The sequence below is a fragment of the Peromyscus leucopus genome, chromosome 14, assembly GCF_004664715.2.
Source record: "Peromyscus leucopus breed LL Stock chromosome 14, UCI_PerLeu_2.1, whole genome shotgun sequence".
NCBI lineage: Eukaryota > Metazoa > Chordata > Mammalia > Rodentia > Cricetidae > Peromyscus > Peromyscus leucopus.
Window position 1 is genome coordinate 58,331,533 of NC_051075.1, and position 243,793 is coordinate 58,575,325.

Genomic DNA, 243,793 nt, shown 5'->3' on the forward strand with positions numbered 1-243,793 from the left:
AAGCTTTTGTATAGAGGGCTAGGTGATTTGCTGACATTATACGAGGGGCTCTTCATTTGCTTCGAGGGGAATGGTCAAAAGAAAATATTATGGACTGGATGCTGTGGGATCTCAGAATTCATATGCTAAATATGTAACCCCATGACCATCGTTGACACCTTAATCTGGGATTTCCAGGTGGAAGAACGGTAAAAAAAAAAAAATTGTTTTGTGGGCAAGAAAGATGGTGTTCAGTGGGTAAAGACACTTGTCTGGTGACCTGAGATTGATAAAAGTAGAAAAAAAAATCAGTTCCACAAAGCTATCCTCTAGCCTTCACACACACACACACACACACACACACACAATCACACACACACATACACATGCACACTAACAATAATATTTTTTCTTTCATTAAAAATAGGATTTTTTTCCTACAGAGACAACCAAATTAAACTAGTGGGAACTCATGAAATTTAAACCAACACCTGTGGAGCATCCAAGGGACTGGACTAGGCCCTCTGCGTAAGCAAGACAGTTGTATAGCTTGATCTGCTTAAGGGGCCCCTTGGAAGAAGGACCAGGATACATCCCTGGTGCATACACTGGCTTTTTGGAGCCCACTGCCTATGGGGGGGGCAGCTTGGACCTGCCTCTACTGAATATACCAGGCTCTGCTGACTCCCCATGAGAGGTCTTACCTTCTTGTAGGAGGGAATGGGGGTGGGTTATGGGGGGAAGGCTGGAGGGGCAGAAGGAGGGAAGAGGGAGATCTGTGATTGGTGTGGAAAATGAATAAAAAAAATTCTTAATAAAAAAATAAAAATAGGGTTTTTTTCATACAACATATTCTGATTAAGGTTCCCCACCCATAACTCCTCCCAGTTCCTCCCCACCTCCTGTCCCCTATCCACATTCATTCTATCTCTCATTAGAAAATAAACAGAAATCTAAGGAGTAATAACAAAATAAAATAAGGTAAGTTTTTTTAAAAGCCAAAATAGGATTAACTAAACTAACAGAAGAAAAAGAGCAAAAGAAAACACATATTGACAACAGAGACACTGACATTTGTGCATGCACTCAGGAATCCCACAAAAACACAAAACTGGGGGCCATCATGTATATGCAAAGAACATGTAAGGTTTTGAAAAAATGACCTGACATAACATTATGAGACCAAGAACCTCAAGAGATAGCATTGAGTTCATTTTGTGTTAGCCATCTCTGACTGGGCATGGCGCATGTCCTGAAGCATAGCTTGCATCCCGAGTGAGACTCCCTTGGAGGAAACTAATTTTTCATTTGCAAGTGGTGATTAATTGGAGACAGTCTCTGGGATAGGGATGGTGGCATGTGTCCACTTCTCCTTTCAACTCTAGGACTCTATCTTGAGCAGACCCATGCAGTCCCTGTACACACTGCCACGGTCTCTAGAGTTCATACGTACATTAATTGTGCTGTGTTTGGAAGGCTTTTGTTGGTGTCCCCCATCCTCTCTGGCTCTTATGGTCTTTCCACCTCCTCTTCTTCAAAGTTTCCTGAGCTCCAAGGGGAAGTATTTGATGGAGACATCCCATTTAGGACTGAGTATTCCAAAGCCTCTCACTCTGCATATTGTCTGTCTGTGGTTATCAATTGGATATAGCTTCTGGGTTAAGGATGAGGGTCCACTTCCCTTCTCAGTGGTTAGATGCCAACAGGCTCAGACCTTTGGAGACTCTGCATGCTGTCACAGTCTCTGTGAGTTCATATGTGCATCACTCCTGCTGTATTTGGAAGGCCTTGTTTCCTTGGCATCTTCTATCACCTCTGGCACTTACTATCTCTCTGCTTCCTTTTCCACAGAGGTTCCTGAGCTCTGAGGAGAGGTATTTGATGGAGACATCTCATTTAGGACTGAGTGTTCTAAGGTCTCTTGCTCCCTGCACATTGTCCAGTTGTGGGTCTCTATATTTGTTCCTACCTGCTATAGGAGGAGCCTTCTGATGATGGCTGAACAAGGCACTTGCTCTATGAGTATGGCAGAATGTCATTAGGAATAACTTCATTGCTTTATTGTTTTAGCAGGACAGTAGTATTTGATTTTCTGCTAGGTCCCTGGCCTATCTAGTCTCAGGTTCTTGGCCACCAAGTAGTGTCAGGTATGGGTTCCATCTCATGGAGTCAGCCTTAAATGAAATCAGGTCTTAGTTGGTTACTCCCACAGCTTTGTGTCACTATTGTGCCAGTGTGTCTTGCAGGTAGGTCCCCATTGTAGATCGAAGGGTTGGAGTTTATCATTCTTCTTTGGTAGCATCCATGAAAACTAGTCCATAGGGGTGAAAGCTCTATGTAGGCACCAGCTCTACTTCATGTTCAGTGGATTTTGTAGGTGTTGTCTTCAGCAACAGGGTCTTACCATCAGTTTCTGGAGAGCAAGCAATAGCTTTGGTGATAAATAGCCTGGGTTATTTGAGGATTTCCATACGACCCCTTTGGCCAACAATTCAATTTTTAAAAAATTGATCTCTTTTGTTTGAGTCATCTAGCCTTCAGGTTATACTCATCCAAACTATCTAAGATAGGAAATAATAATTGGAGGCTTTGTTTCCTACATAGCACACTAAAAGGAATTCCCAATCATATATATCCACCAATGTGCATTGGTTTCGAATCTTATCCACTTAGTTGTAAGCTACAATAACTAGGCTTTGGGTCTCTGTCATTAACCATTTTACCCAAGTACTAGTCCATGCGTATGCAATAAGACTTTGCTAAATGAAATTTGGATTTCATTAAGAAAGACCTTGTGTTACAGATATTTGCTTTTAAATTAAAAACACTTGTTTTTTTCAGTTTGTTTATGTTTGTTTCTAAAGAGCCTCCTGTAGAGTGTTCTATGACACTCTATATTAGCCACATTCTTCTCCTACATCCTCTCATTGCACAATCATCTTCTGGTATACATGACACTACTATGCTTGAACACAAGAACGAATGCTAGTGTGCAACTTCAAGACATCTAGATATCTTAATGTTCATATTATATAATACCATATCATTTAAGATCTCAATGCAAATGCTTTTTGTTTCTGAAAAAGTGAGATCTTTTTCACTAGACTACTCAGTAATCACATATTAGATCCAGGTGCCTTCTGCTCAAAATGTAACTTCTGTATATTTTAGGTTAGGGCTTTAAGAGTTTGATGATCTTGGTAGGTTATGTAACTTCCTCAGGCTGCCTTAACAAGATAACACAAAGTTGCATGCCATTGCGCATGCAGTGGAAATCTAGTCTCTCACAGGTCTGGAAGTGATGCGGATGAAGGGTCCATTCTATTCCAGTACAACTTTATTTCAACTAGTTCTGTAATGACCATGTCATAGTTACTTTCTATTGTTGTAATAGATATCATGAACAAAAGTAAAAGGGCTGAGGATTAGCTCAATAGTAGAGTGCTCACTCAGCATGTATAAGGCTCTAGGATTCTTTTCCCCAGCACATAGCGCAACACACACACACACACACACACACACACACACACACACACACACACACACCAGGTGGGGGCCGGGGGGGGGGATGTTCTCTACCTCCTGGCACCAGTTATAATCAGTTATAATTTTATTCCAGAGAGACTTACCTAATCCCATGAGCCCTCTCAGAGCTAAGCATGTTCTTTTTCTGGAAACACAAGAAACTCAAGAGTTTCTTCTTAATTGAGGTGAGACAGATTCATACGATAGATATAGTGCTAGAATGAGGAACTCCAGAATTGTCTCCAACTTAGCTGGGAAAGAGCAAGAAACAAGGGCCCATTCTACAACTGCCAGACAGTTCCTCCTTCCCACCTGAGGGAGTGATGTACATTCTCCCTAGCGCCTCCACATGAGCATCCAGCCTTTTGAAGTCTTAAGCAGAAAATTCAAGCTACCTGGACTTCTGACTCACACAACCATGAGATAGAAGTAAGTGTTTAAGCCACTAGGTATATGGTAGTGTGCTACACAGCAACAGTAAGCTAATATTTGTTTACATCGGGACAGAAATAGAATGGGGAAACCAAGAAGAATGGAATGGAGAAAATAAAAGCAGAGAGAGAGAGAAAATGTGTAAGACAGAAGATGAGCCCTTCACCATTTCCTTTAGCTATCTCTACTTGTTCCCAGCTAATATGTGGTAATAGTGAATTTACCATGAAGCACACAGCACTTTCCAGAATTGAGATGAAATCATGACCCATCTTATGGAGAAAAGTCCGCATACAAATAAATGAGGACAGGCATGTGCTTTTTGTACACATGATAGTAATAAATAAAGAGTATAGGGACCAAAAGGAAAGGAAATTTGAAAGGGATGATGAAAGAAGGCAGCAGGCAGAGAAGAGAGGGAAGGAGCAGAAAAAGCTTCAAAATTACAAGGGAAAAGCATGCTTTCTTCCAGGAGCACACAATTGTACACCCAAGTCTGGCCTGATCTATGTATCACAGAGGAACACAGCACTATCAGACTTTACTTGATCTTCTCCAGAGCAACAGAGAAACTGCCGTTTCCAGTCGGCCTTTTCAGCCTTTCTAAACTTGACTGGTCCCTGGCTGCATGCACAGTCTTTCATGCCATCAAAGCAAGCAAAAATTGCAGACATGACATTTAAAAAACGCCTTTTCCTCATGTAGGTATTTCTAAATCCAACAATTAGGAAAACGCAAAATTACATCTGTTTGAAAGAGGTAGGTAAGCCAATAGCAATCTCAGACACTTCCAATAAAAAGTTGGTAAATGAAAATAAGTTTTATTAGAAAAACAACAGTTCTGGATTTTCTTGCAGTAAGGCAAAAAAAAAAAAATTAGGACCTGGTCAAATACCATTGAGATTTTATTTTTCTTGTTATGTCCATAGTGAGTCTATGGTCATTTTCTAGTATGTGGGGATATTTTATTCTATGTTTGATGCCTGGTGACATGGACCAATAGTAACACATTGACACAACCATTGACTAACTTGGTGTAGAATTTATAGTGAAAAGCATTCATAAAGCAGCTAGTCAATTATAACCTAAGCACACTCAAAATCAAGGCACTTCTATGCCCAGATATCTATGGTTTGTTTCACAGAAGCTGTTTCTATTAAACACTAAAACCAAGAACTTAATGCTAAGGACAAAATTCAGCTATCCAAATTGGCTCCCAAAGTAAAGAAGAAGGCAGATATCAATCTAGCATCTTCTGCTCTGGGATATAGTGTAACACCAATGCTGGTTCTTCGCTGGGATATGCAGCATTATTTATAAAACTTTCTCAACTCATTGGTGAACGAAAATCTCTTGCTCAGCCAGAGCCTAGACACTTCTAATCAAAGTGTGCTTTCAGTAGCCCCTCTGATGGTCCTTAGGAAATTCTACACGATTATTGCCACTGTTTCCTACATCAATGGCGATTGTATAATTGTCTGTTTTCTGTCTTGTGGCCTTGGGAGGACTATTAATGTGACGGCTGATGACGAGCCAAACCCCAAGATTGTAGAGTAGCCCATAGCGTTGTTTATGCCAATCTCCGGGAGGAAAAGTACTGCATAATTATAAAATAACATATTTATACCAGGGGTCAGCAAGCTCGTTCTGAAAAGGGCCACAGAGTAAATGTTTTAAGCCTTGTGGGCCTAAATGTTTTAGTCTTTGTCACAGCCGTTCAACTCTATAACGTGAAAGACACCACAGAAAATGCATGAATGAGTAAATATGGCTGTGTTTTAATAAAACTTTATTTGGATACAAAGTTTTGAATGTCTTTAAAAAATTTTGTGTTTTTACTTTATCTCTGTTTTAACCAGTTAAAAATGGAAAAACAGTTCTTAGTTCAGATCAATACAGAGGCAGAGGGTAGGGTAAATTGCCATGGCTGTCCACCCTGAGCTCAACTTACTGTCAGTTCCCAGAATATACCGTGATGTCCTATATAGTCCCAGTTAAATATGACTAAAGTTGCACATTATTGAGTTTTGTACAGTTTTAATCATTTGCTTTTCTAAAATAGTGTGATTTTATTTAATTCATACTTCTTAAAGCTTCTAGTCCATCACAGAAAACACAATACAATACCAAAGAGTCTCACTACTCGTCAAATACAAGTGTTTGACACTGAAATATCACATATTGTCATAAAATCCTGGTATTTTTTTCCCAGAAGATGCAAATTATTTTATAATGATTTGGTGTTACAATTTGGCACATAAGTCCTCTCAGAAATATTTATTTGGACATGTGCAAAAATTCAATTACATATAACCAATGGTCAACAAAGACTTCTCTTGCTCATGGTCCCCTCTTATCGGTGATTATTAAATGAATAAATCCAAAGAAGCACATGGAATTTAGCTCTAATTGCAGAAGCTGGCAAATGCTACAGCAAGAATTAATATGTTGCTGACTAGGGCTATTGCTACAAACTGAATTGTGTGATACAGAATTTGGAGTCTATGCACTTTGCACAACAAACCACTGTTGGGGCAGACAACTTGCATGAGTAAGTTGGGTGCTGAATGGGGACGCATAGTCTTTGTTTGTTCAAATAAGGTCATTAGAATTGTCCAATCCACCTCAGTATTATCAATTTACAAGCATTTGCCAACTAGTCTAACAAACATTGTACTGAACCTATAAAGGGAGTATTTATATGATCTTTCCATTTCATATCCCCACAAATTATCTTAGTACTTAGCAGATCTGACAATTACTTTTCATAAACTATCACTTTTCTGCTATAACTTCACTGAGTTTCAGTTTGGGGCATCTAGTTAGGATCCAACACTGAAGGAATGTGGTTTAAGTGTTTCTAAAGGGAAATAAACCCCAGCCCTTCATGTTCCTACGTTCTCATCAGGGATGTGCAGCTTCTCAGCTCCAGACAACAATCGCCCATTGTTCTCTTTCCTTTATCTCTGATGTACTTATTCTCTTATCCAAAATAAAATAACAGCAACTTGTGTGTGTGTGTGTGTGTGTGTGTGTGTGTGTGTGTGTGTGTGTGTTTGTTGTTACATTGTTACTTATTGGTCCTGTTTTAAGACTGTCTCACTACACAGTCCAGGCTGGCCTTGAACTCATAGTCACCCTCACCTGTTTCTTGTGTCTTGGTTATGTCGACTGATTCTTGTTGGGTTTTTTCTTTCTCATTTTAATTTACATAATGATATCATACTATATATGCCAATCTGAAACTTGATTTGTAAAAAAAATCTCATGTTATTTATATATCCATTTGCCAGCTAGTTTTTAATGTCAACTGGACACAATCTGTAGTCTTCTGAGAGGAGGGAACCACAATTGACAGAAAGCCTCTGTAAGATATAACTATAGTTAAGACTGTAGGGCACTTTCTTTTTTTTTAATTAAGGAAATTTTATTCATTTTACATAACAATCACAGATCCTCCTCTCCTCTCTCCTCCCACCCCTTCCGCATCCCCCTCAACCCTCCTCCAACAAGGCAAAGTCTCCTATGAGGAGTCCACAGAGCTTGGTACATTCAGTATCAGCAGGCCCAAGCCCCTTAATTAGTGATTGATCAGAAGCTCCTAGACCATTGTGGGTGGTGCCATTTCTAGGCTGGTGGTACTGGATCCTTTAAGAAAGCAGTCTGAAAGGACATCACAAAAACCCCACAGAATCTACTAACCTGGGCTCAAAAGGACTCACAGAGACTGAATCACCAACCAGAGAACTTGTGTGGGATTGACCTAGGACCTCTGAATATTTATTATGGTAGCTTGGTCTTCTTGTAGGACTCCTAACAGACAGATTAGGGGCTGTCTCCTATTCTATTGCCTGCTTTTGGGATCCTTTTCTTCTATTGGGTTGCCTTGTCCAGCCTTAATGGGAGAGGAGGTGCCTAGTCCTGCTGCAACTTGATATGTCATAACTGGCTGATATACATGGGAGGCCTGCACTTTCCTCAAGAGAAAGGAAAAGGAGTAGGTGGGGAGGGGGATGGAGGGAGGGACTGGGGAGAGAGAAGGAAAAGAGGGGAAACTGTGATCAGGCTGGGAAATAATTAATTAACTAACTAAAGAAAGAAAGAAAGAGAGAAGGCTGAGCAAGTCATGAGGAGCAAGCCAGTAAGCAGTATACCTTTACGGTCTCTGCATCAGCTCTTATCTCCAGGTTCCCTGCCTTGCTTGAGTTCCTACCTGTCTTTCTTTGATGATGAACTGCAATGTGGAATCATAAGCAAAATATTGACTTGGTCATGGCATTTATCACAGCAATAGAAACCCTAAGAGAGACATATGTGCTTCATATTTTCCATACTAATTCATATAGTTCCAATTAATTTATTTTACCTGCTGAATATTCACTTTTCCCTTATTAGTGCAAATTCATATGGCTTCAAATTTTAGATACTAAATGTAGTATGAATTGGGCATTTCTTTACATGTCTCTTTGTGGACTTAGATAAAAGGCTTTCTGTAGTACTTAGCTGGAAATGGGACATCTGGACCTGGGGCTACGTGAACTGTCAACGTCACTTGATGCAATAGGCAGAGCCACTTGCCTCTGTAACACAGTGTTTGCATGTGCTTTGCCATTGTTGGTGAACAGGGCTTCCCGGAGGCCTTGGAGCAATTGGTGTTGTCGGACATCTACAATTTTTACTGTCTGATGCTTTTTAAGTATATCTTATCACTGCTTTCCATTCTGGGTTCCATCCTCATTTAGCTATAAAAATTGTCTTTTCCTGAGCACCTAATGATCAGCTTCTTGCCAAATCACAAAGACTTCACTTGGACCCATCTCTGTCCTTGACCTCAGCTGTATTTGGCAAGCTGGTAACCACCAAGTCCAAAATCAATTTTTTTCCTTTTTCTTAATACTTAACAATCATCTAGGGCAGAGAAGATGCTGAGCAGGAAGTCACCTTTAGAAGCTCAGATGTGAATCTTCTATACAACTCAGGTGGTATACTCTTCAGATACATACATTTAATAATAACATTGAAAACGGGGCAAGTTGAAAACATAAAAATCATTTGTGTATTATTAAGTACATGAGATAAATATCAAAACATATAGTTCAAGAAGATGACGTGAAAGTACAAGAAATAGCAGGATAATACATTCATACTAAGCAGTACATTTAACTCAATATATACTAATATCTTAATTCTGTTCAATGTAGTTTACATGTGTAAAGCACAGTATGCTGAAAACATATTAGGTTTTAAAACACACAAATACTTTATTCTTTAAAATAAACAAAACTTGAATCTACTATTATGTCACAATAGGGGCCAGGAGGCTCATTAGAGTTGCTTATAGTGTATCTTCCATTTTATTTCCCAATAGTTACATGAATATGCAAGCTGGAACACAAAAGGTAAGGGTGCTGTAAAATATTATCCCCCAGACATAATGTAAATGCACAGAAGCTGTGCAACACAGGTCAGCTAAAAAATCTATCCTGCGTGGTAGGGCATGGGGAGGTCCCACACTTTGCTGAGAAGCTATTGGCAATTGGTAGTTGCTGACAGAGGAAGAGTGATTTTTTCTTGGAAGTTGGCCACTGGTAGGTGACCCATGCTCCAGTGAATGGGTGTGAACCAACAGCCAGGCCTATGGGAGCAGTCCTAATTGGATTCAGTTTTTTTTTTTTAAATGAAAACTTCTAAGGCAAGATCATTTGGCTCCATCCCAAGAATCTTTAGACTAGTCAAATAGGCAGCTGTATATGGGAAATTATCTTCAAAATTGCTCCACTGGAGCTTGGACATCTCTGAAACACCTAGTCCCAGCACTCCTTGCCCACACTGATGACACTGAACAAACGTCCATTGAAGACGTTCATGTAGTAGATCATACTCAGGAGAGTGTACAGTGGATAAGGGGCTCGCATCTCAGCAAATGTTTACAAGAAAGAGAGTGTACTGTCAGTTATGTGGGCTCTGGTCAGTTCTTCCTGTTTAGTGTTTTGACGGTTTATTTTGTTTGGGAGAAAGATTAGGGTACCTGTTATCATTGGCAAAAATAAAATTATAAAAGGCTGCTATAAAGTGAAGGGTCTTGAACATAAAAAGATGAGGTCGAATGTCTCAGTATGATCTAAATCTAAAAAATACAGAGGGATGACAACAGATAAACTTCCTGAAGACATTTTTAGCAAAAACCATAAAAACATAAGTTTTAAAAGTCCTAATCTCTGTCCCACACATGAAGTTGGCCGTTCCTAGGACCTATAACCAAGAATCCTCAAGGGCCATGGTAATTTTTTGTGTGTGTGAAATAGCTCCTTTTAAGTACAAAAGGCAAAAGCCATATTTCTCTGGTGACTATCCTTAGACCTGTGTTCTGAGTATTTCCCAAGCCTCTATTAAAGAAACACTGTGATGTTTCTGTCTTGTAATTTTTGTATTCAGTCTTCAAATAGACAAATCAAGAGAGAATATGATAATTCAAGTTTGGCAAAAGATCAGTCAGTCATTATTTTAATCTACTTTCATACGGGTTGTGACAATTCTGAGAAAGTCAATGCAGCAATTAGCTTATGCTGATTATCTGGGTAATTATTCTATGAAGTAAAAATGCACTGCTCCCAAATCTTGGTCCCTCCACCTTGTATGTGTGCATACGCGCGCACGTGTGCATGTGTGTCTGTGTGTCTGTGTGTGCATTCATGGGTGCACATGTATAAATGTGTGTGTGCAATTGTTGAGTGTTGAAACCAGAGGTCAACCTCAGGTGCCATTTCTTAGGAGCCATTCAACTTGTTTTGTTTTATTTTGTTTTGTTTTGTTTTGTTTTTAAGACAAGGTCTCTCACTGGCCTACAGTTTGCCAACTGGGCTAGAGTTACTGGCCAATGAAACCCAGGGACCCTTCTGTCTCCATATCTTCAGTACAGGGATTCAACTACAGGTCACCATACTTGTCTTTTTTTCACATGGGTTCTGTGATCAAACTCATCCTCAGACTTGTCTGCCAGTTACTTCTCTGACTGAGCTAACTCCCCCAACCTAAAATGCCCCCTTTGTAAACCTTGAGCAGTACCATATAGGTGAATTATTCTTATAGTCCATTAAAGTCTTACCAACAAACAGGCCAGCTTTTCACTGTGGGCTTTGAAACGGTAATCTGAATTGCTGGCAAAAAAATTTTAAACGTGGCCCTCACCATCTATCATCAGGTGATGATCTTTCGAATGCTGCCAAGAGTAGGCCTCAGCTCCACTCTTCAGGCAATTGGTTATGAGAAAACAGTGCATGGAAGGAACGTCAGCATTTTCCCTTTGGGTTTTAAAGACATATATGTGAATCAAAGCATGCCTATGCTCCATGTTGAGGTGTTTGGATTCTCTGAAATAAATATGCTTTGGCGAAATTTATGAGACGGAGGACCAAGTAGCCTGTTTTTAGAACCACAGAGAAAAGACCAATTGTGTCCGACTTAAAAAAAAATTGTAACTGTCAGTGGATCTTGGCTGTTTGGCAGAATACTTCAAGCATGGAGGATACAGATTCTGAAATTTCAAGAGAAAAATTCCAAACTCATTTCTCCTTATAATAGAATGTTGGCACTTAGAGATAAATTCAGATATGGATAGTGCAAAATAACACACAAAACTGTAATTATTGTACTGCTTTGGTGAATATTCTAAAGTTGATGTTACAAAATGATTTTTTATTAAAATATTTCACCTACTGTTGTAATAAAATACTGTTGATATTTTCATGGTGCTCTGGCTAAAAACCTCTTTTGGAAATGTGTAGGAAAGTTTCTAGCCTTGAACCATTCCTAAATAGCTTAGAATAGTGATTCTGACATTGTGTTTCATTTTATTGCCAAAATTAACTTTTATATAATTATGGCAGAATAAAATATCACCCCAGCTTTCCTCATCAATGTTCAGTGTTTATAGCATATGCATGTAGCCCAATTATTTTCATTTTGGTCCAAAAAGATGCCTGTCCAATAGATGGTCACTTTGATGCCTTTCATTTCCCACAAACCCTACCACAGGAGATTTGATAGCACCCAAACATACTCAACTATCACATAATAAATTCTCAAAACTGCTTAGTCACAGAATGAATTCGTGTTCTTCCCCTCGGACTACCATAGAAGATTGTTTAGTGGCCATGCTAAATGGCTAGTAATTTACATAACTTTCTCTTCTACATCATTTCTTTCATGAGTACCATACCTTGTTACAGTTCCTGATTGGAAAACTTTCCCAACTTGCATCTTGGTCTTTTCTTTTGTGACATTCCTAGATAGCTGGTCATGTCTCACAAACTGACTAGGAATTTCTGTCCAGAGGACTTTCAGACACACTCTTGACCTTGGTCCAAAACTCCACTGTTACATACTTCTTTCAAGTCATTCACCTAACATGTATGTGACTCCTGCTGTCCACACAGCAGGCAGCATAGACTCCCCTAGCACTGGCTACCCATGATCTGCTTGAATGCTTGCCCAACACACTGCATTCAGCATTCAGCGTTCAAAATGCATCACTGTCCTTTTGTACCAGCTCACTTTCTTCATTAATATTTTGCCAACACTAAAATCACTCTCCTTTTTCTCCAAATGTGCAAATGTGGAGTTAACTTCAATTTGGGGAAAAGAAGAATGATCTTTCTCTCTCTATTCCACATCTATGCCATGTCCATCTCGTGTTTCACTTTCTAATTGATACCCATCCCACACACAAGGATTGGAACTCTTTTACTTCCAATCCTTGGAGCATATCTACCATTGACACATTAGCTTGAATATGTTATCTGCAGAGTATTCCATCTCATTGCAAAACTCAGTTCTTCGTTGTTATCTGTGGAGAGAAATCTAAATTTCCCATCCATGCATTCAGCACAATCCACAAAGAGTCAGCATACATCCCAACTGTCTCCTATAACTCTCTACTATGTATTTTTGGTATACCCTCCTTTTTGTTCTCAGAACTTACTTCAATTTATGTCCCCCCTCTCTGTTCAATACCTCCCAAGGTATTTCCCACCATCATCTGCAGCTGGTTAGGTTTCACTTAAGATACACAAAGAAACCCTGTCTCCAAACAAACAAACAAAAACGGAAAAAAAAAAAAGATACAATTACATCTCAACCTGTGCCTGATTTTCCTTTAATTAACCCCCTTCCTACCAATATTCCACTTACTCCAGTTCAATCTCCTTAAGGTTCTTGTTTTCAACCTACTCCTTTTCACAGTTCATAATGTCATTTTGTTTGTCTAAAGACTTACATGTCAAAACAGTTATGTCTTTCACAGGTTTATATACAGCAGAATCTAATCACATTGCCTACAAACTGTGCACAAATGAAGTATTGCATATTGCATAGAATATCTGGCCTGCTATAAAGTTCAAACTTGTGTCTGGTAGGCCATGATGCTAATGTGATCTCCTGCATGACAGTATCCTCTCTGCTTTTATTAAGACTCAAAGAATAATTCAGTATCTCTACATTAACTATTCATCATGATCCAGTGGGTGTGTCATTTATAGAAAATTGGACAGCATTTCCTACATTTTGGTAACAGGAAAAAGTGGCAAGAACTGTATTTTGATTTTGTTTGCTTTGTGTATTAAACATGGGTATTTGTTTTTGTTAACTAAATTAGTGAATGGAAGACCTCATGAAAAACTAGCTTTTGAAACATGTCTGTAAACATACTTTGCTCTCTGCACAAAGAACAATGGCAAGAGTTAAAGATGAAGGAAAAAATATCAGATGCATGTACCGTGACTAATAGGACTAACACAACACAGCCTGTTCTTGCTCCATGACTGTTTATTATCTGCTTTCCCACACACTCTGCATTTTCTCCAAAGTATCTGATGAAGGAATGAACAGAACGTTCCTCAAATGAGAACACATTCAATCTGCAGTCCATCGATAGCAAAGTGCTAATGGGCATTATTCAAGAAACTCAATATGTCAGAAACTACAGCCCTGGGGCTCATAATGGGAATGAAGGACAGCTATTAGATTGGTTTGCCAAGGCCACACTTTAGTTTTGTCTGATTGACAGTGCCAGCGATGATAGAGGCCCTTATCCAGCACTTCTAAGTGAATGTGTTAAGTCTCCTGACATTTTACTAATCACCTTGTACCTGAAAGTTAATGATAATTCTGTGGTCAGAGTAGCCTCATCTCCCCATTCTGTTTCTTTAGAAGAAAAAATAAGTGTCCAGTTGGCCAAGAAGACTTTTGCATGTACTCCAAAGGATTTGTGAAAAGACCACAGTGCTGGGAGCAGTGTAATCTGGAAGGAGAGTAGTTGAGACTGGACCAGAAGAGACACTACTCTTTGGGATGTGGGTTTCAACAATTTTTCATTATGATGAACAAGATATTTTGTTAAAAGTTCTCTTAACAGTTTTTGTTGCAATATACTTTATATAGTACAGATGCATTTATTTTAAGGGTAGCAGTATTCAATGACTTTTATGAAATCTACGGATTTGTATAGCTATCATATTGTAGGCTTAGATATGTATAGTACCCACAAAAGTCTTCTTGAGAACCTAATTTGCAATTAATAGCTCCTCTCTCATTTGGCTCCAAGCAACCACTGATCTGCTTTATAAAGTTGTCTTTTCTGGGTATTTCATATACGTGAAATTTTATCATTTGCCCTTGGATGCTTCACTAAACAAAATGACTTTGAGGTTCAATTTGTTTTAGTATGTATTAGCAGCCACTCCTTTTTATTGCTGAATGGGAGTCAATTACATGTTTATCCATTTATAAGTTCATGGCCACTAGGATTACCTCCTGCTGCAGATATAATGAATTATGCTATGACAAACATGTGTATGCCTATATTATCTTTATAGGTATGGTTTTTTGCAAAAAAAAAAAATAAGTATTCCCCATCTCATCCCCCTGAAAAATCATTTTTTTTTCTAAATGTCACAATGCTAAACTTTACTGGGATCATGAAAACTCACAGAAAAGAGCAATGCCAGCAAGATTTTAAAAGAATGAAAAGTCTGCCCTGATTCACTTCGGTCTGCTGAATTCATTCCCTGTTTTTTTCTTCGAGTTTATTTTTGTGTCCAGAAACATACACAGAGAAATGACACAAGGTCAAATCAAAATGCTGGAAAAGGCAGCCTTCATCGAGGCTGTATACTGTATTCATCTGAGTTTATAATAGTCTAAAGACACAATATAAACTTCTCTGGTATTAATTTACCCAATGCTTTAGATATATTAAGACTAACAGAAAAATTAATCCCCTTAAGACTTAACTAATATCAGTTAAATATTTTTCCCAAGAAAAACTTGTCTGTATAATTTTTCATCTCAAAGTAAAAAACTTTCACTATCAACTTTCAGTTACCTACCAGTAGCAATCAGATTATCCCTGTAATAGACTGAATGTTTTATTGATCCCCCAAACAAACCCTTGTAGATTAAAGTCCTAGCCTCGGTGCTGCAGTATTAGGACAATGGATCATTGTGGTAGAGGTAGTCAGGTCTAGTGTGAGTCCTCATGATGGAGTTAGTTTTCTTAGGAAAAAAGACCAGGGAGGGATTGCTCTCTCTCCTCCACAGCAAGAAGGAAGCCATCTGCAAGCCAAGAAGGTACCATTTCCCAAATAACTTGACAGTACTGTGATACATACTGTCAAATTTGCAGCCTCAGAACCATGAGAAATATGTTTCTGCTGCATAATTCACCAGTCCAGTGTATTTTGCCATAGCAACCACAACTATGTGAATCGCTTAATTACCTTCTCCCCACTTTCTTCCTTTCTCAAAATAAAAGAAAACAAACACAATGGTAGAAATACAGTGGAGGTTGTGCTACCCTTTTTTCTAGTCTAAATTCTTTTCTTGATAATTTATGAAATTAAAGAGAATCCCACAAGGTGTTTTGTTTACTTTTTATATTTTGTGATTAATTTTTCAAAACTCCTTCTTTTATAGTATTGTAATTTTCACACTAAAGTAGCATTCTGATTTGCCCTGGTGCTGACATTGTTTTAAAGATGTATTTATTTTCAGTATATGGTTATGAGTGTTTTAATTGCCTGCACGTAGGTGTACCACATGTGTACAGTGCTCATGGAGACCAGAGGAAGCAATGGACTCCCTGGACCTGCAGTTAGATAGTTGGGTTGTAAATCACTACGTGGGTTGTAAGAACTGAACCCAGGACCTCTGCAAGAACAGCATATTCTCTTAATCACTGAGCCATCTCTCCAGCTCCATGGTGCCAATATTTTTAATGAGGGCACATGTCCCCAAAATTACAAAGGAAATTACTGAGAAAATAGTGTGTTCTCTTTGTAAAATTTACTTGGTGTGATATTTGAGAGGCATAACACATAGTGATCTTACCTAAATTAATTTAGGTGTTAGTAACTTTACATGTGGCTAAGTGAGATAGCTGACAGCATCCTTTTTTGTTGGAGGAAGGAACGTAACTTCCTGGCACAACCACAAACCCAAACTACACTAAATATCAGTAACACAGCACTCACAATAGTGACTCTGAATCTGGCAAAACACACCAAGACAAAATTCTGTCACAACTACAAAAGAGCATATTAAATATTATCAATAGCATGTGTCTCTGGCACAAATGGATAATGACAACACAGTCAGAATACCTTTTGTAAAGGCATACAGCCCAACAAATAGTTATAGCAGCTCTTGCTATAACTTCAATAGCAATCTTTAAAATCATATCTAAAATTGTAAAAGGCTAGTATCTGTCTACATCTACAAAATACTTATGTAAAGACGAAGAGTGCATGAAAATATTGAGTTTTTATTCCTTTATACTTTCTTTTTGGTTGAAAAATAATGAATGATAAGTATCTTCTGTTTTATGCTCTGCTGGTACGGGATAAACAGACATAGAAGGCAATACTGAACATACAGCGACCTTGGTTGGTCAATTATAGTTAGTTATCTTGGAGTTGGAATATTAGTGTAGAGCTCATCATAAGGCTCTGACTAGAGATCAACAATTATAGTTCATCAACATGAAGTTGTCAGTTGAAGCCATGCTAGTATAAAGATAGTAAAAGGACCCTATGTAGGTTGATCATGAAACTCAGAGGCAGCTCTCCTAAATATCTATACAGGCTGCACATGCAGAAGAAGAGTCTGGAAAGGTCAACAAGCTGTCTTAGAAGCCAAGGAAAATTGTTATATGCAATGATCACAAATGCTACAGAAAGCCCCAGAGAAAATCACACAATTAGTGACCAAGAGGTTGTCAGTCATCTTCACCAAACCATTGTGAACTGAGATGGGGAGAGAACAGAGACACAAACACTAGAAACTATTCTTTCAAGATGCTTGGCTTTGAGAACAAGAGAAGAGATATATCCGTTGTGGGAGAAAAATAGGATATGAAGCAAGTTAGAAAGCTATGTAATTGTTTACTTGGATAACTCAAGAGACAGGAATGGAGGAAGAAATGAGGGAGAAAGATAGATGTAAGACAGAGTTTGGGAAATGGGGTCCTATTGTTGAGTGCCTGATATTAGACCCCTATTTTTAAGAATCGGTGATCCAGTTCAAGCTCTCTATATTCTACAAGTGAAGATCCTTGGCTTTCTAACCAGATCTAACATTTTCCTCATATACAGGTCTTTCCTCATTTCCCTGGGTCCACATCTTGTAGCCATGCAGCTTGCCAATCTGACCCCTATTTGACTTTAATGTCAGCCTTTGTTATCTTTTCACAATCTGATTACTAAATATATAATGCGGATGCATTATATACAAGCCTGGTTAAATTTGAATTTCTAATAAATAGTAAGTTATGTTTTAGTGTAGATACTCCCAGCTTGGTGCTTTGTATATGTGAATGTTTGAATATTATTTGTATATATTGTGTATTTGTGTGTGTGTGTATACATATATATATATATATATATATATATATATATATATATATGATACATTTAAGTAGGCATTCTGTCATTTTGTTAACTAAGCTATCTCTTGGACAATTGCATATATTTTTATAATGCTACTCTCCCCACTTACCTTCTTACCACCCCTCTCAACTCCCCACTATTCCTATCTGTCCCTTTCTTAGAGTCATGACTTTTGGTTTTATTTTGAGACCAATGGATTGGAACTATCTATTGGAACCCTATGTCTACCAATGGGTAGAGAACTAAAGGTAGTGACTGCCCCTTTCTCAGTCTTTACAGACAGCAGATAGTCTGGCTTTGTCCCTCTTTTTTCCCATTACTCTCCACGTTGTGAGAGTCATCTTATAACCCAATTTCAAGTCACCACTACCTGAGCCCCAGATTGAGAAGCACTCTTCCGTTCTCCTGGCATCAGCCTCCCTACATATTTCATAAGCCCTAAGCATGTCTCTTTGTCTCAGCAATACACCCCAGCATGGTTCATTTTTCTAGAAGATTTGACCCAGACTTTTATGCAAGTTGAGTAATAATACTTCATAGAGCAAATGCAATGGCAGAAACATGAAAGAAGATAGGGAGCTGCTGCTACAAATACTCCACAGAAGCGATAAACAGAGATCATCGTATTTAATCTTTGTTGCTTGGTTGATTCATAAGAGGTAATTTAGGGTGGAAAAAAATCTGAGTTTGAATCCTCTTCCTCTTGACTCGGGCGACTACTTGCAATTCAGCAATTTTTGGCACTCAGAGTTGCTGACCCAACACTATGGCTTATAGTAAATACAATGGCATAAGGAGTCAGTTAATTTATGCAATCCTAACCTAATCTTTTAACCCACATATATGCCAAATGCATATGAGAAAGAATAATTCTTCATAGCATTTAGTCTAAAGAATATCAAAAACACATTTTGCCCAGAGGATTTTTCCTCTTCATTTGAAAGTTAAATTGTATATTTTGAAGATAAACTAAGCCATGTGTCTCACTCTTTACTAACAGCAAACTGTTTTGAAAGGACTCAATGTCATATGAAGGATTTCTACCACGTCATGCTAGAAAGAGCAAACTATGCTTTCCCTCAATATATGCGAATGCTAATGCTCAGAAATGTATGCTTGTGGCTCTACCTCACATTTCATAAAAAACAAAAACAATCTATTTAACATGATTGGTTTACAGACATTCTGAAAATGTCTTCTGATCCATGCCATCAACAGCTAGAAAACTGATTAATATAGAACTATGTAGGGAAGGAGGTGTTGGATCTGTGAAGAGTTGAGAAGGGATAAATATTGTCAAAACTCATTGTACAAAGAACTAATTCAAAAGGGGGAGAAAGCTACTATGTATCAGGCACAAAACTAAGTTTCTGCTTTACCAACTTGAGTTTGAATCTCGTTCATTATCAACCCATTTAATAACTGAAGATGGTGATGTGCCATGAGACTAAGAACCATGCTAACTATATGAAAGTACATCCTGAGCTCTTTCTTCCTAACACAGGGACCCAGTGTCTTTCCATTTATGCTTTCTTATACTTAGGAGAAAGCTAAGAACTCTCATTTTCCTAGAGTGATTATTTCTTAAAGATACAAACAAAACCATATTGACAAAAAGTTAGTTAACCCATATTTAACTAAAGAATAATGCACCAAGATAGTAAGTATGTACATTAACTACAGTAAGCAGAATATTTATAAGAAAATAGTTCCCAAAATTCATAGAAGTAAAACCCAAATTTCCTTATGAACATGATTCATAGTGCACTCTACCTCCAGGACACACAGCTTTTTTTATTGTAATTGTTTGTTGTAAGAGCCTAAGAAGAGGACATATTGAAAGTGCATACACTCCAAACAGCTGACAGAAAAAAAAAACTGAGTACAAGACAGTTTCTGGATTCAGGATCACTTAAGTTCCTAACCAAGTTGTGCTCAGCACTCCAGTGTCCTCATCTACAAAATGGACATAATAATACCTATCTGACTGGAATGCTATAATGATCAAATAAGATTATACTTGGAAAAGTTTGGCTTAGCCTTCTGAGTCATAATAAGCACATTGTAACTGATGGTTACGGTTGTAGCTAAACAATCAAGCAGAAAACACTGGCAATCATCAGAGACACCCAGAGGCCAAAAGAGTGACATTTTCAAATAATTATAGTCCATGATAGGAAAAGGAGAGAGGAAGTGAAGGGATTGGCAGCATTGGGAAGAATGGGATAAGAAAGAAACTGTCAAATTTGGCATGTAGGAAGATAGAGTGCTGGTCAGCACACTGGCTGCATGCAGCCATGGAAGACGGGATGCTGACATGTGTGCATGTGAGACCTTCCACTGGGATATTTGTATATGAAAAAAATAAGGCATTAAAGAAGAGATCATTTTCATTGGATTAGAGGAAACTAAAAATTAGGACACTAGGATTTCTGTGGCTCAACCATACAAAGAAGATTTAGCTCCTACACATTCAGCCTGAAAGTAACCATATTAACACTAATAAGAACTACACCTTAGAACTCTAAAAAAAAAAAATCTAGCTAAAAGAACTCATTGTCGTTACTTTTATTTAATAACAATTAATATCTGTGCTTTTGTAAAAGAGTCTTAAGTATGTCTACTTTAAGTTATTATGTGTTCTTAGACTAAAAGTCAAAAAAACTGAAGATTATAGCAGATGTGGCCCACTATCTGATTTTGTAAATAAAGTCTTATTGTAACCTTACTTAGTTCATGTTTTGTACACTCCATAGCTGCTTTTAAGTCAAAATGATAGAAGCTGAGTAGTTGCAATAGAGAACGTGTGATCATTGCTAGTAATTGTCAGCTTGACAGAATCTAGACCCACCTGGGAGAAGGCCTCTGGGCATGCTTGTGGGAGATTATCTTGATTACATCAATTAGTATAGGAAGAACTAGCCACTGTAGGTGGCCGCATTCACTGTCTGGGCTCCTGTACTACAGGAAATGGAGAAAGCAAGCTACAAGCATGTATTTATTCATTGCTGTCTTCTTCTGACTGTGGGTGTATTATCAGCTTCTTCAAGCTCTTTATGCCTTGACTTTCCTGTTACGATGTCACCATGAACAGTGAAATACAGTAAACCCTTTCCTCCTCAAGTGGTTTTCATCAGAGTATTTGTTAGAATGATGAGAAAAGAAACTAAGACTGTGTGAACCACAAGTCCTAGAGATTTGTGATGTGTATGACAAAAACATGCCTATCCCTCACTTGGTACCATAAGGTCAGAATTTTGAACTATCCTGGTTAGACTATCATCGCAAAATACAATAAACTTGGCATCTTAAACATAGGCATTTGTTTTCTGGAGAGTACCAGTTCTGGATGAGGATGGGCACATTATTGGTGAGACCGCTCTGCCTGTGTGATAGCAGAGGAACATCTTGGTATGTAGTAGAGAGAGAAAGAAAACATGAAAAGAACAGCAAGCTCTCTGGTGTCTCATCCAATTAGGGCACTAATTCTATCAAATTGGGGCCTCACCCTTATTACCTCATATAACCTTAATGACCTGCTTATAGGCTTGTTCCATAAATATAGACACATTGGGGAATATAACTCCAGCATAAGACTTTCAGGACATAATTCAATCCACAGATTACTTCGAACTTTCAAACTCTAATTTAACCTGAATTATCCAATGCACCACCCAGTGTGTCTTGCTAAACACATCTGGAAAACAGCTTGAAAACAAAGTACAGTGGAAACCTTTTCTGTTGGCTATGAATAAAGAGACTATGCAGAAACGTTGCCACAAATGTTACCACGGCGAGCCATTTATATGCTTGGAGAAAAACAGACAAATGACTTCTAGAGGGCAGGAGAAAAGAAGACGATTTCTCCTCTCAGGGTAAAATTGAAACACATCCATTTATCCATGCCCCGAGTGGGAGTTTCCATCCTGTGGTTATCCTTTTATCTTACTAAGGAAAACAGCAATAAACATTCTTGAGAATAACCTGTGACCAAGTGGGGTGATGAGATTCAAGCGCACATTGACAGGTCAAAGTCAAGTGGTGGGCCTCATCACTCCTCCGCTGTTTTAAAAGGGGATTTAACTCTATTTCTTCAATAAACACACAGTATTTTAAGGGACACTACTTTATTCATCTTCTGGGTACCTTTGAAGTAAAGTGTCCCACATTTTATTTCTGGTTTATAAATGGAAAACTAAGACAGAAAACAGTCACACACCTCTTTCCAGAGTGAATCAATCACTAGAAAAGCTGAAGCTATAGAGTGTGAATCCCTTGTTCCTATGCATCCAACCATGAATTAATTTGTTCACTCTCTATCGATAGCAACTACATCGTGCCACTTGGAGAAGGAACTGTGTGCAGTATGATGATAGCACACATCTACCATATCAGTGGGGACAATTCCCTCCCTCCCTCCCTCTGGTGCATTTAGAACCCCCTTCTCAATTAGAAGTAGAAAAACAAGGGCAATAGGAAAGAAATATGTCATGACCTCAGTCCCAGAAGCAGCTTTAAGTCGGCGTGCTCCCACCCCATTGCATGCTGGCAAGGTCATAGGCTGCAGTGCCCCCTAGTGAGAAGCCAAAGTGACTCACAGATTATTAACAAAGTTGTCATCAAGAGGTTCAGATTAATTCCAGATCAAAGCTTCCTTGGGCTTAATCCTGCTCCTAAATTGGCAAGTATGTCTTCATTGAAGTCACTGTATGAGTCTGACAAGGGTGGGGCCTGAGTTACAGGTGTGCTTCCCTCCTTAATGATTCAAAGAGAAGACGGCAAGGCTCATTAGGTGAGACACAGGTCGAAATCAATTCTACCATCAGTTCTGTAGTTGGAAGTTTTCCTGTGTCCCGCCCAGTCCTGCGGCTGCTAGGTCCCAAGTAAACACACGGAGGCTTATGTTAATTACAAACTGTATGGCCTATGGCTCAGGCTTCTTGTTAACTAGCTTTTTCATCTTAAATTAACCCATTTCTATTAATCTATATGTTGCCACACGGCCATGGCATTGCTAGTCTGCTGGCATCCTGTTGCTTCTTGGGTGGCGTCTTCCTCTCTGTCTTCAGTTTGAATGTACCACCTTACCTTACTCTGCCTCACCATTGGCCAAACAGCTTTATTGATCAACCAACGAGAGCAACACATATCCACAGCCTACAGAAAGACATCCCACAGCCCAATTCTTTGGTTTTGTACAAGTCACGCAAATCTCTCCAGGGTTCTTCAACATAGTAAAGGCAATGCTCACATCGTGGTATTATAGTTCTGATTGTGAAAGGAGAAAAAAAGGAGGAAGCTAATGAGATGGCTTGGTGGTCAAAGAGCTTGCCGTGCGGATACCAGAGTTTGGATCCCTAGAGCATGTGTAAATGCTGGGCAAGCACGATGGTCCACCTTTAATTATGGCCTCAGAAAGTAAGGACAAAGTCATCCCCAGTGCAAGCTCATTACTGGGGATGATTCCTAACATTAAACTTCAGGCATCTATATACACATGTGCTGACATGCATGCAACTGTGCGTACACACATTCATTCATGCATAACATACACACAGCTAAATGGGAGGGGGGAGAAAATAAATTTCTACTCGATTCTCTTTCTCCCAGAGGATTACTGTAACCTTGGCATACAGCCTTGTGTTGGTTTGCTAGGCATTTTAAAATAAAGGACCCTGATTTGAATGGCCTATAAGACAGCTCAATTGCCTCAGTCTTCAGAAGGATAAGAGCCCAAGGTAGGGATGCTGTGAGGGGGCACTTTTAATGGCATGAGGGGACAGTTCTGTTTGGACCTGTCAATTGGGTTTGTAAATAAGTCCAAAAAACTCTGTGTCTCTGAATCACCTTGCTTCCGTATGTACCTGGAGTGACATTGCCTGTTCTTAGGTTACTAGTCAGATAAGGTCCCATGTTGATGACCTCAGTTTCATTTAGTTACCTTTTTAGTCAGCATCTAAGTACAGTTACCTTCTAAAGTACTGGGGTATGATGATTAACCTTGACCAACTGTCAACTTGACGGGATTTAGAATCACCATGGAAACAAACCTCTGGGTATTTGTGAGAGAGATCTTCTAGATTAGGTAAATTGAAATAGGAAGGTACACCCTAACTGTAGGTAACAGTAGTCCATAGACTGGAGTCCTGGGCTGAATAAAAAGAAGCAAGCAGGCTAAGTATCAGCATTCACCTTTTTCTACTTCCTGACTTACACATTATGAGTACCTCCCTCCTGCTCTCATGACTTCTCCGCCATGGTGGACTGCACCCTCCATGGTGATCCAAAAGAAACCCTTTATCCTTAATCTGTTGCTGTCAGTTATCTGGCTGCAGTGACACAAAAGGTAATCAACCCATGGGGTTTAAGCTTCCAAAGAATGAATTTCATTTGGATGTAGGGGTAAAAGGATACAGCTTAGCAGAGAGCAAGTGCAATAAGTATAGAGGGATATCAAGGGGACAGTAGAGATGAGAGAAGTCCCAGCCCCAACCCAATGTGACACAGACACACTCCCTCCAGACAGGTGTGAATAGGAAAATAAAGATTATAGGTCAAACTTCAAGTCTTTGCCTCTGTTTAGGGCAAGCCGTGATATCTCTTCTCTAGGACCACAGGTTTCCGAGATAAAAGAGATTCTCCAAAGCCAACAATGTATTATTAATTACTGTGAGCCCTCAGGTACCCTCGGCAAATAGGAAGACTGAATCCAAACATTTGTCCTGTCCTCTCAATGGATTGAATCGACAATTCCTGAGTTATTATGTTACCCGCCAGTGCTAAACCAACTTCGGGGAACTTCCTGTTACTATTTAGCTGACTCAGGAAGGGCTTTTGTAACTTCTGGCTAATCTACAGCACAATTCAAAATCTTTAGCGGCTGAAAAACTGCACTCTCTTGTATTTGTTCTGAAAAAAAAATGTGTGTCTGGCAGCATTTTCCAAAGCATGTTGTGAGGTGCACAGACGTTAATATAAGGATAGCAAGGACTGTCCAGCTCAGTAGTCTCCGATTAAGATTTTCCTCTACAGTCTTCCCCACAGCAGCCTCTGCGTCTGTTCCCAAGGATTCGAATACAGTCTTCCCATGCCAGAAGAAGACCAAAAGAAGAGAAAAAAAATCATTCTGATAAATCACAGACCGAAGCATTAGAATCCTTCCAAAAGAGCACTTTAGTTACCATTATGATTACTGTCTCCACCGATTTTTAAATGCTTATTTGAGTGGTCTTCATTAAACAGAGAAAGAACAGAACAGACATTACAATGTGAATCAGCACTTAGGTTTATGAATCCAAATGAAAAGGGAGTCTGAAAGGCCACATTTGAACTTGCATCCTTGAACTGCATGTCACAGTTGATGTCAAAGCTGGCTCACTACACGTTTACCTTCATGCCCCGTCATCACATGGCATGTCTGTGTTGAGCCAGTTTGCATATTTGGGTTCAGCATTTCACCCAGGTAGCCTAGCAAGTGCCTTGTTTTTGTCTTCAGTTCCCAACACACCATTCAGTGCTCCGTCAATGTCAACTAATCTTCCTTAGTTTTTTCTCCTCTGCTTTCTTTCATTCATGAGAAAACTGGTAGGTAGTCTCTTCTTTTCCTCACACTGACTTCTTTCCATTATGAAAATACTATAGTTTTTGCATCCTATGCCTAGATTATAGTTCCTAATGCAACTCCACAGTAAAGAACTCTGGGCCAACTCTAGATATAGGGCATGAGATATCCCAGGTAAGAGTATGTTGTAGAATCAGAAATAAGGAAGTGCTGGAAAATTAGAGAGAAGGAGATAGATAATAGATGATTAGAATAAAGGAGGGGGAGAGGAAGAGATGGAGGGAGGGAGGGAGGGAGGGGAGGAGGGAGGGAAGACAGGGAAATCAATAGTAGATAGATAAACAGATCATAAAAAATGAATAATAAAGGAGCCCTCTGGAAGAACTCCAACGGCTGAAGCTAAGGCAATTTGAACAGTGAAATAAACAATCTTGTGTTACTTTATAACACCAAATATAAAGTCAATGCACTTAAGTCTATGAGGAAACCAAGAAAAGATTGACTAAATATAGGAAGTAAAGGAAGCAAAGCCTGCATAGGAAAAGGTTTCAAACAAAATGTGTTTTTGTGGCACCTACTCCCTGCCCAGGAGGCTCAGCTAATCTCCCCACACCCTGGTGTGAGTGTGAGCTGGATGCAGTGACTCACCTCTAAGGAACAGGATATGAAGAAATGTAAAAGAAGTGAACAAAGTTAAGATCCCCCAAGGATGAGGCGTCTTGATTCCATGCACTCTGATAACATGCAATGAGATGAGAAAGGCATTGTCAACACTGGGAGATGCTTCCCCCAAACTCACAGCCCCAAAATAATCATGAAGAAACATTGCATAAACTAAATGAAGAATAGTCCTTAAGGATTTCTGAGAACCCCTCTTCAGAAGTTTATAGATAGGGCCAAAGAGATGGTTCTTGCTGCTCTTGCAGAGGACTTGATTTCTGTTCCAGGCACTCACATCAGGTAACTTAAAACTATCTGTCAGTACAGCTCCAGGAGACCTGCTGCGCTCTCTGGCCTCCAATAGAACCCAGAGGTTCTTATAGGTGAATCTACACACACACACACACACACACACACACACACACACACACACACTCAGTTGCTGTCAGACTCTCAAATACTGCCAATGAAGTACAGAATAGTATTCTGCTTGGGATTTTGATACGGGGGGAGGAAGTCATTGATGAGAAAACTGGTAAAGTCTGAACACAATCTCAGGTTTATTAAATAGCAATATACCAATGCTGACTTCTTAGGTTCGAGTCCATGGTTATCAAAGATGCTGGCATTTGTGGGAGGTACTTCGCCCTCTGACCCACTCCCCAGCCTCTGATGCTTTTACAGTCAACAATGTGGTGGTTTTAGCATAGCCTCAAAACTATGCAGTGATTACTATCTAATTCTTTCTGGAATCTTTCTTTTTAAAACATAGGATTCACTTCGCCTTTAACACAGAAGCATCTGACGAGCACTCTACCATACTGCGTACACAAAAGCTGAAAAACATAGACTCTCTGTACAATATCTGCAAGCTTTCTGTAAATCTAAAATTACCCCACACCCAAAAAAATATTACTTCATGTTAAACAGCAAAAGTAATTCTCAGCTTTAACTTTTCATGAATCCGAGTCTTTATCGAATCTCTGCAGATTCTCCTTTTAGGAAAATAGTGACTGATGGGAAGAGAGAAAATGGAAGAAATCACTCACTAACTATGAAGTCAATTTTTTTTATGATTCCTGAGGAAAATGTCTCCTACAACATATTTTCATTTTTCTTTGTATGCTATCAGGAGAAATCATGATAAAGGCTAAAATATTTATAAATAAAATATATGATAATTTTGCTTTTTAAACTAACAGAATCCCCAGGGCAGAAGGATAAGTGCTAGTATCATCAGACAAAGTAGAGGTGACCATGAGTTGCTGTTTTCATGGTATTTATGGGTTCATTATAAAGTTATTTTTAATTTATTTGTGTTAAAATTTAATAATAAAACTGATGATTAAGATTGTCAATAATTCTAGTTGTCAAGTTAAAAATATCTTTAAAAACCTGTAATCTATTAGCTTTTCATATAAAGAATAATTTTCCCTCATATATAAGAGTAAATAATATCTTCATATACTGGAATTTTCTTCCATTTGGAGGCAGGAAAATAGCATCATGAAAAAACACATTTCTCTCTTAACATATTTTATTTGGTCAGCGGTAGTGTTGATCCCTACCCTGGTGTTTGGAAAGCAGTGAATCAGATCTCAATTTTGAGGAATTAAAACCACCTGGGCTTAGGTGTATGATTCATCTTACTTCCAGATAATCTCAAGGAGCAGCAGCAAGAGTGAGCAGAACTGAATGTTCTCAGGTGAAATCCCGCTGGAGCCAACACCACACTCAAATGAGGAGAGCTGAGCTTTGGGGCTGCAAGGAAAGATCTAGCTTAGTTCAAAATATTGTACACTTTTCATGACACACTCATGACTAGAGATTAAGTCATTTCACTAAGAGATGGAGAAAGAGTCAGAAGGAAGATTATCTTATACTTCCTAGAATTCTTTTTTTTAATTAAATGAGTGTACAGGTATGGTATATTGCTTAAGTTTTATAACTTTAATTAAAAAGGAATCTGGACATAGTAGGGCAGTTGCACATATGATGAACTCACAGCAGTTCTGACAGCTTGCACAAGACCTGTGCAATCTCAAGCCAGAAAAAACTGCAGCATGGAGAAGGGAGGTGGACACAAAGTCCCACTCCCAGCTGAGGAGCTATTGCAACTGACAGCTGCTGAGAGAAGTGTGGGCCCTGGTATATCAACCATGCTCTGGCGGATGGCCACACATCCAGGACTGTACAAGCAGCACAAATTGGACTGATGGCTAGAAAGAAAAGAAAAGATAAGAAGCCATAAAGTTGAATGGGGAGATAAAGAGGGGCTGGATATCAGAGGAGTTTGTAGAGGGGGATAATATGATCCAGACACATTGTATTAGTTTCTCCAAGAATTAATACAAATGAGAAAAAGTTAACTCAAAATTATGGGGCTGGATAGATCGTTCCATGATGAAGAGCACTTGCTCTTGCTGAGGATCTCAGCTCAGTTTCCATCACTCATTCAAATGGTACACACAATCACCTGTAACTCTAGCTCCAGGTGGTCCAATGCTCTCCTCTAGACTCCATGGGCAATTGTGCTCATGGGTATCAGGCACACACATAATACACATACGTATATTCAGGTGAAGTACTCATACACATAAAATAAAATGTGAAAAGTATATAATACACAGAAGATAAAATCTAGCAAAAGATCTTTATTTATGAAATCAAATTTGCTTATACTGATTGCGTTAGAAATCTTTATGGCATTGATTTTTACAAATATTTAAAGTAAGAAACAAAACACAGAATCATAATTTCCAAATCAACGGATATTACAAAATTTGAGATTTTTTTTTCTTTTCATTGATGTCTGGATACTCTATGCAAAAAGGAAGTTAGTAGTATCTCCTTAGACTCCATAGATTTTATTTTCTTCCCCCTTTGCACAGCAATACTAGAGGAAAATATGTAAAATCTGTAAAGGTTTAGGTTCACATTTTCTGCCTATAATAGTTTGTACTCAAGACCAAATGTGCATTCAGCCAGCACAATCTTGAATTCTAAGTTTTGTTTTATCATTAGCAACTAATATCAGTTATACATCTTCTCTGCTTATTTGAAACAGCATTATATTGTATGGCCCAGGCTGTCCTTGAACTTGCAATAGTCCTCTTGACTTAAGTGATTCTGTGATTTTTATAAGATCCTTATAACATTATCTTTTTTTGAGTACCATATCTCATAGTCACAACTCATTAATTTTGAGTTGACAAATACCTTATTTTTGCATGTATATCTATTCCATACAGTCCTGCAAAATAGTTATGACCATGCATCTTGTTTCTAGGATGTCAGAGCCACTAAAAATTTAAATGGATTAAATTCCTCAACTTCCTCCTCTATTTGCAGCCCCATTTATTACTTCTCATCAGCTCTTCTCTACTGGAGTTGTGTCCAATCTTTCAGCCATATTTCCCAGGTACCTGCCTGGTGATGAGCATGTTGTATCGTGTGAAGATAATAATGAACAGCAATGACGAAGCTGCCTGTTCTCAGAAATGAGACCCCATCTCTTCCTCTCTTCTTGCTCATTCCACACTCCCAGTATGTCATGACAAGCGTGTAAGCAGTGATGTGCTGCATTACCATAATTCCAAAACCAACCAACCATGATTTAAAACTTCTTTCTATGTAGTTGACGTTCTCGGGTATTTTGTTAGAGCAACAGAAAGCTGACTAGTATATTTGGTGACTAGCTTCTCTTTATGTGACAACAATCCTGTTCTCATTCCCTCCAAACAGTATTTTAAGGATGATGGTCCTCTGTCTTTCAAATATTTCAAATCTTTCCAAATCTAGGACCCTGGTAAGTAAATCTTATAATTCTGAGGGTAACCACACAGCTGCCAGCAAGACCCTGCCTCACTGAGGATTTTCACACTTACTGGCAGCTGAATTGCCACTATGTTCTACAAATACGAAAGTTCATGGCTAGGCTGTACATCTTTCCCACATATTTGAGCAGCTATAAAACACTCACCCTCCACCCCCCATTCTCCACCCTTATATTCATCTACCCAAAGGGGCAGGTCTAACAGTTTAGACGTTTGAGCTGAGTCCATTGTCTGATACCTAGACATGCTCTTGCTATTGGGCTGTAATTCTTGAGCTCAGCACTTTCCTCTCAAACAGAGTCCAAACCTAAAGGCATAGACAGAAACTCAAATGAGATAATCATTCAAACTCAAGAAGCCAGAGAAAATCCATTAATGGCTCACTTGCCTTTTCTAAGTTTTTAATAGTCTGTCTTATAAATTTAGCATTATAACCATAAATAGCTATTAAATCTTTACTTTTTTTACATTGTGATGTAGAAGGGATAGCAATATCTTATTTCACTGGATTAAATTTAACCATCTAGGCATGCAAAATGTAATCAATACATTTTATGTTGTCTAGAAGAGAAGTTATCTTTAAGTTTACGTCCCTAAGAACAAAAGTAGAGTCATCAATCAAAAGTAGTGGCCTCTTTGAAAAGAGATGGGTGTTCTGAGGTCAGACCTGAGAATTATTGGCAGCAAACCATAGTCACACAGGCCCTGCCATCTATAGTCACTCTGGACTGAACAAAGAATGGGCAGTAGGCCCAACATCTCTCTAGGACTCTGAAGTGAGCCAATTAGCAGCATCCCGTTGTACATTTGTCTTTTTAGTGATGAACAATAACCAATGGTAAGATAGGAAGGACTTCAAAATCCAAAGTATGTCATAAAATGAAAGCATTTACTTTCAATCTCTCCCCTCCCACCTCACTGCATTGCAACAAGTGTCCTCTGAACTACAGTGAAGAAATAAATATTGCATTGTCACCAAGACAGTCCACATAAGCCATTGAGCTAGATTCATAGAGTATCAGATGTGAATAGTTCTGAATCCCAGGTGTAAAGTCCAAAAGAGTCATCTTAGACCTATTAGATCAGTCAGATGTATGGGAATTGATTGAGATAACCTACATTAGAGGAATGGAGTCAGAAGTGGAACCTTGCTGACTATAACAATAGTCAGGTTTGAGAAGTATTCCTAGTAGACATGCAAGCATACACAAAAAGGAGGCACAGAGTTGGAGCTGGTACTGGGAGAAGATTGGCCCTGTCAGAAAGAGAGGACTGGACTTTGGAACTGAGATGAGATGATAATTGGATATATCATCTATCATGAAAATGGCCCATTCTGATACAAACTCTTGAGCATCAAGAACTAATACACAAATTCCTATAGATGCCACCCTTGATTTAGAGCAAGGTTCCTCAAAGTCAAGCTAAGCTGGAGATTGTAGGAGTAAAGAGAATACGGCAGGCACGAAGAAAGAATTAAGAGGGTATGTATAAGATAGATGACTAGCAATAGAGATGCATTTCTTTTGTGGTCATTAAATGAATAGCTCAGGGGTGTCTACAGTGCTTATGTGACATGTATGCAAAAAACACAAAGAAAGACTCCTACAATAAGAACAAGAAGCATAAAAAGTGACATCTTGCTTTAGGCAATGTCGAAATCATGAAGAATAGCTTAACTTAGGGTAACCACATTGCTTGAACATAAAATCTCTTACTTGTTTTGAATGTAGATCTATAGCAAGGAAGTACACATGTCTACAACAATGATATTACTGAATATATATATATATATAGATATAGATATAGATATATGTAATATGTTGAACAACTATTGGGAGCTTTGGTTTTCATTGTGTACTAATAATTAACTTGTTTGCTGGATTTATTGGAGTGATATTCCTTACCTTAAGTGAATCAGAGCAACTAACTACCTGGCAAATTATTAAAGTAAATGATGAAACTTTTTTTCTGTGACTTTGGCAAAGTTTACTGGCAGAGGGTATCCATATATCTAGTGTGAGAACAAACAGAAGGTCTGAGTCTTGAATTGTAGAATATGGTGACATTTATGCATCTGTGTGAAGAGTAGACTCTTTGGACACTGAAGCAGGATTTCATTCCAGCACCATGAAGATTATTATTAAACAGATATGTTACTTTGTATTGGCAGCAATATTCTACTTGGCACATGAGGCCACCATCTCATTGATCACCCACTGTTTCATGTCACATTTAGGGACAAAACAATAGCATATGTGTTTAAGGAAAGCATTTATGCAAATTAACTTTTCAAGATATATTTGACATGGCTTTCATCTGAGGACTTACCGATTTAATGAACAAATGAAGCTATCTTTCAAAAACTTAGCACTTCGAATTTACTCTAGGAGACTGAGAAAGAATAATCTTTGCCAAATATAAATATGAAGATGATCACATCTAATATTTTCTTATCTTTTCACTTTCAACCCCAAATATTACTAAAGACTTTTAAAGCTTTATGAACAATGGCTAACTCCTTTCTCATCCTGAGAGATATCTTTGCTGATTTATGTCCTGAAATATTACAGATTTTTTTTTAAATCCACATATGTCTGGAAATGCCTGGACCTATTGATTTTGTGAAGAGGCTCTTGCTTGGCTGAATTTAATTTAAATGTAGCACTTTGTTACAGCTTCAAGAGGATGACAGTCATTTCTAACAAGCTCAAATTATTCAGAGCATGACCCCAAATGCTGTATTTCAACTAGCAAAAGAAAACAAGCTATCTTGTAACCTACTTCACACTGCAGGGAGAGGAGCCCTGTGAAAAGAGAGCTGGAAAAGGGCAACCTAACCCAGAGAGAGTTGTCCTCACTGGGGCACCCCTCCCAGCTGCTCTGGGTCTCTGGATAGGCCAGTTGCACAAATACAAGAAGATCAGGCCAGCATCCTGGAAGGGGGAGGGGACTTGGTATCACCCTCCTTGGATAGCTGGTGCCAAGTTCTAGTTAGCCCAGTTACAGTAAAGCCATTGTGAACTCTTTAGTGGAGCAACCCTCAAATCTACATGGAATTCACGATTTTTTTTTTTTTATGGCTACGGCTGCAGCCAGTAACTGCAATTTAGTGGCTTACACATTACCATGAAAGGGGGCGGGCAAAGGCTTAAGAGCAATGGATTTTTTACAGCAATAGGAAATAGAACACATTTGTGCAGCTGCCAACTCCTTTGCATTTGTGAAGATGAAATGCCCCCTAGATCAAAGTGACAAAGTAGTTAGGATATTCACGGGACAGGAGACAAAAGGAGTTCGTTCACTGCCAAAAACCAGCCTTCTGTGGAGTATTTACAAGTTTAATAACAGTACTTACATGAGAAGTGGAACACAGGAAGATGGCTTGAATGTGTGCATAGCTTAACAGGAACTAGCCATTCCCCTTCTCCTGGGCAGGCGGGTGGTGGCAAGGTCTGCCCTGTTCACTCACTCAGCTGTCACACATATGTTGTACACCTACTCGAGGACACTGCGCTAGGAATATTAAAGGGTATGAATAAGCAGAATCAAAGCTCTAACCTTAAGGAGCCTGCAGAAGCTCGGTGCAGATAATGTTATTATCTACATATATCCATATACATAAATGTATATATATATACATATATATGTTTACATGCACATATCAAGGTGTCAGATATGCTGGGCAATGCTTGAGGAAATAGAAAAAACTGAATTTGTGAATTTGCCTAACAACTTCCTTAAGCTGAGGTTAAAGAAAAGTTCTGTATAAGAATTAGCTTGAGCTCTCTGCATTTCCCTCACCACTTGTCCCTGTTGGCTAAGTGAAAGACATTGCAAGGGAACCACCCTGGGCATTGGACCTGGATCTCCCTAGAGTTTCTGAAGGAAACAGGGTCAGATACAAACCAGTGCACCAAAAATCTACCAGATATATCTAGCAGAGTTTTCTGGAGGAACAGAATTGATATAATAATATAATGAGTGTGTGTGTGTGTGTGTGTGTGTGTGTGTGTGTGTGTGTGTGTGTGTGTATTAAAGGGGATTTATTTATTAAATTTTTGGGCATGACACAGTCTGAGTAGTCCAGCAACAGCTGTTTTCATACTGGGGACGCTGCAAACCCAGCAGCTACCCAGTCCATGAGGCTGGATGTCTCTGCGGGTCCAATCCGGCACTAAAGGCCTGGAGGAGTCACAAAGAGACCTTGGTCTTCTGTCCATGTTGGAAGGCCAACAAAGCTGAATTTTGATGCCAGCGAAGCAGGGCAGCACTAACATCAGAGTAGATGGACATGTTACTTGTGAAAGCAAGAAGGAAAGGCAGGAAGGCAAAGCATCAGCTTTTCCTTGAGACCTTCCATCTGACCAGCAGCAGAATGTGCCCCTCGCTCTTGCAGACAGTCTTCCTCCTGTTATCCAGAAAATGTTTGCAGACCTGTCCAGCCTCTTGGTTGATTTCAGGTCCAGTCAAATCAGGTCCTAAACGAAATTACCCATAACACCAGATAGAGTTCACTGGACGTGCCTAGTGTTTCTGATATGAGGACTAGTGAGACCCAACTATGCCCTCACTGGTGGGAGAAACAAGGGCACACAAATGCTTCCTGAGAATGTGTGTTCCACCACCCATAGTAGGCAGACTTCTTAGAGCTTCTGAAAGGGCCTCTGTATGGAGAGACTGCAGACAGAGACAATGGGTTGTGGAGGTATTAAAAAGCACAAACAAGAAAATGATGATGTCACTGCCCACCTCCTACAGACATCAACACACTCCACCTGATTGAGTACACACAGCCTAAATCTTTAAGATACTTCAAGATAAAACATTTCAGGAAACTATTGAAGATCTGTTAAAATAAAAAAAAAAAAATGACATTTTCAGTTCTAGCTAGAGCTCTGGTTTTTAGTATTCTGGCCAGTGCTCAACTCACTGAGCTATCTCAACAGCCTAAATGCTACTATATCAAACATTTTTATTTGGTATTACTAGTATCTCTTCCCCAACTGAAAAAAAAAGAGTAATTTTAAAAAGTATAAAATCTTTTTCACATGCTGTGATGTCATACCATGTATCAACAGTCAACTGACTAAATTAAGGGAATTTTATGAAAGCACCATTGATGTTCATGCCACCTCTACCTAGAAATCTGTTGTCTCTGATCCCCATTTTCAAAGCACACATACATAAATCATAGGCAGTTATTAGTTATTGCCCTCTCAAGACAGACTGTGAACAAAAAAAAAAAGACCGGTGAGGTTTTCTGCTTTTCTGTACCAGAAGTCTGCTGTAGGGATTTCACTTCTAGGGTGGTGCATGTTTAACCCACACCTTTCTAGGAACCATTCCTGGACAAGAATCATGACAGCATAACCTCATCACAGTGTTCCAGCCCCACACCGGTGCCTACAGAGAGAGTGAGAGACTGGGCAGAACTGGCTGCAAAGGGAATCTCTTTCACCTCTTAGCATATTCTTTCATCTGAACCCGACAACTTGAGTTGTTTGAACAGAGCACCTAGGTCTCTTTCTGACAATTGTTCTTTCAACAGCAAAAAAGCTGCAATTTTTTCCATGACATGAATAATATAAAAAGATAGGTACTAATGAGATTTGCGCAATATTGGAGAGAAGGATTATGAATAGGTAATTACACTTTTAGGAGATTTACAGATTTCAACCAGTTAAGCCCGAGGGGGTGATTATCTCATTAGTCAAAATAAATATAGAATAGAGTGGGTGTGACCAGTGAAGGCCACTTTTGCCAAAAACTTGCAAAGAACAAGCTATGAATTCAGAGGCTGCAGATGGAGTATTACCTAGCTGGGTTTCACACAGCTTAAAAAATGAAGAATATCTGGCTTTGCAAGCTCACCATGTCACAGGCACTTGAACTGTCAGCCATGTTGCCAGGCTCCCACACAGACTACAGCGTCTCATCCCCCATCCCAGGCTGCCACTTCACAGAGAACTTCATGTTCTTTCTACCCTACTGAAATGAGTGACTTACCTTTCCCTGGGGCCCATTCTGTGGCTGACTCCTCTGTCTGTCTCAGAAAATGAAGCTAACTTCAACCCATCTTAATCCTAGGAGGTGTGAGCAAGTTCAGCACAGGTGACTAGAGGGAGAACTAAACCCACTGTCTTAACTTTCCATTAGATTCAGCCTCAAAAATGGTTCTTGAGGACTGGTGAGATGGCTTAGTGGATAAAGGCACCTGTCTCTAAACCAGACAACCTGAGCTCAATCCCATGGAAGCCATAAGGTGAAAGAGAGAACAAACTCTCTCCCACAAATTGTCCTCTGACCTCCACATGTGCACTGTGGCACACACACACACACACACATGCACATACGCACATAAGTTCTGGGTTGAAGTAAGAGACTCCTGCCTTATTGTATGAGGTGAAGAACATGTCTAAAGTCATCAACCTTAAGCCTGCACACACACACACACACACACACGCATTAACACACACATAATCATATGCCCAAGCATCTGTACACACATGTACTTGTACACATAGGAACATGCATATACATATACACATACACATACAGAGATTTGTAAAGAAAATAAAGCTAATTGCCATGGGTTAGAATATTGGAATGAAGACAGCCTACTTGATGACCATATAGGTGAACTCAGTTCCTACGTGTTAGTTATATGTAAATTGCAGTGTTATAAGAGTCATACATGTTCTTTCACTTAGCCCTTACAACCCCATGAAGTTGGTGGCATTATGACATCTCTCTATAGATTGTTCTTCCTTTATACCCAAAATGCAGAAATGCCATGAACCAAACTATGGTTAGAACAGAGGAAGACCATTTTTCTCTCTACACTCTTGGCTCTCTAAAAGCATGTCCATCTGCTCCCTAAAGATTTGGTGGGAATCTTAAAAAGACATGGAGTGCCCTTGCTCTAAAGATAGTCAAGAAGGACGCCCATGACTGAACTCCACAGTCTTTAAAAATGATGCATGTACCCACATAGTGGGGACAGCTGCTGACATTCTCTGATGTCTGTGACCATGCTTTTCCTAAGCCCTCTCCCAAACACGTTTCTGTTTACCCAGCCCGAGAGGTTGCACACTTCCTCTCCTGCTGTCTGTTTGTTTCCTCACAATATCTGGGTGACGTGCGCTCCATAACTGTCCCCACTGCTGCTGCTGATGCAGCTGAGAAGTTGGGATTATGGAACACCTTAAAAAACAAGTCTGAATTGTGCTCTTACCAAACAGACATTTCTTTGCTCAGTGCTTTCTGCCCAGAGCAGGAATCACTTTGTTCGGACTTGCTATGAACCGAGTGCTCCTGAGACAGCAGAGGGCCGCCACGCCCAAGCTTCACATCGGGATGTTTTCTTTCTCATCAGATCTGGATCTATAGGTGATTTGAGTTTCTGGCATAGTTGGATCACTTGGTAATCACTCATAAATTAAGAATAGAAGTGTTTAAAAAAACATGGATGTCATTAAATTCTAAATCCATTTTCATAACAGAGTCAGCTTCTCCTGGAAGGACACCTAAGCAATATAATAACACTACTTAACATCTACTTAGAATTTACTATAGGTCTCTCTACTAAGCACCTTGCAGGCATTATGTCATTTAATCCCCACATGTCAAGGAAAATTGAAGTGCATGTTGGCACTCACCACCTGGCTTCAGGTAAGGAAACTGAATTTGGAGAAGTTGCATAACCAGTCACATCACACAGCTGTAAGTGGTTAAAGTGACCATTTCAAAACAACCTGTCCCTTAACCACCATCCAACATAGTCTCCAACTGCCTGAATATAACCAACTGCTAGTATCATTTTAGAGAAAGTACCTTAGTCTATTCAGAGTGGAGGCTTGCAAAAACCAAGCAAACATTCAACCCTGAAAGCATATATGCAAGTAACATTATATAGATTAACAGATTATATTTAGAAATATATATGTACATACAAATACCTATATGCATGCAATAATAAGTAATGTATAAAGTGGGTGTGAATTTGAAGGAGAATGGTAAGGGGTACATGGGAGGGTTTCTAGAAAGAAAAAGAGAAGGAAGAAATGCAATCTCAAAAATAAGCAAAAAATTTAAATTTACTTCTCACAAATCAGGAGAACAGAAAATCCAAACTCGAGGCACAGATGGAGTCTGTGTGGGGGGAGGAACTAGTTCCTGACTCAGAGCAGGTGCATTCTCACTGTACCCTCACCAGGGAGAAGCATGGACTAACCACCTGGGTCACTCTTGTATTCGAAGCAATCCCATTCACAGAGCTCTTGGTCACCACATCCCAACACCATCAGCACGAGGGCTAAAATATCAACATATGAATTTGAAGGGATGGTAGACATGATCTAATTTTACCTCAAGATGCAACACAGGGTGGGGGGGGGTCTGAACACACAGTGTGGACAGCTTGATATCCACCCCCAGAGGCCTTTTTCTCTTCACATACTTATCTATATCTAGTAATCCTCAGAGTTAGAGTTTGAGGTACTGTACCTCTCCTGTACACTGGCTTCACCTTAAAACACACTCCTAGTGTTTGTCTCTGTGTTGTTTGGGGAGAGGAAACTTGGATTTTTTTTCCTTTTTTTTTTTATTTTATTTTACAATACTATTCAGTTCTACATAACAGCCACAGATTTCCTTGTTCTCCCCCTTCCTGCCCCCCTCCCCATCCCCCCAGCCCACCCCCCTTTCCCACCACCTCCAGATCAAGGTTGGATTTGTTTTATGCCACTGAGTTTTACCTTTTGATGATACACAGCTTCAGAAACATAACAAAAAACAATTTCTTAAAGAAATTTCATTTGCTTTTTTGCATAATCATAGTTCTAAGCTATATTTTATGCCAAAGAACACCTAAAGCCATTAAAGTAAAGGAAAACTTAAAGTGTTACATATAAATGGGCAAGAAATAATGAGATGAAAGTTCATAAATAAAGAATTAGCCTCATAGAGACTGTTCTAACTATACAAATACTTAGGGAATCTAGACTCTAGATTATCTTGAGGTGTCAGGATCACAAAAATTGTATCCCCTAGCTGCCTTAGCAATTAGGGTTCTCATGAAATCTAAACCAGAGACAGGACTCACTTCTGCCATCTATTCTCAGTTTGTTGCCTACAAACCCTCAGCCCTTGTCTTTTTCCCCCATTTCCCTTTGTATCTGATCCCCTTGGCTTATTTCCTTCACCAGATGAGAGTTTCCATTCAAGATGCTCTGGCACCTTTCAAAGATGGTCCCCATTCAAGTCTGACCTCTGCTATTCACTCACCTTGGAACAAAGTATGTGCACTGCTGCCCAATTTGCTGCAACACTTCTCAGCTACCTCTCACTGATGCCCACACAAGGACAATGACTGTGCTGCTGATTGATGGACCTAGAATAAGGGCCACATCCAAACGCACAGCTGACTCCCTATGACTGAGTTTTCCAATTTGGGAAGACCTTGTATCCCAGCCAGTTGCTTTTTTAAGCACCTGGAAGCCACAAGCAGATGATGTAACATGCCCTCTTGACAACAAGCCATGGAAGAGATTAAATATTGGTCTTTCTCATGAATGTTCAGCCAGGTGTCTAACACTGCCTTCCTCCTCTGTGGTAAAGTATTTGTGCCAGACAGTTCCAGTATATTTTATTATGCTGGTTCTGTCTTTACAGGACTCTTGTACTCTGATCAGATTTGTGTTCATCCACTGATGTTAGTGGTCATGGCGTCAATATCAGTTTTCCTTGCCTTCTTCATTGACTTGAGATGCAGAGGAGATGACTTCACAGATTCCCTTGAGAAACTGGAGTGTTTGCAGCTTTTGAAGACATCAACAGTTTCCTCACACTGTCCAAGACACCACTGAATGTATGCTGTGTCTCTGCATGCATGCCACTGGAGATAACCAAGGGGTTGACGGCTGGCTGTCCAATGGCTGTCCAACTCTCAGAAACAGGTTCAACTTAGGAGAAATTAAAAGTAATTGCCAGGTCCAAATTATTCTGCCCCTGATACTTCCATCAGTAAAAGGCCAAAAGCTTGTCACCAAAGCATCATGGCAGGGAGTATAAGGCAGGTTGTGATAAGGCAGACACATCGTTTATTTGGGACTATGCTATGAATTAGACTATGTATTCTCTCTCTCTCTCTCTCTCTCTCTCTCTCTCTCTCTCTCTCTCTCTCTCTCTCTCTCTCTGTGTGTGTGTGTGTGTGTGTGTGTGCTGCGCGCGCGCGCGCGCTGTGCGCGTGCGCGTGTGAATACATAGCAGTTCAGAAAGTAGTCTTGCTTACAGTTATTTCAGATTAATTAATTCAGATATAAGGCCACCTGGAGTAGGTTGTTGCCAAACCAATATGATCAGTGTTCTTAGGAGGAGACACAGAAACACTGAGAGAAGACCAGGAATGCAGAACATCATCAGAAGCCAGGAGAGAGGCATGGGACAGACTCTATCTCACGGTCTTCTGACAGACCCAGCTCTGCCTATGACTTCACCTCAGTCACTTAGCCCCAGAATCGTGAGACAGCAGTTGTCTATTATCCAAGCCACCCACACTGTGCTATTTTGATAAGGCCACCCTAATAAACCAATATGAACCATAATTCCCAAATTTTGAAAAGCTTCATATAAAGCTTTATCAATCTATATATTCTAATAGTAGGTAGATTTTTCTAATTCATAATCATTAATATTATCCTTATTGTCTAATGCATTTTTTCATCTCTACCTAAAAAAAAATACATTTTGGTTGTTTCAAAATAAACTAACAACAAGAAACTCATTAATCAAACCTGGGTTTTTCTACAAAATTATTTTTAAAGCAATAGATCACAACTTTTTTTTGTTAGGACTAGCTAAAGACTTTCTGTTACTTAACAAGTATACTAGCACATATATGACATTACCTGTTTCCAGTTATTACTGTACAGATGCTATGAACTAGACACTCTGACAGGCATCTGGGATTCAGCTGTGAGCAAAACAAGTAGCCATCCTCTTTCATCCTCTTTATAATGGCTTAAGTTCATGAAAAAGAGAGATACTGACCAATCAATCAGTGAAGAAGAGAAATATTGACCAATCACTGCATTGGTCAAATATCAATAACTATTGACTGTGATAAGTGCAGCGAAGGAAAAAATGTCACCACACTCTGTAAGACAGACACTACTTCCCCCCTGCCCCTGCAATTGTAGGCAGGCAGAGCTACATTTGCTCTGTGTCCTAGAGTTAAGGTTACAACACTGTGAGTTCCACCCCACTCAAAAATAAAATAAAAATACCAAATAGTACAGTCAGGGAAACAAACCACAAACAAACAAGACAGTCATCTAAGTAAAGCATAGGCTTCCAAGCAAAGAGGAGACAGAAGGTGAGAGAGGTGAGGAGAAACAGAGGCAAAAAGGAGAAACAGGAAACTCAGAGGAAGATGCTGACATCAAATTGTCCAGTTAAGGATGCTAAAAAAAGAGGGGGAGTGTTGGTATTCCCAGTATGCTGGGGCATGATAGTAATGAATGGTATATGATCACGTATAGTACTGTGTACAATTACAAAGATCTTATCCCTGTCAAAGAAACCTGTCTTTGTTGGCAGCTCTGTCCTTCTAAACAGGAACTTGGCTATTCTTTATACATGTTCTCTTTTTTCAGGAATCACAAGCACTTTTGCTTACTACTGAATGGTGTAGCTGGTAACCCAAGAAGATGATGGAATCTGTTGAAGAGATGGAAGAAAATACAGGGAGTTAATGCTTACCCCTGAAAATAGATCCTGTCAGTGACATTTACATTGTCTCCCTTGTCACATGCAAGGTTTTCCTGCAACTGAGGACAGAGCTAGGACTTTCAGAATGCCAGAATGTATCCTGGGCCCGAGGGCTGCAGCTGCTGCATTGCCCATTCTTGGTGAACTATAACAAGATAAATTGCTTCTTTGGATTTTATTTTTATATGTATGATGGACTACATTTATATCTGACCCATTGATGATGGACAACTAAAGGATATACTTTAAGATCCTAAGAGGACTGGGCAAAACTGATTTGAAAGTACTTGGGAAACAATCATTACATCAGTATATGGCTATACAAAAGTTTCTGTCTTCTGAAACAATAATTCAGAACATCTCTACTGATTCCCAGAGGTTGAAATGATAAGTAAATGATAAAACTGGGCCTAAGAAGTCCATATAGTACAGAAATAAATGCACCTCCCAGAACAAGATTCTACAGCTATCATAATTTGGTCTTGGTTAAGTCTTTATGATTTAATATTTGGTTGTAACAGCTCTAGATATCTAAACATCCTTAGGTAACTAGTAGTATTAATGCAGAGCTGGTGAGATGGATAGCTTGATGGATAAGAGCAATTGCTCTGAAAGCATGAGGACCCAAGTTCAAGTTCCCAGCACCCACAAAAAAAGCCGGACATGATTGTATATGTCTGCAACTCAAGGTTGGGGATCATGAAGATTGGTTGATCCCAGGAGTTTGCTGGTCAACCAATCTATCCAAAAGAGTGAATTTCAGGTTCAGTGAGAGATTCTGTCTCAAAAAAAAGAAAGAAAGAAAAGAGAAAGAAAAGAAAAGAAAAGAAAAACCTTTGGAGACCAATGGAGGAAGACATCCAACCCAACATCCTCCTCTGGCTTCCATTTGTTCACCCAAGTATATATGTGTTCATGTGTTCAGTGTTTGTAGACAACATTCACATATCCACACCCACTAAATTAAATGAATAAATGAATAAATAGTATAGCTGCACCTATTCAATGCATAGGTGAATATTTTGAACAAACTATATTTTAATGTTTTTATAGTATGATAACTCTTTAGCATATTTAGTCTCAATAAAATGAGTGGGAAAGGGTTTGCAAATGAGGACAAATAGACTGGAAGGAAATGATCTGTGAATAAAAGAAATGTGGTATGCTGTTGCGTGTGGGCATTGGGGGCTGCTTAGAGAGAGACATCAGCATCAGCCACACCCAGGAGCAACTCAGAAAAGCAAAAATTCTCAAACCTCATGCTAGACCTACCAAATTATAAACTGTTCCAAAGAACTCACCAGGCAAGCTTTCCAGGGACTCAAATGCACATTTATTTTTTAAGAGAAGAAGTGAGCTGGGGCATGAACACTCAAGCACAAGAAAGAGAAAAGCAAAACACAGCAAAGCCTATTCCCCTGAGCAGCACAATCAAGCCAGAACTCAGGGTCATCTCCAGGGTCTGTTTCCACACTGATGACGATGTCTGCAAACTATCAACAGTCTGGACAAGGATAAGGAAGAGATATAGAGGGGAGAATCATTAAACAGACTTGACTGGTGAATGGTTCCTCATGCGAGTGGGTGACAGACAGGATCCTTGGCCTCCTGGCATTTGCAGAATTTCTACAAGTTTATTACAAACAGTGTTTTGTTTTCATCCCCAAATTCTTAAGAGACTGAAATCAGCCTTAAATTCAGGCAGCTGAAGTTCTTGTGGTCTGGCAAGTACTTGGTATGACTCTCTTCACCTGAATCTGAGTGTTTGCCTTCTGAATCGCTCAATGAGTGAGAAGAATTTGAAAAGGAATTAATAAACCATATTCTTCGAGGTTGGAAAAATACAATCTCCTCTGAGCATCCACTGACAAACTCAGGATAAGTCACGGAGATATTGATAAGAAACACATAATAATTTAAGATGTATCACCCTCCTAATTACTGTAAATATCTAGGGAAATTTCTAACAGGTCACTGGGCAAAGAGGAGGTTGAAAGGATTAAAGATTCAGGCAAGGAAAATGCTTTATACTAAAATCATAGAGTAAATGTGGTTCGTTCAATCTAAAGCTGAATGACACAGATAATTTCCGCCCTCTTTAACTCCCCCAACACTGCGAGCAGCTCCTGGCTTTGGGAGAGTAAAGAGACAATATTGTATGTGAATGGAAGTTTCTTCTTTCTTTTCAACTCCACTTAGCACAGACCACAAAGGCACTATATGCCTATAAAAGTGACATCTGTTTGCTGGCTCAGTTTTCCCAAGCTGAGAAAGTAAATGAATGTTTTGGAAAAAGAAAAAAGCCCTAACTAACTCCCAAATTCAGTACAAGCCACACTTCAGAAGCAGTTCATTTAACAGGAGATGGTTTTAGACACATGACAGATAGATAGATAGATAGATAGATAGATAGATAGATAGATAGATAGATAGATAGATAGACAGATAGAGATAGACAGATAGATATAAAGATAGATGACAGACAGATGATAGATAGATAGATAGATAGATAGATAGATAGATAGATAGATAGATAGATAGATAGATAGATAGATAGATAGATAGATAGATAGATAGATAGATAGATAGATAGATAGAGATAGATATAAATTATGAAAAGACTGGACTCAACAAAACTTTTCATTTTTGATATGGCTAAATCATTTTTAAATGTTTTGTGAACTTCCTCTCTTTCCTACTTTCAAAAGGGGCAACCAATGGTATTCATTTCAAAGCCATCAAATCAATTTATTTCCAGTGAGGAGAAATTATCTCACTGAAAACTAACATTTTCTCAGCAAGGCCCAACACAGCACACATCTAGATGCTGACATGAATATTCCTTGGGAATTTCTCCTTTTTTCTTTCTCCTTTTTACTTCTTTCCTTTTAAATTTTTTTTTTTAGAATTTGTTTTTAGTAAGGGCAGCAGTCTATAACTCTACCTGTGCCAGGACTTTTGAGGGCAGTAGGAAGAAAGGTACAAAAATAGTAATTTAATATTTTCCACCTGTCGCCATGGCTGGTCTCATGCTGGCAAAACATCGATAATGCTTTTGACATGCCCGAATTCTGTAACTTTCCCTGCCATCTTCTACTTACCACCAAGAAGCTTCTTTTTAAGGAAACACTATTTAATCCAGAATGCCATCCCAACTCTATAGATCACCAGTTTGAGCTGGAGTGTAGCTTGTTATCCAGCAGGTTCAAAACTAAGATGCACAGAGCACCTGGTCAAACATTCCAGATGGCCTAACTGGTACCCAGGGCCAGAACTTCCTCGATGAAGAATTAGCCCCAAAGGCTGCTCAGAGAAAGTCAAATGTTTGAGTAAGGCTAAATTTCCTTTCAATCTTAAGCAAGTCGGGCGTTTTTGAGTTGGCATATACTCAGCATTGCTGTCGTTTGCTTCCTTGGGCAAATAGCTGTGTGTGGAAATATGGAGGTCAAACACATCAGATTAAAAAAAAGTACACTACAGTTGCCACACACAGTTAGGAGCCTCCACTTTTTTTTTTGGGGGGGGGATGTTTCTTTGCTTCAGTAGCATGCATGGCTTTTTTGTTGTTGTTGTTCATCCTGTCTTTCTCTTTCCAACTAAATAAGATTTGATGGTGATTAGAGCCTCATGGGTGGTAGTGCTTCAGGTTTGGTCCATTGTGTGAAGCTGACTTTCCATTCTTCACCTCCTTCTATATTTACACTTTCCATCATGTGCTTGATGTGTGTCAGACCCTGTTATAGTAGACGCCTTTGAGAGACAGACATTTCCAAACCTCCCAACAATGCTTGTGTCTCTCCAGCAACACACATAGTACAATAGGCCGCCTGTGTAAGGAGATTATCTGGGCAGTCTGAGTTAGTCTGAATGAGAACAACTTTAAGGAAGCATGTGTGGTTTGAGCAGAAACCTAGTCTTGACGTTGGCACAGAACTCATTTCCAGTTTCATCCCATAAATTTAGCTTGTGACTTGTTGATTTCCATAGAGATAAAACATACAGGATGTTTTCAAGCAGACCTCATTTTGACCTGCATATTATCTGACATTTTTATTACTAACTTACATAAGTTTTTGTCTTTCCAATGTAAAGTAGGGGCAGATGATTTGCCATTTCACTAAACTCATGTCTATAACCAACACTCTCTTGCATTTCTAGGGATAACAAAATATCCACAAGGGGACTGTCCCTACTGAATCCAAGCTATTCATCTTGTCACTTACAGCCAAAGACATTTGACCAATATCTACTAAACACCTGCCTTGTTTCCATCATTTTTTGATATAATTCCCTTAAGAAGCACATAGTCGAAATAGTTGTGTTTTATATGTGGTCCATTCACATGTTCAAAGGGCTGCATATACTTCTGGGAAGCAAGTTACTCACATTGTTTATATACGTTCCTGTGTGTATCCATGCCCAGCTTGTTCTAGCTCATTCAAAACTATAGATTGCTTCAAGTTCCACTAAATGAAGTATGTATTAGACTATCCATTTCACACAGAGACTGAATAAAACAATAGTAATGAATAATTTTTTGGGCAAATTAAGGAAATACTATAGCAAGTTTTCTTAAGTTTTTCAGGAAAGGTAGAAGTCACTGGTTCAAGTGATCAACTGTAAATGTGATTGAAATGAGATTCCAAAAGCATTCAAGGAGCACATTACCTGTGGGTTCTTTCTCACTAATCCTTAGCCTTTAGCCCTCATCATGGAATTTTTTCATAGAAATCCTCTATTAATTGGACAAGTAAATACAAGATTTCTGTTAACATGTTTATTAAATTGTAGTAGGCCCTAGAGTCCATTAATCACAGTTTTGAGAAATTTTATTAGAACTGTGGTGAAACTCTATAAAGATAGTCTATGAGTTAATACAAAACAGTTCTTAAGCATGACAGAATACTTATCTTTTCCTTGTCCTCCTTTCCACATCAAGGGAAACATAAGCATAGACATGTTAATTCTCCCAAATGCAAGGGAAAACAAATAAGTTATCACGGTTCTGGATCTTTATCTACCTAACAAAAATTCATCTCAGTTCCTTTTACAGATGTCTTCCTTGATGGTCAAACACTTCACCATCAAGGTTAACCTGATCAAAATAATGCTGACCATCCTCTGAGTGAGTACATAGTCAAGTCTAGATACTATGATCTACGATGTCCACACGTATTATTCAGGATGTCCCTGCAAAGATAGCACCATCTATCATCTTTTTTCTTCCCAGATAAACAAAATGATGTGAGAGTTGTCACCTTGCTAGCTGATGATGGAGCATCACTCTGAGCCTATACTCTTCTACCCTGTCACTGTGGGGCATTGTATTAAGTGATCATCAGCTCCTGGTGATCCATCATGAAGAAATTTATTAGGCTATAATTTATAAGAAATCTTTTTAATAGAGGGAAAAAAATCAAGTGATCATATTGAGAATAGAGATCTTCTCAGGAAGAAAGACAAGGAGGTCCTTTGAATGGAGAGTGCTAGAAAAGGAAATAGGTCAGACTGAAAATGTGGAGGAAACAAATACAATGATGGCTATTGTTAGAGCAAGAATTCACGGACAGCATTTTATAGGCATTCACATTCTACGTGCTACACATCTGAATTTATTTCAACTTCCAAGACCAGAGAAACATTTCAAGGTTAGGGATATTTTAGAGAAACAAAGATACAAGAATATAAAAGCTCACCAAATGACTTAAGCCTGCTTTGCAGACACTTCTTTGCACACACAACTACTTTGAGTCTACCCAGATACTTTTCCAATCTAGAACGTACATCCATAAATGTAGTACTTTCATAAAGAGTGAGATAGACCTGGATTTCTGAGCCTCACTTATGCAATTTGGGATTATGAAATTGGAGGTACAAAACTAGATATGAAAATACAGAGGTCATTATTTATTATTGTTAGATTGTCTTCTATTTTGAAATCCTAAAACACATATGATAACGTGAATATATTACAAGAGCTCTTGCCAGAGACTTCCAAGGGCTTGTATAAGCTAGGGGTCCTTGAATATCTTATTTGCTTCTTGGGGTACCTGCCTCTGAAGGCAAAAAAGAAGTGCACATACTTAGCAGGATGTTGAAAAGGATGTGATCATCAAAGTCACAAGTTGAGGACCTCTTCCAAATTAACTACCAATAACCCAACAGTTTTAACTAGGCCAAGTGTGTAGCTCTTGGCTGTCTGGAAGTAGCATATCTGCCACAGCTGATCATCCACCTGGAGGTTGAGGGACATGTCAACCAGTTCAAAAATGAGTCTGACCTGTAGTAAAGACAGAGTTGCATATTGTTCCAGACTTTAAACCCTTTCTGGGAAGCAGCAACCACCTTTCCATCTGAGTGTGTCAAAACACATCAAAGACAAACAGTGCAGGCATTTGCCACATTTCTGTTCTTATATATCGATCCAAGGCATAGGGCAGGGCAGGGTGAGGCTTGGTGAGACTATGAGCATCCTGTTACGTATAATCTGTCTGAGAGAACAAAATTCATCTCTTGAATGACAAACATGGGCCCCTTGGTTTCTCAATTATAGATGGACTCATTTTTCCTTTTCCACCTTGTAAAAATCTACTTAGTAAGAATTGAATGCTGGTATTAAAAGACAGCATTACAAAAATTACTTAGTAGGACAGCCCATCAACAGCGCTACCCTAGGAGAATGACAGAAAAATGAAATATAGATACAGGCATCAAAAGGACCAGGAGAACAAGATCTTAATGGCTTTCCTTGAGCCTGTTCTAATGCAATGAACTGGGGCAGCTTTCCTTTTAAAGGAATCTGGAAATGAAAGAAAAAGTTCTGAGACTGGCTGAAACAAAATTTTTCAGATGCCAGACACAAACTGGCCTCCTTCTTTTTGCCCTTGGACTTTTCTGACGGCTGGAGAGACTGAACCCTTCCCTGCTGTTTGTTTGATTTGGTCTGAGATGAAGCCAAGAGATGTGGTGATGGAAGTTTGGAAAAACAATTAAAAAGAAATGTATGTGGTGGTTTTTCTGGGATCCTAATTAGCTGACCCATTTCTAGGTAACATTAGGGAAGTTGTGGGCAGTGATTATTATCTCTTTAAAGTCCTAATTAAAATGTCAAACTGTAAGGTAGAATGTCTTCAAAGCTGCATGTAATTTGATTGTGTTGGCTTGTTGAAAAAATGGCCTTGGAAATACAAATAAGCCAGCCACTAAAAAGATCCCAGAAGTCCAGGCTGTATTCCAGAAGTATAATCTGTTGAACCAATAGCATTTTATAACTAACCACTCACCAAGTGGTAGGCATCCAAATGTCAAAGCCAGTTTCATAACATGGTAACACATAGCATGCTGCAGAACAGTGCCTGCCAGAAGCATACTTGGGTTTCAAAAAAGGTGTTCAGAGGTTAGTCTACCTACTCATGCTTACATGCATATCAGCCAGAATTAAATGTGCTCATTTGATGAGCTTCCTAAATGGCTGGCACCCTACCCATTCTCCAAATTAGTCTGCTAGAATGTTGGGTCTCTAAGATTTCTGCATACTAGGGTTAATGTCTATTACTGCCCAGCATCAGGATCTCAAGGGAAATTGTTCCCTGCCACATCTGTGCCTGGGCATTAGCAAAGGTATCATTTACACATGAAGGTGAGGTGAGACATCAAGCATCAGACATAAAAAAAAGCAATTTTTAAAAATAAATTTAAAAAGCCAAGCCCTGCCCTCAAATTGGCTTAGGCAAGGAGGACATCTGTTGTAAAACCGGTCTAAGGGTTGATTCACACAGATTCTCGACATCAACAAGGAGCCATTTTCTACACTGCCCTTCTTAGTGTACCTGATGCTCTCATTATTACTCTGTGTCTAGACATTGGCTCTTGTGTCACTGTATCTAAAGGGAGGACTGTTACATCTCATGGAAATCCTCTGCCCTTTCCTAGGCATTTCACTGTCCATAATTGTATCACATGCCCAATCCTAAATGTAACATTGTCAGTGGAAACTGTGACAATTAGGCCTGCTTGATCATCACTAACATCCAAGGAACAGCTAAGGAGAGATAGAGCCTTCCAATCGCTGGTGTCCATATAGCCACACTTATATAAAATAAATAATTATTTTATTTGCAAAGAAAACAGTGGAAGTCCTGGGTAGGCAACCAGTGTCTACCCAATAAGTGATATATGTATTACAGCAATGTTAGCAATATCATAATTGAATTGTGTTTCCAATGATGTACAGATTTATACTGTTCATTCATATTTTTTATCTCTATCATGTCCATGTGTTTTTTTTTAATACGTAGCCGAGACGTTTGGCCATAAATAAGAAGTGAATTTTGTCTTGGCTGTCTCTTGTTCATCCACTTCTTTATTCACAAATGTGGATGGATCATACTCTGTGGGAAGCTTTGTGACAGAAATACAACATCAGAAAAGAAGACATGTTCTATAATATCCAAGAACTCGGAGTCTAGTTGAAGAATACATTAAGGCAAATAGCACCAGTGCCATGGTGCTTTGATGGAGAAGTACACTACCATAAAAGGACATTAGTAGAGAATATCAGAATTTCTTTGATAACGTAAGCCCTGAAAACTAGAGAGATACACACAGGAGGTGTGCCACAGCCTGTATTCTTGACAAAGAGATTCGGATATGAAAATGTTAGAAAGAGAACAAGAGTTTAAAGAAAACTTCTCTATGGGTCTACAACCTCGGTCCTTATTAATTTCTTCTCATTCAGCTAACTTTTCAATCCTTGAGACCTGCAGACTGCTCAAACAGGATTCTTAAATTAGGATACATTAATTTAATTTTGAAGATCAGGGAACTCAAAGAACAGAAAAACAATTATATCTTTATTCCCAGAATCTCTAACTGAAATTTAGCATCCCTTTAATAATAAGAATTTGGGACAAAAAGAAGGAAAACATAGCAGTATTATCATTACCCATGGCTTTGTCAAAATAGAAATTGGAGGCATTTCATACTAAACTAAAGTTGATGCAGTTGTTGCATGAAGTGCCCCGAATCAGGCACGTTCAAGATTCCCTGCTGCTAAGGTTTGTTTCATAAAGCACTAATTTAAATTATATTTATGCTTTTCTTTCAATTACTTCATTTACTTGTATAGTCCTTCAGAGACTGTTGTTGTTGTTGTTGTTGTTGTTGTTGTTGTATACAATGTACTTTATACAACTAAAAACAACAAAGTGAAAGGGTTCTTGAATCCCACTGGACTCATAAGGCTTTATTTCTTCCCGAGTCAGAGAGCCTCTGTGTATGACTGATATGAAACAATATGAATTTAAACTTTTGTTGTAATTATTTAACCTGTCCAGTTAAATTTTTAGCAGCATTATTCTTATGGACACACACACACACACACACACACACACACACACACACACACACACATTTAGGGAAGCAATGGGAGTTCTCTGAGTGTAGAGCCAGAAAATCTACCTTACACCAAAGTCTAAGCAGCCACTCTGACTTCCTTCATAGTTAACTTCAGCAGCTTCTTAGACACCGAGTTTTAGACAATTCATCACCATAGGTGCTGGTTTGATCAAATGAAACATTGTTGGATATCATGCATTGCTAGCACCAGATTTCAATATTGTATTTAAACCAAGAACATGACAAAACCAAGTCACAAACCATATTTTGGTGTGTCTATTACCTAAGACCGCCAGTAGAATCAATTTTGGTATTATTCTGGGTCCAATAAGGAAGTAGGCAGGAAAGCTAAGGAGAGAGACAGGAAAGAGAACAGCAGAGTCTGGAAAGCGGCCAGTCTGCCTCTAAGCTGTCTTGCCATAGGCCAAAGCAGCTTATCTACTAATAAATAGGAACAACATATATTCACATTGTACAGAAACACATCTCCCAGCAAGAAACCACATCAGTTATTTGAATACAAGAAATTGGATATCTAGGCAATTCATACTAATATGTTTGTTAATTAAAAAGTTCAAAACAATGTTGGGCTGTAATTTGATGGTAGAGTGCTTGCCTAAACTGGGTTTGATTCTTAGCTCTGAAAAAAATATTTTTTAAAAAATCTAGACTATATCACTTAAGTCAATATTCTTAAACATTTTATATACAAAACTACTTCTGCTACATATTTTTGGCTTGTAGTAATATGATGTCAAATACTGTACTCTTCTTCTTGCTGGGACCAAGTAGCCATAGGCAATATGAAAATCAGTTTTCCCTTCCTTGTATGAATATGTCATAGAGACAATGCTCACAGAACATATCTACACTCTTTGGGGAAAAAAGAAGAGAAGTTGGAATGTTTTCAAACTTAGAGAACCACAAGAAATGTCCCATGTATCTGAATTCAAACTTCTGAAGAAAGGTGCTGGCTGGTATTGATAACGCTAAAGAGAATATGAGCCAGTTATTAAAAAGTAGGCAAAACAGCAATGCAGTCATATCTTTAATATATAACTTTAAAATAATAAAATAAAGTCCTTAAAAGGGAAGTAAAGTAATATAAAAGAAAAAAGCCATGTAAAGATGGGAAATACATAAAGAGTCTGGAGACTATATGGTATTGTGTTGTCTTTCAATTTTTGACTGCTGAGAAGGAGCAATAACTGCTAAGAGATATTTGATTATAAATGGTGATGGATTAAACCAACGTATATATTTTGAAAATGTCTTGACTTCAAAATGGAAGTCAAAAGATATATTACTTTGGAAAAGAGGTTCTGTTTTACCTCCATATAAAATAAAGGACTGTTAAAGATGATCAGGTTTGATAGAGGAAGAACTCCTGAAAATTCTGGCTACAAACATAAAGAAATAAACCTAGAAGAACTACAAGACACATGAGATATATTTCACCTTCTCTAACACAAGACAAAACAAAAATCATCTTTGGCTGACTAATATACAATGCATAGTCTATACTTGTATTAATGCAGATATGTAGGTCATCTTCAAAACTTTATGTATTTTCAGAATGAGGGGACCAGAAACCAATGAAAACAAGTGGCTCAGGTGATCCATCATCTCAAAATACCTCTGTTGCAGTTTCCTCAGAGTTCTTTATCCAGAACAGTTTCAAGGCTGCTGGCTGAGATGATCCAGCTTCACAGACTACTCCAGCCAAGATTTAACAGTTATCCTGATTTTTTTCTCAAGGTTTCCCAAGAGATGTCAGCACCCCCAAACAACACGAAGTCATCTAGAGAACCACACCCACATTTTCAAAATATTAGTTATGAATGTTTGTTATCATTTAAGGGGAGTTGTTTACAAGTTGTTATTGGTCATAGTAAGGAAAAAAGCTAGACAAAGGAATTAAGTTCAAAGATTTCTTTATAAAGGAAAAAAAGGTGATGTGATATAGAAATGATAGGATAAGAGGGTAGAGTATTGAATCTACTTTAAAACTAAAAAAGCAACTACTATTCTTAAATATTTCACATTGGTGTGGATTTTGATTTATTGATACAAATTTAAAGTTATTAAGTTATACTATATACATATTTCTACTTTTGTTTGGGGGTTGCTTGTGTAACATTTAAAAATGTAATGTTTAATTAAGAAGTACAATTGGTAGTTTGTAATCTGTACTAATCAAACTTGTAGTCATATTAGGTGTTTTCAAGGTTAAACAGATATATTTAGATAGATAGATAGATATAGATAGATAGATAGATAGATAGATAGATAGATAGATAGATAGATAGATGATCTTCAAATACTTCGAAGACCTACAGAATGCGGCATTTAAAATATTTTAATAACAAAAGGCTTTTCATGACAGTGAGACATGTCTGCTCCTGGCAGTATTAATTTACTTCAAAGAAGTAAGCATTGAAAAAACTCCATATGGAATTTGTTTTCTTTATGGCAAAAGCTAGCCATGTGGGCAATGAAACTACCCTTGCCTCAATTGCTGACAGTATACTGTCCAATCTGGACCAGCAGGATGCAAAAAAAGTGACTGCCAAACTTTGCCAAGACAAGGTAAGACAGTCCTTAAAAATTTCCTGTTTCTCAGAAATGTCCATCAGATATACCAGGTCTGTATGCCATAGTTGGATGCCCCAACATCACAAATAAACCTAGGGTGACTATCCAGGCAGCCAAATGTCCCTGTAACATTTCACCCTCCTGGATTCTTTGATGGAGTTGAAGACTAGATACTTATAATTATAGTTTTCTTTAGTTATGATAAAAAGGTAAGTTAGGTATAAAACTTTAGAATCTCAAAGGTAAGATAAATAATAAGGTATTTTCTCTAAATTTGCCAAATACAAATGGACTAGATAGTGTAACTGTAATTCTTACTTAATAACTATTATATTGTATATAGTTTTACTATATTAAAGTTAAAGTCTTTTTAATTAGATAAAAAGGGAGAAATCCTGTGGAATAATCCTTTTGTACACTGTGAAGATTTGTCACTGTGACTGGTTTAATAAACAAGCTGACTCGACAATAGCAGAACAGAATAAAGTTAGGTGGGAAAGCCAAACTGAGAATGATGGGATGAGGAAGGGTGGAGTCAGGGGAGTTGCCAGTCAGACACAGAGGGAGCAGGAAATAAACGTGCCATGCTAACACAAAAGGTAACTCCATGTAACAGAGCATAAATAAGGAATATGGATTCAGTTAAACTGTAAGAGCTAGTTAGTAATAAGCCTAAACTATGGGCTGAGTATTTACAAATAATATTAAGCCTCTGAGTAGTTATTTGAGAGTGGCTGCTGGCACAGGAAAACTCTCAGGTATTGTTCCTGCTATAGGGAAGTACTACCCAAGCAGGAAGCTAACAGGAAGTAAAAAAAAAAAATGCCTTCTTGCAATCTTGCCATCCCTTCCTCCAGCACCCCCTGTTGGTATAGCCTACCTTGGAGGTACTTGGCCAAGAGAACATGTGGCCTAAATTCCTAGCCTCAGCCTCAAATGAGGGCTTTGGAAGGGTGTCTAGAACTGAAAACAATAGCTTATTAACTAGTGCATAAGTGGCTCATAAACTTTACCAAGCTACCAAAGGATATAGTTCATATAAACAAGGTAAGCTAGCTCAACTTTCCAATGAGCTCTGGTGACTAAATAGCTCTTAAGTAGTCTATGTGAACTTCAGGGGAGTTCACTGTATACACGCCTAAGCCCTAAAACAGTACCAGAATTATAGTAACACCCTCTTGTCTGAAATTTTAGTTTCTGTGGTTGCAGTTACTTAGTCAACCCTGGTGTGAAAATATTAATGGAAATTCCAGAAATAAACAGTTCTTAAGTTTCAAGTTGCCATTCTGAGTAGAAAGATGAAATCTCACAAGTTTCCTCTCTGGCTGGCCTAGAGCAAAAATCATTTCTTTGCCCACATATCCACACTGTCTGCATCACCTGCCCTGTGACAGTTAGAGGAGAGACCACATTCATATAACTTTCATTACAATCTAATTATTCTGTTTTATTATTAGTTAATGTCAGTCTCTTACAGTATCTAATTTAGGAATTAAACCTTATTATAGGTGTGAATATCTTTTAAAAATGCTATAGAGTTCAGTGTATTGCAGAGTTCAGGCATGTACTAGGATCTTGGAATGTACTGCCCTACATTTTCTAGTCTCTCCCTGAAAATGAAGACTGTAATATAATCATGTGAGATGGTCCAGTGGGTTAAAGATGATTACTATAAGCCTGGTGACCTGAGTTTGAACTCTGAAACTCACATTGTAGGAGAAAACCAACACTCTAAAGTTGTCCTCTGCCCTCCACTCACACATTGCAGAATGTATGCTCATATACGAAGTAAGTAAATAAAAGTTTAAAACAAAATAAAAATAAAAACTATAATCAATAAAGGAAACAGTCACCTACTCAGGTCACCTTTGATTGAGAAACAGCCACCAAGGCTGAGGTAGTTTCTCCTGAGATTATTGTTACCACTTCTGGGCAGATGACAGTGAGTCCATAATCTCTTCAAAGTCTCCTGGAGAATTTAAATTAATACTAAATTCAGTCCAGGATTTCAGTAAAACAGTAATGTTATTTATGTGGGTACCTCATTGCTTTGGGTAGCAGACATGGACTGAAGATGGAAGAAAGGGTAATTAGGAAGATATTTTATTTATGGAACCTAGTCCCTGTCCAGAAAGACCACACATTCTTTGCCCTTGGATGATCTCCACTATTAATAATTACAGGAATTCTGAGAAATAAAAGAAAATATGGCATGCTCCAGGTTAGCACGACATAATTGGAGGGCCCATGCAAGATTCCTGGTTTCAGTTTCCCTGGGGTGTTTTCACCAAATGACACAGTGGACCATATAATGCTTGAATTTTTCCTTCCCATCCCTACCCTTCAAAGTCTTTGGAGAGAGAAGAAACAAAAAGCTTTACAAAAATTCTATTCCTGTCTTTGGAAACCATCTATGACTAGCATCATCCAACTCTTTCTCATTCCTCTGTACTTTGAATCCTGATGACAATTTCTTATTTAATGCAACTCCCTTTATTAACCAACTTGTCCCATATAAGACCCTCAAAGCAGCCCTATTGTTAAACTGTTAACTATAGAGTCAGGACAGCTAAATGAAAATGTATGGAACTAGTGAAGCCAACAGAACATAAAATGAGCTAGCTGACTTTTTCTCAGTAACCAAGCAATGGGTCTTCCCTGGTGTAGGAGACTAGATTGTATTATCCTAAAATACAACTGTAAGAGACCAGACAATGCCACCCCAAAATATACCTTGTTGTCATAAGGATTATTTTAATATGATTATCCAGAGGAAGTGCAGACACAGGAGAAGATCTGAAACCAGAATAGAGGTAAATGTACATAAAAGAAACATACCCATCCACAAAGGAAATCTCCATTGTAAAGATGTCTTCTTCTCTGTACCAGTACAAGTGTGTACAAGGCCAATGTTAGAGCAGTAAAAGGCTCACATAGATAAGATACCAACTAAAATCTGCAGAACAAACCCTCCCCTGGCTACCATACTTTCCAAATTAGCTCCCTGTGTTGGTTTGAATGAGAATGGGTCCCATAGGCTCATATGCTTGGATGCTTAGTCTCCAGTTGGTAAAACTGTTTAGGAAGGATTATGAAGCATGACCTTGTTGGAGGTGTGCTGCTGGAGGAAAGCATGAACTTTGAGGTTTCTAAAGCCCATGCTAGGACCATTCTCTCTCTCTTTGCTTGTTGCCTATGGCTCAATATGTAAACTCTCAGCTACTGCTCCAGCACCATGCCTGCCTGCCAGTTGTCATGCTTCCTGCCATGATGATTATAGACATACTCTCTGGAACTGTAAGAAAGCCCTTGATTAAACGCTTCATTTTATGTGTTGATCACAGTGTTTCATCACAGCAATAGAACAATAACTAAGACACTCCCTCTCTTAGCCTCCCCCAACACCCTTATTTCTTCGACTCTGTTGGAGATAGCACTTAAACCTGAATTTGAAGCCATTTCTTCGAGATTTGTCCATTTTCTCTTGCGTCTCCCATACATCCATAAGAACTTCAGTTTGTTTTCCCCCTCATAATCTGTTCTTTTTTACACAATCCATCTCAAGTAAATATGCAGAATGATAGAGAGAAGTTTACTTCTTCTCTTTACTAGTGATAAGAAAGCAAATGAACATTCATGCACTGATGTATGTTTATAACTGAAAACAGGATCTACACTGGGTCTCAAAAGAGCTGTAGAATCACATCCAAGAGAAGAAAAGACTGAAAAGAGTGGAGAAGTGTAGAAGTAGAAACAAACTCATAAATATAGGTGGGTCAAGGGCTAAAGATGCGATAAAAAGAACTGGATGAAAATAAGGTTCCTGACATTGTTTGAGTCTGAAAGTTAAGTAGGAAGTCATGAACTTGAAGCAAGAATATCACATCAATGGTGCCAAACATACTGAAAACAAAATATCGAAAAGGTAGGTTATCAGTGTAAAGAACATGGTCTGGTGAGAACATGGCACTCTCTAAAGACTGCCCAAAGGGTCTGATATTCTCATCTGAACATCTGTAGATGAAAATGGTAATTGAACTGAATCCATGAGAATAAACAAGGGTCTGAGAACCCTGAAATGTACATCATTATGAAAGCTACAGTCCCATGGTTGATTTATGATGGCAGTGTCTTTTTAGCATCCTTTATCCCCTCTAGTCCATCATCAACCTTTCCAGTGTCTTTTCACAGTCTTGTATATGAATTGCCTAGGGTCTAAGCAAAGACTGCAACACCACAGAAAAGGAGGGACCTGCAGCTTTCCATAAATTTTAAGGTTTTTTCCATCATGTTCTTATAAAGAATTCATTTAAATTTTCTGTATAGAATGTTTTGACATCTTTTTGAAAAAAATGGATAGACTAACTTTCTAAGTATTATACAGGTCTTAAGAGATAACTAAAGGCTCAGATGGGATCATATCTTTGATAACCAAACTAAACCATTTACTAGAACTGTATCCCCTGCTCTGTCCATCCATCTGAGGGAAGCAAATATCTACCCACTTGATCATTTAGAGATATGTATCAGGCAACCAAGTGCCATTCCATAGCTTTGAAATCATTCAAGCTCAACTATTCCAACCTACTCATTCTGCCCCAAGGTTTGGTGACTCCTGGATGTCAAGTTGACTAGATCAGAAATCAACTAAATGGTAATCCATCTGGCATCTTAGTCAGATTATTTGAAGTGGGAAGAACCACCTTAAGTGTGGGGAGTACTTCCTGATGGCAAAAATAAACAAATAGGTAGGTAGGTAGGTAGGTAGGATAGATAGATAGATAGATAGATAGATAGATAGATAGATAGATAGATAGATAGATAGATAGATAGATAGATAGGAAATGAAAGAAATTTTACGTTTTGCCTACTTGCCTTCACTCTTGCAGGCAAGTTCATCAATTTTACTGCTGCCATTTTTGCCTCCCTTTGCTGATCTTATTATAGCCAGGTTTTTTTGGACCTCCAATACAGACAGAAGACAACATCAAGGTATCCTCTAAGCCTTAAGTACTGTGTTGGGACTGCTTTATACACCCAGTCTTATAAACTAAACAATTATCATATTCTGGTCTTTTCCAGTGTAAAATGGACATTGTTGGACTGCCAGATACAAAAATTGGAAGATTTGGAGGGGAGTGGGTAAAAAAACAAATTTAGTATAATTATGATTCAAAAGACAAGACTTATAGCATGTTATGTGGGACCATGTGGGACAGACACAGTGTCACAAAAGAATGCATTATAATTTGTCATCATAATATATGTGTCAACCTATCATCTCCTAGAATCTTACTCTTTTCTCTAAACTGAGAAAGTAAAACTGTTATCTGGTTTATGATTTACTGGGAGAAAGGGCTACCTCAAATCATGTATAGCCACACCAAGCTTTAAATTCAAGCCCCCATTTCATCTAGGATATTTGGCTAAAGATTTGGTAAAATATTATTGTTTTACCTGGCTGCTATAAGGACTGCCTCAACACACCTTCAACACACCTCATCCACTGCTTTGGTCTGATCTTAGGTTTGTGTAGTTTAGTGATATAAGGCTGCATAGTAGATGTATATACTATGTTTCTACAAACTTGTTATGATTTGTTTTATCTCACCACTAATTTAAAATCTCTGAGTACAAAGACCTTGCACTAACTCCAGAGCAGAATTTCCATTTTGTTTCTCAGTTAATACTAGCAAATGAGCTCAACTTTTGTATGTTTATCCTGCTTGCTAAGGAGCTGAGGATGGAGGTACAGATGGAGATTCCTTGACAAGACGTTCTGTATGGATATTGCTAACAGGCCAGTGAAATTTCATAAAAGACATTTTTTACATTTCCATTTAATGAATGTTAGTAGATAAATGATACATTGACACAAAATCTTTGGCTTTGAAATAATACTGTTATAAACTACCTTTAGAGAGTTCCTTGGAAAACAATTTCAAAGTCAAATACAGTCCAATATGAAGACCAAGTCATAATTTTAAAGATGATGTCATCTTAAACTCTGTATTGTTTAACTTTCCCTGATGCTGAGAAAATAGCCTACAAGAGCAACTTAAAGAAAAACAGGTTTATTTGGATGTCATAGTTTAAAGATACAGTCCACCATGTCAGTAAGTAATGGAGGCAAAAGTTTGAGGAGCCTGTAACATTGTGCTCCCTGTCAGGAAACAGAGAACCATAAATGTTCATGCTCTGCTTATGTTCCTTTTAGTCAATGAAGAACCCTAGCCTATAGTTAAAGCAGTCCCTCACACATAAACATAACATAATCTATTAAAATCCTTCACAAGCCTGCCCAAGAGGCTTGTCTCCAAGTGATTCTGTCAAGACGGCAATACTAACCATCACAAGTTCAAACAGCGTAAAAGCTTAGGCCTCTCAAAGATAATAAGTATTATGTACCCTTTGTTTCCCCCCACACAAAGATTAACAGTGGGTTTTTTCTTGAAGAATTCAGTGCCCTGTGACTATCTACTATCAGGAGGTCACGGCCATCTACTTCCTTTGGACATTAATTTGAGTGGTGCTGTTGAGGAGTCTAAAGCAAAGTTTGAACTTGATGTGGAGATAAAGAGAAGATGGAGATGGCTTCATGATGGGCAGGTTGAGGCTAGACTTGGCAAAACCTTAGCTAACTAACATTCCTAAGCTCCAAGAGCTGCACAGAAATAACAGGGAGGCCCTGGGACTTTGGGGAATATTGGACTCATCTGTAAAAATCAGATTGAATCTTATCCTATAAAAACCTCCTTGGTTTAAGGTTCCTCACATGATACTTGTAGTAGGGAAGGCGTCCCAATAATAACACAGGACAGTGACCACCACTCTGTGGTGTTAAAACTTGGGGTCAAACTTACTTTGATTTATGAGATGGCAACACTATGTGATTAAATGCTTAAATTTCAAAATACAATTTAAACCTTTATAATATTTTTCAAGTTTACTTAACTCTAGCAGAAGAACAGATCCCAGAATAATTTTATTTATCCCTTCCATTCTTCTCTTTCTGTAATTTGTTAAGTCATAAATTCCTATAGACTTCTTTAATAGCCAAAAGCTTAACTTTAAAAATAAAAGCTCTTAAAGAGACACCTTTTCTTACAGAACCAACATTACACCTGAGAACTGCTTTAACCTGAGCCCCAGTTTTCAAAGGAAATTTATCAAAGAGTACATGGGATTTGAGTGTGATGTTTTCTTCACCTTGCAGGAAAATGTCACCTGTAACTTTCAAAGCAAAAATTCCTCCTTCTATACACTGCTTTTCCTCTATGGGGCAAGAAATGCAGGCATTGCCTAGATAACATGGATCTATTTTTATAACTTCATAAAAACAGTGGTTCATAAAAATTGTTGGTTCTTCCTGTTATTTCCTGTTAGATCCTGGTTTGTCCCAAGGCAGTCCATGCTTTATATCTTTTTTTATTTGCATAATCTTCCTGAAACTTCAATCTTCCTCTTTCACTCAAAACCTCTTGAAAGTATTTTTTCTCATTGTACCCAATTATTGCCTTATTGTTAATTTAAAAAAATACTTAGTGTCAAATAGATACTATAGCAATTAATATACTCTTGACTATGAGGTCTTTATCTCCAAGCTAAGTGTATCTTCTTGATGTCAAATCTAAATACTCTCTCCTTCTACATATATCACCCCTAAAATGTGCATGTTGCAGGTCAGAAAGTTATTAGACACTGAGTTCTTTTTTAAGACAGGTCTTCTCTGTGTAGCTCTGGCTGTCCTGGAATTCACTCTGTAGACCAGGCTGGCCTCAAACTCAGAAATCCACCTACCTCTGCCTCCCAAGTGCTGGGATTAAAGGTGTGCGCCACCACTGCCTGGCACTGAGCTTATTTTTAAACATTTGTCTTGCGAGCTTCTCTTAACCTTCTACCTTCCATTTGTTGTTACCTTTCCTTGTACTCCAGGCTCTTCTTCCTGTCTCTCAACCAGGCTCAGATGCCCATAGAGGCTCCATTTGTGAAGTTGTGTTAAGGTGATAGACTAAATTTCAAATTTCATCTTATAGCAAAGCATGCAGGTGATATAAAGAACTCAGGGCAAAAATTTAATTCCCTGAGTTAAGATTCCTAGGAGTAAACCACTAATTTTGGTAGGTCTCCTGGATGTGTGATGCAGCCCTTGGAATAGCTGATGTCTTAGCCAGGCAGGTTCTTCTTTTTTTATTTAGTATTTTTATTTTATTATTTATTTAATTTTATTTAATTTTATTTTACAGTATAATTTAATTCTACATATCAGCCACGGATTCTCTTGCTCTTCCTCCTCCCGCAACCTCCCCTTCCCCCCAGCCCACCCCCATTCCCGTCTGCTCCAGGGCAAAGACTCCCCTGAGGATTGAGATCAACCTGGTAGACTCAGTCCAGGCAGGTCCAGTCCCCTCCTCCTAGGCTGAACCAAGGGTCCCTGCATAAGCCCCAGGTTTCAAACAGCCAACTCATGCACTGAGCACAGGACCCAGTCCCACTGCCTAGATGCCTCCCAAACAGATCAAGCCAATCAACTGTCTGACCTATTCAGAGGGCCTGATCCAGTTGGGGGCCCCTCAGATATTGGTTCATATAGTTCATGTGTTTCCATTCGTTTGGCTATGTGTCCCTGTGCTTTATCCAACCTTGGTCTCAACAATTCTCACTCATACAATCCTCCTTTTTCTCACCAATTGGACTCCCGGAGCTCCACCAGGGGCCTGGCCGTGGATCTCGGCATCCAGTTCCCTCAGTCATTGGATGGGGTTTCTGGCACGACAATTAGGGTGTTTGGCCATCCTATCACAGAGTAGGTCATTTCAGGCTGTCTCTCAACTATTGCCAGCAGTCTATTGTGGGGGCATCTTTGTGGATTTCTGTGGGCCTCTCTAGCACTTTGCTTCTTCCTTTTCTCATGTGGTCTTCATTTACCATGGTCTCCTATTCCTTGTTCTCCCTCTCTGTTCTTGATCCAGCTGGGATCTCCCGCTCCCCCAAGCTCTCTTTTCCTCGAGCCTCACCCTTCATTATCCCCACTCACGTCCAGGCTGTTCATGTAGATCTCATCCATTTTCTCATCATTGGGCAATCCCCGTGTCTTTTTTGGGGTCCTGTTTTCCAGGTAGCCTCCCTGGTGATGTGAGTAGCAGTCCAGTCATCCTTGTTCCACATCTAGTATCCTCCTATGAGTGAGTACATACCATGTTTGTCTTTCTGAGTCTGTGTTATCTCACTCAGGATGATTTTTTCTAGATCCATCCATTTGCCTGCAAACCTCATGATGTCATTGTTTTTCTCTGCTGAGTAGTATTCCATTGTGTATATGTACCACATTTTATTTATCCATTATTCAGTTGAAGGGCATCTAGGTTGAGCATGGGTCCTTGTGGTATGATTGAGCATTCCTTGGGTATATGCCCAAGAGTGGTATAGCTGGATCTTGGGGGAGATTGATTCCCAATTTTCTAAGAAAGCACTATATTGACTTCCAAAGTAGTTGTACAAGCTTGCATTCCCACCAGCAGTGGAGGAGAGTTCCCCTAGCTCCACATCCTCTCCAGCATAAGGTGTCTTCAGTGTTTTTGATCTTAGCCATTCTGACAGGTGTAAGGTGGTATCTCAGAGTTGTTTTGATTTGCATTTTCCTGATAATTAGGGATGTTGAGCAATTCCTTAAATGTCTTTCAGCCATTTGAGTTTCCTCTGTTGAGAATTCTCTGTTTAGTTCTATAGCCCATTTCTTAATTGGACTGATGGGCATTTTAATGTTTAATTTCTTGAGTTCCTTATATATTCTGGATATCAGTCCTTTGTCAGATGTGGGGTTGATGAAGATCTTTTTCCATTCTGTAGGCTGTTGCTTTGCCTTGTTGACCATATCCTTTGCTCTACAAAAGCTTCTCAGTTTCAAGAGGTCCCATTGATTGATTATTTCTCTCAGTGTCTGAGCTACCGGTGTTATATTTAGGAAGTGATCTCCTATGCCAATGCATTAAAGACTACTTCCTATTTTCTCTTCTATCAGGTTTAGAGTGGCTGGATTTATGTTGAGGCTTTGATCCACTTGGACTTAAGTTTTGTGCACGGTGATAGATATGGATCTGTTTGCAGCCTTCTACACGTTGATAGCCAGTTATGCCAGCACCATTTGTTGAAGATGCTTTCTTTTTTACATTGTACACTTTTGGCTTCTTTGTCAAAAATTATATGTTCATAGGTGTGTAGATTAATGTCAGGGTCTTCAATTCTATTCCCTTGGTCCACATGTCGGGTTTTTATGCCAGTACCAAGCTGTTTTTATTACTGTAGCTCTATAGTAGAGCTTGAAGTCGGGGATCATGATGCCTCCAGAGGTTGTTTTATTGTACAGGATTCTTTTGGCTATCCTGGGTTTTTTGTTTTTCCATATGAAGTTGAGTATTATTCTTTCCAGGTCTGTGAAGAATTGCATTGGTATTTTGATGGGGATTGCATTCAATCTGTAGATTGCTTTTGGTAAAATTGTCATTTTTACTATGTTAGTCCTGCCTATTCATGAGCATGGGAGATCTTTCCATTTTCTGACATCTTCTTCAATTTCTTTTTTCAGGGACTTAAAGTTCTTGTCATATAGGTCCTTCACTTGCTTGGTTAGTGTTACCCCAAGGTATTTTATGTCATTTGTGGCTATTGTAAAGGGTGATATATCTCTGATTTCCTTCTCAGATTCTTTGTCCATTGTTTATAGGAGGGCTACTGATTTTTTTTGAGTTGATCTTGTATTCTGCTATGTTGCTGAAGGTGTTTATAAGCTGTATAAGTTCCTTGGTTGAATCTTTGGGGTCTCACAAGTACACTATCATTTCATCTGCAAATAGGGAAAGCTTGACTTCTTCCTTTGCAATTTGTATCCCCTTAATCTCCTTATGTTGTCTTATTGCTCTGGCTAGAACTTCAAGCACTATATTGAATAAGCATGGGGAGAGTGGACAGCCTTGCCTCATTCCTGATTTTAGTGGAATTCTCTCCATTTAATTTGATGTAAATTGCCTTTATTATGTTTAGGTATGTTCCCTGTATTCCTGATCGCTCCAAGACCTTTATCATGAAGGGGTGTTGGATTTTGTCAAATGCCTTTTCTGCATCTAGTGAGATGATCACATGGTTTTTTTCTTTGAGTTTGTTTATATGGTGTATTACATTGATGGATTTTCGTATGTTGAACCACCCTTGCATCCCTGGGATGAAGCCTACTTGATCATGGTGGATAATTGTTTTGATGTGTTCTTGGAGTCTGTTTGCCAGTATTTTATTGAGTATTTTTGCATCAATGTTCGTGAGGGATATCGGTCTATAGTTATCTTTCTTTGTTGTATCCTTGTTTGGTTTAGGAATCAGGGTAATTGTAGCTTCAAAGAAGGAGTTTGGTAATGTTCCTTCTGTTTCTATTGTGTGGAACAATTTAAAGAGCATTGGTATTAACTCTACTTTGAAGATCTGGTAGAATTCTATGCTGAAACCATCTGGTCCTGGAATCTTTTTGGTTGGGAGACTTTTAATGACTGTTTCTATTTCCTTAGAGGTTATTGGACTATTTAAATAGTTTATCTGGTCTTGATTTAACTTAGGTATGTGGTACCTATCCAGAAAATTATCCATTTCTTTTAAATTTTCCAGTTTTGTGGAGTAGAGGTTTTTGAAGTATGATCTGATGATTCTCTGGATTTCCTCAATGTCTGTTGTTATGTCCCCCTTTTCATTTCTGATTTTGTTAATTTGGATGTTCTCTCTCTTTCTTTTGGTTAGTTTGGATAAGGGCTTTCTATCTTGTTGATTTTCTCAAAGAACCAACTCTTTGTTTCATTAATTTTTTGTATTGTTCTCTTTATTTCTATTTTATTGATTTCAGCTCTCACTTTGATAATTTCCTGGCGTCTATTCTTCCTGGGAGACTTTGCTTCTTCTTGTTCTAGAGCTTTCAGGTGTGCTGTTAAGTCACTAGTATGAGATTTCTCCAACTTCTTTATGTGGGTATTTAGTGCTATGAATTTCCCTCTTAGCATTGCTTTCATAGTGTCCCATAAGTTTGGGTATGTGGTGTCTTCATTTTCATTGATCTCTAGGAAGTCTTTAATTTTCTTCTTTATTTCTTCCTTAACCCATTGGTGATTCGGTTGAGCATTATTCAGTTTCCATGAGATTGTAGGTTTTCTGTAGTTTTTGTTGTTGTTGAAATCTAACTTTAAACCATGGTGGTCTGATAGAATGCAGGAGGTTATTCCAATTGTTTTGTATCTGTTGAGATTTGCTTTGTGGCCAAGTATGTGGTCGATTTTAGAGAAGGTTCCATGGAGTGCTGAGAAGAAGGTATATTCTTTCTTGTTAGGATGGAATGTTCTGTAGATATCGATTAAGTCCATTTGAGTCATAACATCAGTTAAGTCCTTTATTTCTCTGTTAAGTTTCGATTTGTTAGATCTGTCCAGTGATGAAAGTGGGGTGTTGAAGTCTCCCACTATTAATGTGTGGGTTTTATATGTGATTTAAGCTTTAGTAATGTTTCTTTTACATATGTGGGTGCCCTTGTGTTTGGGGCATAAATGTTCAGAATTGAAACTTCATCTTGGTGGATCTTTCCTGTGATGAGTATGTAATGCCCTTCTTGATCTCTTTTGATTGATTTTAGTTTGAAGTTTATTTTGCTGGATATCAGATGGCTACACCTGCTTGCTTCTTAAGACCATTTGATTGGAAAGTCTTTTCCCAGCTTTTATTCTTAGCTAGTGTCTGTCTTTGAATTTGATGTGTGTTTCTTGTATGCAGCAGAAAGATGGGTCCTGCTTTCCTATCCATTCTGTAAGCCTATGTCTTTTTATAGGTGAATTAAGTCCATTGATATTAAGGGATATTAATGACCAGTGATTGTTCATTCCTGTTATTTTTTGGTGGTAGTGTGTGTGTACTTCTCTTCTTTGGGGTTTACTGCTGTGGCTTTATCTATTGCCTGTGTTTTCGAGTGTGTATCTGACTTCCTTCGGTTGGAATTTTCCTTCTAGTGCTTTCTGCAGGGCTGGGTTTGTGGATAAGTATTGTTTAAATCTGGCTTTGTCTTGGAATGTCTTATTCACTCTGTCTATTATGATTGAAAGTTTTGCTGGGTATATTAGTCTAGGCTGGCATCCATGGTCTCTTAGTGTCTGCATTACATCTGTCCAGGTCCTTCTGGCTTTCAAAGTCTCCATTGAGAAATCGGGTGTTATTCTGATGGGTTTGCCTTTATAAGTCACTTGGCCTTTTTCCTTTGCTGCTCTTAATATTCTTTCTTTATTCTGTACATTTAGTTGTTTAATTATTATATGGCGAGGGGACTTTTTTGGAGGTTCTAGTCTGTTTGGAGTTCTATGGGCTTCTTGTATCTTCATAGTTATTTCCTTCTTTACGTTGGGAAAGTTTTCTTCTATGATCTTGTTGAATATATTTTCTGTGCCTTTGAGTTGTTATTCTTCTCCTTCTTCTATCCCTATTATTCATAAATTTGGTCTTTTTATGGTGTCCCAAATTTCTTGGACATTTTGGGTCATGACTTTGTTGGCTTCAGTGTTTTCTTTGACTGATGAATCTATTTCTTCTACCGTATCTTCAGCGCCAGAATCCTCTCTTCCATCTCTTGCATTCTGTTGGTTATACTTGCATCTGAAGTTCCCATTCATTTACTCAGATTTTCTATTTCTAGCATTCCCTCTGTTTGTGTGTTCTTCATTTTTTCTATTTCCCTTTTCAGTTTTGGACTATTTCCTTTATCTGTTTCATTGCTTTTCATGATTTTTTTCAGGGTTTTATTATTTTCTTCCAGGGCTTTATTGTTTTCTTCTACTTTATTTGTCCTTTCCTCTAGTTTTTATAGCATTCTTCCCATTTTTTTGTTTGTCTTTTCCTTTATATAAGCCTCTACCTTCTTCATGATGTTATTCATAAGGCTGTTTTCTTCTGCTTCTTCCAATTTTTGATGTTCAGGTCTAAATGTTGGAGGAGGGCTAGGTTCTGGTGATGCTGTATTGCTCTTCATTTTGTTGTATGTACTTCTGCCTTGATGTCTGCCCATCTCCTTGTGGTTCGTTCTTGGTCTTATCAGTGCACTTGGTCCAGACAGAGCTGAGAGATTCAGGAAGTCTTTCTCTCTTGTCCAGATGGGAAGTCCTGGGAAGGATGGGAGCTCTTGTCCAGATGGGAAGTACAGGGTAGAATGGAGCTCTTGTCCATTAATATTTTTATTTTATAATTAACTTAATTTCACATATCAGTCACAGATTTCCCCATCCTCCCTCTACCCCCTCCAATCCTCCCCCCCAATCCACCCCCAATTCCTACCTCCTCCAAGGCAAGGTCTCCCCTGTAGAGTCAGCCCAGCCTGATAGGCTCAGCCAGCAGTCCAGTCCCCTCCTCCATACACCAAGGCTGAGCAAAGTGTCCCATCATAGGCCCCAGTCTCCAGAAAGCCAGCTCATGCACCAAGGACAGGTCCCGGTCCTACTGCCTGGGGGCCTCCCAAACAGTTCAAGCTAATCAACTGTCTCACTTATCCAAAGGGCCTAGTCCAGTTCCATGAGGGCTCCTCAGCTATTGGTTCACAGTTCATGTGTTTCCACTAGTTTGGCTATTTGTCCCTGTGCTTTTTCCAAGCATGGTCTCAATATTTCTCATTCATACAATCCCTCCTCTCTCGCGCAGATTGGACTCCCAGATACTAGATGTAAAGCAAAGGATAATCAGTCTGAAACTCACAACTCCAGGCAAGTTACCTAGTAAAGAGGACCCTATGAAAAACACAGGGATTGCCCAACGACAGAGAAATGGATGAGATCTACATGAGCAAAATGGGGTTGGATTGGGTAATGAAAGGCAAGGGTCGGGGGAAAGAGAGCTTAGAGGAGCAGGAGGTCCCAGCTGGATTAGGAGCAGAGTGGGAGAATGGGGAGGGAGATACCATAATGAATGAAGACTCCAGGGGAATAGAAAGAAGCAGAGTGCTAGAGAGGTCCCCAGAAATTTACAATGATACCTCCACTGTAGACTACTGGCAATGGTCAGAGAGTGCCTGAGCTGACCTGCTCTGGTGATCAAATGGCAGAACACCCTGGCTGTCATGATAGAACTCTCATCCAGTGTCTGATGGAAGCAGATGCAGAGATGCACGGCCAAGCCCCAGGTGGAGCTCCAGCATGTTCTTCTTATTATTTACTGTTCTATGGGTTATATACCCAATATACAAGGAGTCAAGTGCAAAGCACTTGAAAGGCATTAGAAACCATCGAAATAAATGAAGGCCATAGTCATGGTATGAGAGACTCCATCCCATAATAGTGTATTCTTCCCAAATGAAAGTACACATACACTGACACAGTAAAGTAGCAACAGCTTTGTGGAATTGAGTGGGGAGTGGGGATCTGTGTGTGCATAAGTAAAGCCTTGTCACAAACTTTAGTGTCAGTATAATTTTACTATGCAGTTATAATGTCCAAAATGTCCTTAAAGAAAAAGAATAATAGATATTAAGGAAAATGATTAAAAATTATGTCAAAAGTACTTCATGGGATTTGAAATCAATTTCAAGGCATAAAGTATAATAAACCATATACATTATAGTATATGATTTGTTAGGTCCTGATATATGTATACATTTGTGAAACCACCACTGTCCAAAGTCTTTCTTGGGGGCTGGAGAGATGGCTAGTCATTGAGTGCTGTCTGCTTTTGTGGAAAACTATGGGGCAGCTCACCACCTCCTTTAACTCCAACTCCAGGGAAACTGGTACCTTTCTCTAGCCTTTGAGGGCATCCACACATATATGAGCATACCAACACAGAAATAATTAGCACACATTACACATAAATAAAATCTAAAATTAAGAAAAAAAATATCATTACAAGAAACTATGTCGACCGGGCGTTGGTGGCGCACGCCTTTAATCCCAGCACTCGGGAAGCAGAGCCAGGAGGATCTCTGTGAGTTCGAGGCCAGCCTGGGCTACCAAGTGAGTTCCAAGAAAGGCGCAAAGCTACACAGAGAAACCCTGTCTCGAAAAACCAAAAAAAGAAAAAAAGAAAAGAAAAGAAGAAACTATGTCATTATAGATCAATTTTAATTTTCTCTAGATTTAAATTTATTTAAATGATAGAGTGCTGTCTTTTGTCTGTCTTTTTTTAATTGGACACAATGATTTTAAAATTCATCCCCAATACAGTAGTTGACCATTGATCTTTTCTTTTCTTGTCAATGGTATTCCCAAGTGAGATATAAAGTGGAAGAAAGAATTTATTTGTGCTTATGATTTCAGCGATACAGTTCATCAAATTCATAATGGTAGGGGAGGCTGGCAGCAGGCAGCTTGACAAGAAAGCAAAAAGACCACATCTTTAACTGAAAGCATCAACCAGAGAGAGCAAACTGGAAGCAGAGAGGGCTATAAACTCTCAATGCCCACCCACAGTGACTTTAGGAACCTCCAGCAAGGTTCATAAAGGCTACATAACCTCCCCCAAACAGTGTGACTAACCTGGGACCAAGTTTTCAAGTATGTGAGCCTATGGAGGACATTTCTTCTTCCAACAGCTGTAACAATCTACTCCAACAATGGACTAATGAGAATAACCAACATTTGCTTGATTATTTCCTACATATTTAGCATTATTATCCGAGTATTCCACATAATAACTCAATTTATCTTTAAACTCCAATGAGATTAATGTTACCAGTCACTCCTATTTTATACAGGAGTAACTGAGGCATGGGGACAGTTATTGTCAAGGAGTGGCCAGATGAAGCAAAGCTGAGAAACAGACTCCAGTGGCCTATACCTTGTTGAGTCTCAGTTTCCTTGTTCCCTAAATAGACATCTCTATACTAAATTCCATAAATAACAGTGCCAGCTCTACAGCCTAATTGATGAGATGCATATATAAAGTGCTTAGTAACAACAGCTCAAATAATTATTATTGACATTATTATAACTAGGACCAATCGGTAATTTTTCCATCATTTAACTTGAGTCAATTACTCATTTGAATGTCTGCAACCCTGATAATCAAATACGAGTTTGTGTTGCCTTGAAATATTTTAATATTTAAAGAAACATGGGAAATTGGTATTAAAGTACATCCCGATTTTGCTGCCAAAATATTAATCTGTGCTATATTATCAATTGGATTTCCTAACAAAACACTAAGGCAAATTATTCATTTTCTTTAAAATATACCAAGAGAACACCCTTAGTACTCGACTCAGCAACAATGTGTTCACCACATGAGCATTATCTGGTGGTTAGCAACTTGACTTTTTGATTGGTGCCTGCTCTACTTTCTCTAGCTTATTTTTTTAGTTCTCATATGTTTTCCTCCACACATAATGTGATAAATGTTCCCACTGTAACTTGACTTACAACGTGACTCTGAAATTGCCAAGGCACACACACTTACACACACACACACACACACACACACACACACACACATGCATGCAAGCACAGTGGGACCACCTGTGCTATTCTGAAATTCTAACAATTACCCCTATGATAATTTGTGGTGCACAACCTTTTCTCCACACACATCTGGTAAAAAGCAGAGGTTATAAGCTCTTATTTTAAATTAAGCCCGGACCACCACCTTGCCACATGCCCTTGCATGCCACATGACAAAAATCAGCCTTGCCAGCTGCATTTTGCTCCACTCCCATCCCAGTTCAGGATTAGCCCAATGACCTTGTCTAATTTGATGGCACAAATTCCTGTCTGGAGTCTTAGACTGAATTGTATTACCAGTCATATGACTGTAAGAAAATACTTCAGGCTGTCAGCACTAGGCAGCTGGGAGAGGAAATCATCCTTGGCTTTTTGTAACAGAACAGAATGGGAAACACTATACAGCCTTGTGGGAAAATTAAGACAGCATTTGGCTGTCTCGCTGGCTGGAAACCATCAGGTGTTTCTCAAATGCCTACATTCCAAATGGAGGGCAATGTTACTGAAGGTGGCCACTTCTTAGATAGAAGAAAGAATTGCAAAGGACCTTAGCCATAATACAATCCTTCTTCAAATCAGGTTCATTTCTCTGGGTCTCTGTATTTAGGGTCTATGACATCACTCGCTTCCCTCTGCCACAGTAACACTAACTATGGTACACATAAATACAGTTCTCAGTACCATCAATTAACATTGTGTGGTTTCTTCTGCTGAAGCAGTTTCCCATTCATGGTGAGAAATGGCCAACTCCATCTCCGCTCTCCATAACCCAGCTCTTACTTTGCAGTTAAGATAAAGGTATCCTCCTACTCCATAGGGAAAATGGAAGCCCTGCCAACAACGTCCTGACAGCAATCCCACTGGACACGCACTGACATACAGTATTCTCTTCTCCAGTGAGAATGGATGCTGTTTTGTTATTAGAGAAAATAAAGAGGATATTCCTTCCACCTGTGCTTTAGACCCCTAAAAGTCCTGCATTCTCATAGACTATACCCTATGGGATGGTCCATCTCATTATCGAACCTTCAACTTTTCTTTTCTGTGGCCTTCTTGACATCAACATTTAAAGGGTCTCAAGTTTTGCCTTATTCAAAAAGGAAAAATGTTTAAATCCTTTATCTCCTCCATCACCAACCACTGTCCACTGTGTATTTTTAAATTCACTATCACCATTCCTGTTTTTTTCTCTTTTGCACTAGCTCCTCAGAATATTATCTTCACTTCCATCACAACTCTTCCAAGGTCACCAGTGACTCTCTCTCTCTCTCTCTCTCTCTCTCTCTCTCTCTCTCTCTCTCTCTCTCTCTCTCTCTCTCCATCTCCCCCCCTCTCTCTCCATGGGTGTATGCATGTACACATGTGTAAGTATACATACACATGTATACATGGGCATACAAGTCAAGAAGTTGATGCCAAGTGTTTTCTACCATCCTCTACATTGTTTTGAGACAGGCTCTCAACTGAACCTGGAGCTCACCAATTGGCTAGACTGACCAGCCTGCAAGTTTCAGAGCTCCACCTGTCTCTCCTTCCCTAGGAATACAGTTGCAGATACATGAAACATGCCCAGCTTCCCAATAACTATTGTTAGCAAATTTAATTGGTCTAGTTGCATACTGATGTCTCCATGGTACCAGCATACTCTTTGCTGCTTGAAATATTCTCATTCTTGATACCAGGTTACTAATCTCCTGGTTTCTGCCTACCATCTTCTCAGCTTCCTCTGGCCCATTCCTCTACCCACTCAGCAAATGATGGCATTTTCCATACATTAGTTGTAGGTTCTCTTCACATGTCAACCACAAACTTTTCTTGAGTGATTTCTACTCTCCAAACAACTTTAACGGCAATGTGTCGATGAGTCCAAATTTACTTTGCCCAAAGCCTTCCGTGAAGTCCGGAACTACCTGTTCAACAATATAATCATCTTAACTTACATACTACAACATATTTCAGTGGTATCTTATATTAAACATATCCAAGTAATCTAATTCTGCTTCTCTAAAACATCCTCCTATGTGTATTCAATCTAAACCATGATTACATATCCTCCTCCCTCAACCGTTGTGCCTAAGAGGACCTTCTGCTCATAGAGAAGAACTTTATGAAATTCACACTCCCAGTTCTCTTTCCATCTAATTTCCCTACCCTTCTCTCACTTGCCCTCAAGAAATAAGAAATGAATTACTTTATTGGAGATCTAGAAAAAGCCAGTTCACTCCATGTACTTTCCCTTTTTTGATGTTCAAACTCTAACAGTGGATATGTTCTAAAATACACCAGAATAAACTTAACCAAAAGAGAAAAATACACATATTATCAACTGCAAGATACTGTCAGGGAATATGTAAAAGAGAATGGCATCTCTCATTCATGGGCTAGAAAATTTAATATTGCTAAGATTTGCCTTAAATTAATCTACAGATCCCATCCAGCAGCAGTGGCGAACACCTTTATACCCAGCACTCGAGAGGCAGAGCCAGGTGTATTTCTGTGAGTTCGAGGCCAGCCTAGTTTACAGAGTGAGATCCAGGACAGGCACCAAAACAACACAGAGAAACCCTGTCTCGAAAACAACAACAACAACAACAAAATCAAAAATAATAATCTACAGATCCCTTGTATTTTCTGCCAAAATAGAAGTTGGCCTCTATCAACTGAGAAGCTCAAACTAAAATTCATACAGATTCACAGGGGAAGATACCAGCTTGATAAAGAGGAGCTACACCACACCATTCTAAATTTGGAATTTGGAAGATTTACACATCAGTCTAGAAACTTAATGAATAGCTACTGTGACCGAGATGGTGTAATGTCAGCACAAGAACAGATGAATAGATATATGCAATAAAACTAAAAATTTAGAAATAAAATCTTACATTTAGGGACAATTGATTTTCAAATGATCAGTGTTAAGACAGCCAAATTTGAGGAAGAGTAGTCACTCTGACAAAAAGTTCATGGAACAACTAGATAGCCAGATAGTAGTAAAAGACCTACTCACAGCACATATAAAAATACTAGAGAGTAAATAATAAATACATCTGAGTACATTATAGTTTACCTAAAATAAGTTTTTTATAAAACTATGATATTCTTTTAAAGATCATAAGAGTATGTTCAGTAACTTTGGATAAATATTAATTACTCACTCCTGTCAAAGTATAAGACATTAAAAATACATTTGATGAGTTGGTCTTTATAAAAATTAAAAACTTTGGTGCTTTAAAAGGAACCATCAATAAAGTGAAACAAACCACAGAATGGGAGCATGTCTTCTCACGGAATGTGTTGTTCTAATTTGCTTTCTTGTGCTGTGATAAAAGACCACGACCCAAAACCAACCTGGGTAGGAGAAGAATTATTTCACCTTACATGTTCCATCCTTGAGGAAAATAGAGGCAGAAACTCAAGTGGGACAGGAACTCAAGGATGGTAGTAATCCCAGCAGAGCAAGAACTTGAAACAGAAACCACAGAAACTGCTTGCTACCTTGCTCAGCTAGCACTGTTATAAAATGCAGGTCTCCCTGCTTAAGGGTGTGCTGTTCACAGTGGGCTGTGCCCTCACTACATCTATTAGCAGTCGAAAAAATGTCCCACTGTATGTCCAGAGGCCAATCTGATATAAACAGTTCTTCAACTGACGTTCCATCCTCCCATTTGTGTGAAGTTGATGACAAAGATTAGTCATTATAGATGTGATAAGGAATGTCTAGAATGTTTGAGAAAGGACCTCATCCAACTAAACAATAAAAAAAAAGACAGAATCCAATTTAAAACTGGGCTAAGGATCTGAATAGTTGCCTAAATACAGTACCAAAAATGTCATAAAGCACATAAAAACTTTTTTAACATTATGGTCAGGGAAATGCAAATCAAAATCACAATAAGATGTCACTTTACATCCACTTAGAAGAAAATAAAAGAAAAGAGAAAGTGGAGGAGGAGAAAGAAGAGGAAGAAGTTTTTGTCAGGCAATATCATAAATGAGGACACACAGTAATTAGAGCGTTATACATTGATGGTGGAAACGTAAGTTAGTGCAGCCACATTGTAAAACAAAATGTCAGCTCAAGACCTTAAAAATAGAGCCATACTACATGGTCCAGAAATTCCATTCCCTGGCACATAGCCAAGGAAATGTTCACACATCTTACACATTAATGCTTAGAGCAACATCATTCATAACAGCCAAGAAGTAGAAACAACAATGCTCAGCAGCTGATGAAGAAATGATGAAAACAGCACATCCACCTATTGGGAAATTATTCACAGTAAAAAGTAGTGCTGTAAGATGAATGGGTATCCAAAGCATCATGTTATATTAAAGAAGCTATTCATACCTACCACATACTGCAGGGCTTCATTCTTATGACATCTTCACAACAGGTACGTCTCTGGAAGAAGATCACAGCTTGTGTAATTAAGCTGAAGTCCACTGGGGCTCTGAGGTTTCACGTGGAGCAAGGGAAGTGTATGGTGCATTCCTACCCATCTTCAAAGCCAGGAAAACAAAATCTCTCTGGTTGTCGTCAATAGTCACATCTCTTCCCACAACCCAGGCAGAGCTTTGCCTCTTAATGAGTCATGTGAGGCTGAGGAGATGATGGCCCAGCTAAAAAAAAAAAAGCACGTATTGTTCTTTTGGAGGACCTGAGTTCACTTCCCAGTACCCATGTCAGGGAGCTCAGAACTCTCTGCAATACCAGCTCCAGAGGATGGGAGGTACCTGCACATACACATATCCAGACATAGACACACAAAAACATAATTAAAAATAAAATCAATATTGTAAAAGTCATTTGGGCCTGGAAAGTTATGGCTGAGTTGGTAGCATGCTCGCCAGGCAATTATGAAACCCTGAGTTTGGATTCCCAGGACCCATATATAGCCAATATGGTAGTGTATATCTGTATTCTCAGCACTCCTACAGCAAGATCAGAGGCAAAAACAGGAAAATACCTAAAATCTCATGAGCCAGATAGCCTATCATACACATTGGTATATAGAAAGAGACCCTATCTCAAACCAAGGACCAAAATCCAAGGCTCTCCTCTGACCCACACATGCATGCCATGTTACATGCACCTGTGTGCACAAACATGCAAGTACCAACACACACACACACACACACACACACACACACACACACAGTGGGGGGTGTTAAAAATTAATAAACTCATGTTAATCATGCATGATCATACAGACCTACAATTCCAGCGAGAAACTCCAAAGCTTGGGGTAGTTTGAGAAAGCCTGAGCTACATATGGAAACTTTGTCTCAACAAAATCAACCAAACAAAACTTCATGTGATGTGACTGGACACACCTTGATTGTTTTAGTTACCTGCTCCTTTTTGAAAGTCCATTAGCTTCATCATGAGAAAAGAGATTACAAATGAAGCTGATAGCAGAATTTAATTTATCTTTTAGATATATCTAGTACATCTCACTTTTATTCTCCATCCTTCCTGCCATTACTTTGCTGGAGGCTTGTATGATAGCTCATAGATATTATTGAAATGGCTTTTTTGCATATTTTCTACTCTAGTTTACTTTCTTTGAGGTGCTATCATTCCATTCCTCTGATTAAACATTCACTTTGCTCATGTTGCTATTGAAATAAAAGTCTTGAATGACACATGTACCATGCTGTGTTTGAAGAATTGTTCCTCTGACTCTTTGCAATTCAGAGCCCTGGTGAACTGCCTTTGTTCTGGGTGATGCTGCCCCCCACCCCCGTGAATCTGTGCCTGAATGTTTCTGTGACATCCACAAGTTTCAGATTAAATTTCCCTCTCCAGCTCCAAGTAAGAAATGTTAACATTGTGCACAGATTCCTAAGCATCTTCTTCTTTTCATCAGGAGCATTGCTCATCTGTTTTATTTAATGCCAACACTCTTAAATATTTTCACCATTTCTAATCTCAAATGAAAAATACAAACAGCTACCAGGGAGAGAGAGAGAAACTGTCATTGTCCCAGGCAGCCTTATTCCCACCTGTCTTAGTCTGGGTTGCTATTGCTGGGCTGAAACACCACGTCCAAAAGCAACTTGGGGAGGAAAGGGTTTATTTGACTTACATATCCAGAATCACAGTCCATTAAGTAATGCCAAGGCAAGAACTCAACCAGGCAGGAACCAGGACACAGAATCTGGTGCAGAGGTCATAGAAGAGACCTGCTTACTGTCTTGCTCCTCATGCTCGTTAAGCCTGGTTTTTTATAGCACCCAGGACCACCAGCACAGGATAGTATCACCCATAATTATTTCAGCCCAGTCATATCAATCACTAATTAAGAAAATGTTCTATAGGCTTGCCTACAACTTTATATTATGGAGGCATCTTCTCAGTATAGGTTCTCTCTTGATGACTATAACTTGGGTCTAGTTGAGACAAAACTAGACAGCACAGCATCAGAATGACTCTACAGCAACAGAAAGAAAAGAGACATGCACCCTGGAAAAGCATTACAATCCAAATGGCAGCATGCTCTAACATATAATCTCATGAAGTAATAGTGATATATTAGACACTAATGATTTATGGTCAAGAAAACGGATCAGCAGCTAAAGGCTCCTCCTGCACAGGCCTGATACCCTTAGTTCAACCCCTGGAACCCACATAAAAAGCAAAATGTGGTGATTCAAATCTGTAATCCTAGTACTCCTACAGAGAGATGGAAGACATAGTCAGGAGAGTCAACTAGAAGCTTGACCTATAGTGCGCAGCATGGTGACAGCAACAGGAAACCCTGCCTCAAATGCAGTGGAAGGATGGAATGACTCCTGAAAGGTTGTTTGCTGACCACCACATGAGCTCTTGCATACCAATTCTCTCTCTCTCTCTCTCTCTCTCTCTCTCTCTCTCTCTCTCTCTCTCTCTCTCTCTCTCACACACACACACACACACACACACACACACACACACACACACACGTTCTCTCTAATAAATAAATTAATTTAAGCCGGGCAGTGGTGGCACATGCCTTTAATCCCAGCACTTAGGAGTCAGAGCCAGGTGGATCTCTGTGAGTTCGAGGCCAGCCTGGTCTACAGAGCAAGATCTAGGACAGCCTCCAAAGCTACACAGAGAAACCCTGTCTCGAAAAAACCAAAAAATAAATAAATAAATAATAAATGAATGAATGAATAAATAAATAAATAAATAAATAAATAAATAAATAAATTTAAAGAGTATATCTCTTTAGAAGAAAATAAGTCAACATTACAATCCATTTTCAATCCCCATGATCTCATCATAATATATTTTCTAAAGCAATTAGAATTTTGAAGTTGAAACTTCAAATGTCACTAATTTTCTAAAGCACTTTACATAAAAAAATATAACAGAAGAAGTTTAGACAATATGTCTCTGCATTTGACTCCAAACAATGCTACTAGCAGTGGAGTGAATTGAAATAAACGAAAACCTATCTGCCTCTACATCTTCTAATTGTAAAACAGAAATGATAATAACTCTAATGGTTATGAACTTGTAAACAGATTATATTTGTGAAGCAACTAGCACAGATTACCATGTTGATTAAACATGTTAATTTCTAGGCTTGTGGATTAAATTAAGTATTGTAAAATTTAAATTTCTGTATATGTGTTTTTGTCTGTATGTATTCGTGTGTGGATTATGTGCACCACCAGTATATAGAGCTCAAGAGACCAAAAGAGGATGCTGGATCCCTACAACTGGAGTTACAGGCAGTTGCAAGCTACCAAATGTAGGTACTAGAAACTGAACTTGGGTTCTCTGGAATACTATTAACTGCTCTTAAACACTGAGCCATCACTCCAGTTCTTGAGAATTTCGTATAACAATATACACGAAACAATACACACTAAACAATTGAATACAGCACACAAAATTTTGTTTCCTAAACTTCAAGAAGCTATGTGCATGTTCATCTTTCAGTTTAGATTTGCAGTTGTTAAGATTAGATGTGGCTTTGTGTCCACCATTAGAAAAACAAGGGCCGATTTGTATAGAAAACTATTCTTACTGTGCTATTGTGACATGGCAGGGCAACAATCCCTTTCTCCTCTTGACTTCCCAGTGATGGGTTTGAAGCCCTGTGGGCTAAAAATGGTGGTTATCTGTATACTGCCTTGCAACTTAAAACAGTGTCCTCTACTCACAGGCCTCTTGCCCAAAGCTCTGCAGATACTTTATATCATTTCACTCACTAGAAAAATCTCATTATGGATGTGTGATGGGGTGGCATGTAGTCAAGGTTGAAGGCACCACAGAAAAAAGTTGACCCTGTGATTCTGCCCACTGTGAGCACTGAACTCAATAGAGCAAGAGCAACTGGAAGTTCTCACAGAGATGCTTTGGGTCCATCTTCCAAACTCTGTCTCAAGCATCAGCAGCATTATACAGCTCTAGAAAAAACAACTTCCTCCTTCCTTCTCTCCATCCCTCCCTTCCTCCATCTCTCCTTCTCTCCCTTCCCTTCTTCCTTCTCCCTTCCTTCCTCCATGTCTCCTTCCCTTCCTTCCTTTCTCCTCCTTCTTTTCCCTTACCTTCCCCATCTCTTTCATTTTTTGCAGTTTCCTTTTTCTTTCTTTTTATTTATCCTTCTCTTATATATCACATCCTGATCACAGTTTCCTCTCCCTCCGCTCCTCACAGCCCTTCCCCACTCACTACCCTCTCCCCGAGATCCACTCCTTTTCTGTTTCCCTTCAAAAAAAGGGTAGGCCTCCCAGAGAAATCGATCAAACCTGACATATGAAGTTACAATATGACTAGGTACATCCCCTCATATTAAGGCTGGGCCCAGGAGGAGGAAAGGGTCCCAAAAGCAGGCAAAAGAGTCAGAAACAGTCTTCACTCCCACTGTTAGGATTCTCACAAGAACACCAAGCTATATAACCATAATACATATACAGAGGACCTAGGTCAGACCCATACAGGCTCCCTAATTGTTGGTTCAGTCTCTGTGAACCCCTGTGAGCCCCTGGTTAGTTGATTTTGCACACTATTTTCTTCAATATTCTTAACCCCTTGGATCCTACTTGAGACACAATCTTATATAGCCCCAGCTGGCCTTGAACTCACTATATTCCTGCCTCTGCCCATCTCAAGTGCTTGAATTACAGGCATGTGTCACCATGCTCAACTCTTTCTTCTTCCTATTAATTGTAAAAGTAGTGAGTGCTTGATTTGAATATTTTCACAAGAAAACAATAAAAGCAATAAGAGGAGGGGTGGCTGTAAAGATTTTCCACTCTCTACAGTGTTTGCTATACAAGCACGTAGGCCTTAAGTTAGGTGCCTAACATCCGAACAAAAGGTAATGTATAATAGCTTCATCTCAGCATTAGAAAGGCAGAGAAAAGAGCATCTCTCGAGTTCACTGGTAGACAGCCTAGCTGAGTAGTACAATCCATGGTTTAGTGAGAAATCTTACCTGAAAAAGCAAGTAGAGAGTGAATGATAAAGACTACTAATGTCAACCTCTAGTCTTCCTATGCATGTACTCGCATGTGCATGTACACCTATAAATACATAGCATACACCCACATTAATGTACACAACACCACACTAAAAGAAGCAAGATATAAGGCACAAAGCAATCCCAGAAATCAATTGTTTGCTACTGAATTGTTTCTCTTAATTCAGCAGTGATTGCATGATAACTACATGTCAGTCAACATTCTTCTCAAAGATATCTTACCCCTCTTTCTTTCCTAGTATTTAGTTTTTTTCTCTTGATGTAGACTTGAGAGGTAGAAGTATAATGCAGAGGGAAAGACATAGACTTTCGTCTAACACCTGTCATAACTCAATCTCTGACACGAGCTGTGTGATTTAGGGGTAACTCATTAAAACCTTCTGAGTTCTACTTCCTTGTGTGGAAAATCAGCAAATAGACGATCACAGTTCCTCCAAAAGGATTAAAATAATCTCTTATTCCTTTGGAAAGCATGTAGGGTGTGTGGGACTCAGCCAAGACATCTTTGTTAAATCTTAGCTGTCTTTCAATCGAGAACAACCCAAATGAGCAACAAATCTCTCTCTTTTTCTTCTTTCTCCCTCCCTCCCTTCCTCCTCTCTCTCTCTCTCTCTCCTCTCTCTCTCTCTCTCTCTCTCTCTCTCTCTCTCTCTCTCTCCTGTGTGTGTGTGTGTGTGTGTGTGTGTGTGTGTGTGTGTGTGTGTGTGTGTTACTTATAACAAGAAGGTACCAAAGAGAATGCATGGGATATGAGCCACTAGGCTTGGCACCAAGTTCTTCCAAGATTAAGAGAGGGAAGAAGGCTTTTTATCCCCACGCCAAGCTTGCAAATTCCCAAGTGTGTCACGAACTATAAAACATTCCATGTTAACACACCATTCAGACCGAAGATTGTCAGGTTCTCAAGCAAAGTTATAGACTTACCCCAGAAGAAGATGTATGCAGGGCAAGTAGGGCTGTGTAATCTTAAATTATAGTGAACTAAATGGGAGCCTTTGAGAGATGATTATGTTCATCCATAGTATCGGCAGGGCCCTCTTGCCAGCTTACATACTGCTACCACAATCAGAGCACAGGAATCATGGACCCGTCCATACAACCTTGCCAATTCCCTTTCGGAGGAGGAAGCTGATTATTCAGCTTGGAAATGCACCCAGATTCCTTGCCTCTCTTTCTGCCTACTTTCCTCCCCTTCTTCTGATGGTTCTACTTATAGAAGCCCTGCCAAGGGGTAGAAAGGAACATGTTCAGGAAGTATTGAGTCAGTGTTCCATTGTTTTCTGGAAGCACAGATAAAAGTAATTTGGAAGACTACATTCCAAGACCAGACTTCAGTCCTGATTATGCAAATGACATATCAATCAAAGCCCCAGTACGATTATCTTGTTTTCTACACCAACACTTGATTCTTTCAAAGTAGACAATCAAGGCCTAACCATCTCCTTTTCCGCTCATTACCATGAACAAATTAGATCTGGATGTAACAAAACTCTCCAAAGGTTTTATGTTTATTTTCTGCTCCACACATTGGATCCAAAATTGTTTAGAAGGAAATAATAAAGTGAATTCAATCTTTGAACTGATGAGAACATGTTGAACAACTCAGGCTCTTTCCATTGTATGACAAGTCAACAGTAGATATAGTGAAGTTTTCTGCTTTGTGACTAGATCTGTGGAAAGCATAGATGTGCAAAAAATTTTCAGGAATGCTATTCTTGAGCCACTAAACCACTGTGCAATATTTATTTTACCGTGGAGATTTTTTTCCCTCTGTTAGTCACAGCTTCAGGTCATTTTATGCCCTAAAGCACATCACACGATGCCCTCAAGCATATCTTGAGAATCAGAAGCGAATCTTTAAATCACCTAATTTCACATCTCAGCAGCTATGGCTTGGTCAATATCAGTTCTGAGAACACACTGAGGCAGAGGTTAAAAACACAAAGATGAAACTCCAAAGTGAATGGAATAAATAACTTCTAATGGAAAATTGTATAATTTTGTTGACTTTGTCTCTCATAACACTTCTTGAAAAAAGAGGAGCCCCTTAATATCCACATGACAACACCCTCTTCCACCAAGGTATTTTAAAAATAATTAGGTACTGCCATTATTACATGTGAGTTGTCAAACAGAAGAGCCATGCCTCTAGAGTCTGCTTCTAGGTAATTTATCACTTCAGGTCTTTATTTGTTCAATTTGAAGATTATTGCTTTTCATATTGCCTGTGAGCCCTTGGAAGCCAAAAATGAGATCTGGGCATCGAGATTGAAGCAAGCTACCTTTTCAAAATACCTTTAAACGGCTCAAGCATGCAGATCCAACTAGGGGCATAATAGAGTTTTTATTTTATTTCATAAGATTGCAGAAGAAAGTACACAGCCACTGGAGAGTGGCAAAAATTGCTTTGTGATCTTCATCAAGTAAATTAGGTCTGGACTTTTGTTCTGCAAAAGAAAAAAATGGATATAGAAATACTATCACTTCATCAGCTTCTTGTGAAGTATAAAGGAAGTCTCCTGTGTAAACTGCCCAGAATATTGCCTGTCATAGAAGAGATAGTCAAATATTAATTCTCTTTATGAGCAAACTTGAAATGTTAGTTAAATATCTCTGTATTATGTTATGATGGGCATGACTCTATATGAAAACAAAACATTCCCCAAAGGGTCCAGGAAAAAAAGTTTGTTCTGACTGGTTGGTCTGCCTTTGGGTTTGGTTTTGAGGTCTTGCTCTAAGCACCATTCCTTAGGCAAGGCACTGACATTGTACTGGCATTGTACTGGCAAAGGCTGAGCCTTCATTATTTGTTCCATCTCTAAGTGATTAGCCCAAGCAAATCATGATAATTCCATACATACTCTCATGTTGGGTTCAGGATTTACTAATTCTGGACAGAAAAACATGAAGCAAACATAATGAGAGGACACTTGTGAAAATATTTCCATAGGGAGCAGGACTGATAGCTAGCTAGGTAGAATGATTCCTGAATGCACATGATAACTTGAGTTCAGATCCCCACTGCCCATGTATAAAAAACCAATTGAGGTGGTGCATGTCTGTAACTCGAGTGCTGGGACTTGAGAGAAGTGGATCCTGAGAACTCCCTGCCAGCCAAAATTGCAAGTACTAGATTCAATGAAGAGACTGTATCTTAAAATTTAAGGTAGAAAGCAATTGGGGAAAACATCTGGAAGTCAAGCCCTGGCCTCCATAAGTTTACTCACTCATGCACACACACACACACACACACACACACACACGCACACGCACACGCACACGCACACACACACACCATACATATGTATATACATACATACACATGAAAAAGAGATTATCATATAATAGAATTTCTTCCTTAGTCACTTGGGTGCATGACAGAGATACAGAAGTTATTTTTTCTACAAGCAGGATGATGAAATTTTAAAAAATGGTTGAATAACAGAGTGTATTCCCTAGTGAAATCATTGAACAGATAAAATGACCAGTCCTAGACGGCATGGTGATACTGGGCTTATTAAGTGTGAAATTAGAAACAAGCTGGGGGCAGCGGTGGGGCTGAAACAATTACTCAGTGGTTAAGACCACTTAGTGCTCTTGCCAAGTACCTGGGTTCAGTTCCTAGCACCCACATGGGGACTCACAACCATCCATAGCACCAGCCTCAGCACCCAGCACTCTGTCCTGACCTCCACAAGCACCAGGCATGCAAGTGGTGTGGAAACAATGAATGAATCAGTGTGCCACAGCCCTTTCTCTTGGTCAAAGTTGTTCAGTCTCTCTACACCCAAAATACACTTAATCTTCCCACAAGACACCAACAACAAGGGTAGGGATATGTAGAAAGGAGCTAAACCTAACCACAGGCTGGAGTCAGCCACAGTTCAGGTTATTGGCAGACTGAACTTGACTACACCTGGATCAGCAGATCCAAGAGTGTGAGAACAAATGTATGTTCTTATAAGACACTGGGTTTGGAACGGTTCCTTAACAGTATTTATGAGGCATGAGCTGACAAGCACATTTCCCATGTTGGTTTCTACATCCTCAACCTGAAAGTTGAATTCTCAACTTTCTTAATTTTGTTAAATCCTTCCTATGTCTTCAATGACACAGATCTTTTTTTCACTGCCAATATCCTCATCTCACCTCCAATAAAAACAGAGGCTACAGTATTCATTTTATACATTAGTCATATTCATATTTCTCTGTGTCTTTCCATGCATCCTTGAAGACTATTTATGGACTAGAAATGATGAAAATAGAACTCGTCCCCAATGAGTTATTAGCCTAGTAGGAACAAACATGAACAATTAAGACAGGACATGAGCCCTAACTTCCAAAGCAGTCTTAGTTTCTTAATTAAATTTTAAGCTGTCATTTAGGGCAAGATTTATTTTATTATTTCTGGATTCCATTGTTGCACCAAGCACAGTGCATTGTCTAGAGTAAGTGTTCGATGAACAAGTAACTTGTTCTATTGTTAAATGACCAGTACATCACAGTGTCATTTTGTTGTGTCTAGCAAGTGAACACTTGGTCAGTTGTTCCCAATAAAATATGTTCACACTGTGCAGGCATTGTGTAAGGGCCCAGGTGGTAATAACTGTCAAGAAACATAGTCAGGCATGTAATTACATTAGCACTTTTTGTACTTTGCTAAGATACACAAAAGGACTGTGGGACCAAAGAAGGGTAACCATTTTTATTTCAGGAAGTAACTTTATATTTTTAAAAGCATAATTGTGACTTTAAAATGGTATAAAAATTTCCAGGCAGGAAACAAAATGGAAACCTACTCTAGGTCATCAGAACATTGTGCACCAAAGTACAGAGGCATGAAAAAAGCAGATGATTTTGAAATTAGCAAAGTGTTTGGCATAGGTAGACTTCAGTCTGGGTGTCAGTTGAGTGATGAAAGATGAAGCTGCAGCTGGAGTGAACTGAGAAGAGCCTTACCTATCCAAGTAATGAACTAAAGTCCATTAGGCTCAAGAAAGCAAATCGGATGGTTCTCAGCATCAAAGAATTACTTGCGCATGTTTTACATATTTTGGGTTCATCACCTGAAGACAATGTAGTGACTGGAATTGGAGAAGATAATTCAGTTATAGAAAGACATGTTAGTAAATTTATACTGAACCAATAGCCTAAATGATTAAAGCTAAGCTACAATGAGAGGTTGACTAGATAGACATTTCCACGAAAGAAGTGGTAGGAATGTAGACGAGAAGGGAAGTTTGGAGAGTGCACTACGTCTAAGTTAGTTACTACTTGAGGTTCCATCTACAAAGGCAGATTCTAAGTGGAAAGATCCCATCTGTTTCATCTATTACTCTACGCTGTCATGTCAAATACATTCCCCTTCTTAACCATGGGCTGCTCTCTAAAACTGGGGGAAAAATCTACTTCATGAAATTGTTTTGAGTTTAAATAAGAGTGAGCCACACAAAATCATCTAACTTACTGCCTGACTCACCAACATTGCTTAATCAGTAGTTGATGAAAGAAGCAAATGGAGAGGTGAATGAAATGAATAGAAATAACTGGAACATATGCATAATTGATTATGCTCCGGTTATAGTTTAAAGGTGAATGTCAAGCTCACAGTTTGATAATTGGTCAAAGTTGTGGAGCCTCTCAGACATGTTACCTATCTGGCAGACATAGGACCAAAGGAGCAGAAAGTGAGAGTTAAAGACTGCCTCTACTTCTGGTCTGAGCTCTCTACTTCCTGTTCTATTGAGATGTAGAAATCCTTGCTGCAAGCTCCTGGAACCATGGACAGAGCTCTAGTTTCTGTGTCTTCCTGATATCATATTGGACTGTAGCCACTTATAGCATGAATCAAAATAAATTATTCCATTATTGTCACTTCTGTTAGATACTCCATTAGTCATGAGAATAGCAACACAGAATATAAGAAGCGATGCAATTATTGCAATAATCCTGAGAATGTGGATCATAGGCTTTTGGAATTAGAATGTGGAAGACTTAGTTGAGCTGCAGAATCCCTAGAATGATACACACAGAGCATAATGGCAGACTTTTTTTAAATTTGAAAGCCAGAATGCCAACAAAAATGTAGACAGTAAAATCTAGGTATATGAGGTATTAGAATAGGTAGAACAAAGACTCAAAAAGTGTGTTACATGCAATTCATGGTAGATTCCAGCAAGGAATCTGGATATTTTATGTATGCTTTGAAATTTTGAATGGGGTTTAATTTTAAAATATTGGACTATTTTATTTGGTGGAGAAATTTCAAGACTGCATATCATCCAGTCTGTGGCATTGTTTGTGCTAACTGCTTTTAGTCTAATTTTTAATGATAGAGAGTAAAAAGTGGAACAGAAAGATGTAAATAATGTGCTGTTTGGTAAGGAAATAAATGCAAACTAGTTAAAATTTGGGGATAGGTCACATATGGACATATCAGTTATATTCTCTTCTCCCATTGAAGGCTACATTGCTTAAAAATGCAAATTTATTTAAAAGAGGGTGGCTGAAGGAGAGTACCTAAGAATCTAAGAGCTTATACCACACCTTGCTTGAATAGGACTTCCTAGAGATAGGTTTTCAAATTCAGCCTCACAGTCACTCTTCACCTGCTATAACAAACACAGAGGGGACAAGCTACATCCTCAGCTGGCAGCAGAACCTGGCATTAACCATATGGTGCTGATTTTGCAGGCATGCAGAATAGAATAGTTACTGGCTCATGGAGCCTTGAGCCAAAGCTTCAGAAAATTGCTGAAGGCCAGAAAACGTGTAGTGTAATTGGACTCTCCGAAGAGAAGCCCTGAGAGGCCTATGTGTGAAGCTGTAAATTTGAAGACTAAGTTGTGATGGAGATACCAAGATGTTTGGAAATGCCAGCGTGTGGAACATCTGCCAAGCAGATCTGTGGGCATTGAGTAAAGATGGCTTAAGAGAGCATGTGTGCTGTGGGTGCTGGGGCTGTAGGGATAAGACCACCCAAGCTCATCAGAGCTCAGATGAGGTTACCACAAGCCCCAAATGTCATATGTGGAACTACAGGGTTTGGCTTTGCCCTGCTAGTTTTCATTCTTGCTTTGGTCTGATCATGTCTTCTTGTGGTCGTTTTGGAAACAGAAGGTTTTATTTATGCCATTGCATATTGGAAGTGTGTAACTTGGTTTGTTTTATTAGAGGGACTCACAATTAAGAGGCTGCAGTGAATTCCAGAAGACTTGGGATTCTGAAGTGAGACAGTTAAGGTAACTGGAACTTTTGAAGTTGGACTGAATACTTTTTACATTATGGGATGCCCATGGTCTTCAGTTCTGTGCTTCATGGTCTGCCAAGATGTCCAGGTAATGCTGTAAGCACCCATCACCGTGAACAGAGCCAAGCTATCATGCATCGTCTTCCACAATGAACTGTGTCTTATTAAACTGTGAGCTCCCAAAAAACATGTTTTCTTCTTTCAGGTATTCTGTTAGCAACATCAACAACAAGCAAACAAACAAAAACAACCAGTGCATGCTAAAGTTTTTTTTTTTTGTTTTTTTGGTTTTTTTTGTTTGTTTGTTTGTTTTGTATGTGAAACAAGAAAAGAGGGCCTGCCTTGATGAATTGTTGGGGAGGGCAAACATGAAACTACATATAAACCACACACAAACTTACACATAGTAGGAACTTAATGCACATTACATGAAAGAGCTCGTTAATTCAATTGAACTAACTACATCCCGTTTAAAGAAAATACATAACTCTCTAACATATACTGCATACATACAAAAAAAAGTTGTTATCTTTTAAGATGAAATTATAAATACCAAGTTTCCATTATTTGGAGAGTTGGTTCACTTAGAACAGTTCATTCTTCAATACTCTAAAAAATAATAGTATGTCTCTGATTTATTTGTATTGTATTGAAACTAAACACTACATTCTTATTACCACATGAACATTAAAGCTGGAAGCACAATAGAGAAAAGAAGAACTGTATTTTTTGCCACCAGGCAGTAGATTGCAGAGAACTTCAGAATTACATTTTTTAAAAAGTTTTTATTTATTTATTATGTGTGCACAGTTGCCTGTGTGCATGGGTGCCTGCAGAGGTAAGAAGATATCAGATTCTTGGAACTAGAGTTATGGGTGTTTGTGAGTCACCTGATGTGGGTTCTGGGAAGTGAACTGAGGTCCTCTACCAAAATAGTGTGTGCTGTTAACAGATGAGCCATCTTCTCAGGCTGTGGAATTACAATTTTTAAAGAATGTAAGTGTTATTTGTGTTAATTCATTGCTTTATTATTTGCTTTGGTTGATATGCCGCTCTTCTGGCTTGGATAAATGTAGTTTACCTTGTATCTTATAGCCATAGTAGATACTGACTGATACACCAATCCTGTTTTTAGTGCTTGGACCTATATAATTCCACACCATTTTTAATAAGTTGGCTTCCCAGCCACAGACTACATTTCCCAACATACCTTGAAACAAAGTATGTTCATGTGATGAGGAATGTTCATGCCAAGGGAAGAGAAATGGAACTGGCAAGGGTCATTTCTGAGTCATGACCTTAAAGATACCTGCCTTGGACTCTCCCCTGGTCTTCTTATAAGGATTGTAACATACACATAGTAGTGATCTAGCTTCAGCAACATGGAGGAGCATGATATTCAGGGCACACCACTAAAGGAGTAAAGCAGGGTCCTGAATATTTTAATGATGCAGAAGAATGGGTACAGTTTGCCACCTGGACAGGTCAAACTAACACACAAGAAAATATATATCTACCTGTGTAAGCCATCCCATTGGGAAGGGTCTATATTATATATAGCATCCCAAGCATTAGCCCAAAGAACACTAAGAGTTTTCCTTTTCTTTTCAAGAAAAAAATAGGTTCTATGAAATCTATATGACAGATTTTTAAATAATGCACTGATATGTCAGGCAAACTTTGAAAATACATATCATTACATCAAGGCCATTGCCAAGGGATTCTCCCTTGCTTGGTATGATAGATGGTGTAGGATTTTGAATGGTTAATCAATCCTTAATTGTAGACTCGGTTTTTATTATGCTTGTGTTTTTGTTTATAGTAAAATGGTAGTTGTTTTCACTGAATCCTGGTTAAATAATGTAAAGATGTTCCAATTTGCCTTACTTCTGATATTGAACATAACTATGAATTGAACAAATAGGAGTTTTCAAAAGAGAATATACTTTAAAAAAAGGAAGATTTGCTGATTTTAACCTTGAAATAATGCTAATATTTGTTACTATAATCACTAATTTGTAAATGCAGTCACCACCCATCATTCCCAACTTTAGAGATGCCAAATTTGTTTCTTCCTTTGGCCTCCCCAGTAACTACTGACAGCTGTTGAAGTGGAAAGAACTCTTGGCTAAGCATCCGGAAACTTCACTGCTGGTCCTGGCCTTGACAGTTATTAAGTGTGAATTTGGACAGGTCATGTAACCTCTGTACAGAGTAATTATGAAGTTCAGGATAAGATGGATTATGACAAGCATTTGGGGAATATAAAGCTTTATATAAATAAATGATAATAAATGTGTATGTTTGTGCATAAAATAGTAACATTAGTAATAACTAAGCAACATATATGCACATACTCAATGTAATATATACATATGTATATTGAACACACATACTTACATTGTGTGTTTGTATTCAAAGGCATTATTACCTGCATAAAAACTTTGCATATTTAGGATTTCCTGCTAAAGTGCCTGGAGGCAACTGTTCTAGATGAACTCGTATTGCAAAGGTATACCGAGAAGTTTATGTATAACACAAGGGCTTGTCTTAGTGACATTTAGAAGTAAGGACTTTATGGGAACTTCCTGTTCTTATTGATGGCTGTAAGCAAAGTAGAAAATAACTCTTACAACACTACAATAACATGTCACTAATAATATATTGAACACCAGAGAACTCCTACCCTCCACTCTCAAATGCTAGAATCTTGACAAACACCTACGTTTACCAACACAGTTTCAGTTACATCCTATTCATCTGCCTTCCACTCCCTTGGTGGAAATAGTTTACTGGCCAGCTCCCCAAGAGTTTGGGGAGCATCAAGGAGACATGAAATTCCCACAATGAAAGACATGTCATTGTGATTTCCCCTTAAAGTTAACAGGACTCTTCCAATCAACATTCATAGGAACTTTTTCCTTCAGTGAGCCTTACTAATTGTGACATTAAAGAACAGACATTAATCATGAGAAACTTAGTTTTTCACCAAGGTCTGCCGCATCTACTTTCTAAAATAATTTCAAGTGAACAAAGGCTTTTTTATATACATACACGTCTTATTTGGAATTAATTTTCTTCTTAGATGCATATCCTTCTAAGGAATCAGCTCAGACAATATCCTTGTCTGAAATCATCTATCAATCTCCCTGATCTTTATTCACAAACAACCAGAAATAAAACCTTGCATTCTCTGGCTTTAGTCCCAGAATGCATCAGAGCATATTTTTATTGGACAGTTTAGTATTGATAACCATTTATCATGAACTCCAAATTGCACAATAATCACTACATTAACATCTGAACTAGCATACAATGGCATCTAAGGGCTTTGCCTCCTCATCCCAGTCCTTTAAAAAAAATGATAACATGAGAAATAAATTGGCTATCTCTTCACAAAAGGCATGAAAATGGAGAGAGCTGATCGCTGGATCAAATTTGCATGTTCTAATGATGCAGTTGGTCTCATCACTCAAGTAAAGTACCATGCCAGAAGTCAGTGCAGCTCCAGATATTAGGAAATGCTCACAACTGAGGCATCATTCTTTCAAAAGTTGTAATTTCTTTATCTGTAGGCTAATCTTTTCATTTTCTGATCTTGACAAGACAACAGTTCCAGAGATGAATTTATTTAAAATTTGCCTCCTTAGACTACAATGAGCCACTCTTTAAGGGGAATCTCAAAAAGTGGTGTGGGATAATAGTATGCACACTAGAGTTTGACGAGGCATGAACAGCTTCATTTTTCCTTCTTGTCTTGTTTTGAGACAGGGTCTTACTTTGTAGCTCCAGCTATCCTGGAACTCACTGATGTGGACCAGGATGGCCTCAAACTCACAGAGATCCTTCCACCCTGCTTCTACATCCAGGCTACTGGGACTACAGATTAATGCCTAAGTGTCATGATTCCTAGCCTCTTCAGTGAACAGAATCAGGGGGATCAGTGAACCCATCCTGACTTTCATGCATTTCCCACTTGTCTCTTAATGTGCATTTGTGAACTAATTATCAATGAGAGAATGCTTCAAGCTGGTCTAGTAAACATGTATAGTGCCTCAGGAATATATTTATAGTGCCAGTCCCTGTAATTATAAATTACTCTTGTCCCAAATAACAGCTACAGAAATATATCAAATGCATGCAAATACTAGCTAGTTGATCCCAGACTTACCTAACCTTCTCGTCTTCTTGGAGCTTTAAATACCTTCTGAAATTGACATAAAACTTCTTGAACAGTAAAGAAAGAGGGAGATATGGAAGGAGGAAGGGAGGGAGGGAGGAGGGAGGGAGAGAGGGAGGGAGGGAAGGAGGGAGGGAGGGAGAGAAGGAGGGAGGGAGGGAGGGAGGGAGGGAGGGAGGGAGGGAGGGAGGAGGGAGGGAGGGAGGGAGGGAGGAAAAGAGCAGGAGACAGGAAGAGAAAGACAAACACCAGACCTGTAGTCTTTATATAGACTTCAAATATTCTTCACACTGATTGGTTTCTGCTTTCAGTGCCTTTGAAGTCTTCTCCCGTCCATATCACTCAAAAGTTAATATTTATGCATGTGTGTCCTGAGCAGGTGTGCCCATTTAATGAGACCCAGAGTGACAGCAGGAGACAGTGCTTTCCAAGTCCTCTTCTGCTGCTTGCTTTTCTCTCTCTCTCTCTCTCACACACACACACACATATTGTTTGTCTTGTCTCTTCTAAGATCCTAAGGGAGGCCACCCATTCGCCTCACCTGGCTGCAGGCTATAAGCCTTAACATGGCTCTGTTCTAGAGAGGTAGTCTCCATGATAGGCATGCCACTGCCAGAAGGAAAACTCAGCTTACATAGCTGTGCCATAATCTTGTCTTCCAAATAGCTTCCCACCAAGATACTGATCAATTTATCATCTCCTTTTCTCTTTGAACTTTCTACCCAGGTAAGCAATATTTTCCTTTTGTAATCTCTTTTTTTCCCCTGGATGCCTAATATAAAATTTCTTCAAACACAGTTCAAAGTATAGGTTCTGTCTTTCTAAAAATGAGAAAAACTATTTGATCTCTAGTTTCCCATACTGTACTATAGAATGAACCTCTGTAACTTCCAGAGAGTAATGACTAGAATAATTTTCCCTATCATTTTATCTTCACTTCTTTTTTTCTCCTTACTTCTTTTTTATTATTATTAAGATTTTTTTTTACATACCAACCACAGATCCCCCCTCTTCCCTCCACCCCACCTCCCCAGCCTTCCTCTCCCAACCCACACCACCATTCCCTCCTCTGACAAGGTAAGGCCTCCCATGGGGAGTCAGCAGAGCCTGGTACACTCAGTTGAGGCAGGTCCAAGGCCCTCCCCTGCATCAAGGCTGTATAAGGTATCCCACCATAGGTAATGGGCACATGAACTGGCTTTTTGTTCCTCACTTCTTACCCAGTCTGTGCCAATGGTGTGCAACAGATCCATAGTTAGTGCTTACTGTGTGCCAGTCACAGCACACATAGAATATTCATTCTTATAATCACTTGAAGAACTGAGTACATTCTCAGATGAAGAAAATGGTACACAGGTATGCTCATTAATGCCTTCAAAGTCACATGCTTGTTGGATAAGTCCTGGAAGATATCTGCCTAATGGCAAATATACTTTCCCGTGACATATTTTATGGCAAGGTCAGAAATCTCCTGGGCTACATAGATTACTTACCCTGCTATTTTCTCTCTCATCCAGTGGCTGGTGGAAGCAGATGCAGAGATCCACAGCCAAACCCCAGGTGGAGCTCCAGGAGTCATCTTCACTTCTTGAATGTGCAAATAAACATTCAGGTTAATGTCTGTCTTAATAGGCAAGAGAGTTCTGAGTTCATTTTTTTTGTGTGTGTGTGAAATTTTATTATATTCACAAAGGAAAAAGAGAAGGCTAAATATTTGGCTATTATGTTATTTGCTAGAAAGTGGGTGAGATAGTATGTATATAGATATAGATCTATGACCTATAGACATAGTACAAAAATGCATCTTTTAAAAATCACATTTCAGGGTTGGGGATTTAGCTCAGTGGTAGAGCACTTGCCTAGCAAGAGTTCAGTCTTAAGCCCTAAAAAATAAATCACATTTCATTGAATTTAAATGACTTCTGTTTCCCTGATAAATGTTTCTCCTGTATTCTTTATTTTAATGAAATCTGATTAATAGCAAGGTTTCACGTTTTCAACAATAAATTCACAGTAGGCTAACTTAATTCTCTTGAAATCTTGAAGCTGACTAACTCACCCTTCCTCACTTTCTCTGGATGGACATATACTGGATGTCCCCCCTCAGAATTCTCAAACATGAATTTATTTTTTATTGAGAATATTTCTACTGGTCGTCTTTGAGTAGACACAAAATATCATCACATTGCCTTAGGAAACTCCATTGGCTGTGATCCCCACTCTACACCAGGCAACCAGATAAAAAAAAATTGCCTTCCCTTTTATTGATTATTTTTCAGATAATGACTCCCTTAAGTAATGATTTTTATTGAAAGTTTCGGTTCATCACACTGCACACACATGATACATAGTTCTAAATAGTGGGTATTGTCTTGGCTCAATTTAGCAAAACCGAAAATTCCATTAACATCCACACATTTGAGTTTTGAATTTCATAGTATTGACCTGGGGAGCTATATTCCTTAGCCTTTCTTGTGCATTTTTCTTTTCTTCATCATATGAACTATATACTTTTCTCTGTATTTCTACATTTATAGTTAAAAACCTAAGTCCTGCATCAACTTCCCCTCATCCACATCACAGGCTGGACTTTAATAAATGAACTTTTCTTTGAAAACATGCACCTACAGGAAAACACATCAGTCCAAGTGCAATCAATGCAAATGGTGGAGCCCCATCCTGACTGATACATCTACAAAACACTCCATCACCTAAGGCTTGGGGAAAGTTGAGGAAGAGGATGAAAAGATCTTAAGAGCCAGATTAGAAAGTTGTTGTGAGATTGTGATTCCTAGTAACATCAGAAGATACACACATAAAGTTTCATCAACATGACTCCCCAAACATGAGCTGGACAAGAACACCACCAATGGGCATGTCAAAGTAGACAGGAAAAAGCCTCAACCCTACACAAATAACTACAGGCAACTAAGGAAGGCTGAGAGTAGGTGAAACAGTCTTCCCCAGGGAGAAACATACCAATTCGTTATCAAGTACCAAATGGTCTGTCCTGAAAAACACACATATAAGTAACATACAGACTAAGAAAGAATGTAATAACAATTAATGAGAAGAGAAGCCATGAATTTGAAAGGGAGCAGGGAGGAGTATGCGGGAGGTCTTGGAGGGAGGAAGAGGGAGGGGGAATATCATAATTACATTAAATTATTAAAATAAAAAATAAAACAAACACCTGGTTTTAATGTTGACCTCTGTGGATACACAGAAACCAGTATGCAATTTTTCATGATGACCCTGTGCATTTGGACAGTCTGAAAGTCAAATCTTGCAAAATACTTGTTTCTCTGCGCTGTGACCTCTGCTCTCCTGGTGCCCAAAGCAGCCTTTCAAAGTGTGTTTTGTTAACAACATTTTAATATTTTTGTTTACCTACCAAAATGGCTTCCTTTTAGTAATCATCATAGAAGCCAATGATTTTTAAAAAGTCAAGTTTCCAGATTCCCTTCATAATGGTCAAGAAACTAGGGTAAAAATCTTGACAGGGGATGAAAGTGACCAAATACACAGCTAACAGATTTAATGGCCCAAATTGTACCAACTAACAACAACATTTTCACACATTGCTTCTAATCTGTGCTACAATGTTCTACACCCATGTTTGCTACACCATTGTTCATAAAAAAAAGATGTGGAAACTCCAGTTGCTATGTTACATGCCCACAGTCATAGAACAGAGCGATGGCAGAATCAGGACTGAGAACAAGTCTGAACAGGTCTAGTCCACCTATCTGTGCCTACATATATCACTACTCCCTGTCAGAGGAGATGGATGGAAGGACAAGGGAGGTCTCAAAATCTCCAAGTGCCAAATAATTAGTTTTTTTTTTTTTTACATAATACTGAAGCAGATGATGCATACAGAAAGCACCCCCCCCATATCTTTGTAACATCTGAGGAATATAGACGAAAATAGAAAGAGTATGGCCTTAGAAGCTGGAAAGCTCTGGGTGGAATTCCATTTCTGCTTCTCATTATACTAGCTTATACCTTCGGTTAAAATCTTTAGCTTTTTGGATCTATGTTATTCCACCAATAAAAATATATATGATAATGTGGACCCATAAGGGCTACTCTGAGGGTTAAATGAAATAACTTACATAAAAGTGGTGAGAGGGAAGCTCCACCAACAGCAAGAACTGGTCCTTTCAACCATGTTAGTCTGTTTCCAATCTTTAAGGGAGGTGTTTGTGAAGACTGTAGGAACCCATTCTTAGATAAGCACTGAGCAGTGACTATAAGGCCATGGGTTACGCTATCAATTCTGAACTCACTGTGGGGTCAGCACCTTTCCTCACTCTGTTAATTTGTGCCTTGATTTCCTTAGGTGGCTAATGGCATTTACCATGGGAGCTATTATAAAATTAAGCACTTACTTCTAAGTAAGGACTTGGCAGACAGACCAACTGGCATCTAATAAGAAGTCCACAAATGTTATTATTAAATGGGTAAATAATGTAAACAAACCCAAAGTTCTGTGCTGTGGTGATTTGATCCTCAGGGGACATTCTGCAATGTCTGGAGACATTTTTGGTTGTAACAAATTAGCAAGGAGGTGTGCCTAGAATCTAGAGGCTATGATGTTGACAAATGTTCTAAAATATACGAGATAGCCCCCAGTGCAAAGAATTATCTGTTTCAAAGTGGTAATGGTGCTGAAGATAAGAAATACTGACCTTAAAAAGTCTCTGTTATTCGACAAATATTTTCTGGTGTTTTCTCCATGGAGCAAAGGCTGACACTGACCAGATAGTTCTGCAAAACCAAGCATCCTATAGAAATGGCACACTCATTCAGAGTCAATGGATTAAAACCAAAGCAAGTAAGGAATGTAGTAGGATACATGGCATTGTAGCACTTCAGGATGTCTTTCATTTGTTTTCAATACTCCTTCAAAAGTGTGCTTTATTTCCAAACAAAATTACTGTTCTAAAATATATGGAAAGTTGAGGATGGTGGCACACTCCTGTGGTCACTCTGGAGGTAGAAAATGAGGACAGGAGTTCAAGGTCACTCTTGGCTATATAGCCAGTAGGGAGCCAATCTGGGCCACACAAGACCCCGTTTCAAAACAAAAATAAACAACTAAAGAGATGACTCAGCCAGTAAAGCATTTTCTTTCAAGCACAAAGAGTAGTGTTCGATCCCCAGGAACCACATGAAAAGAGCCATAGAGGGTGGTACATGTTCATAATCCCAGGGCTGGGGAGGCAGGGACAAGTAGATCCCTAAGGAGAGCATTGGCTAGACAGCCTCACCTATTTGATGAGCTCCAGGCAAGTGAGAGGTCCTGTGTCACAAAACAAGGAGGTTGTCACGAAGCAATGACAACTGAGGTTGTTGTTTGCCCTCTATACTTGTGCACTTGCACACACATGAACACACACAGAAATAGAAAAAAATGCTAAAGAATCTTGAAAAGACGTGAGCAAAGGGGCACTAATGGTTTCAGAGATCAAAGATTCTAATATAATAATAGTAATAATAATAATAATAATAATAATAACAATAATACCTGCAAGTTTATCTGGATTTTCCTGGGACCCATCGAGTTAGATTGTTTGGTCACTTGTTATGGACACTGGGTAGGAAGGAATGTGAGGAAGCATGTTCAGATTTCTTTACATGTTGATCCTACTCAATGTGTCCAGATGCTCTCTGGGTGGTAAGATTAAAGAAAGCTAAAGACATGGGGTTCAAAGTGTCTCTGTGTATCTGATGTTACAGGTGAAAGGAGCAGCTCTTTCACTGGACAGGAGCCTGGTCAGTCCTTCCTGTGGGTCCTCCGTGCTTTCTCCAGCTTGAGTTGAAAAGGGTGCATGGGTCACTTGAGCAAGACTCTGTTCAACCATGGGGAAAGCCTGTCCGCACAACACACAAACAATCTGTATTGTTTGTTTTGCTGCTGTGACCACAGACCTGATAAAAGCAAAAGGAAGTGGGTGGGGGGAGCATTCTGGCTTATATTTTTAGGGAACATCATCATCACCAGAAAAGCATGGTAGCAGGAACTTGAGCAGCTAGCCAAATTGCTTCCAAAATCAGAAATTAGAGAGAAATGAATGTTGGTGCTCAGTTTTTTTTTTCCTTTATACAGTCCAGAACCACAACCCATAGAATGCTGACACTCACATTTAGTGGGGGTCTTCCCCACATCAATTAACCTCATCGAGAAAATATTCAAAAGACATACTAGAAATGTGTCTCTGAGGTGATTCTAGGTCCCTTTCAAATTGAAAATAAACATAAATCATCACAAATGTGACAAGAAATCTTATCACTTTGAAGATATAACCTAACATCCCTGGTTTTCATAGTTTCCTAGCCACTTTATAAAGCTAAGTAAATTCAGTCTAACATCAGATATCGTCATAATCTTTTAACAGTTGCACACTGCTCAAGTACAGTCTTCGGAGATGCAAGCAATCTCTTAACTGCTCTGTGGCATAACAATAAGCTACAAGACCAACAAGATGGTTCAGCAGGTAAAAGCACTTGCCATATAACCCTGACCTGGGTTTATTCCCAGAACCCAAGGAAAGGCAGAAAGAGAGAATCAACACCACAAAGTTGTTCTCTGACTTCTACAAGCACGATGTGGCCTATATGCCATGCCCAGGATGTATGTCCATGTGCACAGACTCATACACACAACAATAAAGCAAAAACAAAATAACAATGTTACATAACTCCCACATGTGATACCACATAGTGAACGTTCCTCTTCCAAAAGGGAGGAATGAAGGAATATCAAGGAATAATTGGACCAAAGAAAGATGAAAACTCAACAGGAAAAACAGCAACTCCTGCAGCTCCATGTCTAGCATCCGGCCTTGTGAAGGAATTCTCTGGAGACCAAAGGGCTTGAGGCATTCCACCACTAGAGCTCTGCTGCCTGCAGCACACAGTCTCTCTCTTGAACTTGCCTCACATGTGTGTGCAGCTTTCCTCAGCAGACCTCCTGGGGTAGACATTTCAACTTAGGCTTCCCCCTCACAGCTTCACACAGTGCCCCCCCCCCTCAGAGCCACCCTGCCACATGTTACCCAACCTTAGTAGCCTTCTGGAACTTTGGTATAGAATTCCATTGCCCCCTTCTATCTTACATAATCATCTCTATGAAAGCAGTACCACACAGATGATACCACCAAGTCCTACAGCCTGTTCTCCTGGAACAACAGTTGCCGAGGCTTCTTAGTTAGTTGTGGATTAGAAATTCCCTCAGTAGCATTCTCAGTTCAGGTTCCCTTTGTTCCAATGCACCTGCATTCTGACAAATTCGAGCCTTGATTGGGTTGCTTTCTACTGTCTTCAACTTTAAATATGCTCACACATCTTCCCTTGCCAAACTTCATGACCTTCATGCTTATTTTGCTCTCTTGTTGTAGCTCTGCATATGAGCAGTGAGTAGTAGCCATGCCACACACTAAATACTCTCCTGTCTTGAAATTTGCTCTGTCAAAGCAATGAGTTTCTTTTTTTAAAATTCATTTATTATTTATTTGTATGTGTGGTGCAGCAGTGAATGTATAGAAGTAAGAACTTGTGGAAGTCAGTTCTTCCCTTCCACTATGTGGGTCTCAGGGATTAAATTCAGGCCATTGAGTTTGATAGCAAACATCTTTGCCAGCCAAGGTATCTTGCTGGCCCCTCTGTTACTTTCTAATTCAGCTTAATGCAAGCTTTCAGGACATGGGTAAAATGTAATCAGGTTCTTTGCTAGAATATGCCAGGAACATTCTTGTTATTTTCTGAACTATCATGGGCTAGGCCTATACCTAATCAATGTTTCTTTTTTTAAAAAAAATTTAATTTTATAATTTAATTTAATTTTACATATCAGCCACGGATTCCCTTGTCCTCCCTCCTCCCACCTCCTCCTGTCTCCCCTCCCCCCACCCTGCACCACTGCCTTTCCCCCAGCCCAACCCCATTCCCATCTCCTCCAGGCTAAAGACTCCCCTGGGGATTCAGTTCAACCTGGTAGATTCAGTTCAGGCAGGTCCAGTCCCCTCCTCCCAGGCTGAGCTAAGTGTCCCTGCATAAGCCCCAGGTTCCCAACAGCCAGCTCATGCACTGAGGACAGGTCCAGGTCCCACTGCCTGGATGCCTCCCAAACAGATCAAGATAATCAACTGCCTCACTTATCCAAAGGGCCTGATCCAGTTGGAGGCTCCTCAGCTATAATCAGTGTTTCTTAACCTGTGGGTTGTGACCCCTGTAGCAAACCTCTATCTCCAAAGATATTTACATCACAAATGCACAACAGTAGCAAAATTACAGTTATGAGGTAGCAATGAAAATAATTTTATGGCTGGGTATCTCTACATCATGAGGAACTGCATTAAAGGGTCGAAGCATTAGGAAGGTTGAGAGCCAGTGCTCTAAGCATTCTTGTTTTCCCAAACCTCTCCTGTCCTAGTTTCTTTCTTTCTTTTTTTTTTTTTTGTTAATTTTATTTATTTTATTTTACAATACCATTCAGTTCTACATATAAGCCACGAGTTCCCCTATTCTCCCCCAGCCCACCCCCCATTCCCACCTCCTCCAGGGCAAATCCTCCCCCGGGGACTGCGATCAACCTGGTAGACTCAGTCCAGGTAGGTCCAGTCCCTTCCTCCCAGACTGAGCCAAGTGTCCCTGCATAAGCTCCAGGTTTCAAACAGCCAACTCATGCAATGAGCAGAGGACTTGGTCCAACTGCCTAGTTGCCTCCCAAACTGATCAAGCCAATCAAGGGCCTGATCCAGCTGGGGGCCCCTCAGCCTTTTGTTCATAGTTCATGTGTTTCCATTCATTTGGCTATTTTTTTCCAATAATTGAGTAAAACAGAAATTTATTAGAAGCCACAGTTGTCCTAGGGACCTCCATGCTATATATATAGCCTCCATAGTTCTATGGGTTGTAGTCTAATTGTTCTTTATTTTATATCTAGAATCCACTTATGAGTGAGTACATACCATGACTGTCTTTCTGGGTTTGGGTTACCTCACTCAGGATGATTTTTTCTAGTTCCATCCATTTGCCTGCAAATTTCATGCTTTCATTGTTTTTCTCTGCTGAGTAGTACTCCATTATGTATATGTACCACATTTTTTTCATCCATTCTTCCGTTGATGGGCATCTAGGTTGTTTCCAGGTTCTGGCTATTACAAATAGTGCTGCTATGAACATAGCTGAGCATGTATGTTTATGGTATGTATCAGCATTCCTTGGGTATATAGATATTTTTTTTTTTTTTTTTTTTTTTTTTTTTTTTTTTTTTAATTTATTTTATATTTGTTAATATGCGATTCCTTTGGTATATGCCCAAGAGTGGATGCTGGGTCTTGAGGTAGTTCGATTCCTAATTTAATGAGAACCCACCATACTGATTTCCACAGTGGTTGTACAAGTTTACATTCCCACCAACAGTGGAGGAGTGTTCCCTTTGCTCCACATCCTCTCCAACATTGACTGTCATTGGTGTTTTTGATCGTAGCCATTCTAACAGGTGTCAGGTGGTATCTCAGAGTCATTTTGATTTGCATTTCTCTGATGATTAAGGATGCTGAGCATTTCTTTAAATGTCTTTCAGCCATTTGTAGTTCTTGTTTTGTGAATTCTCTGTTTAGCTCTAGAGCCCATTTTTTAATTGGACTGTTCAGTATTTTGATGTCTAGTTTCTTGAGTTCTTTATATACTGTGGAGATCAATCCTCTGTCAGATGTGGGGTTGGTGAAGATCTTTTCCCATTCTGTTGGCTGTCTTTTTGTCTTATTGACTGTGTCTTTTGCCCTGCAGAAGCTTCTCAGTTTTGAGAGGTCCCATTTATTAATTGTTGTGCTCAGGGTCTGTGCTGTTTGTATTTTATTTAGGAAATGGTCTCCGGTGCCAATGTGTTCAAGAGTGCTTCCTACTTTCTTTTCTGTTAAATTTAGTGTGACTGGATTTATGTTCAGGTCTTTGATCCAGTTGGACTTGAGTTTTGTGCATGGTGACAGATATAGATCTATTTGTAATCTTTTACATATTGAGATCCAGTTATGCCAGCACCATTTGTTGAAGATACTTTCTTTGTTCCATTGTATAGTTTTGGCTCCTTTGTCAAAAACCAGGTGTTCATATGTGCATGGATTAATGTCAGGGTCTTCAATTCGATTCCATTGGTCCACATGTCAGTTTTTATACCAGTACCAAGCTGTTTTTATTACTATAGCTCTATAGTAGAGTTTGAGGTCAGGGATGGTGATGCCTCCAAAGGTTGCTTTATTGTATAGAATTCTTTTAGCTATCCTGGGTCTTTTGTTTTTCCATATGAAGTTGAGTATTTTTCTTTCCAAGTCTGTGAAGAATTGTGTTGGGATTTTGATGGGATTGCATTGAATCTGTAGATTGCTTTTGGTAAGATTGCCATTTTTACTATGTTAATCCTGCTATCCATGAGCATGGGAGATCCTTCCATTTTCTGATATCTTCTTCAATTTCTTTCTTTAGACATTTAAAGTTCTTGTCAAAAAGGTCCTTCACTTGTTTAGTTAGTGTTATCCCAAGGTATTTTATATTATTTGTGGCTATTGTAAATGGTGATGTTTCTCTGATTTCTTTCTCAGCCCTTTTATCATTTGTGTATAGGAGGGCTACTGATTTTTTTGAGTTGATCTTGTATCCTGCCACTTTACTGAAGAAGTTTATCAGTTGTAGGAGTTCTCTGGTAGAGTTTTTGGGGTCACTTATGTATACTATCATATCATCTGCAAATAGTGAAAGTTTGACTTCTTCCTTGCCAATTTGTATCCCTTTGATCTCCTTTTGTTGTCTTATTGCTCTAGCTAGAACTTCTAGTATTATATTGAATAAATATGGGGAGAGTGGACAGCCTTGTCTTGTTCCTGAATTTAGTGGTATCGCTTTGAGTTTCTCTCCATTTAATTTGATGTTTGCTCTTGGCTTGCTATAAATTGCTTTTATTATGTTTAGAAATGTTCCTTGTATTCCTGATCTTTCTAAGACCTTTATCATGAAGGGGTGTTGGATTTTGTCAAAGGCATTTTCAGCATCTAAGGAAATGATCATGTGGTTTTTTTCTTTCAGTTTGTTTATATGGTGTATTACATTGACTGATTTTCGTATGTTGAACCATCCTTGCATCCCTGGGATGAAGCCTACTTGGTCGTGGTGGATGATTGTTTTGATGTATTCTTCTTGGATTTGGTTTGCCAATATTTTGTTGAGTATTTTTGCATCAATGTTCATGAGGGAGATTGGTCTGTAGTTCTCTCTCTTTGTTGCATCTTTGTGTGGTTTGGGTATCAGGGTAATTGTAGCCTCATAAAGAGAGTTTGATAGTTTTCCTTCTGTTTCTATTGTGTGGAACACTTTGAAGAGTATTGGTATTAGTTCTTCTTTGAAAGTCTGGTAGAATTCTACACTGAAACCATCTGGTCCTGGGCTTTTTTTGGTTGGGAGACTTTTGATGACTGTTTCTATTTCTTTAGGGGTTATTGGTCTATTTAAATGGTTTATCTGGTCTTGATTTAATTTTGGTATGTGGTATTTATCCAGAAAATTGTCCATTCCTTCCTGGTTTTCCATTTTTGTGGAGTACAAGTTTTTGAAGTATGATCTGATGATTCTCTGGATTTCCTTGTTGTCCGTTGTTATGTGTCCCTTTTCATTTCTGATTTTGTTAATTTGGGTGCTCTCTCTTTGCCTTTTGGTTAATTTGGCTAGGGGTTTGTCTATCTTGTTGATTTTTTCAAAGAACCAACCCTTTGTTTCATTGATTTTTTTGTATTGTTCTCTTGTTTTCTATTTCATTGATTTCAGCCCTCAATTAGATTATTTCCTGGTGTCTATTTCTCCTGGGTGAGTTTGTTTCTTTTTGTTCTAGAGCTTTCAGTTGTGCTGTTAATTCATTGGTATGGATTGCTCCATCTTCTTTATGTGTGCATTTAGAGCTATGAATTTTCCTCTTAGCACTGCTTTCATAGTGTCCCATAAGTTTGGGTATGTTATACTTTCATTTTCATTGAATTCTAGGAAATCTTTAATTTCTTTCTTTATTTCTTCCTTGACCCATTGATGTTGCTCAGTTCTTGGCACAGATCCTTTTTTTTTCCTGTTCAGTCTTTGTCAGAGAGGTACAGCCCAAACACTGAATGATGTTCTCACAAAGAGAAGATGAATGGATAGGTGTGCCTCCATCTTGGGCTTTTAAATGAGATCCACCCAACCTAACCTCTGCACCAACATCAGGGCTGTCTACTAGATGTCAAGCAAAGGAGTCAGTAACCAATAATCTGATTTTAGTGTATGGCACAATAATGAATAAAGATACCACATGCTGATGGACATGGAAGCACATGACTGTAATCCCAACACTTGGGAGATAGATACTGGAAGATATCGGAAGACTCTGAGGCTAGCCTGGTCTCAACAGGGAGTTGTGAATCCACATGTGATACCACATGTGAATCCCTGAGAGTAGTATATATTACCTTATTTGGAAAAGTGTCTTTTGAGATACAATTAAGTCAAGAGTCTTGATGTTAGAGAGATCATTCTGGACTATCTGTAAATGTTACCACCAATATCCTTATAATAGGGTGCAATGGAAATCTAGCACACAGAAAGCTGTGTGACCACAGAATCAGAGACCAAAATGATATGGCCACAAGCCATGGAATGTTGGCAGTAACCAGACTTTGAAAGAAGTAAGGTGGATCTCCTGTGGAGCTGACACCTTGTCTTTGGTTCAGTGAAATTGACTCTAGTTTATGGTAATTTGTTTTAGCTGCTATAGGAAAACTAAGGCACTGATAATGCCTGGGAATTCTGCTCTATTGGGCCTACATTATTTACCCTTGCCTATAAGGAAGGAGGAAATGAATGAGGAAGAGGGGGAGCAACCAGAAACATAAGTCAAGCAAGAGATGGAAGAGCACAGGAGGAGGAGAAAGACAAGCAAGAGGAAGCAGGAAAAGAAGAAGAAAGACTCAGGAGTGATGGTTGCATTTCAGTTATGTGGCCTCTATTCACCCTTGGAATTTTTGATGAGCAACAGGTTTGAAACTGGGCATCTTCCATACGGGGAAAAGAGCACTTATACCACCCTCTCCAGTGGGCACCAGACAGCCCAGGGATGCTTTGTGGCTATCATCCTTAACCCTGCAAATGTTACTGTAGTGTCTTACAACTTTTCTCGAGGTTACCAATGAATTCCTTACTAAAAATAGTGACCCCTCATCATCAAGCTCGTAGGGACACTTACCAACATTGAGCCCCCTTTAAGATTCTGCTCATGGCCTGCTTCCTCTACACAGTTGCTGTGACCTCTGTTGTTTCCATATTCTGAAATATACTTCCACTCACAGGAAGTATGTCTGTCTATTCTGCTTTTGCAAAAACAGCCAAGGATTCTGGTAAATATCTTACAAAACACAAGATGCCTCCCTTCCATAAAGAATTGTGATTTTTTTCCCCTTCCAGTAATCTTCACAGGGCTGGGGTGTGATAGTCCTTGCAGAGACTGACTGCCCACCATCTGAGGCCAGTGATGCAAACAGTCTCATATTCTTCATGCTATACCTATTTATCATATTGTACAATGGTGATTGATATCAAGAATTACATCCCTGAGGCATGTGAAGTCTAAATCATAAAAAATAGATTGATAAAATTCATTGTCTTGCTACCTGACAAAATTGCCTCATACGGTTTGGGGAGATTTTCTGTTGAAAGAGTTGAGGCCAGAATGCATTTCTCATCATCCTAATTTAAACACAAAATGCAATTAACTGCAGCCCCTCAAGTCCCAAATATTCAAAGCATCTGGAGATTTATTTTATCATCAGAAGAGTTACAGCTCTGTCCTTTGAATATACCTGAAGGGACATGCTTTCCATTATTTATTTCCCAACATGTGGCAAGTCAATATAAAAATCAGCTTATTTTTAATTGATTATATGTTACTCCTTACAGTTGCCCAGAGGGAAGACTGCAATTTTGCTTGGGCTGTTTACATTTTTCACAGTGTTTATTTACCCCAGTTTAACTAAAAAGGAAGTTCAGTTAACTGTCCCATCTTCAGCTGTGGGAAAATTGTACCATAAATCATGTGTGAAGAGTCTAGCGATGGGTATGTGACTGTAGCTTATGATGTCATGTTTAATGTTTACTTTTACACACACAAAATTCAAAGGGACATTCTTGGTGTCTCCATCATGCTACAACAATGAATATAAGCCATGTCACACAATTAAGAATCACAGAGGCACAGGGCATGGAAACAAACAAAATAAGCTAATTAATACTCTTCATGAAACTGTAGCTGCTCTTATTTTAAAATACATGATATTCCAGGAAATATGCTTTTGCTTTCTCACCTTGGAAAAATTATGTTTCAGTTATGTGGCCTATATGGTGCTTTGGGGGCTTGTTTCTTTGTTTTTAAATAAGCAATGGCTTTTGAAACTGGATCTTTCCCTGGCCTTTAAGTCAAGTTAGCTTGAGAAAAGCTTTCATTTTGGGCTCTGTCAGAACGCTCCAAGTGATTCAGATAAGCTGTAGGAGTCCCTCATAATGAGGTGGCAAAGTTGATAAGTAAACCACCTGGGGTGTCATCTGTACAGTCAAGTTAGTGGCATGGGCTGTTACAAGTTCCTATTGTGACGATCTTAATTGGGCCAGCATAATGACAAGGACCGAAGGCCTACATGCCACAGAAAGCCTCAACGGTCCACAGAAGGGAGGCCTTTGATGGGGCTCCGTTACCAGGCCCCTGCTCACCCTTCAGAGTGAACTGTGAGTTGCCCTTGGCTAATAAGGTGCTTAATATTCTCCTAGCACTTTCTAAAGCCATTTAACTTTATTGTCATTTCAAGAAAACGCTGCCCCTGACAGGGAAAATAATTTCTTTCCACCCAGGGCCTTTTTCCTTGGATTAATATTAATATCCCATGAGCATATTAGCTATGGAGGGAAGAATCTGATGGCAAAATTCCACATTTGCTTATGAAATCCACCTAGCTCCACACACACATGCTGTGAGGCCACGGGGAAGAAAACTCCTCATTCACAGGGCCCCTCCCCTTCCCTCTGCTCCCTCCATCGCCAGTCCTCACTGCCTTGTCTGAACCAAAAGCCACTTTTTTGTTTTTTCCAAGACAGGGTTTCTCTGTGCATCCCTGGCTACCCTAGAACTTGCTCTGTGGACCAGGCTGGCCTCGAACTCACAGAGATCTGCTTGCCTCTGCCAACTAAGAGCTGGGAGTAAAGGCATGCAGCACCATCACCTGGCCAAAAGCCACTTTTACTGGCAGAGGCTTCTCTAAGCCAAGGACACTGGATTTTAGGGAAGAAGAATATTTACATTCTAAAGCCACTGGGCAGGCTGGTATGTTCAGACTGCAGTAGAGACTGTGCTCAACACCATCCTCTCTTTCCCGCAACCTGCTTTCCTCCTTGTTTGTGTGTGGTGATATTATGTTCCCCAAAATATTGTGCACCCTAATAAACTTATCTGGGGTCAGAGAACAGAACAGCCACTAGATAAGGAGGCTAGAAAATGGTGGCACACACGCCTTTAATCCTATCACTTGGGAGGCAGAGATCTGTCTGGATCTCTGTGAGTTCAAAGCCACACTGGAAACAGCTAGGCGTGGTAACAAGAGCCTTTAATCCCAGGAAGTGATGGCAGAAAGCAGAAAGGTATATAAGGCATGGAAACCAGGAACTAGAGCCTGGTTAAGCTTTTAGGCTTTAGAGCAACAGTTCAGCTGAGATTCATTCTGGATGAGGACTCAGAGGCTTCCAGTCTAAGGAAACAGGATCAGTTGAGGAATTGGCAAGGTGAGGTGGCTGTGGCTTGTTCTGTTTCTCTGATCTTCCAGCATTCACCCCAATACCAGGCCCTGGGTTCATTTTTATTAATAAGACCTTTTAAGATTCATGCTACATTTGTGGGAGGAAAAGTGGGGACAATACCCCTATGGGTCATCAGAGCCTCATGGTGTGGACAGTAGCTCCCTATGCTCTCCTCGAAATGCTGTTTAATTCATTCCCATAATAGAAGGAACCCCCAGTGCTAGTGATTCCTTAAGATGACCTCCCTGTCTGGCCACTTTCTTGTGCTGGAACTCACACATACAAGGCACAGAACCCTCTTTCCCAAACACACTCCAAAGTCCAAGATAATTTTCAAGTGACAACATACATAGGCCTCTGAGTGACAACACATGTGGACTCTGAAGCCATAGTTGACATTCACATTTGGGCTCTGTCTATAATATGTGAGCTTGGCAAACCTGTTTCCTTATACCTCAGTTTACTCATGTGAGATAGATCCTCAAATGGAAAGGTCACATGTCACTCTCTTTGGGTTCTTGTGAGCACACAGTATCTCACCTCACAAAAATGAAAATCTGAAAACACATTTGTAGCAGTAGATGTATTAACAGGAACTCAGTAAATACTTGACTTATCAAAGCAATCTGAAAGAATAAGTGTGCTAATTCAAGACATGAGTTCAGCTTTATCACTGACTTCCATAGTTTCCATGGTGCACTGATGCTTAGTAACTGGAGAAGAATCTAATTCATAGATAAGTTCGTCAGGCCCAGAGAGTTAAGATATATTTATGGAGAACCACCATGTCTGAACTTGGTGCTTTATGTACCATAGCAGGTAAGTCAGATAACTCTGAAGGTTGTAGGATGATTATAGAGATGAAAAAGAAATGAGACTCAGAAGTGCTAATTAAATTGTCCCAAGTCACAAAGTTTCTAAGTTAATGATAGAGACAGGACTCTAATCCAACACAATTTTAGAGCAAACTACAGTATGTAAAGTGCAGGAGGAAGGTAGATCATGCCAATAAAATGGCTTTCCAAAAGGTCAATATTGACAAGGCCATTGAAAAACAAAATTTATAATTCAGAGATGGTTTAGCTTTTTGGATTTAGCTTTATAGCACAGATTCAAACTATGCTCCGTCTGTTTTCAGTTGGGTAAAGAATGCTATTACTGAATATCTCAACAGCTGACCCACAGACTATCAGAGAAAAGTGACCAGAAGATCACTGAGGTCAACTTGCTCAGCTACTATCTGTGAGACTTGTATGCCCAGTGTCATACAGGCAATTAGTGGCAGAAACAACCAGAAGTCTGACCCTAACAGGACTCTTACAGCATGCAAGGTGGCTAATGAAGACATTCTGGTTTGAGATCCATTTAGATATCGATAGATTTCCATTGAATATCCAATATCCAAGTTTAAAAAGATTGTCATGGTAATTCTAAAAATTCTTTGCACAGACAAGGTATACATGCATTTCTCTAGAAAGAGGGCTGGTAGAGTTTATATTTAGGAGCTTCCATTTTTAAAACTTAACCAAATTTCTAATACAGTTGCATCTTATAATGTGAGCATGAGCACAGAAGTTAAATACAGTCCTGGTGGGAAAGCAGCCTTTTAAAGGGAAAGTGATGTTCTTCTTTATTCTACTTTTTAAAGTAGTTAATGAGCCTTTTTTATTATTTTGCCTTCAAGTTTGCAACAATTACAGGTCTGCTCATCTCTACATACTTCACGACCTTGGTTACAGTGCTGGGTTTCTGGCCTCCTGATGAACCAGGGATGCTCTGTCCTGTACTTTGTACATTAGATGACTTCAGGACACAGCTTCCTGTGATGATGTCCTTCTGTAGAAGTAGAAGAGAACCATGGTTCTGATTCCATGACTATCTTCCCTAATATCTCCTCGTGAACCATAGTGTGCAGTATGTACTATCTTTATCATAGTCTCATCACTAAAGTCCAAAGGCACACATTTTTTTTATAAGTCATGGTCATCTTTTGTTAGGCTGATACAAAACAGATTGCAAGAAAACATCCTACTTTAAAAAAATGCATCATCACATTACATCACTAGGGTCTAGGGAGTGTTGCTAATGTGAGTTACAAAAGATAAATGAAAAACACACTGAATAATGTGGGGACACAATTCAGTGATAGAGCACCTGTCTGACATAAAGCCTAGGTTTATGCCCCAAAATGATGAACAAAACAAAATGAAATAAAAGGAAAGAAGAAGAGAGGCACATAGAGTTATTCACCACTGTTCCTTTTCAGTCATATTCAAAAACTACAAATGCAGACATGGCAAATGGCTTCAAAATCCAGAACCTGGGATGTCCAGGGCATATGGCCTAATCTTCACAACCCAGCCTGGCACCATTTGTCTATGATTGCAACAACAATTCAGAAACACAGGAAGCACCCAGGGCAAAGGCAACGAGGCACCATGCATCATCCAAGTGATTTTTTTTTTTTTTACAGCAGACAGCCTAAGTAAGAAGATAAACGAGGGAGCAACAAGAAATTGGCATATGAGTGAGCTGAGTTTCTCACATCAAATGTGTGAGAATTGAGGGGACACTGGTGGGACAAACGGGCAAGCAAAGCCCTATCAGACACACATCAGCTGCTGGTGGAGGATGCAGCCCGGACTTACTGCATAGGAGGGAAGCTCAACTTCTCAAATATAGTAAAGTGTCAATAGTTGTGGAGCAATCGGTCGCTAACATCATTCTGATGGCCAATCTCTACACTTGTACAGACACAAGGGAAATGGAGCGTGAGTTAACATTGATATTTTTACTGACAAGCATTATGGAGAAATCAGAATATTTCATGTTCAGCACACTTATCAGTTGTTAATAATAGTGATGTAAGGATGTTACCCGATTGGCAGTTTCCGTGGAATTCATGGCACTGAAGGTGTGTTTGAAACCTTAGGCCAACATTCTAAGAAACAACACTGTGATCTGAATTTGAATGAATGCAGTCGGGTATTCATTCACTGGTTTTACTGAGTGCTGAAGCTGTGAATTAGCTCTCCAGATGAGTTAATAAATACTTTTGTTGACTGTATTTGGGAAAGGTGGAAAAGTGTGGGTGTAGATAGTTCAATTACAAAATGTGTTTTGAACACTTAGCACACACCAGCTACTTCATGAGGCAGAAACAGACACCACATTTCAAAGAGTCCAGTGAAGAACCCCATGGTGTAGACTGAGCATCATATTTATCATGCCCATGGCTACTGCGATGAGTGAGCTGAGGTTAGGTGCCACTGGTTGAATTTGGATTCCTATGCTGCTCTCAAGATTCTAACAGTAGACACAATATTTACTGAAAGAGGTGAGGAGATATTTAACATCCTAATCATGTTTCCAATTATCCAGGTTTGTATATGGCTTCTGGCTAATAATTGTAAAACACACTGTAGATATTAAGGTGGTTATAATTTATTTAGGTCTGACTTTCCCAGACTCCACTTGGATTATAAATTTTAGAGCCTGGCTCTTCACCCAAGTAATGGGTAACTTTTAAATAAACTTCCATGATGGTACTGGTTATTATTCTGATATGGCAAGGCAGGGGTGTTTCTTTAGGTAAATTGACCGGGCATGTGTAAAATCACAGTATTGAGATGAGTTGGGATAAACAGATTCTACTCTGATACTCACCACATTAGCAAGCAACAGTTATCACATTAGGAAAGCTGGAAAATTTCAAATGCCTATCCATATTGAAAGACAAAAAGATCCTCCACACAGCTGTGCTTTTCAATAGAATGGCTACATACCCCACAGGATTTTAACTTATTCTCTCTTGGGAGTTCTGTTTCTAATTCACTTGCATTCACCCTTAGAGGAGAGTAATAAACACTCAGTATTTAAGGGGACTAAACACTGAGCCCAATCATTTACTTGCATGGACATGCATGGGAAAGTTCTTCTATAACTTGTTTGCAGTACCAGAATCTGTGACTGTACATCCCATTGTCAGTCTCTTGGGAGCAAAATTAAGGAGAGAGAACAATAGACTTTAACCATGGGCAGCGGTCTAAGAAATGCTCAACACATGGTTCACAGCTCAGAAGCAATGCTCTTGACGCAACAGCAGACTTGTGGCAGCTGTTCTGTTGGACATCTGGATCTCAGTGGCTCTGAACTGGATTGCTCTCACATGAGAGCAGTCTACAAAAAGCTCAGTCCATATTCAATGATAGCATAGAGAACTGAAACCTAATCTTCACACAGTACCCCTCTGAATGGTAAATTACTTCAAACAAATAAGGCCATGCCAAAAGCAGCACATTAAAGCAAGGACATTAATTTGGGGATTGTGTAGTTACATACGAACTATGCAACATATGTCCTCAAAATGTCAATGATAGGGTCAATGATGAATTAAGGGACTTAGCTTTCTCCCCTAGATTTTCTCCCTCTGAATAGAACTTTTAGATACTCTCTTTTCTAATGTCCATTGTATTTTCATTTCTGAGAAGAACAATGGACAGGGAAATGTTGATAGGTGATGAAAGTTTGGTATATTTAAGCAGTTGTAGCTCCTATAATGTATGCATATTGAAACATACACACTCCTCTAATCAACTTTACAAATACATCAAATGCTTAAAATTTCAAATTCTTAAAAATTGAAAGTTTGAGTGGTAATGTATATTAAGGATTCTTCTAGCCAAGTAAGTAAGACTTAGTAAGTAATAGCTTTACAATTGGAAATGTGATTAATCAACTGAGTTATGGAAATAGTGATTTTTTTCAGATGAAAGGGCAAGTCCCAAGGAAACTTCTGCATATAAGTATGTACTTTCTGACATAAGATCCCATTCATCACTGATCTCTGCCAAAGAGGATGGGAAGCAGATTCATGCATTTTTAAGCCTTGCATGCTCATTTTGAAAGAATTATACACATGATTACACCCCATAGGTAACCAGAGATCACTATTCAAATAATAGCAAGCCTTATAGTACAGGTCCTGTCTTAGGTGGATGCTTCAGTGATGGCTCTTAATTAGAGGATGGAGTCCTGGTCAATGGAAATCAGTCAGGAGGAGCAGGCATCCTTGGAAACTGCCTTAGGTCCTTCACTCTAGGAACCTCAGAACTGGAGTTGGAGCTGGAACTCCTGGGGACACTATGCAATACTGGGGACCAATATTAAATAGTACATTGCCTAAGACAGGTAGCCAGGAAGGTTATTATCAAATGAATATTGAAGTGTAGTTCTTAAAAATAGTCACTGAACAAAATCACCTGGATTTAGTACAGCACAGACTGCTAGCTCCACCCGCAAAGGACCCTGGGAGTTAGACCTAAGGCTGGTCAGAGTTTCTAGTTCTAGCAAGTTCCAAGATGATACTGCTGTTACTGGTTTTGTGGCCACACTTTGAGAACACGTGCTTTCAGAATATGTACTGTCCTCACCAAACTATGATTTGCCCTCAGTGGAATCTAATCAGCAGGCTTACATGCAGTTAAAATTAAAACATGAGCACTGACCCCCCTTAATTCAGAACAGTCAAACTAACCTCACAAAAGACTTCTCCAATGGAAAAAACTGGGAAACTCTTTCCACCGTACACACTGGCTTTATTGGCTGTGGTCTCGGTCAAAGCACAGAATGAACCTTGGCCAGCAATGTGAGGTCTCTCAAGCCTGCAGCTGTTGGGTGGAGGTTCCTTTGCCAGTGACTCTAGGCAGGAAGTACCTTGTTAGAACTGATACATCTATGTAGCCCAGGAGAATAAAAAGGCATAAAAACTCCCAGATTGCTCCAAATCTCTTTTATCACCCACCCTTTCAAAGCCACCTTGGTAGATGGCTTTGCCACTATGGCTGCTCTACTTCTGGTGACTGACAGCTTGAAGTTCATTGTCATGGGAAGTTTTTAAAATGCTAAGTCATAAATCAAGCCTGTACCTTCACTCACAGTGGGATTAATGGTAGCATAAATAAAGGAAAAATCCAAAGTGACAGGCAGGCATGAGACACCCAGACGAAAAATGATTAGGAAGAAGGCCACTTTGCATCCAGATCCAAGCTGCCAGCAAGAGGTATAGAAATAATATTACAGATTGGTGTACTGTGGAACAGATCTACACTTTGCAGCATGCACACAGTTCAACGGGGCTTCTCACAATGCTCCGCACCCCAACACTCTTCCTTAGAGATGGTTTTCTTCCTGAGCAACAAACAGTTCAAAATGTGCGTTGTTGAAGGCACACAGCTTCCTCTATTTATCTCATTTTTATACCATCCCTGACATCCTTCGGTAGCCTTACCCAGTGAAGTGCTCAGCAAAAATGGGCAAACAGAAATTACCACCACCCTAGGGATAACACTGAATAAGAGTTATGCGGGATGATCAGAGAAAGGGAAAAACTTACAGAGGGCATCGATTCCAAAATTAAAATTTTAAATCCCCTCTGCAGCTCTTCCCATATTTTGTACCTGTTCTTTTTGCTATAAGGTAAAGAAAGCAATATAAATAAGTTCTCGGATACTTGATGTACAAATAAATACAATGTGCAAATGGCTGTATATAATGATAGGAAAACGCAGCAGCAATTGTAGGATACAACAATTGAACAAAATTAAAGGTGGAAACTTTTCATTCACAAGTGCCACAGGGCTTTGCATGGAAATCTATGATGAGCTATGCTAGGCAAGAAAAGATAGCCAGGTACAGTCTTCCTAGGGTTTCAACCACAAAAGCACTAAAATAATGTGTGAGTTTAAAAAGAAGACTTTTCTAGGGCCTGGGGCTCAGATGATCCTGCACACATTGAGGTCTTTACTTTGATTCCCCAGCAACCTGTAAGGCCAGGGCTGGGGCAGTAGTAGACAGACAGGTCAATCTCCAGGCTTTGCTGCCCATCTAGTCTAGCAGCATCAGTGAGTTCTGGATTAAATAAGAAACCCTGTCTCCAAAAATGAGGCAGAGAAGCAATTGAAAAAGACACCTGGCATGGACCTCTCATCTCCATATCTAAGCATATGGTACTGACTGTAAAAAGAACTAGGGTGCTACATCCCCTGCCCTGTGCCTCCCCACCCCCTACCAGCTCTTCCATATGGACTGTATGGCTAGGAGACATTAGAGGCCAATTAGCTTGGTAAAGTAGTAAGATGTGTGTTGGGTCTGGTTTCAGGTAGGATACAGACATGGGCACAGATGTAACAAGAGCTAAGACGGGCAGGCCATGTTGGAGGGAGGGTGGAGCTGGTTTTTCTAGGCAGTGCAGACTGGATTATTTTGCTTCACATCCAAAGCAAGGGTAACCTCTCAGATGAATGCATCTGGGGGCTTGGAATCCAAAGCCCTGCTTCTCATATAAGCATTTTTCCTACCCTTCAATTAGATGTGTTTATATGGAAATGAGACTAAGTGAAATCTTTCATGGTTTAGAGCTCTTTCCTCAAATAGGAATAAGTTGTTATTTTTCTCCTGCTAAACATTTGAAGACTTAAAAGTTGAAAAAATGTAACTATTTTTATATCATACTTTGGAGCATGGAATGCCTTTATATACAAATGCTTCGATTTGCTTTCCAGCTTAAGGCTCATGCTTTAGTTTTGATCCAAGAAAGCCAGATGCTTTCGTGAGAACTGCTTCCTCATTTGAAGGCCATGAAAATCACAAATTTTGTTTTGTTTTGTCTAAAATGGGGAGAAAATATTGGGATAATTTGCTTGGGGGGGCATAAGAATTTTCAAAAAGGAATCTTACTCAGTGTTCATTCACATTCCTGGCTACCATATGATGTATACTTAGGTTTTTATAATACACTCAAATCCTAGGAAAAACAATCTAAGTGGAAAAGGCCTTGCTTAGCAAATATGCTGTCTTGTTATATGTAAGAATTTGGTCCCAATTACTACAGATTAGATAGAAAAGAAGGGTAATGGTCTCTGAGTTCAGGTGGGATGTAAACATGGACACAGATGTAATAGGAGCTAAGATGAGGCAGGCTGTGTTGGAGAGAGGGCAGAGCTGGTTTTTTCTGGCAGTGAAGACTGGATTATTTTGCTTCTAATCCAAAGCAAGGGTAACTTCTCTGAAATGTATCTGGGGGCTTGGAATCCGAAGCCCTGCTTCTCATATAAGCATTTTTCCCTTCAATTAGATGTGTGGGAATATGAACTTCATTCTAGTGAATTGGGATTTAAACCATAAACAGGCATCTACCATAGGCACAAGGCAAAAAGGCTTCTTAAGTGGATATATACTTTTTACATGAGCAACCTTTAAATGATATTGCACACTACTTTACTATGCTACCAGCTTTATCTCTCTGCTGGGAACATAAATAAGCTATACTAAGAATAAAGTTAGTTCTGGGAAACTAGGTACATAAAATGTTATATAACCAATTGGTTTCCAACCTTCAAGTCAGACACTGGTCAGGGGAATAACATGACCTTAGCCAATGGGAAAAACATCGAGCCAGAATTCTCCCAGCTGTTTCTTCCTTCTGTGGCCTTCAGCAACTTCAATAGAAGTTTAGTGTGTTTAGGAAGAAAGATGGCCAGAAGAACCAAAATCATTAAACCAAAAAGGTCAATCTTCAAATTAAGCTTTGGACCAGGTGCCCTGCCGAAGATTGAACCCTTTCACATTCCCAGTACTACCAGCAATATGGCTGAACTTAAGTGAGGCTCTTATCACGTGTAACCCAGGCAACCCTGCCAGAGGAGAGAAGGGAAAAGGAGCTGCTGGCTCTGGGAGGTAAAAATAAGACTTAACCTTCCTCTTGATTTTCAGCTGAAGCTCCGGGGAACTGCAAGAGATGGGAAAAATATTGAGAGGAGACAGGGCCTCAGATTTCAGTCCATAAAAATAGACGCCAAGCAGCCAAGGAATTTTGACAAATTGTTGCTCACAAAGAGTTGGCGTTCTTTTGGTGGGACCCAAAAAGTCAAACACCTTCATTCATCCAACAGCAGTATAGGGCACTGAATGATATACTTGCCTTTTTTTTTTTTTTTTTTTCATTTTTAAGAGTTCTTTCACAAGCGTTCTATTTGGCTATAAAATCATAAGCTAGTATGCTTTAAAGGATTTTCTGAATCAATAGTCTGAGTTCCCTCCAACTCTCAGGTCTGACTAGCCTATTGTAAATTCTGTGTGTTATCATAGATGTATTAAGAGTGGTTCAGATCAGTTCCCTAAGTTCAGACAGCCCCTTTACATAGGGAGAGCATACAGTCCTGCCTGTACATGAAAGGAAATGCTTTCAAACCTTTGCCTTTGGGATTTAAATAAAGGCCATCAACTTTATTTTTTATTCTTCACTGTTACATAGTTCAAAGGAGATAAACTAGAGTGTTAATCCAGATTGTCATTGCTCTTGGTTGCCCACATAACTAGATAGCAAGATCCTATTGCTGAAGACACAACTCACTTTGGATGCAGGACATAGAAAAATCAACCTCAAATTGACAAGAACTCTCACTGCTGACTAACTTATATAAGGGCCAGAAGATGCTATGTAGGCTGCTGGAGGAGAAAAGATACCAATGATCTTAAGACTGGATAGTACATGCTACAACACTGAGTTACTAGCAAGATGTACTCACTGATGCAACAAAGGGATAATGGTTATGGGGGTAGCCGACCACTTTCTAATTTCTATGAGCCCTGCTCCATTTCACACCTGATTAAATTATATATATATATATATATATATATATATATATATATATATATGAAAGACATATATATGGCTGGAGAGGTCATAGGTCTGAGGGTGAACCCAGTCTTGTTACTTTGTAAATAGTCACACTGTCAAATTGCATCCTAAATATTTATGTTCATACCCATGGATTTATGCTTCTCCTAAATTTGGTCAGAGAATCCTCACTTACCCTTTTTTTTTTTCTTTGCAGCGGATAGTGGTTAATAAAGAGACTCATGACTGGTCAAAGCACACAGGAGAAATGATTCTGAGTGCTGAGCTGTATTAGTGTCTCACCATCCAAGGATCAGGGGACTTTGCTCAGGAAGGAACACAGAAAGAATGCAAGGGCTGGAGGGTGGGAAATAGTGCGGTGAAATGCTGACTTCTTGACATGTGTGCACATGCACCAACTCACAGCGGCTCTGTTGACCTGCAAGAACTGTAGACGATCACGACAGTCAAAAGCACAGCACAGGTGAGGGAGGGGCCTAGAGGCCCCATTCCTACTTGAGGAGCAACTGGCAACTGATAGCTCCTGAGGGAGGGAGGATTATTCTCCTTTGAGATGTGGCCACTGGTAAGCTGCTCATGCTCAGCAGATGGCCACATACCTACTTGCATACGTAGGATATGAAACTAGGAAGTAGGGACCACTGGGGGGATTGTGAGGGGGGTAGTGGGAGAGAGATATAACTATGCTGTAGAAACATATGGACCTCCCAAAGATTAAAAAGATATTGTTAAAGAGAGTGCTAGTCAAAACTCAGTACAAATACTAATTTCTCAGAGCCCTAACATCTTATCCTAGATGCTATACGTCACAGTGGATGGCAGTGAGCTACTTCCAATGAGTTCCTCCTCAGAACACTGAGACCTTCTGGGGGCAGGGAAGACAAAATCCAAAGCTGTGAAGCTCAGACTTATTTCTAGCTGGCTAAAACACATTTCCCCCTCCCCCATGTATATTGTAACACCAGACGTGCTTTTGGGACAGACATACCTGCCTTGGTAGCTTTTTTCCTTCTTATCACTAACACACAGGAACGCCTCAAGAGGGGGTGCACTGGGTACATGGTCTCAGAGCTTATGCAGCATGTGGAAATTCTTTGATAGGAAACAGCTCCATGTCCTGTTGTAAGACCTACCTTCATGTTCACAAAAAGGGAAGGCTCTTATATTTTTGGTTGTGAGCCTAGTAATCCCAGCACTTGGGAGGCAGAGGCAGTGGATCTCAGTGAGTTCCAGGCCAGCCTGAGCTACAGAGTGAGTTCCAGGAAAGGTGCAAAGCTACACAGAGAGACCCTGTCTCAAAAAACCAAAAAAAAAAAAAAAAAGGGAAGGCTTATTTCTTCCACATCTTCAAGTGTTATGGTAAATCAGTAAAACATATTTTGAGTGAAAATACAGCATTTTTATGAAATGTGAGAAATGTAATAAACACGTGTGTGTTTTAACAGACACAACAGGCAATGTACATTACAAAGGATTGCTTTATTGTTCCTGTAGCTGTGCAGAGGCTTTCCACCATGGCCCAAGGGGGACTCACTTCCTGGATGATGACCATTCTTTAGCATGTGAATATAAAATTTTCTTCACTGGTAGAAGAACATGGAAAGGCGGTAAGGTTTTACAAACACTTTGATGTTGAAAATGCTGGGGTGTAAAAAGCAGTCAGGTAGTACCAAAGTATACAAAGGGACTCTTGTAGAGTGAACCCCACTGTCACAGGGGAACGGTGCTGGGATTTGAGTCAGAGCAAACCAAAGATCATCCAGGGTATGACTGCGGTGATCACAGTAGGACATTTGGCCACAACAAGACAAATAAATAAATGGTGCTGTGAATTCTTTACAGTGATCTATGATTCAGCTATCATTTATAAATTCTTTTGCAATTAAAAATGATCATTGGGATAGTTTTAAGATACTACGTGTCGTAATAGACTGCTGCCATAACAGATGAGTGGTGATAAGCATTTAAAAGGCAGTCTAATATTACATAGGCATCTCCATGCCATGGTACAACACATGAGAACTGATTAGGGAGAAAGTATTTAAAAATCAATCATGTCCAAATGCTCCTGACTCTAAACCTTTGCCTGGAGGGAACATTTTTTCCCCCTCCTTCCAGCCAGTCATTTTTGAAAGGCATCAATTATAAATTCAAGGTTGGTTTGGAAAAGTGTGACACTGGGAAAATACAAAGCAAAAATGATCGCTTTCTCTGCTGGTATGAGTTGCCTCTAAGTGAGCTGTGTATCGTTCGTAAGTTGATATTACTTCCACTGGCTAAACTTACTCTCACTCACAAAGACTGACTGTAAAGCCATGATAGTCAATGCTGGGCAGTTCCAGGGAGCCAAAGCCACATGATGTCTTTAGATAATCTGAGCCAAAGGGCAAAAAGAACCATAGGGTATTATTTGCAAAATACTCAAGTAAAGTTGTGAATTATATTTTGTATTTTCTGCTCTCATATTCCTCCTTCTTGGACTGTGGATTTGTTCCGTTCACTGGTAAACTTGCGGCATCTTCCTTGATTGAAGCTGGATCTTGGGCAATGGTTCTTTTGGTAAATGCTGGCAAGGCTAGAGGAAAGAGAAAAATAAACCAATGTGAATATAAAACTTGGGCCAAAAAACTAATCTTGTAGAAATTAGTTAACTAAGCATCGTATTTAATCTAGTTTTCTATAATTGAACTTTACATGGACTAACAGACCTGTAGCATAAATAAAACCAGTATATTTTTCAAAAACACAACTGATTTTAAGATTGAATTTTTAAATTTGTATCTGAGAGTGGAAAATGTGTGCCTTTTTAGAATACAATGATATAAGCACAAAGAATATACAGAGAGACATTTTGAAGGCCTCTTTTCATGGAATCCCCTTTCACACCCTCTGGGCTACTAGCAATCAATCTAGAATTGAGCTTTCTTGTTTTTCTTATCTCTCTTCAAAGCTTGAGGCCAGAATCTCACAGTTCATGTGATCTTTCCCCTCCATCCCTGCTCATCCACTAATCTTAGAAACCAACAATATAATATATATTATAATAAAATTCTGTCTTAAAACCAACATGCCCAAGCCACACAGGTTCCCAGAGGCTGCTTTTGTCTGTCTGACTCATCAATCTCATCTAAGAGTGAGTCCTCATGGTTCTGTCTCCAAAACTCACCTGCATCTTCCTCCATACCACTATTAGGTTCAGGCTGCCATTTCCTAGGTCTACTTTTTTCTTGCTTCTTAGTCATTCTGATCATTCCTAAAAAGTAAACCCAATGCACTCTGCTTCTAGGCAGCCTCTCTACCTTCATGCTTCTGGTAAATTTAGAATGAAATCTAGGTACCTGCCAGTGGTCGCTCCTCTTATCCTCTCCCTGTATCTTTTCATCTTGGCAGACCATTCCCCCTTTTCTCAGAGCTTTTGAGCATTCTGCTCCTGGTACAAGGATTTCTCTTCCCACCCAATTTCAACTCTGATGGCTCTTTTCACTATTTGAGTTTAAGGTCAAATGTAGCTTTCCCAGGGAAGTGTCTCAGGATCTCTCCCTTCAAGCAGTGTTCCTGTCCTGGGTTCCCTCCATCACTCTCCTTTGAAGCACCATTCATCCTTATTGATTCACTACTTGTTTCTCCATGAGAAAAGACGACCTTGTCTGTCCTCTTTATTACTGTCCCCTCCAAAACTGGTCTAAAAGCCTGTATCTAAGTCACTCAAGTTGATCCAAGTGAACATACTAAGATTTTTTAAAGAGATAGCCAATTGCAAACGTTTAGATGCTTTCTAGAGAGCAACTAGAAAGCCTTTTGTAAAATTATAATAATCAGAGCTCAATCATTTAAAAATATTTAGCACTTAATTGGTGAACATACAAAACCAAAGCCTAGTTCCAAAAAATAAGCAAATAAAAGAGGCAGCTATCTTATGCTTCCATGGAATAAATAATCTTTGGATGGACAAGAAACCATCATTCTCGTATTATCAACACCCCCAACATGCTTAAATCTTATTGGCATTTGATCCTGTAGAATAGATTACTTAAAAAGGAGCTCTTCACAGTAACCAGGCAGACCTTGAACCATTAATATAATAATTTTTTTCTGTTATTCTGTAGATAAACTACTTTTCATCAAAAAGATATAAACTCCCATAAACTGTCCTTCGAAATACAAACCAATAGTGCTAAGTTTTCTTTTCCTAGTAATAGAAACTGAGGTGAGAGGTGAAATAGTTTTTTATGGCAACTTTTAACAAACTGCTTTTCTGAAAATATCAGGTTAGAATATAATCTATAACTCACCTCTACATTCTATAATAATTCCAGGTAATGTTCTGCCCTATTGCAAAAACACCACAGTCCTTTTCTTAGGTCCACTCATTTTTTTTTTTTTTAAATCTACTTTTTAGGGCAGTTTAAGATTTACAGACAATTTGTAATCTATGTTTATTTTAAAATTTGGTTTGGAAACAGTAATTCCACAGAAATTAAGCATGTTAGTCTCAAAAGGCTGGAGAGTTCTAGAAGTCACCAGAGTGCTATAGACCTCATTCAAGTCTAGACTAGTCTCAGCCTTGAGAGGGACCTGCCCTGGGGTCGTGTGCCTTTCATCTCAAAGGAGCTACACATGGAGACCAGTGGCCAGTCGCCACTTATAAAAAGTGAAAATGACGGTTCCCAAAGCCGACATTGTGACGCTCTCTTGACTAAGCCCCTACTGTCTACAGGCTGAAGGTAATGGAACCAGTCTTCTAAAAGAGGATCCTGACTCAGGGCCACAGCTTCCAGCCAGCCAGGATAAATTTGCTAGTGAGCGTGCTTTTAATAATGGATTTCTGTGTTCTTATTTCCAATGGCAATATAAACTTACAATTTATACATTTCTTCCCTTCTTCCTGGCAGAGGGAATCTACCTTTTCATGAATTGACCTGAACTACACAAAGCTGACATAAATCACTTCTTAAAACAAACTTTCATTAATGCTGGAGCATTTTAGAGACCACAAATTATGCACTGTTTTCCCATTTCCTTTGTTTTTTCCATGGTCCATGTTTCTGTGCTTGGTTTGGTCACAGTTTGACAGAGCCCCTATGTCGGCAAAATGAATGCCTTGGCCTCCATGGCACGGGACAAAAGGGGCTTCATGCAGTTCATATTCCATCACAAGCAAGAAGTGCCTGTTCTGTGGACCCAGAAAGTAATGTCCGTCCACGTCTACAGGGCTGTAGTCATCTCTTCGCCAAGTTTCCACACAGGTTGAAATGGTTCAGAGCTCCAAAGCCAGATTTTACACTCAATTTAGAAGTTAATAAGAAAATTGGACATTTGCTGGTCAGATATAAAAACTGAGGTTTTTGTGGTAGCATTTGTCTTTATACGACTCGTGTCTAACTAAAGTGTACATCTATACATCAGTTTCAAAGTATTGTAGAGAACACCGGGGTCTTCCACTGCATCCCTTGTGATCCTCCAGAGTCAACCACAAGCAACTCTCTAAACTTCTTCTGTCTTTGCTCCATTTATATAAAAAAAACTGTCTAAAATGCTATTTTTGGATTTATCATTTTTAGACATTATCCACACCCACCCACTTCTTCACACCCATCCTTCCAAAAGAGCTATTTCTGAAATTTCAGTTATGTCAATACTGTTTATATTTTTATGACCATGTAAATAAACACAGCTCACAAGACACCTAATAGGTAGATTGTGACAATGTTTCTTGTCTTCTTTTTCTCCTTGAGTTTATTAATTGACTCATATCTAAATTTTTATATGCTTTTTCTTCTATGACTATTTGCTTCTAATAGCTCAACTAACTCTTCCACATTTCCTTTGGGAGGTTTTATTTTTCTCTCTCTAAGTTTTCAGTTGCATCCAATAATCTGTTATTTCTTTGTTTCCTAAGAATTTTCTCAATAGAATCTCTTTTTAGTATGAGAAGAATTATTATGAGTGATTGTGGAAGAGCTGGCTTTATCCCTCACCTGAGCGCGATGATCCCAGTGGCCTGGACTGACCAGGTCAACCCAGCTACCACCCAGACACACATCCAGGACTTTGAGCTGGCACTCCCCAACATCTACCCCATCTATGACCTGCTGGAGTGTATAAAGGGACTGGTCCTGTGGAACCATAGCCACAGAATCTCCACAATTCAGGGCAGCAGCAGGGCATTCTGTTGGAGTTTCAGTAAGGGTTCAGCGTTGATGGTATATCAGAAGCCAGAGGTCTGGAGCCCAACCAACAACACATTACACAATGAACATTTGCAAGAAAAGCTGTCTGGACAAAAGTGTATTTCGTGACACATTGAAGCTCACAATGTCGCTAAGTTGAATGAAGAGCAGATGGAGAAGTAGGAAAGATGGAGGAGGGAAGTGTTTTTTTTTTGTTTATTTATTTTACTTTTTAAGAAAATTCATACTCTGTGTCTTTCACAGCATGCATCTCGATCCCATTCATCTCCCCATCCCTACTTATATGCCCTCTGCTCTTGGAAATTGCCCCCCCCCACCCCAAGGTAAAATAAAATTTAAGAGAAAAAAGAGAAAGAAAGAAAAATCTCATCATGGAAGCTGTAGTATGACACAGTGAGTCACATAATTTACCCTTTTATCCATGTATCTTTACTTGCAAGTGTTCATTTCAAAGAGTCATTGGTCTGGTTCGAGGCCTCTGGTTTCTGCCACGCTATCGATGCTGGGCCCTCATTGGGACTCCTCTTGGATATCCTGTTGTTGCCCTGTGTTGTAGAGATCCTGCAGCTTTGGGTCTGCAGGACCAGCCCCTTCACGTGCTCCAGCAGACCACAGATGGGGTGGATATTGAGGGGCTAGCTTTAGTTCTGGGCCTGGGTAGTTGCAACATTGGTCAGCCTGCCAGCCCTCCCCTGTCCTCATGACCAAGGCGAGCTGGCACTGCCCTCCCTGGTTAGTTCACCCTGGCAACAAGAAACAAGGGGTGGGACTGGTCCTTCTTCTTTCATGTCCTCAGGGTCAGCTCTCCACACCTACACCTTCAGGGCTAGCTCTATTGTGCTGCCCAGGCCAGGTGCAGGGGCCACTCTCCAGAGTGCTACAGCTGGTGAGGGGCAGGGACAACTCTCTGGGTCTTTTGTTTGTTGGTTTGCTTGCTTGCTTTTGTATTTTTTGGTCTTTTGGGTTTTTTGTTTTTTATTAAATATTCTTATTTGTATTATTTATTTTTATTTTATTTTTTATTTCTTTTAAAGGTTTCCTTTGTGGGGGGTGCTACAAAGATTAATACATCTTTGGATACAGAGGAATTGGGAAATGAGTGGGATTGGGGTGCCTGATGTGAAATTCCCAAAGAATCAATAAAAAATTATGTTTAAATAAAAAATAATAATAAAAAAAAAGAATGTGAGTGCTGACTCAGGCCAGGGAAGCAGATGAGAACAAAGGATAGAGATCCACAGCCAGACATAATGCAGAGAGTGAGAGACCTTGGAACACTCGGTCCTAAGTGGGATGTCTCGATCAAATCCCTCCCCTCAGGGGTCAGGGAACCATGCATAAGAGCCAGAGGGAATGGAGAAAGAAAGAGGAAAAGGAGAAAAGGTGGCCTTTTAAATCAAAAGGATCAAAGGTCATATGAACTCGCAGAGACTGAGGCAGCATGCACAGGGTCTTTATGGATCTGCATCAGGTCCTCTGCCCTTACATTATCACTTCCCATTCAGTGTTTTGGGGGATTCCTGAGTGTGTGAACGAGTGGGTCTGTGCTTCTTGTGACCTTCTTTTGGGCTCTTTTCTTTCTGTTGGTTTGTTTTGCCCAATTCTGATGTGCTAGTTTTTCTTTTATCTTACTATATTCATTTCATTTTATTATTATCCCACAGAAGCCTGTTTTTTTTTTTTTTTTTTCCTTCTAATGAGAGACAGAAATGGGGTAAAGGGAGGGGAGATGGGAAGAAGCTCGGAGGAGTAGAGGGAGGGGAAACCATAATCAGGATATATTTTATTAGAAAAACCATTTTCAATAAAAGAAAAAAAAGAGTGTCCATTTAAAGGTTCACCACTCCTGAAGATAGAAGAGTGAATGACACAAAACCGCAAACTCACTGGGATTCAAGAGCAGAGCTCCTCCAAGTTTCCCAGGCAGGCGTGGAAAGGGAAGCTGGGTACCGAAGGAACGGGGGGGGGGGTGGGGGGTGGAGAAGCCAGAAGATTATTTCAAAAGATAGGAGTAAAATATCTATGATTTTCAACAGCAATCTTGGATTAGGAGACTTTTTTTTTCAACGCCCTCATAAGGAAAATCATTTCCAACCTGGAATTTTGTAGCTGGCCAAAATTAGGATTTTATAGTCAGCCAAAGCCTCGATCATGTGTCAATGGAAGATTCCATTTTCAGGGACACAAAGATCAAAGACATTTCCCTCCCTCTCCTGGATGTATTTCCACAGAAGCAAGAGTGAGGGAACAAGAGCCCAAGAAAGCGTCTGGGGGCCTGATGCATCACAGGCTTCTTGGACAAGCCCTTTCACACCCGGCATGCACGCTTGTCTCCCCAACCTCCACATCTGTGAGCCATGTCTTGTCTATTTTGAACTGAGTTTGAAAAGTGTGTTTTACTGTTTTATTTGATGTTCATTTGTGTTGTGCCTGCATAGATATCTGTGCACCGTGTGTATACCTGGTGTTGCAGAGACCAGAACAAGATACTTGGATCCCCTGGAACTAGAGTTATAGGCAGTTGTGAGCCACAGTGTGGATGCTGGGAACTGAAACCCAGGTCATCTGGAAGAATAACCAGTACTCTTAACCACAGAGCCATCTATCCAGCCCCTCTCTGAATTTTAAATTTGTAAATTACATTTATTTGAGTGTTTGTGTGTGGCGGTAGTGGTGGTGGTATGTGTGTGTTTGTGTGTGTTTGTGTGTGTGTGTGTGTGTGTGTGTGTGTGTGTGTGTGTGTGTGTGTGTGAGAGAGAGAGAGAGAGAGAGAGAGAGAGAGAGAGAGAGAGAGAGAGAGAGAGAGAGAACGTGTTTGTAGTTACACACGTGTCATGGTATGCATGTGGAGGTCAGTGGACAACTTGTGAACATCTGTTCTTTCTATTCATCATGTGGGCCCGAGGGACTGAACTCAGGACATCAGGCTTGAAGCAAGAACGCTTACCTATCTAACCATCTTGCTGTCCCTCCTGAATTGATCAAAACATTTTTTATTAAATTTATTTGTGTGTGGGGGGAGAAGGGGATATACAATATGTGTGCTACAGTATGCACATAGAGGTCAGAGGCCACCTTGCAGGAGCTGGTCTTCTCCTTCACCACCTGACTGAACTCAGGTCATCAGGATTGGCTGCAAGTGCCTTGAACCACTCGGACCATCTTGCCAGTCCTTGGTTTTCTAAAACCCCCATTTTCTCTATTGTCCCGTTCTTCCCCCGGCCCCACTTAATTTACTTCGTGTTTTCCCAGGTTTGACTTCCCACTTGTCTGGTTTCTTTCCTCTTCATGTCAAGAGTATTTTCTAATCCTGAGACCCTTTGCCCTGTATTCCCTCTTCCCAGTCTGTGGTTTCAGTGTCTGAGGACACCTCCTCTAATGACCTCATTCGACACCAGTTCTGCTCCTCCCTCTGCTGGGCGTGGCATTTCTGAATTTGGGGGTTCAGTAAAAGGAGAAGTGAGAAGATGGTTTCTCTAAGTGGAATTAGTCTGCTACAAAAACAGAAGTATCCAGACAGTGTTAACTAAATTTTGAAAAGTATTGAGAAGATGGGGATAACCTTGGCAAGAAAATCATAAATTCAACCTTGTCGATAAAAAAACATAAGGCTCGATTAATCAATGGAGGAATTTAATTAAAATTTTTACATCCTGTGATATAAGCAGTGGCAAGGATTTCTTCATTTAGACTATGTTACAATGATAACTTTTCCTATCCCTATTAATTTTATTTACTTTTCAACCACTACATTTGAATACAAATGTCTGCTTATAAGGAATATATCTTAATTAGAAAAATGATCAAGGCTGGTTATAAGATGGTACAATCAAAAGCTAAATATAGTCTCTTTGAATGTCTATTATAATATTAAATATAATTCCAACAACCTTGATATTTCCTACTTCACATTTTCTAACCACTTCCTTTTAGGAGTCATTGAAGCAAAATTAAGTAGCAGTAGAAACATGGCTCTGCTATCTTGAGGCTTTTCAGTGGACCAGCAGGACCGGACTTCTAATGTTTTAGGTGGCTTCCTGGTCCATGTAACCTGAGGAAATTTTTATATTACTTAATATGAAAGACACAAATTCTGGCATGTATATACACCAGATTCTGTGACACCATATCCAACTTGAGATGAAATCTTTATTGAAGAGTGGATGCAACCTCAGAAAAGCAGAGGGTTTATACAGATACAAAATCACTTGGTAAAATGATTAAGATGAGAAAGAGAAAATGCTTAGCTTTTGGAATAAAATAATCATGATATAACAAAAACCAAACCATTTGTCAGAAACTGATAAATATTTATTAAATGAATCCATGAATATAAATAAGCAAAAATGAGAGATATCACCTTTGGATTTGACCTACTTCTTAAAGACTTATTTTGATATTTTATTTTATAGCAGGCTAGCTATTTTAAATGACAGAATTATCAAATTTAATGTATAACCCTCCAGGCCCATGATAAATTGAAGAACAAAATTATTATGCAAATTAGAATCTATTAAATAATATTTGAATCCCGATGGCTTAGATAAAAGTAGACTTCAAAAAAGGACTTGTATATTCATTTACCTAATTTAATTGAATATTAATTGGGCTTTTAATATGTGCCAAGAATTATGTGGAGAGCTAAGGAAACAATGGTGAGCAAAGCCAGCTTCACTCATATTTTCATTGAGTTCAGCCTGTGGTGGAGGGGATAAAAAAAAAATCAGTAAATAAAAAGTCCTTTAATTTATAAATATATATACATATATATATATATTTGTTATTCTAAGATTTATTAAAAATTTGTATTGAGTTCTGGGTGTTTAAAACAGAAAACACTTAAAAGCACAGCACTGATGCCTTCAAGCATGATGCATAGATGCTGAACCCTGTGGAAGAGCCCACTGGAGAAGGGAAGAGGAGGGAATGCATGGGATAACTGGACCCATGACATCTTACTGTTGTCACAGGTGTAAACAGTGAAATTCAGTGTGTGGTCGTGTATGTATTCTTATGCTTTGTACAAAGAAATAATTCTGAATAGTTATATGCAAAAATCTTCCCCTTCTGATGATTTCTACTTTATTACAAATAACTTTATCTGCTCATCTACAGTTAATAATCTTTAAACCAAAAATTGGTTTAATTGGCCGAGCGGTGGTGGCGCACACCTTTAATCCCAGCACTCGGGAGGCAGAGCCAGGTGGATCTCTGTAAGTTCAAGGCCAGCCTGGTCTACAGAGAAAGATCCAGGACAGGCACCAAAATTACACAGAGAAACCCTGTCTCAAAAAAAAAAAGGGTTTAATTGACATTTTTATTTTGGATGATTTACTTTAAGTTTTCTTTAAAAAGTTTGAAGTCTAAAAAGGAATTCATGTTCTTCAGTGAGTTGGGTACCATCAGAGGTGCTCTTGGGGGACTTTTTTTTTTATAATTCATAATGAAAAATTTCTTAAACTTTACCATGAATATAACTGGCCTTAAACTTTAATTTCCCCATGAGTTATACTTTTAAAAAATCCAATTTAATAACTGGTAAAGACTTTATTACTCACAGTTGAAGTGTGAATACCGTGGACTAGACAGGAAGAAACTGCGATCTTGCCAAGAGGATGAGTGATCTAGGCCATGATAGTGGGAACCTTCAGAAAAGGGTCTGTCGTCCTGAGAAAAAAAAGCACCTCACTTCAGTTCCATGATCACAAAATACATAGAAAGAGAGTCATGTAAATGTACTGACTATGAAACTGGACTGTAATATACAAGCACACATACATAACATATGCAGAGGTTACTGACGACAATCATCGCAGAAAATAAGTGTTACTCAAGCACTACCCAGTGGGCACACTGTGCTTTACTCCTTGGCATTTAGATTGTACCCATAAGCAACACTGAGAGAAATACCCTTAAATATGCAACCTTTTCCGTATTTAGGTCTACTCCTTATGACAAATTCTTAGGTGGAAATAGTAAGTCAATAAAACAATTTGATGTTTAAAATGCATTTTATAAGACAGCTTTCTGTATGTTTATATTAACATAATCTTACACATCCAACAAATATTTAACTAAAAATATACATAATGGGTCCCTTAACTGCATAAATGTGTCGTCCTTAACTATTAGATGTCAACTTTATCACTATTCAAATAGATTAAAAATAGGTACTTTGATATACTTAAATAAGTAGTAAAATTGCAATTTTTATGATTCTTCAAAAACTATTTACTATGCTCTTTACTCCCTCCCCCATTAATTCAACAATAATTGGGGGTAGAATGTACTATGTGCTGAGCCAGGAACAAATAAGATATTGGGACATATGGTCAGGAAACTTTTGGGTTTCCAAAGGATAGAGGCATTCATTAAACAAATAAACTACATGAAATATGGTGTAATTAGAAGCATGATAAATACTCTAAGATCAGTAAATAACAGAAAGAAGAAGATGGGATTGAAGTAAAAAAGATGTCCCTTGGAGGAGATGTTCAAGTAACTATTTGAGTAGTGATCAATGAAGACACCAGGTGAAAGGCCACGGGTAGAAGCAGGGAGGATGGGGTGATTCAGAAAAAGCTGAGGAGCGGAAAAAGACCTTGTGGTTACAGCATTCTAAACCTGGGGAAGTCTTTACAGTGAAGTCTAAGAGAGGGCAGAGGCTACATTTATGGCTTGAGGATTTTATTTTTTTATTTATTTATTTATTTATTTATTTATTTATTTATTTTTGGTTTTTCGAGACAGGGTTTCTCTGTGTAGCTTTGTGCCTTTCCATAACTCGCTTTGTAGACCAGACTGGCCTCGAACTCACAGAGATCTGCCTGCCTCTGCCTCCCAAGTGCTGGGATTAAAGGCATGCACCACCACTGCCCGGCTGAGGATTTTATTTTTTAAATTAATTTGTGTGTGCACACGACAGGTCCAAACATTTGATGCTGTTTATAGAGATTGAAGATAAATCTCTGGAGTCAGTATTCATCTTCTATCTTTGTGGAATCTGGGGATTGGACTCATATTGTTAGGCCTGAACACAAAGGTCTCAACCTATTGAGCCATCTTGCCTTTCCAACATTAAATTTCTTAAATATCATTGGAAGACAACAAAAATTTTGTAAAGCAAAGGATGACAAGAAGGTGGGCATCATCTAAAACACACAGAGGGGAAAAAGACTGGCTAAAGACAACTGATGTCTGGAGAGAAGAATCAAGAATGTTGCCAAAGATTCCACATCAAACAACTGTAGGTGAGGTGGTCTAAGGAGATGTCTCAAATACAGTTCTTCATGCAGAAAGGCCTCAGGAAACATGACTACCTTAAGAATTCACTGCTGTTTCTGGACCTTACTCAGGTCTTTTTTTTTTTTTTTTTTTTTTTTTTTTTGAGCACATATACTATACATAAATGTAAATGAAGGTCAAAATAAAAAGTATATGCACACACACTATGAACACTTACATAAATGGATCCTTGCTCCCCTCTCATTCCTCAAGTCATTGTATATGAATTATGTATGATATATATAATAGAACATAGGCTCTATTACACATCTCCACCAACCTCTTGCTTTTCCTAAAATTACTGTATGTGAGAGTATTTTCTCCATCATCACTTATCACCATAACCATCAGTGTCATCATCATCTATATATTTATATATCATAGTTTAATTTACACTCTCTATTATCCACCCTTAAGGTTAAGTCAGGATTTTTTTCCTACTATAAGCAAGTCATGGGACAGATGTATTGCTACAAAAAGGCTTGTTCATACTTGAATTTCCTAGAAATGAAATTGCTGGATGGTATATTTTTCAGTTTCATTGAAGTTGTTGATACCACAAAATTCAAAAGGCTGTGTTTTTATTTTGATACAGTTAAATACTTTTAGCTTTGTCTGGTTTGCTTCTTTCAACATGAGTTAGTTACGAGTATGACATTTAATTTACCCATTGTGGATAATCTTTATATTTTAATCATCTTAAAATTTTTGCAATGATTTTTATCACCCAGAATATAGTCTGCTTTGGAGAATGTTCAGTGTATACTTTAGCTGCTGCTGGGGGGCTGTTCTGAAAGTGTCCGTTAGCTGTTGTCGGTTCATGGTGCACTGTAGTCTTCATTGATTCTTCTGCTAATAGCATTAGTATGAGAAAAAAATGATCATGTTTCTAATTACAGGCCTGCTGTTGTTTGTAGTTCTGTTGGTAGTCATTGCTCCCTGAATTCTGACGCTCGGGTGGAAAGTATTACTCCTTCCTTTCACATGGCTTAGTCATGACTCAAATATTCATACTTCCTTCCTTTATATATGAGAACAATGGAGGTTTAACTACATCTTTTAAGTTTTAACATTTCATGTTTTCAAAATGCTCTCAGAGGGACCTAAAGAGATGACCCAGCTGGAAAGAGCTCGGATGTAAATTTAATTCCCTGTGCCTACATCAGGTGGCTCACAATCCCCTGTAACTTCAGATTTAGGGGGTTGGCACCCTCTTCTGACCTTCACAGGCACTTACACACACACACACACACACACACTCTCTCTCTCTCTCTCTCTCTCTCTCTCTCTCTCTCTCTCTCTCTCTCTCTCTCTCTTAAAGAAATAAAACAAAATCTTTAAAAAATTGTCCAAATTTTCCATATCATCTTGAAACAGAACCAGCAAAATTAACTAGTCAAACTGAATTATGAAAGACAATTATTTCCTAATGCCTTTGAATAATCAGCATGCTAGAGCATGAAAAGAGTACTTTATTTCCTAAACTGCTCCTGTGCTCCTGTATTTCTATTTAATCTGTGGAATCTCAATTTAAATATATTTTACAAGGTCATCAAAAATTCAATGCTTCTTTTTAATTCCTATCTATTATGTAATCAAGCACTTTAGTACCAAGAAGAAAATACTTATTAAAAAGGAAGATTCTTTGCAATGTTAATAATCTCAGCTTCTGCTTTTTAACAATTCTTTTATCCTTAAAACAAGGCCCTGTTTTTATTGCTGTCTTAAGTCTGAATAACCCAGTTAGCCAGAACTCTCTGCAAAAATTCAATGGATGAAAGAACTTGCATTTTCTAGTATTTTCCCTGGGCTTCTTCCACTCCTCTTTCATAACTCACATTGTAATTGGTTTCTTAAAAGCTGTTCCAACTTGTCTGAGCTCCTCTGCTAAAGTGATATCTAATGATTGATATTTAACAATGCACACCAAATACTTCCCTCTGAGGAACACTGTTGGTTCAAAGTTTATAAGTGATGCATTTAATTTTAAAGTTTTGGTTTTTTTTGTATCAATCTCTTCCCCTGGAGAAAAGGAAAATAAATGCATGTATTTCTGGATCTGTGGCAGGAATGTTTTCCTAAACTTCTTTCATCAAATACTGAACATTCTCTCTATGTCCACTCCACTACGAACAGCTGGTATTCCATCAGTGTTCCAGAGAAGTTAACTTCTTCCTCAGGAAACTTCATTGTTTCAGGAAGTTCAAACTGGACATTCCCCTAAAGTCTGCGCTTCATATCTCAATTTGTACCTCTGCTAGTTCTGAGTTTAATCACCAGGGTGGGGCTTTGATTTTCACCAGCAGCCCCATCCACCCACAATCCTCCACCATTTATTCCACTGTTACATGTAGGAAGAGGATAATAGTAATATATGATGATACACTGAAACTAAAATTTGCTCACTGTGGATGTTGGCACATAGGAGGTTGCTGTTCTTACAGCTGCAAGGTTCTTTTTTCGTTCTTTTCTCCTCTTGTTCTTTGTTGAGAAAGTCTACATAGCTTGTTGAGCTGCTTTTAATTTACAATTCTACTGCCATGGCCTTGTGAGTGCAGGAATTACAAGTATCAGCCATCCCAAGCAGCTTTCCTTAAGGCATCGTATCAGATCACCTCTAAGTCCTCTCCCCACTAATACTTTATCATCTGAACCAATGTGAACAGAAGAACTACCAACTATGCAGACCATCTTTTCTATAGGAAATCTAAACTGATTCAACAATGCTATAAACCTCACACAACATTCATCACTAGAGTTACAGACTCATGAAAATACTGTTTTACAAACTGGGATTAATGAGTTTAAAAATAAAAAGGAGAGAGGACACCAAATTGGATGGGTAGGGAAGGTTGGGTCGATCTGGGAGGACTGGGGTGGGAGGCTGGATATGATCAAAGTACATTGTATGCAATTCTCAAAGAACTAATTAAAAAAAAAACAAGAAAAGACAGTGCAAGACTATGCTAGATAAGACCATTTGATGGCTCTTCAGAAAGTTTTCTATCAGTATTAGCAAACATAATTATTTCATTATTGACACCTAGTTGTATAAAATTTTATATTCTATGCCAAAGGAATTAGAGTATGTAGCATAACGCTATAGTGGGATAAAAAGTTAATATATTTAGTTGTTATCACTTCTGATCCACAACTGTTTTCAGATTAAGAAAAAAAAATCCCAGTTCAATTTGGATTTTTTTTAAAAAAAAATTTTTTGTTTAACTTAAAAAAAAAAACAAGATGAAATCAAGAAGTTAAACATGGAAAATATAAGTCCAGATGATGTTAAAGGAATAAAATGATTCATATTACCACATGATTTGATTTCCAAACGAAGTTTGGGATGTTTCACCCAAGTAATACTGGAAAAAAACGGCAATTAGACTTTTGCTAGATGTCTACACTGAACCTAGAATACAATCATCAATTCATCATGCATGCTTGGTCTTTATTCTGAGGTCAAAAGTGAGGCAGAGAGTGCCTGTGCCAAAATGCCATGCCATACAACAAAGGGCATCTCTTAAACTATCACATTCACTTATACTATTGTTTTCTATATGTCCTTAAATTTTTACTTTACACTCCATGTAAGGCTCCCTCCGAAGTGTGACAAATTGGTTGGGTTGATGGATGCATAGCAATGTATTTGCACAGCAATTTACATTTAGTTGCTTATCAAAGACGGGAAAAGGTAACTCTAAATGACATGATAGGGATAAAAGGGTTAATGCTCTCTTACAGTCTCCCAAGGTTACTCTTACAATTCCCAAGCAATATCTGTGAAACTGTATGAATACCACACTGGTGATATATTTTTGAGTACCAAAAATGAAATGTCCATGCATTGCCTACAATCTTGAATTTCACTGGGAGTTTTGCACAGCATGGTTTTAGAAGCTAGTGTTGCAGATTTGAGTCAGAAATAGCTGACTTGAGAAAGTGCTGAATGCCATTAATTGCTGTGAGCAAGGCGTAAACAAATTACAGGGAGATTCAATGAGCGAAAAGTGACTTCCAGGAGCAAGTCAGGGACTGATATCACACACATGGTTACACTGAAGAAACACAGGCAAGGGCGTGGGCAACTTCTGCCTTACCTTCCTAAAGACAGCCATCATCAACACTTCCCTCACCTCGCTCCTCTAATCCTGTAAACCAGCTGCTTCTTCAAATAGAAGCTGCACGCCAGCTCTTCAACCCTAAGTTAAAATCACGGTTTTCTTTTCAGAAAGAGGAAGAATGGAAAGGGGGTATGCCTTCTGTGGTTTTACCAAAAAATTCCAATGTTAATTAAAACCATATATTTAGTATGGATAGAGGTAACAAATGGAGGTTTTTTTGGGGGAAACCACGCTCCTCTGTGAATTCAGATTAGTGATGCTGTGTTACTGGCTCACTGTGGACATTCTGTTCTATTTGAAACAGCTGGGGCTGTGAGGAAGACTGCATTTCCTACAGAAACTCAATTAGGCTGGATGGAAAAGAGGCCATGAAATGCTTCTGTTGTCTACAGAGAGTCAGTGAGAGTGTGTTGGACTCGGCTTTGAGTTGAATTCTAAATATAAACTGAGATCAGGCTTTGTTCAATTAGCTTGGTCAGCTTAGTACACTGGTATATTATCACATTTTGATATTCCCCATGCTCTTACAATTGTGCATATTGGGCTGCTCAGATTCCCCACAGGTTTCTAGAAACCGAATCCTTTTGGTCCTGCTGGTGTCACGGGGGTAGACAGAAGGAGAGGGGCTCGAGGCCTGGGTGGGATGAGAATCCAACTTGCCTGCTTCCTGCTCACACTTCTTTCTCTGCAACGGTGTGGTCATGTAAGATGTTACATTTCTTTCTCACATGACAGCAATAATGTGAGGGAAGCCAGATGCCAGTATGGTCCCACCCTTCCAACAGTTAGTTGTCAACAGCAATACAGGAGTCAACAAATAAAATGTTAGTAAACAACCTCTTCCAAATTAAGACATGAAGAAAACACTTCCCTGCACCTTGTCATTTCAAGCCTTTTTCTAAAGATTCAACATCCTTGTCCTAAATCCCCAGGGAGACTGACTGGGACCACCTTTGTTGCATCCATAACTTTATCTGCACCATCACTGTTTATGTGAAGGATTCTATATTTATATTTATATATGTTTATAGGAAAGATTTAAATTGATAAGGGTTGGTTCTTCCCTTGATGTGCCAATCTCTTGAGGCCCTACTACTGTGATATATATATATATAAATGTTCAATGAATACTGAATTCAGAAAAGTAACAAATGTAACTAAGCTTAATTAGAACAGAAGTTCCTCAAAGGCTCACTAATTTGAGTCATATATGTCCAAAAATATTCTAGGCACATATACAATACACAGCATACACAGAGGAATGATTTTCCAAAAGGCTTGAGAAATATTTGATTGACAAAGAAACCATTTTATAGCGTGTAAGGGAAGAGGGACTAGAGTGTGGAGTTTTCCTTTTTCTAGTTAGGAACTAGCAGATTTTTTTTTTTTTCATAGAAGGTCAGTGGTAAATATTTTAGGATTTACAGGCCCTATAGTTTCCACTCTACAGACAAAGCCTACAGTGAAGCACAAAGCAACCCCAGCTAATACATAACCACTGAGTGTGGTTGTATTCCAATAACGCTTCAGAACTGGCTTTGTCTTAGTTCGAGTTAATCAACTTGGGAAGGAAAGGGTTTATTTTTTTCTTACACCTCTTGGTAAAAGTCACTGATGGAAGTTTGGGGAGGAACTCAAGCAAGAAAGGAACCTGGACACAGGAGCCAATGTGGAGGCCATGGAGGAGTGCTGCTTGCTTGCTTGCTCAGCCTGCTTTCTTATATGCCCCAGGACTATCAGGCCAGGGGTAGCACCACTCATAGTGAGCTGGGCCTTCTCACACCAATCACTAATTAAGAAAATGCACCACAGGCATTGTCTTTGTTAGGGTTACTATTGCTGTGATGAAATACCATGACCAAAGCAAGTTGGGAGAGGACAGGGTTTGTTTGGCTTATGCTTCCATCTCACTCTTCACCAATGAAGACATCAGGACAGGAACTCAGAGAGCAGGAACCTGGTGGCAGGAGCTGATGCAGAGGCCACAGAAGATTCCTGCCTTTTGGCTTGCTCTTCATGGCTTGCTCAGCAGCTTTCTTAAAGAATCCTGGACCACTAGTCCAGGGATGGCCCCACCCACAATGGGCTGTGCACTCTGCCATCAATCACTAATTAAGAAAATGCCCTATAGGCTTTCCAACAGCCCAGTCATATGGAGACATTTTCTCAATTGAGGCTCCCTCCTCTGTGATGACCCTAGCTTGTGTCAAGTTGACATAAAACTAGGCAGAATAGGCATTTTCTCAATTAAGTTTCCCTCTTCTTAAGTGATTCTAACTTGTGTCAAGTTGACAAAAATCTAACTAGCACAGGCCTCTTCTCTCAGTCTCTTTAAATAATTTATTTGCAAAAATGACTATTGGTATCCATAATTGGCAAGATAGTCTCACAAAATGTAAGACTACTGCATTATTTAGGGTAGGCATCTGCTGAATTTGGTGAGGATCTATATATTCATCCATAAGAATGGCTAAATACGTGAAAATGTTTACTGAGTATTAATTCAGGAGTATGGTCATTGTATAATAGAATTTGTGGGGCTCTGCTATACTTATACCATCTATTTCAAAAATTCTCAAGCTTATTTTTTCATATTTCCAAGTTTTTACCCATTTCACAAACAGGTCTGATTCGTCTTCAGCTCTAAATCCAATTTTACATAAAATTTTGCAGTTACTTGCTGCACATGTTAAACATTCATGCCTTTGCCATATGCTATTATGAAAATTGCACTGATTTATAGCAGTTTGACACCACTAGACAGCACAGATTCACCTGATAGCAAATCACGTGGTATTGGGAAATAATGTTTTAAATGTTTAATAAGCATCCAGACCTCTGTTAAACTGGTAATATGTAGTCACGTAGTTTTTGGAGAAAACTTTTACAACACATTAAAAACAGAGTCCTATATTTTGTGACTGTGAGCCATATGAGGTCCAAACATAGCCAGTAATAGCATAGTGGTCAAGAACATAGAATATTGCACTTAGGTAGACTTAGGTTTAAATACTGACTCAACTGTTTAACCACTCTGTAACCTTAATTTCCTCAGTAACACAGGGAGACAAATAATATCAATCTGGCAGCTGCTGTAAGGAGTAGGCATAACTTCACATAAAACATCCAATACCTGTAAAAGTCTGTTCTGACCCTCTCAATAATCAGTAATTATCACTAGCTCCTATTGTCTACACATTACATTCTATTGAAGGAGAAATGAATGATTCAGAATATATGGGACTATACAGGAATGTTGGAAGAAGATTTAAAAATTTTCATATAAGACAAAAGGTTACTACTGTAGCTAATAGTCCTAACTTTAAAAACTGGTAAAAAGGAATAGAATCATGACAAATTCTCCTCACTTTGAAGGTATCAATAATGCAGTATAACTATGCTAAAAGGGTTTACAGAAATTGGTACTATCTCTCTACCCACTCTGTACTCTATCAAATTATATCAGGAGGGAGGAGGCTCCTTAGAAATAATTATACTTGGCTGCAGTAAGTGATTATATACTGTATAACAAATATTCATTAGTATGTGTGTTAAATGGACACTTTTTTGATTTTGCTTTTTTTTTTTTAATTGTAAGTACACATCTGAACATAGATGGATTCTCTGTGGGGCAACATTCTTCTTGTGTGTGTTTTTGTGTTGGGGGTGGTAATTTTGCCCTGCAGAGATTATCTGGCAATGCCTGGAGATCTTCTTGGATGTCACAATTTGGGTAGCCGTGCTACTGGCACCAAGTGGGATGCTAAGCTGAGTAGACGTTAGGGATGTTGCCAGCCATCCTATAATGCATAATATAGCCTCTGCAACAAAAATTACCTGGCCAGAATGTCACGATGTTTTAGTCAAGATCCTTGGTTTTGAACTAAGATCCTTCAGGGCTGTAGTGTTTTGAAAGAAAATGGCCCCCAAAGTGAATGGCACTATTAGGAGGCATGGCTTTGTTGGAGTAGGTGTGGCCTTGTTGGAAGAGGTGTGTTACTGTGGGGGTTGGCTTTGAGGTCTCCTAGGCTTAAGCTACTCCCAGTGAGACAGGCTACCTCCTGTTGCCTGAAGATCAAGATGTAGCAGCGACCTCTCCAGCATCATATCTGTCTGCACACCAGCACTATGTCTCGCCATGATGGGAATGGACTGTACCTCTAAACTGTAAGCGAGCCACCACAATTCAATGCTTTCTTTCTAAGAGTTGCCATGGTGTCTCTTCACAGCAATAGAAACCCTAATTAAGACAAGGGCCAAGTGGGTTCATCTGTCTGCCCTCAGTGGATACTGGGGCAGGATTAGGGAATGGTACTACTTTTGTCAATATGATGACATTATCTCATGCATCTATGTGCTGGTTACACATTTACATATCAGAAATCCTAGCCTAGAATCTGCCTACCTAAGAGAATAACTATAAATACCAAGGCTGCAGGTTAAATAGCACTGGATGCTGGACCTCAAGTGGACCTCAGTGCTGAGATCAACTTGTCTTTTTTTTTTTTTTTCCTGAGACAGGGTTTCTCTGTGTAGCCTTGTGCCTTTCCTGGAACTCGCTTTGGAGACCAGGCTGGCCTCGAACTCATAGAGATTTGCCTGCCTCTGCCTCCTGAGTGCTGGGATTAAAGGCGTGTGCCATCACCATCCGGCCAAATAGACTATCAGCCTCCTTGTCAGGGAATCGAACCCCGGTCTCCTGTGTGACAGGCGGGGATACTCACCACTATACTAACAAGGAAGACGAGAGAAGCTTGTCTTACACATGGAGGAGAGAAATAATTTACAGTATCTTTGACCAAGCAAGTGACCAGGGTTTCCCTGGCTCAGGATTTCTTAAGTGGCATCAATTTCCATAGACAGACAACATGCTATAGTAACAATGGAATCAAGTGCAATCCTTTCTTTCCCAAGTACCCTGACACACTGTCACAGCTGCTTACAAGGTTACAGACTTAAAGATGATTAATGACCCAAGACTTCAAAAATGTACATAAAGAACATTACTTTAAAGCTCTTGATTCTGTATTTGGTGTCATCTCGGCGCTGTTGAAGAGAATCTCTGTGAATTCTGTATTTAGAGTATCTGCCATCAGTTTTCTCAGATAAACTGGAGGAATCCTGGAAAAGCAAGAAAGGGTTCAAAATTGGTGAATGAAAGAAAACTCAGTGCTAGAAATTAGAGTAAGGAAGTAGTGACATATGGAAAAGTAACTGTAGTCAGCATTTAGAGAGATACATACGAGAAACATAGGCAACCAAGGGAAAAGAAGAACATGGCCACACTGTACTTGGCCACAGGGTAAGATGGGTGTGATATACTCTCTGAGACAACTGACCCTCCCTTTCCAGCTGCTAACAACTACCAATTGCTCCACAGCTGGGGAAGGGGCTGTGTGCCAATGGATCACATACATTTTTAATTTAGTGTTTCATTATTCTTCACAATCATACAAAGTCAGAGAACAAATAAATTAAGAAAGCAACATGTTCAGGACCTTTCTTCTATTTTTTTTTCCTTCTCTTCATTTTCAGTAGAAAGAAGGAACACGCTAATTAGCTATGCTAGTCAATTATTAAGACATTTAATATTTGGGGACAATTTAGAAGAAAATGAGGTAAAAGATTTTGGTGTGTACAATCATCTATAGCAGAGAGTCTGAAACACTCCCAGAGATTCTTTGTCTTATTAGTGGTTTAAGTGAGGAAGGGAAATTGGAATTCCAGTTCCAGCATTTTCATTTTCATCAGGAAAGCAAAGGAAAGAAAAGAAAGCTGCCCAGAAAATTATAAATACTTCGGCCAGAGATAGGTAATTTGTGGCAGATTTGGATTGGAACTCAGTACCGTACCCTTCCTACCTTATCAAATAAGCAATGTTTAAATACAGATGACAGAGCTGAAGCATTTTTTTCCTTCAAAAATGGGGTTAAAAGAAGATGAAGAAGACAAGAAGGGAGGATATAGCCACATTCAAGAAAGAATAAAGTCAAGCGTATCAAAATAGGATAGAGTTTCTATGCAGTCATAACTATGGGACTATCAGAAAATACATTTGTAAAGTACATTTTTGCACAGATATTAGTGGTGGTACCATGAGTAGGACCCACACAGATGACAGTATTTATGTCCTTCAATTTATATTAAGAAAGTATTCTGTGAGACATTAAACCATCTGGGGCATGAACTTGAACTTAGATAAACATTTAGGTCTTTGAATTCTTGTTTAAATCATACTGATTTATAGACAGTTATAGTGTCTGTGTGTACATGTGTAAATATAATCCATACTTAATAACATGAAGGATTTCTATATTTTCACTTAAGGCTGTATTTAATTATTCCATGAAAGTGATTTAAATGAGCTATTTTTAATTGTATAGATGGCTTTGTAGTACACATAAACATATGGAATGGGTTTCAGGATGGAGGCAATAGTGAAAAGAAGAGACAAATTAGATCTCACTCCCAGTAAATTTACATACTTTAAGCTTCAATTTTCTCAAATATAAAATAGGAAAAATATCTCTGAATATAAAAAAATGTAATGGATTTAGCTACTGTTTGCTACACAGTGCAATAAAAATTATAAAAAAAATATTTGCTACATGTGATAACAAAAATAGCTAGCAAGTATGTCCCTTTTTAGAATACAGGGTTCACTTTTAATGAATTGGAAAATACAACTCTGAACTTGAAAACACGTTCTCCCAGAAAACTTCAATATAAATATATCCTCATATTGGAGTCTATGCACATGCAAGGCAGGCTTACAGACAATCAGCAGACTTTGAGTAACAATAATCGATGCTCTGATAAGAAAACATGGCTTCTGGAGTGCACTCATAAGCATTCTGTTCACTAAGAGCACCGGGGGACAAGTGAGCTGTGACTGCAAGTCTAGCATCACGGGCGTATCCTGGTCTACAGTGGGCGTCTGTTTCTCACCCATCCTTCATTTATCTAGGTGACACCAGTACAGAGAGAAAAGGAGGAGGAGGAGGAAGAAATAATAATAATAATAATAATAATAATAATAATAATAATAATAATAATTGTGCTGGACATTCTCCACACAGGGTTGTATGAGGGTGAAGGGAAACTATACAGTTCTGTATGCTGATGTCCTAACTGTATGATGGGGATTTAAACTGTAAATACACATTCCCATTGTGAGAAAGAACCAACACTTTAGTAAAGGATACAAGGAACACTTGTTTTATCAGTAACTGTCTAGTTTCAAAATGTGTCAACCGACTCTTGGATCACACTAAAAATGGTTCAGTTGTGGAATCATCAAAAATACTCACTATATTTTGAGATCTGCATGATATCATTGATTGCAACACAACCATGCTATTGCTTGCTGACATTTTCTACTTAAATGTATCATCAAACAATATGCTACATTTAAAGAGAGCCTAAATATTATGTAACTCATATTTTTAGTAATTTTTAACGCCAATTTGAAACAAGAGGCTACATGTTCACAACGTAAACCTGTATCACTTTTAGTTTTAATTTCTTATTTGTAACTAGTGGGTTGATACTGTAATAAGCTATAAGTTGCTAAGGCTATACTTTACATTTGCATCCCCTAAAGGGACATGTGAAGAAATAAACTCTAAACTATTATGAACTTGATTTCACATGCCACAAGAGAGGAATAACTATGAAATACGATGTTTCTAAAATAGGAAGTATCTCATCTTCCTGTTGTCACTGGTACATTTCAACCCCTTTAATTCTTAGGTTTTCTAAATTATTTATGTATTATGTTACATCTTTAGAAGGAAAAAGTACATTTCTAATAGTAAGATAAAGTTTCCATTTTCCTATGCTATATTAATACAAAAGTTTGGTTATTTTAAGTCCTGACTTCACAGATGTCAGTGAACTCTGCTCAGATGGCATTGTAAAAAGTCCCCAGTGTTCTTCAGAAATTCCTCCCTCCCTACAAGCTTCCTTGCACATCAGGAAGATGTCAAGTGTTCTAACTCAGACAAAAATAATGAAAGAGACAAGGCAACTCTTCCTCACTCTGAAGTCTTTGAAATCCTCTAGCAGGCTCAGTTTCTCAGGCACAGACTCCAGATGGTCTAAGGCCACTCGGGTACTCTAGGAAAACAACAAAACAAAGCATAAGGGAACTCAATCAAAAATTAATATTCTCAGAATCAAAATACTGAAAACAAGACACACCACCAGCAGATTAAACTATAAATTTATAGCCAAATAAGAACAAATATTTTCTATACATCTTTTAAATCGGGGGAATTATTTCTTTTCACAAAGTATATGAGATGCATTTGCAAAGCAGACTCCTTGAAAAGGCTTCCTAGATAATTGCGTTCAATTGACACGCTATGAAATTTTCTATAGAGCATTTCATATTTGCATTAATTTACAAAAATTGCTTCAGTGAACACCAGAAATTAACCACCAGGTGATGGTAAGAAAAAGATGAGTTTGCAGTTACGTTTCTATGGAACACATTCGACACTCTCAAATGTTGTCATTACAAAGAAAAGAGTTCTCAACAATTATTTTTGGGAAAAAAGAAAATGCAAAGTGGTTCTCAGAAGACAACCTTGAGCCAACGATGGTATATATACTGGTAATGAGCATTAGCATTTGAATTTGAAAAGAATTTTCATTAAACAAAGCAAAAACACAGACAGGTGATGTAAGACTCAGGGCATAAATCTTCGAGCTGCAGATGAGTTAGTGGCCACCATGTTCCATTGAAATGTCTGACACCTTTCATGAACTATGGGTTGGGAAAGTCATTGGACTTAGCAGTGAGATTCCTGGGCTCTCATTGCCTCACCCCCACCCCCTGCCCATAGGACTGCAGGAGCCATATGCTCCAGATGATCTGCTCTGAGACAGAGAAAAACTGCCCACCATGTTGGGTTTCATGTAAGTGAAACAACTTTAACCTTGTTAAGCTGTAGATTTTAGGGTTTGGTATCTACCAACATACAGCTCAACAGTAATTAGTTCAGGCGATGTTTGTGCTGAGGATTAAGTAATTAAAGTGGACAAGTCATGTGGTCATCTGGCTTTTTATTGGGTGGACAGGTTCTGATTTATGGGCATGGCAGAAGTTTTTCTTTGAGAAGAGTTCATCACTTTTTACTCAATCTCTCCACTTGATCCCCACTCCATTCCAGAGGTTGTGTGCTCTCCCTGGCATCTCGTACCAGGGCCTCACCAAGGCAGTTTTTCCAGAGCATCTACTTTATATCTCCCACAGGCTGTGGGCACTGCAATGGATGGAAATATGAAAGTAATGGGATGTCTTTGTTCAACATACTTTCAATTCACCCCTTCCCACCTCCCCCTTCTTCAGTAATGGTACTAATGAGTGCAATCAAAAGTCGAACTGGAATTCTGCAGAGCGAATGATGCTTGCTTTCCATTGCTATTCCCTTGACAGGCACATGGGTTTCGCCTTTTCTGTTCTGAGTTCTATATGACTTCTTCAGTGTTTTGTAACTTGAGAGTCACAGCTGTTTTCTGGTTTTGTCATATATAATAGTTTTGTCATATATAATAATAGATTTGTCATATATAAATCAGTGCTCCTACTCTTCATAAGCTTTTAGAAATTGGTGATGCAACTTCTACCATTTTGAACAGGAACTTGTTTTGTGCTGGTCCAAGTTAGTCAAGTGTTCTTTCCCAGAGTCTATTTAAAAGATTTAGTATTTTGTTCCTTCTACTTAACATTTACATTATTGTTAGTTTTTCTGCTTCATGTACTTATTTAAACTGCCATACACTTTAAATGGCTTCACTTAATTTTTCTACAGGTTGGAAAGAATCATCAAAATGACATTTTTCTTAATATAGGACACAACATGTAGGTTTCAGATAACAGGGAGGGTTTTTTTTTTTGGGTCACTTTGTAGGCTATATTTACTTAAGTAATAAAATTAGAGATATTTAAGAACTATATTAGCTCATGAAACTAAAACACAAAGCAAAGCTCTGATGACTATTTGAAGACAAAATTGTGAGTTGAATAAAACTCTTTTCATAAGCAGATTCTAATAGATTTTCAGCACTAAATTGTTTCCTTTTTTCTCATTTGAAAGTGATCCTGTGAACCTGAAGAATTTTAAACTCACTTCTTTCTCAAAATAAGCAAATAACCTCTATAAAACCTGAGTAATTTTCAACCAACCAGGTGACTTTGTGACCCTTCTCTATTTTGTTTTTGCATGCTCACATATCAGTTTATTATGACTGTGATATTTTGGGTATATATTCAAATGACTGCATTATTGTGGCATCCATAAAAAGTCTTTGCCTCATTATTAAGCACAATTATTTGTATAGTAGTCCCTTTACCTCACCTATGTCTCCATGAACTCTCTTCATATTTTCTCATAATTTATTTCAGTGTGTATGTGTGTGTGTGTGTGTGTGTGTGTGTGTGTGTGTGTGTGTGTGTGTGTTGGGCATATTAATGTTGCCTAATACTTTAAAGGGTGTGGAGAAGTCTCAATTAACAAACTATAGTCCAATTTTTCAAGTATATTTCAGTATATGGTAGCAGCAAATAATGATTAATTTAATTCTTTAAAACATATCAGATATTTACAGAAAGGTGTAAAAATGGTTCTCCTTGGGCAAGGCAGCACATGCTTGTAACCTCATCAACTGGGAAGTGGAGGCAAAGGAACTTCCAATTCCAGGTCATGCTGGAATACCAAGTGAGTCCGTAAAGAAAGAAAGAAGGCTCACTTTTGAAAAGTAATATAATAGTTACCATAGCATGTTTTAAACAGCAGAGAATGCACAATGACAAGTTAGTTAAACACTCTCTCTCTCTATATATATATATCCACCATATATAGTTCTGGTTCCCTGCAGGGAGCTATACTCACATAGCCTAGAGGCAGTGGTTAATTCCAACCCTGTTTAGAAACATAATGAAAGATCAAATAAAAAAAAAATAATTTGCCTGTAAATTCAATCACCTTTTAATCTGCTCTGTACTCCTCACAACACCATATGCACTGTAGACATATTACTATATTATTATATTACATATTAAAATATTAGATGGATAAGGACATGAAGAACCAGAGCGTATAAGCAACAAACAGACAATCACATAGTAGCAAAACCGGGATGCAAATTCTAGTAACCTGAATGCAAAAATGGCAATGTTCTCACTACAACCACCACCACCCTCCACATTTATATAATACTAAGCTAACAAGGCATGGAAAGCATCCAGAAGCTGTAATGCGGCTGCTTTTATTTCCAACCCCTTTCCAGCCATGCTCTGAAGATATGTTCTTGATGGAACTGTTTTTGTTAGTGGTGTTTTAAGAGGAAATCATGAAGAATTTCATCTTTTATGCTCAGGACCATGTGTATCTAAATATATATATACATATGCACAGCAGTCAGAAAGATACACACACACACACACACACACACACACACACACACACACACAAAGGAGTCTGGATATCATAGTGTGTGGGACTAGAGCATAGACATCTGCTCACAAGACTTTCCTCAAATAAACATTGACTGAACAAAAGCAAATGCGGTTATCATTCTCTAGACAGTCTAATGAACCCATGGATCGTTATTAAATGCCCAGACAAAAGTCTGTTGTTTAATTTTATTTTCTCCTAAGAGTATAAGCAAGTGATAGAAGAAACTGGAGTTTAGAAACCTTGTCTATGAGCCCCTGTGGCTTGCCCACTTACAGATGTGTTCACATGTCTGTCAACAAAGGCAAAGCACAAGCTGCCAACTTTACCCTTCCCAAATTTCAACACACATCAGCCTCCTATGGAGCCGAGCAGTTTGAGCTGGCCTACAGAACTGTTCCCTCAGATCTTCCTTTGTTTCAGACCAGAAGGAAATTGAATAATATCATATGACAGCATAAGTAGCATCAATTAGGAATTAGACAGAGGAATGCATTACAAATCTTAGATCCTGTCTCCTGTGGAGAAAACTTACGGAACAAATTTAACCATAGGCTGTACATACTTCTCTTTGTAAAAATGCACATCTGTTTCGTTTTATTAATATATAACAAATATAATTTTCTCACACTGGTATTGAAATTGTATGTGTAGATGATAAAGAAGAATTTGTCTATGTTTTAAGACTGGCACAACATACATGTTAAATAAACAAGGTTATGAAGCAATTTATTTGGGTTCAAAAATGTAATTCTATTTCATTTGGAAAGAAATCTACTGCAAAACTTTCCTGACAAATGGCTGAACGGTGGTGAAAAGACCTGAGTAAACACAGTTCAAGGACAGGAAGGGTGAGCTCACATAAAGGACGAACTGTACGCCTTTCCCTGATGCTGACTCCATCCAGCACAGCTGTATTGGCATTAAAGGGCCCTCTTTTTATCCAAAGTGTCTAACACCCTCTGGAACCAACCCGAACAGTAGCAGGGAACAGGCCTGCAAAGCCTGGTGCTGCTGATGACATCCTTCATGAGGCCCAGACAAGAAAGCTGTGTGGGTTCCTCCAAACATGAACAAAATCCTTCATTTATACACTGAGAGCAGGCCTGCAAAGCCTAGTGCTGCTGATGACATCCTTCATGAGGCCCAGACAAGAAAGCTGTGTGGGTTCCTCCAAATGCCAAATGTCTCTGTATTACATCTGCCACTATAAACCAGGCCAAGAACTTGTGGCTGGGGACACCCTAGGCTCTAAGAAGAATCTACAACTGTTACTTTGTTAATTGGACATAGCACCAACCTGCCCTCTAGATACTTGTCCTTAGACCCACAGATTAGTACAGCTCACATCCCTCATTGGGGAAGCTTCTTTTTGCAGTGAATTGAGGTTAATACAGAGACCTACAACTGGTCAGAGAAAGCTGGACGGTGCTTAAATCTAAAAGGAACATCTGTATAACTCCCTCTGCCCAAGGTGCAGAGAATGTTGCAGAGGAGGGACATGGACAGATTCTAACAGTTAAAGGATGGAGTGGAGTGCTGTGAGATAGTGTCTCTGGATACAACAAAACCAGCACACCTATGAACTCACATGAGCTGTGGATTCCTGTATAAGACCCACACAAGATAAAGGCAGTCAACATTCCAGCATGGATATAAGACAAACTCCTGATAGCCTACCTCTAGCTGAGGAGCTGTTGGCAACTGATGGCAGCTGAAGGAAGGGGGGGGTCAGTTTTCTGTAGGGGTGTTACTCCTAGACGGTTACCCATGTAAACACAGGGAACACTATAGTCAGTGAGTTATAAAGTAAACCAAGAACAAAAACTCAGAAGATGACCTGAAGTTGGGAGAGGAAGAGAGAGGAGGAGTCTGGAAGAAAATGGAGCAATGAGTAAGTGATGATAAAAATACATTGTATACATGTTTGGAATTTTTAAAGAGTGAATAAATATTTTTTAAAAGAGAGAAGATACATTTTCAATCACAGAATTCTCATTCTAGATTATAAATTAAAGTCAATCTATTTTCTTCTTATTAGCTTACAAAAGACAAAGAGTTCTTTCCAAGTAAGTGGTTTAAAGGGTTGTATTTTTCTTGATGAGAAAACAGTAAGAATGAAGTGAATGATGAGAAGATAGGGGATAAAGAAACGTCTCTTTGCAGGAAACATTTCAGATTTTCTTGTAAATATAGTGCCTACCACTCCCTTCTATGAAGAGCATAGTTCTCTCCGGGTGCTGAACAATATGTTAGGTATTCACAGCTCCTTGACAAGGGATGCCTGCAATCTGCCTAATGGATATAATGGTATTTCTTCAAATTGAAACTAAAATGTACTTACAAAAGAGGGAAACTGAACATTGGGGAGGGGACTGAAGTCACCAGTCCTTACTGAGAAGACACAAAGTTCCAGGAATGTCACTTACATCTATTTTGTGGTTTGGGGAATATCACTTAGCCCTGTTTTCTAAGCCACAGTTTTTATTTTTTGAAATGGAAATAAATAATTGTAGTCTTTATTATCCTATACCCTCTGTGAGCAGCAATTATCAGGTAAAAGAGTGGATATGAAAGTACACTGAAAATTGTCAAGTACTTCCCAAACATCAAGTATAAAAATGAAACAAAAACAAAACAAAAAAACCCATTGAATCTGAGGCACTATCAACTATAGCAGCTTCCAAATAGAAAAGCGCCGAACAATGATCTACAATTATAGCAAATACAGACTAAGCAAAATGCAATGTAGAGAAACAAGTTATTTTCAGAAGTCGCCTGCCATTATATAGACATTATTTTAAAATACAAAAAGAACAATGGCACTTATATTTTGAACATACTGCACTCTACTCTTTATTTGGAGAACATTCTTTCACTTTTTCCTCCATCAAAATGAGCATATTCTCCCCAACCCCCAATAAAAGATAGTTCATTCTAGAACTAAATTTGAGTGACTATGGCCTGGGACAACACAGTCTTCCTCAAAGGATAAAGAAACCTGGCATCACATCAAAAACTCCATTTTGGTTAAAAAGATTAGGACTTTTTCACACCTGGACTATGAAACTTGAGATGATAAACTTTGTCATATCATCTGAGAGCATGTTCATGTGGACTTCGACAACAGTGGATGATATTCATCTTCAATGCCATTGATATTCACATATCCCGAGCAACTGAACATTTCTGTCATTTTTTATATTTTTATAAGTACATTTTAAAATATTCTTCACGATAGTTAATATCTCAATTAAATATTTCTAAGTGATAAAATAATACCAAACTTGTTTTAATGAAGTAAAAATAAAGAGATGTATATCCTTTCATTCATCATGTTCTTTGCTATGACTGGTTACTCTAAACCCCTGCCTTATTCAAAATTAGCTCTCATGTTTAAAAGATTCAAGTTATATATATATATATATATATTCAGTATAATCTGGATATTCAATATATATATTCAATATATATATTTTTCAGTACAATCTAGATAAAAGAACCTAGTTTTTAAATTAAACTTTAAATTCATTTACTCTTGATATAGATACACAAATATTTGAGTTAACTTTTTTTATTAAAATTATACAAAAGATAGCAATTTCTAAAACAACATTCATATTTTACACCTTAAGTTTTTTTAATTAAATTGATATCTACATTGTTCTATAGTATAATTAGCCAAGATTTAGTAATTAATTAAATAGTGCTTAGGTGTTGTTCCTCAGGCGCTAGTATCACTATCCTTGTTCTTGACACAGGGTCTCTCACTGGGACCTGGGGCACACTGGTTTGGCTATGCTGGATAGCCAACTAGGCCTAGGGACCTTTTTGTGTTTCTCTGCCTCCTCAGCACAAGAACTATAAGTGTGTTCTATCACGTATGGCTTTTTATAGGGTTGCTGGGAATTGAACTCAGGTCTTCATGCTTGCCTGGCAAGTACCATCTGAGCTCTCTCCTTAGTCTTTAGTGTATATTTAAGTGTGAAGTTTATGTATAATAGAATACACAAATCTCGAGGGAACAGGCTAGCTGTTGTTTCCTATCATAGTTCAATTGTGTGTCCTCAGAGAAGGCTCCCCTGTCTTCTCTGATTCTATCAAATGAATTTCCACTACCTCATTAGTCTTATTTTGGTATCATTTATCAGAGGACAAATATATTTATCCGTATAATTGTTGATCTTAAGAAAGTAATCAAAACAAGAGTAGAAAATATTTTCCCAGCATGCAGCTCACTGTTTGCAGAGGTGAGATATTCAGTAAATGATTTTTCAGGGAATAAATAATTATTCAATGGAAGAAAGATTTTCCTATTTAGCTCATCTACAAATTTTACTGAAAGTCTGCTTTGCACTGAATTCTGTTCTTCAAGTAAATAAGTAAGGCAAAAAATCTGTCTGTCTTCAGGAGGGCTACATTATACTGGGCGGAAGAAACAATTCCTAAAATACACTCTGTAAGGGAAGAACAGGACCAGGGCAACATGGTAGGGGATGACAGGGTGTTCTTTTAAACACCTGGTAGTTCCCAATAGACCATGTGATGAATGGTTTAGAGTAAAATGAAGGAGAGATTGAGTTATGAGAATGTCCCTGCCCCAGGTGCTGAGCATTTGAGATAGAATAAAATAAGGACAAAAGCAGTAAAAAGCCGGGCAGTGGTAGCATACGCCCTTAATCCCAGCACTTGGGAGGCAGAGCCAGGCGGATCTCTGTGAGTTCGAGGCCAGACTGGGCTACCAAGTGAGTTCCAGGAAAAGCGCAAAGCTACAGAGAAACCCTGTCTCGAAAAACAAAAAAAAAAAAAAAAAAAAAAAAAAAAAAAAAAAAAGCAGTAAGGAAGGGTCCTGCCTTTTACCCTGCAGGAATCAATGCCTGAGAACCTGGGATGGCTGGGTGGACATGAGCTCAGGGAGGTCAAAGTGAGACCGAGACCGAAGATGCCCGGAGCAAGATTTCACGGACACTGGGAGCAAGATCTCAGAGAGCATTTGAGACTGGTCAAGTTTCAGTATTTAAAGGAGTCCCCCACCCCACAACTCCCCAAGTATAGAAAGCAGAAGAGTGAGGTCTCTTACTCTGAAATAAGTGTTCTGGGTGTTGTTTAGAGAAGACTGTCAGTCTCAGACTCCTAATCAAGAGTGGAACTTGTGGAGCTCGGAATTTGGTTTTCATTTATTTATTTAGTACTATGAGGGAAAGTACCCAGAGCCTTGCACATGTCAGGGAAGTGTGTTGCTACTAGGCCATTACCCACCCCACCCCATCCTCTGAATGTGTGGAGTCTGGGAGTATTCAAGGAAGGCTGGGGGCTTGATAAACAACACAGAGGTTCTGGGTCCCTCCAGGTGCCATTGGTATGGAACTCTGTGAAAGATCTGGTTCCAGATGGCCCTGGGTGTCACCCCAATGTACCTGATTTACCCCAAATTCTCATACCTCAAGAGCATGAATCATGACATAAAGTTCTGAGGGTGTCAACTGTCCTTAAAATGTCTTCTGTACATGTATAACATGTTTTGTTTTCTTTTTCAATAGCTTTCTATTTAAGGAACATGGCAAGATGCTTTGAAAATGAAACACTCGTTGCAACAAGGAGACACAGTGGCTTATCACGGTGTTGCCAAAACCAGCTGTATGAATCTGGGTAAATTATTCAACCCATGGGCCGAAGCTTTCAAGTTCTGAACATGAGAAGTTCAGATATGAACATAATAATGACGTTTGTTCTAATCTTAGTTCATGATAGGCTTAAGTTCTTCCCATGCTAGCTTGAGATCTGAAATTTTAAGCTAAAAAGCTTAGAAAGTGTGTGTGTGTGTGTGTGTGTGTGTGTGTGTGTGTGTGTGTGTGTGTGTGTCTGTTGTGGCTGTGGCTACTCACTCCAAAGATAAAGTGGGCAAAGCCACTCTGTGATCAGATTGCTAGGGGTTCTTTACCCAGAAACACCTGTGCAGCTTAAGACTATCACTGCAGTAGAAAGATCCACTCCTAATCATAAGACAAACGGAGATGGCTTCTTGGGTGTTTGCACCCAAACTACCAACTCCAAATATTTGTCATTTTATATTTTTTAAAACGATGCGTCTAAAAGCAGACAAACAAAACAAAACAAACCTTCCACTCTTTCACTTTATAACTGGCTCACAACACCAAAAATAACATCAGTGTCCCTTCTAAATGCCTCTCTCTTCCAGTGCTCCTGCCACAAATGTTAGTCCATACTCCATTTCTCTCCCCGAAGCTTCTGTGCCCGATGACTCTGTGCACCAAGGCCCATCTGCCCAGAATGCTGTGTTTTTCCATATACAGAGCTTTAATTAGCTCCTGAGTCTCTGGAGGGATTTGCCTGGGCCACCACTCCCTCTAACATGGCATTTAAAAGGCATGGGCTCTTAAGCCATCTGTCTACATTTAAATACTGGTTTAGTCATTTACTTGCTATGAGTCCTTAGGGAAGTTCCTGATGCATGGGAATACTTGGGACTCTTCCCTCATGTATAAATAGAAATGATAAAAATACCTCTCGTGTAGTGTCATGAGTAGCAAGTACATTAATAAGTAAGTCTGTAGAGCGGGGCCTGCAGGTAGTAAGCAGGCAGTAAACACTAGCTGCAATTACAGGGACAACAGTGGTTATCACTTCATGAACTTTCCCTTTAAACCATGAGTTAGGAGCACAGGAGTCTGATTCCTATGTAAATATATGTCTGCTGTCACATGCCAAATCAATTCTTTATGTGTGTGTTTAAGTAGACAGCAAGTTCCCCAAAGGAAGGCCAATGTCATATAACTTTAGTACTGAATATAAGCAAATTTGATCTGAAAATTGCATATCTGCATAAATGCAAAACTGATAGTTTTCATTCTTACGAGGGTAAAAAGGCCCATCAGGGCAATGAAGATATTTAGAACTCAGAAACATTGCAAAAACAGCAAAATTATTTCTGAGCTGTAGAACTTAAAAATTGTTTTGGAAAGATAGAGAATATTTCTAAATACTCAAAACTAAAGAAAAAAAAAGACCCAAAAGAAGGAGCTGGAGAGGTCAAGTTAAATAGTGTGAGCTGAGGTTAAAAAGTAGGGCGCAAGAACAGTATCTAACATATGGTGCAGGGAGTGTGGCTTTGAAAAGTAGCCTGCTTCATATGCATGAGCAAGAGAGGGGTTTAAGGACACTGGCCAATGATGGGGACATTGCAGAGGGCTGATACTGAGGAATGCTCACTGCTTTCCAGGCATGCTTCGCGAAGGCCCCCAGTACACACTGAAACATGCAATCATATCTATCTTGGTCACATTTAACACAGAGTAGAAGGTCCTGATACAGAACAATGATACAGAATGATTATTGTTCTGGTGAGACCGATTCATTTAAAAATACCAGGGTGAAGTGAACATAACTAATCTGTACTTTCAAAGTGAAGGGGTATTTCCTGTTTAAAAGGTGTTCTATATTCTTAAGGAGGATGACAAAACACATCAATCATGTTCTGTTGCTCCACACACAGTGCCTGGATGTTGAAAGAGCCTCTGAACAGTTAATCCCCCTATGGGTGACTTTCCTGTGACAGGCCGGTCAGATCTAAATAGAAATCAGGCAAGGTGTATTTTATTTTTATCATTGTACCTTTGAGAATTAATTCACCAGGAACTGAGATAAACTGTCAATATTTTTAAAGGTTGCTTTCATAATTAATCCTTTTTATGAACACTCAGAGATACTGCCTTGGATTTTGTACAATGCATCCCCTGGTGACTGGTCAAAGCAGACAGAAGCAGAGACTATCGAGTATATTTTTAAACCACCCAAATCCAACCACACTCCCACTCAAGGACTTCTCACTAATACAACATACTTGGTTCAAATTCCAACACTTTGCTGCTAGAGTGATGGTTTATGGCAGATATCTCCTCTCAGCAGCTGTCATGAAAAGTAAACATTAGCATATTTCACACGGGCTAGCCAGGCAGGGCTCTGACTAAGCCAGGTGTCAAATGTTCAACCATTGGCTGAGAAGGGTGCACCATGAAAGCCAGTGGGCACAAAACGGCTTTCAGGGTTATTTGGTGAGCAAATTCTTCTGACAATTGCCAGAACCAATTGTTTTCCTGAATCTGAAGTTGCTAACATTTCTTTTTCTTCTTTCCAGATGGAAGTCACACACTCATTCAACTGGACAACAACGGAGTGTTGTGGCATGGCAGCTGGTATGCAAAGAAGCTGTCTTGTCAAAGCACCTGGAATTCTGAACTTAGGGCCCTCTCCTACTTCATTTTAACACTCCCAATTACAGCGAACAAGTTGGGCGGCCTTTACTCAACATATTAAAAGTGGCCTGAACCACATGCTATGCAAAAGTATGCTAGGGGAACTATAAAAACATGTTATTCATAGGAACTGGAGAGAATTCCACAGACACTGGCTAGGACACCACCTTTATTAAATACCCACTGTGTGCAATCAAATCTATTTGCATCCCTACATTAAACTTCACTCTTCTAAATAGATTTAACACAGGAATATTCAAGTTTTTAACAAAAAGAAACTATTTGGACCATGTGAGATAGAAAGAATACACACACACACACACACACACACACACACACACACACACAATTTCACAATTTTTCATTTCCTTTCCCTTTTTCCATAACTTAAAAATCCTTAAATATAAGGACTGGCTGCTATTACAAACAGTATATATTGTGTAGAATAGATTTGAAATATTTATTCCTCAGGGTTCTGAAGACAGGAAATCTAAGATTGAGGAACCAACAGATTCCCAATCCTGGTAAGGAAACAATCACCTTCATACTATAGCCTCACGTGAGGGTTGAGTGGGGGAAACTATTTCTCTGGTATTTTTCTTTTTCTTATGTGGTCAGTAATTGCATGATGGGAATTCCATCCTCACCTAAACCTTGTAAAACCCCAAAACTCCTATTTCCTAATACCATCCTGAATGAGGTTATTTTGTCATATAATTATGGAGGGACACACACATGGCATCTATAACAGGGACTACCTTCACACACTATTCTTCGACTTGATAGCATTAATATATAATAATTACTGAATAAATACGGTTTGAATTTGATGGCACAGTTATTCTCAGTCATCACTAATAATTACGTACATATTTCAGTTTTTATATTGCTTTCCTCCTCCTACAGCTTATATTCCCAAGCTTTAGCCAGAGGATGAAGGTGTTAGATTTGTTGATATCATTTTTAACAGGATTCAGATAATAGGTTATATCTAAGCTACATGCTTAGCCATTCAGTAAAAGTATTCTTTTTAATGTATATACTGTCAGTTTCTTAAAGGATATGTTGTAGTGTAAATAAGATACCTATTGATGAAAAAAAAGGAGTCTATTATATATAATACAATTTCACTTGAAGAAGTTAGTTGCCATTTATACACCACAGAAGATCCTTTGTGAGAATAAAAACAATAAAAGCAGACAGACATGGAATGGCAATTTGCTTCTACAATCTGTAATGACAATTTGCTTTCGTTAGACTTTTAATATATCAGAATAATTAGAACCATTTACTATCCAGGTCCAATGGGCGTTAAATTCTTTAAATTTTAATTATTTAAATTTAATTAATTTATTGTAGACAAAGAGCTACATAGGAACTTTAAAACATCCATTTGTTTGGGGAGGTGTGGTGGTTTGAAAGAAAATGGCCCCCAAAGGGAGTGGCACTATTAGGAGGTGTGGCCTTGTTGGAGGAAATCTGTCACTGTGGGGGTGGGCTTTGAGGTCTCTTTTGTTCAAGCTTCCCCCAGTATGACTGCCAGTCTACTTCCTGTTGCCTGCAAGATGTAGCACTCTCAGCTCCAGCACCATGTCTGCCTGCATGCTACCATGCTCCCCACCATGATGATAATAGACTGAACCTATGACACTATAAGCGAGCCACTCCAAATCTTTTCTTAATGAGTTGATGTGGTCATGATATCTCTTCACAGCAATGAAAACACTAAGATAGGAGGTATATGGCTGAAAAGTGGCCATTAATAAGCCTGGAACTTACTTGTCTTGCAAATACTGGTTTCTGATTTTAAATACATTTCTTGTGTACTTTAATTAATCGCTACTACCAGGCCATTCTTCTTGGAGTTCCATCTTCAAAACACATTGCTTTTAAAAACATAATAACTTGTATCTTTCCTTAAAAAAAATTGCTGGTAAATTCCCATACAGTGATATCATGTTATTCCGAAGCATTTTTTTTTTTTTAAATAATAGATGACAGGGCTACATTTGCATTTTGTCTCTAAAACCATGTTCATAGGATCAGGAGATGGCCACGAGGGTAACAAAAACAACAACTGTGTAAACATGAGCAGATCCCCAGCACACATGTTAAAATCTAGGCATGGCAGAGTGTGTCTGTAACCCTAGCACTGGAATAAGGTGGACACAGGCAGGTGCAGAGACTTGGGGCCAGCTAGCTAATCAAAATGAGCTCTGGGTTTAGTGAAGGTTCCTGCCTGTCACAGACGGTGGAGAAGTAACTGTGGAAAATATCCTAATGTCAGCCTCTAGCCTTGCAATATTCCTGCAATGTTATCCACCCCCTAAAACTGTTCAGAAACTGACTCTTGATTCTATAGCACTTTCTGTAAGACCCCATCATTTAGAGATTCAGTTTGACCTTTTGCTTGTACAACCATGACCATCAGAGTCTAATGCTAACAGTACTTTGACTCTTCTGTGTCTCTGGGAAAATGTCTTCCTTCCTCTGTCAGTTTCCTGTTCTTTGTTATCCAGGGGGATAAGTTTGAATCCTTATGTAGTATTCGATAAAATTAATAATTGTAACAGATGATAAGATACTTTTATACATTGCTAAAAGATGATAAAGGATCTTGGTGGAAATTGTCTCTCGGGATTACTACCCACCTGTGGCATATTTGGTCCCAGACTAGCTTTACAAGGATGCCTGTACAGCAAGCAGACTCAGAGGTAGAACTTTTACTTCCTTTTGTGCAGAAAAAAAATATAGTGCTAAAATGACTCTTAAAGACATTCTGCTATACTCGCAGATCAGTGACTTATTCAGCCATTACCAGAGAGGCTTCCTCCTGCAGCAGATGAGAACAGATGCAGAGACCTCAGCCAGACATTATTCAAAGTGAGAGTCCTTGGAACTCTCACTCCTAAATGGGATGTCTCCATCAAATCCCTCCCCTCAGAGCTCAGGGAACCCTACACAAGAGGATGCAGAAGGAATGTGAGGGTCAGAGGGATGGAGGACACTAAGAAAACAAGGCCCTCTAAATCAGCTGAGCAAAGCTCATATGAACTCAGAGATTGAGGTGGCATTCACAGGGCCTGCACAGGTCTGCACCAGGTCCTCGGTGTACACATTATGGCTTCCACTTTAGTGTTTTTGTGGTGTCCCAAGTGTGTAAACAAGTGGGTCTTTGATCTTTGTGCCTTCTCTTAGGCTCTTTTCTTCCATTGGTTTGACTTCTCCATCTTCAGTGTGATAGTTCTTGTTTTATCCCATTACGTATAATTTTGTTATATGTAATGAATATAAATGAATGAATGAAAACCTAGCTACTAAGATAAATGTTAACAACCAAACTGTTACTTATACCTTAGCGGGAGAGGGAAAGTCAGCTTTATCTCATAGAGTGACAATGGGTCTATCAACTCCAGGACAGGCCTCATGTTCAGGAGTAGTTGACCAACATAGAATGGACTCCACAGATTTTGAGTGTGTGTGTGTGTGTGTGTGTGTGTGTGTGTGTGCGCGCGCGCGCATGCGTGTATTTTTGGGCTTGTTTTTGTTTCCCTCCCCCCATCTTGGGAATGGTTTTATTTTGTTTTCTTGGTGTTGGAGAGGGAGGTTGTCATTGTATTGGGTTTTTGTTTGATTTTTGAGAAATAACTTAAAGTTGGGTAGATAGAGATGGGGAGATATCTGGAAGGACTTGGGGAAGGGGAAGAATATGATCAAAATAAATTGTTTTAAATAATAATTTAAAAAAACAAAGGCTTTAAGTATTTTCATACCAGCATTCCTTAGCATATAAGTAACAAATTAGTTATCTTTGGGTTGTATTATATAAGAATACTTGATTTTACTAATTGCTGTTTGAGATGCTGCCTTGAGTTTCATAAAATTAAAAAAAAATTTTAAGGACAAAAACCAAGATTGGGTCCAAGTGACCTTAATGAAATATTAACAGTACACCACCATTGAAAATCTCTCAATTTTTTTGTCATCATGCAAGCCTTTTAACCTTCTTAGTCATAAGTATCTCCTTCCAGGGAGTCCCCTTAAATTACTTCTGTGGGGACTGACATAAGATGTGATAGACCTCATGGCTAACATCCCAAGATGTCATGCATAGTGACCCTATGAAGGGACAATGTTGAGACTTCACTGTTTTACATGTAGCTGGCTGCCACATAAGGGATGGAAGCCATGGGGAGTCACATAGCCTTGAAAGAAATCAGTGAGGGAAGAGGCAGTTTATGTATTCTTACTCAATTGCCTCAAATAAATTAATATTTCTTTGAGTAAAGAATGGGCAAAATAAACAAATTTGCCCATTATGTTCATTTCCTTTAAAAAAATGTGCTAACTTCTTATGTGGTTTCTAAAGATACCAATTTTGTATATTGTCCAATTTGTTGCAAGTCAAAGGATATGACTGAACAAACCAGCTCTTCAAATGCAGTCAGGCAATTTTTAATTTTACATTCCATAAGAGTCTAAAAATTAAGCTCTCAAGGTTTATGCAAGACTCAAGAAAGTAAGACATGGCAAAGAATGTTGCTAGTACTATTTTGGTAGGTCAGAAGGCCTTACAAGAAAAAAACACAATGGCCTCAGCATAGGAGAAATAAAACTCACTCAGTGGCAACAGAGAATGAAGACAACATGGGAAGGCCCAATGCAGTGGTCAAAAACCATTGCATGTATTACCACCATCTGTAGAAACAGACCTGAGGCTGGGGTATGCAGAACTAAGGCTACTGAGATTTCTGTAAGAAGGCTAAGTCCAAGTTAACACCATGGAATTTTGGAGGTAAAATTTAGAAAATACCAAGACACCTAGAGTGGCAAACCCAGGAGTCAAATGGAAATGTTCAGGTTAATAAGTCAACCCTTTTCCATCTGCTCTTATGTCTGGTAACAGACATTTAAAAAATTAGAAAAATATTTTCCCACCCATGATCTCATTGGATCTTCTCCGCCTGTGAGACATCTGGACAAATATTAGATTCATTTCACAATAGCAAAAATTGGGTTGAGAAAGGCTAGGTGAGCTACTGTGTGCCGAGCCAGAAGTTCACAGCAGGTCTTGTAACTCCATGTACCAAATCCCAGTCATTCCCTGAACATCTGACCCTCATTTGACTTTGCCTGACCTGACACTGAAGTTACACATCTAGAACAAGTAGGAAAAACTAATTCCCAAATAGGAGCATTGAGACATCCCAGGATAAAATGAGTTCTGAGTGAGATGTATAGGAGTGGAGATGGGAACAGGATATGTTCTGAACAGAAGACAGTACTTCATAGAATGCAATGACCATCAACGAGTCTACCTGCTTGACACAGTCATCTTGTTTGTGCCTGATAGCAATGAAGCATGTTGGGGACATTAGCCTTCATGGTGGCCACATGTAGAAGGGAGAGCTACCAGAGAAAAACTATTGAAATGCCCCAGAAAAACACTCACAGAAAGTCAGCTATGCAAAATAATTAAGAGCACCCAGGAGGATAATGAGGGAAAGGCTACTTTAATGGTTTGGCTTTTACTGTTTGATGTTCAAATATAATGCAGTTGGGGGCAATGATAGGTTGAAATCGTCCATTAAGGTTAAATAATTAACATGAGGCCATCTAGGGTATTTATATTAATAATGCTAATAGTGACAATTTATACTGTCTCCAGCCTTTCATCTGAGATCAAAGTTTATTAAAAGCCCCAAACAAACTATATAAACACTTGTGAAATTGGTATGAGAGCTGTTATGTAGATGCCTGAAATAAAGAAAGATCAACTGAGGTGTTTAATAGAAGGGAACAAGCTCAAGACAGAACTAGTACTGCAGCCTAGGGGCACGTCAACATTCACAGCAATGAGAACTAGAGATCAAAGCTGCTTTATGGGACCCTGTTTACCAATATGTTTAGGGCAAATTCTGAACACGGTCCATGGATGTCAGCCCCTCATTTCTCTTTACTTTTTTTTAAAGTAGCCTTGTCTAAGGTAAGTATAGAAACTAGTGACTAATGTTCTTCCTCTTTGCTCTTCCCCTTACTCTGTATGAGTCATAAGACAATTTGCAGAGTTCCACTGGCATGCCTTTATTTACCCTTACCAGTCACAGCAGGGAATACAGAATGGAAGGAATATTGTCACTAATCAGGACACTTAGTTGTAACTCCAGGTTTTGCCCCACTCGTGAAGTCATGAGCTTCCTGGCATACAAACTACCCCCGCCCAGATCAAGGATGTGTTACAAGGACTTTTCAGACTCAATCCAGTTTGAACATTTTCAAAAATATGAGGACCTTGACCCAGGAGCTGGCTGGCTGTACCTATGTGGCAAGTGAAACATAGTAGAGACTAGGAAAGTATCTGATATACACTATTTCTTTTTTTTTTTTTTTTTTTTTTTTTTTTTTTTTTTAAGTTTTTTTTTTTTTTTTTTTTTTATATACAGAAAGGCCAGATTCATTACAGATGGTTGTAGCACATGTGTGCTGGAATTGAACTCAGACTCTGAGGAGCAGTTGTGTCCTTACTCTGACATGTCTCTCTGATATACACTATTTCTTGATTAAACCAGTATAGAGTGCTTGACAACAAATACTAACAGATTGGACATTTCATGAAACTCTCATGCAGCTTCTGAAAGACTAAATCAGCCCCCTATGAGGAAGGAGCTTTTATAATTTTACCAGCTCCACCCCAATCACTACAAAAAAAAAACCAAGTATACTTGAAATGAAGAGAACATTAATAACTCACACATAACTGGCTATCATGGTAACTTGACCAGAACCTAGACTTTCTCCTGGTGAATCAGGTATTATTTTTACAAATCTGTACTCATCATTGAAAAACAAGACAACTATCAAGGCAACACAAAACTTGTCGTTTTTCAGAGACATACATACAATGAAAATGACCCAAATCAGGTTTTTAAAGCCTATTCCAAAAAATGTACCTAAGATACACTACTCCTACATAGGATATATTAAAAGTGTGACGTCATTTTTTTTTTCCTAACTGATTTGGGATCTAAAGTAAAAGCCTCACATACTACACTGCAAGTTTTATCCAGATAGGTTCTTTTAAAGAGAGAAGGCATTTCGTATGCACGTTACATTTTTCAGAAAGATGTTTTTACTTTGCTTTATAAAGTATATTTATAATTGTCACACCATAAACCAAGAGTGTTTTACCTCAAGAATGGAGTTTGTTACTGATAGTGTGCAGGCCAGGACTAGAAAACACAAGCAGGGCATTTTGACAAGCAGCACGACCCCGTATCGACATGAAACAGCAAGCTGCCAGCCTGACCTGCAAACACCATGCAGTTCCATAATGCTACTACCCTCCCCGACACTCCCTATGTAGGCACTTCTATGAAAATCCTGACAAGGCTGTAAGAACCATTTTTTTTTTCCCACGCTGGAAGAAATCGTCTATTTTTAACTTGACTACCACCTCTCGCCACCGGGTTACGACTATAAACAGGCCACTTGCTTTAGCAGTGTTACTGTACTTGACCATGAGCAGTCATCTTTTCGAGGCTTGACCCTTTGAAGATGACCCCATTATTGGGAAAGACCAATACTTTAACACTAGCCAACACAGACCCCCAGCTTCTGTATTTGGGGAAAAGGTGGATGAAGGAGAATGTCTAGATTGTTTCCCTCAAGGTCCCTCATGAGAGATTCATGAGATATTTCCGTCTGCCCTCGATGCGAATGCACAGAAGGTAGACCAATGCTGGAGCAGTGGGAACCTTGGCAGGGCAAGCTGAGACAGGATTTGTGCAAAACCCTTTTCCGGTTTCAGTTTGAATGGGTTCCCAGGAAGTGTCAAGTCCAAACAAATCCAAAATTTTACAATGTGGCTCGGCCAAGACTGCTGAGATTCACCTGATTCTGGGTCAAAAGCGTACAGAGCACACTGCGTTTTATTTGGTGAAAATCCAATTGGACTGAACCTCTCAGGCAACTTCAATGAGAAGCTCATAGTCCTGGCAAAACCAAAAATGAACATGGCTTCATCTTTGGGTTGGAAACAGCAAGTTTGGGCTTTGTAAAGAGATAAAGCCAACTTTTACTTAGCTTCAAGGTCCTTGCAAATCCTGAGAAGAGGCAATGAAATAATTAACAGTTATCTGGCCTGATTCAGATTCACATACTCAGGTCAGTGTTTCCTGGGCACAGCAGGGGCTCTTAATAAGAACATTAACTCATTGGTGACCATATACTCCCAAGTGACTAGGGCACAATTCATCCTGTTAACAAAGAATGGCTGCTCTTCTGTTGAGCCTGCAGAGCTATGTGCAAATGTCATTAATGATGAATAATTACTGTAAGATTCAGGACAGCAAAGAAGGAAAGTCATATTGACTGGACACCCCACCACACATAGGGAAAAGTAAGCATACATGGCAGTACGTTATAATAGCCACAAGGACAAAGAACACACCCTTGTAAATTTGGTATAAACATGAACTGGACACCAATATTCAAAGTCATTAGTGTGTGCGTAATTCAAATGTTACCCCTAATGACAGCAGGATGGATTCTTTAGGTCTTTACAGAATTTCTTATGAGGCCAAAGGGGTTTTAAAAATAATATTTCTCAATTTTCCAGTGGGATTTAAAATTTTTTGAATAGCTTTAGGTTAGAATTTATAACTATATATCCCAAACAAAGGTAGATTAGATGGTTTTAAGCATTCGATAAGCAGACTGAATGCCAATCCACTGCAGCTTCATAACTGCATATCTGCTTTCAGTCAGTGGTTTTTCAAAAATTTAATTACTTTCTAAAGTAATTATTTAAACTATTTAGGTCCTCAACACATAAGCACATACATAGGTTTTAATGTTGTTTAGATGTTTGCGTCATAAGTTTACGCAATTGCAAAAGGTCACATTTCCCCAATGCCAGCATTTCCTATGTGAGTGCCAATGTCTGTGTACATGTTACTGTGTGTGCACACATTGAGTGTGCATTCATGTGTGTGTGTGTGTGTGTGTGTGTGTGTGTGTGTGTGTGTGTGTGTGTTGTGTGCATGCATACAAGTGAGCTAGGGTGTTAAACTGGCTGTCTTTCAATTACTCCCAATCTTAGTTATTTATTTATTTATTTTGAAATAATGTCTCTTAGACAGCCTGGCTAGGAAGCCCCAAGATTCCTCCTATCTCCCTCTCCTCTGCCATGGTCAGCTATTGACACAGATGTAAGGGATCAGAACTTGGGGTCTTATGCTGATGAACCAAACACTTTACTAGCTGGGCCATCTATTCCCCAGATATCAATAGAGGCATTTTCAAGTAACACTATTATTACTCATTTCAACTTATTCAACCAACTCTTTATCTCAGTAATACTTTGATATTATTTATTTGCTTAAAAATCATAAATAAAGCAATTTGGGGAGAGACAACAAAAACTATATTTGATACCCTTAAAAAGAATGGAGGGAGTATGTGAAGGTAAATAGAGTTATTCCCAGAAGTAGTAAATTATTAAACGAAAATTCCAGTGCCAGAGGTATACCACCTCCCTACCAGTTGTTGACCATGAGGCCCCAAAATAATACAGGCAATTTCTACCAGAAGTAGGTAAGACTCTGTTGCTGAAGATGCCACACATCTTGATCACAGGACACAGTGAAATTGAGCGGAATTGGTGTGGAAGTTTCCTCCCTCATAGGAAACCCTCACAGTGCTCCATGAGGATCTTTTTGGACTTCTGAGAGAACACTGTCATCACATCTTATTCAGCTGTGTCCCTCAAGTGCAATGGTACCAAAAGAATGTGGAAGACGAGTTTACCAGCGCAAGATTGTTAGGAGGATAACTAACCACTTTCTCACTGGGTTTGATGACTTCCTCAAAGGGGGTTTTCAGCTCTTGAACTGTAAATCTAGTTAGAAGCTAATGGCTAGGAGTTCATAAACCACCGCTGCTGTTTTCTACATGGACATAGCATGGCTGTCAAACTGCCTTCGGATAACTGTGTGGACATACATAAGATAGTGCTGTTGTCAGCTTTGGTCAAAGAAGCTTCTTTTTGTATTGGCCAGCAGGGACTACAGAAACTTACAATTAACCAATGACTACTGATGTCCAGTCCTACACAGAATGTCTGTACCCTCCTCTCCAAGGCTCAGGGAACATCCTGGAAGAAGGGGCAGAAGAAAAGCAAGAGGTGAAAGAAGTGTGAATTGGAGGTATGGAGTGCTGACTTCCAGGAATAACATTAACTGCAAAAGGTCTGTACAAGATTGGGCCCATCAGCAGCTTGTCACAGAGTAGGGAGGTCCTCATGCAGCCTCACTCTTAAGCATTTATGAGTGGTTAACAGTTGACACAGCCACTGAAGGAGCTCATGTTCTTGAAAGTGACAGTAAGGAAGGTAATTTGGATACTAAGGAAACACATGAAATCCCACAACTGACAACGTGCAGAGTGAGAGACCTTGGAACACCTAGTCCTAAATGGGGTATCTCTATCAAACCCCTCCCCTCGGGACTCAGGGAACCCTGTGGAAAAGGAAAAGGAAAGAACGGAAGCCAGTGGGAATGGAAGACACCAAGGAAATAAGGCCTTCTATACACAACAAGACTGAGACATGTATGAACTCACAGAGACTGTTACCAGCAAGCACAAGGTATAGGCCAGATGGGGTCCCAGAACTGAGAGAAGTGGGTACCTTCCCTCATCTCTAACCCAGAAGCTATCTACAACTGATAACTACTTGCAAGAGAAAAGTTAGTTTTCTACAACAGAGTCTGAGTATATTAACTATATTTAAGGACAGACCCCATGCCCAGCAATAGATGGTCAACACTAAATGAACTCAATAGTTTTTTTTTTTTCTCTTTATTTTTGTCACATAATGGTTTGGGCATTTTTTTTTTTAAATTTTACTAGTCTTTTACTTATGTATTATGGTTTCCGATTTTGAGTTTTTAATGGGTTTTCTCTATGTCTCTACATTTCTATTTGCTTCTTGTGCTTTTTCTTTGTTTGGTTTTATTCTTTCTACTTGTTTGTTTTGTCCTGTTTTGGTGTGGTTTTTTTTGTTTGTTTGTTTGGTTTTTTTTTTGCATGTTTTCTAAAGAGAAAGGAGGTGTGGGTTGAATGGATGGGGAGTTGGAGAGGATCTGGAAGGAGATGGAGAAGGGAAAAATTGTGATCAGAATATGTCATTAAAAAAATCTGAAAGTAGAAGAGGAGTAGTTAGAATGAGGAAGGGGATAAGATACAGTGGGAGGGAGAGGGTAATGGGATAAATTATTTAAATATGGCAAGGATATGTATGGAAACACTATAATGAAACCTATTATTATATGTAATTAATGTATGCTAATGGGAGAAATGAAAAAGTTGAAAGTTACACAAAACTAAGGAAGTAAGACAAAGACTTATCCTTATGAAAACCCACTAGTTTGTAAGCTAATAAAAAATAATTAAAAACTCTGAGTTTGAACAAAGTCACACTGCATAGGTGGACATAGGGGACAAGGATGCCCCAAAAGATAAGTTTGTTCAATGACAATCTTAGAGCCAGGCATGGTTTACCTCCCTACAAGTTAGTAGTTAGGAAGTCCTAGAAGAACCCAAACAAGCTCAGCTGTTACAATCGTCTGGGTTGCCACCATAACTAGATGGTAAGATTCTATTGCTATATACAACTTGGGTTGTAGAACACAGAGAGATCAACTATGAACTTTCCTGGGTGATTAGCTTTCATAGTGCTGAAAAGGTTGCTAGGAGACAGAAGACATCAGTGGTCTTATCCATCACTGAATCTTGCAAGCTACAACACAGATCCATCAGGCAATGTGTGCCTACTTGTGCAGGTGGCATGATGTGTGAGTAACTGACCTCTTTCTGATTCGATATGAAACCTACTATGTTGAAGGGATTTCATGCCTGATACTGTAAACCTGGTCAAAAGCCTATGACTAGACAGATTGTAGGCCCTACAAAGGAGCCTATGCTGCTTTTTCACTAAATGGCCATCCAGTCAAACTACATTCAAAAGATTTTTGTTCACACCCAGAGAGTTATGCTGTTCTCAACCTTGGTCAGAAGAGCTTCTTGCAGTGGACATCCGTCAGTGGAGAGAATCACAACTGGTCTAAGTGCTCAGAATAAGTGATTATGACCATGAGTTGTCAGCTGTATACAGAACATCTCTACCAATCTCCACTTTCCAGAGAACACTGGACCAGGGAAGGGAAAGAAGAAAGAAAAGGAGGATGAGGAAGAGAGCTATGAAATGCTGTCTTCTGAACAAGACATGGCTAGTGCACACGTAAGAGTGCATAGCAGGTTAATTGCACCAGATCAAGCCAGTTAAAACTCCAGTATGATGGGGGAGGAGCACCCAAGGTTTCCATCCCTAGCTGAGGAGCTACTAGCAGCTGAGGGCTACAAGAGGAGGGACAGTACTTTTCTTTCAGGTTCTAGCCACTGGTATTGCTTGTGGTAAGTGGATGAACCCACACCCATGCATACATGGGCAGCATAAATTGCATTCAGTGGCTTTAATTTATTATTATTATTATTATTATTATTATTATTATTATTATGATTTACAAAAAGTAAAGGCAAAGTTTAAAGGGAGATGTGCTAGAGGCCCAGGGGTGCTAATGGGGAAAGTGGAAGGTGAATGTGATGATCAACACACACTCATATGAAAGGTGTGATCAACATACACTCATATATGAAAGGTATGATCAACACACACTCATATAAAAGGTGTGATCAACATATGGTCATATGAAAGGTGTGATCAACATGGTCATATGAAATTTTCAAAGGCTAAAAAATAATTTTAAAAGAAAACATGAAAAATACAAATTTTGTCACTGCCGCCTTCCTTTAAATTTCTAATATTTTTTTTTCTTATAGTGCTATATTTGCTACTCTTTCATAGAGACAAATTACATTCTAAAATTTTTGGTGATCACAAACTCTAAGTGGATACTACATACTTTTGGTGAGCTAGATTACTATTGTATTAAGAAATTTTAAGAAAAAGTCTTACATATGAAATGGTAGCAAAAAGAAAAGAAATCAAAGCATATCACTTGATGGAATGGGAATAGCATCCCTTTCCCTGTGCGCGGTTAACCTATGTATTCAGGAGCAAAGGCTGATTCTGTTCAGTAAGTCAGGGTACCACTGTATCTCTTCTTATTTTGTTTCCATGGATTTAATCATTGAGGAATTTTGTTCACACAAAGTACATGGAAATGAGAAAAGTGTTCTCATATCCACCTTATTCTCTTGACTGTCTTTCTATTTTTATGACAGTTACTGCATAGTGTTCTGTCATCCAAAATTAATTATGATGATTTATCTGTATGATTAAATTCCCTTTTGACTTCATTGGAGGCAAAGGTCGTACTTGACGAATCGAAGGGCTGCAGTGTGGCTACTAAGCATTCACTTTCTGGTTTGGGAAGGTATATGGAAGATGCTTACTGTACATGTCTGTGTTGACATTCTCAAGTGCCCGAAGCACTTGCTGTCAGAGAGGAGGCTTTTTGAAAGCTACAGCAGCCTATTCAAGCAGCCCAGTGTAGGAAAAGTACATGCAGAGCTGAGGCTGGGGAAGGCAATTCTCTTTATACTGTTTGTGCCTGAAACTCCTTGGAAGAGCTTTGCATGTCCAGGGGAGCATGTTACCCCAGCAGGAAGTCACACTGTATTGCACTAGCTATCTTTGGACATCACTGTTGGAGGTGTGGTAATAGTCATTTTGAAGTAAAAACAAAACAAAACAAAAACCTAGGTTCTGATAACGTTTCAACTCTCCTTGTTTTTGGTAAAATATACCATCAACAAAAACACGGGTATAATATACATGTACAGGTTAACGAAAGTGACAATTCTCTGTAGTTTTAATTGTCATTCCCCTCATTACTAATGAAAAGGAGCATCTTAAGGAGTCCTACCTAATCTATGAGTATGGTGAATTACACTGGTGAATTTTCTAATGGTAAACCAATCCATATTCCAGGAATAACTTCAATTTACTCATGATTATGCTTTTTAAATAAATCTGTATATAAAACATTAAAAATTTATTTTTTCTAATAATTTGGTACATTAATTTTGTATACATGGTAATAATTGAAAAGACATCAATTTTCTTTATTTACACTCTGTCTGGTTTTTGCAATAAAATCATGAGGCTCATAACGTGAGCTGTACACCTGCCTTCTTCCTTAGTCTCAGGAAGTTTTCATGAAACTTAACTCCTGCAACACTTTGGAAATTTAATCTAAGACTATTCTGGGTTGGTGACCCTTTGGGAGAAAAATTGCATGAAGACTGTGAATTAAGTATGATTTTAGAATTCAGCCATGAGTCTATTTATTAAATTTAATCTTAGTCTTAGAAGTTATGCTTTCTAGGAGCTTGGTCACTTTCCCTGATATTGCAGTTATAACTTACACAGCACTCCAGTTTCTGTGGAATTCCCCACATCTGTGGTTGTGTCTTCACTTAGGAGCAGCAATGGTCTCTCGCACCAAGGCAGGCTGCTCAAAGCCAATTTGCGGGTCAAGTCACCAACATCACTTCCCCAGCCCCACCGCATGGTTGTTTCTCTCCAGTTCATCAATTCCTAGTCCTTTCCTTATTTCTCATTTTTCTCTAATTTCTCTACATTTGTTATCTTCTTCATCTTAATTTGGATTTTCATCCCTTCTTTTTTATGTAAGCATCTAAGTACCTAAATTTCTCACTAAGCATCAATTCTGCTAATCTGGCACACTTAAACACATCATTATCATCTCAGCCTATACATTTTACAAGGCCCACTATAATTTATGTTTTGAATTATGGGCTGTTTGGAAGTTTGCTTTGGAATTCCCAAATGTTCACTGTTTGTATAGGTATTTTGTTTTTAACCTTAGAACTATGTATAGCTGTGCCATTGAATTCTGGCCCAGGGATATGAACAGACATGTGCGTACAACTTTCAAATATCATTAAATAAACTATACATCCTTTTATCTCTTTATTTTACTTTTACTAGTTATAATGCAGTCATAATGACCAGAGATGGACCAGGCAGGAACACACAGAGGCAGACAGAGGAAAAAGAAGAGCCTTGGTTCCAAGATGCGGCCATGGCACCATCCTTCCAAGTACTCATTATGCTTGAACTGCTACTAGAAATCATTTTTATCTTAGTGAATCTATACTATTATATGGGGGGATGTCTGGGATACTACAGTCATGCCAAGTTTCAATAACAGAATATGAGAATCTAAAGTATCAAGGTGTTCATAAAAATAACAATAAAGGGAGATTCGTCAAATATGTGAAAAATGAATTTATGATCCAAGTTGAATTGCGGCAAATTCAATTTCACTTTCTTGCCTTCTCAATAGTTTCTCTACTTCCTCTTGGCCTTAATTTCCACTTATTGATCTGTAATCCTTTGTCAGAACAGTGACATCATTGAGAGCTCCCAATCCTTCATTTTTTTCAAGCATATTTCTAAAACTGGTCTTCATCCAAGATGCCCCCTTCCCATCTTTATTTACAGTCTTACACTCCCCACACCACTCTGTCAGGGGCAGGGTGACTACTCCCGATGTCTTCATACTGCATTTCAAACCACAGACAAAGGCATAAAGGCCATTAACAACTCTCTATGGAATAAATAAAAAAAAAAAGTTTACTACTTTTTGGCTCCCAATGTTCATTCCCAAGGAAAAGCTAGAATTCCTCCCAAGGATGTCTCAGCATCCAGTGACAACCAGTAGAAACTGGTTCTCAAAAGGAAGTCACTTGGATTTCTGGTATAAGAGATCAAGCCCAAACTCTTCGGTTTGCATTTCACAGCCCCAGAATGTTAACTATTACCATGACAAACTGTTGCCAATGTCAAAGGATATAGTCAATCTACCCTGAGAAAACATGAAGGACTTTGAAAGAAAACAACAGCCAGGCGTTTCACACCCTTCTGGATTTTCCAACCCTACCAGCTCGCTCCACCTGGCACTGCTGTTGAGTTTGTATAATTCCGAGCTGTAGACAACTGACAGCAAATGCTTCCCGTTTATGGATGATTAATGTTGTCTAGTTTCAATTGATTACATTTTCTACTATGGAAGAAGCCAATTCACTTCAGGACCCCCCTACTCCCATGCCACCCCCTCCTCTCTCTGTAGTTCTTTGTTCTTTTGAATCAGTTAGAATATCCTGCCCGTGCCATCATTAAACAGTTAGATAAGCACATTTTACAGGAACTCATTTTATAATTACATGAGAATCATGATATCAATGGTCTTAAGAGTATGCCCTGACCAACCCTATGCTCATTTTATTACATCCTCAATCGGGAATGCCTCCTTTGGCTCTCTTCTGCATGACACTACCAAACTCTTCATATTTCAGAGATAATTCTCTCCTCCTCATTATGTCTTCAAACGACAAAACCTGTAATTTTTATGATGTTCCCAGACACAATGCTGCTCTAATTTATGCTACCAATCTTCTTCCCTTTGTAACAGCTGCTGCAGCGCGCACTGTCTCTCCCTCTCATCTGCTGGGAGCAGTCCATTTACTTCACAGCAGTAACTCACTTACATGTAAGTGACATTTCTTCTCAACCTGACTACAAGTTCCTTATGGGCACTGATCACAACTTATTATCCCTGTTTCCCCCTTCAGTCAACACAGTACCTTGAGAGTACCCAGAAAACACAACATCTCCTATTACTACTGCCTATGAGCTGGGGCTTTTCATCCAGAATTTTTCTTGGGTAATCACTTATCTTTATTTGGGAGATCAACTTGCCATATGTTAGCTGAAGGGTTTCCTGTTCAGGAAAACTCAAGGTAAACAGGGAAAATGGTTCATGTTCAGTAAGACATCAAATAATGTATGGTACTATCTGGAAAGACCCAGAAATTAATTTCATGCACTTCTGGGAAATGGTTCTCCTCGACTACTGGATTGACAATATTTATACTAGGTTTGCTAGGTACAGTCTTGCACAAGAGTTGGATACGTAGAGTTCAAAATTTTTCATTCAATGCATATTTACTGAATGTGAAGTTTCTGACAGATCTTGGGGATTAGTTTACAAATGACGTGTAATTTGAAATCCAGGAGCTTGTCTGACAGTAAATAGAGGGGAAGTTTGAGGAAGTCTGAGTGGACACAGATGGTGTCAACTGCCAAATGACGTCACGGGACAACAAAGGAGCACCCTGCTTTTGGGTGTTACAACTACCTGAACACTTAAAGTAATCAATCATTAGTAGCCCTGAGGGAACAATGAAACGCAAAGTGACATCTGCTTCTACAACACACACCGGCATATGATTCCTTCTGTGACCTTCAGAGCCATAGCCAAGTGTGGGACACCAGTATGTGCCGATGCTCTAGAGTCTGAATTATGAGAGGATAATAAATGATTCAGACTGCTTTCAGCATATTTGATTTTATGAACTATAAAATACTTTATCAGTTGAAGAGTCTACCAAGTGAATTAAATTCTGCTTCTTATAATGCCATATGAAGTCAAAGGACTTCATAATATTTAAGCATTAACATTATCACCAAGCATTTTAATTTTTATGGTTTTACTTATGATAATTATTTTTGAGAAAACTGTTACTGTACCAACTCCAGTCCATTTAATCATTTTTATTTTTCTCATGACGACTTTTAATTTTTACCTTTGGTTTCAGGGGACCCCTTGGAAAAGGCCTGTAAGATTCTACTGCATGATACTTCATTAGGAAGATGTTAGGTATAGAAAAAGACCAACAAATACAAAGAAATGAAAAAGAGTTTGCATTGTTGTAACTTAAATTTTGGATATCACACTGATAAAATTCTGATATTTAAATAAAAAATAAGATGCAATCACAATAATAATGACAACCCAGCATTAGGCTTTAATATTTTTCCGAGGTTTTCCCTTAATCTGATATCAAGACTTGCTAAAATTATTGTAATTTTGCCATTTTTACAAATGCAGAGTCAGGAAAGATACACTTCTGATGTATATAAATGGTACTTCGTGCTCTCAGTCTGTCTACAACACACACATTGTCATTTTGCTTATATTTTTGAAGAGAATATTTAAGTCATAAGTGTGTTGGCAAAACACTCCTAAAATTAAGTAAAAATGTGGAGGAAAAAACACTGTACTCCCTAATGCTATCATAATGAAATGGAGAAGGTGAGTGAACTTTTTGAGAGGTCCAATTAAATCAAAGGAAGAAATTACTGAATTTGGACAGTGTCACTCTATAAAAACAGGTCCATTTATTTCTATTTCTTAAACTTAAGATACAGAAACTTTACTTATTAGCTTTATTGCTTAAAGGAGTTTTATTCCTTCCTGTACATTAAAAATTTACCAAAAGAAAAACCACCACTGTTCCCAAGATACTGTTAGCATTTTGTGTAGTTTCTTAATGACGGTTTAATGTAAAAATATGCATTTCCAGTATTTGCATCAAAGCTTTATACATTGCTATACTTTTCCACACACACAACAGCATGGCAACCTTTACTTCTTCAAATATGTCTTTTTATTGCTGCATAATATTTTGCCATAAAGTAGCACTATAATTTATTCTACTGTTTTGCTGGCTTCCCTTTATTTAATGTGGTGCCAGAGACTGAACCCAGGGTCTTCTTGCACATGCCAGGCAAGCACTTTACCACTGAACTTACACCCAGAGCCTTGTTTTTTCCGATTCACATGGCTACTGTGAAAAAAAAAATGCTCATTATAGTAAAACAGCCATATTTTCTAAACCTGGAAAAGTAAAAAACAAATCACAAAACCTAATTCTTATCTAACTAGTGGCTGATATGGGTATTCTCACTCTTCTGTTTCTTTGTGTTTGTTTTTTGTTTATGGAGACAGGGTTTCTCTGTGTAGTTTTGGTGCCTGTCCTAGATCTTGCTCTGTAGACCAGGCTGGCCTCAAACTCACAGAGATCCACCTGGCTCTGCCTCCTGAGTGCTGGCATTAAAGGCGTGTGCCACCACCACCTGGCCCCTCCTCTTCTGTTTCTTAGGTATGTAAGACATCACTGAAGAACACAGGAGTTTGTTTCTTGAATTAGTTTTCATTTGAAATGATAACATAAGCCTCTTCCATAACGACCACAGCATGGTGTGTTATAATTTACTTCAACTATAGATACGTTGTTTTCTCTCTTATATTTTAAAATGAATCATTTTTCTAATAAATAAAAGCAATCACATAGTGTTTACAGCTAGGTACTTAAAATGGTTCCCAATACTAGATTTTGTCAAGTAAGATTGTCAGAAAAGGGCTGACCAGGCTTTATCACTCTCTTTCGGGCAATGGTAAAAAGTGAAAGCAGTAAGTTAAAAACTTGGCCTTCCAAATGCTTGCCACCCAACCTTTGCAGTGATGAAGAAAAACAGGCAAGGTATGGATCATTTTGTACTAATCCTGTTATCCACGGAGCAGCTCATCTTGGCATGTCCATTCCCACACCTGCAGTCCTCTCCATACATTCACACTTTCATTATGAAAGTTTTCAACAGAAGTCTATTTTCACTTACCTTTTAGACACAGTTTAGCGCCTTCCCCACTTTGAATCTTAGCAGTAGTTTTAGAAATACTTCCTTGAACTGCTTCCTTTGGTGGGCTCTGAAATCCACATCAGACAGCAGTAATTCTGATACAGGAAGGAAAATGCCCCCACTTACCGTTTCTAATGCATTTACACGGTCCTGCAAATGAAGCACAGTACAGAATTATTAAAGCAAAGCTGTAAGCTGACTTCGTTTGCAAGTTTTTCTGTCTACCTGCTATTAGCAAAATATTATTTTAAAAATATAAAAACTGAAAACTCCTTACTCAGATGATCTCAGTAATAGAAAAACAGCAGGAAAGAAACACAATACCTTTTCTTCTTGCACCTACTGATTGACAGGACCTCAGGGATTAATTTAATAGAAAATGTTATGAATTCAGATCTGGTTACTGAGAGGAATAGTTCATATCACTACTGTACTGACAAAATTGTCTCCTTAAGGATATGTAAGTGTGAATATGGGAATCACAGCTGGGTGGTAGCAGTGGCGTGCAAAAGACACTACCAAGTATACTTGCTTCATTAGGCAAACACTGAAGTATGTGATCTAGTAAACTTTAGATTTAACTTCAACAGTTAAAAGTCAGACACAAATTCTGAATAAAAAAGATTCCCATGCAGCCGAGGGCCCTGATACCGAGTTCCTCTAGAGTAACTACAGAATCTGGTTTATAGAAACACTGGCTTTAAAGGAGTCATAAACAGCATCATGTAACAAGCCAGATGATTGAGAAAAAAAAGTTTGGAACTCAATAACTATAATCACAACTCTTTCTAGAGGTGAAAGGTGGAAACTGGACATATTCACCGAGTTCAAAAACTGGATCTGAGAGGAAGCTAAGTCTGAAGCTCAAGATGGGGCTGAGGCCGTGTGTTGTTCTTCTGCCATTTGAGCAACTGGAGGAATCTATGGCGTCGGGAATCTTTTTCTTTAATTATATTGACTCACATTCTTTCAGCCTCACCAGAAAATACAGGCTGTTCTCTCAGAAGTTCTATAATATAAGTAGAGCCCAGTCTTCACACTGAGAAACTGAGATGAATGGCCTGTAAACATTTGGCTAGGAGGGTACAAGTCAGCATATTAACGCCCTATATTATGGAAGGCACCCGAAAGCTGGCAGCTGAGCAACACAATTTGTTTAATTACAGTTTATTAGTATACTTGGTAGGACTTCTCCTTGCCACTATGGTTTTTATAAATCAGTATTCCATGGTGACTTAGAGTGTCATGTTTGAGTGATGTCACAGATGCATATGACACCTCAAAGTGTCTCTACTCTGCTGCTACCATGCTTCCTATTCATAGCAAACCTGGAACATCATCATTCAGCAATATGTCACTGTCCTGTGCAGACTGAACAGACAACAGGGAATCCAAATATCTACAACCCTTGCATGGACTTAAAGTTTCCCCTGTTCCATCCCCTGTGGGCTGATAATGTTTAATGTTACTATATTGTAAGAAAACACATATAACTAACTGGCTTGAAACAAGCAAATTTATATAATGTCAAAACAGAAGAGTTTAATTTCCATCTGCTTTAATTTTGATCACACTCATGGCAAAGATATTATTCTGATTTATTCTATGTCTAGCTGAATTCTATCCATCTGTTTTCATCCTTATCACACTTATGGCAAAGATAATCTGATTTATGCTATATGTCTGAATTCTATCTAAATATTTGTATGACTTGTAAACATAAGCCTAGTCTATAGAACTATAAACTCAAACAGTCAAATAACACCATCTGTTTAAAACATAAAGGCCAAGGAGCAAAACACCTACTGTGGCTTACTAAAGCCTGCTTGTCTACAGCCAACTTTCTTCCCAAGTGGTAATGGAATCAGAATGCAATGGAAAATGAATGCAAAGAAAGCCAGCCAGCCAGGAGGAGCCTGTGCTGTGGCTGGTGGGTAGTGCTTGCCAGCAAGCCTGATCACCTGAGTTGGAGCTCTGGGAAACACATAGTCAACTTGCAGGTGTTATCCTTGGACATTTATGGGCGTGGCCCTACCCACACACAAATAAATAAAATGTAAGTGGATTTTTTAAACGAGGACATTAAGGAAATAGGAAGTTCTTATTAACCTAAATTTTATTAATTCAAGTTGTCAAACAACAACGGCAGCAGCTAGTAAGAGTTCAGGCATTGCTCCCATAAGTGAGCATGGTCTAAACCACATCGTTTTAAAGTCTCAATTATAGGTCATAATTAAGAGCAAAATAACTCCTTATTTTTTTAAATTAAGGTGATTTAAAAACTTATCAATGTAGAACACCATAACTGGCCACAAATGCAACCAATTGCTCTACTGTTAACTGTTCTTTCTTTTTCTCTTTGAATTGCCAGATGTTGTTGCCATAGATTTTATCTTCAAGCTCCACCTATAGGCTCAACACCCTTTAAAATCCTTATTTTTAAGTCTGAACCCTGAAAAGTGTCATAACATTAAAGGGGTAGGTAAAGGTGAAGGGAAGACAACCTCCACTGTGATGAAGATACTGTCATGGTAATCAAATTATTTTAGGTGATGGATTAGTGACTTTATCTTTACAGTCATAGATTTGAGTGTCCACTGAAAAGAAATCTTCTAAGGAAAATGAACATTGCATATAACACACTTATACACATAATTTTATATGGGCTTTTAATACAATGGCAGATTCTCTCAAGTTATCTAAGGACCTCCAGTTCTTTTATTTCATATAAAAACATCTAAAATGAACTGTAGGGATAGTATACAAATAAATTATAGAATTAAACAAATCTACTTCTTTGTTAGGAAATGTTTCCAGATAGCCAACACAAGGAGCAAAGAGAAAAGAAACAATTAGACTAGTGCAAAGGCAAAAATATGAATCTCTGAGGGAATACAAGATTAAACAACAATATCAAAATAGAAATCAAAGGAAAAAGTTCCTTCAAATATTTTGAGGAAACAAAGTTTAGGGAGGATAAAGTCTATAGTGTTATCATTGGGATATTTTGTGATTAGATAATTAATTTTCCCACCATTCTTTAATTATAAGGCAAAGTTTAAGAAACATCTACAGTGGCAACAAATAATGTTTTTCATATATAAGGATTCCCACAGAGCTGCACAGTCCCTGGCTTAAATGTGCAGGGTTAACAGCTATTCTCGCACGTGACCATCATAAACTATCTAGTGAGAATAATGCAGGAAGACACTGTGTTCTAATTTATTCTGGGCTTGACAGGCCATGTAGACAGAGCTACATTTGAGAGGAAGCTTACAGCATGCATACTGTTAAAATGTATTTTAACTTTTTAGGATGAGGTGAATGCTCCGCCGTGAACCATAAATATTCATTTACTGATGGTCACAATGGAGTATGCATTAGAATTCAGGAATGGGCTGAGGCAAATTCATTAACATCACTGCAGATGGGAAAGGACTGTCGGCCAGGTTGGAAATGAGCATGAAATGGATTGCTGGTATCTGAACAGTGAATCACTAACAGTTCACTTGAATCAGCTGAACCAATCAATTAGACACATTGAATTAGCTATCACATTTAAGAGATGAATTAGACGCTTACAGATTAGAATATTAAGACTTATTTTGCTGTATAAAACGACAGTTGAAGAACTCTAGTACCCTTGTCACAATCACATAGTATTTTTAGAGAAGGACTTTAAAAGTATTATGAACATAGGAGAAAACACTGGCATACAAACATGAGATGAATCTGTCTTTTCCAAGTCAAAGCTCTACAAGTAAAATAATTTCATTATCTTCTTTAGAACAGAAGAATTATAATGGATATATAACTTTCAAAAAGAAAATCCCACAGGGAGGACATCGTCCCACTAGAAGCAAATAGTCTATTCTAGAAGATAACTACTCAGCTTTACCACAAATAGCACTGCCAAGGGCTCCTCTTGTCAATCCCAACCCTTCTGTGTATGTATCAACTCGTGTGCCTGTGTGTGTGTGCATGTGGAGAGCAGCAGTCAATGTTGGGCATCTTCCTCAATCACTTTTCACCTTAGATTTTAAGGTAGGGTCTCTCACTGAATCTGGAACTAAATCATTTGGCTAAATTAACTACCCAGCAAGCCTGAAGGATCCTCCTCTCTCCAGCTCCCCAATCACTTTGATTACACTCATATACTAAAATGTCCAGTTGTGTAAGTGGGGATGGAAATCATGTCCTCATGCTTGCCCAGTAGGCACATTACCAACTGAGTCATCTCACCAGGCCCAATGTCAACTATATCTGGTGGACAGTCATGCTGTACCAGCATGACTTTAACAAAGGATAGATGTATGGAACAAAATGTAAGTGCTATACATTTTTATTTCTAGGCATTTCCTCATATCAAACAGTTGCATTTAGTAGTTAGCCATAGTTTCATAGCTAAAAAAGTAGAAATAACCTCACATTCTTTCCCAAATGTCAAGATAGTACAAAGAAAGGAAGAACAAAGCTTTCATTGACTATTACCAACAAGATAAGCATTTCCTAGAGGTATTTAAAATAAACTGAAATAAATTGAAAGTTAAAAAACACAATCTTAACACAGCAACATCAAAAACCTTTACAATATAGCATAAATTTGTTCTGAATATACTATATGCATGCAATTATGATCTATACATGAAATTGCATGCTCCCTTTCAATAGTCAAACAAAGTTACCCTAGACTCTCTTGAGGATGGATGGTATTAGAGAAGTTTACACTGATGTGTCAACCATCCAATGTTCAATTTACCCATCAACAGGTACTAAGAGTTTACTGTTAACCTCATCACAGTAGATACTATGAGTATATTTGTTATTTCATTAGCTACTTATTGTTTTTTGCAAGCTAACCTACTTCAGGATCCAAAACAACAAATCAGAACTAATGAAAGAAATGAAAAAAAAAAATAAAAACCACAACAGGTGAAGGTTTTATCTTAAAACACGGTCACTAAATGACCAAACAGACTTACCAAGAGAAGCAAATAAGACCCATGTCAAATCCTGGCCTAGACATAGTGTCTAATAATACTCCTAGTTATCTCGCCTGGTGTGGCAAGTGTCTGAGATGCAGAGACAATCGCAGGATTTAAAAGCAGACTCAACGATCTCTTCCACTTTTCCAGTACGTTCTCTCGGGTGGGATATTACTTTTGCTAAGATGGAGACCTGCGAGCCCGCGGCTGTCTTCTGTGCCTTCCCCTTGCTTCGCTCTCAGATCAGCACTTAGCTTTGTGGTTTTCCTTGTTATGAGGTCATTACTGATCATGACAAGTCAGTCGGCTCTTCGGGAGAGGGTGGGATTGTAGTCTCACAAGGATGCTGTGCAATTTTGTATCTACTCTTAAGGGAAATACAGAAGGGCCTGAGTGATGGTTTATGGAGTGGGGAATGCAAATGGGGTGGATGGGTGAAGCTTTGTAGATTTGTATCTAGAATTCAGACTGGAAAATACGACCAGAAAGGAATGGGGAAAGGGGGTGTTGTTTCAACATGCTATAAATTCTTGCACTTAATTCTATGAAACTAGTACTAAAGTTAGGTTTCTTCACTCTATTTCAAAATCAAGAAGCAAAGACTTTTATCTTTTAAAATGAAGTATCATTTCAAGATTCCTCCTTTCAGATACAATGTAATGGGGTATGTAAGTATGTGTCTACAAAAATGTACCTTAAAGAAAAAAAAAAAAAAAAAAAACGAAGGTGGAAGATGGAATTATCATTCTCCCGGGAGTTCCCAATTCCACACTGAAAGGGCTACTAGTGGGAAACAAAGGCATTTTGTTCATTGTGTGGCATCTGGGATACAGCACAAGTGAAAATTATCAGCAGATAAAATAGAGCCTGTGGCAATGTCTGGGGCAACGTAAATGACAGCTGATAGGATTTCTAAAACTGACTATTCCCAGGGAGACATGCAAGAACAGCAGGTGGGTAGTAGAGGAAAAAAGCCAGCAACTCAAAATCAACGCATCATAATTGTTTTCTAGGATTTACACTTTAAAAAGTAGAGTACAGGTCTCTAGCTGTGAGGTTAGCCACAGAGCCAGCAAAAACACTCTGAAGCCTGAGCAGGTCATGTTGCAGTGGTGATTCTGCCCTGGCTTATGAACAGGGCCGTGCCATGGAGAATGTGTAGGAAGTAATAGGGTAGGTTTGTATTTTCAGGTAGAAGAGGGATATACTCCTGATGGCCTCCAAAGGTAGATGTCCCAAGGAAGGCCCTAAGGATCTCCTTTATTTCCCTCAAGGGCACACATCTCCTGGGCTTCTTGGAACAAAACTATCACAAGAAAAGCATTATAAGCATAGGATCCTTTGGCCCAAGCCCCTTCTGCCTGAGGACTGAATTTACTGGGCCTGTGTGTCACACAGCTGAACCTTAAATGTCACAACCACACAGTCCACTTGTGATTAAATGGCTCATCTCTGTGCAATCCCAATAATCCACATCCTATTTTATATGCAGAGTTATTTACTCAACACACTGCAAGAAACATGTCAGAAAAAGGAGAACACGTTGCATACCTTTTGTTCCCACATTCCTTCTGTGTGCTCCTATGTGTAGCTACTTCTCAGTGTTATATGCCAGGGGGACTACAGTTGAAAGAAATCTAGACTTGAGCTGGAAGTTTTAAGATAATCTATTTGGCTGACTTTGTGTTACATTTTCTTCTTCCTATTTGGTTTGACTTTGATTAAAGCACTATTATTAATTGGTATTTCTTAATACACACTGACAGGTACAAAAAAAAGTTAAAGAATGCAAGATAAACCTCAGATCCCCTGCCCTTAGGCAACCAATAGGAAGCTATGCTTTATCTATGATATAAGCTATATCTAATGATACAGAGGAAAGACACAAGTAAATGCTTTGTTTACATGTCCCCATGAGAAGCATACCTGAAGGCTGGAATATCCTGCATGCCCTAAAATAAAGCAGATGCATTTTTTGGCTATTCAATTCAAATATCCTAAATATTCCTATCTATGACATACTTAACTGCTTTATCTTCAAATTGAGCTGCATTCTGAGTTCTCACTGCAGACTGACTAGCTTCTTCCCAGGGTGGAAGCTTAAATAGCAGATTCGGCTGTTCAAGAGAGATGGGAATTATCAAAGAGTTTGAGAGCTCTCTTATCTTAAAGTTATTGGGATGCTCAAAATAGTATAGCTATAAAAGTAACACAAATACAGACCATAATTGCCAACTAATTTTTGAATTTCTAAATTTATAGAAAATGATACCATGCAGTAGTTTGAAATGGTTCCCCAGATAAGTCCTTATCCAACTTAAAACCACAAAGTCTAGAGAAATCATTACTTGAAATTTCAAACATTGTCCCCTTCAGGGTGATAAGGAACACAGGGAGTTAGCGTAATGTGCCTAAGTCTTGATTTCACAAAACTGTACTGGAGGAAGGGATACTCGTTCCGCAGGTCTAAGAGGAGAGGGATTAAGTAGAACTATAGCTTTTCAGCAGCCACCCTGGGCAGTCTCACGACCAAGTGTGCTGCTCAGACTCTCAAGTTTACCATGGATAATGGAACACCCAGGATGCTGAGTGACTGTACACCAGGAAGGTCTGATCATATGACAGTAGACGTCCCTTCCATCTGCCAAATTACCCTAAATCCTACCAACAGAAATTTTATCCTTTGTAGACGTGAAAGAATTATTCCCCACTTCATCTTGTGCCAGTTCATCTTGCAAAAGACAAGCATTTTTCCATTAGATTGTCATGAAGCTAGTCCAGGAGTCAGGAAAGATGGCCAGATCCAGCCAGCTACCGGTTTGCACAGGACCGTGCATGGAAATGGTCTTTATACTTTTTATTTGGTCGAACAAAACCAACACAGAATAATACTACTACATGAAATTGTATAAAATCAAAATTTCATTGTACATAAACAGAGCTTTACTAGAACACAGGTGATTGCTTATGCTTTGTCTATGGCATTTTTCATGACACAATGCATAGCATGAGCCTAAGACATGCAAAACTGAAGGTATTTTATAGCTTGGTGGCTATTGAAAGATATCGATGCCTGTTAAGAACTACTTTCTGCATGACAAAGGTCATTGTGGGTTTCTAGGGAGGGTAAGCTGATATGTACACACACACACACACACACACACACACACACACACACACACACACACACACGTAGTAGAGAGAAGGAAGAGGAGAGAGAAGAGAAGAGAGAAAGAGTGCCATAGTATTTTTACCCAACTTTAAAACACTTTTTACAAATTGAGTATACATAAATACCAATACGCAAACTACAAACTATTCCTCAGGTCATTGTTTATTCCTTTTATCAGTTTTTATTTTTCATTTCCTTCCAATGCCTTGTTTCTTTTCTTCCTCTCTCTGTTTTCACTAATTTCTGTACTTAATTCATTCACATGTATTGAGCTAGGCACTATGTTAGACATAGCATCAATAAGGAAGATAATTTTGCTTTTTTGGTGGAGCTCCCATTTTGAAGGAGAAAGTCAAGATATAAAGAAAGAAGGTGCTAGGGATTGTGCCTGGCTGTGTGTGGGAGGAGGTTTACTGTGCACAGACTGGTCAGGGTCAGTCCTTATAAAGAGGCAGTATCTGAGGTGATGTTTAAGGATGGAAATGGAAAGTCACTGAAAGGGCCAGGGAAAAGTACATTACAGCGAGTGGGTAGCAATGCAAAGGTCCAGATGTCAGAAAGATTTTTCCTGAATTCTGAGGTTTAAGAACAAAAGGGACACAGAGTACTCACTGTGCTGTCTACTGAAACATTTCTTTCAGTTGCCCACATCAAATAGCAACACTGGATTTTCAAAGTTTAGGTACCAAAATTTGTATTAGCTAATTTTAACATACATTCTTAATTTTAAAATTTCCCCAAACTCCCAAGAACAGATTAATATTAATTTCATTTAAAGTCAAAAACAGACTAAAAATTACTGTTGAATTTCCTATCATGCTTACATGATAGGGCTTAGTCTGTAATACAAGTCTACTCAAATCAAATTAATCTAATTCATATTCTCTGTCTCTCTCTGTCTCTGTCTCTCTCTCTCATTTTTCTCTACATTGAGACAGGATCTTGGTATGTATGCCAGGCTGGCCTCAAACTTAAAATCCCTCTATCTCAGTCTCCCAAGTCCTACTCTACACATTCTTGAAGAAAAAAAAAAAAAAGTACGTTGACCAAATCCTCTTCTTGACTGTCTGGGAAATGAGGCCAATGGAAACACAACATGTTGATAAATGAGGTTTTGTGAGCAAACAAGTAATAAATACTTTCTAGTTATCATGGCTATTTTGTGTGCAGGTCTAGAGATTCACTGGAAAAAGTTTTCTGAGACCTCCTCCTTAAAATTCCTGAAGTCAGAAGAGCACTCCTGAACCTCATCTTTAATAGCTATCAGATGACAGTGCAACAAAACATGTACTACATCATAATAAACTTTAATGTCCAAATAAAAACTGTTATCTGTACATCTTTTTATATTTATTTCACTACAGAATACAAGGGAATGTGTTTTTGCTGTATGTGCTGTTAAGAAAGTTCCAATATCAGGCAAACTCTAAGCCATGGGTTCAAATGCACTGGGGAAACAGCAGGAAAGATAAAGGAGCAATCCCGAACTTCATTAGCCTAGACGCCATGCAGTTACAAGACTGCTATAGGGCTGACACCCCAGTTCTTTTGAGATGTAGACTGCAGCATGTTCTTTATTGGAGCCCAAATCCTCCAATTCTGCCTGTACTTGTGACAGCTCTATTGGTTCTTTCCTAAAAATGACGTCTATTCAACCTAAATGGGTAATAAATGTACAAGATGGCGCATAGGCAAATTTTCTATTTCCTTTCATGCATGAATACTGAGATATTAAAGACATTGCATGTCATTTACTAACACACTAAAGGCCTCACACTTTAAAATCAAACAGTAAAATCTGAAGAAATTAAATCCAGAAATAGATGTAGTACAGACACTCTGGAAAACAAGGGTACAAAACAGCTAATTTTAAAATCTGAAAACAATCATGGATTATGATATGAGGAAATGCTTATTAGCCATTTTTCCAGCTCACTTTAGTTTTATCACTTTTTATGCAATTTAAAATTTATGGAAACGTTTGAATGGTGCCTTTAATTTTTGCCAGAATAGTTTGAACTTGGTTTAAGCCTGAAATTGAAGAAGCCTGAGGAGGGTTTGAATAACAACTTTCTTCAGTCTGTTTATTTAAAACATGATGAATAAGCACAAAGAAAAGGTGCAGAATTGAAAAAAGGAAAATGATCCTTTCTCCTTCCTAGAAGCATTTGAGGTTTCTGGATTGTTCAGCATCTTGCACCAAGAGTTATAATCTTGCTTGCCTGTTAGTAGCCAAATATATCTAACATTGTCCTCATCACTGCATGTGTGTAAACTTGGTTTCGAAGGGCTCATGAGTAGTTTTAAAGTTATAGGAAATCAGTAAGACACTTCCTTGATATTAAATCCTTAGCATTGCCTGACTTCTTTAATGTGCTAAAAAATATAAAAAATAAAATAAAATCAACAAAATTTCTTATAGTCTTTTATTTTGAGGAAGTAGAATCCTAATATTTTAACAATACTAAATACCTCGTGTCTGTCAATCAATCATTCTCATAAAAGTGAAAGAGTGGGGCTGGAGAGATGGCTCAGTGGTTAAGAGCACATAAATAAAACTGCTCTTCAGAGGTCCTGAGTTCAATTCCCAGCAACCACATGGTGGCTCACAACCACCTGTAATGAGATCTGGTGCCCTCTTCTGGCCTGCAGGGACACATGCAGGCAGAACACTGTATATATAATAAATAAATAAATAAATAAATCTTATAAAAAAGAAAAGTGAAAGAGTAAGGAGGAGAAGAACAAAAGAAACTCCAGGAACCTAACTAGAGGTGGTGGTCATGGTCGTCTGAAATTCTGTGCAGTGCAAAGGAGCCAGGTAGGTTTCTACAGGCTACACAAGCTTTAGTGTTTTCATCTATCAATGAGAGCAGCAGTGTCTACATTAGAGAGCTGTGTGAGGACAATGACGCAGACTTACAAATAGCACAGTGCATGACCCAAAGAACTGCTCTACGGCTATCAATTCAGAATCTCTCCCAATTCAGAATTCTGCCCCACCTCCACCCCTTGATGCATAGAACATCATTCTGGGATGGCTTAACACCATCTTTTTGCTGCTAGTGTAGTTGCCTTTGTTTTTGAGACAGGGCTCATCCTGTAGTCTAGGCTGGCCTGGAACCTGGGGGCAATCCTATGCCTCAACCTCCTACGTGCTGGGGTTACAAGCATGAGCCATCATGCCCATGTTTGATATAGCCCAATCTTGACAAGAATTAGTAAGTGTCACAGAAATATTTGTTAAATTTAAACATAGTGAGTGTTGAAGATCCCATACTCAGAAATCCTCTGAAGTATTTGTTCACATTCTAGAAACTCAGTCAGTGACAGGGAAGGGCGAGAACCTAGAAATGGCAATTATAGTTTCTTTTAGCAATGTCCAATTCATGTTTACAAATTCAAAAGAATCATCCATGGGTCAATGGAAATTTATTCCAACCAGAAAGGTATTAGGTATCAGAAAGGTCTTAGGTATCCATTTCCAAGTTGATTATTTACAGCAGTCATTAATTAAAATACTGCTTTTCACAACTGCCATCGTTATCAGAAGGTGGAAGATAAAGCACATTCACATGGCTGCCTTTCCACATTGAAGTCCTGTTTAGGGGTGTCACATGACAGGCGTAAGCAGTAAACTATTATGGAGCACAATGCTAAAATGATCACTTAACTCCAGCAACAGAAGTGGAAATACCCTCATGTGTAAGGGACTGTTGGCTCTGGAGACTTGCAGACTTTCAGACAAGCCCAGCACCATGAAACACCACAACGAGCTGAGCAGCTCTCTCATTTTTCAGAAAAAAACCCAAGCTGCTATTGACATCAAGCACTGTGCCTCTGGAGCCCAGAGTAGGATCTGAGTGTGTCACTGAGGGATGTGGGTTACCTCTATGAAGTCAGCTACCAGGGACATGGTGTATGAAGTTTTATAGACCTACCTTGCTCCTTGTGAGAGCAGTTTATAAAGTCTGAAAAGGATACCCAGTGAAAGTATTTTAGTAAACTTTGCTACAGAATAAAACTGGAGCTTTTAAAGACTATGCTTTGCCTCACTTTTAGGAGGCTTTCTTATTGACTGGACTCATAACTGCTAAGTATTGAGGCCTTGTGCTTTTAATACTGGTAAATAAACAAAGCCCCACATGCCTTTATATATTTTTTTTATTCTCAAAAGAAAACAGTCTAGTCAATCAACATCTATATATTAGATGTGAGAAGACTTCTCTTGGGGTATTCTATTTTCAAGTTTTATTCTGTCATAAATTGGAATTAAAATTAAGTTGCAAGTTTCAGGTAAAATAGGGTGATAAAATTTAATGACCACTAAAATATCAGGTGGAATCCACTTTACTGAGCTTACCTCCCTGCTCTCTGGAGGCCTCTTGATGTAGTAAATTGAAGTGTGCAAATCTAATGAGCTGAGACCCTGCTTCACCTCAAGACATGCTGCTAATGTTCATCTCTGCTGAGACCTCATACCGAATGTGAGGCTTGGTAAGTCGCTCCACCTCTTGAGAAAACAGTGATTTTAATGAGCTATTAATTGTCTTGCCTTCAAAGTGGCAAAGGGTGGCCTTGCCACTCCACCCCCATAATCATACATGTTTATTTTTGCTGATGCCATTGCTTAGGACACTCCACCCCCACACCTCTGAACAAACAGAGGCATAGTCATCTGCTGAGTTCAACCAGATGCACCCTGGGAAGACTATGTATGTAGGTGAGCGATGTGATACTTTCTAGTTTCTAGGTTGATGAAGCTCCATGGTAACTCTCAAGAGGAATCCTAGGAACAGACAGGATACCACATGGCCTTCCAGATTAATAAAACCTTAAACAGTTAATCTCAATTCGTCAGCTTTTCAAACTGAGAATTCTAAAAATACCCTTCACATCTCCTAAGAAAATGAGTATTTCTGGGGCATGAATTGCTCCAATTCATCTGCATGAGAGGACAGAATCTACTTCACCATTACGACCTTGTGAAAATAATTTTAAAAGCCTCTTAGCAGCTGCCCCAACCCCTTCATTTGTGGACTGAGAGAAAGACAAGGTTTAGGTATTCTACAGCTGGTGGACATGATGGACAGCAGAACCCTGTAAATGACCAAAGTGGTCTGTCGCTAGTCCAGTTTCTCCCATGGTGGTTTAACAGTGGGACTGGCAATCTCCTCAGTCCACTGAGATATTAAAGTACTGTCATGTCAGCTTCTGCTAGGGCATTTATTCCCTTGTCTTAGTCACATTTATGGTGCTTTTCCTTCTTCAACAATGTGCCTGCTAACTCTATACTGGTATTTTCTATTATAAAACCCTCTAGATCAATGGGTCTCAACCTGTAGGTTACAAACCCTTTAGGGGTCGAATATGAAAGAGGGGGTCACCTAAGACCATAAAAAAACAGACATTTACATTACAATTCATAACAGTAGCAAAATTACAGTTATGAAGTAGCAATGAAATAATTTCATGGTTGGGGTCACCACAACATGCGGAACTGTATGAAAGGGTCACAGCATTAGGAAGGTTGAGAACCATAGCTCTAGATTAGTACTTGTCAGACTTATTTAAAAAAATAAACTAGAAATTCATTCCTTATTCTATTTTTTTCTCTTAATACTCTGTGCTGCCATAGGCTGCTCCTAAGTAGCTAGCATAAAGTAATAGACACAGAAAATATTATCTCCTTCCTATTCATTGTAAACGGTTTGCTTAAGTACCATGGAGGTGAAAAAAATCAAAAGCTAATACCTAGCCCTCCAACTCTAAAATAGTTGTAAAAGCAATCATCATCATCATCATCACCAAATGCTTCAAACAGAAGATGCCAACTAATATAGAAATTAAACATTATTATGGATCATCTGAAAAGTAGGATGTCATTAATATTCCTTAATATCCTTCGGGGCACAATTCTGAAAAAGACCTTCTAATGATTTACTTAATAAACAAACAAACAAAACTCCATTTAAAACAAAGGATTAGCTCTCGTTTCCAGTGAAACTTTCAATAGTATTAAACAATGTGTCCCCAAATAGTTGTGGCAACATTTGGATTATAGATGCCCCTACTAAATGCTTCCACTCTCTTCCAAGATGGTGGAGTTGATACTCATACCCAGGCCCACAATCAACCCTATCCTTTTGCCTATTTTCTGCTTCTGATTGATTTCATAGACAGCCAGATACCTCACTTCCTTCCAATGCTCTGTCCTAATATGAATTTAAATCATATGGCTGTTCATGGAGGACACAGGGCAGCACAGGAAAAGGAGCTGGAGGAATAGGAGGAGAGAGGAGGGGAAGAGGGAGAAAGAAGAGAAAGAGAAGAAGGCAGGAGGAGGGGACAGGAGGATTCTACTGGGGCCAGAACTTCCTCCGGGTTCTTTGATGCTATACTCTAGTCAAAGGCACCACGTTCATCATGTATCAGGTACAACAAACAACACAGTGAGTACGTAGAATTCAGACTCAGCGAGGAGCTGCTAGGCAACAAGGCCTTCACAGCTCTCACATAAGCCTGGAGTGCAGAAGTTAGAACTGTCCAACTGTCCATACCGCTAACTCACAAGATACATAATGCTACTCCAAAACATGAGGGAAAATAAAGAGGAAACTCATGCTCATCTAAACTTTAACCCATTTCAAATAAAAGGGAAAGAACGCTGACTGTAAATGGGCAAAAGAGGAAGGGCCTAGGAGTTGCTGGGTTCTCTGCTTGTGACTCTCAGATAGCACTCTGAGCTGTACTTGTGTGTGTGTTTCCATGTGTATGTGCAGGCACATATGTGTGCACATGTATGTGGAGGTCAGAGGATAACATCAAGTGCATTTCTTCAGAAAAGGCCCACATTTTACTTTTACTTTATTATTTATTGATTGATACAGAATCTCTCACTTGTCTGGAATTCACCAAGAAGGCTAACTGGCTGAGCAGACAGGGATCCTCCTGTCTCCGCCTCCCCAATACTGGGGCACACCACCAACATAGCCAGCTTTTACATGGGTTCTATGACATTTTTCAGACAGAGCCCTGTGATGGTTTTCTTATTCAAGCGTACTTTGGCATTGTAGGGTCTGCATAGCAACACAAAGGAAAAACTAGAAGTCAGTGACAAATGAGCCACATAGATTGGTACTTGAGTAAATGAAAACAAAACGAGCCATCACCAACAAGATGTCAAGGCAGGGTGTGCATTTCAGTAAATTAATGGAAAATGGATTACCTTTGTGTCTATTTAAATGTTTCTACCAGTACCGGGATTGGAGATGAGATTCATTTCCTTCTATGTATCTCCAACCCACATGTAAATAGGACTGTGATATTGCACCCCACACTACTTCGCTTTAGGAATAGCAACACACAATGTAACTGCAAATGAATGTCATGAAAAGGAGTCAGGCAATGTGAAGCTGCAGTACAGAATCTGGGTAATTACAAGCTGCATTGTAACCATCAGCTGTCACACATTTATCTCCGTGGTCTGTGATTCTTTGGAAGACTGGAAGATAGTATTCTCTTCCTGCCATTTTACTCTTTCCTGCCACTCTTCCCACACTTGCCAAAGTGTGTACTTAGTACAGTTAAAGGAAAATGGAGGGCAGAACGGGAGTAGGAAAGGATGGGGGTGGGGGAAGGAAGGGAGAGAGAAAGCTAGAGGCAGACAGAAAAAAAGGGGAGTGAGGGAAGAAACTGAGTGTCCTTGTTGAAGTTTTTAAATGGAAAATGACAGGGTGAGTGCTGTTTTTCAATGGGTGGGCTTTGAGGAGGTGAGTGGGTGCTGTTCATCTGTTCAGTTTACAGAAACTTACCAAGAGCCTACTAGGACAAGGCCTGTGCTCAGGAGTAGATACTTGGAAATGAAACACAGGAGAGCTAGGCCACAGGCATGGCAGATTAAGGGAGCAGTAAATTTTAGTTCTGAGGCCAAACGCAGAACTAAAAAGATTCCTATGATATAACAAATATTTATTCTGTTCTCTTGTCGACTTCCCCCTTGATATGAAACAAAAAAATACAGTCACAGTAAGCTTCTTTTGAAGTTTTTTAATTTAAGTCCAACAACTTTAATAGGTTTTTGTCCTTATCTGTGATGTAAATATTGGTATTCTCTGTGATCCAGCCTAGGCTTTCATTTTTTTCCTCATTCTCCATATTCCTGTGACTGTTAGGTCACCCAAATGCTGTGGACAACAGAGTCAGTGACATCCAATTCTTCATGCCCAGTTCAAGCCCTGTTGAGTTGTAGACTCAGGATTACCACACAAACACAGCCCACCCCTGGGAACTTCAGCATATCAATAACTAAAATAATCAGTATCTGACATTCGCTAATGAACTTAACCATCCATGAAGTGGCCTCATCATGCAAGCCAAGAGCTTTGCTTAATACAGTTTTACTTCCTAAAGGCTAATCCATTTTTTCTTTTTCTATTTCCTTCCTTCCTTCCATACCTCCCTTCATCATTCCTTCCCTCCCTCCCTCCTCCCCTTTTCAATCATAACACACAGTAGGAAGCCCCTACCCCTCCTCATACTGGCTGCTGCCACCTAGTGCAAGGCACCACCACCTCTTGGCAAGTCTCACAACCCCTAGCTGGAGTGGCCTCTTTGTGTTCAATCTTAACCTGCCTCCAGTTATTTTCAACTTTATAAACAGATACATTCGAGATACAAGTTTCATCATACTGTTTTTATGTTGTTCTAAACCCTTCACGGGTTTTATATGCACCAAATGTAAAGTCCAAATGTGTACAAGGTCACTGGACCTGTGTTTACTCTACTCTTGTCTGCTGCTCCTCTTCCACACATGACTTTCCATCATAATGAACTACAGAAAGTTCCATAAACCTGGGAGTGTGCTCTTCTATCACAGCTTCCCCTCCTAAACTTTTCCCAGATTCCCAATTTGTCTAGATAACTCTTAGAGATCATCCTCATGCCAGCTCAACCTACCTGCTTTCAATCTACTCATTCCCCCTCATTTTCATCAGCCCTACCTACAAAAAACAAGGACTAGTGTTCTTATTACATGTTGACACACTTATATTTTCTCTAACAGCATTTTTCAATATTTCATTGTAAGCATTCATTTAATGGTTTTCCATGAATTCTGAGAGTGAAGGCAGAAATATATCCATAATACCGACACACAGCTTATCTAACTACCTAGCACACAGCAGTGCCATCCATGTACAATACTATCATTCATTAAATATTTGTTCAATGAGTCTTTATAGAAACTGATTAAATACACAGAAAGCACACCAGTCCTTAGGAAAATAATGTTAAATGCAGACTGTTACACATAAGTGTAAGTATACACATATGTATAACAGGATGATAGTAAGTTACTATTTAGGGACTGATCTACTCTAAATTAAACACTTTAGGAAGATAGTTCTATGAAGTGATATCACAGATAAGAAGATGGGCAAGGCCAAGTTAACTGAGCTGCCCAAGGTTACCCAATGACTCAGAGGCAGACCCAGGTTTTAAAACCCAAACTCTTGACTTTCACTCTTTACTGTCAACGGTTTTTTTTTTTCTTGGTTTTTTTTTTTTTCTTTTTTTTTTCTTTTTCGAGACAGGGTTTCTCTGTGTAGCTTTGCGCCTTTCCTGGAACTCACTTGGTAGCCCAGGCTGGCCTCGAACTCACAAAGATCCACCTGGCTCTGCCTCCCGAGTGCTGGGATTAAAGGCGTGCGCCACCACTGCCCGGCTATGTCAACGTTTTTTTGGAAATTATTTCTTCCCATAGAATTACTGGGTTAAGAACTCACTTATTTAAAGTGGTCCTTTCTGGATTCTCACCTATGGATTTTATACTGGAGTACAGAAACTTAGGGATATATAACCATCTTCCACAGGTTTTTTTTTCCTCTATTCTTTGCCAGTTAAGACTTCTCCATGATGTGCCTCTGAACTCTTGTCATTCTGAGGTGTCATTTCCTCCTATTTAATTGGGTAGTACCAGATATTAGCCACCAGAAAAAGTGGTGGCAATGTTTTACTCTCCTGTTGTAGAACACCATGTTGTACAATGTATATCTGTAAACGCCCATGAAGACTTGGCTTGTTTACTCTTTTGCACTGATAGACATTTTGGTAAAAATAGTACCAATAATCAACAAACATTTGAGGAGCAACATAGGATACTACACTTAATGAGGCAACTGATACTAAGATTTATATTATAGGAAACATAAAGGATCTTTGCTATCATTTTAAAAGTCTAGATATATCCAATAGATATGCTTACACATGCTAGTCTAGGACCAGTAGTAAATGTAACATCGTGCTTTCTGTAAGAAGCACAACTGGTATTAATTTCAGAGGTGAGCAGGGTGGGTATATACTTGATATTCTTCCTGGCCTCATACTTGATGGTTTTTTATATCTTAATTTAGTGGGAAAAGATGCTTATAAAAACTTTATACAAAACTATCAATAGCTAACATATGCTACCATAACTACACATCCAGAACTATACTAGCTGAGCATTTTCAGTTCAATTGTACAGTTTTCTCTTAGTGGATAGATCATCAAATGAAGAAAATCCAACCAAAAACTATTTCCATTGCTTGCTGTGGCTAACTTGACCCATTCTTCACTTACCAGAAACAAACATATTCACCCCTAAGCACTCATGCTAGCTCATTAATTTATCCTCCAGTCTCCCTTTACTGCTCAAGGCCCACAAAGATCTCTAAATGCCCAAAGTATTTACAGTGCTTAATCTCCAACATGACATTAAGTGAACTGTTTCTGTCATGTGAGTAGGAGTGATTATGTCTGCTCTAATGAAGACAGACAGGTGGGTTACCCATTTGTAAGTTAGCCCTGTGGGAAAGCAGGGAGGGAGTTCTTTGAGATGCCAACTGAACAGCAATTGCTTAGACCATGGAACTCTCAATCAGAATTCCAACAGAACCTTTCAAACATAATTTTCCAGTCTGAGATATGTGCATGCACCCATGGCAAGTTGAGAGTCTATTCAAGGTAAATCCTGCCTTCCATGAATGTGTTAGCATTCCTAGTTAATAACTGGTAGATGATACCCATGGAGTAAGAATTAGTTTGACTTTGACTTGAAAATATACATTCTATAAATGCATTCTCATCTACCAGCTCTGCTTTTTGGGAGCATGCTGTCTTCATCTCTGAATACCAAGGTTCCCATTATATTGAACTAAGGAATACAAGTCTATCAAGAGTAGCCTAGGGCTTGAGCTGCCTGCCCCCTTTGAATGGTAAGTGCTCTCAATGACAACTAAGGGAAGCAAATTCAGACTTCAACTTTAATGTCCCCATGTGGGACTCGTCACTTCATGTGTTGGAGCAGTCTGAATATGGTCATACGAACAGATAAACAGAGCAGAAAAGCAAATATTTGTATCACAATGACACTTGCCCTATTGGGAATTGACTTTACCTGTAGAGTTTCCACCTCTTCTTCTTTTCTTTGAGTCTCTTCTAGCAGACCTACAATAAGAAAATAAACACCCATGAAAATTCAATGTAAAAATGGGTTGCTTCTTAAGAAACCAAAATAGCATGCCAATATCAGAAACATTTGATTCAATGACTATATAACTGACAAGTAACACAAAATTCCTTTAAAAAAATAGGAACAAGCCATTTTCTCTCATGTTCTCAAGCCAGGTCCCACCCCAAAGTCATTTTTTTACAACCATATTTAAACACCTAAAACAGTGAGTGCTATTAATGGAAGCAGAACACTCTATTATTAGTTATCATTTTATACTGAGAGAGTGGGATGTATTACAGGTATAACTGACCAAGAGCTTGGCACAGTCTCTGAGAAATGAACAATAGAAAGAAAAAAACAAAACAGTCAATGTGCCGTATCGCATGAATGCAGCTATAGTTTCCTGGTGCGTTAATTTATGCACTTGCCATAAAGGAAAATATATTTGGCGAGCAGAACTTTCTGCCTCCAGCTATACCACTTTGTGCTACAATCTTAGTAGATTTCACAAACCTGAAGAAGGCTGAGCTGAGTCGGAACTTGGATAGAATTGGCAAGAATCACCTTTAGCAGTTCACATTAGAATTCACAATGGCACTACACTGTGACTGGTTTACCTTACCAAGAGGCTGTGCTGCATAAAAGTAAAATACAGCCAGGTGGTGGTGGCGCACACCTTTAATCCCAGCACTCGGGAGGCAGAGCCAGGCAGATCTCTGTGAGTTTGAGGCCAGCCTGATCTACAGAGCGAGATCCAGGACAGGTACAGAGAAACCCTGTCTCAAAAAAAAAAAAAAAAAAAAAGTAAAATACAACTGGAAGAGATCCAACACACATATCAGAGAGGCAGATTCAAACATTATAGTAAGTGTTAAACTAGAAACAGCAGGAAGAAGTACTATAAAGGGAATAAAGTAACACCGGTGTAAGTCATACCTCGGCAGGTGCTACCCTGGAACTCTAGGAGAACAGGTACGTGATAATGGACGGCAATGACTCTTTGAGACTGTGCACTACGATGGCTACAGAGACAGAAAGCAATCCTCTTAGGATGCAGTGTTGTACTGGAGAATCACAGGCAGTTTCTGTTCCGTATTCTTTAAAGGAACTGACTTTGACTCCAAAAGCCTCTCCGAATTAAAAGTGAGTCAATGATAAGGCAGCACAGTGCTGTTTGGGAGTATTTTTTGAAGCTCATTTTCACTGACATTTCGGTTTCTCAGCAACAATGTATGGAAAGAAACTTGGGGTGTACTAGATTGGCCAGTGACCTCAGTTATCCTGCCTCCCACTTTACTGTTGCACTGGGATCTACCTCCTGCAGCTAGACTAGCCCTTTGACCTGATTCCACATGAAAACCTCTGACACAGGTTTTTGCACATTTCTACTTTTTCACATGGAACTGTCACTACCATGTGAACCAGACCCACACAACCTGCTAACAAGAGACACATGGCCCAGGGTGCTCCAGTAGGCAGCCAGAAAATGCCCAGAAGCAGTGCAGCCCAGCTGATCTGAAGGTGACTACAGATGGCTCCGACTGATGTCCAACTGACAGCACACAAAACGCCCAGCTGAGCCACTCTAACTCAGAGTCATGAACTTAAGACTGGGATTCGGAACCTGTTTGCTGAAGCCCAGCTACTGATCATGGCTGAGAAGCAATACTACTCTCCTCCCAAAGCCTCCCATGATAAAGTGAATCAATGAGAGAGCAGCAAAGCACTGTTTTAGGGTATATTTGGGGAGAGTTTTCATTAGCATTTCAGGTTTTTTAGCAACAAGGCATGGAAACAAACTAGGAATGAATCTAGGAGAATACGGGATAAGACAACCAAAGAGGTAAAGGAGCACAATACTGTCCCCACAAAGTGTGGCTAGTGCCCCATGAGTAATTTTATTGTTTGCTCTCACAATACATGAAATAATAACTAACCTAGTTAGTTAAAGCCCAAGCCTAGAGCCTCATGCACCTAAATTATAATCTATCTAGCATAGCACTCACTCACTTGCACCACTCACTAATTATATCTTCTGATACACACACACACACACACACACACACACACACACACACGTTGTAGAATATTATTTTAACTAGGCAAAGATGTATTACATTTGTTTATGCTGCAGAATATTACTTTAACTATGTGAAGGTGTGTTAAACTTGTTTCTGCTGCCTTTGTTTACAATGTAAAGATGTGTTACTTTTGTTTATGCTGCATTTGTTTAATTATGTAAAGATGTGTTGCATCTGTTTCACCCTCCTACCTAAAGCACTTGATTGGTCTAATAAAGTGCTGAACAGCCAAAAGCTAGGAAGAAGAGGGATAGGCAAGGTTGGTAGGGAGAGAGAATAGGAGCAGGAATCTAGGCTTGAAAAAGGAGGAACGAGAGGAGGAGGAGAGAGTTACTCCAGAAGGAGGCAGCCAGCAGCCAGCTAGACATGAGAAGCAGTGAAAATAAGATATACAGAAGTAAGAAATGTAATGAGCCCCAAGGCAAAGAGTAGATAAAGAGAAACAGGTTATTTTAAGTTAAAAGAGCTAGCCAGAAATGAGCCTAAGCTAGGCTGAGCATTCAAAACTAATAAGTCTCTGTGTCATGATTTAGGAGCTGGTTGGTGGTCAAATAGAAAAAGCCTGCTGTGTGTGTGTGTGTGTGTGTGTGTGTGTGTGTGTGTGTGTGTGTGTGTGTGTGTGTGTGTGTGTGCGCGCGCGCGCGCACACACACACACGTATATACAGACAGAGTCAGGGTTTCTCTATGTATCCCTGGCTGTCCTAAACTCTCTTTGTAGATCAGGTTAGCTTCGAACCTATGGAGATATGCCTGCCTCTGCCTCCAGAAGGCTGGGATTAAAGGTGTAAGCAACTACCACCCAGCTTTGTTACATAAATTTTCCAAGTGCACATATTTGTATTCCTCTGATTTGCTTTAGGAATGAATCTTCTGATATCAACATTCAGGACTTCCCCATCTTTCTGCCTCTCTACCTTTGAAAATTAACTTAAAACCCCCAAATTGAGTTGTTCAGATACCTTTAATGGGAATAAAGACTAGGATTATGAGGCTTCGTTGGGGAAGTCGAGCTCCTGATCATGGCTGAGAAGCAGTACTCTAATGCCAACAGAAGGAAGCTAGGAGAATACGGTAAGACTGCTACACAGGTGAAAGAACTCAGCACTTTCCCCACCAGTGTGCTAGGCCCCTCTTCATAACGAGAAATCTCCTTTGCTCTCCCAAGGCGTCAGAAGAAATGATTGGGATGAGAAGCTGGAGGGCATCTCTGCTCCCTTGCTCAGCACCCCATGCTCTCACATTCCCTTTATTATTTTATTATAATCAACTGCCATGGAAGCTGCTGTGACTGAACAGCTTCTATCGACATTACTTAATGAACAGAACTTAGTGAAAAGCGCAGCAGCCTGAGTGCTTTCCGTGGATTGGCACCAGTTTTTAAATTAGCTGATGCTAACTCATTATGATAGATAGTGAGGAGAAATCTTTCCTAGGGGGGTAAAAAAAAAACAGGAAAGCATAGATGGGAACTAGGACTCTAGTTTTATTTGGATCCAATTTGTGTTTTCATGGCATACTGTTGGTTGTTTTTGCTCATTTGGGGGGCCGCCACTCAGTTGCCAAATAAATCACACATGGAGGCTTATTTTAATTATGAATGCTTGGCCTTAGCTTGGCTTGTGTCTAGTTAACTTTCCTTAACTTATCCCATCTACCTTTGACCTCTGGGATTTTTCTGTTCTCTTACTTCTGTAAATCTTACTCTTACTCCATGGCTTGCTGTGTGTCTGAGTGGCTGGGTGGCTGGCCCCTGGAGTCCTGCTACTTCTTCTACCTTCTCTTGCTCCTTGATCTCTCCTCCAAGATTTCTCCTTCTCTTTATCCTCTCTGCCTGGCAGCCCTGCCTATCCTTTCTCCTGCCTTGTTATTGGCTGTTCAGTTCTTTATTAGACCATCAGGTGTTTTAGACAGGCAAAGTAACACAGCTTCACAGAGTTAAACAAATGCAACATAAACAGAAGTATCACACCTTAAAATAATATTCTACAACAGATGGCATACTTAGTTAGGGTAACACATCATGACAACAGATTTGGTAAGATGTTTTGGTACCACTTCCTTTGCAGTCTTTGCAGCACTTGACTATTTAAGGAAATTCAACACTGTCTTATCTTGTTTTCTTCATTAAGCAGCAAGACCACCACACCTAACTAGCAACTTGATTCTTCTTAAAAATTTTGAAGATCAAGCTTAGAAATAATGATTTTTCCCTTTTAACCTTTTAGTATAAAACACTTCATTCCCATCATAACTTGGGGCAGCTGATGCTGAGAGGAAGGCACTTGAGATACAGCAGCATCTATGACAACACTTTGGGCTGAAGGGCATTGGATTTTAGACAGATGCCTTCACTGTGAGCAGATGTGCCTAGTTAGTCATGCAGAGGCCCTGCTCCATGTTCCTATGTGTCCTATCCTTTACTAAGAACAGTGGATACCATCAATTCTCAAAAGTTCAATATTTAAAATTTAGTCTGTATATCTTTCTTTGTGGACAGCAGTTATGGTGTAATAAAATCAAAGTAGCATAGGACATCCCACAGGGGAGCACAAATGATGGATTTAGCTTCCTATAGGTGTACTTCTGATAGAGACATAGCTGCATGCACTAGACGATGGTCATTTTATCTTCTTTCTTCATATTCTTTATCTTTTTTCTACAATATTGTAATTATTGGCATTTAAAGAATAGAAAAAGCTGGGCAGTGATGGTGTATGACTTTAATCCCAGTCCTTGGGCGGCAGAAGCAGGTGGATCTCTATGAGATTGAGGCCAGCCTAGTCTACAAAGTGAGTTCCAGGACAGCCAGGGATATCACAGGAAACCCTGTCTTGAAAAAAAAAAGAATAGAAGAGAGAGCAGAAATAATGTAACCCCAAATTTTCACTTTCTTAAAGAAGAAGAAATCTATTTATACATGAAATACACACTATCTAGTCTATACTTCGAATACATAATTCACAGGGCTGAAAGGAAGCTGCTGTAGGTGAAGCTGGAATGGGGTATCCAGGGACATCTGCTAAGCTTCCCTCCTGTTTTGAGATAGACCCCATAGTGTCATGGTGGAACTATATGCTTCAAATGACAGTTATTTAAGAACCCCCGATCTAAGCCTGTCTCCTCATATCGTACGGATAAGGACTGAGTTCCAAGACATTCAGTGTCTCTGTTGGTACCACACAGTGGGCCCAGGGTTTCTACACTGGACCTTGGTTTTCATGCAACAACTGCCCTCCTCTGTATTGCATGACTTGCACTGAAATGCTCCATTGTTTCCTCTTCAACCACACATGCTGTACATTGTCTAATTCTTCCCAAAACTGAAAGAAAACTTCACTGAAGCTCAACAACTACAACTTGGCCACCCATGCCTAGGTGTCCACACTGAAGGTCCTCCAGTCCAGGTAGTATAATGTGTGGCTGATGACAGAAAGCAAATACACAAACAGTTGAGAAGACAGCCACTTAGAATATTCAGCATACAGCAAAGAGTATCTTACAAACCACAGCGATAAGGAAAAGTTGGTTTTCTGTTGTTGTTCAATGATCACTGGCCAGCAAATATTTTTTTTCGATTTCATTATACTAGTCAAGGTGTTAAGGTAAAAATAATCAGCTATGTTTGGCTTTAACACTCTGGGTTCCATATCCATATATAACACAAACAGCTTTAAAATAACCTTTTAAAAGTATGTATGTGATGAACATTTACAGATCTTTCCTGCTGTTGTCAATGTGCCCTAAAAAGATAATATAACAACTCTTTATGTGTCATTTACATTGTGTTGCCTATTGTACGTAATCTAGGGGTGATATAAAGTGCATGAGATGGTTATGTAATACTGCCCTGTAACTTAATCTGGTGGACTTGCTGCCACAAGATTTTGGTATCTATGGAAATGAATCCCCAAGAGGAGCTAAGAGACAAATACATATACAAAACACTTAAAATAGTGGCAGGTTTATAATAAAAATTAGACATGTTACTATTTTTTAAAATTTACCCTAAGTATCCCTTGTAAAAATCAATAAAGTATGTAAAAAGTATGAGCTATAATTTAAAAGTCCACCTATGATAGCAAGCTACATTATTAAAACTCCGTCATATCTACTGCCACCAACTGGCTATCAGTGAACATACCACAATGAACTAAAAGTTTCCTCACCAGACTGTAGCACAGAAAACACAGGTCAAAAAGAAGAGCAACATTCAAAACCTCTGTCTGTCCCTTGCGGTTTGTGAGACACTGAAACAACATACTAATCCACAGATGGGGCTGAACTGGCCCAGTGCATGATGGTTCAATAAATAAATGGTTAACAGGCCGCTGTCTGTCTTGGTTATGTGGTAAGACACACAAACACAGGTACTCCTGTTTTCATTTCAAGCTAATTCATTTCTGAGAAAACATTCCCCAAACTTGAACAGTACAGAAAAAAGCACCCTAGTCTATCCCATTCCACCTGCTTCTTCCTAGCTTGCGGGGGTGGGGGGTGGGGGGGGTGGAAAACCTAGTTACAGAATGCAAGTTCTGGTGTAGCCAACAGTTAAGCTTTTGTCATTTCTATAAAGAACAGAAGAGAAGGTAAGGGTATGGTGATACTTTATTTTGCTGAAATATGGTTTTATTTGTATATTAATAAATAAAGTTGCCTGGGGGTCAGAGCTAAAAGCAAACCATTTAGCTGAAGTCTAGCGGTGGTAGCACACGCCCTTAATCTGACCACATGGCAGGCAGAGTCTCTGTGTGTTCAAGAATACAGCCAAGCAGTGACCCGAACCTTTAATCTCAGTAAGGACCATAGAGACCTGGAGGTCTGTAGAGACAGGCAGTGATGAGGAAATCATGTGATTGGGTTTAAAGCCAATGAGAAGGTAGAACAGAAAGGCAATAAAAAGACAGGTCACATAGAAGAAGGTCTCTCTCTCTCTCTCTCTCTCTCTCTGGAGAAGGATGGCATCGACTGGTAAGCTAAAGGCTATTCGCTAGTGCTCTGACCTCTTGGGCTTTTAACTCTGTATCTGGCTTCGTGTTTCTTATTTAATAAGACCGTTTAGAATTACATCTACATAAGGGTGTGTTCCGTAAAAAATAAGTAGCTGTCTTAATCTTGCTTTAAAAGACATGTGACTAACAAAATGGGAGAGAGAAATGGGTGATTGACTGTAAACACTACTTCAAGGTTCAGTTTCTTATGACCAAATGATGGCATGACGTCATGCCTAGTCATATAGGTACAAGCTCTGAACTGTTCACAAAGTGCAAAGTTTGACATTCCTTAGGTTAGAATGCAATTTTTCCTGGACTGTGTTCTGACTCTACGTTCAAGGAGCGATACATTTGGGGATCTATACAACTTTTGTTTATTGAACTTCTTTGATCAGCTCTTACTTATAGAACCTACAAAGAATTCTTGCTTGTTTTTTGATGCAGCTCCTAGGAAGATGCATGATGTCCTCTAGATTATATTCTAGAAATATTCTAGAAATAAAAGAACATGACAGCTCCTAAGGGTTGAAGTTTTTATTACAGATATAAGGGAACACACAGGCATCTGGAAGGGTCCCAAGTGAACACAACCAGCCGACTGAACCGTGCCATGTATGGAGACAGGGGAGGGGACAGAGGAAAGGTAGGAGCCAAGAGGCCGGGACTGAGCCAAAAGACCAAGAGAGCAGTGTAGCCAAAATGCCTGGGTTATATAGGGCAGAGAAGCTGAGGGAGGGGTCCAGCCTAGTGCCTGGGCTGGGGAGTTTAGGGTAGGAGGTGGGGTATGCCAGCCAGGATGTCTCCTTAACAGGTACTGGTTATGCTTAGAGAGGCTGGCAGCGTCTGCTTTGACACGTTAATAGACACCTCAGTTAGCCATTTTTCCAGGGTTTGAGACCTAACACACCTAACACAGGGTCTGCTCTGGAGCCAAATTAAAGTTGAGCTTTTAGGAGAAAATTCTCAGATTTCTGCAACTACTATGATCTAGGTGTATACAGACCTTGTAAAGGGAAGGCTGGAATGGGCTAGAACATGCTTGTTACAAAGTACAACTCAACATCAAATACCAACAGTGTCTCCTTTAGGAATTCCCACAGACAGCCAGGTATCTATGTGTTTATGCTGACTTTGAAAATGGAAGGCGGCTTGACATGAATCAAGGCCTGAACACAGCCTCCAAACGCTAGAAGAGACAAGAAAACAGATTCTTCTCAAGACCCTATATGAAGGAGTGCAGTCTTGACTTTAGTCCATATCAACTCTGACCTCCAGATCAGTCATATGATTAACTGGTAGTGTTTTCATCCACTGAGTTTGTGACATGTAATATAGCATAATAGGAAAGCCATACAACTTAAAAGTTTTAATAAGTGGTATATTCTACTAGGAACACATTTAAGACATGCCTGACCAATGATCATGGGAGCAGGTAATCAGCATGTAATCCCTACAGTACAGGGTACACCAAGGGGATGTACAGAATTCAAGGAAGGCCTTGCAAGAAACCTGTAGCCAAGTAGGAACAGTCAAAATGTGGCCCTTCCAGGCAAATTTTTAAATGTTACATCTGTCATAATTGGTGACTCCAAAGAGAGTCCTACCTTTAGGTACTCAAAAAATCCTTAATAATGTTTTTAAAAATTATCCCTATTGCTACACCTATCCTGGAATATAATTATATAGAGAAAGGTATACAATTTAGACAATCCTATAAAAGGCAAATGCTGATGTGAACATGAGGATGCAGGATGGTGTAAAATATTCCAAGGGAAGAAACTGCTTCTTTGCATTATGTCTCCAGCACCTGCTCTAATGCTTGCCTCGCAATCTACCTGGTATTCTCGTGTATTTTTTTTTAATTATGAAGACATTCATAATAATCTGAGTCACAACTGTCAGATGTTGTATGATATTATCTAAACCAATGGAGACATACTTATATTAACTGAATATTTTACCTGTATTAATTCTTCTGGATTAAGATCACAAATTCACATAGTTTAAGCACTTTATAATTCCTTCACACATGCAGAAAATAGCGAGGCTTTAAAAATAGAAATGCCATATCAAGAGCAATGAAAGAAAGTATGTGATAACAGCTAATAGAACAAAGAATGACCAGTTGTAGCACAGTTCTGTGGGACATCAACACAGGAACCAGACAAAAACAAGAATCCAAATGGAATCAGGAATTCACCAGTAGATAGCAATCATGTGCTCACACACTGGAAAATTTCCTAATTTTGATAAAACACATAAACTTCAGATTGAAGAAACCATGGGAATGCTAAACAGAATGAACCTGAGGCAAACCACACTGAGACCCCTGGTAGTCAAAGTTCCTGGAAACCAAAGATAAAATATCTCGAAAGCAACAAGAAAAAAACATTTAACTCTAGTGGGAAAAATAATCAGAAAAACACACATTGTTCCTATTAGAAATCACTGAATTCATAAAGAAACATCATTTCTTAATATAAAAGGAAAATGGCTAACAACCTAGAATCTTCTATTTAGTTAATGTTTTTAGAAATGAAGGTGAAGTTAAGACTTGTTTCCAATGAAAGATTAAATTAGTATGTATCCAGGAGCCCCAAGGAAGCTCTCCAAACAGGAAGGAAATGTTAAGAAGGAATTTGAGTTGATGGCAAAGAAAGACAGAAACAAAGATTTGAGTTCCCGAACCTAAGGAGGTAGCTCTGTTGGTAAAGCGCTTGCTGTGTGAGCATGGGGCCCAGGAATCTGCCTAAGAATTAGATCAGCCAGAATCTACATTAAAGAGCCAGACACGCACTTGTAACTAGTGCTGGGGAGGTAGAGGCAGGCATATTCCTGGGCCTCACTGGTAGGAGAGTCTAGCCTACTCAGTAAATTACAGGCAAACTGGGAGACCCTGCCGCCAAAAAATAAGATGGAGAATAATTAACAAAAACAATCTGTGGCAACCTAGGGCTTCTACATGTGCATGCACAGGAAAGTATATGCTCCCCCATCCCCCACATATAGCGCACACACATACACACAATCAGTCAAGGAAGGAAATTTAGGAAATGCCACAAAAATGATAAAAATAAAAATACAATATGCCAAATTTCATGATTTCGGTGAATTTATTAAGGAAGTTTGATGCCAGTAAAGAGTTGTGAACTTGACAGGAAGCTCACCTAAGAGACAAGCCTCTGGGCATAGCTGGGGTAGGTTATCTAGCTACATCAGCCTCTGGACCTGCCTATGAGGGATCATCTTGATAAGGTTAAGTCACGGGTGAAGGTCCACCCTAAAAGTGGGTGGCATCATTCCCTTGGCTTGGTCCTGAATAAAAAGAAAAATGCAGAAGAGCACAGCATTCAGAGTTCCTTGCTTCTTGACAACAGATGCAAGGTGACCTGCTCCATCAAGCTCCTGCCACTGTGACTTCTCTGCTGGGATGGTCTGTAACCTGGAACTAGGAGCCAAAAACAAACCCTTCCTCCCTAAAGTGGCTTTTGTCGGGGTATTTTGTCATAGCAAGAAGAAACTAAGACAAGGGTATTTAGAGTCCATTTTTCAAAGTGCCACTAGGCTGAGGCCTTTGTGGCCAGCAGCATATCTGATAGCCAAAATAGGAAACAACCCCAACTGTGTATCAAAGGAAGAATGAGTGAACAAAAGTGGTGCTTAAATACATGCTATATATTTGGTTATATGAAAAGGCCAGACAGGCAAGCCCACAGATGAAATGTATATTAGGAAATAATAAGGTGGAGGAAGAGAGTAAAAGTGTGTGCTCACAGTTGTGGGGATCTACTTGGGCTTACGTCTGGATTAAGACAGAAGTCACGATTGTAAAAACTTATATACTAAAAATTGTACCCTTAAAAGTAGATTGTTGTTTTGTGTGAATTTTACTTTTGAAAAGACAATCATGCATCTACATCCCTGTATGAATAAAATACAGGACAGAGCATTGACATTGGTGTCAAAATGACTTGGATACAAAATCACCAATCTTCTTTACACTACTCTGAATGGTGGCCAAGAAACAAAAGTCACAATGATGATACTATTCTTTCTTTCTATCTATCTATCTACCTATCTATCTATCATCTATCCACCCATCCATCCATCCATCCATCTTCTATCTAAAAAGCCTGTAACATATGTACGTCTGTGTCTAAATATAGATATATAATTTAAATAAAACCTTTCCATCTGCCGGGCATTGGTGGCGCACACCTTTAATCCCAGCACTCGGGAGGCAGAGCCAGGCGGATCTCTGTGAGTTCGAGGCCAGCCTGGGCTACCAAGTGAGCTCCAGGAAAGGCGCAAAGCTACACAGAGAAACCCTGTCTCGAAAAACCAAAAAAAAAAAAAAAAAAACCTTTCCATCTGAGCCAAAAATGCTCCTTCTGAGAGCCAATGATCATCTAACAAAAACCCCAACACCAAGCACGAGAAGCCTTCTTTTGAGTTGCTGGTCAGAGTTGCCTAAGAGACTCCCAAAATAGTACAAGCTATTTCTGTTGCCCTTGGTGGAAGGTAAGTCCCTATTTCTGAAGACACTATGAACTTCAGACACAGGACCCAAATCACCCTGAGCTGGAAATAATTTGAAAGCCTCCTCCCTGAGGACTAGCTTTCATTGTACCAGAAGGCATCATGCAAGTTTCCAAAGCAGTCTATAATCCTACCAATCTATGCTGCATATGAACCATATGCACAACAACCAGCCTGGCACAATAAACTTATGGGTGCGTTAGTAGCATACATACTTTGGTGATAACCAACAGCTCTCAAATTGAACTTACGCCTGCTCAAGAGGGAAATCATGTCTGGTATTAGAAACCTGATCACCTACTGTGGTGGTATTGGGTTCCCCAAAATATTGTGCACCCTAATAAACTTACATGGGGTCAGAGACAGAACAGCCACAATATTAAACATAGAGGATAGGCAGTGGTAGTACACGCCTTTAATCCTAGCATTCCAGAGGCAGAAATACATCTGTTCAAGGATACAGCCAAGCATGGTGACTCACGCCTTTAATCCCAGAAAGTGATGGTAGAAAGGAAAGATATATAAGGCATGGAGACGAGAAACTAGAAGCATTTGGCTGGTTAAGCTTTCAGGTTTCTAGCAGCAGTTCAGCTGAGATTCATTCTGGATGAGGACTCAGGCATTCAGTCTGAGGAAACAGGATCAGCTGAGGAACTGGCAAGGTGGGGTAGCTGTGGCTTGTTCTGCTTCTCTGATCCTCCAGCATTCACCCCAATAACTGGCTTCAGGTTTGTTTTCATTAATAAGACTCTTTGAGATTCCTGCTACACCCTACCCAGGGTTAGTGAAGTCACAGATCGTGAAGAACCTATAACCACCATCTTATCAAACAAACATAATCCCTATCTACACTATAAATATTTGTCCTTATAAACAGAGATAAGTGTAGTCCTCACCCCTCAGCAAGGAAACTTCTTGTAATATGTGAGAACATTACAGAAAACCACAACCAATTAAAATCCAGAGTTGTGGAGCCCAATCCATCAACAACACAACCCCTCACCTAACGCTCAGTGATCCTTGCAGGAAAGGAGGCAGAAAGTTTGTAAGAGCCAAAAAATTAGGGAGATTGCTGTGAGATTGTGTATGTAACAATAGATAATGAAAACAAGAGGCCATGCATTTGAAAGACCTTGGAAGAGTATATGGAAGAATTTGGCAGAATGAAAGGGAGGGCATATATGATGTAATTATAATCTCAAAAAAAAAGAAATGATTTAAAAAGTAACATAAAAAATTAAAGAATTGTTTTAATATTTAAGTGAGATGGTGTACATCCCTTTCAATTAATAATTAACTTTATCACACCAATTTGCATATATGATGATAATTATTATTATCCATTACATATTAAAATGCATTGAAGACTACCAAACTCACACAGCAGAACAGAAACCATGTTATCAATACATGTTATCAGTAAGATACAAACCACCCACACTTTCACAGATATCCTATTCTTTCCTGAAATTGATATGCTACAACACTTAGCCTTTCTCTCCTTAGACCTTACTAACTAAAAATTATATCCTTGCTGCCGAGTTGACTATAAAGAGAACTAGCTGAGAAAGTTAAGAAACAATGTAGTTTAATTAAATGCCAAAAGGATGATATGAGTAAAATCAAATGTTTCTAAACTATCTCAGGACTACAGGGATGGCACAGGGTATAGTGTTTACTTTGCAAGCATTAAGCATGTAGACCTGAGTACAGATTCCCACACTCTAGACAAAAAAGCTGGGTGTGGCATCGCATATCTAGAACCCCGGGGGCTTGAAGGTGAGGGATACAGAGAAGATAGGAAAATTCCTGGTATTTGCAGGCCAGCCAGTGCAGCTCAAATGCCCAGCTCCAGTTTCAGCAGACAAACCCAGTCTCAAAGAGTGAGGTGGAGAGAGAGAAAAGCAGACGCCCATTGTCAAGGTCTCGTTTCCACACATATACACAAAAGAATTTTTCAGGGAAGCAGCGGGATCTTCAGATCCTATACCTTCCTTCTACTTCTAAATTGTACACTCATTCTACTTCCAAATATTTGCAAAAATTCCTGCATCCCGACACAGCAGCATCCTGCCTGTTCCCTCTCTAGTCTCACAGTACCCTAGTTCCTCACCTAAACTTTCTAGGGCTGTGACTGTTAAACAGAATTTCTTAATAATTTTTATTTAAAGACGCTCTGTAGCTGAGAACTATTTATCAGATTGGATTCCAAAATGTATACGGTCAAGTATGGAAAGGTCTATTCATAACTTTGCTAATCATATGTAAAACACACAACTGAAACAACTTGAGAAAGAACTCATTGCTCACGGTTTCAGGGAATTGTAGTCCATCATGGGAGGAAAGGCAGGGCAGAGAGTGTGAGAGAGAGCCATGCGCATGATGTGGACCAAGAGGCAGATGATGGGACCAGAAACATGGACTGGCTATAACCCTCAAAAACCCATCACCGGTGACCCAGGTCAATTAGCCAGGCCCCATTTCCTAATGGCTTTACAACCTCCTAACACATCACCACCAGTTTTAGAACAGATGTTCAAATACCTGGACCTGGAGAGTGGCATTTCACATTCAAACCATAACATAGGCATTTAGCTAAACTCCAAGGAAATTAACTTTATTATGATATACTCTGTGGATAATTGAAAAGGGGCACAGAAGCAAAATCTAGCCAATATTTCTTATTCTAGCTCAAAGTCTAGACTCCTTAGTACATGGCTTAGGAAACTGCCTACAATTTACTTTCTAAAGACTTACTATCTGTCTCAATAAAGTATCTCCTTGTAATGTCTGCAACATCAGCGCAAAGCAAATATCCACTATTGGCTTTCAGAAACGACAATGTGACAAAATGCCTGAGAAAAGAAAATTCTAAAGAGGAAATGCTTGATCGTGGTATCTCCCCTGCCAGGCAGTGGAACCAGGACCTGTCCTTGGTGCATGAGCTGGCTTTTTGGAACCTAGGGCCTATGCTGAGACACTTTGCCCAGCCTTGGTGTAGGGAGGAGGGGACTGGACCTGCCTCGCTGAGTCTACCAGGCTGGGCTGACTCCCCAGGGGAGACCTTGCCTTGGAGGAGGTGGGAATGGGGGGTGGATTGGGGGTGAAGGTGGAGGGGTGGGAAGAGGGGGTACAGAGGAATCTGTGGCTGATATGTAAAATTAAATTAATTATAAAATAAAAATATTTTTTTAAAAAAGAGGAAAGGCTTATTTGGGTTTGTAGGTTCTGACATTTCATTCCATAGCCAGCTGGACTCACTGTTTGGGGTCTGTGGTGGAGCAGCCCATATGGGAAGGGCATATGTGCCAGAGCAAGACTGTTCAGCTCCGTGGGAGAGAAGCCGAGAAAGTTAGAAGGGATCCATGTCTCAAAATGTCATTAAGGATCCAAGTTAATTCCACTGGACTCCATGCAGCAAGTATCACCACCACTAACATACAGCCTCTGGAAAAGATCAGATCTGATCCATAACACAGCAGAAACTCCACTCAAACATCTTCTGTCCTCTTGGATTACCTTGATGTACTTCAATCCTGCCACTATTCTAGCAGGGTTTGTTCTCATATGCTCCAAACATTTCAATAGACTTAAATTCTTTGGTATCCTATTTAGGAGCTTTGGTTCTGAATATGATTTAATTAAGACTTGTTTGCTTAATGATTTGTTTTTGTTAGAGGGGATTAAACCTAGCATTAAGGAAGCACTCTACCCTGAGTTATGTCAGCAACCCATGGAATTGTGAGTAAATAATAAAAGCAAACTAGCCAAAAAGTATTCACACAGTTAAAGAGAAAAAAAGAAAATACAAAACATCGACTCTGACTTTGTTTTATTTTGTTTTCTACATCTTTACCCTGATAACTGAGGTCAGTAGCTCACTATCCTGCACCCTGAGAAGAACATCAGATGAAAAAAAAAAAAAAAAAGAAAAGCTGTTACACAAAATGCTATTTAACAAGAACCACCCTGTTATTAAAGCTACAATATACTTTTATCAGTACCCTTTATTGCTTTCTCTGTATTTTCAGTTTCAGTCCTCCCAAAATGTGTGCACCGCTATTTCAAGAGTAGTTATCTTCGGCAAATGTTAGGAGGATCCAGCCAGGTCTGAAATAGGGGTGACCTGACAAGTAGGTCAATAACAACAGAACGCATGGTTATCTAGGTCTGCATGAGTCACATTACACAAGCCCACTCACGGAAGCCTGCAGCATGGCACCAAAGTACCAGCATCCCAGTGAGGAGAGCGGGGCTCTCCTGCTGCCGTTCATTACCTCAGCAGACTTGTCAAAACTGCAACTCAATGTTTCTTGTCCACAATGTTATAATTATAAATGAAGTCATGGGATTTTATTATTAACCATTTTACAGTGCATGACGTACTTGCCTCTAGCTCGGGAACGTTCAGCACTGCACGTTGGTATCTAAATGTCATCTTCATAGCTGAGTTACTCAGTAGGTATGAAGAATAATTATTGCGGATGAATATGGATGGCAATCATCTCCCAGAAAACTTTGTAAAAACACATTAACAGATTCTTCACTTCGTCTCAGTAATTATTGTCATTGTTAGGCTCATGCGTAGATAATGAGCACCATGACAAATCATTCCCATTCACCTCTAATATCTGTTTTCTTTTACACCTAGGGTAAACACACTTTACATAATCATAAATCTTTCCTTTTTCTTCTTCCTCACAATTACAATGATTCCTCTATAACTTATCCAGGTCCTTCAAATTCTAATAAACAAATTAAATCACTGTTTCATTTGGAAGCTAAAAACAGCACAAAATAGATTCCCCCCCCCCACAAATGGATTATATAACACTAAAATTTTCATTTGTTAGATCAGTTTCTTTTACATTAGTGTCAAGGCAATAAAAGAACTCTGAAGGTCTCCAAAGGACAGCTTTCCCCAAAGCAGACATCAGAGAAAACTTCTAAAGGGCAGTGAAGCATACCAAACCCGGTTTAAGAGGAGGGGTTGGGGTTTGGGTGGCTGCTGCTCCTTACTATTAATGAGAATTTAAAATGTGAGTCTCGTTTCAATAGAAGAGACCGAACAAACACCAAGCTAAAGAATAAAAGTAAACAAGACAGTTGCCAATGCAAGATTACAGGCATGAAAGCGAGTGAGAGCTTTCGTTCGTGCTATGTTCAGATGGCAAACCGTTTGCCTGGATAATCTCACAGGTCGTTGCTTCCTTTAATTAGTAGCTTTCATAAACATAAAAAAAGCCTCAAGTAATTTTTAATACTGATTACAACTGCCTAGTCCATTAACAAATTGTCACATTAACAGTGCCATGTTGCACCGCCTATCTTTAAAGGTTACTTGTTTCATTTTCATAGATTTTAATTAACTTTTCCTTTCCTGCTGGGGTGGATTATTAAATAGCAACCAAGGCATTTTGCCTTTCTCAGCTTCTGTCTCCACACAATTTTGAGTGAAAGGGAGATCAAGAAAATATAAATAAATAAGTAAATGTAGGTTCCCAAAATTAGAGAGTAGTGATGAGTCCTTGCTACCAAGACGCCACTCTCTGTCAACTCTACCAGCACACTGATTGAATCAAGTTCACATTGCCACAATACTTCCAGAAGTCTCTTTCAAATTCCCCATTCTACCAGTAGCTTCTCTTATTTGCATTAGCTGGGAACAGTACATATAATCATAACTGACAAGCTAGAGAAGGCTGGGGCTTCTGAAACAGGGAACGGAAAGGAAAAACGCTCATTGCTCAGATTCCCTAAAGGAGAAAATGTTTATCTCTATTTGGAAAACAAAATGTACTGTTCTTGCAGGCTAATCCCTAAGGGTTAAGTACATCTATGTGTTTTTAATACACAGAAAAGGTTCTACTCTCAAGCAATGACCTCTTTGCCAAGTACTTCTCTACATAAATATGTAGAGGCAAGAAGAGCCTGGTGTGAAATGGCCGCAAGCAATATATGAGTAATATGTACAACCTCTACTCAAAAAGTGTCTTGTCAGAAGAACTTCCATGACCCAAAATGATCAAATGTAACCACAACACTCTGCTTCCATCATGGCTCCTACATCCTTTCCCTGCTTGGTATGCATACATGCATATATGCACATAAACACATATTGTATATGTAGCACAGTCATCACCAAATGTCAAAAGCTGTATCTAAGGACAAATACATAGTTTGTTTTCAAATAAATACACACACTGAGGAGAATAGACTGAAGATACATAATAAATATGATCAGGAGCAGGGCGAACAGAAATACACAATTAAAGGCAGCAAGGAGTGAGACAGTGAACACCAGCAGCAAACAGATCAACAGCAGGGGATAGTGGAAATGGAATGTGGATGGCTCTTTTATTATTATTATTAATTAATGTTTTTTCATTTATTTTACATCTCTGTCACAGTTTCTCCTCTCTCCTCTCCTCCCCTTCCTTCCCCCTTCCTCCCTTCTCTCTCCCCATATCCACTCCTCCTCCCTTTCCCTTTAGAAAGGGGCAGGTCTCCCTCAACAATGCATGGCACATCAAGTTGAGGCAGGACCAAGGTCCTCCCCCAGCATCAAGGCTGGGTGAGGCAAGCCAGCAAGGAGAACTGTGGCTAGCTCTTAAGAGAAAGACCCTCTTTTGCCAAGCTCTAAAAGACCAACTCAATCTTCAAGGAAAGAATTGGCACTGCCCACTTGCACCAAGCTAGACATATATGTGTATGTATACATATAATAAAATACATATGCATATATACATTCTATCAGTTCTATTCCTTTAGAGAACCCTGACTAATACAACTCCCAAGAAATGATTCTGCAATTTGACCATCTTTGGCAGTTTTTACTAACTCTGATCTCTTAAGTTTACAGCTTCCCTACCAGTTTTGACTTCCCCTCCTAAAGTAAACTCACTGCAGGTTCTATGTACACACCTTCACCATCCTTTCTAAAGAAACCTCCCCCCCCCATCTCTGATACTCACCTATGACTACTTCCCTTGTCATCCCACCTTCAGTACCAGGGCTTGCCTGCAGGTCTGGGAACTGACCAAATGTCAGGCTGGGGATCTGCCTAGACCACCCTCTATGGAATCCTTACTACTTATCGTTCTTACTCAATCAGTATGAAGTGTTTTGAGCTACAGAGATAGAAAACATCATACACACACACACACACACACACACACACACACACACACACAACCTGTCCCTTCCCACATGCTCTTCAATGACTTTTTCATGCTGTTTTCTGAAACAGGGAACATTATCTGCATGAGTACCATTGTGTCACTGATTTTGTTTCCTTAAGTCACTGCATATTCAGACATCTAGACCAGGTCTAGGCTCCTATTAGGTGCTCATTAAATACATATTGGATTTATAAATCCATTTCTATCTTTCTGCTCACAGAAATTAAACCTCACAGAACACGAACAATATTTCACCCTAACCATCTGCAATAACTTTCAATATATGGTTGTTATTCAGAACATGATGCTTTTAAAGCCCTTTATGGATGGGACTCAGTTTAATCATTCACTATCCCTTTCTACACTCTCTATTCTAGAAACAATATTTACAGGTAAATGTACTACTGTGGGATAAGGCCTTTGTACACTAGTTTAATAAAATGCTGATTGGCCAGTAGGCAGCCAGGAAGTTAGGTAGGATAAGCAGACAAGGAGAATTCTGGGAAGAGGAAGGCTGAGTTAGGAGACACCAGCCCGCTGTCCAGGGAGCAGCATGTAATGGCACACAGGTAAAGCCACAGAAAATGTGGCAACATATAGATTAAAAGAAATGGGCTGAGTTTAAGTGTAAGAGGTAGTCAGTGGTAGGCCTGGGCTAATGGCCAAGCAATTTTAATTAATATAAGCTTCTGAGTAATTATTTTATAAGTGGGCCATAGGACTGCGGGGGGGGGGGGGGGGGGGGGCTCGGTAGGACCCAGAGAAAACTTCCAACTACAAAGTACCATGTTCCACTGAACTTTGATCAAAGACTTCGGCCAAACAGCCCTACCTTGCTTCCCTGATGCATCTGAACACACACGTCCTTCCAAATTTACTCATTAAATTTAAATCCCAACATGGTGATGTTACAAGCTGGGGCCCTTAGGATGTGAATGCATAAGGAAGTTGGACTATTCATGGGTGAGAATAGAGATGCTCTAAAGATGTTAGAGGAACTAGCTTGGTCCCTTTGGCTTTCATTCCCCCTTTCTTGATTTATGGGGATATAGTGGTAAGCCCTATATCCATGAAGGAAGTTCTTGGGAGCAGACACGTGGCTTTCACCATAAAAAAGGATGAAAGTGTTTTCATCTTAGAATTCTCAACCTCTGTAACCATGCAATACTAAATTTATAATGTTAATAAAGCACCCAGCACAAAGCATTTTGTTATAGTACAATGGAAAATGATTCTAATTTCTATTTTTCAAATTCCAGCTGGTTTCCCAGATAAGCAAGATGTTCTTGGAAATTATTCTCACAGTCAGTATCTTCTTTCATGTCTGAACATAAATTTTCACACTATTTTACAACATGATTATATATGTATTTCTTACTTATTTGATCCCCTTTCTCTCATTATTTGAAAGTCCTTTGGGAACTGTTGGGGATTTCTCTCATATTTACTCAACACCATGCCTGGAAATCAGTAATAATGAGTATTAACTGAACATATGTAGATTAAATATTTATGTTAAAAATTTAGAAATATTCTTTTTGGAGATTTGAGAACACTGACAACATGTTAAGATGCTACTAAAACTGAAGTTTTAAATTTCAGCATTACAGATTCATTTTCAATAAATTACATAATTAAATATTTGTCACATGTAATTTCAAATATAAAACAGATATTTTAAACTCAGTAAAGCATTTGGATAAGTAAATATTATGTAATTGGGCTGGGCTGGGCATGACTCACTTTTTTTTTAAAGTAACCTTGCTTAATATTTCAAGATTCACCTATAAACTGAGCCTGTAACTGACTTTGAACCCAGTAACACCAACATTAAGTCATGTATCTTCAACTTCACAACACAAATAATAGGAATATCATATTGTAAAGATGTAAATTTTGGGATTCTATTGAGATAGACCTCAGCTGCCAAACCTCCCATCAGTTGGATGGTAATCTGGGTGTTCATTTTCCCCACATGATGGTAGATTTGCACTGGGCTTCCTAAAGTCTCCCTTAGGCCAGGAACACATTTCAGACATAATTACGGGAGCAGTCTGCGGCAGTGGAAAAAAGTTAATGGAACCACATGGAAATAAACCCATGTCATTGGTGTCATTACCAGTACACTCTAACCAGCAAAGCTAACCTCAATGTAAATAGCAGGCAAAAATAGCACAACACTCCATCTCTTAGAGAAATCAGTTTCTCTGGAAAAATGCAATAAGATGGAAACACCTGGAGAGTCACATTTTCTGGACCAAAAGAGGGCACACGTGTGGGTTTCTTTCTTTTCTTTGTTTTTCCCCCTTTATGCTTGCTCATTTGTTTTTATACATGTGTACATGGACCAAGATAATTTTCCAACAATTAGAACAGGGGGTTGGGGTAAAAAGACAAGCTTCACTTGACAACACATAAATACTGTCTGCCTATCTCCCAAGATTATCAAGAGTCAATTGCTTTCAAAATATGCTTCCAGCTCACTGACCTTGTGTCTATATGTGTTGAGGCATATGTGGGTGGCATGTGTGTGCAACTACCTTTACCCCTAATCTACCTAATCTAATGTTACCAAGTTATGTAGCTGCAAATTGCAGATGAAGAATAATTGTTTTATTTTTAATCTACTCTGCTGGCAACATCACAGTATGCTTTATGCTTTATTGTTTTATTTCTCTCAGAAATTTTTAGTCGGCTTAACATCAGTCATTGGATTGTCCAGCTTTCCCTATTTATTGAAACAAAACTAGGCTATTGCTTTTATACTCTATAGACAATTATAATTGCCATTGATTACCATTGCTCTTGATGTTCTTAGAACTTACAGGAGTTACAAACTCATGAGTACACATCCTATAGGAAGATGCTTAGTGTATGTAGTAGCACCTTGGAAGTGCTAGAAGCTATCATTCATGGTTTTGAAGCTTACAGTGTTGATATGTGATTTAAAGATAAAAACATTTGCTTTAACAAGAAGTCAAAGCATAAACACATTATACACTTATGTACAAACAGCTTTCACCCACTCAGAGTAAGGGTATAAATGAATACAAAACCATATGGAAGAAAATTATGTAAATTCTACCCAACTAGTCTATCCATATACCCACTGACTTCACAATTTGATTTCTGGGTATTCATTTAATAACTAGTTTATTTAATGCATTAAGGACTTTAGGTTGTTAGTCAATATTGGTTAAAGTAAAAACAAAAAACATAGTGTCAGTAGGGGAACATTAAATAAATTATGGTATATTTATATTATGGAACATCCTCACTGATGTTAAAAACACTGTGCAATCAGTTATGCCAGCACTATTTATTGACGATACTTTCTTTTTTTCCATTGAATAATTTTGGCTTCTTTGTCAAAAATCAAGTGTTCATAGGTGGGTGGTTTTTTGCCAGTGTCTTAATTCAATTCCTTTGATCCATCTGTCTTTTTTTTTTTTAATGGCAATACCATGCTGTTTTTGTTACTATAGCTCTCTAGTACAGTTTGAAATCAGGGATAGTGATACCTCTAGAAGTTCCTTTATTGTACAGGATTGTTTAACTATCTTGGGTTTTTTGTTTTTCCATATGAAGTTGAATATTGTTCTTTCCAGGTCTGTGAAGAATCGGGTTTGGAATTTTGATGGGGACTGCACTGAATCTGTAGATTGCTTTTGATAAGATTGCCATTTTTACTATGTTAATCCTACCTATCCATCAGCATGGGAGATCTTTCCATTTTCTGATATTTTCTCCAATTTCATTCTTCAAAGACTTAAAGTTCTTCCCATATAGGTTTTTCACTTATTTGGTTAGAGTTACCCTGAGATATTTTATATTATTTGTGGCTATTGTGAAGGATGTTGTTTCCCTGATTTCTTTCTTAGCCTGTTTACTATTTATATATAGGAGAGCTACTGACTTTTTTTTTCTTTTCTTTTCTTTTCTTTTTTTTTTTTTTAGTTAATCTCCTATCCAGCACTTTGCTGAAGATGTTTATCAGCTGTAGGAGCTCCCTGGTAGAATTATGGGGTCACATGTATTCTATCATTTGCAAATAATGAAAGTTTGACTTCTTCCTTTCCAATATGAATTGCCTTGATCTCCTTTTGTTGTCTTATTGCACTAGCTAGAACTTCAAGTACTATATTGAATAAATATGGAGAGAGTGGAGAGCCTTGTCTTATTCCTGATTTTAGTGGAATTGTTTTGAGTTTCTCTTCATTTAATTTGATGTTGGTTATTAGTTTACTTTATATTGCTTTTATTATACTTAGGTATGTTCCTTGTATCCCTGATCTCTCCAAGACTTTTATAATGAAGGGGTGTTAAATTTTGTGGAATGCTTTTTCAGCATCTAAAGAGATGAACATGTGTTGTTTTTTTTTTTTCCAGTTTGTTTATAAGGTAGATTACATTGATATATTTTTAAATGCTGAACCATCCCTGCATCTCTGGGATGAAGCCCACGTGATCATGGTGGATGATCTTTTTTGATGTGTTCTTGGATTGAGTTTGCAAGTATTTTATTGAGTATTTTTGCATCAATGTTCATGAGGGAAATTGGTCTGTAATTGTCTCTCTTTGTAGAGTCTTTGTGTGGTTTGAGTATCAGGCTGACTACATGTAGGCACTGCTGAATATAACACCAGTAGTACAGACACTGAGAGCAACAGTTAATAAATGGGACCTCATAAAACTGAAAAGCTTCTATAAAGCAAAAGGTACTGTAAATAAGACAAAACAACAGCCTACAGAATGGGAAAAGATATTCACCAATCCCCCAGCTGACAGAGGGCTGATCTCCAAAATATATAAAGAACTCAAGAAACTAGACATCAAAAAACAAAATAATCCAATTTAAAATGAGGTACAGATGTAACAGAGTGTTCTCAACAGAAGAATCTCAAATGATGGAAAAACACTTAAAGAAATGTTCAATGTCCTTAGCCATCAGGGAAATGAAAATTAAAACAACTCTGGATTCCATCCAGTCAGAATGGTTAAGATCAAAAACACCAATGGGAGCTTATGCTGGAGAGGATGTGAAGTAAGAGGAACACTTTTCCACTGCTGGTGGGAGAACCAGCTTGTACAGATACTTTGGAAATCAATAGGGGAGTTTCTCATTGAATTAGGGATCAATCTACCTCAAGATTCAGCTCTACCACTCCTGGACACATACCCAAAGACCCAGCTATACCCTGGACACATACCCAAAGGATGCTCAATCATTCCACAAAGACACATGTGCAACTGTGTTCATAGCAGCATTATTTGTAACAGCTAGAATCTGGAAACAACCTAGATGTCCCTCAACTGAGGAATGGATAAACAAAATGTGGTACATTCATACAATGGAGTACTACTCAGCTGTTAAAAATAATGACATCAAGAAATTTGAATGTAAATAAATAGAATTAGAAAAAAATCATTCTGAGTAAGGTAATTCAGACCCAGAAAGACAAACATGGTATGTACTCACTAATAAGTGGACATAAACTGTAAAGTAAAGGATAACCAGGCTACAATCCACAGATCCAGAGAGACTAGGTAACAAGGAGGGCCCAAAGCGGGATGGGACACATGGATTTCCCTGGGAAAGGGAAATAGAAGAGATCTCCTGGGTAGACTGGGAGCCAGCTGGGATGGGAACATGAGGGATTGGGTTGAGGGGCAGATGGAGGGGACAACAATGAAAGACACATCTTGATGACGGGCCATTTTGGGTCAGGTAACAACCTGGTACAAGGAAAACTCCTATGAATCTACAAGGATGACTCCAGCTAAGACTACTAGCAGTAATGGAGAGGGTGCCTGAACTGGCCATATCCTGTAATCAGATTGGTGACTACCCTAATTGACACCAGATAGTCTTCATCCAGTGACTGATGGAAACAGATGCAAAGATCCACAGGCAAGCATTGAGCCAAGCTTGGAGAATACTGTTCAAGAGAGGGAGAAAGGATTGTACAAGTCAGCAGGGCCACAGTCATCTCAAGGAAACCCACAGAAACAACTAAGCTAGGCTCACAGGTCTAATTAAACATTATATAAGTATTGTTCTCAAAAACTTAGGTAGACAAGAACCTGCTAATACTAAAATAATGATGAAACAGTAAAGTAGATTCATGTCTACGATCTTGTGGCTCTATGGAGTACAAGCCAATAGACCCTTCAAACATTCTGTAGTGACAAGAATTGCTCATCAAATGATCTTGGGACATAACAGAGTTATTTTATTATCTGATGATGCCAAGCGCTGGGCCAAGTTCCAGGAGTCCAGTCAAAGAGAGAGAAGAGGGATTCTATGAGCAAGGGGCATCAAGATCATGATGAGGAAACCTACAGAGACAACCAAACCAAACTAGTGGGAACTCATGAACTGTGGGCCAGTAGCTGTGGAGCCTCCATGGGACTGGACTAGGCCCTCTGCATAGGCAAGACAGTTACATAGCTTGATCTGCTTAAGGGGATCACTGGCAGTGGCATCAGGATCTATCCCTAGGGCATGAGCTGGCTTTTTGGAGCCCACTGCCTATGGTCCATAGAGGAGGGACTTGGACCTGACTCAACTGAGTGTATAAGGCTCTGCTGACTCCCCAAGGGAGGCCTTACCTTGGAGGAGGTGGGAACGGGGGTTGGGATGGGGGGAAAGGCTAGAGGTTAGGAGGAGGGAGGGGATGGGATCTGTGGTTGGTATGTAAAAAGAATAGAAAATTTCTTAATAAATTAATCAATTAAATAAATAAATAAATAAATAAATAATGCTTGTGGTCAAAGGGGTCCCATGAAAATCCCCAAACAACCCAGGCTATTGCCAAGACAATAAGTTGCTCTCCACAAACTGACAGCAAGGCCCTATTGCCAAAAAAAAAAAAAAAAAAAAAACACCACACAGCTCACTGAACATGGAAAAGTCAAGCTAGTGACTATATAGATCCTTCACTCCAACATTCTAGAATCCTTGGTATGGGAAGGTGTTCTTAGGCTACTGAAAGAGAAACATAAACAGGAACTTAGCCACAAACTCTGTGATCTACAATGTTGTCACACCTGCAAAATATGCTAAGATAATGATAGCACAAAGCTTGTGGGAGTGACTAATCAGTGTCTGATCTGACTTAGGGTCCACTCCATGAGAATGGAACTAATACCCAACACAGCTCAGGTGACCAAGAACCACAGATTAGATAGTTTAGAGATCTAGGATAAAACCAAATACTACTGTCTTAAAAAAAATAAAATAAATTTAAAAATTTAAGTAGTGATAAAATGACTTCTAGTATTACTCTGTTATACTCAGATCATTGCCTTATTCAGCTGCCATCAGAGAAACTTCCTCCTGCAGCAGATGGAGAAAAATACAGAGACCCACAGCCAGACATTACACACACACAGAGACAGAGACCTTGGAACGACCCTAAGTGGGATGTCTCCATCAAATCCCTCCCCTCAAAGCTCAGGGAACCCTGAGAAAGAGGAGGCAGAAGGAGATTAAGAGCCAGAAGGGCTGGAGGATACCAGGAGAACAGGGCCCTCTAAACCAGCATGAGCAAAGCTCACAGAAACTGAAGCAGCAAGCGGAAGGCCTACAGGAGTCTACACAAGGTCCTCTGTGTATATATTATGACTTTCAGTTTAGCACTTTTATGGGACTCCTGAGTGTGTGAACAGGTGGGACTCTGATTCTTGTAACTTCTCTTGGGCTCTTTTCCTTCTGTTGCTCTGCCTTGTCCAACTTCGATGTATTACTTTTTGTTTTATCTTATCTTAGTGTTATCCCACAGAAGCCTGTTCCCTTTCTAATGAGAGACAGAAAAGGAGTGACTCCAGATAGAAGGGGAGGTGGAAAAAACTAGGAGGAGTAGAGGGAGAGGAAACTGCAATCAGGATATATTGTGTGAGAAAAGAATCTATTTTCAAAATAGGAAAAAAACACTTGTAACAAAAAAAAAATACAATTTAGAAATACTTAATCTGCAATTGTGAAGACAATAGAAATGTCATGTTTTTGCTAAATTTTAATTTTTACAGAAATTAAACACAACTTTTTATATTTTATTGTTGTCTCTTAACAAACATATGTGTTGGAGCTAAAGCATCACTGATCCTTTACTGGGTACCTCCTTTAAACTTTTCAGGTTAATGCCCAAACTCTTTGTAGATCTGGATCCAGAAAACAATAGGCCTAACATCAGCTCAGCAGCCGCCTACAAGCCTCTCCATTCAGGCAGGCTGGATGCTGGCACACACACCATCCTCACAGTGCTACCCTGTCTCTTCTGACTGCTCTTTAGGGGTTGGAGAATTATTGTTTGCCCTTTAAAATTCAGATAGAGTGTTATTTTTTTCTGAGAAAATTTTATAAATCCCTAGGACCCAGTAGCTTTTCTCTATAATTATGCAGAGATTTACTCATGGAACAGCATTCACAGCTTAGGAGTCACTAATTTACATGTTGGAGCTCCCCCATTATTTAAACTTTTCAATATAATTTTAAATTAAAATGTAATTATATCACTTCTCCTTCCTTTTTCTTCCTCCAACCCCTCCCAGAAACCTCTACTCCTTCTGCAAAGTAGTTAACCCTGAAATCGTACGTATACAAATAAAAATCAACTAAGAACATTGCATGTGTATTTATATACCTATATATGTTACAATTATAATCAAAGAAAAAGAGACAATGTCTGAGTTCTTGCTAGACAAAACAAGAGAAAAACCTCAGAAGACACAAAACTTTTTTAAAGATAAAGTAGAAAGAATGCAAAAAGGTTACCAAATACAGTTTTATGAATTTTCATTGAACACATACCTGTACATCACTGTGTATCATGAGACTTTGTATCCTCACTGGCTAGTAAGTAATAAGCACTAAGTCAGTGTACAATAAGGAATAATACATGACAATAGTCATGTTGGCATTTTATTAATCATTGTAAGAAATCAGCCTAGTGCTACAATCTAGAAATCAAATTTTAATTATCAAGATCACACACTACATTTTGTTGTTGTTAAAGTATATGGGTGCTTTGCCCACATGCATATCTATGCACCATGTGTGCACCTGGTGCCTGTGAAGGCCAGAAGAGGGCATCAGATCCCCCGGAAATGGAGCTATAGATGGTTGTGTCCCCACAGGTGGGTGCTTGGAATCAAATCTGGGTCCTTTGGAACAGTCAGACAGTGCTCTTAATCTGTAGGCCATCTCTCCAACCCACATATACCATTTTTAAAGGAGAACTCTACAGCCACACAAATTTATAAATGCAGAGATAATGAAATCTGTAACTCAACAAACATGATGTTAAGTAACAGTCCTACCAAGAAACCCAAAATACGGAGTTTGGTGCTAAAATCCAGGAAAGTATCAGGGTACATCAAATAAGATTACTTGGGCTAGCATATATTATTAAGACTTGGAGTTATGAGATATAGACCATAGACTATAATTCACAGTAAAACTCAGAGGTCTGCATTCGGCAGAGGCAACTCAGAAGGATGGTAACAATGGAACAATTATATTCACCTGCTCCAGGGAGAGGGATGGAGAAAACTGAGCCAGATGTGTAGGGGAAACACTACAGAGGCATCAACAGTGCAGGGCCAAGATGGCAGGCTTAGAGGTGACAGCTATAGACAGGCCCACTGATATAGAGGGCTGAGAGAGAGACTAGCTCATTTTATGTCATAGCCTGCAGCCTGACCAGCAGAAATTTAAGTACAGAAAGGCTAAACAGGCAATAGTTGCAGCTACAAAATACAGGAACCAAGGACATTCACCATCCTCAAAAGGATCAGGCTGCTTCATTCATTCTGCTTACGTGACACTGTGTCTCTACCAGACTCAATTATTTAATAGGATTTAAAATTTTGCATTTGGTTTCAGTATCACGTTTTTTCTTCCCTGATTGTTCATTTGGTGAGTGCTCCAATGCAAGGACAGACGCTTAGCAGGAAGTATCACAGTGACAGTGACATTAGAGCAGCTGGAACTGATGATGTGCACTGTGCTCTAGTCACTGTGCTAAGAGTGTGGATGCATTTTCTCATTTCATCGTCATCAAATTGTGCAGACGATTACTTCTTCCATTTTCTAGGATAGGGGACAGGTGGACAGAGAATGTTCCCTATATAATAAGAAGTTAGCAAGATGACATTTAACCCAGGTCTGACTTCAGCACCTGCACTTTCTCTGTTATGTCAAATTACCTAAATTTAAATGATTTATGTGACACAGTATTTTAAGTTCAAGTGTTTGTATCTCTAGACACCATGAAGAATGCTAATAGGATCTTCAAAGCAAACATTAAGGGGGTCATGTAAGCTATCCAAATTTACTTGAGTTTTCCCAAATATCAGTAATGAATTTCACATTCACATTAGTGATTATCAGAATAAGGCATCTGAGTGAGGGAAGAAAGGCAAATTTAGATAAACTCATCAAGACCTAACTATCTCTGGCATAAAAAAAAAAAAACCTAAATTATTATGGCTATTTCCATTTAATTAAGAGTATGAAAGCTATAAGGACATTTGCATGTGATATAGTTTGTAGTTAAAAAAAAAATTGAAAACCACAGAGTACATTACAACTAAATCTAGCCAGACATAGAACAAAGACTCTAAACAGACACTAGCCAAATGATTCCATCTTATCACATTGAAAATCATTTTATTCCTTCAACAAAACTTCCAATAGATGGACTAGTGATTTCTCATGCAATAAACTATATAATAAACTCCAAGGAGAATAAAATGGTGCTAAGTAAACTAGCCATTACTATATGGAAGATGCATTGGAAATAAAGATCATCTGGGTTAAAACTTAGCTCTATGATTCATTTAACATAAATTTATAAGCCATCTATTCAAAAACATACAAGACCAGAATTAACTGCTCATGTAACCACTGGCATGAGTAAGACAGAAACTGACAAATTGATGCACAAGGCTTGTGCTCCTTTGCTATCAGGAAACATGCATTGTATTTTGTTTAGAGCATTACCTCTCTAGTAGGCTTCAAGGTTTCAAAACCCATTTCACTTAATATCAAGGTAACCCAGGGACATTACTGAGCTACTGTGAAGCAGGGATTTCAACCATATAAATGGGGGTGGGTGGTACTAATGGGCAGGTGTTGCATTAGATAGAAATGAAATTAAATAGAACACATCACAAAGGACAAAACAAGAAATCATCTTAAAGAGCAATGAATATATGCTAAGGAATTTCAATAGAGATAGATAACAGAACTTCTAGTAACTACATAAAGACAAAATAGAGAAAAATAATTTTAGAAAATAAAATGACTAAGAATTTTGTAGAACTGGAATCCCAAGAATGATGAACAGAAATATAATTAGGAAAAATAAGTAAATAAAAATGAAGCTATTCTAAGTACCTAAAATGGTGGACCATGGACAAAAAGCATACAGAAAGAAAGTAAACTTGTCTGTACAAACAACAACTTGGTTGATAAAAGATAACATTAGCAAAAGCCACAGGAGTATAAAATACTTTTAAAATGTTGACAGAACACAATTGTCAGTCTTGCCTTTTCTATGAAGATAAACAGCCGGTTACTAAGGAAGGCATAATACAGACACTAGATAGAGGAGGAACCTTTTATTCACTAAAAGCAGGACTGAGGATATAGGTCAGTGTTAAAGCATAAGACAGAGCAAGAGCAAGGAACTGGTAAACAGTGCTTTTCAATAGTAAAGAAATGTATCCTAATGTCTACCTCATGACCAAGGGTGGAGATAATGAACCAGAGTAAGCTTTAAGTCAGGAATGGATAAATTTGGGGATTGTTGTGGTAATGATAGTGTGCCAATACTGAGCTACATTCCCAGCTCTGGAATAGATAAAGAACACCTACACACACACACACACACACACACACACACACACACACACACACACACATATATTCCAAAACCTAAATGAAAATGTAAAATAAAAAAATGCCATACAAGTAAATAAATAGCAATATAAGACCGTTACTGGTTCAGAGTAATGATCATATCTAAAAACTGAGGGAAAGGAAGGATTCTATTAATATATGCCACGAACATCACTCAAATAAGACAAACGTCACTATTTTCTAAATTTGGCTTGTGCATAGGAACTTCTCATTTCTGCATATTATAATGTTTGAAACATTACATTGTGAATTCTTAAGAAATCAAGCCTTGCCCTTCATTACCCCCACTTACGCCCAGGTTGTTCATGTAGATCTCATCCATTTCTCTGTCATTGGGCAATCCCTGTGTCTTTCTTAGGGTCCTGTTTTCTAGGTAGCCTCCCTGGAGTTGTGAGTAGCAGTTTAGTCATCTTTGTTTTACATCTAGTATTCTCCTATGAGTGAGTACATACCATGTATGTCTTTCTGAGTCTGGGTGACCTCACCCAGGATGATTTTTTCTAGATCCATCCATTTGCCTGCAAACCCCATGATGTCATTCTCTGCTGAGTAGTATTCAATTGTGTATATGTACCACATTTTATTTATCCATTCTACAGTTGAAGGGCATCTAGGTTGTTTCCAGGTTCTGGCTATTACAAACAATGCTGATATGAACATAGCTGAGCAAGTGTCATGTGGTATTATTGAGCATTCCTTGGGTATATGCCCAAGAGTGGTATAGAGAGCTTAGGGGAGCGGGAGATCCCAGCTGGATCAAGAACAGAGAGGGAGAACAAGGAATAAAAGACCATGATAAACGAAGACCACATGAGAATAGGAAGAAGCAAAGTGCTAGAGAGGCCCACAGAAATCAACAAAGATACCCCCACAATAGACTACTGGCAATGAGAGACAGCCTGAAATGACCTGCACTGGTGATAAGATGGCCAAACACCCTAATTGTCATGCTAGAAACCCCATCCAATGACTGAGGGAACTGGATGCAGAGATCCACAGCCAGGCCCCAGGTGGAACTCCAGGAGTCCAATTGGCAAGAAAGAGGAGGGTTTGTATGAGCGAGAATTGTTGAGAACAAGGTTGGATAAAGCACAGGGACAAATAGCCAAACGAATGGAAACACATCAACTATGAACCAATAGTGGAGAAACCCCCAACTGGATCAGACCCTCTGAATAAGTGAGACAGTTGATTGCCTTGATCTGTTTGGGAGGCATCTAGGCAGTGGGACCAGGTCCTGTACTCATTACATGAGCTGGCTGTTTGAAACCCGGGGCTTATGCAGGGTCGCTTGGTTCGGCCTGAGAGGAGGGGACTGGACCTGCCTGGACTGAGTCTACCAGGCTGAACTCAATCCTCAGGGTAGTCTTTGCCCTGGAGGAGATGGGAATGGGGGGGGGGCTGGGGGAAGGTGCGGGGGTGGATGGTGGGGGAGTGGGGGATGGGGAGAACAAGGGAATCCGTGGCTGATATGTAAAATTAAATTAAATTATAAAATAAAAAAAGAAAGAAAGAAAAAATATTTTCTTTTAAAATGAAGACTTTGGGGGGGACAAAATATATAATATTTGAAATAAAAGTATATAACAAAATGCTAAATTACAGTTAAAAAAAAAGAAAGTAATTAAGCTACTAGCCATCATAGTAAGAAAGGTTCAGTTAGGTAGAAAGTAAATTACTTACCATATTTATTTTCCAAAGTCAGACATGCTCTAACATGGCATACCTGATGAACAACAGGACTTTTGTGTACCGAATTCATTTGAATTCATTTCTTTTTGATTTGTCTAAGATTCTGATTGTGTAAAATTTATGATTAAAAACTGCACATATGAAAGCCCAAATGTTATATTCTTATTATAAGGGCATTTGTTCATGGTCAGAAGCAGACTATGAATGGAAGCTTTTGGAAAGAGCTGTACATTATACAGAGCTTCTGCAAGGCTGATTAACTGATAAGAACTGCAATGAGTGGCAAGACTCAACCATAATCGGGACCTGGACCTGAAACGCTTCGACCTTCTGGCCATTCCTTGCACTCCTTTGTGTCTCACCTGACATCCTTGTGACCAATAGGTAAAATCCCTTGGAATGTATTAATTTGACAGACCACTAGCTGCCACCAACCAAAGGTTAAGCTTATGGGTTGTATAGTATCTGAGGTCTATAACGTTAAGAGGGCCATGAAGGGGGATTAATAGCAAAGTTTACAGTTCAAACAAAACCCTGTAAAGTTATCTGAAGTAATAGTAATATACTAACCAGGTGACATGTAACAAATAAAAAAGACGGCAAATCACCTGTGATCAGATTGATGCCTGTCCAATTGTCATCAGAGAGGCTTCATGAAGTATCTATTGGAAGCAGATGCAGAGACCAACAACCAAACATTAGGCAGAGTTTGGGAATCTTACAGAGGAGGAAGAGAAAGGATTGTAGGGGCCAAGGGGGTCAAGAACACCACAGGAAGGCTCACACAATCTACTAACTGGGGCTCACAGGGGCTCACCAAGACTGAACCTACAACCAGGGAGCCTGCATGGTACTGACCTGGGCACTCGGCATATATTTGACAGTTGTATAGCTTGGACCTCGTATGGAACTCCTAACAATAGGAACAGGGCTATCTCTGACTCTTTTACTAGCTTTTGGGAGCCTACTACTCATACTGGGTCACCTTGCCTTAATATATTTGGAGGTGCTTATTAGTCTTACTGCAACTTGATATGCCATGTTTTATTGATACTCACAGGAGACAGTCCTTTCCTGGATGAGATAGAAGAAAAGGTGGATGGGACGGGGGGAAATGTGGAGGAGGGACAGAGGGGGGGATGGGGTAGGAGGCTGCAGCTGGGATGTAAAATAAATAGAGGCATAAAAAAAAGATGGCAAGATGGGAGGAGGAATGCATTCTAGTTTGTGAACTTCATTAGCTTTCTTGTTTCACAAATGTCAGTTCTAAATCTACTGACATATAGTTTTTGCTTTGACTTCAAAATATCTCTAACCTCAACATTTTTCACTGATAATTCATGTCTTATGCTGGCTACAAGGAGTGTCTTGTTTCTTTTTCCATTTGCTATCACATGAAAATCATGCCTCTGTTCTTTTGAAATGACTCATATGTTACAGCACATTGTTTACTGATTTCCAAACAATTCCTGTTAGTGACTCTTCTGATATCCCCAAGGAAGGATGGCTAAAATTAGACCTTTTGGTTTTGGCTTCTTTCAGGGGCAGGTATGTGCAGGCTGTGACCTTTCACCTCTCCATTTGCTCATTTCTTATAAGCAAGAGGAGAAGGGCAGAAGTCAGAGACATGGAATTGTTTGCCTAACTTTTAAAATGGAAACAGACAGGTACAGAGGAGTGGAAGGAAAACATGCGTGCATGGATTATTTTAGGGAGCTGCTCAGGGATTTCTGCGGCTAAAATAGGTATGTGGATTCAAGTGGTTTTGCTTATTTCCTGCATCCTTTGTTGTTTTCTTTTCACACCTAGACAAATGTGGCACCTTCAACGTTTTATTTTTTCATCCCAGGGCACTTCCAAGCTTTCCTATGTGCTGCCAACCTCTTTTATTCAAGATATAAAACATTTTCCATAATCCAAAAAATGCTTTACACTTTGTGGTCAAGAAGTATAAAATGTTCTAATATATACTCACATTTTATGCAACAAGAACATATGTACCAAGATAGGAAGCAGGTAAACATCAAGGCGGAATGTCACATGAATCAGTGCAGGAAGCACTCAACAAACATTTGCTGAACTTAGTGGAGAGGAAACAAAAGCCAATGGCTTCCTCTACAAATGACCAGTTGACAAATACTGTAGGTGTTACAGGCTCTACCTTCTCCTTTTCAAATACTCTACTACTTTACAAAGCCAAAGTTACCCCTGGGCCCATAATCAGCCAATCCTGAAATAGAATTCAGTGGTTTAGAGGATCCTGGATTTTATTCTTCAAACTTATGACTGAAATATATACAATTGAACTAGAGAGCATTATAAGAAATATGGACAACAAATAAAATGCATGAACAAGGTAGTTAAAAACTAGTCATTAAGTATACATAGTTTTTCCCTTCAAACCTCTTTGCCTGAGATTAGGATGATATAAATCAGACAAAAGCAACATACCTTGAAAGCACATTTATTTGAGCTGAATATTGTAACAATTTAAAGATAAGGATATTCATAGTTAGAATCAATGGCTACTCAAAGGCTTCCCTGATCTTAAAGTCAGAAAGGTGTGCATGTGCGTACTTTTCTGTACAGTAAGTAAAGTTTTCATCAGATTTTCATGCGGTCAGTGACACAAAAATCACTGATTGAAATTAATATCCCCAGAGTTAACTTTTTAAAAAAAAATCTTAAAATAAAACACATTAACATTTAATACACCTAAAAAAATATCATAGGTCGGGCAGTGGTGGCGCATGCCTTTAATCCCAGTACTCAGGAGGCAGAGCCAGGTGGATCTCTGTGAGTTCAAAGCCAGCCTGGGCTACCAAGTGAGTTCCAGGAAAGGCACAAAGCTACACAGAGAAACCCTGTCTCGAAAAACAAAAACAAAAAAAAAAAAAAAAAAAAATATCATTTTCTCCCCAAAAGTTAGATTAACTTCCCCATTCATAACAACTTCAAATAGACCTTTATCATTCTCAACCAACTATCAAATACTACAGAAACACACACATATTGCAAAATAGGACGCAAATACCACATAAAACTTTAACCTCTACACAGAATCTCATTGTTGCCACTGCTACTGATCCTGGTACAACACCATAAGGCTCATTGTAAATGTTCCTGTAACATGTGATAAGCAAATTAGTGAGTGAATAGAGCATTAAACTAGTATCATTTGTTGTACTCATGATGTAGTAAACTGCACATATATTTGAATCTCATTTAAGAGAAGGGTTTGAAAGTTGTATAATTCAAGAATAAAATGGGAAGCCTGCAGGGATTGCAAAAGTGATTAGAAAATCTTTATTAACATCCAAAACAGTGACTGCTCACCCAAATATTTGGCGTTAGACATAATGCAAATAGAGCACAATTCTACTCAGCTAAGAGAGCAAAGCAAGCCTACACCAGAGATTGCCCTCAAGTTCCCATAGGAGTTTTCCCCAGTGTCAGCTGTCAGTGTGTCTAAAGTAGTTCAAAAATCTCCTCAGTACAGCTCTTTTAAGGGCAGTTTAGTTCTCAGGAGCATGGGAATCAGGAAAGAGCTTGGACGACAGGGTTGAAAGTCTAGTGAACTTTACACACATGGGTTACAGACCCATAAGGTGGTTTCACAGGCCCAGCTAATCCCTAAACTTGCCCTTTCAATAGCAAGTACATGGTTTTGGACAAGAGCTTGAGACTTTATGTGGCAACTAGAGCAAAGCCTCAAAAAGTGAATGCTAGTGAACAATTCTTTCCTCCCTATCCCAAGAAGCATCATACATACTTACTTATCCATAGCTTTGTACTTTACATATAGAGGGGACATTTTATTTAGCTCAAATGCCAAATCATTAGGTATAGTAACAAGCATCAAATTGTAAAAAGCAATCTACAAATAGTCTTAATATACTAGAAGATAAAAAGAGAACATCATTTTTCTTATACATAAGCCACTTTCAACATGTGAACTGGCATATCCATATCCTTCCACATGTGGAGAAACAGGAGCATTCTTAAGTATGTATTTATGTAGTTTTGTTCCATGCGTAGAGTGACAAAATGTATCTGATAGTGGACTTTCACATTCCAAACACATACTCATCAATAAATTTCTTTGTCAGACAGAAAAAGTCTCCTGTGCTAGGAGACTAAGAAATTGTAGAAATAAGTTATTAATAAAGGATCTAGGTAAAATTCTTCCATATAAGGAAAGGTTTGTACAAGTGCAATGTCGTCAGGCACATTCTTAGAAAAACCCTCAGGTGTGCAGGAAGGTTTCCTACAAGGCTTTTACGGCTCGTTGGTTCTAAGTGGCTTAAGGTTAACTTACTTACTTAATCTGAGCTTCTAAATTTTCATTCACACATTTCTCTGATAGTATATTTCTAGAAACAACACACAAATTAGTTATCCTATTAACAACATATTTTGCTTTTTTTTTGTAGAATCATCAAAATTTATTGTGTTTTAAAGGAATAGTTTGCTATTCATTGGGCCGATCAAGACCTCTGTAAAAATTAAACTAAGTTGTAAAGAAATGTCAAGCAGATAAAGTATAGGATACTAATTTTTCTTTGGGGAAACAGGATACAGCTTAGTGCCTAGAGTTTGTATGCAGCAGTCTCAAGACAACAAACTCAATATTCAGCTCTCTATCTCTCCCATCTTTCTCCTTAAAACCCAACCTAGATGGATGACATCTTCATATAATGATCATCAACACTAACAAGAAATAAAACAGTGCCTTCTGCTTCGTTCAGCGGGACTGAAGCAAGGTGATCAGTGGACCATGATCAAAGCCATCAGGTTTAAATGCTAATTATTATAACTATCATGCTTTACCATCTAAGGGGACATTTTTATTACATAGCTTTAGGTTCTAAGTGAAAATGAAGTTCCAACAATTAAGAGCAATTCATTGTAAATTATTCAAGTGTGATTTTCGAAACACTATAGAATTCCTTATGTGATTATAAATGAATATGTTTTACTAAAATTAAGAACCATGACAGTGTGGTAGAATAGCTGATATTTAACTTTTCTCCAGGCTGTAGAGTTTATACTTAGCTGGGAAGAACATTCATTAGGCTAGTCCATCTGCCTATTCTCTTTAAATGAAATCATGAACACTGTTGTAACCCACAAATTATGAGCTGTGAAGAAATATCCAAAACTAAGCCTTTGAAAGAATCTGAGCCATATGGTCAATACCACATCACAATAGGCTCTTACTGGTTACAGTAATACACACATTAGTTGTAAATTATAAGGATTAAAAACCCCAGTTCCATGAGCCAATAAACAAATATTCCTGTTATACTTGCATAATTTGTTCTCATGGTGGAACATATAGAAGTTTGCACTAGATAAGGACTGGCCAATATAACAAAGACTAGTTATCTACATATAAAAGACAAAGCAATGCCTGATGCTAGAATCAAAAAACAATCACTGTTAATGTTCAGGCTAATCTAAGATGAACAGGAAGAAATGATCCTGCAAACACTATAAAAAAAAAAAAGTGTATAGGATGTTTGGCAGAACTTCTATTTCTCATTTATGAGAAAATTTAAGAAGCAAATGCTTATAAAGAAACAAAAAAATTCATACCTGTTTAAGCAAAGAGCTACAATTGAGTGTAGTTTAAAACACTGAATTGTATATATGCAAAGAATGTCTTGTAATTTTCAACAGCCCCATCTTCCAAAGAATCTAATGTCCAACAATAGATTAGTGATCATCTGCTTTAAGAATCTGATGAATATCTGGGAGGCTTCACCCAGACCAATATACAGGATTGTCTTCTATAAATGTAAATACATACTTGTGCATACACACATGCACACAATTATGAGATATTCTGACTTTGAAAATTTAAAGAGGGGTGCGCGTGCACGTGTATGTGTGTGTGTGTGTGTGTGAGAGAGAGAGAGAGAGAACTTAAGGGAATCAACATTTTAATGATTAATAGAAATTACATTCAGGACAGAGGGATAAATGCTCAGAGAAGAGCAAAGGGGGTACACTTACTATTCAACTTATACTGCTCTGAAGAACTGAAAGAACCAATATATCCAAAATTACAGGCCACAAAGAGACCTGAATACAATAAACCATGTTTACTCATCTCCACTCTGCATAATGAAGACAACTTTACCACTAGCAGTCTCCATACACAATGGCATGGCTGAAGAAACCAGTCACTGAAGCTCTAGAAGGCTCATCTCTGATTTGAAGTTGTAACTACAATTGATGAAGTGTGGAGCAACATGTGTTGTGTCTTGTTTCCTAAGTACATAGAGGTTTAGCCTCATTTGTTTATGTAATTTAACTTCAAAGAATTGTGATAATGGGTCCTGAGTGGTAGCCTAATGAGGAGGCCCAGGGACGGTTGGTAGACAAAATGGGGTCCTAGGGAGTCAATTTTGTTTGACTTAAATTTTTACAGGTGTGGGAACTGAGGCATGAGAAAAGGATAGTTCCTATTTTGTGCAAGTTGAGAACTGACCTTCACTAAATACTGTCCTGGACTAGTATTGAGTTGTAAAAACATAGCTAGATCGCCCTAGATTTCCAGGCCAGATGTGTAAAGATGAGTAGAACACAAACCAATGGTCTAAGAGCTTGCCATAGAAGGAGAATTTATGAAGGTTAATTTCCTAAAACTACAACTGAATTTCCACACCTGCATTAAAGAAGGAACTTTGTGAATCCCAAGACCCTACAACTGCAGACTAACTGAGTGAAATCTGAAGCTAGCTCTGCTGACTACAAGTCCATAGATGGGCAAAACTGATCTTTGATCCTACTGTATGTACTTTTACAAAATCAACGTCTGATTAAAAATTGGTTTTTTTGAGCTGGATGTGTTTGAGCATGCCTCAAATCCCAGCACTCTGAAGGCTGAGGCAGGAAGACTTCCATGAGTTCAAAGTTAGCCTGAGTTCCATACCAAGTATTAGGCCAGCCAGGACGCTGTAATATGACCCTGTTTGAAAGTAACAAAACCAGGGAAAATTAACTTTTTCTATAATGTATAAATTATCTATATGAAAAGCAGCAGCATGTTACAGTAATAGTCAGAAAAATGACAAGAAGAAATAGTACAGCTACCATTCAGCATATACAACTTTCCATATAGCCCTATATAATACACTGTTTCATTTTTTTTCTTTTATTTTACAATACTATTCAGTTCTACATAACAGCCACAGATTCCCTTGTTCTCCCCCTTCCTGCCCCCCTCCCCTTCCCCCCACCCACCCCCCATTCCACCACCTCCAGATCTAGGCCACCCCCGAGGACTGAGATCGACCTGATAGACTCAGTCCAGGCAGGTCCAGTCCCCTCCTCCCAGACTGAGCCAAGCGTCCCTGTATAAGTCCCAGGTTTCAAACAGCTATCTCATGCAGCGAGACCAGGACCTGGTACCACTGCCTAGATGCCTCCCAAACAGATCAAGCCAATCAACTGTCTCACCTATTCATAGGGCCTGATCCAGTTGGGGAAGGGCACTACATACTCATCACAGGAAAGATCCACCAAGATGAAGTTTCAATTCTCAACATTTATGCCCCAAACACAAGGGCACCCACATATGTAAAAGAAACATTACTAAAGCTTAAACCACATATAAACCCCCACACATTAATAGTGGGAGATCTCAACACCCCACTTTCACCACTGGACAGATCTCCCAAATCGAAACTTAACAGAGAAATAAAGGACTTAACTGATGTCATGACCCAAATGGACCTAATAGATATCTACAGAACATTCCATCCTAACAAGAAAGAATATACCTTCTTCTCAGCACCCCATGGAACTTTCTCTAAAATCGACCACATACTTGGCCACAAAGCAAATCTCAACAGATACAAAACAATTGGAATAACCTCCTACGTTCTCTCAGACCACCATGGTTTAAAGTTAGATTTCAACAATAACAAAAACTACAGAAAACCTACAATCTCATGGAAGCTGAATAATGCTCAACTGAATCACCAATGGGTTAAGGAAGAAATAAAAAAAGAAATTAAAGACTTCCTAGAGATCAACGAAAATGAAGACACCACATACCCAAACTTATGGGACACTATGAAAGCAGTGCTAAGAGGGAAATTCATAGCACTAAATGCCCACATAAAGAAGTTGGAGAAATCTCACACTAGTGACTTAACAGCACACCTGAAAGCTCTAGACAAGAAGAAGCAAAGTCTCCCAGGAAGAATAGATGCCAGGAAGTTATCAAAGTGAGAGGTGAAATTAATAAAATAGAAACTAAGAGAATAATACAAAAAATTAATGAAACAAAGAGTTGGTTCTTTGAGAAAATCAACAAGATAGACAAGCCCTTATCCAAACTAACCAAAAGACAGAGAGAGAGAATCCAAATCAACAAAATCAGAAATGAAAATGGGGACATAACAACAGACATTGAGGAAATCCAGAGAATTATCAGGTCATATTCCAAAAACCTCTACTCCACAAAACTGGAAAACCCTACACTGTTTCATTTTATGCCTTTTAATATTATATAAATAGAAGGTAATATATGTATTCTGTGACTAGTTAGTCTGACAACTTTATATTACTGAGATTCTACCTTGTTGGTAAAATAAATGCTCACGTATTTAATATTCATTTTTAAGGTTTTATTTTTTTAACAATTTTAAGTGCATTGTTTTATGAAAATACTATTGTTCTAGTCTGTGGATGGGGAAGAAATGAGATAGAGAGACAGACCGACAGACAGAGACAGAGATACTAAAATTACACATGGTGAATATACACCCGAGTGTACCACCTGGTTCAAATGTGCAAGAGCTTTTCTCTTAGCTGCACGTTTACAAAGGGAATTGCTAGTCACATACTAAGTGCACATACAGCTTTTTATAGGATGCTGAGTTATTTTCCAATGTGCTTATTTACAAAGATTCCCTAAGAGTGAACCAAACTTCCATCGCTTTAGTCCTCACCATATTATTACATATTTTAAAAAGGAAAATATCTGATAAAGTTAAAAAAAAATCTGTCTTCTTTTATTGCTTTCTTCCAAAGGGATACTATACTTTGATACAAAAGGGTTACTATGTTAATAGTAATGCTTCACACTGTAAAAGCTTTCCTGTGAAATTTTGCCCATCAGCATTGAGGTGAAAACATTCATATAATTCTCCTGCCTAAAGCATAAAAGGTGCCCCAGCAGCCCTATAATTAAGTCAACACTCCTCATATGCCATACAAGCTCACTTGATTCTATAACGAGCCTCTGCTTGCTCTTCAGTACTGTGGGATGTTCTGTATGTTATGTGTGTTGCTTGATTGGGTAATAAATGAAACACTGATTGGCCAGTAGCCAGGCAAGAAGTATAGGCGGGACAAAGAGAAGAAAATTGGGGGAAGTGGAAGGCTAAGGCAGAGAGACCTGCCAGCTGCTGTTCAGGGAACATCATGTAGAGGCAACAGGTAAAGCCACAGAACACGTGGCAACATATAGATTAACAGAAATGGGCTTAGTATAAGAGTAAGAGCTAGACAATGGTAGGCCTGAGCTAATGGCTGAGCAGTTTAAGTAATATAAGCATCTGAGTGATTATTTTATACGTGGGTTGTAGGACTGTGGGAGCTTGGTAGGACCTGGAGAGAAGCCCTCCAGCTACACTTCAGCCTATTTTATCTTTGAAATTCATTTTCAACACCCCTCCTGCTCTGCCTTGTTCTATCTTTCATATACTATCATGTTTCTCCGCCCTAGACTGAAAACTTTCAGTCTTATGGTTAATGTATCTCTTTCACCCCTTACTCCCACACCTAGGTTTTCTCATCTTGGTTTTTCAAGACAGTGTCGCACATAGCCCAGGCTGTCTTTGAACTTGCTATATAGCCAACTTTTGATCTTCCTTAAAACCCCCTGAATGTTTTAAGGTCAAGAACAACAGACATGTACATCCTACTTCCAGGTTATGTGATGCTAGGGACCAAGTTCATGGCCTTAGGCATGCTAGGAAAGTAATCTACCAGTTGAGTTATAACTAAGCCAAGAGCTCCAACTATGTACTTTGTTTACAGCTAGACTGTAGAGCTTATGAAGTTGGGAATGAGATCTACCTGATCATATTGTATATTTCTTGCCTATCTCAATGTCTGCTTCAAGTTCAGTTCTTAATAAATACATGACTAAATGGCCCATGTTTAAATAAATGTTCTCATGTGATGCATCCATACTTGGTAAATTCTTAAACTCTAGCAATTGAACTCTGGACAACTGCGGATGTACCAAGATTCCTACAGAGGCCTCTGAGGTCAAAGAACCTCATGTCTAGGATGGGAGTTCTTGAACCACATAGCTCCTCTCTAATACATGAAACATCAATAATTCTACTCAGCTGTAAACTGTAAGAAGAGCAAAACAAATGAAACTAGATGTTTGTCACAAAGTCCTGAGTAATGTTACTAAGTCCAGATTCTGTGGTCCAGCAAATAAGAATAACGGCAAGATTTTAAGCATAAGCTAGCATGATAATTGGTGTTTCTGGTTAATTCCTTAGGAAACTTTACAGAACAGAGCACATCATTAAGAATACAGCTTCTTGTTGAAATCTGCGATGACAACTCTGATCTTATATTAACTATACTCATAAATAAAACAGGCATTAGTTTCTGTCTCTTTCTCTCTCTCTCTCTCTCTCTATATATATATATATATATATACCTATACATACATGCACACATTAGCATGCACATGTGCACACGCACACACACACACGCACGCACGTGTGCACACACACATGTATGTATGTATGTATGTATATGCATATTTTAAAAGCTTTTCAAATGGCAGTGATGTCAATATAGATAATTCATGGAGATACAAATAGGAAGTAAATCCAGCAAAGTAATCATTTTTATTGCATGTTTTCCAGGATTTTGATTCCACAATTCATGAGTTTTAGCCTAGTATTTTTTTTACAGATTGTACAAGTGAGAAATCAACTAACAACATTATTTCCCCACTATTCTAACAATCACTTCTCAACTTCTAGTTAAGGGAAGGCAACCTCAAAATCTGACTTATCTCCCCCTCTTCTGTTCTTTTTCTCTCCTCAGCCCTATCAGTCTACGTTCTCCTGTGAAACTGCTTAAGGGCTTGTTTATCCATTTCCTCAGCTACCATATTGGCCTACTTCCTAATACTTTGATTATAATAAAAACTTCCTAGCAATTTCTTTAGTTATATATTCTTTCTACTATAGTATATCCCCTGCCACAGATATCATGATTATTTCCATTTTATAATTTTTAACACTTTCTTTCTTTTATTACAACCATGAGTAGTTTTCCATGGCTTAGTTTATTAATGTGAAAGTACCACATCTGTGGAAAGCCATTATTATATGACACAGCTTCCATGCCACCAGACTTCCAAACCCACCAATAAGCACCTCCTCTCTTTGTAGAAGCCAGTCACCTATGAGTAACCCTTTTGCTTGGCTTATTCTTTCTAGCTTCCTATTGCCTGCTCTTCATTAGCCTTAAAGAAATATGCCTAGCTTCATCTCATTCATCTCTGATCACTTCTCTAATCTGTCAATGAAAATTCATTACAATGTTCTCCTTGGAGCCCATACTCAATTACAGACAAGGCACTTGCTAATTAAATTTCCCTTTGACTTTGACCTATAATAGACTTGAGACACTGAATTCTGATGCAGACACACAACAGGATGCTGTACATCATTCTACCTCGGCATCACTCTTACCCCTAACTCCACCACTCCCAGAGCAAATAAAAGGACAAAACCAAAGTAGGTTCTCTAGTGTCATCTGCAAGGATCTGAAAATGGTTATTTTACTGTATTATTCTACATTAATATATAGTCTCAGAAATATTTAAGAGTTTAAAATTGTAATGACCATTCCTGATGGTTATATTGAAAGAATACAATGCTATACAATGAAAATGCCTGAAATTTACTAATGTAAACACCTAAATGAGCCTTCACTGTGAATCCAGCAGCATTGTAGTTTGCAGATCTATGACAGAGTAAAGAGACCTAAGTCTGGGGCTGGACCAGGCTCCTATTATTTACTGTTTCTTTATCCTCTTAGTCTCTGAAATATTGTGTGGTGCTGTGTGGTCTTTTTAGATGTAACTATACCTATTGGGAACTATATTTATGTACAAAAATCATTAACTGTTAGAGACACAAAATGGTAGCAGTTAATAGCTTATTAATGGTCAAATATTTAAAAAAGCTACTTCTTGGGATAGGGAGATGGCTCAGTAGGTAGAATATATGCTATGCAACCATAAATTCCTGAGATCAGCCCCCCAGATCCCCTATAAAAAGCCAGGCATGATATCACATGCCTCTATTCCTAGTGTTAAGAAGGCATACACGGCTATCTGGTCTTGTGAGTCATTGAGACTGGTTGAATTGTTGAGCTCCAGGTTCAGAGAGAGACACTGCCTTAAAAAACAAAGTAGATGGCAATTAAAGAAGACCCTAGATGTCAACCTCTGGCTCCCACATGCACATAAACACAAATAGAAACACAGGCAGGCACACACACACACACACACACACACACACACACACACACACACATGCACACCACATTCTATGATGGTATCCACACCCCACTCCTCAGGAACACAGGTTGTCTTACACTGTCCACTAATGTATCACCTAAAGACACCCCTCTACTTATTTTGAGTGGTCCACTCGCGTCAATTCTTCCTCCATTTTGCCTCTCATTTCTATGCTGTTTTTCCTTCTGCTATCCTTAGCACTATGCTTTAAATAAACACATTTGTTCTCTTCTCCAAAGCCTGCTCCTCTTCTGAAATTCTCCCCATTGGTGAGGAGCACCACGAAAAAGTCTCTTCATTTTACATGCCAAGAATACAGGAATGTCATCTCCAGTCTGTAGCAGGAAATCATTTAACTTCTTTTTCAAGTTCCGTTGCTGCTTATCATTCCATTTCCACTGCTTCAAGCTCATTCTATAGCTTTCCCTAGGACTGGATTCTATCCTCCTAGCTTGCTTAAACTCTGCACCGCTGTAGCTCAAGTTTTCCTGGTCACGCCTGGCTCCCACGGCCCTGAGGTTCCGCAACCGCTCAGACCCAGATGAACACATAGAGGCATATATGACTTACAAATTGCATAGCCTATGGCTCAGGCTTCTCGCTAGCTACCTCACTCTTACATATTAAATTCAGCCCATTTCTGTTAATCTATTCTTAATCCTTTGCTTCCCAAGGTAAATATTCCCTGAATATTGTATAATGCATGAAGGTAATCCAGAAATATTTTCTAAACATATAGACATAATTCCTGATAAGAACTATTATAATCATCAAAGGCCAGTCTCTGCATTATTTTTATCTTCTATGTGATGGACTACATGGACTCCCCAAGAACACTCTAAGTACTATTTCTTTACCCATGAGATTGCTATCTTACATGGTCATCTCTCTGTCAGTGTGATTGAGGAACTTCAAATATATAATATATTATATAATATATGACATTACATATAATATGAGATATTATAAAATAGGTTATACGTTTATATATATTTATATGATATTGCATTGAAATATATAGATGCACTATAAATGCTTATAGTCCCATCAGCACCACTTCTTCCGGCAGATGATCTCTAAGGACTTCAGGCCAGGCAAACCTCTCCTAAGAGGTCAAAGATAATGAGTTCTCTAAAACCTTCTGTTTATGGATTTGTAAATCTATTGATTTTTTTTTCTGATTTTTGCCACAGATACCACTCAGTTTCATTTTTTGCTAGTATCCCTTAGACTGAACATAAATCACAAAAGGGATGCTTTCCCAGATAGCCAGGGTGTGGTGCTGGCCTCTTAGATGTTGTTCCATGGTCACCTGTTCAGCAATGCCTTATCTTCAAATGACCCTCTTTCCTATCCTTGTCCTTACATTTCTTCATAAGTGTGTAACAATTTTCACAGATATATAAAATTATATTTCCACTGATATACATTTTTTTCTTCCCCTTTCACAATGAAATGATGAATCTCAAAAGGGTAGAGACAGTACCCAGCATGGTGGAAATTCAGTGAATATTAATTGAATTGATCACTGAACTTAAAGAAATGCATAATATACATCTTTTGAGACTGAAGATTCCAAGCACAGATGAATAAAAGCAGTATATAAAAACATTTGAAATGCTAGTGCTGAATTCCACCAAGACCTAGAATTTCAATTTCAGTAGAGAACCATCACTGTGTTTCTGCAGTAAGTACTTTATTGTAAAGCCACTGAATATTAAAAAATGATACAGGCTTTCTTTTCTCTTCTTTCATCCTATTGTAAAGCTATGAAAAGTGAGGTAAGTAAAGCAGTATGGAATACAGTGCCCTAACTTTCCAATCAATATATGGTTATGATCCAGGCACAAAATTAAACAATAACATATCCACAGTAGAGGGTACAAAGGTAGAAAATGACCTAGAGAACCAAATCGATATTAAAATTATTCACAAACAATAGCTGAACTCATTGACTCTCACACAACTAAAATAGTTGATTATGAAGTTATTCAAACAATTCTTATTCTGACACATATAAGACATGGTTCAGAAGGTGAGTACAGATTAATCAACTCTAAGCAAAGGCTAACACATGGGATAAGTTACCAGATGAAAAGGGCTGAAGCAAGAAACTCCAGTATGTTCCATAGACAGCTTGAGGGCATTATATAAAATCCAAGAGAAGATTGTGAGAGGAAAGTAAATGTAAGTTTAGAACCACTGGAATTCTCCCCAGCAATGTGTGCCTGGAGTGAACTCATTGTATTATGATTAAGAGACAATAAAGTATTCTATGTCCATCTAAGATGTACTTATTGTTGGCATTTATTAGATTCCATAAAATGATGTCCATAGGCCACCCACAGTCTTTGTTCTGATACAATCTGCCTCACATGACCACACCACTAGGGATCACATTCTTGGTTTCTATGCTTTTGAAGCAGTTGAGCCCCCACTATTCACAATGACTAACCTTCATCTCTTAGTGTTATAAAAAAAAAAAAAAAAAAAAAAAAAAATCCAAAGAGCAAGATGAAGCAAGAGACAGAAAGAGACAAACCTAATGCCCTGACTCCTTTGGGAAGAATTGCAGGAATTGCACAACAGTTTGTTCTGAAGTTTATAGGTAAGAAGAGTTGACCATTGTTATTAAATGCTATGAGAACTAAGAACAAACAATGGAATTTAGCATAGTCTGCCTAAAAATAACAACAAATAACACAAAAGGGCTTTCTTGTGAAAGCGACTTTCTCATGCATTAAGATGAAAGAAATTATAAGACCAGAGGAAGGATGTGTTCCTTCAAACCACCATCCTTCAGAACTTGAAAAGATCACTGTTGCCTAATTTTGGGGAAAAATCAATGATGGATTTTTTTTCTATTACCACTATTATTATTTAATTTTGAACACATATTTTAATAGTGGCAACTTTCTTTTGCAAATGGGATAGGAATCTATTACTGCTCAGTGTATGTGGCTAGAGTATAGTGTGAATACATCTAATTAAATGTAGGATGCATCCCCACCTTTCTTTTTTATCAGATAAAATATACAATATTTTAATGATAAGACAGGCCAAGCTCGAGATTGAGGATATTTTTTTATTAATCAATTATCATTACTCTATGGATGAAAAAAAAAACTCAGACTAGTAAATACTAGTAATAGGTGAAGACTACTACATTCCCAATATAGAACAGTATGTTAGTATTATTTTCACTCATCCCTCTATTAGTTTCTCCCACTACTGTAAAGGCTTGAAACTTCTACCAAAACTCTGCCAACTGCTGAGTCCAACAGACATTTTAAATGACTTACTTAAATTTACCTACAGCCAGACCAACTCCTCAAATTTTCTTCTTCAACAACATCCTGTTTTTCTCTCTCTGAACCTTCATTTCTCTAAAACCTTCCCTGGTTAAGCTTTTTAACATTCCTTAAAGATGATAGGGCTCCACACAAAACGTTCTTCTCACTGTAGACTTAACTTTTAGACAATGCTAAAAATGACTTGAACAAGGATTTGTTTGTAAATATAACCCCAGTATATAACCCCACCCCTGACAGTCTTTTTCTGACCTTAAGGTCAAAATGCTAATAGTCTTCTAGAGGATATGTCAAAGCAGAAGTCCAAAGAGATCTGAAACACATCATATAAAACTGAAGTTGTTATACACTCCCTTTCTACCCCCAAAGCCAAAAGCTTGAGCTCTGAATCAAGAGAATTATCCAGCTCCATCATAGCCAACTAATATAGTCTCATGTTATTTGTATTCTTTGAGAATTTACTCCAAGAACTAAGCATATTACACACAATGATTCTCCATGAACATAGCTTTGCAAGTTCATGTCTCTAACACTACAACCCATATTAGGGAACTTCTGATTTCCTCTGGAAATCTCCCCCTCAGTGGATTCACAACTGGATAGTAACAGGCTCTATCTACCAACAGTGTGCAAATTCACCTACACCATACACCCCCTCACAGCACTGCTCTTGTTTTAGATTACATCTTCAACATTCTCTATTACAATACACTTAGAACCATCATTTTAAATGAAACTTTAAACTACTACACTAAGCATTAAAAAAAAAAAGTACATTGGCTCACTAGTGTTTATAGTTTTAGCATGGAGCATAAGAACCTTCTCACCTAAGTATCCACTTGTCTTTTCAGTTTTAGTGACTACCATTTACCCACTATCTTAAGCTTTACTCACACACAACTGATGTTGCCTTTGTACCATTTCTCTTTTGATTGTGAGCCCAGACAAGAATATAGAGTGTGATGGTTAGTTTTTGTCAACCTGATACAAGCTAGGGTCATCTGGGAAAAGGGAACCTCAATTGAGAGAATGTCTTCATCAGAATGGCTAATAAGCTAGCCAGGCGGTGGTGGTGCACGCCTTTAATCCCAGCACTCGGGAGGCAGAGGCAGGCGGATCTCTGTGAGTTCGAGGCCAGCCTGGTCTCCAAAGCGAGTTCCAGGAAAGGCGCAAAGCTACACAGAGAAACCCTGTCTCGAAAAACCAAAAAAAAAAAAAAAGGAAAAAAAAAAAAGAAAGAATGGCTAATAAGCA

The 243,793-nt window shown here is 38.9% G+C and overlaps 1 protein-coding gene across 1 annotated transcript; it reads right to left on the reverse strand.

Moving 5' to 3' along the window:
- Positions 1 to 119,117: 119,117 nt before the first annotated feature.
- LOC114698814 (centrosomal protein of 128 kDa-like) lies at positions 119,118 to 239,779 on the reverse strand. The gene is made up of 7 exons (XM_028877665.2): positions 239,533 to 239,779; positions 194,177 to 194,226; positions 174,709 to 174,732; positions 143,297 to 143,374; positions 140,264 to 140,377; positions 129,407 to 129,515; positions 119,118 to 120,232 (listed from the first exon to the last, which is right to left on the reverse strand). Exons 1-7 carry the CDS (start codon positions 239,777 to 239,779, stop codon positions 120,096 to 120,098), a joined length of 759 nt encoding a protein of 252 aa, XP_028733498.1. The 3' UTR covers positions 119,118 to 120,095.
- Positions 239,780 to 243,793: the final 4,014 nt, after the last annotated feature.

Bases quoted from the DNA above. Each gene is read 5' to 3' on its own strand.
- LOC114698814 (XM_028877665.2), bottom strand. From the start codon at position 239,779: ATGTGTTCATCTGGGTCTGAGCGGTTGCGGAACCTCAGGGCCGTGGGA. The intron at 129,516-140,263 runs GTAATGTTCTTT...TTTTTTTCTCAG, and splicing joins ACAGAATCAAGAGCTTTAAA to GACGACAGACCCTTTTCTGA. The intron at 120,233-129,406 runs GTGAGTAATAAA...TCTTTCCTCTAG, and splicing joins ACGGTATTCACACTTCAACT to CCTTGCCAGCATTTACCAAA.